Consider the following 260,898-nt stretch of genomic DNA (forward strand, 5'->3'; position numbering starts at 1 on the left):
AAAACAGCAACGGCTCGAACCGCGAAAAAACCAAGCCAAAGAAAACAAATTCATAACCTCTCTACTCCTTCTCCCCCGAAAAAACTTGACTTCGTGGCGAAGGTGAAAGTGTTTTTGTTGGCCCGTTGCAATTATATTGTAAATGATTTTATTATTTATTTGCTGAATTAATTTTGGCCAGGCTGCGGCAAGTGTCTGTGTTGGCTGGATGCCATGTGAAATATTCCATATAAATATTTATGTTTTAATTAAAAAGGCCACAAGGAAATTGAAATTGCATAAATTTCGCATTTAATTTGTAACGCGGCTAGAGGAAACACTTGGTTTTCATTTGATTTTTATAGGGTGCAATTTATGAACGCCATTAGGGTAAATTAAGTTGTATGTAGTTATTTGATTTTTTATGGGAGCTTACTTGAGCAAATTTGGTTGACTCAATCGGGGAATTTCCCTCCTGATGAGGCGAATTATGTTAATGGAGTTTTATTTGATTTTATATTTATTTTAGCTACACCCAAAAAAAATGTATTTGAAACGATGATCGATTGGGTGTTATGTGGTATCAACTTTGAAATGCTCGAAATGTTAATGTGTCGCTCTACTTCGAATTGACAGAATTAGTTAATCTCGCTTTTGCTCTCTTTTTTGAAATCAGAAAATCTCCAGCAATTTACCATGCGAAAATCGATTTGATCGTGTTTATTTGTGAGTAATCAAGTTAATTTATTGTTCGTTTCTGCGGGAAACTAGTGACGTAGTTTGGCAGTTAAATTTACTTACTCCTAAATCAAGTCCAAATTGGTAACACCAGTCGTCTGGTACTTGTCTTTAATGGCCATCAATGAGTGGTAGTTCTTGCTTCTGGAGTACAGATTCGGGGCCATAAATTAATGGCACTCCTTTATCATTACTTAGCCGCGCTTGGCAGACCATTTCTCACAGCGGGCTTCATATTTCAGGCCGTATTTATGACTGAACACACATTCTGTGACACCGGCGACCTTCAGCCTGTCAGTCGGCAGGCGACATCCTCATCCTTCGGAGCATCTGCCGGCGATTTGCAATGATTTTTGGTGCACCAACTGGTTTTTCGTTTTTTTTCTGCACAATTTTCGAACATTTTCCCCCAATTTTACGTGTTCATTATCATACGGCTGCTGGGAGCAGATGTAGCATGTACGACGTAGTTTTTGGACACAAACGAAAGTGAACTTTTTAAAGCCTGGCCAAAAGTATTTTTGGCTCTTTTTTTTCTGTTTTGTATTTTAGTTTTGGTTTTCTCGCTGGATGCTGCGAAACGTGTTGGACTTGGTCTGGGTCCCGGCGTTTTGTTGGTTATTTATCGTCGCTTTTTTGTGATTTAACATATGTACGTGCTGCTGTCGCGCAAAAACAAAGCGCATACGCACCCAAAACATGATTATATATTAATTTCATTAATAATAAATAATTTCACTTTTCATTTCACTCGCGAAAAGAATGCGAAACTTTCGTTGCGGGTGAAGCGGCTCTTGGCCATCTTCTCTTCCAGCTGAAGCTTCAGCTTCCAGATGCCACTGGATGTCAGGGAGGCCAAACGTGGCATTCAAGACGGCTCACAGCTCACAGAGTGCCGACGAAATCGATGGCCAAATTAATTGCTTCGACTCGGCCGCGCATGCGTATACGTAATTTTTGATTATTAACTGTTAATTACATGCAATTTTTCTTCGTCTGCGCGAATTATTCAAGTTTGCCGCCCAATGCGAGTGTGTGTGGGTTTATCTGCGATCGTGGCAGCATGTTAATTGCTCCAGAAAATTGAGTTATTTTCAGTTATTTTGATTGCTGCCTGCTGACCTTTTTTGTTCCTTGGTCCCCAATCTATAGCTTTGTTTTGGCGGCCCACACCCACGAAAATGTCAGCTAGTTCTGGGCCCCGAATCGGATCTGGCCAAGATCTGCCACTGGCAGCGGGTATGAGTCGTGCCCGTCGATGTTTATCGCCAGTCGCATTCATATATTGCGGCGAATTCTTGCCAAATAAAATTAAAATTGTAGATTTATATCGATCTCAGTCGCGCCTGGCCAAATACTTGAATTGCTGGCACTGTGATACCCTCAGTCGATTAAGGAGAACTTTGCTCTTTTTATAAACTTTGGTGGATGGAAAACTTAGATTTAAGTTAATTGATTTGTTTTGATTTTAATGGTGATAAAATGATTTTCTGAAATTTTAATTTTACTTGTTTTAAAATAATATAAAATCTCCATTTTTACATTTACTTTTAAAGTTCCAAAACGCAGAGTCTTCGTAAACAATTTAATTCTAAAGATGTAGATTAGTTTATATAAATTAAGTACAATTCTTCGTTGAGTTCTTTTTTGAGGGAGGGCATTTAAATATCGTTTAGCTCCTTCAACCTCCGGCTTCTGTTGTTGCCAATTTGGCCGTCATTGTCAATGGGCTTTTCATTTATTTGGAGCCTGAGAAAATTAATCATTAAAATTGCCATCGGGGGCGGTGAACTATGTAAATTTTCGATTTCTGTGTACGCCGGAAACGAGCCTTAATTTTCATGGGAGTTTTCCATTTGGCACTTTGGCGGCTGGCTGCGATGAAATAACACAAAATGCAGCACCTGCGTTGCGGAGGCTTCAATAAAAATGTAATTACGCCCTCTAATGCGGCAGTGCGAGGCCTCATCAGCCGTTGGTGTCTATCAAATGGGCAACGTGCAATCTCCGCAGCCGGCGTCTTGCAATCTGCAACCTGCAACCTGCGACTTGCAACTCGCGATCTGCAACCAATGCCCCTGACACTGTGTGGCAGCCATTAGCGAAGCCTGGCCAAGATCGGGGGGAAAGGGAATGGGGCAACGGGGAACGGGGAACCACTCCCGACTTGGCCTCCGCGATGGCCAGTTGATTGATTACACATTCGCCGCGTGGGCCGCGTTAATGCTGATGTTGCCACGTCGCCAAACGATGGAATCGCCAGGCGGCGGCAGATCATAATGATCCGCGAGAGATCTTGTATATGAATGCAACTCTAGCTGCGACTCCGGGTGATGTCATCGGAAAAACAAGCGCATTAAACGATTATAAAATAAATCGTCTTGCCCATTCGGACCTTGAGAGACCCCGACCCCGAGATCGATTGACGATTGATTTTCTGCGGCTGCCACAAACGAGTTCAACGGAAAGTTGGGCCCCCGAAGTACTTTCCTTTTCGGTTGCCACATTCTCGTAATTCTCGTCACCAGTAGCCTGGATTACCTCAGTCGGGAAAATTTCGCTTTCTACGCCAAAACTTTGACAGCGTGCGGCTGAAATGTTGCACGTTTGACCAAATTTGGTCACAGCGTTTTGTGGCTAAGACTGAACTTTTTTTCTCCTTCTTTTTTTTTTTGTTTTTTTGAGCCTGGTCCACCGCTGTGGCCGTGACGCTGACGATGGGGCGATGGAGCGACCTCCTCCTGGCCAAAAGGCGCTGGATGGAGCACGCTCTGGTAGCTTCTTGTCGCCGTATGTCATGCGCTTTATCTTGATGACGCTGGGAGTCATGAGCCCCAACCTAGTCTTGAGTCTTGGGTCTCGAGTCCTCAGGCTTCAGTCTTCAGTCTTCAGTCTTGGCCCGAGCCTGATTTCGCTGTTTAACATAGTTAGCTGGGCTGTGGGCCACCTCAGTCACTTAAAGAAAAATATGCCACTTGGAACTGAAATTAAAATGAAGAAAAATCTGTTACAGGAAGAATTATAAAAGTAACTTCTGTTATAGGAAGTCAAATAAATTTAACTTCGTAGCACAAGAATATGGTTTCTATAACTGAAAAAAATGTAGAATAAAAAGATCCACTTAAGATCGTCTCATATAAATACCTATTATATATAGGCATCATTATAATAAACTAATTAAAATATTTACTTATTGACAATATAAACAATAATTAAAAGACTCATGAAACTATGGATTGTTAATACCATTTTTCTAAGATTATTATTCAGGGCTATCAAAATTTAACAATCACTCTTTAATCGCTGGCTTAATTCTTTAGACAACAATATTTCTCCCAGTGCCCAGCTAATCCAACTAAAAACTGCGAGGGATTTTCACCGCAATTCGGTAGCCGGCAAGTAGCTGGCTGAAGTACGTAGGTTGCGGCAGGTCAGTGCTCCCTGGGCCATGTGATTAAAACGCTAAAACGCAGACAATCATAAATATCAAATGCGCCATATTTTAGGGTCTCGGCGGTCCCAGTGGGTTTTTGTTTGTTGTTGTTGTTGTTATTATTGTTGTCCCCAACCGATAAAGAGGGGGACACTGGCGACCAGAATGGTTTCACTTTTGTTTGAGCGACACCTGGCTGCGAGCGGAGCGGCCCATGACTCACGGAGTTATAGTTATCCACCAAGTGGAGAAGGAGAACGAGACGAAGACGGCGGTCCCAGAGTCTCAAAAAGTGCATCATAAATTATTTTGCCTTTGCAGCTCCGATCAGCCCAACTTTTATTTTTCTTCTAAGCATTTTCATTTGCCAAAGTAGTCACACGGTCAGCTTGATGGAGGGCAGGATGGTTAGAGAGGGGATTTGCGGATCTGGGGATCTGGGGAGCGAACCACATTTGTCGCCGGCCCAAGCGAAATCGAAATTGAAATTGAAATCCTGGTTCAGCCCCAGCCAAGCGATCCAATCCAAACGGATCGGCAGCCGCACTTTGGTCACGAATGTCGGTCAAACGTGTTTGGTTTGCTATTTTACAACTTTAAATATGCCAACAATGGCCAAAAGCCACTAAGCCACATAGTATTTGCAGCCACATCCTACCTGGGCCACATGCATGCCTAATTTGTGTGCATATTTCTCGGGGGATTATCACTGTCACACTCCCGCCCCCAGGTTTCGAATCAGCCACGATCTATGGGGGCTCCAATTGCGATCCGTTGCGGCTGTAGCTTAGGAATTCTAATTTTAGGGTTCAAACAGGCAACACAGAATTAAAGGATCTCTAAAGATATTCGAAAGAGAAACTGTTAGACACTGGTTTAAAGTATAGAATTTAATTCAATTTTAAGGAATATAAACACATTTACCATATTCGGAAAGTTCAATAATATTTATCAGTATATCTGCAATAAAGTCAACAAGATATATCTCTCTTTTCTGTTGCTTTTCCATATTAAATTACAAGAGGGACAGCCAAAACGTCGTTTGTCAGCAATTTCCCTTTCACCAATTTAAGCGCTTCCTCTCATTAATATTTTGCAATGTTTTGCAAAAAAATCGAGTCATATTTTTACAGTCTGTTGCATGTTACACTTGTAAGCAATTAGCCAAGATTTTCATGGGAAAAGACAAAATTACTTCGCTTTTGGGCAGGAAAATTGATAAGCAATTGGCTTATAGGTACCAGAAAAGAGAAATCCCTTGAGAACATCGAAAGTTGGGTAACTCCTTTAATGGGAGACACAATTTTTAATGGTATCCCCTATCGCGATTTCATCTGCGGCACTTCCTTGCCGTCCCATTACCCATTACCCATACGCCGTGTTGCGCCATCAGGGATGTGGGAGATCTGCGGGCGGCTGTGGCGGCGGAACAAATCAGTAAACTATTTAGCCTACAAACAAATTTCTCACATAATTCACAAAACGCCGTAATACGGAAGCCGTTTCTAGTTGCAAATTTCACCCGGCTGATAAGTCGCCAGGCAAATTTGCAGCACTCAAATTTGAATTTCATGTCCCTTTTATCGGTGCGACTATCTAACGCTTAGCGGTTCAGTTCAGTTCAGCCTGGGTTGGTTTTTCTGTTTCTTTTTCTTTTCTTTTCCATTTGGTTCCTATTTTTTTCGGGGATTTTTGGCTTTGCTTTTGGGCCCGTCTGTTTGCCCGGCTAGAAGTGGCCATTGTTGGTGTCGCTGGCAAATTTGCCTGGCCATAATAACGGTTCGTGCTGGGGGGTTTTTGCCTTATTGGGCGGTTGCGGTTCAACGGATTGATGTGCCTCTGTGTGAACAGCCGAGTTTTCCCACCTCCCCCTGGTATTTTTCCGCCACTTTGCCGATTTTTGGCCACCGCAAAGTTATAAAATATAGAAAATTATGCGCATCGGCTACTGTGGCCGCCATCAAAAGCGGCGCCGAAAGTCGGCTCGAGTCGGATCGGTTTGGGCTGTTGCCTGGCACTTAACACCTTTTTGACACACAGCCAGCGACGTCAAATGCAAATGAAGATAAATCGCTGCCTCTGATCTTTTTAGCACCTTTTTGCATACATTCCCCCAGTCCAAGCGAAACCCGAAAAGCCAAAGCCTCCCAGAGCTCCGGTGACAGCGCCACGAACATGCAACATTTTGTCGCCAGTTGTACAACTCTTGAATACCTCCGAATGCCGAATGCCGAATGCCAAATGCTGCCGATGTTGCAGTGGCGGCCAATGCCTACGACTTTCTGGCGATTATGATGGCAACCCAGCCCAGGCCGCGATTCAGCGGCTGTAATACCCTCTAAGGGGATTATGAGATTTTAACACCTACCTCGAAACCATCAATCTTCAAGGATGTCCTCTGGTGTCTCGAAAGAGTGAAGTGCATTTCTCAAAAACAAGGAGATTAAACGATTTGTTAATTGATTTCACTTTTTTTTTTAATGTATTAACTTAAAATGTATGCAACTTTAAAAATTATTCAGATTTTTATTTTAATTTTTAAAGAATCTATAAATATTATCAACAAAAGAAAAAATAAAAGTATTTTACAAAGGCAAAGTATGGATATTATTAGTTTACAACGTTTATTCATAAAAGTAATTCTTTAAAAACACAACCGCATTTTTTAAACAAAACTATTTGTTTAAAATTAAAATTTTTGAATCACTATTTAAAAAATGTGGGTATTTGATAACTCTTGGTCATGACATTTAAAATAATCAAGATTGAGTACTAAATACTTTAGTATATGCTTGATTGCTTAAGTATATTCAGCTTATCCAGCGTATCTAATCTTCGATTTGTCAGAATAACCTTATGTTTTCGGGGTTGCCAATAAGGTCAAGGGGGGAGCTGTGGGTGGAGGAGGTGTTGGTTGCAAAAAAAACTTAGTTTTCCACTGCAACACAGATACACACATGTGCACAATTGGCAATCAGAAAACTATCAGCCTGCCCCAGTGTTGTTTCTGTGTTTTTCTTTTGGTTGCCAGAGTGGGGCTGTTGTCATTGTTGTTTTGGTGGTGCTGCATTGCTGACTTCAGACTCCAGACGGATGAGGAAGTTTTTTGGTCTGGGCTGCATTTGTGGCATGCTACCAACTATCGGCTGGCGACTATCGGCAGCTTGTCGCGTTTTTCTCTTATTTAAATTACGAAATGCTTTGTCAACAATTTGTCCACTGATTTATTGGCTTTTGTGGCGCTGCAAGCTACTTGCAACATGGGAACCTGGCAACAGTGGCCACAATGGCCGCGACTAATCGGAATTGCCAGTTATCAGTTGGCTGAGTGACAGGTGCATAAATTGCATTTAAAATCGAAAGTTGGGCAGACGCCCAGAATGAAAGTGAACGACGTGGATCCATTAAATGTGTGCCACTCATGTGGCACCGCCACCACCACCAGCAAAATCGCGGTGGTGCATTGACTCGCTGCTCTGTACTGTGCACTCTGCACCACGGCAGTCGCATTCGCAGCTGTCCATCAGAGAACTTTCGATTTCGATTGCGTAGTGCGTCAACTCGAAGACTTTCCATTGTGGCGTTTGTTGAACCGATCTCGGGTACATTGAGAAAAAGTCTATATAAATTGTTCAGTTTTTGCGGTATTAACTAAAGCACTTTTGAAATATTTTAAGATACAACTTTTGGGGGTTCATTTATATAATAACATACTAATATTCATTGAATATCCTGTTCTTTTACGGTATTCAATTTTCTTTTTAATTTGGCAAGTTTAACTGTCGAAAAACTATTCATTATATTATATCCTTTCCTATTTTTCTCTCTGTAGTAACAAAGATCACAGACGTAAGGAGGGTCAGGAACTGGGACTGGGACTCGGACAACAACTGCCACAGATCGCACAAGAAACACATATTTCGTAGCTTTTTCGTTCGGGTTTGAAGTCTCTGTGAGTGACACACAATTGCGTTTTTTGCACATAGTTCCGTATTTGGTCAAAGATAATGATGTGAAATGCAGCAACAACAGCAGCATATCCCCGAAACAACGTCGACGAAGGCGAAACGACAGCGACAACGAGGCAATCACCCACTCAAAAATCGTTGAGGAAAAATTGCCAGGCCGACGCGAATCGTCCATGTAAATGAGTGAAAATGTTTCAACTTAATTCTGTTTATGTGCGTTCACGTGCGGCAGGGTTTTCATTTGCCAGGCCGAGAGAAACTCCACTCAGGCCTAAACTTTTCACTGGGAAATAAAACAAGATGTACGAAAAAATGTAGTTAAGACACTTGGCCAGCTAAATAATAAATCTTATTTTAGTATTGACCTTGAAGAAAGTGTAACTGAAATAAATTATAACACTCCTTAAACATTACAACTTAACATACAAAGTAATCCCGATTGATGAAGGCATATAAAAAATAATTAATTATAATAATTTAAATCCTTACCATTATTTAGTTTAATTTAAAACATTCTTAACGATTAGATTTGCAAGGTTATAATTAAATAGATAAATATTCCTGCGCATGCTCCCGGATTGCCATGACATAAATGGGGTTTCCAAGTTGTCAGTAGAGAGAACAAATAAACAAACTAGCCGGTCAGAACTTATCGAAGGGCATCGCATAGAAAAAGGCACTGACCATGTCGAACTCGGAAATCGAGCCCCCGGGCAAGTTGGACCTGGAGAGCGATCTCGAGGGTCTGCCCGGGGAGTTGGAGCTAACGGATCCCTTGGCCGCGGCGCCCTTATCGATGAGGCGCAGCAAGCCCTACTTCAAGAAGTTCAAGGAGCCGGATTCGGACGAGGAAGTGGGTGATCCGCGCAATCTGTTCAATGTCCAGGAGTCCTGGCGAACGCTAATGTCGCTGTCCAGTTGCCAAAAGGTCATGGTGTCGTAAGTTGTGAAAATATCAAAGTAAATTAGAGTCCCATTACGGTTTCTAAACAGAGAAAAAGTTCAGAAGGCCTTGAAGATCGAGGTGGGCATCAATGTGACTCAAGAGTTCCCTTGGAAGCAGGTGCAGTTCAAGGATCTTCGGGACGTGCTCTTCGACGAGCTGGAGAATTCGGCTGAGCTGATGAAGAAGTTCAAGAACTTCAATCCAGACCACTATGTTCTGATGGGGTTCTGTCCTCTACTCACCGAACAGGACGATGATCCGCCCGAGGGCGACCCCTTCATCTTTTACTCGAGCATCAAGGAGTCCAAAATGGCCCTTAGTATTATCCAGAACATGGAACACTTTGACCGCTGGCGAATGCAGCGCCGCCTGAGGAAGAAGCCCCGCCGTTGGGTGAGCCATGGAACCGACGAGGAGATGACCATCCTGGTGGAGCACTTCAAGGACGAGCCCATCGACGTGGAGATCCAGAGCGTCTATCCCATTCAGATGCCACGGCACGTGGCCTTCGACTATCGAATGACCCGGGACGTTAGGGATGGAGTGATCGAGCTGCTGCCCAACGAGAACATCAAGTGGGACAATGTGACCAAGAAGAGGATTAATGTGTCGGTCCAATCGGCTCCCCCGAAAATCGATAGGGAGCAGCAAACCAATCCGACTTTTCCGTCGAACGCCTGGTCGCAGTATCTCTATGAAATTGACGATGAAGGTGTGTTTCCGGATTATAAACTTCATTTATAATAACTTTTATTTCATCCTAAGACCTGGAGCTCGATGAAACGGATGTGGATGAGGAGGAGGAGAAGAAGAAGGCCCAAGCTAAACCCGGAACCTATGTGGAGCCCGAGAAGCCTCCACCCGAGATGTCCGCCCAGATAGAGATGCTGCTCAATACCCTGGACTTTAATCAGATCGACAGTTATCGGTGGGTTTTATTAGTTAATTAGTTATATCACATTATATATCATAACTATATACTCCCTTCAGCGACGACTACACTTTGATATCCTCGCGACAAGTGGTGCAGTATACGAATCCCTACCTGCAAGAGTTCCTTTGTTTTGCCAACATCTCGAAGAGCAACAAGCGCTTCGTGGCTGGATACGATTGGTATCCGAAATTATCTGGTCTTATTGCAGTATCCTATGCCTTCAGTACCCCGGCTACCATAAATGAGGCCGGCAACCGGGTGGACTACGTGCAGCGAGCTGTTCTGGAGCCCAATCCCGTACTCCTTTGGAGCTTCTCGGATAATCTCAACTATAAGCTGGAGTTCGAGGCTCCAATCGAGAATACCGCCCTGACCTTTTGCCCCTTCAACGGGGACATCTTGCTGGGAGGGTCGAAGAATGGTCAGGTGGTGTTGTGGGATCTGCAGGGGCGATGCGAGAGGCTGGATGAGGAGGAGTATTTGACGGCTGCCCAGGCCAAGTACCGGGTGATGATTGGCGAGTTCCTAAACTGGACCATTGACATCGAGGACAATGTCATCGCACCGGCCACCATTTCCGGGCTGGACTGCTCGCCAAAGGGTGCCATCACGGGCTTCTATTGGCTGGGTCGTTCGATATACCTAAGTCAATTTGGAAAGGTTTACAACGACACCGATCCGCGGAACAACCACAAGTTCTTTGTCACCTGCGCCTTCGATGGCACCATTAGCTTCTGGGACCTCGATGGCAAGGGGGCGAAGGGCGGCAAGGAGAAGATGCGGAACCGCATGCTGCCCAAGGCGCTGACCCAAAGCGAGTCCGCCTTCAAGTCGCTGGCCATCAAGCCCACCTACAACTTATCTTTTCCGGAACCCCTCACGGGAATCATTGCGGACACCTCGTGCTTCTCGTGTCTAACGCCAGTTGCCCGCTTGATTCACGCCAATCCCTCGAACTATCCCATCAAGACGATCGCCAAGGACCCGCCCACTGTTCGCCAGAGCATGATAGTGTCCACGTTCTATGGTCATGTCAGCCGGATCGATTGGCAGGGCACCTATACGGAGGGCGAGCCCACGGAGATGATCAACAGCTCGACTCCCTTCGCCATGGTCCACGACGGACCTGTGGTGATGGTGAAGAAGAATCCCTTCTATCCGCAGCTATTCGTCTCCATCGGGCGCACTATTATGGCCATCTGGAAGGAGGACTACAACTACTCGCCTATTTTTTGGAGGCGGAGGGCCTGTGACTTGACAGCCGTCGCCTGGAGCGAAACGCGTCCGGCTGTTTTGTATCTCACCAGGATCGATGGAATACTCGAGGCGTGGGATATATTGGGTATAATAACTTTAAGGTATAAAATATCTATGGGTTTTTAATATTTCCCCCCAAAGCTCGCGATGATGACGCCTGTCTAACAGAGATCCTCGGAGGCGGCATAATTACTGGGATCACTGAGCACCGCCCCTCGCTTCCCTATAAGATCCTGGGCATTGGTGACTATAATAGCAGCATTAGGATGGTGAAACTGCCACATTCCTTCGATGTGCCGCTGCCCAATGAACTGCAGCAGCTGATGAACTATGTCCTGAAGGAGGAGCGCCGCAAGATGGGCATCCAGGCGTGGGAGCAGAAGTACTACGAGCTCAACAAGGACATCATAGAGGCGAAGCGGGAGGCGGAGGCGGAGACGCGCAAGGAAATGGAGAGGCTGGAGAAGGAGGAGCAGCTGGCCACCAGGAAGAAGGGACACAAGTCCGCTGAGGAAGGAGGCGGAGGAGGCGAGGAGGAAAGGTAATTGGGTATATTATAACTAGGCTATCAATCAGTAATCATTTTTTGTCCAATAGGAAAAAACCCTACAGTGGCCTTAACTACAACGAGAAAATGGCCGTGATGTGGGACGAACTTAATCTAAACAGGATGATGACCATCCTGATGTCGCGCAAGCAGATGGATCCCGAGAAGTTGGCCAGGGAAACGGCGCTGGAGAAGGAGCGACATGCCTACGAGGCGGCCAAGAAGAAGTCCCATTCGGATGTCCTGGCCCGGGTGGAGAACGATATCGCCAACATCCGGGCGAGAATCCTGCCAGCGGAGATCGCGGACATGCAGCGCAGCGAGATGATCGCCGAGCGGGTGAAACGAGAGATAGAGAATGCCGACACCTATGAGCAGGTGTGCGAGGATTCCTTCGAGATTCTGAGCAAGTTCAACGAGTTCAAATCGATCGACTACATTGAGTTCCTGGAGCGGGGTCGCCAGAGACGGCGGCTATTGGATCAATCCTTGGGCGGAAACACTGATCGACTGCTGTGGTACGAGGAGAGGGTCCGGCTGGGGGAACTGGGCGAGTGCCAGTTCGGCTATGAATCCGTTGGCGGAACCCAGGCGGAGGAGTCCAGTCAACCCGAATTCGCAGCTACTCACTTTATGTTGCCCAAATCGAGCAGCAATACTGTTGTGGATACGGTGGCAGAGGAGTTCGAAGGCTAATTGGTTATTTCTTAAGATCGTAAATATCAGCGAATTAAATATTACTTAAGCATCAAATGATTTCACCTTGAAGTTTGACCTTTCAAGATGTGTTTTCTAAAAGAAAATTATTAAAGGTGTTTTTTTTCGTTTTAACTGGATTATCTGGATTTTTGCTAAAAATATGTTTTTTTTGTGTGCTTTTTTGCTGTTACTTGGGAAAAAAAGATCCGATATTAAAAAATTGCAGTGTTTTGTAAAGCTAATGATAAAATATATCGATTTATATCACTTTATGGGTGATGTTATAAAATTAAAATATTTTCTTTTTTTCACATTTTTTAAAAGGGGTTACATCATTATTTTTTGAAAAAAATGGAAAAATATAAAAATTTTCAGGTTTGAATGCCAATTTGTTAAGAATTTAATTACGAGCTTAACAAGGTATGACATTCCATATTTTGAATATTTTAAGCATTCTTTCAGTCAAAATACTGTTTTTTTTGCGCCAAATATAACGATCTGAATTTACGGTAAAAAAAGGGTTTTTTGCTGTAACTTGACCAATGAAATGAATTTGGCTTGGCATTCCAACCAGTTTTAATGATAGGAAAAGTATCTTATTTAATGAAAAGAAAGTTTAATCTCTTGAAACATAAAGCCAGTACAAGACGATAAAATACATTTTTAATGTGTTGATTTTGGATGCGCCTTGATGCCTTTTTTATGCTTTATTTATGTAAACAATAGTAAACTTTGGATGGTGTTTTCCCTTTATTTTTACTACACTATTGGCCGTTTAAAGTGACCCACCCACCGGGCTAAACGGTTGACTGCCTCTGGCCGTTTGCCAAATAAAATTCGGCTCTCAATTAGGGGCCCGTTGAACCTTGAAGGCCCGCTTCCGCTCGACGGCCAGCTGGCTGGCGGGTTCAAGTTTATGACATTTCTAGGCATTTGTGTGCACAAATGAAGTCATCCCGCGAACGAGGCGTGTCTCGAGTTTAATGAACCTGCCCCCATAATGGGTGAAAAGCCCGGCGATCTCCGAGTTGTCGTAAGTCGAGCTAGGGGGAATTCCCACGGCCATGCGATGGTCACTCCACTGCAAAGTACCTCCGCCAAGTAAACTCCAATCGGCCATTAAGCCGGGCTAAATGCAAACCGACAGCGGCAGTCCATCATTTTCGCAAGCAGATAATGATATACATTTTGGAAGCAAAGCATCTGAACTTTACCATAATTTCGAGTGCATTATTATTGGCCCGCTCTGGGCAGTTGAATGCAAAATCGGAGCTGCATTTCGTTGCATCATCATCATCATCACCATCGTCGTTGTCGACCACCTGTTGTCCTTAAAGCGATAAGTATTAAGTGATTTCTGGACAGCGGCTCTCGCGTTTTCTTCTTATTTATTAATACAAATTTCGTGCGCTTGCGTGCGTCTGCAACTGAGGCAAGTGCATTTACATAACAATTGGCCTTTGAATTGAAATTGGCAGCGGGCTTTGGTCCGTCCATCGATTCGGGCTATCCCGGCGAGACAGCATTAAAATCTCTTTACCGCCATTTAAAATAATTTACGATCTTATGCAAATCGCCGCTTTCGTTGCACTAGCCCCCAAAACTTGCCACCGTGACTCGACATAATGCTCGTTGGCCACAAATTAAACGCACACATCGATTATTCACGCCCATTGTGCGGCGGTGAACAATAACTCAAAAGTGCTGTCCCGTCACAGGTGTCGTACTCATAAGCCAAGCTCACACTTGGTATTCATATGGGTTATATGGGTTAAGTACTCGTTGGATCCTTGAAGGATTTGAAAAACTGTATTTTATCTTTGACATTTTAAGTAGAGTGTAAGCCTTGGCACAAATTATTGCATCATTTGCTGCATGGAAATGGAATCATTTTGGAGTCTAAGCATGACATTTTATAAACCCAACCCCATTATGTAGTTATTTTACATTTTTCATTAAAAGGATGTGATATTTTTAAGTACCCAGCCTCTGAAAAGTCACCAAATAAAGTGTAGTTGAGTAGTCTGAGTACATCATTAAATGATTTATAATTAAATGTTTTTTAGTACGCCTGATTTGCTCTTGACCCACTGAAGAAATGTGTGTGACAAATCCATTAATCCATTTCACTGCACTTGCAGAACCCCTCGAGTCTTTTGAGCAACTGTTTGCACGACTCCCGCTCGCCAGAGCCACTGGTCTTGGCCAATTCGCCTACCAACTCCAGGATGCCGCCCAGAAAGCTGTCGAATTCCTCCTCGTACTCGCCAACGACCTGTTCGAATTCCTGCCAAGTTCCGTCTGGCGGTGACTCCACAAACCTACAAAAGTTCAGGCACACATGGCCGAGAGTGAATAAAGCTTTCGTGTAGGTGTCGGCAGTGGGCAGTAGCCCAAATCGCAGGCACTCATCCACGGTGATCTCCAGCTTATTCAACACCTCATCGATATTTTGGGCCTTGTCCACGGTGACAGTCAGCGATTTCCATCGCGGCTCTGCGATGTCCAGGACAATGTGGTGTTCCAGATTCAACATGCACATCAGCATCCGCTGGCGGAGATTGCCAAATCGCTTGGTTGACTTGAGACCCGAGCCCTCGGAGGGAGTTTGCCACATGAGTGTCAGGCTGCGCCTCACATAGTGCAGAAAGAGCAGGACTCGCTGCAGGATCTGCAATTGCTCCAGGAGCTGCGGGTAGAGTACAAAGCTCAGTGGCCACTTGGCTTCGTAGCGAAGGGCCAACGATTCGTAGCCGTAGAGATTCAGGACTTCCGGTGGTTCCTCCGCCTCACTGGAGCTTTCCTGACTTTCTGCCTCTGATCTTTCGGGCTTGTGCCGCCTGGCCAACTGAGTGGCCACATCGCAGTCCTTGAGTTGGCAGCGCAGCATGTCCTTGAAGAGGTCACTGGACTTCTGAAGGGTCTCCGTCAGCAGGGTCTGCAGCTTTTCGGGAATCAACCTGTCCACATTGCACTGCAAATGCTCCTGACACTTGTCTAGTAGAGTCTCCGCGAATCCCTCCTCTTGCAGCAGGAAATAGGATCGAAGATTGCCAATGTGTAGGGATAGGTTGTGATCTTTAGATAAAACACTTAGCAGCTTCCTGGCCGGCAGATCGTAGCTATCCTTGATGATCTCCTCATGCGCCGTTTCGCCAGGATTATAGGCGAGTGGCTGCTGAAGCAACTTCATGGTGACATTGCACTGGCGCAGGATATTCAGGTACTTCCCCGCCAGAAACACTTCGTCCGCCTGGGAAAGTAGAAAGGCGGGCAGACGATCCGGCAGAAGGCGGTACCGCTGCGCCCAGTAGGCGTGGCAGCATTTCTCCGGCGAAAGCAAGGTACTACTCATCGCATTCGAACGTTCCGTGTCCTCGACAAAGAACTCGTGTTGCGTATCGTATAGAACACCTTTCTGCATCCACAGCTGAACGATCTTCATGTAGACACGCGTTACAGAGGACACAATTTTGGTGATCCTTTCCTTCATTTCCGGTTCCGTGGCCTTCTGATCCCGGTGAAACTGATCCAATAATGTTAGCAACTGGGCGCTGGTCAATTTACTCCGCGAACTGCAGGCCATGCTGGAGAAGACCTTCAAAATGGACAGCCAGGGACGCACCTGTCGCACCAGTTCCTTGAGATTCAGCTTCTTCTCCTGCAAATCGGTCTCCAACTTTGACTGCAGATCGTAGTACTCCTGCATTTGGTCACCGAAGGCGGTGACCAAGGCCAAGCGGGTTCTTCCGCAACTCGGCGACATGTTGGTCTGCTCTATGAAGCTCTGCACACTTATATAGTAACCGACCAGGGGCAAAACGTCATTGGCCAAGGCCCTAAAGGCCCCATTGAAGACCTCATCCAAACGGAAGCGAACCCTTGATATATCCACTGAATTCATCTCGGAAATCTGATCGATCTGTATATCGGGCTTGACATGCGAGGAAGGAACCCCCGAAAAAGCATAGATTAGATCCCTCATGAGCAGCTGTTCCTGATGCTGCAGCGGCATCTTGGCCAGATCCTCATTGGGAAGATAGTAACCTCCGACGCTTTCAAAGATCCATGACTCCTGCTGCGGCAAGGCATTCACCGAACTTGAGCTGTTTCCACTTCCAGAAGGCCGGTTCAGAGAATCGCCGCGATCGTGAATTTTCCTCATCTGGCGGTCCAACTCATCTCTGCTCAGGTGAAAGCGAACCGTGTCTGCAAAATCATTATCCAAATCTCCCGGATCCATTGTGTGGTGCGAATAGGAAAATATATAAAGAACAGAGCTCGAAATTTAAAGCTCAAAGGTCTCTAGGTGTTGTAAACAACAGTGAATGTCAACTGAATGAGATTTTTTCCAAAGGTATCCGTTTGAAATATTTTTAATTTTTTTGTTGATGTTGAAAAAAAATTTTAGTTTTACATAAGCAAGATTATTTCTCTATCCTAGAAGCTAAGAATTCCGAACAATTTTTTCTAATTGTTATAGAAATAGTTCGTGATGGTGTGTACCTCATTCCTGCAGGTTCCAATTTCCAGCTATGTTAATTAATTAAGTTTAATTCCAGCAAGCCGTGTCAGGCTGTTTGTTTCACCGATATCAAGCTGAATGAGCATCGAAATTCATAATGTAAAATCCCCCATAGCCAATCGTACCCAGCGGCGATATCTTTGGTACCGCTTCCTCCGAGGCATAGGTTTATTTTTAAGCCATACTTCGAAGATCGGACGCCCAGCTGTCTATCAAAGAGAGCAGGAGAATCAACTGACGAACGTGCTGAGAATTTTCCATCAATTTCTCCGCGATGGGAACTCCGAACTTTCTATATGCCCGTACTCAAAATTTAAACACACAATGAAAAAAGTTTTGTTGGTTTATTGATCTATTCTTCTAAAATATCAAATGTAGAAGAGTGTATAAACTAATAAAAACTATAAAAAAGTTAGTTTTTTATAATAGTTACTGGCTTTAATTTCTATTTAATTTTGTTTGATCTTATTATATTATTAAGAATGAAACAATTTTTCCTCTGCATTTGAGATACTCGAAAATATCGCACATGCAAGGAGATAACCATGAGAACACTTTATTTATGGGCTTTTGTCGCGTGAGTGCCACTTGTCGTGTTGTTGTTGCTACTGTTGCAGCTTGTAACTTGTTGTAATCGCTGTTGTATTTGTTGTCTTTGCCCCCTTTTTTGTTGCCTGGGCTCGTTTTCTCGTTGTTCTCATTCTAAACAATGCAAATGCAGCGTCAGCAGCTCTGCCAACAACATTAGCATAAATAAATAAATAACCGTTCTGGCAACGAGCGAGTAAATAACAAAGTAACAACGCGAGCAGCAACATTAATCTACGGTCCAAAAGCTTTCCGATGGACGTTCCCTGTTCCATGGGCTTTTGCCTTCCTCGCATTTTATAGCAGACACCCAAAACACTTGTTTGCCTTCGTCGCCTAGCGGCACTTGCACTTCGACGAGGTTCGGTGCAAGGGAATTGCCTAGAAACGCCCACACACGAACTGGCCAGGTACAGTGGTACCAGGATTTGGTAAAAATGTGATATTCCAAATTATTGAAATTTAATGCAAGTATTTTTGAAACTTCCAAACATATTTAGTCCACTCTACTGAAAAGCTCCTCCATACTTTTTATATGTTTTGATTGTTGTGTCCTGTGCTTTTTAAAAGTTTTGCCTAACAAAATACATATTTCAAATATTTTGTTTTCTCCACTTGATAACTAGATACTTTTATAAAAACAAATGAACTTATATTCCATACATCTAAAAAGAAACGAATTAATTGTAAAGGTGAAATAAGTTTCATGGAGCAAAAAGCTACAAAAAAACCTACAAATTAGGACTCAAAAAAATTTTTTTTTTAATTTTTATTATTAAGTTTTTTGAACTAATATTATAAATAAAACAACTGGTGTCTTTAAACCTACTTTAAGTGGAATTAAAATAGTTTAAGTTGGTTGGCTATCTTGGCTATCGAATTTTCTTCACTTTCCCACCTGCTTTCCACCCACTGTGCCTAGGCCGTGCATTACAACAGCAACACCTTCGCCTTCACCGTAAAATCGGCTTCCCCTGCGTGTTCACATGTCGCGCGACTCTTGATTTTGCAGCCGCTTCTGTCGGCAATCAAATTGAGTGCAAAGCTCGGTTAAAAGCCAAGTATTCGGACAGCCGGAGAGGTGTGATGTGGTGTGGTGACGGGTGTGATACGAATGCAAAAACGGTTTCGATTTTTTTTCAATTTTTTCCGCCTTCTGTTTTTGTCTCGTTTCGCTGGGGCCCTAACTTATTGCATTATTTATGTGCGAGTAGTACGGTTTTCTGGGTTTCTCAGTAAGCCACACGCACACGGGCCGAACCAGAAAATTGTATAAACAAAACGTGAAAAGCCGCAGAAAAAAAGAAGAAACAAAAGTGAGTATCACCGGTGACAATCGCAAGTGCAGGGCTCTCTCCGTCTCATGTCTCAAGTCTCCGACGGGTCTCTCTCTCCTGCTCACACTCACTCACTATTTCGCCCAGGCCGAGAAACAAGCTCGGCGGCATTCTCAGTCAAACAACAAACGCAACTGAAGTAACAACGAGTCCGTACCGCGTACCGCCCCCGAAACAAAAGTGAAATTCTATAAGATCCCGGGTCTTTGGCCAAACCACCCAGGAATATCGCCGCGATAAGCTGGAAATCAAACAAATTCAACGAAAACTCACCCCGAAAGTTATGGTATTTGATTCCGCGGAAGGTCGGATCGAGTGCAGTGCTTAATGTTCCAGCTGCGGAGAGAGGTCAGCGAGAGGTTCGGAGTCTGGGTGCAGCGCCTCCTCGTCATCGTCCTGCACCTTTGGCACCGCTCCAGCATGTCCTTCGTTCGCGGCCGCCAGGAGGCGTTCAAGTGGATTAAACGCCGACTGGCCAGGAGACGAAGTCACGTGAGTGCACTGAAAGAAATTGGGAGGAAATAGACATACCCCATAATTAAGGCTTTTCAAAAAACATAGAATCTACCTTTTAATCTAATGTTTTTCTACCTCAATTTTAAATGCTGACAAATTGTTTGGGCTTTAAAAATGAGATCACTGGTGAATAAATACTGCAAATTGTCACCTAACTGAGATCAGTGAAGTCAATGTGGAAATGAGAAAAATTTAGGGTATTTGCAAAAGTTCGAATTATTTAACTAAAATGCCACATTTCATTATATAACAGAATCAATTTTGTAAATGTTTTTTTTCGAATATGAGTCTGTTTATATTATTTTCCATTTTAAACATTTGCAAACAGCTGTTTTTAAGTTCCAGATAATTTAATGGTTTTGGCTGATTTTACTGTAAGCTCAATGAATTTATGTTTGGGCTTTAAAGTAAAAAGCAACTAAAACTCTGCAATAATATTAAGTAAATAAAATATTAATAATAAATCATATAGGAATACCTTTAATCTACAAACAAAAAATATGAAGTCATTAATATTAATGGCAAATAGTTACTTTAATGGCATTCCAGCTTTTTTCCATTACTTTAATGTTTAGCACTTTTTTAGAGTCAATAAAGTCAGTATTCTATAACTCTGTTGTATAGTAGAAATACAAAAAAATAAAATTTGTTATATGTAAAGTCTGACAGTGAGTTAGTTCAATTAGGGTAATATTTTTCGCCTGAGCAGCTCATCCTGCATTAGATCCCAAGTGGGTCATCACAACCCTTAGATTTTAGCTGGAATTCAATTAAAAGTTATTCTGCTCGGCTGCAAATTCAATTAAATACAATCATTTCGGGCTTTCGGTGCAATTTTTAGCTAATTCTGGTTTTCCTGTGAATCGGGGCACAGCCGGCTGATGAAGAAGGGTTAGAAAAGTTTCGTTTCGCACTCGCGTGACTCGCTATAATTTCTCCATCAGCGCTCGTAGTTTGGAGTGGTCGGGGGCCAAGGTGCCCACTGTCTGAGGCTTTGTTCCGTTTCCGCTTTCTGCCGGTTTCGCCGGGTGGGTGTGTCCATCGACCTGCCGGAGACATAGGCTTGGTTCTATGAATATACATGCACTCTTCATCCCCTGGCATCCAAAACTACCCAGGACCCCAACTATACTCCACCCTGGCGAACGGCAAACGGCAAACGGCAAACAGTTGGCGTTGAGCGATTATGGCTGTCAGCCTGAAAGGCACTTCCAGCCTGTTATCAATTCAAACAAACGCCAAAATGCCACAAATGTGAAAACTAACCGACCGACGAGGAGACGTTAAGAGGCCCCCAAATTGTGCAAATCAAATTGAATGCCGTTTTATGAAAGTTGACTTTGCCGCTGATTTTTGGCAATTATTCGTAGTTGGCATTTGTGCGATTTCGAAATATTTGAGTTTATAACAATGCGGATCCCAAACAGAGCACGTAGGGGGCTTAAGTTGAACGCCCCTGGCATTTTAAAAAGTTTTCTAATATCTGGGGAGCAACTGATATGAGCCAATAGACTGCAAAATGGGTGATTTATTTGTATAGCATTGGGCGGGGAAACTGATTTTATAAAATTAATGGTTTAACTGATAAAGCTTCTATTACAAAGATATTTTCCAAAGAGTTAGATCGCATGTATGAAGTTAATTCTAATTATATCAGATATTAAATGAATATGATTATCTTAAATTAGCAAACTATTTGCAAAGGGCATATGAAGTCATGAAACCTGTATCAAATCACGAACTAGTGACTCACAATTAATTGATTTTAATTGACTGCGGAAATATTGATACTCTTACTCACAACCCAATTCGCGATGAAACTCTATTCTAATGCTCGTTCGCATTACAAGTGAAAATATGGCAGACCCACCGAGAAGAGCACTTATACTTATATTTATGGCCCTCCGCTCGGCCCATAAATATATTGTTTATCCCGCCGGCAAATGTTTATTCTCACCACTCGAAGTTTCAGCGACTGCCCAGATTTTTAGGAAACTGAAGCGGAGTAAACACTCATCGCGTGTTCCGATTAACGAAATCGCAAGGGGATCTCGAACCCTGGAACCAAAGGAACCCCAGCTCGTTAGTATTGCCCGCTTGTATTTTGTATTTTCAGCAAAACCTGCGTCTGGGATCGTAAACAAATGGCTGTCAAAAGGCATGAGCTAAATACCGACAAAGTAGCAAACAAAATATAAATGGACAGCCCCTATTTTGTGTATGAGAACTTGCCAAGTTCAAGGCAGGAGTTGAAGATGTCTATATGACGCTTTGTATTCACAATTATGGCAGAGGGATGGGCCCAAAACGAGGGCGGGGGCTATACAGCTTTAGAGCGGGGCAAACAATAACATTGTGCATAAAACAGACCTCAGTCCCAAGCTTGAAATACTGACTAAATGGAAGTGAACGATACCGTTTGGTTTGGCAATACCAACAATGAGATACTCTATTTTACTGACGAACTAGATATCTTATATCTTACATTATTACAATAAAATTATTAAGAATTGAGAAATTTTAAAAATTTGAATAATAAGATATTTTTCAATTAATTGAAATGTAATAAAATGTTCTAATGTGGTATAAAAAAATATATATTTATTTAAAGCATATTCCAACTCGTTTTTCCAGACTTTTTTAATAGGACATTGTTCTCCCGACTGTCTTGGATTTCTTATAATTTTTTGGCTGTCCAAAAATTTAAACAATAAAATGGTTCTTAAAAATATATGTAAATATATGCAACCCCCTGATTGTATTCTAATGCAACTGGTGACCAAGCGGCTGTCAAAGCTGAGATATCCTTGGCTGCAACACTATAAATCACCGATAATTGTGGGTGTGTTGTGTTTATTGTTGCTGCTGCCATTGATGTTCCGCGAGCGTTTTTCTGCCGGCCATTCAATCAGGCGGTTGAGTCAGCTGAGCTGGGCTCGAAGGCGAAAAGCCCAGGCAAAATTCAAATAGGCGTTCGCACGCATGGAAAATCATTGAAGCCTGCAGTGGAAAATGGGCGAGTATCTGTGAGTTACACCCTCGACTCGCCGGGGCTTTTCCATTTCGCGCTCCGCTCATTTCAATTTAGTTGGTGCAAAGCGGTCGCCGCAAACGCTTTGAACTCGTTTCCCGGACAGACGGACTACCTCTTGACGTTTTTCCTATATTGATCTCTTCGCCCGATTCGGAAAAAAAGAAGGAAAAATAATACCGCCCAGTAAAACAAAAATTGTGCGCGTTTTGATTTTTTGGCGCGTTTTTCATTTGTTTTGATTTCGCGTCTCTGAACCTTTCTGGCTTTCTGTCTTTTCCCTGGCTTTAACTTCGGCTCCTTCCTTTAGGCCACACAACTACGTATTGATAAATTGCCAGCCGACGATTTCCGTCGTGACCCGCGCGTTATGCAAAATGCTCAAAATGTAAATAAATATTAAAATAATACACAAGATCACGAGAAGGGGGAGCCCAAAGTCTGCCACACTGCCTTCCTTTTGTATGCGCCCAGCCTTTTGCCTTTGTTGGTTTAAGCCGTTCGGTTCGGTTTTTTTGCGGTTGTGCTGTGAAAAATGAAGTGAATCTGTCTGCCGGTCCACCGCCGATCGCCAAGTGAATCGCCATTGCAACAATAATAATAAGGAATAATAATAATAATGCAAGCCGACAAATTTCGGTTTCGGAGTGCCTTTTCTTTATTTATGAAAACAATAAACGCAACACAACAAACTACGCATTAAGCCCGGGCCCCCTGGAAAAAATCCCGGTCCCAGTCCCGAATCTGGATTGGATTGGCTGGGATTGGTTGGGATTGGAGGTGCCGGCGGTTTCCTGGCACGCATATAATTTGCATGTGGATATCGATCTTTATGACCGGAGACGCTTCGACCATGGCTTATGTAATCTGGAAAATATTCATGAAGCAATATGCCCGCCTGCGCTACGATCCGCAGCCCCTCGGTCCTAAGTTGATCTGGCACTCGTACGCGGCCATTCAGACGGTGGGTCACCCTCTACCCCTCAATCTCCTGCATTCGGGGTCACCACGTACTTTACTCTGGCTCTTTGGCCCGTTTCCCTGCCCTTTATTGATTTAAATTGAGTCATTTTTCTCGGTTTTGGCCATCGGCCATCGGGGCATACAAAGTAATTGTAGATTAATGTGGCTAGCTTTAAGTGAGCGCTCAAGACGCGAGCTCATATTTATTCGCGCGATTCACATTTTCGAGTGTTTTGAGTTTTTGGGGGCGTGAAAGTTGATTTGTGATTAAACGGCGGCCAGTTCGTTAAGGGAAGTTGGGGAAAGTTTAGGCATTACATGGAGTTTGGGAACTTTTTTTCGAGCAACAGGTTTGTTTCTTGGGATCCGCAAGACGGTGGTTAGTTACAATTTTAAACACCTTTTAAATTCTCTTTTACTGGAATTCCTTTCTGTTTTAAATGGCATTTCCCCAAGCCACTGATCTACTTAAAGACATTTTTTGGAATCACCCACCTAGTCTATTTACTGCTACATAAATCCTTCTCCTAACACCTAATCAACTGTACTTCTTGACCAGCTGGAGATACAGCTTTACGGCTTTTTCCTAGGCTTAAGATTGGCAATTTCCGACACTAAACTAGTTAGATCACACCTCGATTGGCGTTATTCAATCAGCGACCAGGGAACTCTACTTATGCCGATGCTTTCCTTGACACTCGAGTGCGGCGACAGTTGCATTTCCCGCCCATTAACGAAATACGATAGTGAAAATGCAAAGGAAATAGCCGAGATTTGGCGGCTCTGAGGAGCAGGAGCCAAAATAAACTAGACAAAGTAAAAAGTTGTTGGGGCGGCACTGATGGGTTTCAAAGCCACCGCTCCCTGGGACCAAAGACCAAAGACGAAGACCACCAAACTAGCTAAACGGACTGTCTGCCCCCATTGATAATAACAATCGGGAAAAGTAAGAGATGCAATAATTCAACGTAAAGTGTTAAAATGTCGATATTAATTGCAGACTGGCAGCAGCAGTAGTAGCACTTGTGGTAGGACTACACTTCAAGTGGTGGTCAATAGTACCATCCACATCCCCGCACGCCGCTGCCTCTTTGCATTTAAATAAATTGCGATTATGGCGCAAATGTGGCAGCCAGCGCAGCGATCTATGCACTGAGAGAAATTAAACTTTATGTACTACGAATCATTTATGTTTCTTAACGAAAAGAAATGTTTTTTTTGGAAAAATATATATTAAAATATTTATAAATATAATGTGTTAAAATATTATGTTTTCCTAGAAAAAAAAACTATGTATTTATTTACACATTCATATAAAATATTAAAGTTTTTAAAATGATATATTTCAATCTCAAAGGCTGGAACATATTAGTTAATTAATTTTTGAAGATTCTTTTTGATAAAAAAGTTCTGTAATCTTTCTAAGCTTTTTTTCCAGTGTGCTCTGGGTTCAGGTCCTGGTCTTGCACTTGGTTTTCGGCGGTTTCGGCGGTGCAACTGCAACTGCGACTGGCCGTGCGCTAATAATATTTATCAGTGGCTCATTTGTTGGCCGGACAGATGGACAGGTGGACTGTCGGCCGAGGAGCAGTGCATTCAATGGCCAATAAACCAAAAAAGCAAATAAAAAATGCAACTAGCAGGCAGCGGTGGCTAATTGCGCCGCCTGTTTGGTGATTTTGCCGCTGTTAAGTTAACTTGGTTGGCTGGCCAATTCCAAAAAGCTGGATGGGATCGAATCGAATCGAATCGAATCGCATGGAATGGAATGGGATAGATGGGGGCTGTGCATCCGCCGCTCGTCAGTTTCAGTCCCAAGTTTAGTTTTGGTTTTCGGTTGCCGTTTTCCACATTGTTCGCTGCATCCGAGCCATGCATATTTATTTATCGCAGCCTGAGTTTTGCATTTTAACTAGAAATCATGCAAAAACGACGCGACATGCGATGGCAGCAAAAAATCGCCGACGACGAACGGCTTTCAAATCGAATCTCCAAAGCTGTTAAATGCGGTTGAGCGCGATTTTCCCTATGTTTTCCTCGGAAAGAGACGGCAACAGAGACATGAAAATCTGTTTAATATTTTCCCGCGCACTCACGCACGACGTGGGAATTTTTCCAGCTCGCGACTTTGAGTTCGTCTTCGTCTTCGACTGTGAAATGCAACTCAAAACTGAAAACCGAAAACTAAAAGCTCAAAACTGCAACGCATTTGCCATGTCTGCGAGGAGGCCGAAACATTGAACCTTTCATAAACCTCCTACAATTGGCAGGGGCTGTTATTCAACGCACGAGATGCAAATTTGATATAGGAAATGGGTTTTGTAATCGAATAAGCCGATCTGACCTATAAGTGGAAGGAAGTGCAATGGCTAGGCTCGTCTTGGGTCGCTTTTAAATGCGGGACTGTTAAGTAACAATTTGGCTAGCATTTTAAAGTTATGACAGCTCAGATGGTGGTAATCAAAAAATATATTTTATTTTATTTCTTTTAAAAATATTAAACCTTAAAACTAATGATTAATTAGTTTAATATAAAAGAAAAACAATAGCGGAGTCTTTTAAAAGCTGTCGCAAATACACTTTATGACATGTTCATTATAGATGGTCATTTATGAGTCATATATTCCATCAAACAGCTTTTAAAAAAACGCTCGAAAAGGAATCCCGTCATCAGCCTCAAAACCCTGCCATCAAATACGATTATTACTTTTATGTTTGCTATTTTTCAGTCAGCCTCCTATGCAAATGAATTTTCTTATTGACCACCCCGCTGTTTACCTGTTTTCCTGTCCAGCTTTCAGTTTCTCTTTCTTTAACCTTAGTCTCTGGGGTTAGGACAGCCCATTAACGACACGCATTCACAGTCATTTTCAATTTCTTGGCGCTGTCACTTTAATTTGGGAGCAGTGGCAGTTGCAGCCCACGCATTTTTACATAGATACACACGCACACTCTCTCTTCGCCACCAAAGTGGCAATTTTCACCTCCAACACAATCTTTGTAAGTGCCTACATTACAAATAAAATTTTTGTTCGGTTATCTGCTATTAATATCAAAATATTAATTTTAGGCTTTAAGTTTGTATGATTCAAATTTTTAATTTTTCAAATATTACAAAAAATTGAAAATATATATTTAATGCTTGGAATTGGAGATAACTATAAAATGATTTTTAAATTATTAACCCATTACAATTAAATTAAATTTTAATTTAATGTTGAATTATTGCACACCTATTTTTCTGTGATTTGTATATTACCAAAGGCGCCTCGTTACAATCTCCAACGAGCAGCCAGTCAGCTAACAAATTAGTTACTGACGCAATATTTCTGTGTATCTCTGCGCTATCAAAATCACACGCAATAAATTTAATTTGTTTTGTGGGCAGAGGCAGAGTCAGAGGCAGTACGTCCAAATGGCAATGGCAATGACAGTTCCAGCTTTTTGGCTTTTTGGCTTTTTGGCTTTCTGGCTCTTAGGCTGCGGCTCCTCCGCAGGTGTTTAGATTGCCGGAGTAGGTTGTCCAATTAATAACAAAATAAAACGCAGAAAACGCAGTCATAATGTTTTGATTAACACAAATGTGACAAGAGATGCATAAAAATTAATTTCCAATCTTGTCCGAGTCCACTAAATCAAAGGGGAGTGGATGGTGGATGCCCGATTCCGATTTGGGTCACAGCGGCGTTAGGTGAAACCGCAGATGCGTGAGAGAGTGCTGGATCGGATCGGAGATCGGTATATTTTAGATACACGGCATAGCCCCAAGGTTGTGCTGTCGGTGCAGTGGGGCGACCTTCCTTTAATGGCTTGTCCAGCCAACTAGTGCAACATTTTCGATTTCCTTTTGACGCGCGGCCATAATTTGAACAGCGGGCTAGCCGGTCGACACCGACCCACTGCCCAAGACTCACGCACCGCCGCCGAGACCCACCGAAACCCACCGATACCCACCGATATTCACCGACAAAACGCCCCCGGGCGGGCCGAACCCATTCCAAACCGAAACCAAAAGCAAACCAAACCAGACCAGCCGGGGCAATTAATTGATGAGCAGTGCCCGGCACTTGGTCAAGAGTTGGCATGACAGCAAATTGCATTTGCCTCTGATTCTGCCTTTTTTCTGATCGTGCGTGCCACTGCCATGGCCACTGGGCACTGATCTTTAAGCGGTGGCCAATGGCCGGAATGCAGAGCCAGAATCATGCACTGAAAGAAAAAAGGGACGACAATTTTATGAAATTAAATAAGATGTTTTTTTACTTAAGATTACAATCTATAAGCTCACAAATGGTAGTTGTAAAATATATAGCTGGGCTATGAGTTATTGTTAAATGTTATATTAGTTAAAATATTTTAATTATTTACCTTGTTCTATTACAAAAAATTAATTTATTTATTAAATTCCAAAAACCATTTATGTATATAGGTTTGCTTACTTGTTTTATTGTTTCAAATAAATTTTATCATGTTTTGAAAGAATATTTTTTTTTAATGAACTATCTTTTTATTATTTTTTTTTATTTATTTATTTCCAAAAGTAATTTATATTGTTTTGTTTTTTTTTATTGTGGCATTTAAATTATTTTAACAACTTGAAGGGATACTTTTTTTAACCTGTATGTGTAAACCTTATTTTCTAGCCTTATAACTTTACACTTTTTCTCTCAGTGCCTGGCCCAAAAAGAAAATATTGATGATATATTTATTGGTATTTATTGGCGTCGCTTCGGCCGCACTTCAAAAAGCCCGGCCTGAACAAATTGTGGAAATTTATAAGCTTCGACAACAGAAATCTGTGTCTGTGGGACCGTACTGCCAATAACTGGGGGGTTGGGGGTCCGAGTTCGAGTCGGGGTCTGGGCAATGCGCATTCATTGCGCATGCGCAGGCGCCGAGGGCGACATCTGGCGGCCAACGCTGGCGCTCTGGACTCAGCCACGAAGGACCAAAAGCTGCAGGCCAGGCAGGACTTGCAGAGCTAGCCACATTCCTGGGCCCAGTTAGTTGCTAAATTCGTTTGGGCGTGGAAAGGCGAGTGAGTGGATAATGGGAAAATAAATGGAAAAGCGCCGGCATCGCACAATGTCACATTGTTGGCCGCGGCCAAAAGTATTTCGGTTCGCAAACAGAAAAACCTAACATGCCAGGCTTTTGTTATGTGTGTTATGTTTAAAGTTTGGCTATTTGCTAGGCCGCATCCCCAGCCCCATCCCATCCGCATCCCCGAACCGAAAACGAAATAACGAAATAACGAAAAACCAAAAACCACATCCACTTTCACTGTAAATTTTTGTGTGTGCTTGTGTCTGAAAGAAAGTGAATTCTACTGTGCTACACTTGACCTATGACAACGACAACTGAGGCAGCAGCAACAACAACATCGCCACTAACTACTAAAACTAACTGGAAACGAACGTTTGACGTTTCATTTGATTGTCATGCAATGGGGCCCCTCGCACTCCCTTTCCCTAGTCTTGTCTCTCGGATCAATGCTGTCCCCAATTGATTTCTGTTTAACTTTTAACATGCAACAAGGCGAACCGGGCCGCCTTCCCCTCGTCCCACTGAGCACATTGTACGATATGGTATGGGAAAATGGATCGAAACTTGGAACTAGCTTTGACATCTTTGGCACTAAATATAGTATATATTCTAATATTTCAGTATTTTAAGGAGCTTAGTTCCTGAGAAGTGTATATTTAAACGTATTGAGCTATTTATTCAATTAATTATAGGAAATACCATTTCGCTGTAGACACTGAGTAAATATTCAGATCTAGAAATTATTTATTTTAATAAAAATCTTTGTTTCTATAAGTTCAACTTGTTTTCCTAATTTTGCTATCTAAAAAATTCAATCAATTTTATCTTATTTAAAATTTCATTATCTATTGGTTTTAAATCATTTCTAGGTTTTTAAGGAATTTATTTTTTTTTTTCTTTATTTTATTCAGCAAATTAAAATTTAAATACACAATAACCAAACTAAATTAGACAAACAATTAAAATCAACACTTTATAAACAAGATCTGGTTAACGTTTTTCAGTAAGAATAATTGTTGCACTCTCTTCAGAGCCCTTGGTTTGGCTTTGATTTCATTTAAAAATACCTAAATCTTAAGAAATTCTAGAATTGGCATTGGTCTTACTGATTTGCCCCACTGTAAGCCCCCGTTGCCGGTGGCAACCGAACGAATTGTGTTTAATGCGGCTCTTTGCATTGGCCATTGCCTGTGCAAAGAACTTTGGCCCATTTGAAATGCGGCAATTGTGTATCTGGCGGATACACAAGCGCACTCTGAACTCCACACGTGTCTGAGGTCTTTTCTTTCTGTTTTCTCTGCATTTCCAGGCTGACACGAACATCGAGGCAGGGCGAGCAGAAGCAGCTGTTTCTGGTTCTGGTTCAGGAGCAGGAGCGGAATTAGCCGAGATCTTGGTGGCGAGTGACACGCAAATCGATGTTCCTGGTGGGGGAAGTCCAGGAGGGCAGATCCCGAGCATAGAGAGCCCAGAGTCCCCGTTCGCGGCCACTGACAGGGACATGAAAGGGGCCAGAGCAGCGCCCATAGCTCGCGACGACGAGGATCAGGAGGCGGAGGACCCGGAGGAGGAACCTCCAGAGGTGGAGCAGCTGTCCGCGAATGCTAATTATGTGTGCTGTCGATACCCGGGAACAAGCTCTGCCTCCTCCTCCACCTCGGCGGCATCAGCAACTTTGAACCGCAGCAAGTCGCGGGTTCAAAAGTACCTCAAGAAGTGCAAACAGCGGCTAACGGGTCAGCCCAAGATGCCAACTAGCAGTTCCACCAACGCGACCACCATCACCCTGATCAGGAATGAGCCAGCACCCACGACACTCGAGGAGAGGGAGTCCGAGGAGGAGCAGGAGGAGGATCTGGCGGAGGGCAGCACCGGGTCCTATACGGATGCCCTGCCCATCGACTGCAGTCTGAGTGCCAGCATTGCCGAGGAACAACAGCAGGCGGTCGACGAGCTGGAGCCGCCGAAGGAGGAAGTCCCACTGGAGATAGAGGTACGTAATTACACTGGGAAATAAAATATGAGAGTGTCAACTATTAGAGGGTTACGAAAATACTACAAGCAGATAAAGCAGGTATTTTAATTTTATTTTTTTGCCTTTCACTAAAACTTTTTTAGTTAGTATTTAAAATTCATTCGAGAACACAACTGAGTAAAATTATTGAAATAGTATTTAAAAATTTGTTAATTATTCTGAGCTGCGTTGATGCTTATTTATTTACAACAAAATATTTTTGGAAGGACTCACAAATTATATTGCCTTTTAAAGTAAGTTTTTTAACTGTGAATTCTTCTTTAAGGACTCTTGATCTAAATTTAAAATAAATACAATATAGGTTCATAGAACTAATTTATAGATTTGTTCCAATTCTTTTTTAATTTTAGTTTATAACTTTAGGGTATATTTACTAAATCTTTAAAAACCATTCCAGAAGATATTTTTTTTTAATCTTGTAAGGGTTTTTTCTTTCCCTGTTGTCCTGAACTGACGGAACCTCCTCAACTTCTCCTCCGCAGAGTAACCCCGGAGGAATCCCGATACCGATGCCAACGCGACTTCCTGCCGACGTGGACGCCACGCTGGCCCGGCTGATTGACAGCCATCTGTCGCACATTTATCCCGTCTACTGGGCACGCACGCGTGCGATTTTAATCCAGCAGGCACGTGAGCGACTCGTGTGCGGATTCGACGGCAGTTTGGCCCGCTTCGAGCAGCGATTCCTATGCAAATTTGCTCAAATTGCCGCGGCTCTCCGCACGGCCCATCAAACTGGCGAGGTACGTGCGCATATGTCCTATAAAGAATCCAGAAAAAGGAAACCCGAGCGAAAGATATATCATTTACAAGGCAGTTAGTCGCAGCAGGCGAAATTAGCCGCAATTTGTTCGACTCTCCCCGAATGAAGTTCTTTAATCGCAGCTAAATAGTTTGCTTTGGTCTGTCCGCCAGCGAGAAATTGTTGGGTAACTGCGTCGAGAAATCGCTGCGGAAATTGGGGGAATCATCGGGAGGCGATCATCAGGCGATAAGTGCTCTCTGGAGCAAATAGTTGAGAAAATCACTGGGGTGGAGCTGTTCGTGGCTTACCATTTCGCTTAAGGGTAATGCTAATGGGACTCTCAGTAAATACTTAAATTAGAACAATCACAACTGCAACGATAAAGTTGCTCCATTTGGATATTTATTGTCTTTCAATTAGTCTGATTCTGAATCCAACCCATAGATAAAAATATTTTGAGTTACCGCAGTTTAACCACAACTGAAGCTACAACGACTTGCCCTATTTAATTGTAATTAATTATAGTGATAATACAATCCAACAACATAATATTGAACTTCAATGGGCTCACATTCCTCGCCCGTGCAATTAATCTTTCAAGATTATATCACCCACAACTCGCCAGTGGTTTTCCATTATCAACAAGTCAAAGTCAACAGAGAATCTCATTTCGCAATAATTAATGTCCTCTTATTGAGCAAAGAGTATCTCGCGATTCAGAGACAAATATTTACTTTAAGATAATAATTTTTTTACAAAGCTTACAATTTAATTAGAATTTTAAAAGATGTAAAATTTGATTAATATTGCAACTGGACAACAAGAAGAAGTGTACTTCATTGCCGATAAGAACAGCAGTTTTTTCACACCATCTCCTAAGAATGATTTAATTTCTTATTTATATTGGAAGAATAGTGAGATTCAAGTCCCGCTACCGATGTATCTTTACAGATGCTCTTGTGCAGCCCTGGCGGCTAACAGTCGCTGTTAAAAATGGTATAAACTAACAGCGGTTGCATGGTAAAACTCTGTAAACGGGTCTGTGCTTCCCCCGAATGGGATCCAATGGTATCCAATGGATACGACGAAGCACGAGACACCGAACAGCGCACCAGCAGCTGCCTAGCGGTTGCACGCCGAAGCTCTGTAAACGGGTCTGTGCTTCGGATTTCTGGAGTCAGTTTTATTTTCATTTTTGCGTTCGACGAAGGCGGTTGTGCGGTTTTCCGATTCAGTTGGATTAATTAACTCGCGACGCGCAGTCTTGTGAGCGGCAGAAATCTACCCCACCAAAAAAAGCGACTCGAAGACGAATAAATAGAGTAGTGAACATAAGTGACCAAGTGCAACCGAGTAAATAAATTCGTAGTTTCGCAGCTTCGCATTTTGGAGTCTGGAGAGTGTGCCGAAAGAAATGTGCAAAGTATCGCTGAATTAACATGCAAATAAATCGAAATCGCGACAGAGTGATGCCCGAATAGTGCCTGCAAATACGTTATAAAAGTGCCTTAATGTGTGATCTTTTTACAATCTGCAAGAAATAATCGTAAAAGTGCGAATCAGCTTCGCATACACAAGTGCCACATATATCTCTCCGCCTAGAAGTTAACGCTTTATAGCCGTCACATCAGCGTAAATCAGAGGATTTCCTCGCCAAATAGTTTGAGGTAATTTCTGGTTTCACATTTTATTAGCTAGCGGCCCGCCTGAAGTTCATTATCATTTATGGCCAATAATTGTCGAGTGGTTCATGTGCCGTGCTGTGTTATAGTGTAGTGTTTGTTTCCGACCCTGACCTCAGTATTCATTAAAAATCAATTGTTTTCCACTCGCATTCGCAATTTGCATACTTATTACACACGGTCAGAGACAAAAGGCCAGGGGAAAAAATGAAAAATAAAAGACAAACCACGGAAGCGTACTTCGGGTCAGCCTACGCCTTTTGGACTTGTTCTTGAATCGTTTGGCTTAAGTCGTTTTTACGTTTTTTTCAAACCATTTCAATGACAAAGTGGTGGCAAGAGTGGGCTGTGCCAGCTATGTGCCCCTTCTAAATCGAATTGTCAGAGGTTCTGGGTCCACTTATCAGTTCCCCAGCTCCGTTCGCAGTGTAATTTATAATCATTTTCGTAACGCATACGCACTGTGGAGCATGTGGTGCCTCCGGCCGTGGGAGGCAGCTGAAAATTACTAAAAAAGGCTGTAAAGTGCTCGGCGTGACCCACTTAGGCCCAGCCACATAAACTTATTTGAATCAATCAGCTACGCTCACATTTGCCGCTGATTTGGAGTCGTAAACTTGCGGGCATCTGGTTGACCTGTGGCAACTCGATTCGCAGTTGCAGTTGCAGCTGCCGCTGCCTCTGCATGTTAATTGCTATTTAATTTGTGTGCTGTGCCGCCTCGAAAACTGAATGGAAGTTGCGTCGAGTTGGCATTTTTATTCTCGATTTTATTCCCTTTGCAGCCGGGCACGTTCTGTAATTTAAATCGCCTTTGTGCGCAGACGCAACAGCGTTCTCATCTACAGAGTGGCACAGCCGAGGAGCAAGTACTTTATAGGGCTTTGTTTTGTTTTATTTGGTTTGAGTTGGTTTTATTTAGTTTTTCCCCCTGTTGCCGATCCGCTAGCGGAAATTGTGTATTAAGTGTTCTCGAGCAAAGGGAGCGATGGGGTAAAGCCGTACAGTCTGCTAAACAGATTCCAGCTAAACTCGAAATCTGCGGGCAAAAAAACGAATGTTTTTTTTCTCATATTATTTAAATCAAATGGCTGAAAATAAATATAAATATAATATAAATAAATAAATGGCTGTTAAATATTCTGAGAAAACTACTCTGATTTTTCGGGGCGGAAATAAGAGTTTTCAAAGGTCTAAGCTCCAAAAATATATTTATTTGTTTTCTTGATTTAAATATAATTAAATAAACTAAAAATCCTTAAAAACGGATATATTTGAAAAAAAATTTCAAAACGAAAAATAATTTTTCCAGATCAATATCAAGTAGTTAAAAAACCATTGACTAAAAGAAAGATATAAAACCATTGAGCATTAAATAAATATTAATTGGGCCTTAATAAAACATTTAACAATAAGGTGTTAATAATCATGATATGTTTACTCTCGATAAAAACAACTAACAGTCTTTCTTTCTTTGAAATTTGTATTATAAATATTCTTGAATAAATTTTACAACCTTTCTTAGTAGCATCTATTGATTTCGTCATTAATTCAGAACATTTCTTGCCGTGTAATTGAGAATCTCTGGACACGGCATATCACTTAGCCGAACAGCAATTACGATTAGGAGAGCAGCGCCAAGAGTAGAGAGTCGGGGAAAAAAGAGCCCGTAAAGTGAGTGGCTGTGCTTCCGAGTTGCATTTGAAACGGGCCATCAATCCAGCGGCAGATCTGTGCAATAATTTGCAGAAAAGTGCTTTGAACTGTGTTGAACACAACATGATCGGCATTTGTTAGCGATAATGAATTGAACATTTCTGAAAACATGTTTGTACATAATTTGTATGCAGGCTCTGGGGGCCGCCACTCATGGACTTTAACTTTGGAGTCCGGAGACCGTGGTCCGTAGACCGAAGACCATGGCGTCTGCCATGTGTCTGAATGTCTGAATGGCTGGATATAGTATTTGTGTTGGTCTAACTAAGAGCATCTGGCCAAGGCATTTGCGGTTTGTTTTTGCCCGCCCAGTGAAAGACAAACGGGGAATTAGCGGAGTTGCGGGGGAAATGTGCAAAGTGTAAAGTGCATATTTATGGCTTGCATAAAATAACTTGTAAAATTCACTCACTCCGTCTGTTTGTCTTCGTGTGCCTGTGTTCATGTGAGTGCATTCGCCATTCGAACACGTGTTGTTTGAACCGACCGTCTATATATAAGTATAAACATATAGGCACACGATCGCCGAGGAAGTCGCCGTTCAGGATATGGATGATATGTGACTGGACTCGCCAATGAGCAAACATTCGAAATAAAATACCCGCCATGGGTTTATTATGCAGCAAAATGTGCACAGTTTGCCCATTAATTTGACAGAAATATGTGGCGTGGCGTAAAGATAACGTTTGATGGGTCAATGAGCCCGAGACCCGGGAGTTAGAGAACCGATTCTGGGTAGAGCTCCATTATATAGACAACTTTATTATGGGAATACATGCAGTATAATTTAATGAGCAAATAAGACGGAAAAAATGAATAATTTATGTATATTTAATTAGCTTAATTCGTGATTATTAAGATAAATCTTTCTAGAAATATCAATTTATATTTGAGATAAAACCTTGTAACTAAATTGCTCAAATTATATACATTTATTTGGTTATTTTCACATGTTAATTTTGAAAGCAATGATTTTTATTAGTGAAAGCTTTAATTTTGTCGACTCTTCAAGCGGTTTATTTATTTATTTTGCAATCCTTTAATTACTTAGTTCTTGTGCGCCCTGCCCAGAAACTTATCTTTATAAAGCTGTCATAAAATCCCCTCTGGGTGGTACAAAAAATAATATAGTTTTTCGCCATAGATACGTGTTGTATATAAATTCCTCTGTATGTCTGGCCATCCATATTGCCCCTGCTCAGGCGAAAAAATGCAAGCAATCTGCAGCGTAATGCTAACAATTATTTAGCCGGACAACTCTGCAGCTACACATTTGCCACTTCATTATAAAATACTTAGTCATAAATGCTGTCGCCCTGAACAAAACAAAGCCAGATGCCTTGCCCCTCCAGTTTCCCCCATTTCCCCCACTGGCAATCCAGCAGATTGAGTTACAAGACGCGTGTTCACTGCGAACCACAGGTCTTCAGATAACGACGAATCCCCTGCACACGGACAAAAATTTTTACAAGTGTTATATCAACCCGTACTAATTTCAAATATAACTAACTTAATTCATCCTTTTAATACGTCTTATAAAAAAATTTAAATATTTACGAAATAATTTTTAAAAACTTAATGATTTTGTTGGAAAGATTAATACCTTTTAAACATTATTATTTGTTGAATCAAGAACCTTGAACCAATAAATTTGCGCCGTGCATCTCCAGACTTTTGTATCTGAGCGCAGCTGGCAATAGATACGAATGCATCCAGAAGATAGCCTTGAATAATTCAAGCGCGTGTGACTCGCTTAGTAATTAACCCAGCACAAAAGCCGCAGGCCAGCGATGAGTCGCGGTTTGGCTTGGGTTGGCTTGGGATTGGGATGGGGATAGGGATTGGGACTGGGATTGCAACCATATAGAGGTGGGGAATGGGGCAGGCACGTCAAGTGGCAGACACCGAATCCGAATCCGCGGCGCTCACAGAAACACTCATGCATATATGGATACTTTTGTTCCTTAATTTTTTGTGTATCGCCGTCTTCTGTCTTCTGTCTGCTGTTTGCTTATTTGTTTGCTTTTAGCTTTGTCTTTTGTGTCATCATCGCCATCGTGATTATCCTCATTATGAGCATGTCTCTATTGCTGTGTGCGTGGAGGTGAACGCTTCCTGCAATGCCAACAGGTAGACCAAGACAAAGGTACCCCCGATCCCCATTTCAGTCCCATTCCCACTACCATTCCCAATCCTCTGGCCAGACATGAACGTAGTCGGTGGGAATCGGCTGCTTCAAATGCCAGAAACGCTCCGGGCAAAGCAAATAGTTACCTATAAATTGTGCAGCGAACAAACGAAGCCGTCAAATCATCCCATGAATGACTGACAAGCCCTAGCGACAATTGTGCGCAGACTTGGCCACAAAATGCTCCAACTGCAACGGCCAAAGAGCCAAAGAGCCACGACCACGACAACGACACGCTCTAATAAATGGTTCAATAATAAATTACCTCCCGGTTCAGGTTCACCTCCAGGATTTGTTTCGGCATCACGTTATTTGGGCATTTGTCAAGTTCAAGCGTAACTCTCGGTTTACACTAGTCAGCTGGGCTCTTGAATCACGGCAATCTTTACAATCTATCTAGGCATTTTCCAAGATTTTAATTATTACCTAAATGTAATCGTAACTTCCTGGAAAATATGTAAGAAACTATATACTTTCTTTAAAAGTTGATCAATAAATTCTAAAAAAATCAATAAATAATGAAAATAGATGTTATCTCTGCATTTGTTGTATTAAATTTAATTTTTATATAAAAATCAAGATTTTAACAAAATATATCGAATTTAATTATAAATTCCACTAATTTATGTGATTTTAGTGTACCACATATGGATACACATATTGCTGCGGAAATAGCCCCTAGTTTATGGCTAGTTTTTATAGCTCTCTGGTTCCGCAGGAGCTGGGATAATCCCCTCGTTGACTACATAGTGTTAGCGACACCTTGCCTGAGGGCCTCCGTTGTGAGTAGGATGTCAGATCGCGCCACCTTCGTGATTTGTGGCTTTAGGGCACATGTGCAACAACTGCAACAAGCAACTGGCAACCAGCAACCAGCAACCAGCAACTAGCAACAGCGACAGCAGCAACATCAACTCGGTGGTCCCCCGAAACTCCTGGTCAAATGTCCGCATGTCCATTTGTCCATCGTCTGGCTTTTGGCCGCCGGATTAGCATTGAAATTGACTTCGTGCTGTGCTCATTAAAATTTTACGTGCATAAAGTTTATTTCGATTTGCCTCGCCGTGTTGTTGTCGCTTCAGTTGTCCTTAGTTCGCTGAGTTTTCCATTTCCAAGGAATTACATTTCGTGGTCGCAACTTAGAATATTTCCCAGAATTTTCCCCCGAAAACAATCAGAGGGAAAACAAATATTTGTGCTACCCGTTTCGTACTGCTTACTTCCTTATTGGCCAATACAATCTGTTCGAGAGCAGAACGTCCAGATCCAGACCCTTCGATAGCGATTCCATCGGCCACTACGGTTATTGGTGTTTTAATGCGTTTTCGGCCCGGCTGGGTTGCATTAACAAGTTTACGGCCGTTTTGGAATTGATGTGGCTAACAACTTTTTCAATTACCCAGTCCGAAGTTGCAGTCTGGAAAAGCAGTTGAGCAAACACGGCCAACAGTGCCTGGCTCTTCGGATCAGATCGTCATCATTGTTGTGGGGCTGTTAGTGTAGCCTTAACTTCTTCCCCGGTCGTTTGGTTATTATGCCATAAAAACTCGTTTTCAGCTGATTTAGCCGAAGTTCATGATCAGCTGTGAACTGAAAGTGGTTGATTGGAGCAGTGAGCCGTGGAGCAGCAGCACCAGAAGAACCTCTGCTTTGGTACCGGTTTTTGCTGTTACTTGTTACTCGTGCCCCGCCAATTGCACTCGTAATTGAGAGAGTCTTGTGCTGATGTAACAGCAACTTGCAACTTGCAACGGGCCACAGTTTTGTGCCTGCATCAGCAGATTGCCTTTGAAGTTGCCACAGAATCGAAACGGTCTTTGTTTTCTTATCTCAAGCCCTCCGCCATAATCCATAACTGTGACAGCAGCCTGTGCATCCGATGTGATCTCATTCCATTCGATTTGAGATTCAGTTTCCCATTCTCGATGCCATTTCAACACCCCATCGAGGGCCAATGTAAGCAGCAACTTCCTGCATCCACAGACGAAATAATTCGCTGCACCGAGCGTTGCACCAAAATGCAAACAACAATTTGCAGAGCCAAATGACAAGGAAAAGGGGGAAGGGGAATATTCTCAGTGGGGCAGTGTGGGGCTTCCAAGAACACTGCTGCCGTGGCATTCCGACCGTGCAGCTACCATGACAGCCTAGACCTGATCTATTTTCGTCTCACTCCCGGTACCATCTCCCTGCATTGCGAAAAATCTGCCCCACACAAGCGGTGCATATTGTAGTACACTACAAGAAAAGTATGTCTTTCATAAGAACTGTAATCTCCAGAGATTTCGAGATGAAACGTTTTAGGAAAACCTGATGTATTAAACAATACATCCAATAATATGGTAGTATTAACAGTTCAATATATTAAAGATTAATATTTGAGTAGTGTTTCTAAAATCAATACTATCAAATTATTTAAAATATTAGCGCTAGTACTCGACCCAATAAAAAGTCGTCCAAAACAAAAAACTTCATACGAAAAAAAAGTCAAAAAAATTTATTTCATATGAAGTTTTTTGTTTTGGACGACTTTTTGTTGAGTTGAGTACTAGCCCTTACATTTTTATGAAATCTTTTAAGGATAGTCACTAGAAATGGGATAAAAATATCAAATCCTTTGCTGGAAATTTCTGATATGCATGTGTTATTATCTTTATAATCAGTTTGAAATTATACTATAGACCCGTTTTCCGCAGTGCATATTATATATTTACAAGTATATAGCGGTTCTCCTCCGCCCCCGCGTCACACGAGCACACAATATGGGGGAGCACAAACAATTTGTAGGTGTGGCCGGAGTGATCCGAATCAAATGTGGCATCTACAGGGACGTGGTCATGGATGTGTTCATGGATATGGATTTGTTTGTGTGGTGGTGCATTGTGGAGCCAACTGAAAATGTTGCTGGTGCCAATGACGTTCCGTTGATGGCCATTCCGCGCCAGATCAAGCGGAAATGTGACGTTGACGGCAATAAATATAAAGTGAATCGCTTTGTTGATGCAAGAGTTCAAAGCTTGCAGAAAAATTTCGAAAAGAATAAAAAACGTGGTGGGAGGGAGTGCAAAATAACACGCCTATTTATAGAGAATTGGGAATATTTTGCATGGTAATTGATACACGGGAAACATGTGGAACAGGAAATCAATTGGAGCAGCCAAAAAGGAAATGAGCGAAAATGGCCAGCTATTCTATTCAAAGAATGAAAAAAGCAGGGATTTTTATGGTCCCGTTTTTGGAGCAGCAAAGCGATAAACTTTAATGGTAAACAATTGCAGCTTTTCTGCTTTTTCAAATCTTTCATTTCTAACCTACCCCAAATAATAGGCTTTTGAAGAGAATTTATTAAACTATATCAAAAGAATTTATTTAACACCATAAATCATAAAAAGCGGTAAAAATAGCTATTGTGAATTTCAATCTAATTGACAATAGGTGGCAACTTTATTGCCCATATTTTTAGCTCTACTCTGGTATATTTTTCAAAACGATCGCATAAGTAATTCGAAAAACCAATTGCTAATAACCACTCAAATTAAATTTATAACTGCTTTACCGCATTATTTATGGCACATTTATTTGCTCGTTGAGTGTTTATTTATTAACACAAATGCCTGCAAAGAAAGTTTATTTATCGCTATTAATAGATTAAATTGCTCGGGGGTTTACATAATCTTCTGCAATGTTCCTCCCGACAAAGAAGTGTGTTATTTAATTGCAAAGCCATTTTTCGCTCACTAATGAAATTCCGCCTCTTTGCTCAACCCACAGCGGTAAATTAAAAATTAAATAACAAACAGCCAAATATCAATTGTTGGCCATCACACACAATTTGACCAAAAGTAACGGAATCGCCAGACATTCGACATCCACCCAAAAAAAAAAATAAAAATAAAAATAAAATAAAAAGGCCGAGGCCGCCGCTTACACATCATAATTATCCATCGCTGGCGGCGCTTTTGACCAGGTGTGGCCCTTTTTTCCCAACAAATTAATTATGGCTCGAGCTGAGAAATTAGGAAAAATATGTGAGGCCAAAAATTGGCAATAAACGAAATTCGAACCCCAGCTGCGCACATTTTTTCCCTACAATTTGTTAAGAAAACAAGCCAAGTGCATGTGAACGTGTCGATGAGAGTGTCTCCGGTTTTATTTTATTTTATTTCTGTGCAACGCCCTGTGCGCCTTTTGCATGCGTAATTTAGCTGGCACCGACGGTGGTCCCCGGTTCTTCAGCTATCCAGAGATACGAAAACAAACCCCCGGCGGAGTCCAAAATCCAAAATCCAAATCCGTGTACGACTGCACCCGCATTGAATAATTGCCAAAGGCTGGGCGCCACACGCCGGGACATGGCCATTGATACTGCTCGGTTTCCTCGGCTTCGGCCACCCATATCTATATATGTATCTCCAGATATGTTTATATCTGCATATATGCTAATGCCGGCCATGTCGGCTTGATTACTCATATATGGGCCGTTCTTTTACAAACCGAACAGATTTGGCAAAAAAAAAAATTTCACATTTTTGATTTGCCTGAAACTTTTTTTACACGTACTATTCGGAAAATAAGTTAACACGTGTATCAGGATTTGACCGAAAAAAAATTATTTTCCTAGTTAGAATTTTTTTAAGTGTGCCAAAAATTGTCAAATTTGAAAAAGTACCCTCTCATTGAAAATCTGTATCTCCGGTTATATGAATCCAATTGACTTCATGTCTTTTGCATTAATTCCTCTAAAACCTCTCCTTTCAAAATAAAATTTCTTAAAAAAATTTTTTTTTTAATTTCTTAATAATAAAAACAAATTAAGATTTAAAAAAATTTTTTAACTATTGCCCCCACAAAAAAAATTTTTTTTTTTATTTTAATACTTGCGCCATATTGTTAGTTACAATCGGTTTTTGTAAAAAGTTGGAGCCACTTTTAGTTTTTAAAATATCGAATTTGTTTTAGCAAGGCCTCGGCCTTTTTCTATGAAAAAACGTCGCAGCAAGTAGATCTACTCTCTCACTCTTATCGGATCCTAATGGAATTTATGTTTTCTCATTGTTTATTAGTCCTTTAACAATTGTTAATGATTAAAAGTTAAGTTTTAAGTTTTTTGACAATTTCTGAATGACAAAAAATAAAAAGTCATTTTTTAATCAATTAAAAACTTACAACTGTTTATTTAACCGTCTATTTAATAAACAATAATTTTAAATTTATTTTATTTATTATTTTTTTATATTATGTAATTTATTAAACATTTTTAAATATTTATTTTTAAGTTTTTAAAAAAATTTATTTAATAAAAATAAAAAATTATAAAATTTAATTAATTTTTTTTTTTAAATTTAAAAATAAATATTTAAAAATGTTTAATAAATTACATAATATAAAAAAATAATAAATAAAATAAATTTAAAATTATTGTTTATTAAATAGACGGTTAAATAAACAGTTGTAAGTTTTTAATTGATTAAAAAATGACTTTTTATTTTTTGTCATTCAGAAATTGTCAAAAAACTTAAAACTTAACTTTTAATCATTAACAATTGTTAAAGGACTAATAAACAATGAGAAAACATAAATTCCATTAGGATCCGATAAGAGTGAGAGAGTAGATCTACTTGCTGCGACGTTTTTTCATAGAAAAAAGCCGAGGCCTTGCAAAAACAAATTCGATATTTTAAAAACTAAAAGTGGCTCCAACTTTTTACAAAAACCGATTGTAACTAACAATATGGCGCAAGTATTAAAATAAAAAAAAAAATTTTTTTTTGTGGGGGCAATAGTTAAAAAATTTTTTTAAATCTTAATTTGTTTTTATTATTAAGAAATTAAAAAAAAAATTTTTTTAAGAAATTTTATTTTGAAAGGAGAGGTTTTAGAGGAATTAATGCAAAAGACATGAAGTCAATTGGATTCATATAACCGGAGATACAGATTTTCAATGAGAGGGTTCTTTTTCAAATTTGACAATTTTTGGCACACTTAAAAAAATTCTAACTAGGAAAATAATTTTTTTTCGGTCAAATCCTGATACACGTGTTTACTTATTTTCCGAATAGTACGTGTAAAAAAAGTTTCAGGCAAATCAAAAATGTGAGCCAATAAAAGGTGTTCGGTTTGTAAAAGAACCGCCCATATACGCTCCGTCGATCCGCCGACTTCGCCGCCTGTTGATGGGTTTCTGTTTCATTTCGCTTCGTCTTGCGGCTGCCGGTCGGTAATTTAGTTTTCAACATCAAAGGCGTGGGAATGGGCAAAAAATGCGAAACAAAGCACACAAACAATGATGGAATGATATATGCCCTGATCCGGCCCAGGATCCTCGACAAATCCTCGACAAAATCTGCCCGCAGATTTATGGCAAAAGCCGAAAGCCGCCAATGCACTATGGGGAATTTGACCACTTTTTTTGGCCAAAACCCATTTTTTTAAAGTCGTTAAACTAAAATTGTGTTTTCTAGAATACTTTAACAGAAGACCAATCTTCAATGTTACGTTTCAGGAATTTCAATAGAGGCCGCCTCTGCTAACTTACAGCTGTTAGATCAGCTGCTGTATGTTGCATTTTCACGCCTCAGAAATTTGACGCAATGCTGAGACTATTTAATTGCTAAAAATAAGAGTCTTAAAGCAATTTAAGTGGAGTTTTTTGAATTAATTCAAGGGATGGTAGTGTGCACTAAGTATTTGTGTGATTAAACAATCTAAATTAATCGTGGTTTTCTTGTAATCGATTGTTTTTGTGACCGGTCTAACATGAATATTTTTAAAGAAAACCAATTTTTAAATAGAGATACAAAGCGAGTCCAGCGGAGTCCATCCATCAAACCTTTGGGAATTAAAGATTATGGAATTCTCTTTAAAATAAATGTAGTCAGAAAATCCACTTTTTTCGATTCTTGGAGAAATTTAGTTTTTTAGATCATAACCTCAAATTTTGCAAATGCCCCTTTGTTTGCACTGTGGAAGAAAGATATCAATAGACATACATTTGAAATGTCTTCTAAAGTAATGCAAAAACAATTATCGCTACCATTTGACAATAAAAACGTACTTAAGAGGTTGTAAAAAGAAAAATAAAGCTATAACTGTATCAAAAAATGAAAGAAATTGCATGTAAACTCAGAGAATTTTCGGTTCTATGAAACTAAAAGAAATATTCTTCCGATTTTAACAAAAATTTTTATGTGGTTTTAATATTGTATTAAAACGGTACTTATCAAGTTTTATGCATTTATCTCTAAAAATAGCAAAGTTAATCTGATCATTCCTATGGCAGCTATATGATATAGTTGTCTGATCCGAAAGATATTCATGCAGAATATGCGTTGTGATTAATAATAACGATTGCTAAAGTTTTACTTTGATATCTTTAAAATTGAGGGAGTTATTAATATTGGCCAAAAAAAGTGGTCAAATTCCCCATAGTGCAATGGAACGGAAATTTGTCGCCCAGCAACAAATTGAAAACAACCCAAGCGCAAGAACAAAAAAGATACTTTTGATTTCTTGTGGTGAAATACCCTTTGGATTCGTTTTTTGTGTCTACAATTCTGGGAAGGAAAAAAAATGTTATTTAGAAGCCGCTAAATTTGTGGAATATTTTTAGAGGTTCTAGCCTAATCGTTTCCTAGCCTTCAGGTTTTATTTATTAAAAGTTGGAGTTCTTGAAGAAATTTTTATTTAAATTTTAAAATTAATACCTTTTCTTGTGGAACATGTTCTGGGGTTTAGAGAATTTCGTATTGCGATAAACCTACATTACTTGACCACTAGCTGTCCTTCAAATGTTTTCTTTGCATAACAATTTCAATAGTTCAACTTGTCTGTGGACATAAAATCGAACATTATATGACAGTGCCGCTGCGAAGAGAGGGTTGGTTCCATGTTCAATGTACAGTGTTCAGTGTAGGCGACACCATCAAAACCCAGCGACAACTAAAACTACAATATAACAACATCGATGACAATGACAAGCGGCGTCCGAGCGACGCGCGCATTTGGGTCAATGACGACGAAACTGAAACGCTTCCAATGATTTAGAACCCCCTTCGGCTTGGATTGTCTTGGAATGGATCGGATCGGAACAGATCGGATCACAAATGGAGATGGAGAAGGCACCGGCACCGCCGATGGAACATGGAACTTGGCATGGAGCTGGGGTCGCGGGCAATCATGCAGAAAATGTTACGAAAATCATTATTTTAGCATGTGGCGACAGGGGCTTATTCAACGATACCTCCCTGAATCACACCGAAAACAAATAGGCAAAGAATAAAACCAATATACAAATATCCCTTTAAATTTGCTTACAATATTGCAATTTCTGATATTTTATTGGACTATATTTTTAATACTTCACAAAATATTGCAATTTCTGATATTTTATTAGACTATATTTTTAATACTTTTAGTAAAGATCGAAATTCATACTTCTTCAAAGTTATAAACATTTCAAACATTTTTAGAAATAAATATACTTTTCATCTTTTATGAGCTTTTAACAACAAATGTTTATGATGTTGGCATTGCCTTTAAATATCTTAAAGTGTTTAAACTTTTAACATGCTACTTAAAAATCGATCAATTATATTTATAGGCAAACAAAACCAACTGAATATTATGACTAACTTTACAAATATTACTGGAAATAATTACAAATAAGGTCAAAAGATCTCAAAAATATAACGTTTTTAAACCTTTTTGTTTTAGTGCAGGTCCGAAATATCAGACAAAGTGAGACGGCAAAAGGGGTAAAGAGATGGCTTTAGAGCGGAGGAAGTGGTTGCGTTGTTGTCGTTGTGTGGTTCGGTTGATCGGCGATGATCATTTTGTTCAATCGATTGTAAACGATGCGTTGCGATCGTTGCTGCGGCTTTGATCAAATGACAAAATTGATCATTTTCTGTTTGAATGGATTTCGATCGGCGACCCCTGGAACCCCCTGAAGCCCCTTGAAGCCCCTTGAAACCCCCGAAAAACCCGTAACCCCCCTCGAATGCCTCCTCCAGAGCGACAACAATTGATTTATGTTCGCGTATCTCTCTTTTTTCCCCTCTATTTCTCTCTCTTTCCCTCCTGGCTGGGTGGCATGTGCAATAAAAACAACAACAGAGATCGCTTTGTTACCAATAAAATATCCAAGTTTTTGTGTTGAGTCAAAAGGCGCTATAAATCAAGCCAGTGCGCACCTTTTTTCCCCTGTCTGATTTTCCCAAAAAGCGAAACGAAAACAAAGCCGAAATCAAATGCTCAAAAAATCTGAGCAACTGGCAAATTAGCAACAATGTGAGGAAACATTTTCGCATTGCAACAATTAATAGCTGACCAAAGGATCGGGCTTCAACTCGGATCTCTGGGAGCTCTCTCTTTGGCTTTACGTTTTTCGCAGTCGCGGGACTCAAATTCGATTTCACATTCCCGTAGGGGTGAAATCTGCGTTGGGCTTTCTGCTTTTCAGCCTTTTCAGTTTGGCACAAACGCTGAGGGTAATAACCAAAAATTAGCAAAAATTGCCAAAAGTTTGACTTGCATGATTTATCTATAATTTTCCATCGCCATCGCCAGGCGGTGCCTGTTTTCCGTTTTTTTTTCTGCTCTTTTTGGGAATACACACGAAAAAATATTTCTTAAATTACTGTCAACTAAAGAACCTATGTTGTACCTGCCTTAGTAAAAAGATAATTGAAAGAATGTCTCGTAAAATATAATTAGGTTCGTAATATTTAAACATTAATATACATGTTAACATTGTGAAAAAAATTAGAATATTATGAGAGTATTTTAATATTTAATTACATCTTATAATTTATTTTTATAAAGAATTAAATTTTTTTAAATTTATCTGGTTGATCTTTTCTGAGATAATACATTTGTTTTATACGAACGACAAAATGCTAGTCATTATATTTAAATGTTTTAAATACTACTATTTATGTAAGTTAAATTCATATCGCCTAAGACAATGTTTAATAGGGTAAATTAAATATCCTTGCTCTTTTTCCTGTGCACTTTGGGTACTGGGGCGTCCAAAAAGTTGCCACACTCGCCATCTCCGATATGGCCAACTGGCGGACAAACATGGGGGAGACCTCGAACATTCAGGCCTCCAAATATCCAAATATCCCAGCTCTGACGTCTGACGGTCTGGACAGTCTGGGCCATATTTAATGCGCTTTCCAGGCAGTCAGCCTCGGTTTTCTGTTTTTGCTCATAGTTTTGGCTTTGGTTTCTTTATCGTTTTCTGTTTCTGTTTCGGTTTGGGTTTCGGTTTCCTTTCCGCAGCTTAACACTTGCGGGTGTTGTGGCCTGCACAATTTCGGGCCGAACATGTAATCGCGGTAATAATAAAAATTTGCAAATGATTTCGTTACTCAATCTGCAATCGAGCACTTATACTTATGCTTATACTTATACCCGTACCGCTTATCGTCTTGCAGTCCTGGTTATGGCATCCCGGCTGGCCCCTGGCAACATCCAATGGAGCGCTGGTCTTGCAGCTGAGCGACGCTGAGATCGCGCACGCACTTCGCCCGGCGGAGCTGTATCTCTGCATCAAATTGGGTAAGTGGGTCGACCGGGATCGGAGGGGTCTGGTCTGGCCTGGCCCTTCTTATGACTATGATTAAGGGGGCAGGAACACACGAGCATAGCCACAACCCCCCAATCAAAATAATCGATCACTTACGGCCGTCTAGGGCTTGATCAATTCGAATGGGTCTAGAATGGAAGCAGGGAATAATTGGGATGCAGGGTTTTCTAGGTATTTATGTTGGTCAGATTATCAAGACTTAGTTAAATCTAATAAACCATGTAGGCACTTTCGTACATTCGAAGCTAATGATTTAATTAAGTAAGAGTTTAGTTTTGAATTTACAATTTGCCTCTTTTTGTTTTAAAAGTTTATTAATTTTTAAAAAACCTATTTTTGAAAATCACTGAGTTTACCTAGACCTTAATAATATATCCAAAAGGCAGGTAGATATACTACAATTTTTGAATACGAATAAAATTTTAGTGGGCACCAGAAACCTGATATTTTTATGACTAATAACTTTTTTATGGGCTGACCTCCACAGTAAAATTTAAATGCAAGACAATTTACCTTTTGTAATTTAAAAGCTCCATTGAAATTTGATCAAAATGAAAAAAAGTAAAAGTTAAGAGAGAGATATTTAAGCATTTTACCATGTTTACCATTCATTAAGTTATCCTAATAAATTTTCCCTTTCCTTCGACAGAATCTTCAGCAGAAGGCGACGCGGACTGCACACCGCGGCTCTATGCTGTTTGGCGCTCGTCCCGCAAGGAGGAGAGCGTCCAGAGCCACTGCATCGACCACGAGAATCCCGGCCAGTTGCCCCTGAGCGTGCTCCAGCTGGAAATGTCCACGGCAGCGGCGGCACTGATGGCATCGGATTGCGGCGAGCTGCCGCAACTGCTGCAGAATCTGCTGGTCAGCGTGGAGCGCAGCATCGAGCGCGTTTCGCTGAACGAGCTGCAGATGCCGATGCATCCTGGCCCCGGGGAGGATGCCCTCGACGAGGCCAACAATAATGGCTGCAATAGCAACAGCCTGGTGGGTTTGGGATCACCCAAGTGCGCGTTGCGGCGCAGCGATTTGATTACCAAAAACAAACTGTTCAACAGCCGCTACATGCTGAGGCGCCTAACCAATCGGCAGGACAGCATGAACTCCACCTCGTCGGGCAACAGCAATGTGAGCGACAGGAGCAGCAGCTCCAGTTGCAGCTCCAGTTCGAGTGCCGGCGAGGAGCTCCTGACCAGCAGCTCGGAGGCCAAAAAGAGGAGCATCGGTGGTAACGAGGCCAGTGGCGCCTCCACCTCGCCGGCACTGCCCCTCTTTTGTCTCGGCAACTCATTTCCGCACATCGACAGCGATGAGGAGCCCAGCGATAGCATCGGACCGGGGAAACACCACAGTCTGGGTAAGCCACGCAGCGTATACGTAATATCGCATTACGCATGCGCACCGATAGCCCCAGGAGGCACAAAGTGCTCTGATATCGGTCGGTATTTCGTTTCGCCTATTAATACACAGAAAACATTTGAAATAATGGGTTGAAATCAACTCAAGGATTTGTATTACAGTTTGAGAAATGAATACTAGGAAAATCTTATAAAAATCATTTGATTTTTCATTTGGTCTAGCTACAAAAAATATTTGCTCCATAAAATATATAAACATTTTTCTGAGTGCACCTGCAACAGTTGCAACAGAGCGACCAGTTCGTGGCTTGCTTATCGCAATTTCTGGGCGTGATTTGTCTTATTTGTTTTAGAGCTCCGTGGCCTGCATCGTATGCAAATCTGTGAGCCCGAACTATTCAATTAAACGCCCCGCAGCCAAAAGTCGGTTAAACCCAAACTGGAGTCAAATTTGCGTTCATTTCGAACGGCGCTTTGAAGTCGATTTTGTTTCAGGGGGTGGGGTTTAATGGAACGCTTTGATAGCGCTCAGTTTTGGCGCTAATTTGATATATTTGGTGTTCATAAATGCTGGCCGACATTTAATTCAATTAATCGCCAAAGATTGCCCGAAGATAAACGCAGTTTTGTTGCCCCGAATTCTAGCGAAAGTATGAGAGAGTGAAATTTTTCGCTATCTGGATGATATTCGGTCTGGATCTAAGGCATTTCATCCGGTTTGGATTTGTCTTCGAAATGCTTTTCGGGAGATGTCATTTCATTATGCCACTTGATTAATTAGCAGTTTACCGAATGCTTAATGCCATGACAACACAATCCATTAAATGCCAAAACCATACTCAATTAAGTTGGCAATGCCCGAAAATTGCCACTTCTATCTGTACCCATTTATTTTGTGGAAAAATCTTAAAAGCCGTTCTTTATTGGCGGCTTTTGAATGCCCCTTCAAAATGCTCCATCGAGAGGAGGAGGTCCGCCGGCAGCAGTGGTTTTAGCCATTAGCCATTAACATCGACAACCCACGGCATCCGGTGAGACGTGGTTAGCCGCAAAATATCGTTGTCTCTGTGGCAGCCACAACGGTGCAAATGCCTTTTAATTTGTCAAAGCCTAAAATATGAAAATTAAATGAGAAACCAAAGCAGTGCCAGTGTACGGATACAGTGGTTCGAAATAGGCATCAGAACAGAGGTAAAACAATATGATTTGGTATATATATAGATTTATTATATTTCGGTAATTCAGAAAAATATTATTTTTATACCCTTGTAGAGGGTATTATAATTTCAGTCAGATGTTTGCAACGCAGTGAAGGAGACGTTTCCGACCACATAAAGTATATATATTCTTGATCAGCACCAATAGCCGAGTCTATCTAGCCATGTCCGTCTGTCCGTCTGTCCGTCTGTCCGTCTGTCCGTTTCTATGCGAACTAGTCTCTCAGTTTTAAAGCTATCGCGATGAAACTTTCCCGAAGGTCTTCTTTCTATTGCAGGTAGTACATATGTCGTAGCGAGCCGGATCGGACCACTATATCTTAAGGCTCCCAAACAAATATAAGAAAATTCATTGTAACTTTGTAGGAAGTAGGCGTTTTGATTTTTGACTACTTAAAAACAAAATTGAAATAAATCGAAACGCTGAATCTGGAATCCCTGGAACTGCACCGAGTGAGTATTCTTTTATCTACAAGGGTATATAAGCTTCGGCTGGCCGAAGGTAGCTTCCTTTCTTGTTTTACTATATCATTACGAAATATATATAATTCTTTTATAAATATTTAAATCAATTAAATGTTTTTTAAATTTTCTATATTTTAGAAATTTTTTAAATGAAGTTTTTTAATTTATTTTTATTTTTCAAATATTTGATGACATTTTGAGTCATTCTGGTTCATTTTTTTTGTGCCTGTACCTAAACTCAACTCATCGTCAACTAAGACTATCCAAAATATTCTTCAAAATAGTAAAGTAGCTTCTTTTTACTCACTTTTTCTCCACATCTGGCCACTGTTCCCTGGAATGCGTTCAACTGCTATCTGGGCTGGGTGTGGGTGCAATTTGCAAGCGGGCATAAATCAGTTGGCAAGTGCGGGGGCTATTGTGGTCGGGCTATTGAATTACAATGCAGCGGGTCGCATTCGTTTCTGGCTCTCTGCCATTGGAAAAGCGGCAACAGGTGGCCGGAGTTCACAGCGACGAGTGCAGAATTTCCCGAGACGCTGAAATGTGTCGCATTTATCATTGGGAAATATTTGTCGCATGCGAAAGTCCCCGGGGCAGGCTCACAATTTATGACGAACTAGTTTTTGGTGCAACGAAGCCAAGGCGGCGGCTGCCACGCCCCTTTCCTATGAGATAGAGAGCTGGTGTGGGCTGTTCGGCAGCTCGAAATTAATCAAATGACATTATTATGCAAACGGCGCAGATCCTGGACCAGTTTTCAAGGTTCCGTCGAGCGTTTAAAATACAATTAACCCATATTTGTGGACCCCCTTTACTTTCGTGTGAGTTTTCGCAAGTCTTTTCGTTTTATCATTTGAGCACTGAGAAAAATGTGTTGGTCATATAAAAATCTATAAGGATATAAAGAAAAATTGAGATATTTTATAAACATATTTTAAAGTGATTCTTAGGAAATTATAACTATTTTTTGCTTCATAAAAATACATAAAATCCCTCAAAAAAATAGTTTAAATATTTTGTTATCAAATAGTTAACATAACGTAATTTTTTCCTATGCAGAGACCTGCGAGACAGAGCTACTGCCGCCCAGCTCGATTGGCGAGCTGCCTGAGAAACTGCTGACCAGCGGTGTCTATTTACCAGGTGAGCATCCATCCTTCCATCCGCATGCGGCGGACCTAGGTGACAAACTTTCCATTTTCGCCGCGCCCCCAGCCCGATCCTATCTAATTCTAGACTTTCACTGAGCCGAAAAACCAAATTTGCTTATAAATTGGAATCGTTTTTGTAACGCCCCGCCGGGCAATTTGCCGCTGGCCATTTTCCTGGTGTTCGGCGAAAAGCGGCTGGGGGAAATGCACATAAAGTTGGCGCTTTTCAATTAATGTGCACACGCTTTTTCGCACATTATCGAAGGCGAAGTGGCCACCCAGGGCGCACCAATTGAGACAGCTTTGCAGTGCGATTTCCCACATCTAGAGATCTTTTATAGCCCATCGCTTAACTATTTTCACAACTCCTTTTCCAGGCACACGCACCCTCCAAGGCGACCCACTTGTGAGCGTGGACGCGGCCTGTGTGGCGTCCGCCGGCCTCAATTGCTACGAGCTGGCCACGCTGCTCCTCTACTACAGCACAATTCCCGAGCGAAGGTAAGTGGGGGATCTACAGAGCGGCACTGAGAACAAAAATCACAGAAATCGGTCAACAAATGGGTGTTTTTGCATACCAAAATGAGTCATAATGCTGGCACATCAAGAGTTCTTTTTAGAAATACAGTATTCATTTCTATAACATTACCAAGAAAATTGTAACATTAACCCAATAGGTTTAGAACTGAAAAGTTTTTTCATTTTCTGATATATAAAATTGAAGAACAGATTATAATTTATTTTATTAAAGACTACAGATCTTTTTGCCCGTGTGCATATCTCAATTTCCATATCTGAATCAGAATTAGAATCAGCCTCATCGGTTTAGTGTCAAAGTAACGCATGGGAATGGGCTCAACGAGCAGCTGTAGGCAATCGCAGAACCAGAACCAGTACGAGTACGAGTACTACTACCCGTTTCCCCCGTGAATCCCCAGAATCAGCATCTGCAGCCGAATCAGGCATTTCAATTTGTCTGACAATAAGTTCATAGACTCGCAGACCCGGCAGACCCGTCGGCCCATCCATATTTACGAGCCGATATGCAAATGCGCCAGCCAGTCAGCCAAATGGCGCTGGGAACGATGCGGAGCTGCATTTAAGCCTTTAAGTCGGGGCCCCCACTTCCACTCCCCCGAGAGATTCGTTTCGTTTCGTTTTGGCCCGAATGCACGTCAGTCAATTTGCCACTTTGGCTAAAAGGAAACATGCAGCAGCAACAGAATAGAACAGAGCTGAAAAAACAACGGCAACATCGAACAGCACTTGCATTGTGAGCCGAGAACTTTGCCTCAGAAAATGGAACAAAAGTCTGGGCTAAAAGTCGATAAACACTGTCCAGCAGGGTTGGCTATCTGCCCTAGATCTCCTACTGAATGGGGATTTGGTAAAGTAAACATTTAAGACGGGGCAATTCAGTAAGCTCGGTGAGTGTTTGTACAGCAGGTCAAGTGCAAATGGGGCTTTCAAAGAACATAAGATCAGATTTAGGGGATAAGATAAAGATAATGTGATAATAATTTTGAAAGCCAATATAAATGCTATATATTTCATATTTTTAAAGAAATATCACGGGAGAAAATTCCCAATTAAGAAAATATAAAACCTGTGGGAGAAAGACCATTTATAAAACTCAGAAATTATATTCCAGCCACTCTGCGCGTTAAAAGTGTATTAACGAGCTTCCCGTTAAGGGGTCCATCCCAAAGGTCATGGGAAAAAGGTCTCGAAAATCCCAATAAACTCCGCTTAACGGACCATTTGCCCTGCTGTTTAGTGTAAATTAGAATTCCACTCAGGTTGGCTGCCAATGTTTTGTGGGGCTGGCTTTTGCGGGCACGTCTTTCGAGGGACTGTGTGCGGCTTCCCTTTGAGGAGAAGGAGAGAGTGAGAGGGCGGAATGGGGGAGGATGGAAAGAGAGGGAACGATAACTGCAGGCATATGAATGATTTTTTTCCCGACAGATTCGTGACACTTTAAAATTTATGATGTGAACTTTTATTTTGTCCGCAATGGTTGTTGCCGTTCTCCGCAAAAGGTTCCAACTGCCACACGATTCCTGGAAATATCAGAAATCTGTGAAATCTAAATCGACGGAGGGGAACACTCGTCGTCATCTGGCGGCCACTTAGACTTCTAAGCGATGGCAATGCGATTCCCGTTCCAGTTTTGGCCAGAGTCTCGGCTCGAAATCCAGCTGCATGCTGATGTTAATTGCTTCAATGCCAATTGGTAAAAACGCGGCCAAATCGTGTAGAAGAGTCTTTGACAAACATTGGCAGTGGCAGTGGCAGCAGTTGCGCTGAAAACTGGCACATCTGCTGTAGCCGCCTCATCATCATCATCATTATCAGCAGCAGCATCAGCATCTCATCGCAACTCGAGTCGACTCATCCCAATCCATCCCATTCAGTCCAGTATTTCTCTTCTTTTGACCTGACTCATGACGAGTTGGATGTGCCAGACCATTGACATTATTTGCGTTTGTTTGCAGACATGTGTAAGGTATTCATTAGCTGCCTGTCCAATTCGGAATGTCAGCCAGATGGACGGCAAATATTAGATGTTGGCTGGCTCCGCGCTCAGTTTTCACCACTGCGTCAGTGTCAACATGGCCACTTGGCTTATCCGTGGCTTACATCATTTGTCTGGGCCAGAGGTCTGACCTCGACTCTGGCTCCCCTGACTCCCTGACTATCTGGCTCCAAAAAAAAAAAGAAGAAAAAACCCCTCCTACGATGCCAATCCACAACTCCCTCCATCGTGTGTGTGACAGCTTGCAATTAAATTTGTTTTTATGGACACAGTTTGGCGGGCTGCACTTCTCGGAAACGGAATCTTCGGCTGCGAAAGGTACCCAGTACCCAGTACCCTGTTCGAGTATAAATATGCATGCCTGCGCATAATACGGATATGAAAGAAAAGCTCGGGTTACACACGCTCGACCTAGGATTGTGCTCATATTTTAATGCGTCTTGCCCTACAAAATCGACAGAGAGAGTGAGTGAGCTAGGCTGTTCCGAAAACCGAAATGCATTTGAAATCAGCCAAGGTTTTAAAATTTAAATTAAACTTTTTGAGGTTAAAAGGGGGCTAAAGCGTTTGGGGTGATCCGCAAAATGGGTTCGAGGAATATGGGTCGACTGTATAGTTGTCATGCCAAAGAAAGGGGAGGTGTACGATCGAAATATGTATCTATTTATCAATAGTAAAGGTGCAAGTGTTTACTAATATAAAACCATATATTGCAAGACTTTTTCATGACATAAATAGTTTTTAATATCAATTTTTTTATTATATTTGGAAATTTAAATTTCGGTAAGAACCTTATCTAAAAAGCTTGTTAGAAATAATATAATATAATTAAACTTATATTAGGGCACCGCACTAGATCTTCAAGTAATGATTCGATTCTTCAAGACAAAGATATTATTTAATGATCTTAAGCTATCCTAACAGTATTCCAGTTAGTTAGGGTATTTCCCAAATCGACGTGAAGAAGATCGTCTGGCTCATTTGAGCGTGTATATAGGCTGCCTCGGAATTGAAATGCCGGGCGCTCTTTATAGCCTGTGCGCACTGTGCGGCATCATTAAGCCGCGCTCTTAGACCCAAAGACTCCGCAGAAACACGCCACATCAGCGGATCTTGGCCCCGTGAGCATTGCGTGCAATTTGCAACTGCAACTTGGAGAGCAACTGCATCTGGAAAAGAACCTGGGGGTGGACTTGTGGCTCTGACTGCCAATTGAGAAGCATGTGAGAACTGAGAACCAAGAAAACCCGGCCTGGCATGCGTTTACAGTTAGCCCAACTTGGCCGCTAAAGAATTTCCAAGCGGCTGTGCAAACTTTGGCTAAAGTGTTAGGACACGGCTCTCGGCTTCTGTTAGTGCCCACCAGCTGCCATTAGCGGCAATTTTCAATTTTTATTTACGCTGATTAAAAGTGGCTACCAACTTGTCATAGTTACGTGATTTCTCCCCGCTGAGTTACTGAAAGGTAAAGTGCTTCAGAGTCCAAGTGCAGAGGCCGCTTATTGCCAATTAAAGTGAACTTGTTTTGGGCGTAGCCAAGTCGGTGTGTTCTGCTCCCCAAGCGGACACCACCACCCAATCCGCCCAAGCATTATGTGTTTCTCTTTTTGCCTCCATGGAGCTGGGCGGCGGCCCACATGCGAACCAGTTCACATGGAAGCCTGGGAATCAGCGGGAAGAGAGCGATTAATTCACTGGCTGAATCAGGCGGGAAATGCTAGGCGAGATTATAATGATTTATTGAAAAATTATAGCCCGAAAGCACATTAAATTTAACAATTCTAATAAGGTGCTCCAGTGTTTCTGTTTCGGCGGGGGAAAGAATAATGAAGACAACTTGGGAACTACAAAAAAATGCATAGTTATGTTTTAAAGAAAATTACCTTGTTAGATGCTGAATTGAGCTATTGAGCTTATACAAAAAATACTTAAATTAACTAAGGATTAGAAATTAAAATTCAAATTAATTTTAACTTTATTGGACTTTATTAACATTAGGGATTTCCCAAAAAGGGGTTTCCTTCCTAAGTTTTAGATTTTTAGATTCTAAATTTCACCTTATATTGATTTTTTGTGATATGTTCAAGTTTTGAATGAACTTTTTTTGAACTAGTTCACCGATCCTTGTTATTTGCCCACCTCTGATCGACAGCAGGCCAACACTTTTGATGTTATTTATGCGACTTGACCGTGCACCTTCTCGGCCACTTTGTACCACAACTCACGGCTCGTTTTCCATTGCTCTTGCAGCTCCTGCCCCTTCTCCGCCCCGGCAACACCCGGAACGACGGCAACAATCAATGGCCATAAAAGCACCGAGCAGCAGCAGCAGCAACAGCAGAAACAACAACCCGCCCAACAGACATTTACCATTTTAATTGCCATCGAGAAGTCTCAACATTTATGCGTAATCGACTTAATTTGCCAAAGTCTCAGACTCTTAGCCAAGCAAATTGGCAATTGTGAAATTTTGGCCGTTTGTTCCGATTCGAGTCTGCTGCAATTGTGCAACGAGCAGCAGCAACAGAAGCAGCAGCAGCAGAACAATAACAGTGATCACCCGGTGAGTTTAGAGTTAAGACAGCCTGACCTTTCAGATTGCTAAAAAAGGCACAGAGAAAAATTAATATGAAGCCCTTTATAAATTGGTGAAACTTTGAAATAATAAATTAAATTCAATTACTTAAGATTTGAAGCTTTGAAGATTTGTGATAAGTTAGAATTAATAAAAATATATTCTCATAAAATACTTTTAAAATGTTTGTTACAAAAATTCTAAAATATTTTCATTTCTAAATTCAATACATTTTTTTAATACTTTCAAAAAATGTTTTTTTTTTAACTATAAAATAACCATTAAAACAAGCTTAAAAGTTACTACAATATCACAAAGTTGTTCAATTATAATAATTTAATTTATTTTAAATTCCAAGGCCTCTTAAAAAATAAGAAACATTTTTTCTCCGTGCCATTGTCAGGGGGTTGGGATCGAAAGGCCAGGCAACGGGCTAACGCCCCAGCCTGAGCTCTCGACAGCCTGATCCCCAGCCAATTAACCCGCCCCGACATGACCGGCTGGGCCAAAACAGAACTTGTCCACTAATGACAACGAATCCGCTGCTTCTCTCTGCTCTGACTCTGACCCCAAAAAACAGGAGCCGTCGTCGTCGCCATCGCCATCGTCATCGCCAATGGATTTGGTTAAATTCATTAGCGTGGACCAAGTCACGACAAGTGTTGCGCCATCGCAGCTGCCCGCTGGATTGCTGCCCTCCGTGCCCGCCCTATCCAGCCTGGCGGGGATTAGCCAGCGGCATCACGATGCCACCAAGTGGCGCGAGTTTTTCGCCCAACTGGAGGCCTTTCAGCGCCAATGCTCGACGGCCGGCGGTCGGCTGGTGAGTGCCCTCAGCGAAATACGCGCCGCCGATCTTCAGGGATTGCCCACGCGCCGCCAACTTTATGGCCAGCATCGCGCCCTCAGTCGTGCGCTGATGGACTCGCAGCTCCACAGTCTCCGCAAGATGGGTGCTGGCCAGTTGGCCAGGCTTCAGGATCTGGCCAGGGCCATCACCTCTGCCCCTCCAGCTTCGCCTCGGATGACGTCACCGGCTTCGGTCAATATCACACCACCATCTTCGGGGGCATTCCTCAACGTGGATGCCGCCTGCAAGCTGCGCAAGGTGACGCTCCTCTTCAACGAAGTCGACCGAGCGGCCCAGCGACTGGAACAGCTGACGGAGCAGCGCAGGGAGCGACTCAGGCAACTGACCAGGCAACGAGCTCTCGAGGATGAGATCAGTGAGGTAAGTCAGGCATTAAAGTAAAATATATATAAATGGGAACATAGGAAAGTTCATAAAAGTAGCTCTAAATCTGCCAAGTTTTTTTAGGATTTAAAACTCTAAAAATTAAAATCTAAAATTATGAAAATGTAAACAAAAGTTCTGAATAGTCAGAGTTTTGTTTCTAGGATGAAAACCTTAAAATGCTAACAGGAAGCCTCAAATTTTAAATTTTAGAAAAACTGTTCTCATGTAAACAAAAGTAAAGCCAGTTGCCCTTTAAACAAAAGTCTCCTTATCTGTCGGACCTGCTTTATACAGCCCCATAGTAAATCAAACGATCGTACGGTGAAAAAAAAAACGATTAAACAGAAATGCCTGGTAAAACAGCCGAGAAGGCTTCCGGAAAGGATAAGCCAAAGACAAAGGCTAAGGCCAAACCGGTATCCCAATCCAGCCGGGCCCAAATCACATTCCCCGTGGCTCGTGTCCACCGGCAACTCAAGAAGCACAACACATCAAAAATGCGCATCGGAGCCACCGCAGCCGTGACCACCGCTGCCGTCCTGGATTACCTGACCGCCGAGATTCTGGAGTGTGCCGGCTACACCGCCCAGAAATTCAATGTGAAGCGCATTACCCCGCGCCACCTGCAGCTGGCCATTCGAGCTGACCAGGAACTGGACACCCTGATCACGGCCACCATTTCCGGAGGCGGTGTGATTCCGCATATACACCGATTCTTGACCAATGAGAAAAATGGTAGCGGAAGTAAGGATCGAGATCCTGAGGAGGATGAGGAGGCCACATCCTCGCAGGCCTACTAAGCCAGCGAGAAATTGAGGACCACTTTCATACACTTCATATATTCAATGTGTTCTATCTAGCATCCCCCGAAAAACCCACAAGCATACAATTTTCAAGAAAAAACGAACCAATAAGAAACAAAAACCAAAGCAAAGTTATTACACTGGAAAAATTAGTTATATGAACTTATGATTTGGTTTTTGTCTTAAATTGTTAAAAGAAATATGGGGAAATATAGAACCTTATAGTTGTTTATGGATACGTGCCACTGGCAACTTTGATATTGTATTGATATTAAAGAATAATACAACATAAGCTGGTATATTTTTACAGAAAATACGTAGTATACATTTTTCACAATTTCAAAAACAAACGAAAGTGTCTCTGCTGCAAAGCAGTTCTTCTACCTCATACAGATCCACCTGTTGATGGCTCTATTCCCTAGGTTCGCCGAACGATTTACAATATCCATAAAATTGGTTTCTCCCGGCAACTTTGTTGTCTCGCGGTTTTAATGAGCGGTGGCCTCGGATTTGGTGTTTGCTGACAGGAAATGCGGCAGGCGCAGCAAATGTGACTCCAAATGCCGAATGTGCATATCTGCAAGATACGCGGCGCACTGACATTGTTAATTGAATATGCATTGCGTTTAATGCGGGCTTTATTAATTTATTACGCGCATCCGCTTACTGTCCGCTCCTCGTAGCGCTTTCGCATTAGTTTCAGGATCGGTCGGCCGATTGGGATTGAGAGATGAGGCTGCCAGTCAGCGGCCAAATGGAGTCGTTAGATAAGCGCAGGCATCCCATCCAGCTGGATGGCAGCCATCTGCCATTTCCTGGCCTTTTAATTGACTTGTTAATGAGTTTTTGGTTTTGGGCCTAAGGAAAGGGATGGGATCCCCCATATTCGCATGTTGCATATTGCATGGGCTACCGTGCGCGCCATGCGCATAATTGCAGGCGCACGCACCCACAACTCTGCATCGTCTCTGTATCTTCCACTGGGCATCTCGCTTAATCAGCGACAGTGACAGTCGGAGTTACGCCCAGTTGGGCGACTCCTTTTGGCCCGGCTAATGCAATTCCGCTGATTAATCGCAATCATTTGTTGCGGGATTAGCTGCAGTTTACATATTCGTCATACTTTCGCGCCACTATTAAGTTTTGCCATTATTATTATGATTGTTGATGCTGCCGCAAGATGCTGCTACTACTGCGGCAGTTGCAGTTGCTGGTTAACAAAAGTATGTCAAATTGCAAACACACAACACGCAGCTAGTACACATAGGAAAAATATATTAGTTTAAACAAATAACAGTTTTATAAATTCTTTAACGCCTTTTTAAAAAGGTTTGTCATCAGAAGTTTTTTTTTAAATTGTTTAAAGTGATATATCTGTAGACATGAACAAATTAACAGAATGTGAAGTATAGTTAGTTAAAAAGCATTTAAATACGTTAAATTTTAGAACAGATTTTTAAAAAACAATGAAAAACTATTTAAATAAATGTAAAACTTCTGAATTAAATTTTTTGTCAAAAAAACTAAATTTTCAAAATTTTAAACCTTTATTTTCCTCTCTGTACCCCACACCATATAAGGCCCCACGGCCGATTGAATTCCCCATAACCAAAGATGTATAGATAGCCGTGCGGAATCCTCAATTTCATTTAATAATTTGCGGAAATTGGCATTTAAAAATTTGCCGAGCCTTGTTAACGTCTCGTATGTGGCGTCTTGGCCTTTTTCACACGCTCCCGCGCACTCCGCTCGGTTTTGAGTTTTGAGAAATGTGCGGCCATTTATCTGACTTGATTTTTGAGCAAAAATTGAATTTTAATTGCCAACGAAAAGTTAATGAGAAAAGTGAAAGCAAGGTTAAAGAAATTAAATGCAATCTTTATTTTTCCCTCCCTGTCTCTGGTTTGCTGTTTGTTTTTGTTTGTGATTTTTCAATCGATTTGTCGACGGTTTGGGGCGCCCATTGATTCGCACTCGCATTCGATTCGATTCGTTGACTCTGCTCATTTCATTTCATTTCGATTTGATTTCATTCATTTCCATTCCAAAAGTAGTTCACCGATAAGCCGCAGCCGTCCATTCAGCTGTCTTTATGTCCGCTCGAGAGGTTGTCCGTCCGTTTGTCCGTCCGTCAGCGTTGTCCCGCTTGTCATATCGCGATCGGCGCAAAAATCATACTAAGAGATACTTACGAGTATTTAACACCAACACGCTTTCAATTAAAAAGGCGTTGACAGCTACCAATTTTGTGCAGATCGTTGTTGGCTTTTGTCTAGCCACAGCATTTAGTTTTCAAATGCTCTAACAAAATGGTTTCAATTGATTTTTATTAACTTTTGTAATTAAATAATTTGTAAACCATTTTTAGTTGATTTTTGATTTTAAGGTTTTAAGAAATACTTTTAAAAATTTAAGTAGATTAAATTCAAATCTGACACCACAGAGTTTCTGTTTTTCATCCCCTTTTCACGGTCATAAAAATCATTTAATTTAAATTAGATTTTTCGATGAATTGGGCTTACAAGAATTTTTATGCGTGGGAAAGGTGAGAGATCTGCACTCCCAGCCCTTTTGGGAGTGCTAGCAAACTTCTTGGCGGTTTTTCCCAATCAGCTATAAATATCTGCAAGATACACAGATAGTGTATCCACCGCTGGCCGTGTCAATTGATCTCGCATTCATCTTGTTTCTTTTTAATTAAATATATTTAATCTGCGATGCCAAAACAAGCCGAACATACGAAACTGGACCACAAAAAGCGTCTCCAGCCGGCCGGCAAACTAATGTTGCTGTCGTCCATTAGGCGCGAGCATTCAAACAAGGTGCGAAAAAAGATGCCGCCGTGCTTGATGTTGCTGCCGTAGTTGCAACTGTTGCTGCAACTGCTGCTGCTGTGGTGTCGCCATTTTGCTGGCCAAGAGGATGACGACGACGACATTATGATGCGATATGCGATATTGTATCTAAATTGTTGATCGGCTGCATTAGCTGGGAGCTTGGTAGCCTGCTAGCTTGATAGTTTGGATAGTTGGGAGCTCGGGTCCCCGAGATGAAGGTGGATTGCTCCACAAATATGGCCATGATGGGTGTTTGCCGTGCTGGCCGGAGAAAGGGGTAAATGCAGCTGCGGCGACAGATAAAAAAACATTGCTGACGGTGAAATTGGATTTGCTTAGCGCGCTTTCTTTGAGACGATTGCTCTTTTTCTGTTTTCTGCTGCACAAATTAATTTGCGCAATGTCGGCCTCTTTGTGCAATGAAAACTATGTTTAATTGTTTCGCGCCTTGAATTGCAATGGCCATAAGGAGCATTTGGTTTTGGATTTGGCTTCTGCGGAGGCAGCGAGGATCTGTGTCGCGGAAGCCAGCTTATTTATGGCCCCTGACATTTGACCGGCTGTCTTTTGGGCCAGGAATGCGGTGGCAGTACCCCCAGCTCCTTTCTCCTGTATTTTTCGTTTTTTTCAGCTTGCATAACCGCACTGCCAGCTGCTTTTGGCCAAGAACTGGCTGCATAGAATTCGGTCAGGCGAGAGCCATGAAAAATGAAGGCTTATTTACTGTCGACATGGCGAGGCGAACCGCCTTGGAACCCCGGCAACCTCGAACCACGGGACCCCATCCACAGGGGCATTAATAATAACCGCATGTATTAGCCCTCGCGGGCATAATAAGTTTTCCACCCAATAGAGATGGACAAAGGCATATTTCGTAATTAACTCAAGTTATTCAGAATTCCTCCACTCTTCCACCTGTGTTGGTTTTTCGAAGACCCCATTACATAAACGTATCGTTAGTTTTCCCCACCGGTTAACGGTATGGAAAATAGAAACGGGTTGCAATACAGGAAAATAAGATTACCCTTAATTGCAATTAGTCGGCGGAAAATTAGTTTTTGATTTCGGGTTTTATTCATTTTCCCCACGACGCACTTATCTGTCTTTCAATTGCTTAGCCAGCTGTCGATTAGCCGTTGACATTTGGATAAATGCTAGCCAGAAGTCGAGAATTGAAACTAAGCCTATGGGCACTTTGCTAGATTGACAAATCTTAAGTGAACCAAATACAAAAACTTGACAAACAAGAAGCTCAATAGGCTTAAAAGGATTTGAAGTTGAGATCGAAAACGCTTTCAGTTGTCTTTTAACCATATTATGAGAAATTATCTGTAAGGAATTGGATCATATTATATGAAAATCTCAAGATTTATATCTATAAGTTGAACACTGTCTATTAAATATATTAAGAGAAATTAAATTTCTGCTGGAAATTAGATCATATTATATGAAAATCTCAGGATTTATATGTAAACTAAAGAATACTTTAGGATTCCTATGTAGAAGGTCCTATAAGTTAAACATGAGTCTATATGAACTGAGCGAACCTATTATATCTCTGGCTATCTTCGGTCCCAAAACCTCCCCGTGCGTGATGATATGTAGCACCCGTGTCCGCTGTCATCTCTACCGAAAAGCTACCAAGATACGAGTGCTCGTACGAAATGAACACATGCTTGCCGCAAGTGCCGCCAATCCCAACCGGTTGAGATTGTTGCATGCAAATGTTCCACGCAAACAAACAATGCAGATGTGGCTCCTCTCCTGCTCCTCCATATCTCTATAGATATATGTATATTGTGGTGCCTCCTCCTCCGTGACTCCATGGTTCCATGTTGGCTGTGTCATCAAAACGGACGTTAATCATACGCTTAGCAAGCCAGCCATCGCCGCTGGCCATCGTTGCTTTGGCCAGAATGTCCAGGTTATTGAATTAACACGGGTTTGGGGTCCTGGTCTTAGAGTCTCGGTCTCGGTCTCAGTCTTTCAAAACCAGCAATATATGCAGTATATATACTGCTCTTGGCGGTCAGCAGACAAAGTGTAATTGTTGTCATGTCAAAACGTAACTGTCACATTGGGTCTGACATGTTTTTTAACACTAATTTTACACGCATTTTTAGAAATCGTCAACTTCATCAACAGCTGTCATCACTTTTTGAGCGTCGTCACGTCCGCTCCCCAATGCAGTTGAAATGGAGTTGGCTCTGGAGTTGCAATTGAAGTTGGACAGTGTCGCCGTCGCCCGATCGGCGATAAGCTGCCACGCCCCTGGCCCCAGACCCGCCCCCCGTGATGCACTTGCTGTGCCAAAGCAGGCGGCAAAGCTGCTTTTCCACCAGCAACACCCTGGCGACACAGCAGCAACACCAAGGTGCACAACAGCAAATCGCCGGTCGGTTGCATGCAATATTGTCACCACATTAACGTCTTGGCCTTTTGTGGCCACTATTTATGACTTTGTGCGTGTCGCACTATCTGGAGACCTGGGCCATGGGATTTGGACGGCCGATTGCTGGTTTGGAAAGTGAAAAATAAGTAAAATCGTAATCGCCTTTTGCCGTAAAATAGTCAAACGAAATTGCTTTATTACTTTCGGTAATGAATGCAGCCGTGCGTGCCAAGGCTTTTCCATACATAAACCCCTTTCTGGCCCAGTGGGGTGTCGAATGTAGGTATGTGGGCCCGAAGGGATCGCAGATCTGGTTATTGCCGGTTAGCAGGGCAATAAAATTCCAAATAAATCACGTTTAGTGGTTGGAAAATGTTGCAGAGAAAGAAAATGGGATTTGTTAAGCTTGTCCAGTAATATTTTTTATCGAAGTGGGTATATTTTCACTTAAAAGATTTGTATATTTTCTTTAAACATGTTTTTGAAATAGAATAAATTAAATAGTTTTCTTAGAATTTTTAAAAACAAAAGAAAAGATTTTTTAGTTATCTTTTTTTTCCTAAAATAGTACTTCAAATATTTTCTTAGGTGTATTAGCTAGGTGCCAAGAAAAATTGAAGTTCCAATTGGTTTTTCCCTCTCCATTAGTCGGCTTTCATGTTTAATGTCTCACTTGGCGCACTCGCATTCCGAGGGCCATTCCTCTGATCTCCTAGCCAGTTATCGCCGCAATAAGTTCTAACGTGCTGCCATAAATTCAAATGCAAAACAGCCCGGACAAGAGCAGAAATACTTAAAAGCCCGAGATAAGCCGGCTGCGATATGCTTGAGAAACCAAAGAGACACATCACCATCAACAACAGGCGAACATAGAGAACAAATTAGCCAACAAGAAATGAGACAGCCAAATGGCAAAAGCATATCATTTAAGAGGTACTTCAAATAAATTACCCAATACCAGAAATAGAAGCAGAATCCACAGAATCCCAGTCGAAAATCCCCTGCACCCCAACAAGCTGGGGAAATAAAATGTAATTCAAGACAAACCGAATTGCAAATATTCTTACAAATGAAATTAATACTTATAGTTTTGTAATAAGTCTTAAATAAACAAGAAATGTTTACTTTAACAGAAATTATTACACTTGTTGAAGGTCTAACAATTTGTAAGATGATGAAGTATTTTAGAAATATGTTTGCCGCAATAATAAACTTAGGCTAATAGACAACACATGATGTAGATTTCTTTAATCATCTATTGAAAAACGGAAATTGTGACCAAGGCAGAACTTCCACAGGAAACCATAAGTTCAGTTGATAGACTCAAATCGAATGGACAACATGTGTTGGCCTATGATAAAGAGTAATGATCCAAAGAGCACTTCAAATCCCCAGAGAAAATCGAATTACCCTATTGAAGGGTAAACCGAATGCCAATAGTTGTTGTTTTCGGTTGTCTATGATAGGCTGCTGCTGCAACAACTACAAGAACAACTGCAACATTGGCGACAACTTTGTAAAGTGTCAAAATAAATTCGATATTGTGGCTTAAAAATGTTTATGGCCACGAGATAAATGCGCGACATTTGTGTAAATTACACGACAGCAGTAAGGAGCAAGGAGGAAGGAGCAGGGATCAGGAGGAGGGAGTGGCCACCACTGGAAGCCACGCATGCTCACAACTAGCCGCCGTTGTTGTTGTTGTAGGTGTTGCATGTGTTTTATGGCGCATGCGATCAACTTGTTAAACTGTCACGTTAAATTTGCGTTTTATGTCAGGCGGCAGCCGCAAGAGCTCCTAAGATCAGCACGTCGAGAACAGAGTGCAGTCAACTCGAATGCAGTGGCTCTTATCAGCGGAGAGCTCCACATCCGCCATAGATGGACGCGTTCTTATCGCCGCAGAAGCAACTTCTGCCACCGAAGACGAAGTCGCAGGCGGATGGTTGACATTTGCCTATTTACTTAGGTGCACTGAAAAGAACTAATATAAACTATTACAATTCAACCGATGAGAAAGGGAATTTCCCGAGATATCTTTTAATCTTATTTTATTAAAAATTGAGATATTTTAGGGTTGTTTCCTTTGTTCGCAAATATATATGTCAAAATATTTTAACAGTAATAATAGCACTTTTTGGAATCGAAATCTATAAATCAAAATTATTTCCTCCAAAAAAAAAGGAACATTATTATTATTATTATTTGAAATTCAAATATAGATTTATTAAGTCTTTGATCCTTTTCTTCTCGCCGTGTAACCAAAGGCAAGACTCCACTCCGCCGATATTGGCGACATCGTCATCGGTTCGCCGTGGGTGCCGGGGCTCCCTGTCTAACCCATTTTTTTGTTCTTCGCCTTTTTTTGTTTACGCTTGCTAATTGTTTTGATTTTATTGAATTTCATTGAGTGCCGCCTGCCAGCGACGAGGACGGAAAGCCGAAATGAAATTGAAAATGCCTCATTATGTGTAGAGCCGAGTACTTGGGTATACGTATATACAAATATATATAGAAGATCGTGGGCCTGGGTGACGCGGAGCAGTTGCCTCGGCTTTTCCACATCCAGTCGCGATTCTGAGCTGCCTGTGGCATGTTGCTGCAGCTTTTGTCGCGTTTGGCGGACTTCGTTGCTAACAATCGCGCCATGATTCCCTGGCCAAAAACAGAGGACCCAAGTGCCGGCAAATTGGCAGCCGAAATGGCCAGCTATGTGAGTCAGCCATCGACTTCGGTCGGTCGGCGTAATGATATAGCAATCGAGTCGGCTATTAATAGTTCACAGTTCAGTGATCAGCCCACGTCTTATCGCCATCGCAGTTAGCAGTGAAAATCCACTTGGGGCCGAGTTTTACTAAATCAATTAATTAATTTATGGCCAGCCTGTGCGGGGCAATCGTTGAGAAACAATCTGCCGATCGGCCGCATAGAGCCAAAAAGGCCAAACTTCCCCCACCCGACGATCGGTTTCAATGTAAACAATTTCAGCAAGCCGGCTCAGTCTATCTTCGCAATACAGGGTGTCATCGGTCTATTATATGGAGCAAAAGCATCATCTGCGACCCATTCAAATCGATCATAATGAGTATTTGTGACCCAATCCAATTGTTCTGACATACTTCACATAATGACATCATCGATCGGTGCATGTGGTTCTGTTTTTTTAGTTGATTGAAAATAATCGAGCCACCAAATTGAGAAATTCAAGGTCCGATTTCAATGTCCGGTTTAATTATTTTTCCTCTGTGTTTTCACTACTAATAAACACACTAGTGTGGCAATTAAATATTTAGAGAGCGTGCTTATAATCTTTTGTTTGCTTTTCTAGATTAACTGTGATTCACTTGAGTTTTCCATTGATGAGATTAAACCTTTTTACCTGAACGTGAGTCAACGTTTTTCTTTTTTGTAATACTAAAATAGAATTGCTTAAATTAACTTAGAAATTAAATAAAAATTAAATGTATTCTCCAAGTTTTTTTGAATTTCCACGAATATGGAAACCACACATTTTTTAAAGTATCTCTTGAGACACCCTTAAAAACCACTCGATGCAATTATCAATCCGCCATGCTCAATCGAATGGGCAAAAGCTCTCAGCTGAGTTCCAAAATTAGATTAATTAAAGAACGAAGTCAATTAAGAAATCAAGTCGATTGCCTCACCCTGTACATGGCTTAGATGTATATATATAGGAGTATACAACGCCGCTAAAACCCGTGCCTGCCATATCTGATGAGCATGAAGAGTCAGCGTCTCTGACAGCCGATTGTGCTGCGACTGTGAAACTGGAGCAGCTGTTTAGAGCCCCTGCTCCAGATCCCCCCTATAAGACGAAAGCCCCAACTCCCACTTCCCAGCCCCCTGAGACTGTATTTTCATTCATTGGGTGGGATGGAGACGTGGACATGCCCCAAAAGAGGTTCGAGATAGTGGATCTCGAAGCTAGAGATTGGCACTCGGAAAAAAAACACAGATAATTTTTCATTTTAAATAAAGAAATAAATATTTAATATGGGATTTAAAAGATAGATAGGAAAGAAAACATTTCTGTAAAAATATAAATATCTTATGGATTAGTTTTTAAACATTTTTCTTGAAGGAACCGTAATTTCTTTCTGTGTACAAATAAAACTGAGACAGAACCCAAAAACGGAAAGTGAATGCGCCGGTGCACGCGTCTCGACCTGGTAATTGGGAATTTGGAGTTGGAAGTCGGTGGATGGGCGCTTTCTGGGATGGGATGAGATGGTATGGGAGCTGGTTAACTCGGTTCCGTGGCAGCATCATCATCATCGTCGTCGATTGTATCAATTCAATTGGACGCAGCAGGTGATTAAAAATTGGTTAGAGCCACAAAATTATCAATGTGAGATCGTTGATTGCCCGTGGCTGTTGTTTTTTTTTCTGTTTTTTTATGCCTTGTCTACCTGTGTGGTTGGCTTATATTGTGGTTTCCAATACCTTTGGGAGGCTCAGCTGCCTCCAAAATACCCATAGTTGAGTCGTTTTATTTGATTTGTGTTCGATTGGATTTTAATTTGTAAAGTGGAGGCTAATTAGAGCGTCGATCATTTCTATGAGTTTCACTTTTCAGCGCTGTGAATGGGGAATTGGAAATTGGGAGGAGACAACCATGATGATGATGATGATGAAGTGGGACATGGCAATGGGGAACCTTGGCCTAGCGCGTGGGCTTGTTTACAGCGAGTTGAAGGTTTCCCACTGATTTCGGTTTTCATGTCCTATTTTTAAAGGTCACCTCTTGGCTGGGCAGCGATGGAGCGGAGAATCTGCAAAAGTTTTCCCACTTGCAATGGGACAACGAATCGCAGCTGAGGACCCAGGAGCAGGAGTTCGAGAAGTACTACTTTATAGCCATGGTAAGTGATGCACTTTTATGATCCTAGAATTTATTTTTAACCCTCTAAATTTCCAACAGAAACACTTGGCCAAAGGACGGGACCTGCATGCCGCTGCCTTGAAAGTTTCCGTCCTGAGCGAAAGCGCCAATAACCTGAAGTCCGCCCTAGATCAATTTGGCCAGAAATTGGAGCTGGCCCACGAGCGTTTCGAGGCAGCCGCCCGCCTGCTGCACTTGCTCACCCAGCATCAGCGGGAAACCGCTGCCAGGGAGGAGCTGCAGCGCCTGGCGGAGCAACTGGGCGCCACCGCGTTGCTGGAGAAGCACTGGCCGGCGATGAGGAAGAGCCACTCGCTGCCGGTGGCCAGTAGCACACCAGCTCCGACCGCTGGGAAGAGGGTCAGCTATCGTTGCAGCTCGGCCAGCGGCAGCTCCTTCGAGGGAGGTCCTTCGAGCAGCAGCTGCAGCTGCTGGCGGGAGAGCCGCAACCTGGAGGACATGGACCAGATGGACGAGGAGGAGGAGGAGCAGGACTGCGACGGCGGCGATGGAGAGGAGCAGCAGTCCAAGATTGCCGATTCCGGAGTGGGCGTCTGCGATAACTGCGAACGCAATCCCAAGCTGGCCAGGATCTGCTCCTGCCAAAGCCTCAACGAAAAGAGGTTGGTAATCTTGTGTATATATAAGGCGATCCTTTAAGTTTTGAGAATCTATGCAGATTCCTCTTTAACCCCTTTAAACTTTAAATATATATTTTTAAGATCTACATCCTATAGGACAATTTAAATACACCCAAAACAAGAAAGGAAGCTAGCTTCGGCCAGCCGAAGCTTATATACCCTTGCAGATAATTCCTATTAATTTACAAATCGCAAAAATGTTAATTTTCCTATTATTTCTCATTAATTTTGCGTTCGTTTCAATGGCAGCTATAGGATATAGTACTTCGATTTTGATAAAATTAAAATTGAAATTCGAAAATATTTAAAAAGAGTTATATCCTAGAGTAGAAGAGAATACAATAAAAACCAACGAAGCAATAATTTATTTCCTATTATATTCCCATTAATTTTCCGATCGTTCCTATGGCAGCTTTATGATATAGTCGTCCGATTTTAAAAAAATTTTATTCGAAATTCAGAATTAGATAAAAAATTACATTTCCAAAAGTAGGATGTTGTAGGTTCAAAAACACCCAAGATATAATTTTTTTACATTTTTTTTTCCCGATTGTTCCTATGAGAGCTATATGATATAGTTTTCCGATCCGGCTCGTTCCGACTTATATACTACCTGCAATAGAAAGAAGACTTTTGGGAAAGTTTTATCCCGATAGCTTGAAAACTGAGAGACTAGTTTGCGTAGAAACGGACGGACAGACGGACGGACAGACGGACGGACAGACGGACGGACAGACGGACATGGCTAGATCGACTCGTCTAGTGATGCTGATCAAGAATATATATACTTTATGGGGTCGGAAACGTCTCCTTCACTGCGTTGCAAACTTCTGACTGAAATCATAATACCCTCTGCAAGGGTATAAAAATCGATATGAAACGTAGATCGATTTTACATTATTTAGGATCAATTTTAATTTGAAATGGTCAAAAAGAGTATTTCATATAAAATCGATATGTGTTTTACATGACCATATCGATTTTACGGGAACATGCTTTTTTTGTGTAGTTAACAAAATAGCTATGGTTTTGTCAATAAATGGATATAATACAATTAAGTATTAAGCAGACGACCTTCCAGTGAATAAATAATAACGCAGATTTAAACTGTATGAACCGCACGCTCTCGATGCCAGAATAGAAGTGAAGGAGAATATCGAGAGAGCAAAAGAACGTCAAAAAATAAGAAGAAGAAGCGGACATGAATGTATGCGTGTACATCAATGTAACTTTTGTACATTTGAACATTCAAATTCCAACACGCCACCTCAAAAGTTACATTGATTATCGCTTCAATTCTTGACATGAGATTGTGCTTTAGTTTTAATTTGTTTCTTCATTTCATTTTTCGTTTTCAATTCTGGGGATACATTAGATCCAGCATTTGCTGCAAGAGTTGGGGAAACCCAGTAAAACCCAACTAGATCCATTCAAAAAAAAATAACAAGAATATGAATTCAATTCAATTACTTAAGACTCAGTAAATAAGGAAATTCAAATTAATCACAAAAGACTTCATGAGATCCATTTCATATTTGGCTTCTAAAGGTGATGAATGTTCAGCAATAGTTTTACGGCTCGTAGTTGGTTTATTCAGACAGTCCCAGCTGGCTTCTCAGGGAAATAAACCGTGCAGATGGTAATGGCTTCGTCAATATGTCGGCTAGTTGCAGATCTGTGGGAATATACTTTACACAAATTAGTTTCTTTTCAATTTGCTCTCTTGTAAAGTGATACTTAATATCTATGTGCTTTGTTCTTTTATGGCAAGTAGGATTGTTTGCAATACTTATACAACCTTGGTTGTCTTCAAAAATATCTATAGGACCACTTAATTCTAGATTAATCTCATTTATTAGTGATTTTAGCCAAAGAGCTTCTCTTACTCCTTCAAACAAGGCCATGTATTCTGCTTCAGTAGATGAAGCAGCAACTGACTTTTGTTTCATGGTACTCCAAGAAACCAAACAACTTTCAAACATTTTAAAAAGATACCCAGTGGTACTTCTTCTGTCAGTTTCATTTCCAGCCCAATCGGAATCTACATATCCTGTAAGAATATTATTAAAATTAGCTACTTTCTTGAATCTAAGCTTGATATTAACAGTTCCCTTCAGATATCTAAGAACTCTTTTAAGGCATTGCCATAGTTCCTTATTGTTGTTGTTTGTATATCTGCTTAGAATACTTATTGAAGTACTTAAGTCGGGCCGTGTACATAACATAATGTACATCACGCAGCCAATTAAATTTCTACACGGTGCATCATATAATTCTTCTGATTGCAGAGCTAAATAGTCTAACTTGCTTGGAAGGGGAGTATTAACTGAATTACAATCTTCCATATTAAATTTTCTCAATACATTTTTAATATATGCTGATTGACTAAGACAAATCTCTCCATCAGTTCTATCAATTTTTATGCCAATAAAGTGTCTAATCTCGCATAAATCGGTCATTTGAAACTTGTCATGAAGGTAAGATTTAAAATTGGACATTGTATCAGATTTGTTTGTAGCAATTACTACATCATCCACATATAACAAGATATATATATTTCTCGAAATATCTCCCTTATCCAAAATATAAATACATCGATCAACTCCTAAGTTTACAAATCCAACATCCTTCAACACACTTTCAAAAACTTCGAACCAACATCTAGCAGCTTGCTTAAGACCATATATAGCTTTATTAAGTTTACATACTTTATTCTCATGAGTGTGATTTAGGCCTTTTGGAACGCTCATGTAGATTTCATCCTTTAGTGTTCCGTTTAAAAATGCAGTTTTTACGTCCATATGATGAACCATTAAATCGTATTGATTTGAAAGTGCCAACAAAAATCTAAAACTGGAAATTCGTGCAACTGGTGCAAATGTCTCATCGTAATCAGTCATATATTCTTGAGTGAAGCCCCGCGCTACAAGTCTTGCTTTATACCTCACTAAGTTCCCAAATTCATCTTGTTTTGTACTAAATACCCATCTGCAATCAACTATGTTTTTATTTTCTGGCTTATTCACTAAGGACCACGTATTATTTTGAAAATGAGAATTTAGTTCATCTTGTATAGCTTTCTCCCAGAAAGATCTATCCTCACGAAACTTAATCTCATCAAAGGTATTAGGAATATCATTTAAGCATATTTGAGTATTCATGAGACATCTTTCTAAAAATCGATATGATAATTTGGGTTTACTTTTAATTCTTTCACTGCGTCTGATTTCACCATCATTTTTATTTTCTTTTAATTTATCACCAGTTTCAACAACTGGATCGGCATTCTCTAGACATGTGGAATTTTCATTGAGCTGTTCACTTAACTCAGAATCAACAGATTCCTCATTTTCCACCAAAGGAAAATCCAACTCTTCATTTTCTCTACTTAAAGATTCAATATTTTGTTCAACAATATTACTTTGAACCTCAGAATCTTCTCCATGTAAAACTCTTGATTTTAACATGTTTATTTCATCCACCACAACATCTCTTGCTATCATAAATTTCCTCGATTCCTCATTCCACAATTTATAACCATTTGGTTCATATCCAACAAGTATAGCTTTTATTGACTTTTCGTCAAACTTTCTTTTTCGAACTTTATTTAAAGCATATACCGTCGAACCAAATATCTTAAGATATTTCAACAGTGGCTTTTTGTTATGCCACATCTCAAATGGTGTTTTATTTATATTTTGCAATGCTTTACTTGGGGTTCTGTTAATTAAATAGGTTGCTGTTAAAACAGCCTCACCCCAAAAATGCTTATTTAGTTTAGCACAACTGATCATAGATCGAGCCTTTTCGGTGATTGTTCGAATCATCCGTTCTGATACACCATTCAATTGTGGAGTATGAGGAACCGTTAAATGATAGCTGATGCCTTTTTCAACACAGAAATCACGCATTTCGTTTGAAAGATATTCCCTTCCATTATCGATATATAAATTAACAATTTTTAAATTGAAGTGAGCCTCGCTCTTTGCTACAAAGTCTTTGAAAACGAAAAACACATCCGACTTATAAGTAATTAAATAGGTCACACAGTAATGTGTATACTGGTCAATAAAAACTACATAGTAGTTCTTATTATCAATGGTAGAGGGTGTTATTGGACCACAGACATCGGAATGGACAACAAATAATGGCCGTGTAATATTTTCTTTATTCTTAAATTTTTGAAACTTTAATCTAGATTGCTTGCCATTTATACAAGCCTCGCATAATTCATGGTTTAAATCAATATTTTTTAAAATATTAGTATCTTCAAAAAAACTACTTCGTTTTATTTCTAAAAATTTTCCTACACTTATGTGGCCTAATCTTTCATGCCATAATCGATACTCAGCACTATTAGAAATTTTAGAAGTAAATATTTTACTGTTCAATTGAAATTTGATAATTGGTACATTGTACTCACATATTCCGTTAAAGGCCAGTTTACCATTTTTAGATACTTTTACACCTCCAGGGTTAAATTCGATGGTCATGCCTGCATCCTGCATCTTCTTTACCGATAGTAAGTTGTGTGGAATATCCTTACAATACAAAACGTTTTGCAAGGTGATTTGGTTTCCGCAGCTGTTAAGATTGACCACTCCTTTGGCTGTAGCGTAGATAAACTCTCCGCGTTTGGCAATCTCGATGGCCACATTTGATTGCAAACGCTCGTATTCGGAGAACAGTGCTGTGTCATTTATAAGATGGTCCGATGCACCTGAGTCTAAGATAAACTCAGCCTCGCTTGCCATTGAACTGGAAGTTGCATTTCTCAACATGAAGGCAAAACTACGCTCTGGTTGGCTTGTTGCTGCTGTTGCCATCTGAGCCTGCCCATCTTTCCTTTTGTTTTCACTAAAGTTCTGATTCAGTTGCCTTTTCAAAAGGAAACAATCTTTCTTTAAATGACCTGGCTTGCCGCAATGAAAACATTTTGGCTTCGGTTTGAAACTTGGCTTAGACGGATTCTTCTTGAACTTCTGCATTGCGTTACTTTTAAATTTTGTATCTTTGAACTCTCTTTTACCTACTGCTTGCAAGACTTTAACACTCGTGTCCTTACTAATATTCCTAAGCTTAATCTCTTGGTCAAGAAGTCGCGTTTTTACAAAAGCTAGAGTCAAGTTACTTTCTGATAGAGTCTCTATTGCGGTTATAACTCCATCATAACTGGGTGGAAGAGTTAGGAGTAAATGGGAAATTTTATCCATGTCATCTAACTTTGCTCCTGACGCGATAAGTTCAGTAATGAGGTCATCGAAGAAATTAAAATGATTGAGGAGTGAAGTGTCACCTTTTAATTTCATGGCTAAAAGCTTCTTTCGCAGAGATAGTTGCGATGCCAAGCTTCTCCTTTCGTAAATTGCATCTAAATTTGCAAAAATTTGCTTAGCAGTGCTTTCACTGTTAGCGTAAGATAAGAAAGCATCACTTAAATATTCAATTATTAAGCTTTTTGCATTGCGTTCTGCCTTTTTTATCTCATCGGTCACTTCTGCATGAGTTTCATCTATAACACTCAAAATATCGTGCTCCTCTAACAGCGCTCTCACTCTAAACTTCCATATTGAATATTTTTCTCCATCAAACGGTTTGATATTCCTTTTTCCTTTATCCATTGTATGGTTCTCTATAAAGAAAAATACCGCAACAACTACCTGGCAACTCTTCTTAGCAACACCTAACAGCAACCTCCAACAGCAATAACTCCGCAACAACAACTTTTCAAAGTAATATTTAGCAACAGCGGCCAGCAACTTTCAACAGCATTAACGTCGCTCAACACTGTCCTGCAACAATGTCTTTCAGCAGCAGCACTGTCTGGCAACACTGTCCCGCCGCAACGTGGAGATTTGCGGCAAATTTGTCGAAGCGTTTGTGTGTGTGTATGTGTTCTCGGCGAATTCGTAGAAGTTCTAGAAAGATCACGGCGAATTGGTGATATGTATGTAGCTTCTTCCTGGAAATATAAAATTGTTTTGCAGCGAATTTTTCGCAGCGTTATATATATAAAACCAATTTAACTCTCTATAGTTTAGGAATCGCTCCTTGTTGTTCATGGACCACCGCATGTATGTAGATACGCATATTCGTATGCACACACACACATATAACTTTTTCACTTTTATGCACTTTCACATTGTAACGTTAAAAACACCATTATTTATTCACTGCAATTGTGTCTGGGCCCATAACCTATGGTTTTGTCAATAAATGGATATAATACAATTAAGTATTAAGCAGACGACCTTCCAGTGAATAAATAATAACGCAGATTTAAACTGTATGAACCGCACGCTCTCGATGCCAGAATAGAAGTGAAGGAGAATATCGAGAGAGCAAAAGAACGTCAAAAAATAAGAAGAAGAAGCGGACATGAATGTATGCGTGTACATCAATGTAACTTTTGTACATTTGAACATTCAAATTCCAACAATAGCTAATTTATATATTTTTCAGTCACGACGAACTCCTCGAGGACGAGTGCTTCGATCGACCCTCGAAGAGGTACATGGACATGCACTCGCCCATGGAGGCGAATGCCCATCTGCAGTGCCATGGCTCCAGTCTGGAGCTGCCCAAGCTGGAGGAGCTCAGCTGCCTGGATCCCAAGATACAAAAGTGAGTGAAAATAATAAAACTGCCTTAATTTATTAACACTAAATCTGCATACAGAACGCTTCTATTGATCATGCGCGAGATGATTGGTACCGAACGCGACTACGTGCGCTCCCTGTACTACGTGATCGAGAACTATATAGACGAGCTGCTGCGCGAGGATATCCCCCAGCCGCTGAGGGGCCAGCGCAATGTGATCTTCGGCAACATCGAGAAGATCTTCGAGTTCCACAACTCGCACTTTCTGGGCGAACTGGAGCGGTACGAGCGGAATCCTTTAAAAGTGGGAGCTGCCTTCCTGGAAATGGAGTCCAAGTTCTACCTATATGCTCTGTACAACAAGAACAAGCCCAAGAGCGATACTCTGCTTAGCGAATATGGCAGTTCATTCTTCAAGCCGAAACAAATTCAGCTCCAGGATAAACTGGATCTGGCCTCATATCTGCTGAAACCTGTGCAGAGGATGGGAAAATATGCTTTGCTGCTGCAGCAATTGGTCAAGGCCTGCAAGGAAGTCGAAGGAGCAGCTCTTCAAGAGATCGCTGCGGATGTGGAGGAACTGCAGCGGGCGGAGGAGATGGTCAAGTTCCAGCTGCGCCACGGTAATGATCTGCTAGCCATGGACTCACTGCGCGATTGCGATGTCAATGTGAAGGAGCAGGGACGACTGCTGCGCCAAAATGAGTTCCTCGTTTGGCAAGGACGCGGTGGCAAGAAGACCCTGCGACAGGTGTTCCTCTTCGAAGAACTGGTGCTCTTCAGCAAGGCTCGTCGGTTTCCCGATCACAAGGTAAGAATGTGTTTGAATAACACATAGTATGCACAGAAAAAAAAAGATATGAAGTAGAGTCAATTCTACCTTATTTCATATCAATAAAAAGCTGATATGACTTATGTTCAATTTATGATTCAAATATATCAATTCGATATTTTATCGTATTATCTAAAATACCAAATGTATTTTTTTTAAATAAAAAATGTAAAATAAGATACTCATAAATATCAAAATGATATGAATAACTTGATCTTTAAAAATATAAAATATCAATCGGATCTTTTGTCAATTCTTTTTTCTGTGTAGTTATAAAGTTAGGAACCTATTAGGTTTCAGGTTTAAAAGTTATGAAAGAGGATAAATTACGAAATTATGGTAGAAATAATGGACTGAATTCTTAATAAAGTACGAATTTATACATTTATAATTTGTTTTGCATCAAAAGGCAGCATTTGAAAGGCTTAAGGTACCACATAAAATCATACCAACAGTTAAGATCTGTTTATCAATTTTTGTTATCAACAGAATCTGGACATCTACATCTACAAGAACAGCATTAAGACTTCGGATATTGGCCTCACAGCGCACACAGGCGATTCGGCCACCAAGTTCGAGATTTGGTTCCGGAAACGGAAGCCCGACGACACTTGGATGCTGCAGTGCATGTCGGAGGATATCAAAAATGCCTGGACCGAGGAGATCTCCAAGCTGCTCTGGAAGCAGGCGAAACGAAACCGAGGTTAATCTCTACTTTATATTTAATAAAAAATATTTTTAAACAAAATATCTATCCCTTTGCAGAGGTTCGTCTGGCGGAGATGTCTTCTATGGGCATTGGCAGTAAACCCTGCCTGGATATTCGACCGAGCAACAACCAGATCAGCGATCGCTCGATTCCACTGGCGCAGCTGAACAAGAGTGAGTGGAATAAACCAATTAAATGTTTATATTTTATTCATTCTTTTGATTTTATTAGCCCCCAAGCTGCGTCACTCGGAGCCGGGAAAGGGCAGCATGCGACGGCCCAACTCGCTGATCTCGGAGAGCTCCTTGTCCAGCGGCACCAGCACCACCAGTGGCTCCTCCATCAGCGGAGGCTCCACGTCGGGTCACCACGATGCCGTGGGCAGGCATAGCCTGCACTTTGGCAAGTTGCCGGGACCACACAGCACCAGTTCCACCAACTGCAGTGCCACCCTGGAGTTGATCAACGAAACGCAGGCCCTGAAGTTGGGCAAATCTCCGAGTGGAGGAGGAATCAAGGGGACGGAAACCGCTGCCGAGGGAGGCAGCACTTCCGGAAATGGAAATGGAAGCGGAAACGGACTCGGGAACAGCAAACGACACCACAAACGATCGACAACCATTGTCAGCCAGCTGTCCATGGGTATAGAGCTTGAACTGTGCTACTTCTTCTAGACGCACCCCGTAGCTAGTAGTTGATCCCTGTACATAATCTCGCAGAACCCCCCAGTATTACTGTATATAATCCCCACCTACACCAAAACCTAACCCGTAATCCGTGCCTGTCGTGTGCTGCATGTTTCTTGTTCCATGTTTTATGCTCTAGCCGATATATAATGTGTCCAATATGTGTAAATATCCCCCATTCAGAGAGCGGCATTGTCTCCGACATGTGCGTAACCCCGGATCAGGAGCAGTCGGCGGCGGAGAGCAGCCGGAGCAGTTGGTCCACGTCGACGACAACGGCATCCGGAGCTTCGACGACCAGCGCATCCACGGTGATCCTGCGGCGATACCGATCCTACGCCCATGCCGCGGAGTCCGCCAGTCCGGACAGCGGCAAATAGGAGCTCCTGGAGCATCGAATCTAGATTTATTAGTACATAGGAATCCCATTTATAGCTTTAGCAGAACGGTTTCATCGGATCCAGATTGTACCATTACGTTCGATCCCTAATTTTAATTCATTATTTTTGTTATTTATTATTTATTACATTTTTAGTTTTCGTTAATTTGTCATAGTCGCTGCTTTTGGTTTGGCCTTGTTTTTTCGGAAAACTCAATTGAAATTATTGAATTCAGCGTGTCAATGTCGAAGCGTATTTCACATGTAGTTCTTAGTCCACACAAAACACAATCGAACGATCCATACACACAGAATCGATGGGAGCCATGAGCACCACCCAAAAAAAAGGGGCGTGGCCGATGCCCAACATATCTGAATCGAAGTTCATTACGTACAGTTAGTTGATATGTAACCTAAGTGCCTACATCTAAAGTAATCGTAAACGAACATAAAAATATATATCTATACATTATATTAAATCGATAAATAAGTATAAGCGAAAATTTAAAATCAATAAATGTTGCTTCAATGTAAAACGATCGTGTGTTTACTTAAATTCAAATAACCCGCCAAAGCTCAGTTAATGTTTTCTATTTATAGCTGCCTTACAATTCCCAAGTGCTTGTTCGGGGATTTGTTCGTATAAATAGGGGAGTCTTGATGACTTACAATCTCTGAATGATATGATGAAAACTTTACTTCCCGAACCATCGTGTGGGCCTTTGCCAATTTTGGTAAAGGGACGTAATTCTGATTCAGTCAAAAACTGTTTTTGCTTTTTTCGGTTACAATTTAATAGGTGGTCGTATAAAAATAAACTTTTAGCTTAGGACTAACTAACTTTGAGGAACTTTCTTAACCGCCGTGTAAAGTGGATATAAAGAGAACATTATCGTTGGGCTGCAGCTCGTACTCCAGTTCACCCTGGAAATGGATTTATGTGGAGGAAATATCCTAAAGATATAGTGGATTTTAACTCACCAGTAGTTCCCAGTCTGTGTCATTTATCAGAACCAAAATTCCAGGTCGTCTGCAAAGAAGAAAGATAAACAACTTTGGATAAAAGGGTTTATTTTGAACAAACTTACACGGTGTCTCCTTGAAGAAAGAGTTCCGGTCGGTCTGTTAAGATATTGGCATGCATCCACTTCAGCAGATTGGCAATGGTCCCTTTAAAAATATATTTAATTTAACTTAAAATTAAGAACAAATCATAAACCGATTTGAAAACGTACATTTTTGATTACCATCCAAGGCGAGTTGCCGGCGTTTGATGTTGCCAAAAAGAAGCTCCGCTCCTGCACTATAGAATTATCACATATTATTAAAAATATAAATAAATAGAGGGCTTTCTTTACCTAAATTCCAATATTATTTTTAATTCCGGCGTGCCCATCATATGTTCGATGTAAATAAAGGTATGGCCGTTTCTGTATTACCGAAAAATCCCAGCTCTCCTCAAATAATACCAAATCCTAAGTCCGAAACCCAAATCGGTCTGGCAACTACAAACTCAGAACTCCCAAAAACTTTAAACGATTCTCGGGAAATATTACGGTTTCTTAGAAGTAACGCTTTTTTAGAATAACGCTTTTGACTCTCTGCTCTAAGTACTTCAATTTTGTTCAGTGTTTAAAAAGATTTTAATCTTTTATCAAGAACTCAAACTAAGCTTAGACACATTTACATAAAGAACGACTCTTTGTTAAAGAATTAAAAATATTCTTAAGCTTTCCATCTATCATAACTAAGTTTCAATGGAATATTCATCGGAAAAACTATTCAAATTCGGTGAGGCCATTGAATTTGTGCTCGATGAGATCTCCATTGATCCCGAGGACCGACAAACTTTCAAGGAAGATGCCCAGCAAATCGAAAATGAGTTTATCCAGGCGATTTCCCGCCGAGATCCTTACTTCGCATCGGCTTTCCGTGGACTCTCCTTGACGGGCAGTAATCTGGACAATGTTAAGATCAATTTGCCTGACGAGTTTGATATGCTGACCACTATCCAGTTGCCGTGTAAAGTAGAGCCCGTACCGCTGATCGGACAACGCAACTACGTGATATTGCGGGTCGAAGGGGATAGAATCCCTATGCACTTGGTGAATCAGCAAGGAGAGGATTACTTCATTAGCCGCCGAAAGGTTCAGGCCTGGTTCCGGGATAATGTCAACGAAGTGATGCCAGAAATAAAATACATCCATTGCGGAGGTGGACGAACCTACGAGCTGAAAAACATAACCGGAGGGCATGTATCCGATTCCGGGAGAAAGATCTGCTTCGACTTTGTGCCCGCTTTCAGGTTTTTGGCATCGGAGTGGCTTCGGGTTTTTCCCCAACACCGGAACGAGGATCGCAACTGGTACGCCGTGCCCTGTAAATCCGAAATCCCGATATTCCAGATGACCCCCTTTCTTTTGTCGTCTGTGCTCCTCACTGGGAGCGAATGGTTTTTGAGAAGAAGCAGCACCTTAAGAACGGACTCCGGCTAATGAAGGCTTTGCGGGATGCCAATGATATGCCCAAGATCTTCAGTTACACCATCAAAAGTCTCTTTCTGAACGCAACCAAGAAAAAGGAAATAAGCTGGAATCAATCGCCAGGTAAAATACTCATTCGGGTAAGTGCTTATAATTGTTGCGGGTGATCTTTAATATTAATCCTTTTCTCTCAGGCGATTGTCTTTATGACGATGTTCCTTCGAAGGGGATTTCTCCCGTTCTACTTGGTTCCGGATGCCAGCGTTTTGGAGCACCTTGAAAAGGATGAGAGAAAAGAATATCTTGGAAAGCTTTACCGCATCCTAAAACGACTTATCAAGTGTCGTGATCGCGATTGCATGACTCCAGATGATATGCAGTTCATTTTTGGAATGCAGTACTGAATACTTTTTATATTGCCATATCCCGTTTATGTTATTAAGAAATCAGAACCAGAAGTAATTTCTGAATTTAACGTTATAGGATAAAAACAAATGAATGTGTTCCTTATAAATGTTGCTCTTACCGAAATCTTTAAGTTTTAGCTCTCAGAAGCCTTTAATTTTTCTATGTACAAGAGTTTTCCTTATGAAGAAATATCTTTTATAAATAAAACATCCCTCCTTTTTATTGCTGCTCCTTTGTCTTCGTGGGTTTTTCCGGGTTTGAACTAATATCCAACTTGAAATCGATGGGTTTGTCGTAGCCCATGATCTTAACATAGTGCTCGGGATCGTCAAAAAGGGCGGGATCCACGAAAAGCGGGCGTTTGTTGACCAGGAAGGAGGTGAACATGCCGGGAACCTCAGGAACCACCACGTCGTCAGGTCGGAATTTCGTCTGGAAGGAAAACACAGTATTATTTATAGATAAAAACCATTACCATCTACTCACCTTAATCTTTTGCAGAAGCAGCGATATTGTGGTGGCCGTGTACTCCTCTGTTTGGGGATTGTAGTGCAGTTCCGTCACGTACTTCTTGGTGATGAAGTGCAGCAGCAGTGGGGTGACAAAGGTGAAGAATCCACCGATGGTGCAGAGGAAAACGGCCATTCCGGTGCCTCCGATTTTCATTCCCTGCTCGAGGAGAATGGGCTGGGCGGCCAAGCCGGCTAAGCTGGTGCTCAGCGAGAAGAACTTGACCACCTTCATTCGGGGCGCCAGGGTTCCATAGTAAATCCGCTGCAGTGCATCCTCGGACTCCGTTTTCGTGGATTTCACCGAGAGGCACCTGTATTGCTGGAGTTTTTGTGGTTGTAACTGCGGTTGCTTTGGGAAATTGACGCCGGCGATGCACCTGCAGTTTTGGACGAGGGAAATCTGTCGGGTGGCACTTCCCAGGGCCAAAGCAACCTGTTTTCCTCTTGGCAGCACAGCTCGTAGACCTAACATTGTGTATTTTCCTAGTTTTAATTGAAATAAACAGATGTTTTTTGAACGTTGAATAACACGAGCTAGAGGTCACATCCACTAAAAAATCTCTGAAAAAACAGTATACCAGTATATCCAAAATATACCAACTACATTTTTAAATACCAAAATTGGGTACGGACACATTATTCAGTTAACGGAAATTTGAATACGGAAAGAGCCGTAGGTGGTTGTAATTTAAAAAATCTTCATTTCAATAAGTAATCATTAAGAATAGAAACTGTAAATTTAACAAATATCAGCCTAATTTAGTTACCCTATACACGTCAATAAGTATAAGTATTAAAGAGTTTTGGTTCATATTTAAATTTGTATTGTCCCAAAGTCTTTTGAGCAGCTAACAATATTATAAATGGATTCCATTCACTTTTTTTTGCCAAAAATGGCCAAAAATTAAAAGTTCCAGGTTTGAATGCCAATCGATTGGGAATTTAATTACGAGCTCATAAAGGTATGACAATTCATTTTGGGATCATTATTTTTTTGTCTCCGCCAAAGTACTGATATTTTAGATTGGAAAATATGGAATAGAATTTTAGGCAAAAATAAACATTTCTTTGCGGTTTTTCAGTCGTGTTTTGGACAAACCAAGGCCTACAATAAAAAAACCGAAAGTTTTGGGCAGCTAACAACTAAACTAACGATCCCCATTACTTTCTAGGAATTTAATTTTTTGATAAATTTTCGCATTTTTAATAAGGGGTCATCATGATTTTTTTGCAAAAAAATGTGCAAAAAATAAAATTAACAGGTTTGAATGCCAATCGATTGGGAATTTTAATACGAGATCAACTAGGTATAACATTCCATTTTTGGACTACAATTCTCATTTTTTGGGGTAAAATATGTATATAAGGTTTTAACTAACTTAAGACTTAACTAAACAGATTTATTAAACAGGTGTGATAAATTAATCAAGTTATTTATTTAAAAACGTATCTATCTATTTTAAAGAGCCTTCAAGTGCTGACCTAATTAAAATCTTGGGAGTGTAAACTTTACCATTTTACGAATTTCCAACCAATTCGAACAATAGAGCCAATAATTTGGCAAATGGCAAAGGTCGAGTGCGTACTGGAGATTGTAATTGATTAACAATGAGCCTGGCCGGGGGAGGGGCCACGCCCATTTTGCGGTATTATCTGAAAACCAAAAACACACACAGAAAACTGGCATGTGGATTCGAATTAATATGCTCGAATTAATGTGGGGGCGTGGCAGAGGGGGCGGATGTGGCTCTAGTTACCACTAGTACATGCAATTTGTCGCTGTTGGCGGTGGCCGAGGCTTAACCACATTTTTAATTTATGTAGCTTTAATTGTTTAAATGGAATGGCCCACACACGCACCGAGGTTATATGGTTACAAAGGTCCCTGGCATTTTTGTACTTTATTTTTTAGTCCCATCAATTGTGGGAATAGTGTGCCAAGTGCACGCCCGACTGAGCTGCACTTTCAGTACCATGTCCAGTTGGCCAACCCATCGTATCCCATCCCAACCCCATACCATCGACTTGCCAAGTACTCCCCCCTTTGGATTCCGGCAGTTGAGTGACAGGCGGGCGGAGATCTTGAAATTGCTTTAATGCAGCGGCCTCCGGTTTCATTGGGCTGCATTCAGGCGTCACTAATCAACAATTTTCAAAGTGACCAAAAATCACATTTGATTTTGAATTGCCCCAGTCATGTGGCTCGGTATCTCCCCTCAATCCTCTGTCCTCCATGCTCCATTCATCATCCATGAATCCGTCTCTTTCTCGGCTATGGCAATCCTTTTGTTATCCGTGCCTTTTGTTGTCATTTCATTATTGTTATTTCATGCATCATATTCATCCACGACTTTGGTTACACTGGGAAAATTTATCGATAAGTATTTAAAATCATGCCTGAAAATCTATAAATTGATCTATATGGTGAAATGGCCTTGAAATAAATATTTATGATATTTTCCAAATGAGTATTTAAGGTAATTGAAATTTCTTCAAGTGCACCTGCTGCTTTGCAATTGTTTGGCCAAAATTTCACATGCAGCCGGCAAAATAATTCATGGCAAAAAAACAGCGCTGATATATGAACGAGTGGCAGGGCAGGAAAAATAGCAGAAACACCATATTGCTCATTCAAATTCGCTGTGATATCAATTTATTTTTATGCTTGGTGGCGACCTTTTTTTATACCATCCCCCAGAGTCCGCCCACACTATCCACCACCACCCATCCGGTCTATCGGGTCCATAAATATGCCACCTTGCCATCGATGTTCCGCTGGCTGATGAATGTGATTTTCGATTGCAGTTGGCAATTTGTTTAATTTGTTTAATTTACCCTTTCGGTCACCCCGCGTGGCCGCCTTTTGTTTTAATGGCCTTATTAATTTATCAAATTATGCAACATAATTAATAATTTTCGCGAATCGCTTGTAGTTCACTCGGCAATTCACTCAAACACCCCTCATTTTCCATTTTTGCTCAAGTACCACTCATTTCTGCAAAGTTGGATGGCCATCGATGGCCAACAAGGACTTGTTTGAATAGAACTCGTATTAAGTTGGAGTTGCGAGTTGAAGGGGAGGCCTTCAAACAGGATTCGAACCCGCAGGATTCAATTGGGTTCCATTGAAATGAAGTCCAGTCCGTATAAGTTGGAAATAAATGTACTCCTTATTTGAGTGGAATATCCTTGCCCCTGAAATTATACAAAAATTGAGTAGAGTAGAATTTCTTAAAAATAAAATAAAACCCTACAAAAATTATGAGACTTAAAGAAAAATAAAATATTTTATATATCCTTTTTACAGAACCCAAAGAAAATACCCTTTATCTTTTATTCAAACCCTGACCTAGAGCTACTTAAAAACCAAAGCAATATATTGATAACAAGCTAATTTGGGTAATTCTTGAAAGAATAATGTTTCTGGAGCACCTAACTTAATGTTTAGAGCCCGAAACAAAAATCCTGGACTCATTTTTGCAGCTAAAATGCAATTAGGACACGCTTTACAATTAACATGCTAATGAGCCAAGGAAAAAAGCCGGAAAAGCGTTTGAGAAAAAAATGGGGGAGAGGTAAGGTCAGGGAAATGGGGCGAAAAGATGGGTGTTTGCCCTGTAATTGTAGAATTTGTAGTATCAGTGGTCTGGTTAGATGTGCAATAAATCATTTCAAATTCACTTTAACACGCGCATGCAGCGAACTCGAGTTTTTCCAGGGGCGGCGGTTCGGTGGAAAATGCACACCATTTCCATGGCAATCAAAGGGAGGGGTGGTAAGAGGAGCTTCGTGGGCGTGGCTAAATGTTAAACTAAATGTTGGAATAATTACAAGCTTAAACTATGCGCATATTCAGAGGGAAAAGTTAAGGGAATTCATTCATATCGGCGAGTAAGTGAGTGTGGAAAACTCGATGGCTCGCACAGGTGTTCCCCCTGGGAACCCCAATCTAATGCCAAGTCCTCCCCCTTTATGCATTGAACCCGCACTCGGTATTCGGTACTCGGTGCCCGTAATTCATGTTCACGCTCACCCGGAGCCATTATTATGTTTCGTTCCGTTGTTCTCCACAAATTGGTAGTTCATTTCGAGCACATTTTGTGCCTGGCTGGTTATTAAATTGGCTTATAATTTATACGCTCGTGAACTCGTTATTTTGCGCATTTAATAAAGACAAATGCGAAGCAAGTGGGTTAATTTAACGAGAGGGCTGCGATCTCTGAGTTATGAGTGGTGCAGCAGCAGCAGGAGCAGCAGTGCATCCGATCAAGGGTATCCACTACCCATTCCCATCCCAAGGACCCCCGAACACCCACTCCTTTTTGTCCTGCAATTTCCCTGGCAACGACAAAGGAAAAGTTGCGCCATCTGCGCCGAAATAATTACTGACAAAGTCTTAAATATTAAATTACACACTTATTTATTTTGGCCAGCTCGGTTCAGTTCGGTTGAGCTCGCTCGAAGGACATCGACGCATCGACATCGACATCGGCATCGCCGTGTCCTGTTCTCACGTACAATGTCCTTGTCCGTGGCTGCAATAGTGTGCGAGAGAACGCAATGTCTTCGCCGGCTATTCAAATAGACGTACCCCTCCCGAACTCCCAAACAGCCACTCAGGAACTCCGGACTTTGGACGAAGGACTCCTGACTGAGGACCACGGACTGCGCCACTCTGGTGTTTACTTTGTGGTTATTTTGAGGCTACAAGTTGCAACTTTTACATTTACGAGAACGAGAGCAAACAGCAATAGCAACAGCAACTACTGCCAGGCGGTTGATGTCTGGAAAGACCCTGTCCCTATAGCTTTAAGGACACTGACAAATAAATCATTCGTATTTAATTAGACCTTAAAAAAATATAATAATGATGCACAAAACAAGGACAAAATGTCCTTACAAATATAAAATAATTTAAATATATTTAATTCTTTCTAAATATAAAATCTAAAATAAATAATCTTCAACTTTCTTAAATTTTTCTTTTAATGTAAACAATTTACATTTTTTTCCAGTACATTTTACTCCCTCGCAATCTTTGAGAGTCCGCCCACTCAGATGCTTACCTTAATCTAATGAAAATTAAATGGTTGACAAGGAGCATCGATTGGTAAGAGGCGCAGCTGCCTTAAAGTGTCCTTTCATTAGCCCAGTTCCGCCTGCTGCCACCCACTCCACCCACTGCCTCCCCGAAAAAGTGCAACTTAAATTTCAATAAAGCCGAGAAGTCGGGCAACTGGCTGCAGAGTCGAACCGAAAACTGCCATGTCCGAGTGAACGAGCATGTCTGTGCTTCCGGTTCAGCACGCAGCGGGCTTCAAGCTGTCAGCCAGCGTTTAAATCAAAATTAAACCCCGAAAATAAGCTGCAATGTGAAGTGAGCTGGTGGAGGGTGAGATGGTGAGGGTGCAAGGCAGCTGCCACTGCAGCAATCAAGCCTCCAAAGTCATTCGCCCTTCTCGTTGCCATCGCCACACACTTACCCACTGTACTTTCAAGGGTCCTGCCATATTCTCTCAAGTAGTTCTTAAAGAAATTACACAAAGTTCTCTTCTCTACGCTTATCAATGGGAGTTCTTGCAGAACGCTTCACCTGTAACTGCAACATTTTCAGCTTATCTTGTTTACTTCCCGGGTTGCATTGAAAAATATTGATTTTACTGACTTAAAGGCATTTTCTTTGAAGATAAACACTTGCTTAATGTTTGACTTACTTTATTTGATTTAAATAGGAAATTTTCTGGGAAACAGGAATATTTCTTTGGTTAAATTTAACGAAAACTTAAAATAAATAATTTATATATTCCCATTTAATTTATCTTTGAATGAATTTATTTCCTTCTAGACAAGATAGAAATGTTTATAGCATTGAATACAATTGATACATCTTTGAAATAATTCATTTAAATTAAAACTGCTCATAAATAATATTTTTGATGATGCCTTATTGCTCTCTAGACTTCTCCATTGTGCTGGCCCACGCTGCGTATACGTAACGTTGTGCTGGCGATGCAACCGAAAGTGTGTGTGCATCCGAGACGATTTAATAAAAATAGATGAGTAAACTGGCATTAGACAGGACCTACCCCGTCACACACACTCCATTGGCTTTGTGCCGTCGCCTCACTTCGAGCGTTACAAATTCAACTTTAAGCGTTTTGACGCTAAGTAGTTGATGGCATTCACCCAAACCAACCCCCTGCCCCTCTGAAATGCCAGGGCAACCACGATTGAGTGCACTCCCACAATATTTCCTTAGCATATATCAAAAGTTATAGTTAAAGAGTTGGCCGTTGTTTGGCTGCCCCTATATCGTCGTCGTAGTTGTGGGTTCCCCAGTGCACTTCCTTCCGGCACTTTGACTGGCTGCCCTGCGTCGTCTGGTTGATTTTTGTCTGCCTCTCTGGATCGACTGCTGCGAAGGATCTTGTATCCTGGATACTGCTTACCAGACTCTGTCCCTGGCCATCCAGGCTACACGCATGCTTCAAGCCGAAAATTGAAGTGTTTGCGCCGAGCACAAGTGCCCGAAATGTGCATGAAAACAGCTTACGGCAGCATGAAAATTTCTGACAAGATGTCAGCCGGCGAAGGAGTCCCTTTTTTGGACTACAAAGCTAGCAAGGACCAAGGAGCGATGACGATGACGATGAGGTTGCCGTTACGCACATCGTTTGGCCTTAATACGGCATTATATTGTTGCGCATACTTCCCATTGCATATTAAAAATAGTGCGGAGGGCAAAAGTGCAACGTCAGAAAAGCCAAAGTATGCACAAAGGACCGCTATTTCTGATTTATAATGTTAAAGAATATAAATTGGTGGAATAATGTTAAATATCATAGTGCTATATATAATTTTTGAGTAATTTTTAAAATTTATTAGCGAATAAAACTGAAAACATTGCATAAATTTGAAATGAAAAAGTTCCAAAAGCAAATCAAACGATGAAATAAATAAACACTAAATCAAAACCAGATTATTTTTATTTCGACTTAAAAATCGCTGTGTATCATTTTTAAATATTTAGCAAATTGGAAAATGTGTAAAACACAAAATAAACATTTGTTTTGTTTGGCATATTATAAGCTTATTTATTATGAGTCATAAATTACGACTACAGTTTGATATGTTTTCTATTTAAATAGGTCACATAAAATAGCTATCGAACATTAAACAGAAATTCATAATAGTTTGGTGTTCAATTTTTGAAACCAATATGTGTTTAAATGCTCAATAAAATAATGTTCTATTAAAAAAAGCTAGTTACCCCGAATTTAGACATTTAAAATTTGGTCAAAGTTAAACCTTTAAGAACTTTAAGGTGGAGATTCTAAATTCCCGCCGTGCATATTCATAGCCGAGAACTTTATTCATTAGCGAATAAGACGGAGGTGCCTTCGAAAATATCGGGACACAAGTTGCGCGACTCGTACACGAAATAAGTTTTCCCTTTTCTGCTCGAGTTCTTGTTATGGAATTTAAGCAAGTTGTCATAAAAATGTCGCCCCCATTGACACGCCCCCCGATTTGGATTGGGGGCGGGGGTTGGTAAAATACAGAATACAGAGTTCAGAATACAGAAGGAGGTGTCAATCCGCACTGCAAAGTTGCCCGAAATCCAAATCCGCACTGTGGTTGCCGTTGCAGTTGCAGGCAACTTTTGCTCCTTCCTGTTTCGTGGAAAAGCCTCGGGGGGCGGGCTGGGAAATGGGGGCGTGGCAGGCAGCAGATGTTGCCGAATTGCGTGCAAATTGTTGCTGTTGTTAGCCACAACTTTCCGGGTTTGCACGATTGACACCTTTTGGGAATTTGCGACAGCCTTTAACGGAGCCTGCAGTTTAATTTGTTGGCCGTCCAGGAAAAGTGGAAAGCCTACTCTCCATCTTGCAACGTCATCATCGCGTTTTCAGCCAAGTTTTCCCAGCAATTTAATAGACGGTGCTAGCAACACAGGGGAAAATAGAAAATGGAAAATGGAGGAATGCGGAAAACTAAACGTGCCCAATGCGAGATTCTGGAGAATTCGCATAAAAACTTTCGCCCTAAACTTGTGCAAGTTCTTTTAATTTTAATTAAACGGATGAGCAGCAATTAGCGAAATAAATCTGACAATTTTGCAAATGAGCCAGCATGGCGCCGGCGTCGAAAATTGCAGCCAAATGCGGGACAGATTAAATTGAGGCTATAGTTGGGGCGGAAAAAATATGTTTTTCTCGCTGCGGAACGAGAAAACAATTCGAATAACCATACAATAAGTTCTATCGAAAGGGGGGGGGGGGGTCTATAGAGGGGCTCTTCGGGGTCCTCAGAACTCACTTAAATTCAAGTTAACAGCCACGGACAAGAGTTTTTCCCGCTACCAGCTGGCTTTTCCAGCCGCGCATAGTTTTGGCTTCGGTTTTTGGTTTGAGCTTCGGTTTCGGCCCGGCTTTTTGGCTTTCTGGCTTTTTGGCTGTTGCGGCTTTGCTCGCCTCCTTTTTTCCATCGCACTTTATATTCATTTTGGCTTTTAATTGAGGGCGCTTACTTGCATTTTTGTTGTCACTTTGCGACTTCACTTCCTCATCAGGCCCTCAGCCCCTTTTAAGGGGGCATAATGGCCTGCACTCCGCATTGTTTTTTGCAGTTTTTGCATTTAATTGCAAAACTTTTTTAATTAAATCACTGCCTAGAACATCTGTGTCAAGTTGAGGTTTTTCGGGGCTCGTATGAACCGGCATAATGTATTGGGGGGTTTTATGATATTGGGAGTATCCGGAAATTCGGTGAATCCCCTTCAGATCAGGGTGATTTTCTATCGCAATTCGAATGACAGTTCTGCTCAGTCAATAACCTATGCTAACAGTCCACATTAACTTCGGATCATTAAAAAAAAATTATATATTTTTGCGGTATATATTTTATTAACTTTTTTTTTGCTAAAAATCGCAAAAAACTTAAGTTGGAATTTTTACGAATTTTATGAAATTTTATTTAATTATTTTTGAAAATATTCGCAAAAAACTTACATTTATTAAATTAAATTTTATTACAAAGCTTGGAAATTTTTTATTATTACTTTTGTTAAATATTCCAAGTCGCTTAATTTTGTGTTTCTAAGTATTTACCTACTTATGAACCTGAAAAATAAAGTTTAATTTTTACACTATATAGCCAAACTAAAACGAAATGAAATTAGCAAATAGAAATCTTACTCTATCTACATAATTATAATTCCAATATTTATTTGAAACGTTTTTATGTTTTTTTTTTACCACCTCACCCATACTCCATTTGATACTTATCTGATAAATTAGTTTTCTTATATATTAGTAATGTTCTTCAAGTCTTAGTATCCAAGTATATAATGGAATAGCAAGAAAAACCCCCTCAAGTATTTCCTACATACCCACATATTTGAGGTCTAGGGGGCACACGCCTTATCAGCGGTAATAAGTGCCGCACGAATCCGAGATTTCAGCTCAGTCAGCCGACAGTCGCGAAGGTGGAATGACTTGGATCGCCGTGCTCATCGTTTGCCTAGCAGCAATCGCTGTCCGGGGGGAAGTCCCGATTGCGACGAGGGCCGAGTGGAACGCCCGACCTCCGAGTGGCCCCATGGACAGCATGGAGACGCCCCTTCCCCGGGCTGTGATCGCCCACACAGCCGGAGGCAGTTGCTCCGACGATGTCGCGTGCTCCCAGCAGGTGCGAAATCTGCAAAACTACCAGATGTCCAGGCAGAAGTTCTCCGACATAGCCTATCACTATCTGATCGGCGGCAATGGCAAGGCGTACGAGGGCAGGAGTGCGAACCAGAAGGGAGCATTCGCTGCTCCCAACAACGATGGATCACTGGGCATTGCCTTCATCGGTAACTTCGAGGAGCAGGCGCCCAGTCAGGAGGCCTTGGAGGCCGCCCAGAAGCTCCTGGAACACGCAGTAAAAGAGGGTCAGCTGGTGGAGAACTACAAGCTATTGGGACATCGCCAAGTCAGTGCCACCAGAAGTCCAGGAGAGGCACTCTACAATCTAATACAACAATGGCCCCATTGGTCTGAGCAAATATAACATTCTGAATACACATCTTAAGTTTCGACACGTAAAGACCACTCCTTACACATTTATTTGTAAATATAATTATATATAATTTGTTTTTTGCTTAAATACGAATACTAAAATTGTAATTTTGTTGATCTGTTTCCGATGTACTTCGTCGACTTCGCGCATTTTGTCAGCTGCCGCCTTTTGCCCGGCCCAATTGAGGGGGCCTGCTGCTCCCCGGGAGCAGTTCACTGGGCCACAATAGAGATTTGAGACATCACATAGCATCATTCATTCGAACCGGAACTTCCGCAAGAAACTAAGCTAACTATACAGAACCCTAGATGAAGCACGGAACGCAGAACGTAATCGTAATGGTATGCAGAGAATGGTGCGCCAAACGAGAGGTAAACAAGAGTCGGCAACGTGGCAACTTGGCAACAGATGCTGTTACAGATTACAGATTACCGATTACAGATTTAGAAAATATAAAACAAGGAACTATACAAAATTCGTAAAGTACTTAGGTAAATTGCACTAATATAAACTCCCGTTTGAGCTGCCGCTCGCACTGTCTGTACTGCCGCCCAGTCCCCCGTTGCCGCTCAAGTTGCCACTGGCGATTCCCATGCCCATTCCTACGCTTCCGTTTCCGCCCTGCTGGCCAAAGTCCAGCTGGAGCAGCCAGTCCCGCTTGGCCAGGCCCTCGGGCGTCTCGCCGCGCTGCGTGCACAGCGGCTGGAAGCAGGTGGTCAGTCCGACGCTGGGCGTGAACTCGGCCCGCTCGCGCAGCTCCTCCTCGGTGGCCAGCATGATGCAGTCGTCGTCGATCTCGTCGCTGTCGACGCTGTAGGCGGCCGCCAGCTGCTGCTGCTCGGCCCGCTGCTGCACAATGCTGTCGCTGGTGCGCCGGAAGGAGTCGTCCGTCTTGCGCAGGAAATTGTAGAGCGCCACGCAGCCGAGCACCACTTCGCGGATGTGCTTGTCGCTGATGCGCAGCGGCTGCGCCAGAATGGGGAACATGTTGCAGAGTATCCGCATCGTCTGGTCCGCATGGGCGTTCACCTGCTCGAGGGCCTCCAGCACGGCGCGATCCTTGGGCAGGTTGCGCGTGGTCACCAGATACGAGGTGGCCGGCAGCACGGAGTCGCCGGCGAAGTAATAGCCCTGTCGGTCCATCTCCGCGGACGACTGCTGCTCCTCGAGGGCGTGCATCTTGTGCCTGATCAGCTCGACGGCAGTGGTCTGGTTGTAGATGTCATTCGGACGGCTGCTCGCCGCCCGCTCCACCTTGGCGTACTGGAAATTGTTGTCGGCATCGACGATGCCCGTGAAGATGACGGTCGCCCGCTTGCGATCGTCGCCGGCGGCGGCGGAACCGCTGCTCGCGGCCGCGGAATTCGAAGCGGCTCCGGATCCGGAGCCCTGGAGCTGGATGCTGCGCATGAACAGGTTGCCCACGCAGTGGGGCAGGTTGTGCTTGCGCTCCATCTCCTCGGCGGCGCTGCGCCACTGATCGTCAGTCTTTGGTAGTGTCACGTATTGGTCCTTGAGGTGCTCGTAGAAGCCCAGACAGATATTGGCAATCATTTCGTTTATCACAAATTTCGAGGCACGGAAGCAGTAGTTTCGACAAGAATGTACTTCACCTGGGGTTAGGGAGTTATAAGTTTAATTGATTGCTATTAGTTAGGTCATTCAATACCCACCCGTTGCCAAATACTTGAGCGTTATGGCCAGCCGCTCCTCGGCGCTGAAGGACTTCTTCTTGCGCTGCGGCGCATACTGGCTGATGATGGGCTCCAGCTTCTGCACCAGATACCGGAACTGGCTCTCTGTGATGGCTAGGAAGTAATTCAAGTGGTAGCACTCGTCCTTGCGCGACTGCAGCTCGCTGAGCAGGTTCTCCTTGCTGAGGAACTCGGCCTGGTTCTTGCGCAGCCACTCCTTGGTCCACTCGAGTCGCCGCCGCGTGTTGAGTATGCCGGCCAGGTCGAGGGCGCTGATCTTGGAGGCCTGCGGACGGGAGAGCACCGAGGTTCTAGCGGCTCCAGCCGAAGTTCCTGCTGCTGCTGCCGCCTGCGGTTCCACTGCGGTGGTTATTGCTCCTCCTCCGCCGGGGGCGTTGGCCTCCTCCTGACCATCCTGCGCCACCGGGGGCTGGGCCACGCCCACTCCAGATCCTCCAGCCGCTTGTCCACCGGAACCACTGCGATTGCCACCATCGCGTTCGCGCAGCACGCCAATAACCTTTAACTTGATCTTGTCCATGGAGACGACTGCAGGCTGCAAGAGATTGTACTATAATCCCAGGTCGACCTAGAATCTATAGCTATATAGCTATATATCTGTGTGGCCGCACCCCACTTTTCGGCCCCCGATTTTCGCCCACTCGTCGTGTGTTTTGTGCAACAAATCGATTTTACTCACCCTCCCAACCTCCCGTTCCTGGCGATGTGTGTATAACCAGTTTCGGATGTTTCAGATGTTCGTCTTTTCCACGGCGCTGGGTTGTATAATTGCAAAAGTCCCTCGGAACTGCGTATATCTGATATTTTAGCTGCTTTTCAGGCCTTTATCGGTTTCGTATGCTCATTTGAGCAGCGAAGAGTAGCCAAGAAAAATGCGATGCCAATACGAAAATGCAGCCATCAGCAGCGTAGCAGCAAAAACAACAACAGCCGAGAACGTCGACAAGTTTTCGGGTGTGCGGGGCCAGGTGGGCCTTTGGGGCCAGCCAAGGAGTTTTCCGGCCAGTGGGCGCTTGTCCGTATCCGTTTTTCCTCGGCCCAGCTCACCTGCGTTGCGGCTATCACTTGACCAAAAACCACATTTTCCCCAATTCTTTCTTTTTTTCACGGTGATGTTCGAAATCCCCCAGCTGGACAGTGTGCGGGTGGCAGAAAAATACCAGCTGGCCGTTTTACAATATACCAGAAATGCTTGAAATAAACGGTATCACTGGGATCGTGTCACCGCTAAGCTAGCCGAGACACAACCATGAGACCGTATTTTCGCAAATATGAGTAGGGCTGCCACCTGTCAACGTTGCCACTTGGGTCTATTAAACTGACCGTTGATTTTAAAACTCCTCTAAGGAAATAAAAAAAACTAAGATTTTCAAATATACATTGCTTGTACGCAAATATATATTCGGTTTTATAATCACCAAAACGTAGGAGAACACCCTATATATACAGCATACAAAATAAAATCCAGAAAAATCAATTTTTTCTTCCCTGCCCCACACATGTTAAAATCCAAAACAGCAATTTTTATTAAGCATTTTATTTGGTTATTCATACGCGTGTGGGTTTACAATACAATAATGTTATTTTTTTTTTTATATTTCTTGTATGTTTTTAACATAAATATTAGTTTTATTCATATTCCATTACAGTGGTGATGCTAAAACGTTTAAATCCTTTCAATAAGTAGGTTCTCGCAAGATGTGCTTTACGAAAATTAGCGATACACTTCATGGCTGTTTGTGGTATTTCTAAGTGAGTTACTTTCATATCTTGTATATGTTTTAAATTTGATCTATGCATTTTTTTTCAGATTGTATATTTATGTATATTTCATTGTTAAAATATGCAAGCGAAAAAATTTGCTTGGTTCTTGTAAAAAATGAGACTTTAAAAGCATTTCACTTGCCAGGCTTCGGCTATTTCATTACGTCCCCTTTTCCACATGCGTTTGTATAATTGCTTAAATTAAACTACAATAATAAGCGATTCATTTAATAATAAGTATCCTTCGTACATTACATATATAATAACTACACCAAATTAAAAGCAAGGGTTTATTCCATTACAACGCTCTAGCACAAAGAGGTTTAGGTTTCTCCTTTAATTTAATCGAATTTTTTAACATTAAAGCCAATAAGAAAATGCGTTTGAACGGCTAATGCTTGCCATATTCATATTCGTATTCATGTCCGCGATTTTATAGTTTTTATAAATATATAAAATATATATATTTGCCTTTAAAAACTCGTGTATGCTTTTCAATATCATTAAAAATGTGTGTGTAGATGGAAAATGTCAAATTTGCTAGTTAATAAATCCCTCTCGCTGTTCGATTTGAAATCGGTGATGTTCAGAGCCGGTAAATCCATTAGTGCTGCGCCTTGTCTGAAAAATCCAAAAAAGAGAAAAGTCTCATTTAGTAGCTATTAAGTTTAATTAAGGCGGCGAGTATTACTTTTCTCTGTCAAGTTGAGCTCTGCTTCTAAGTCGAAGACCAAGTAAAGACACAAAACAAAGTAAAACGAAAAGCCGCGCAGTTTTGCCGTGTGATGCTTACCTAGCCGAATATTCTAAGTCACCGTTCAAGCCCCATTTTCATATGGGATTACGCGTGACTCCTCCCACATCTCTCTTTCTCTCTCTTTGTCACTCTCCCTGTCTTTCTTTCTATCCCTTAATTCCATCCAGTGCTTACTGCTTCTTCGCGGGATCGTGTCCTTCGTCCTCGACCATCGTGGACTCATCGTGGGACCAGAAACTGGCCGACATTTGCGACGACGACATGCCACTCACACCAGGGAACGAATCCTCCATCAGAGTGCTGGAGGCACAGCTCGTAACGCTCCCGGACATCTGGGAGTTTCCGGCACTGGTCTGGTAGGTGGCCGTTGTCCCGGCCGAACTGGTGGTCTGCTCCATGCAGAGATTCAGCGAGTCCACCGATACGTCCTTCGACATTCCGGACTCATCCAAGGGCAGTTCCTGAATGGCACCACCCACAGTCGTCGTTGTGGTGATCACCCTGGTCACCGTGTGCTCATGCCCATCCGCATCCGTGCTGGTGGTGGTCGTGGTCGTGGTGGTGGTCAGACCATCGCCCAGGGTCACTCCGCCACCGCCGCTGACGAACTTGCTCATCAGGTCCAGCTGCTCGTCGCCGAAGGACTCGATGCTCTCCTGCCGCGAGTGCCGCTTGTCGATCTCCAGCGAGTCAATGTCCGATCTCGTGGTGGCGTCCTTGGAGATGTCGAAGCTCTCAATGCTGCTGGTCATCATGTCGTGGCTCTTGCTGATCTCCATGCTATCGATGCTGTCCTTCTCCGAGTCCTGGCTGTCGATCTTCGACTTGGGCTCCAGCTCGGTGGCGGTAGCCTCGGCGATCTTCACCTCCTCCCGCTCCAACTTGTGCTTGAGCAGGGCCTCGATGTTCTCCGCCTGACTGGAGGGCACCACTTCGGTTCGGGTCACGGTGCGCGTGACCTTGGTCACCACTCCCTTCTCACTGCCATTCGATTTGTTGGATTCGTCGGAGCGCGAGAGGAGAGCCGCCTCCTCCCGGGCCTTGATCTCTATGAGGTGGGCTTCGATGCAGGCATTCTCGAGGCCCTCGAAGTCCTTCAGACTGGAGACGGATACATCGTCACCGGGGGCAGTTCCACTGGCACTGTGACGGACCACATAGCGGCGGGTGAAGCTGCCGTTGCTCGAGTCCGTGGAGCCTTGGTGAGTGCGATTGCGGTTCTCCAGGGAGATGGCCTGCTCCAGAGACTCGAACTCCTGCAGACTGCTCATCGAGACGTCGTCGTGTTCGCCGCGGGAATGATAGCGACGGGCGGCCACATCGTACTCAGGGGTGCTGGAGAAGGAGTCCTTGAAGCTGCTGATGCGACTGCTGCCCACCTCGAACTCGCCGTCCTCCTCCTTGATGTCCTCCAGCACGGCTCCTGCTAGATCGTAGGGATACCTTAGCTGGTTGTCCGTCAGCTGCATCTCAACCCAGCGCTTGTTGGCCGCCGCCGTTTCACTGGAATCACTCTCCTCCTGCTGCTCGCTACTACTGCTAGCTGCAGTTGGGGGACTCTCCTCGAACTCGAAGTTCAGATCGTCCTTGTAGAGCTGGGAGCCCAGCTTGGGATCTGCTGGCGCCGACTTGATGATGATCTTCTCCACATCTTCGTCGTGCTTCTGCTCGTACTTTGTGGGCTTGATCTTTATGCTCTGACCGCCGAGATCCACTTCGTTGGCCTCCTTGGCCACCTCCTCGATGATCACAAAACTCATCCGAGATATCGGGTTGTTCGACCATTTCGAAGGAGTCCGGCGAGTCGGGAGCCTTGCGATCATCGTACTCGGCTCCGACTTCGGCCCGCTTCAGCTCCTCGAGCTTCTGGCGGTACTGCTCCTGCACTCGCCGCTGAAAGTCCTGCTCTTTCTCCTCGGCCTTGGCCTTCTGGTACACCGAGGTATCGGCCGCCTTGTGCAACTCCTCCTCGGTGCGCACCTTGTAGAGCATCTTTCGGGGAACTCGTCACTTTCCTCTTCGAGAATGGGCGACTTGATGTCCTCGGTGACCATGATGTCGGGAATGTTTGAGTAGTCCTGCATGTTCTGCGAGGGGCGACGCTCCTCGATCATCGCGGCCTCTGCCTCGAGCTCCTCGGTGGCACTGTCCTCCACGATGACCTCGGCCACCAGCTGGGAGGGGGTAAAGGGACGCTTCTCCAGCTCGCCACTGTGATCCATTTCGGCTGCCGCCTGCTTCTTCTTTTTGCTCTTCCTTTCCTTAGGGGAGCGGAACTGGCGGGCATATTCCGATTCGTAAGGATCTGTGTCGGACTCGCTTTCCGATTCCTTGCCCTCGCCCAGGAGAGCCACCTCCTTGTCCAGGTTCTTCAGAGCATCTCCCGAAATGCTCTCATTTCGCTTGTGACCCCGACGCTTCGATTCTCCCCCTGGTGGTGTGCTGGCATTGGAATCCTGCGGCGAATGCTCCTTGCTCTCCATTTCCAGCATGAATGTGGCATCTTCGGGCACTGAGGCTGAGGGAATCGCATCATCGTGGCCATACTGGAAACCTTCGATGCCGGTCAGCGAAGAGGATCCGGCGGATCCAATAATGTCATCGAAGTTCTCTACGACAGTATCGATGTTGGATGTGCTCGACATGCTAACCGAAAGAATGCTGCCTTCGTCGAGGCTCGAGGCCAGCTTGGACTCGTCGATGGAGCGACGTGGGTCTCCGTGATACAACAGGATGTCCTCACCCTTTTCGCTCTCCCGCGGACTGTCTGCCTTGCTGTCCTCCAAAGGATAAGCTAAGCCCCAAGTACGTTCCGCCTCCTTGGGCTTTGGATACTCCTCGATTTGCACAACCTCAACGGGCAGTGGCTCTTCCTCCTCAGCCTTGGGCTTGAAAATCATTTCCTGCGATCTCTTCATGAGGCTCTGCTGTTCGCTGGTTGGATAGGCAGTTCCCGGCAGTTCTACACTCTCATCACTGTCCTCGTCATCGGCCCGGAGATCACGCAGCCGCGACATCTCATCCGCCTCGAAGGCATCTGCTTCGGCAGAGGAGGCGACCAAGGTTTCCGACAGTTCGGAGACATCAATGCTGGCCAAATTGGCCGAGGTCTCTGAATGGGAGTCCAAGCTACTACTGCCAAGGGTGCTGACCGCACTAATGTATTCGGTTCCTTCCGTGCGACCAGTGGAGGTGAATTCCCGGGCCGTTTGGTACTCACTCGAGGTACCAGTTCCTGTGGCAGTCATTAGGTTTTCTAAATCTGAGGAGAGAGGTCGACTCTGGGTCTTGTCGAAGCTCTTGTGGAAGCTCTCGCTGGAGCTTGAGGTGTCCACATCGGGAATAGACCAACGGTTGATGGAGTCTGGCGAGGACTCGGTCTTAAGCCGATGAACCACCACATCGATTGGCTTCATGGATTGATCCGACGAGAGCTCCTCAAAGGTGCTGGTGGTGATTGATTTGTCTGTGGCAGCTTCATCTGCAACCACACTGGCAATGGCTAGTTTTTCCGAGTAGTAATCTTCCATGGAACTAAAGTCTTCAGCGGTTTCGGTGGAGATGAAGCCCAGGGAGGCTTGCTCCTCCTTTGCCATGTGATCTTCCATGGAGCTTAGCTCCTCAGCTGTGCCAGTGGAAATGAAACCCAGCGAGCCATGATCATCACGCCTTTCCCCTCGGCCGAAAACATCATGGGAATAGTGAGCCATCGCTGCTTGCTTATTGAGAGTCTCCTTAATTGTGGTATCGAAAAGACCTTCGGGAGGCTGTGTACTCTCCAATGTTGATGTTAGCATGCTGGCCTCAGGAATGCCTATAAAAGATGATATATCCTCGGTCTCAGTAGTAGCAGTAAATCCTTGGGGTTCGACATTGAATCCAAAGTCTGATGGTGTTTCCACGATAGATTCTTTAATGTCCAAGGTGCTTTTCTGGAATTCCCCAGATTCCTTTTCTTCGGTCAGAATATCACCAATGAGCGACTTATCCATCGAACTCTTTATGTCGGTTTCTTGCGGTTGTTGTGGCGAATGAACGACCTTTGGCTTGCCTGCACTTGGAATTTCTTTCTCTGAAGTTTCCCACTCACTTTTTTCCAAAGGCAATTCAAATCGATCGGTGGAGGCCGTCTTTTCGGAGATTGTATTGACTATTTCCGGAATCTCCTTGCTGGACTCGTCGGGATCTTCGCTGCTGGATGGAGCAATTTCAATAATTGCTCGACCACTGGATCCGGTGGACGTAGTCAAGCTCTCCTCGGTGGTTACCTTGGAAAGCTTCGGTTCTCCTGCCTTCTCCTTTTCGGCATTCTCGAATTCGAGTATATCATTTCTAGTTTCCGAGCCTTGTCTGGTTATCTTGCTGTCCACTGCAGCACCATCGTCGGGCTTCATTGTGACGAACTCCTTGAAAACATCGTTGGCCTCGTCAGAATCGACGGATATCTCCTTCATCAAAGAAAACATCCTTGGCATCGATTCCTATCTCGCCCTGGGCTTCCTCCTCCTGCGGTGTAACACTTGCGGATCTGGTCGAGGTCTTAATTATAACATTTCGGCTAGATTCCCCGATATAAAAGCTAGTGGTCTTTTCGGCGCCCTCTGATTTTTCCGTGTCGGCATCGTCCACGGAAATCTCACTCGTTGGCTCAAAGCTTTCGGTGTGATCTTCTGAGGCTGTGGTGGTGGTTGTGACTATGTCACGAAGCTGGGATCGAATGGAGAGCTCTGTGGAGGGCTCGTCCGTCTTGGAAATATCCTCGGTGAACTCAAAGCTTCTCAGACTAATGCTATCGGACTGCTCAGCTAGGGCAGCCAGGTTTTCGAATGGTTCCGTGTGCTTGATGGGAGCACGTGGCTTCGGAACCGGGGCGGCGGCATCGAAACTAATGTCAATCGGCAAATCGGGTTTCGGCACTGGGCCACTGGGAATGGTGGTGCTATCGGTGCCTTCGGAGACTGGGGAGCTTGCTTTGAGTACTCGAGGTTTTGGTGTGGGTGTATCGTGGCTGGTGGTAGTGAATGCATTGGTTTCTACCGTCGGCTCAGTTTCGGTTTTGCTTTCCGATTCTTTCGATTCCGACGGTGGTACGGGAGTGGTTTCGGTTTCGGTTGCACTTGAGTTTGGTAAATCGCCGCCTGTTTCTACAAAACAATAGGTGTGAAAACGAAAGCAATTTTAAAAGTGTTGTGAAAGTCGAGAACAAAAGATGAGGAAGAGTAAACACGATTACAGGATAGAAACAGGAAATAGAGTAGGCGAAAATAGGGTTAATGCATTCGAGTCCATGGTTAGCATAGGAAACATAAGTATATAGAGATAGATAGATAGGTAGGTAGTATAGGATGACATGCATATTTCATATGAGTAAATGAGTAAATTAGAAAATGTCAATGCAATTAGAGCTCAACTTGAACAAACAAAAAGTTGTTATTGGCCGCCATTTTAGCACTAGGACAACATAAATCAAAGAGAATACTGCATATACATCTAGAGCGAGTCTTTAGGCTCTGTCAACGGCAAAAGAAAATGAAATCATAGCTTAGTTCTAGGCGCTTCGCTTTTGATTGTGGTACCTGCGATGAGCTCTTGAATATCGTTATCGGGAGTTATTTGGTTCTGGGCCATATCGGCCATGGTATTGGTCGTGGGGGACACGCTGTCATCCCAGCTGAGTTTGGAAAAGTCACCCTGCAGGGCGCTGATCTCGTCCTCGGGCACCGACATCTCGAATGCCTCATCGAACTTGGCGCTCACATCGTCCATGTCCGTGGATAGTTTCTCGATTTTCCGATCAATGCGCCTCGCCCGCGTCTCACTCTCTTCTCGACTACTCTCTACTGGGAGGGGTACGAGTTCTGGTTCTGGATCTGGATGGTACATGACACATGGCAGGGGGGGATGGGAGCAAAAAGCAAACGATACAGGAGAGTGGTTATAGCCAACGGACTAAGCAGCACTATGGAGTCTAATCCGCCTATCCTAACCTCTAGGCTAGCGTGGGACTACCTCAAAGCTTGACTCTATGTGGTATTTTACCTTTTGCCTGGGAAATGGCCTGGGGCAGCTGCACCTGGGACTGCTGCTGTTGGAACTGAGTGGTAATTGTCGTTGTCATGGTGGTGGTCGTGTTCTGGGCATGCAAGGGTAAATGTATGTGCTCGTCGGTGAAGCTCATGTTGTCGTCAAACGACTTTCCCGACATGGACTCAATGGTGGGCGATTTGATAACATCGACGCCGCCGATATCGTCGCATGTGATGGCATAATTCTCACTTTCTGAGTTGTAATCCAGCTTAGCGACCTCGTGGCCATTGGCCTGATGGCCGTGACTCTCGATGATCTCGACACTTTCTTCTAGCACGCGATCCACCAGAATATTGGCTTCCTCGCGAATGCGTGCCACAAGATCTTCGGCCTCGCCATCACCATCATCATCATCACCACCACCAACTTTAACATCACCTGGAAGACAATTGCACAGTTCATTGGTAGATAGAAATTGGACAGTTTGAAACAGAGAGAGAGCAAGAGAAAGTGAGGGCAAGCTTTGAAATCATGTGTAGCATGAGAAGCGAGAAGGTTGTGCAGGTTTATGTGTAGTAGCTGATGGCGGTGAGATTGATTGGTGATGTGATCGAAATCGGACGCACTGAGTCGAAAGTTTGTATCAAACAAAAGGCCGTTTGTTAATGAGCTTTAATTGCATTTGGGAAACCAATACGATCTACTGATTAATTTGGCATTCTAATGAAGCACTATGCATAACGACAAATACGAAAAGCTAAGATATCATTAAGTAACTTACCAATTTCCTGTGAGATCTTTACGGCATCCAGACTGGATAGGTCTACTTTTTTTTCCTGAAGAGTTTCTGCAATAAACAAGGCCAATGTTAGATAAATTCAAGTTAGGCGAGAGACAAACAGAAAAGTGACCTATGACTACATTAGATTACTCTACAAACGAAATGATAATGAATGATTTACAGACAATTGAACCAAGAACAAATGAAACGAATTCCAAATAACATTTTTGTTATCAACAATATAGAGTGAATGTTAGTACGACGACGTTAGGAAATCTGTTAGTATGGCACGGCACAGAGGTTAGGCTTATGGGAGCGATGCGAGTAGATTAAAGGCTTTTTGCTGCTTTGATTGTGGCAAGAACTTTAACGAAAATGTTTTGGTAATTGTTGGCTTTACTTACAAAATGCTTGAGTGTGTGTGTTGGGTTTATTCGTATCTATGAACACTTATTAACTATTGTTGAGATTTATTTTGGCAAGCAGGCTAGTTGCCTCCCCTGGCGGCTGACTCGTCGGACTCAACATACTCAACGTCGGTATTGGCATCACGGATCATGCCTTTTGTATGCAGCTTCTCGGCCTCGCTGTTGAAACTGCGTCCGCTCTTCTCGTGCACCACCGTGTAGCTCTCGTTCAGCATGTCGTTTAGCTCCTTGCTATTGCTATTTGCAACTGGCACGGCCGGCGGTTCCAGCGCGTCCTCGGCGTCCGACGGCAACTGAACGTCCTCGATATCGGTGTGCTGCTGATTGGTTAGATCATCCTTGAGCAGATGAAAGTGAAGCGGCTGGGGCTTTGCCTTGCCGCTGGTCTTGTCACCCGTCGATGGGGGCGGAGCATCGGAGGCTTCTGAGATATCGGAGACATCATCGGTGGACACGTCCTCGGCTTCAGATACCTTAACCTGTTGTTTCAGCTGCTCCACACGCTTCACTCCCGGCGGTAGGCCGCATTCACTGAGGTCCATGTCCTCGACATCTGTCACTCCATCTTCCTTGCCCTTCACCGCTTCGAGTAGCTTATTCTTGCCTTTGCTCAGAGTGCGTGTCTTCAACTTCTTGCGGCGATTCGTTCCGGCCACAAAGATCTCCTCTACATCGGTCACAGATTCGGCGTTTGACTGAACTTCAAGGCGCTTGTTCTGCTGCTGCTTCAAGAGTTCGTTGGACACAATCACTTCGTTTTCGATTAAACTGGGTCCTTCCAGCGCAGCATCCTCGGCCAGGGAATGCTGAAGGCTCCACTCATCGGCGCACGAATAGTCCTCGGAATCGGTGTGAATCGTGTCCTTCAGATGGTTGTAAATGCCAAACTCGTAGTTGCTGTCCATGGGCATCACATTGGTTATAGTGTCTCCGTACTTGTCCTCCCTTAGTTCCACTACCTCACGATGCGGCAGGGGTAGAGATTCGTAGCAAATTGAACGAACTTCGGGTTCAGCGCTAGTGGACTGCGACGTGTCCTCGCAGAACATGTCCTCGACATCAGTTAGACAAGTTCCATCATCGCCGGAAGCAAGAATAATGGCACGTGGTATGGGCTGCTCGTCCTCCTCCTCATTGTCAAAGCTATCTTCTGCTGCAGAGTCGTCGATGCCCTCGACATCTGTTAAGACCTCCTCATGTTTCGAAGCCAGTTGTAGGAAGTTCTTCTGTCCCTGCATGGGCAAACTGGACTTGGAGTTTCGTCGCGGTTGACCACTGGCACTAATAAAGGCCACATCGATATGTGGAAAGCTGCTATCCCCTTCACTCTTGCTCCAGGCTGCGGCCCCTTCGGACTCTGAATCGGACCCCGAACAAGCGATTTGGCAAACCTCTTCGTGTCCACTATCGGATACCTCCAAAACCTCATCCTCGGACATTCCACGCACCCCTATTCCAGTGCAATCGGACATGGCCGAGGCCAAATCGCTTATGTCACTGATCACAGACACATCTTCGTACTGATCGGAGTCGTCCTGGTTCTTCTCGCCATCGGCTATATTCACTCGTCCCTGATCGCCCATGGCATGATCCAGATCAACGCAAACGGACTTCTCGCAGCCATAGCCCACTTCGGAATCGGTGTCATAGTCCTCGCAATCGGTGAGATAGTCTGCCATGCCATTCAGGTTTTGTGCTTGCACGAAGTCTCCGGCTTTTATCTCACAGCTTTCCTTGGCATCATTATCGACGGCTTCTTGGTTTTGGAGTCCCTGTTGGAGAAACTCCCGTAGGGACAGTTTTAGTTCTGGGTAGGCCGTGCTCTTCTCATCATCGTCCGATTCTGTATCGTAATCCTCCACATCGGTCACATCATTGTCGCCCGCATTTGCTCTCGGTTGGGCTTTTGGCTTCAGGGATGCATTATTTGAGTTTCGTCGGGAGCTCGGTTTTAGTACCTCCACCTGACTGTCAAAATCTTCGACATCGGTAACGCCCCCGGCGCCATTGCGCCCGTAGTCCATATCATTGCTATCTGTATCATGGGATGACGATGAGGAGGATAAGTCGGAGTGGGTGGATCGCTTGTCGGCAGTTACGGATATAGTTGGGAGTTTCTTGGACATTCTTAGTTTGGTGGGTCTGTAGTTGTGTAGTATATTAAGGCTTTAGTTTGACGGCTTTAGTTATTTATGTTTGCTATTTGTGGAGAACAAGTTAGAAAGGGGTTAAGTAAAAGCAGTTCACATATAAACATATCAATAAGAAAAGTTGCATTTGGTAACTGAGCCCTGGATATGATGGGTATCGTAGCTAAGCTAGTCTTAAGTATCAAAGTGCACTAAACCTAACGAATAACTTCAGTACTATTACCATATTTACCTCTTGAAGTGCTGCTCTTCTCCATCTCTACCTCCACTTGCATCGGCAGAGAAGGATCGAGGGCAGCAGTGGCGGTTGTAACCACGCTACTGTGGTGGTGGTGCTGATGATGGTGGTGGTGCTGTTGCTGACGGCGCAGGGTCTCCTCTATAAGGGCCAGGGGGCTGCGGGTCGGCTTGGGCGAACCGGGGCTGGCAGCGAGCAGACGCTCCGGATCGCCGGAGCCGAACATGGGCAGGGCAACGGAGTCCGAGAGACTGGAGTCGGTGGTGTCGATGAAGCTGACATCGAACTCGTTGAGGCAACGCTGCTGATCGCTGCTAGTGGTGGAGGGTGGACGCACGGACATAATGGTGTGGTGTTCTACATCAAACTCGGGCTGGCGGTAGACCACCTCGAGCGGCTTGTCGGGGCCGAAGGTCTTAGTGAATACCTCGCTGGTTAGCACCTTGCGACTGTTGCTGCCGCTACCGGAGGATGATGAGGTAGAACTTTTTGTACTATCACTGGATTTAATGGAACGTATGGTTATCACCTCACAGTCGTCATCAACGAGCACGGTGCTAACAGCGCCGGTAGTTGCAATTGGCTCCCGATGTACCCGTACGGTCGATGTCGACGCAACAGCTCCCGCTGCCCTTCGAATGTTGGTCAAGTCCTTGTCCGTTTTGCGACTAACCGTGCTCACGGATCGCACACTTCGCCGCGTGCTGTTCGAGGAACCGCTGGCACTGGTGGTGCCGCTACCGGAATTCGAACTCGACTCGTTCATCGTGTCCTTCATCTTCTTTTGCATCTTGGGCTCCATGGAGCTCTGAGTGCCGCTGCCTTCTGTTCGCTTAACTGGTTTCTTATTGTCTACCTGAGGTCTCTTGTCGGTGTCATCACTCTTGCTTAGCTTTGCTGCAGTCCTTGCACTGGAAGACACGCTAATCGGAACTTTGGTGCGCTGTATAGTGGCTGTGGTCTTCTTCAGAAGCTTGTTGTCGGTTTCTATGGAAGTTCTGTAGGCAAGTGTCTTGGCTGAATTAGCTGATTGTGTCTTCATGCTTTTGGTTGCTTGGCTCTTGGAGCCTATCACGTTTGTTAGCTTATTCTCCTTGGATGTCTGTCGTTTGTATAGGCGGTCGGTGCTTTTCTTCAGGGACTCCTTGCTATCACTCTGTGAGCCTCTTTTAATCTGGGTACGGGATTGGGTTGCTTTCTTCTCAGCAATCGTATTCTGTTGCTTCGTTATGTGGGTTGTGGACTTGGTCAAGGCACTTGTTATAGAATGTGTTCGCTGAGTGGTTTTGGTTTGGGCCGGAGCCGGCGATTTGGGTGGTGCTGGTGACTTTGGCGGTGCCGGCGAGACACTCTGGCCAATGTCCCCATCGCCACCTAAACCGTATCGCATGCTGTGGGCCAGGGTGGGCTGCATGTATCTGTGGGTGGCAGACGGTGTGGGGGTTTTCCTTTTTTCAACGTGCTCCTGGCTGCCGATTCTCTCAGTCTTCTTTGAACTCTTCTCTGTAAGCTCTTTGGTAGATCGAGTGGCAGTAGTTGTTCTTTGTTTTACGGTTTTCTTATCTGATTTCATGGCTTTTGACTGGGGGCTGAGCGATCGGATTGAAGTATTGTAGGGTATTCGCGTGACGTCAGTCTTAACCCTAGGTCGCGGGGTAGTGGAACGGCTGCCTTCACCCTGCGGATGGCTCTCGTAGAAAATGGAACTCGACGCAGGACTTGCAGACCGCTCGAAATGTATTTCGCTTATTACGCGACTCGTAGCAGAAGCTGAACTAGTGGTAGTCGAAGTAGAGCTTGTGACCGAACGTCTTGACTCGGTTTTGTTTTGTAGTTTCGTTTTGTCCGTACCTGTTGTTTTCCTAATTGGTGTTTGCTTGATACTGGTCGTCTTTACTTTAGCTGGCAAAACAGGTGTGCTTTTCACATCGCTTTTAGGTTTTTCTCTAGCCCCAACTGTTCTCTTGCTAATGCTAGTCCTAGTAGTCAATTTAACGCTGTCCTCTTTTACTAATTTTCCTCCCTCTGACTTAGCTAACTTTTTCTGTTGAGCTTTAACCACTTGCTTTTTAGCCGGAGCTACCAATTTCTGTTCGTCGTCCAATTTTACAAAGTATGCAACCGGACGAACCTCTTTTGTATCCGTTTTACTTACATTTGTGGAACCAAGCTTATCTTCGCTAGAAATATCAAAGCTTAACCTAGCATTTTTAAGTGTTTCTTCAACAATTGATTCAACTGATCTTTCTTCACCTACGACTTGATCCTTAATGTTGCCAAAGTTTCTCGTGAGTTGAACACTTTTAAGTGTTTCGTCCACAATTTTTTGTACCTCAGCATCACCAGCTCTGAGAGTATCCTCCACAATCTGTTGAACAGACCTATCTTCTTCACTATAGGTAATCACATCAGATTTACTTTCACAAATTTCATGAATCTGACGATTCTTGGCATTAGAGTTTGACAAATCTCGGGGGAAAGGGTTGGAGGAATGTATTTTGGATTTATCATATGGTATTAGTTCACTAACACGTTTGTCTTGAGGTTTCTGAATCCCAAACTCCTTGTCACTTTCATCGTCAGAATACTCTTTTGGAATAGGTCTAACCGTCTCAACGGGGGACTTGGGTTTGTCTCCTAATGAAGTTGGGATCTTATCATCTTTTAAGTTTGCAAACGGATCTAATGGCTTGCTGGTCTTGCTATCTAATGTTTCTATTGTAGAGCTTGCTGATTTTATGGTGGTTTGAATTGTGGTTGAAGTTTCTTCGGCCTTAAGAGAGATAACTTCCGTAGACTTTACATCATCCTTAGGGAGAACTTCTACCGCAGTACTAGAGAAGGGGGTTACCGAAGGAGTTGGTTTACCATCAGACTTGTCTTGAGGTTTGGGAATTCCAAACTCCTCGTCACTTTCATCGTCAGAATATCCTTTTGGAAAAAGCTTTACAGACTCAATTGGTGACTTTGGCTTGTCATCTAGCTTGGATGGGACCTTTACGTCTTTTTGCACAGGAACCTTTGTTTTGTCATCAGGTTGAATAGGAGATTTATCTTCACTACTGATTGAAGAAGTTACCAAAGGAGTGGGATGGGTAACAGGCTTGTCCTGAGGCTTGGGAATTCCAAACTCTTCGTCACTTTCATCGTCAGAATACTCTTTTGGAATAGGCTTTATAGGCTCAATTGGTGACTTGGGCTTGTCTTCTAGCTTAGATGGGACCTTTACGTCTTTTTGCTCAGGAGCCTTTTGTTTGTCATTAGGTTGAAGAGGAGATTTATCTTCACTACTGATTGAAGGAGTTACTAAAGGAGTGGGATAGGTAACAGGCTTGTCTTGAGGTTTGGGAATTCCAAACTCCTCGTCACTTTCATCGTCAGAATACTCTTTTGGAATAGGCTTTACAGACTCAATTGGTGACTTGGGCTTGTCTTCTAGCTTAGATGGGACCTTTACGTCTTTTTGCTCAGGAGCCTTTGATTTGTCACCAGGCTGAAGAGGAGATTTATCTTCACTACTGATTGAAGGAGTTACCACAGAAGTAAGAGGCTTGTCTTGAGGTTTGGGAATTCCAAACTCCTCGTCACTTTCATCGTCAGAATACTCTTTTGGAATAGGCTTTACAGACTCAATTGGTGACTTGGGCTTGTCATCTAGCTTTGATGGGACCTTTACGTCTTTTTGCTCAGGAGCCTTTGGTTTGTCACCAGTCTGAAGAGGAGATTTATCTTCACTACTGATTGAACGAGTAACCAAAGGAGTGGGATGGGTAACAGACTTATCTTGAGGTTTGGGAATTCCAAACTCCTCGTCACTTTCATCGTCAGAATACTCTTTTGGAATAGGCTTTACAGACTCAATTGGTGACTTGGGCTTGTCATCTAGCTTTGATGGGACCTTTACGTCTTTTTGCTCTGGAGCCTTTGGTTTGTCACCAGGCTGAAGAGGAGATTTATCTTCACTACTGATTGAACGAGTTACCAAAGGAGTGGGATGGGTAACAGGCTTGTCTTGAGGTTTGGGAATTCCAAACTCCTCGTCACTTTCATCGTCAGAATACTCTCTTGGAATAGGCTTTACAGACTCAATTGGTGATTTGGGCTTGTCATCTAGCTTGGATGGGACCCTTACGTCTTTTTTCTCAGGAGGCTTTGGTTTGTCACCAGGCTGAAGAGGAAATTTATCTTCACTACTGATTGAAGGAGTTACCACAGAAGTAACAGGCTTGTCTTGAGGTTTGGGAATTCCAAACTCCTCGTCACTTTCATCGTCAGAATACTCTTTTGGAATAGGCTTTACAGACTCAATTGGTGACTTGGGCTTGTCATCTATCTTGGATGGGAGCTTTACGTCTTTTTGCTCAGGAGCCTTTGGTTTGTCACCAGTCTGAAGAGGAGATTTATCTTCACTACTGATTGAAGGAGTTGCCAAAGGAGTGGGATGGGTAACTGGCTTGTCTTGAGGCATGGGAATACCAACCTCTTCGTCACTTTCATCGTCCGAATACTCTTTTGGAATAGGTCTAACCGTCTCAACGGGGGACTTGGGTTTGTCTCCTAATAAAGTTGGGATCTTATCATCTTTCAAGTTTGCAAACGGATCTAATGGCTTGCTGGTCTTTCTGTCTAAAGTTTCTATTGTAGAGCTTGCTGATTTAATGTTGGTTTGAATTGTGGTTGAAGTTTCTTCGGCCTTAAGAGAGATAACTTCCGTAGACTTTACATCATCCTTAGGGAGAACTTCTACCGCAGTACTAGAGAAGGGGGTTACCGAAGGAGTTGGTTTACCATCAGACTTGTCTTGAGGTTTGGGAATTCCAAACTCCTCGTCACTTTCGTCGTCAGAATACTGTTTTGGAATAGGCTTTACAGACTCAATTGGTGACTTGGGCTTGTCATCTAGCTTGGGTGGGACCTTTACGTCTTTTTGCTCAGGAGCCTTTGGTTTGTCATCAGGTTGAAAAGGAGATTTATCTTCACTACTGATTGAAGGAGTTTCCACAGAAGTAACAGGCTTGTCTTTAGGTTTGGAAATTCCAAACTCCTCGTCACTTTCATCGTCAGAATACTCTTTTGGAATAGGCTTTACAGACTCGATTGGTGACTTGGGCTTGTCATCTAGCTTGGATGGGACATTTACGTCTTTTTGCTCAGGAGCCTTTGGTTTGTCACCAGTCTGAAGAGGAGATTTATCTTCACTACTGATTGAAGGAGTTACCAAAGGAGTGGGATGGGTAACTGGCTTATCTTGAGGCATGGGAATACCAACCTCTTCGTCACTTTCATCGTCCGAATACACTTTTGTGATAGGGGTAACCGTCTCAACGGGGGACTTGGGTTTGTCTCCTAATAAAGTTGGGATCTTATCATCTTTCAAGTTTGCAAACGGATCTAATGGCTTGCTGGTCTTGCTGTCTAAAGTTTCTATTGTAGAGCTTGCTGATTTAATATTGGTTTGAATTGTGGTTGAAGTTTCTTCGACCTTAAGAGAGATAACTTCCGTAGACTTTACATCATCTTTAGGGAGAACTTCTACCGCAGTACTAGAGAAGGGGGTTGCCGAAGGAGTTGGTTTACTATCAGGCTTGTCTTGAGGTTTGGGAATTCCAAACTCCTCGTGACTTTCATCGTCAGAATACTCTTTTGGAATAGGTCTAGCCGTCTCAAGGGGGGACTTGGGTTTGTCTTCTAATGAAGTTGGGATCTTATCATCTTTCAAGTTTGCAAACGGATCTAACGGCTTGCTGGTCTTGCTATCTAAAGTTTCTATTGTAGAGCTTGCTGATTTAATGTTGGTTTGAATTGTAATTGAAGTTTCTTCGGCCTTAAGAGAGATAACATCCTTAGACTTTACGTCATCTTTAGGGAGAGCTTCTACCGCAGTACTAGAGAAGGGGGTTGCCGAAGGAGTTGGTTTACTATCAGGCTTGTCTTGAGGTTTGGGAATTCCAAACTCCTCGTCACTTTCATCGTCAGAATACTCTTTTGGAAAAGGCTTTACAGACTCAATTGGTGACTTGGGCTTGTCATCTAGCTTGGATGGGACATTTACGTCTTTTTGCACAGGAGCCTTTGGTTTGTCATCAGGTTGAAGAGAAGATTTATCTTCACTACTGATTGAAGGAGTTTCCACAGAAGTAACAGGCTTGTCTTTAGGTTTGGAAATTCCAAACTCCTCGTCACTTTCATCGTCAGAATACTCTTTTGGAATAGGCTTTACAGACTCGATTGGTGACTTGGGCTTGTCATCTAGCTTGGATGGGACATTTACGTCTTTTTGCTCAGGAGCCTTTGGTTTGTCACCAGTCTGAAGAGGAGATTTATCTTCACTACTGATTGAAGGAGTTACCAAAGGAGTGGGATGGGTAACTGGCTTGTCTTGAGGCATGGGAATACCAACCTCTTCGTCACTTTCATCGTCCGAATACTCTTTTGGAATAGGTCTAACCGTACCAACGGGGGACTTGGGTTTGTCTCCTAATGAAGTTGGGATCTTATCATCTTTCAAGTTTGCAAACGGATCTAATGGCTTGCTGGTCTTGCTATCTAAAGTTTCTATTGTAGAACTTGCTGATTTAATGTTGGTTTGAATTGTGGTTGAAGTCTCTTCGGCCTTAAAAGAGATAACTTCCTTAGACTTTACATCATCTTTAGGGAGAACTTCTACCGCAGTACTAGAGAAGGGGGTTGCCGAAGGAGTTGGTTTACTATCAGGCTTGTCTTGAGGTTTGGGAATTCCAAACTCCTCGTCACTTTCATCGTCAGAATACTCTTTTGGAATAGGCTTTACAGACTCAATTGGTGACTTGGGCTTGTCATCTAGCTTGGATTGGACCTTTACGTCTTTTTGCTCAGGAGCCTTTGGTTTGTCACCAGGCTGAAGAGGAGATTTATCTTCACTACTGATTGAAGGAGTTACCAAAGGAGTGGGATGGGTAACTGGCTTGTCTTGAGGCATGGAAATACCAACCTCTTCGTCACTTTCATCGTCCGAATACTCTTTTGGAATAGGTCTAACCGTCTCAACGGGGGACTTGGGTTTGTCTCCTAATAAAGTTGGGATTTTATCATCTTTCAAGTTTGCAAACGGATCTAATGGCTTGCTGGTCTTGCTATCTAAAGTTTCTATTGTAGAACTTGCTGATTTAATGTTGGTTTGAATTGTGGTTGAAGTCTCTTCGGCCTTAAAAGAGATAACTTCCTTAGACTTTACATCATCTTTAGGGAGAACTTCTACCGCAGTACTAGAGAAGGGGGTTGCCGAAGGAGTTGGTTTACTATCAGGCTTGTCTTGAGGTTTGGGAATTCCAAACTCCTCGTCACTTTCATCGTCAGAATACTCTTTTGGAATAGGCTTTACAGACTCAATTGGTGACTTGGGCTTGTCATCTAGCTTGGATGGGACCTTTACGTCTTTTTGCTCAGGAGCCTTAGGTTTGTCACCAGGCTGAAGAGGAGATTTATCTTCACCACTGATTGAAGGAGTTACCACAGAAGTAAGAGGCTTGTCTTGAGGTTTGGGAATTCCAAACTCCTCGTCACTTTCATCGTCAGAATACTCTTTTGGAATAGGCTTTACAGACTCTATTGGTGACTTGGGCTTGTCATCTAGCTTGGATGGGACATTTACGTCTTTTTGCTCAGGAGCCTTTGGTTTGTCACCAGTCTGAAGAGGAGATTTATCTTCACTACTGATTGAAGGAGTTACCAAAGGAGTGGGATGGGTAACTGGCTTGTCTTGAGGCATGGGAATACCAACCTCTTCGTCACTTTCATCGTCCGAATACTCTTTTGGAATAGGTCTAACCGTCTCAACGGGGGACTTGGGTTTGTCTCCTAATAAAGTTGGGATCTTATCATCTTTCAAGTTTGCAAACGGATCTAATGGCTTGCTGGTCTTGCTATCTAAAGTTTCTATTGTAGAACTTGCTGATTTAATGTTGGTTTGAATTGTGGTTGAAGTCTCTTCGGCCTTAAAAGAGGTAACTTCCTTAGACTTTACATCATCCTTAGGGAAAACTTCTACCGCAGTACTAGAGAAGGGGGTTACCGAAGGAGTTGGTTTACTATCAGGCTTGTCTTGAGGTTTGGGAATTCCAAACTCCTCGTCACTTTCATCGTCAGAATACTCTTTTGGAAAAGGCTTTACAGACTCAATTGGTGACTTGGGCTTGTCATCTAGCTTGGATGGGACCTTTACGTCTTTTTGCACAAGAGCCTTTGGCTTGTCATCAGGTTGAAGAGAAGATTTATCTTCACTACTGATTGAAGGAGTTTCCACAGAAGTAACAGGCTTGTCTTTAGGTTTGGAAATTCCAAACTCCTCGTCACTTTCATCGTCAGAATACTCTTTTGGAATAGGCTTTACAGACTCGATTGGTGACTTGGGCTTGTCATCTAGCTTGGATGGGACATTTACGTCTTTTTGCTCAGGAGCCTTTGGTTTGTCACCAGTCTGAAGAGTAGATTTATCTTCACTACTGATTGAAGCAGTTACCAAAGGAGTGGGATGGGTAACTGGCTTGTCTTGAGGCATGGGAATACCAACCTCTTCGTCACTTTCATCGTCCGAATACTCTTTTGGAATAGGTCTAACCGTCTCAACGGGGGACTTGGGTTTGTCTCCTAATGAAGTTGGGATCTTATCATCTTTCAAGTTTGCAAACGGATCTAATGGCTTGCTGGTCTTGCTATCTAAAGTTTCTATTGTAGAACTTGCTGATTTAATGTTGGTTTGAATTGTGGTTTGAGTCTCTCCGGCCTTAAAAGAGGTAACTTCCTTAGACTTTACGTCATCTTTAGGGAGAGCTTCTACCGCAGTACTAGAGAAGGGGGTTGCCGAAGGAGTTGGTTTACTATCAGGCTTGTCTTGAGGTTTGGGAATTCCAAACTCCTCGTCACTTTCATCGTCAGAATACTCTTTTGGAATAGGCTTTACAGACTCAATTGGTGACTTGGGCTTGTCATTTAGCTTGGATGGGACCTTTACGTCTTTTTGCTCAGGAGCCTTTGGTTTGTCACCAGGCTGAAGAGGAGATTTATCTTTACCACTGATTGAAGGAGTTACCACAGAAGTAAGAGGCTTGTCTTGAGGTTTGGGAATTCCAAACTCCTCGTCACTTTCATCGTCAGAATACTCTTTTGGAATAGACTTTACAGACTCAATTGGTGACTTGGGCTTGTCATCTAGCTTGGGTGGGACCTTTACGTCTTTTTGCTCAGGAGCCTTTGGTTTGTCACCAGGCTGAAGAGGAGATTTATCTTTACCACTGATTGAAGGAGTTACCACAGAAGTAAGAGGCTTGTCTTGAGGTTTGGGAATTCCAAACTCCTCGTCACTTTCATCGTCAGAATACTCTTTTGGAATAGACTTTACAGACTCGATTGGTGACTTGGGCTTGTCATCTAGCTTGGATGGGACATTTACGTCTTTTTGCTCAGGAGCCTTTGGTTTGTCACCAGTCTGAAGAGGAGATTTATCTTCACTACTGATTGAAGGAGTTACCAAAGGAGTGGGATGGGTAACTGGCTTGTCTTGAGGCATGGGAATACCAACCTCTTCGTCACTTTCATCGTCCGAATACTCTTTTGGAATAGGTCTAACCGTCTCAACGGGGGACTTGGGTTTGTCTCCTAATAAAGTTGGGATCTTATCATCTTTCAAGTTTGCAAACGGATCTAATGGCTTGCTGGTCTTGCTGTCTAAAGTTTCTATTGTAGAGCTTGCTGATTTAATGTTGGTTTGAATAGTGGTTGAAGTTTCTTCGGCCTTAAGAGAGATAACTTTCGTAGACTTTACATCATCCTTAGGGAAAACTTCTACTGCAGTACTAGAGAAGGGGGTTACCGAAGGAGTTGGTTTACCATCAGACTTGTCTTGAGGTTTGGGAATTCCAAACTCCTCGTCACTTTCGTCGTCAGAATACTGTTTTGGAATAGGCTTTACAGACTCAATTGGTGACTTGGGCTTGTCATCTAGCTTGGGTGGGACCTTTACGTCTTTTTGCTCAGGAGCCTTTGGTTTGTCATCAGGTTGAAGAGGAGATTTATCTTCACTACTGATTGAAGGAGTTACCAAAGGAGTGGGATGGGTAACAGGCTTGTCTTGAGGCATGGGAATACCAAACTCTTCGTCACTTTCATCGTCCGAATACTCTTTTGGAATAGGTCTAACCGTCTCAACGGGGGACTTGGGTTTGTCTCCTAATAAAGTTGGGATCTTATCATCTTTCAAGTTTGCAAACGGATCTAATGGCTTGCTATCTAAAGTTTCTATTGTAGAACTTGCTGATTTAATGTTGGTTTGAATTGTAATTGAAGTTTCTTCGGCCTTAAGAGAGATAACATCCTTAGACTTTACATCATCTTTAGGGAGAGCTTCTACCGCAGTACTAGAGAAGGGGGTTGCCGAAGGAGTTGGTTTACTATCAGGCTTGTCTTGAGGTTTGGGAATTCCAAACTCCTCGTCACTTTCATCGTCAGAATACTCTTTTGGAAAAGGCTTTACAGACTCAATTGGTGACTTGGGCTTGTCATCTAGCTTGGATGGGACCTTTACGTCTTTTTGCACAGGAGCCTTTGGCTTGTCATCAGGTTGAAGAGAAGATTTATCTTCACTACTGATTGAAGGAGTTTCCACAGAAGTAACAGGCTTGTCTTTAGGTTTGGAAATTCCAAACTCCTCGTCACTTTCATCGTCAGAATACTCTTTTGGAATAGGCTTTACAGACTCGATTGGTGACTTGGGCTTGTCATCTAGCTTGGATGGGACATTTACGTCTTTTTGCTCAGGAGCCTTTGGTTTATCCCCAGTCTGAAGAGGAGATTTATCTTCACTACTGATTGAAGGAGTTACCAAAGGAGTGGGATGGGTAACTGGCTTGTCTTGAGGCATGGGAATACCAACCTCTTCGTCACTTTCATCGTCCGAATACTCTTTTGGAATAGGTCTAACCGTCTCAACGGGGGACTTGGGTTTGTCTCCTAATGAAGTTGGGATCTTATCATCTTTCAAGTTTGCAAACGGATCTAATGGCTTGCTGGTCTTGCTATCTAAAGTTTTTATTGTAGAACTTGCTGATTTAATGTTGGTTTGAATTGTGGTTGAAGTCTCTTCGGCCTTAAAGGAGGTAACTTCCTTAGACTTTACATCATCTTTAGGGAGAACTTCTACCGCAGTACTAGAGAAGGGGGTTGCCGAAGGAGTTGGTTTACTATCAGGCTTGTCTTGAGGTTTGGGAATTCCAAACTCCTCGTCACTTTCATCGTCAGAATACTCTTTTGGATTAGGCTTTACAGACTCAATTGGTGACTTGGGCTTGTCATCTAGCTTGGATGGGACCTTTACGTCTTTTTGCTCAGGAGCCTTTGGTTTGTCACCAGGCTGAAGAGAAGATTTATCTTCACTACTGATTGAACGAGTTACCAAAGGAGTGGGATGGGTAACAGGCTTGTCCTGAGGCTTGGGAATTCCAAACTGTTCGTCACTTTCATCGTCCGAATACACTTTTGTGATAGGGGTAACCGTCTCAACGGGGGACTTGGGTTTGTCTCCTAATGAAGTTGGGATCTTATCATCTTTCAAGTTTGCAAACGGATCTAATGGCTTGCTGGTCTTGCTATCTAAAGTTTCTATTGTAGAACTTGCTGATTTAATGTTGGTTTGAATTGTGGTTGAAGTCTCTTCGGCCTTAAAAAAGGTAACTTCCTTAGACTTTACATCATCTTTAGGGAGAACTTCTACCGCAGTACTAGAGAAGGGGGTTGCCGAAGGAGTTGGTTTACTATCAGGCTTGTCTTGAGGTTTGAGAATTCCAAACTCCTCGTCACTTTCATCGTCAGAATACTCTTTTGGAATAGGCTTTACAGACTCAATTGGTGACTTGGGCTTGTCATCTAGCTTGGATGGGACCTTTACGTCTTTTTGCTCAGGAGCCTTTGGTTTGTCACCAGGCTGAAGAGGAGATTTATCTTTACCACTGATTGAAGGAGTTATCACAGAAGTAAGAGGCTTGTCTTGAGGTTTGGGAATTCCAAACTCCTCGTCACTTTCATCGTCAGAATACTCTTTTGGAATAGGCTTTACAGACTCGATTGGTGACTTGGGCTTGTCATCTAGCTTGGATGGGACATTTACGTCTTTTTGCTCAGGAGCCTTTGGTTTGTCACCAGTCTGAAGAGGAGATTTATCTTCACTACTGATTGAAGGAGTTACCAAAGGAGTGGGATGGGTAACTGGCTTGTCTTGAGGCATGGGAATACCAACCTCTTCGTCACTTTCATCGTCCGAATACTCTTTTGGAATAGGTCTAACCGTCTCAACGGGGGACTTGGGTTTGTCTCCTAATAAAGTTGGGATCTTATCATCTTTCAAGTTTGCAAACGGATCTAATGGCTTGCTGGTCTTGCTGTCTAAAGTTTCTATTGTAGAGCTTGCTGATTTAATGTTGGTTTGAATTGTGGTTGAAGTTTCTTCGGCCTTAAGAGAGATAAATTCCGTAGACTTTACATCATCCTTAGGGAAAACTTCTACCGCAGTACTAGAGAAGGGGGTTACCGAAGGAGTTGGTTTACCATCAGACTTGTCTTGAGGTTTGGGAATTCCAAACTCCTCGTCACTTTCGTCGTCAGAATACTGTTTTGGAATAGGCTTTACAGACTCAATTGGTGACTTGGGCTTGTCATCTAGCTTGGGTGGGACCTTTACGTCTTTTTGCTCAGGAGCCTTTGGTTTGTCATCAGGTTGAAGAGGAGATTTATCTTCACTACTGATTGAAGGAGTTACCAAAGGAGTGGGATGGGTAACAGGCTTGTCTTGAGGCATGGGAATACCAAACTCTTCGTCACTTTCATCGTCCGAATACTCTTTTGGAATAGGTCTAACCGTCTCAACGGGGGACTTGGGTTTGTCTCCTAATAAAGTTGGGATCTTATCATCTTTCAAGTTTGCAAACGGATCTAATGGCTTGCTATCTAAAGTTTCTATTGTAGAACTTGCTGATTTAATGTTGGTTTGAATTGTAATTGAAGTTTCTTCGGCCTTAAGAGAGATAACATCCTTAGACTTTACATCATCTTTAGGGAGAGCTTCTACCGCAGTACTAGAGAAGGGGGTTGCCGAAGGAGTTGGTTTACTATCAGGCTTGTCTTTAGGTTTGGAAATTCCAAACTCCTCGTCACTTTCATCGTCAGAATACTCTTTTGGAATAGGCTTTACAGACTCGATTGGTGACTTGGGCTTGTCATCTAGCTTGGATGGGACATTTACGTCTTTTTGCTCAGGAGCCTTTGGTTTATCCCCAGTCTGAAGAGGAGATTTATCTTCACTACTGATTGAAGGAGTTACCAAAGGAGTGGGATGGGTAACTGGCTTGTCTTGAGGCATGGGAATACCAACCTCTTCGTCACTTTCATCGTCCGAATACTCTTTTGGAATAGGTCTAACCGTCTCAACGGGGGACTTGGGTTTGTCTCCTAATGAAGTTGGGATCTTATCATCTTTCAAGTTTGCAAACGGATCTAATGGCTTGCTGGTCTTGCTATCTAAAGTTTTTATTGTAGAACTTGCTGATTTAATGTTGGTTTGAATTGTGGTTGAAGTCTCTTCGGCCTTAAAGGAGGTAACTTCCTTAGACTTTACATCATCTTTAGGGAGAACTTCTACCGCAGTACTAGAGAAGGGGGTTGCCGAAGGAGTTGGTTTACTATCAGGCTTGTCTTGAGGTTTGGGAATTCCAAACTCCTCGTCACTTTCATCGTCAGAATACTCTTTTGGAAAAGGCTTTACAGACTCAATTGGTGACTTGGGCTTGTCATCTAGCTTGGATGGGACCTTTACGTCTTTTTGCTCAGGAGCCTTTGGTTTGTCACCAGGCTGAAGAGAAGATTTATCTTCACTACTGATTGAACGAGTTACCAAAGGAGTGGGATGGGTAACAGGCTTGTCCTGAGGCTTGGGAATTCCAAACTGTTCGTCACTTTCATCGTCCGAATACACTTTTGTGATAGGGGTAACCGTCTCAACGGGGGACTTGGGTTTGTCTCCTAATGAAGTTGGGATCTTATCATCTTTCAAGTTTGCAAACGGATCTAATGGCTTGCTGGTCTTGCTATCTAAAGTTTCTATTGTAGAACTTGCTGATTTAATGTTGGTTTGAATTGTGGTTGAAGTCTCTTCGGCCTTAAAAGAGGTAACTTCCTTAGACTTTACATCATCTTTAGGGAGAACTTCTACCGCAGTACTAGAGAAGGGGGTTGCCGAAGGAGTTGGTTTACTATCAGGCTTGTCTTGAGGTTTGAGAATTCCAAACTCCTCGTCACTTTCATCGTCAGAATACTCTTTTGGAATAGGCTTTACAGACTCAATTGGTGACTTGGGCTTGTCATCTAGCTTGGATGGGACCTTTACGTCTTTTTGCTCAGGAGCCTTTGGTTTGTCACCAGGCTGAAGAGGAGATTTATCTTTACCACTGATTGAAGGAGTTATCACAGAAGTAAGAGGCTTGTCTTGAGGTTTGGGAATTCCAAACTCCTCGTCACTTTCATCGTCAGAATACTCTTTTGGAATAGGCTTTACAGACTCGATTGGTGACTTGGGCTTGTCATCTAGCTTGGATGGGACATTTACGTCTTTTTGCTCAGGAGCCTTTGGTTTGTCACCAGTCTGAAGAGGAGATTTATCTTCACTACTGATTGAAGGAGTTACCAAAGGAGTGGGATGGGTAACTGGCTTGTCTTGAGGCATGGGAATACCAACCTCTTCGTCACTTTCATCGTCCGAATACTCTTTTGGAATAGGTCTAACCGTCTCAACGGGGGACTTGGGTTTGTCTCCTAATAAAGTTGGGATCTTATCATCTTTCAAGTTTGCAAACGGATCTAATGGCTTGCTGGTCTTGCTGTCTAAAGTTTCTATTGTAGAGCTTGCTGATTTAATGTTGGTTTGAATTGTGGTTGAAGTTTCTTCGGCCTTAAGAGAGATAAATTCCGTAGACTTTACATCATCCTTAGGGAAAACTTCTACCGCAGTACTAGAGAAGGGGGTTACCGAAGGAGTTGGTTTACCATCAGACTTGTCTTGAGGTTTGGGAATTCCAAACTCCTCGTCACTTTCGTCGTCAGAATACTGTTTTGGAATAGGCTTTACAGACTCAATTGGTGACTTGGGCTTGTCATCTAGCTTGGGTGGGACCTTTACGTCTTTTTGCTCAGGAGCCTTTGGTTTGTCATCAGGTTGAAGAGGAGATTTATCTTCACTACTGATTGAAGGAGTTACCAAAGGAGTGGGATGGGTAACAGGCTTGTCTTGAGGCATGGGAATACCAAACTCTTCGTCACTTTCATCGTCCGAATACTCTTTTGGAATAGGTCTAACCGTCTCAACGGGGGACTTGGGTTTGTCTCCTAATAAAGTTGGGATCTTATCATCTTTCAAGTTTGCAAACGGATCTAATGGCTTGCTATCTAAAGTTTCTATTGTAGAACTTGCTGATTTAATGTTGGTTTGAATTGTAATTGAAGTTTCTTCGGCCTTAAGAGAGATAACATCCTTAGACTTTACATCATCTTTAGGGAGAGCTTCTACCGCAGTACTAGAGAAGGGGGTTGCCGAAGGAGTTGGTTTACTATCAGGCTTGTCTTGAGGTTTGGGAATTCCAAACTCCTCGTCACTTTCATCGTCAGAATACTCTTTTGGAAAAGGCTTTACAGACTCAATTGGTGACTTGGGCTTGTCATCTAGCTTGGATGGGACCTTTACGTCTTTTTGCACAGGAGCCTTTGGCTTGTCATCAGGTTGAAGAGAAGATTTATCTTCACTACTGATTGAAGGAGTTTCCACAGAAGTAACAGGCTTGTCTTTAGGTTTGGAAATTCCAAACTCCTCATCACTTTCATCGTCAGAATACTCTTTTGGAATAGGCTTTACAGACTCGATTGGTGACTTGGGCTTGTCATCTAGCTTGGATGGGACATTTACGTCTTTTTGCTCAGGAGCCTTTGGTTTATCACCAGTCTGAAGAGGAGATTTATCTTCACTACTGATTGAAGGAGTTACCAAAGGAGTGGGATGGGTAACTGGCTTGTCTTGAGGCATGGGAATACCAACCTCTTCGTCACTTTCATCGTCCGAATACTCTTTTGGAATAGGTCTAACCGTCTCAACGGGGGACTTGGGTTTGTCTCCTAATGAAGTTGGGATCTTATCATCTTTCAAGTTTGCAAACGGATCTAATGGCTTGCTGGTCTTGCTATCTAAAGTTTCTATTGTAGAACTTGCTGATTTAATGTTGGTTTGAATTGTGGTTGAAGTCTCTTCGGCCTTAAAGGAGGTAACTTCCTTAGACTTTACATCATCTTTAGGGAGAGCTTCTACCGCAGTACTAGAGAAGGGGGTTGCCGAAGGAGTTGGTTTACTATCAGGCTTGTCTTGAGGTTTGGGAATTCCAAACTCCTCGTCACTTTCATCGTCAGAATACTCTTTTGGAATAGACTTTACAGACTCAATTGGTGACTTGGGCTTGTCATCTAGCTTGGATGGGACCTTTACGTCTTTTTGCTCAGGAGCCTTTGGTTTGTCACCAGTCTGAAGAGGAGATTTATCTTCACTACTGATTGAACGAGTTACCAAAGGAGTGGGATGGGTAACAGGCTTGTCCTGAGGCTTGGGAATTCCAAACTGTTCGTCACTTTCATCGTCCGAATACACTTTTGTGATAGGGGTAACCGTCTCAACGGGGGACTTGGGTTTGTCTCCTAATGAAGTTGGGATCTTATCATCTTTCAAGTTTGCAAACGGATCTAATGGCTTGCTGGTCTTGCTATCTAAAGTTTCTATTGTAGAACTTGCTGATTTAATGTTGGTTTGAATTGTGGTTGAAGTCTCTTCGGCCTTAAAAGAGGTAACTTCCTTAGACTTTACATCATCTTTAGGGAGAGCTTCTACCGCAGTACTAGAGAAGGGGGTTGCCGAAGGAGTTGGTTTACTATCAGGCTTGTCTTGAGGTTTGGGAATTCCAAACTCCTCGTCACTTTCATCGTCAGAATACTCTTTTGGCATAGGCTTTACAGACTCAATTGGTGACTTGGGCTTGTCATCTAGCTTGGATGGGACCTTTACGTCTTTTTGCTCAGGAGCCTTTGGTTTGTCACCAGGCTGAAGAGGAGATTTATCTTTACCACTGATTGAAGGAGTTACCACAGAAGTAAGAGGCTTGTCTTGAGGTTTGGGAATTCCAAACTCCTCGTCACTTTCATCGTCAGAATACTCTTTTGGAATAGACTTTACAGACTCAATTGGTGACTTGGGCTTGTCATCTAGCTTGGATGGGACCTTTACGTCTTTTTGCTCAGGAGCCTTTGGTTTGTCACCAGGCTGAAGAGGAGATTTATCTTCACTACTGATTGAACGAGTTACCAAAGGAGTGGGATGGGTAACAGGCTTGTCCTGAGGCTTGGGAATTCCAAACTGTTCGTCACTTTCATCGTCCGAATACACTTTTGTGATAGGGGTAACCGTCTCAACGGGGGACTTGGTTTTGTCTCCTAATGAAGTTGGGATCTTATCATCTTTCAAGTTTGCAAACGGATCTAATGGCTTGCTGGTCTTGCTATCTAAAGTTTCTATTGTAGAACTTGCTGATTTAATGTTGGTTTGAATTGTGGTTGAAGTTTCTTCGGCCTTAAAAGAGATAACTTCCTTAGACTTTTCATCATCTTTAGGGAGAACTTCTACCGCAGTACTAGAGAAGGGGGTTGCCGAAGGTGTTGGTTTACTATCAGGCTTGTCTTGAGGTTTGGGAATTCCAAACTTCTCGTCACTTTCATCGTCAGAATACTCTTTTGGAATAGGCTTTACAGACTCAATTGGTGACTTGGGCTTGTCATCTAGCTTTGATGGGACCTTTACGTCTTTTTGCTCAGGAGCCTTTGGTTTGTCACCAGGCTGAAGAGGAGATTTATCTTTACCACTGATTGAAGGAGTTACCACAGAAGTAAGAGGCTTGTCTTGAGGTTTGGGAATTCCAAACTCCTCGTCACTTTCATCGTCAGAATACTCTTTTGGAATAGACTTTACAGACTCAATTGGTGACTTGGGCTTGTCATCTAGCTTGGATGGGACCTTTACGTCTTTTTGCTCAGGAGCCTTTGGTTTGTCACCAGGCTGAAGAGGAGATTTATCTTCACTACTGATTGAACGAGTTACCAAAGGAGTGGGATGGGTAACAGGCTTGTCCTGAGGCTTGGGAATTCCAAACTGTTCGTCACTTTCATCGTCCGAATACACTTTTGTGATAGGGGTAACCGTCTCAACGGGGGACTTGGTTTTGTCTCCTAATGAAGTTGGGATCTTATCATCTTTCAAGTTTGCAAACGGATCTAATGGCTTGCTGGTCTTGCTATCTAAAGTTTCTATTGTAGAACTTGCTGATTTAATGTTGGTTTGAATTGTGGTTGAAGTTTCTTCGGCCTTAAAAGAGATAACTTCCTTAGACTTTTCATCATCTTTAGGGAGAACTTCTACCGCAGTACTAGAGAAGGGGGTTGCCGAAGGTGTTGGTTTACTATCAGGCTTGTCTTGAGGTTTGGGAATTCCAAACTTCTCGTCACTTTCATCGTCAGAATACTCTTTTGGAATAGGCTTTACAGACTCAATTGGTGACTTGGGCTTGTCATCTAGCTTTGATGGGACCTTTACGTCTTTTTGCTCAGGAGCCTTTGGTTTGTCACCAGGCTGAAGAGGAGATTTATCTTTACCACTGATTGAAGGAGTTACCACAGAAGTAAGAGGCTTGTCTTGAGGTTTGGGAATTCCAAACTCCTCGTCACTTTCATCGTCAGAATACTCTTTTGGAATAGACTTTACAGACTCAATTGGTGACTTGGGCTTGTCATCTAGCTTGGATGGGACCTTTACGTCTTTTTGCTCAGGAGCCTTTGGTTTGTCACCAGGCTGAAGAGGAGATTTATCTTCACTACTGATTGAACGAGTTACCAAAGGAGTGGGATGGGTAACAGGCTTGTCCTGAGGCTTGGGAATTCCAAACTGTTCGTCACTTTCATCGTCCGAATACACTTTTGTGATAGGGGTAACCGTCTCAACGGGGGACTTGGTTTTGTCTCCTAATGAAGTTGGGATCTTATCATCTTTCAAGTTTGCAAACGGATCTAATGGCTTGCTGGTCTTGCTATCTAAAGTTTCTATTGTAGAACTTGCTGATTTAATGTTGGTTTGAATTGTGGTTGAAGTTTCTTCGGCCTTAAAAGAGATAACTTCCTTAGACTTTTCATCATCTTTAGGGAGAACTTCTACCGCAGTACTAGAGAAGGGGGTTGCCGAAGGTGTTGGTTTACTATCAGGCTTGTCTTGAGGTTTGGGAATTCCAAACTTCTCGTCACTTTCATCGTCAGAATACTCTTTTGGAATAGGCTTTACAGACTCAATTGGTGACTTGGGCTTGTCATCTAGCTTTGATGGGACCTTTACGTCTTTTTGCTCAGGAGCCTTTGGTTTGTCACCAGGCTGAAGAGGAGATTTATCTTCACTACTGATTGAACGAGTTACCAAAGGAGTGGGATGGGTAACAGGCTTGTCTTGAGGTTTGGGAATTCCAAACTCCTCGTCACTTTCATCGTCAGAATACTCTTTTGGAATAGGCTTTACAGACTCAATTGGTGACTTTGGCTGGTCATCTACCTTGGATGGGACCTTTACGTCTTTTTGCTCAGGAGCCTTTGGTTTGTCACCAGGCTGAAGAGGAGATTTATCTTCACTACTGATTGAAGGAGTTACCAAAGGAGTGGGATGGGTAACAGGCTTGTCTTGAGGTTTGGGAATTCCAAACTCCTCGTCACTTTCATCGTCAGAATACTCTTTTGGAATAGGCTTTACAGACTCAATTGGTGACTTTGGCTGGTCATCTACCTTTGATGGGACCTTTACGTCTTTTTGCTCTGGAGCCTTTGGTTTGTCATCAGGTTGAAGAGGAGATTTATCTTCACAACTGATTGAAGGAGTTACCAAAGGAGTGGGATGGGTAACTGGCTTGTCTTGAGGCATGGGAATACCAACCTCTTCGTCACTTTCATCGTCAGAATACTCTTTTGGAAAAGGCTTTACAGACTCAATTGGTGACTTGGGCTTGTCATCTAGCTTGGATGGGACCTTTACGTCTTTTTGCACAGGAGCCTTTGGTTTGTCATCAGGTTGAGGAGAAGATTTATCTTCACTACTGATTGAAGGAGTTTCCACAGAAGTAACAGGCTTGTCTTTAGGTTTGGAAATTCCAATTTCCTCGTCACTTTCATCGTCAGAATACTCTTTTGGAATAGGCTTTACAGACTCGATTGGTGACTTGGGCTTGTCATCTAGCTTGGATGGGACATTTACGTCTTTTTGCTCAGGAGCCTTTGGTTTGTCACCAGTCTGAAGAGGAGATTTATCTTCACTACTGATTGAAGGAGTTACCAAAGGAGTGGGATGGGTAACTGGCTTGTCTTGAGGCATGGGAATACCAACCTCTTCGTCACTTTCATCGTCCGAATACACTTTTGTGATAGGGGTAACCGTCTCAACGGGGGACTTGGGTTTGTCTCCTAATAAAGTTGGGATCTTATCATCTTTCAAGTTTGCAAACGGATCTAATGGCTTGCTGGTCTTGCTGTCTAAAGTTTCTATTGTAGAGCTTGCTGATTTAATGTTGGTTTGAATTGTGGTTGAAGTTTCTTCGACCTTAAGAGAGATAACTTCCGTAGACTTTACATCATCTTTATGGAGAACTTCTACCGCAGTACTAGAGAAGGGGGTTGCCGAAGGAGTTGGTTTACTATCAGGCTTGTATTGAGGTTTGGGAATTCCAAACTCCTCGTCACTTTCATCGACAGAATACTCTTTTGGAATAGGCTTTACAGACTCAATTGGTGACTTGGGCTTGTCATCTAGCTTGGATGGGACATTTACGTCTTTTTGCTCAGGAGCCTTTGGTTTGTCACCAGTCTGAGGAGATTTATCTTCACTACTGATTGAAGGAGTTACCAAAGGAGTGGGATGGGTAACTGACTTGTCTTGAGGCATGGGAATACCAACCTCTTCGTCACTTTCATCGTCCGAATACACTTTTGTGATAGGGGTAACCGTCTCAACGGGGGACTTGGGTTTGTCTCCTAATAAAGTTGGGATCTTATTATCTTTCAAGTTTGCAAACGGATCTAATGGCTTGCTGGTCTTGCTGTCTAAAGTTTCTATTGTAGAGCTTGCTGATTTAATGTTGGTTTGAATTGTGGTTGAAATTTCTTCGACCTTAAGAGAAATAACTTCTGTAGACTTTACATCATCTTTATGGAGAACTTCTACCGCAGTACTAGAGAAGGGGGTTGCCGAAGGAGTTGGTTTACTATCAGGCTTGTATTGAGGTTTGGGAATTCCAAACTCCTCGTCACTTTCATCGTCAGAATACTCTTTTGGAATAGGCTTTACAGACTCAATTGGTGATTTGGGCTTGTCATCTAGCTTGGATGGGACCTTTACGTCATTTTGCACAGGAGCCTTTGGTTTGTCATCAGGTTGAAGAGAAGATTTATCTTCACTACTGATTGAAGGAGTTACCACAAAAGTAACAGGCTTGTCTTGAGGTTTGGGAATTCCAAACTCCTTGTCACTTTCATCTTCAGAATACTCTTTTGGAATAGGCTTTACAGACTCAATTGGTGACTTGGGCTTGTCATCTAGCTTGTATGGGACATTTACGTCTTTTTGCTCAGGAGCCTTTGGTTTGTCACCAGTCTGAAGAGGAGATTTATCTTCACTACTGATTGAAGGAGTTACCAAAGGAGTGGGATGGGAAACTGGCTTGTCTTGAGGCATGGGAATACCAACCTCTTCGTCACTTTCATCGTCCGAATACTTTTTTGGAATAGGTCTAACCGTCTCAACGGGGGACTTGGGTTTGTCTTCTAATGAAGTTGGGATCTTATCATCTTTCAAGTTTGCAAACGGATCTAACGGCTTGCTGGTCTTGCTATCTAAAGTTTCTATTGTAGAGCTTGCTGATTTAATGTTGGTTTGAATTGTAATTGAAGTTTCTTCGGCCTTAAGAGAGATAACATCCTTAGACTTTACATCATCCTTAGGGAGAACTTCTACCGCAGTACTAGAGAAGGGGGTTGCCGAAGGGGTTGGTTTACTATCAGGCTTGTATTGAGGTTTGGGAATTCCAAACTCCTCGTCACTTTCATCGTCAGAATACTCTTTTGGAATAGGCTTTACAGACTCAATTGGTGACTTGGGCTTGTCATCTAGCTTGGATGTGACCTTTACGTCTTTTTGCACAAGAGCCTTTGGTTTGTCATCAGGTTGAAGAGAAGATTTATCTTCACTACTGATTAAAGGAGTTACCACAGAAGTAACAGGCTTGTCTTGAGGTTTGGGAATTCCAAACTCCTCGTCACTTTCATCGTCAGAATACTCTTTTGGAATAGGCTTTACAGACTCAATTGGTGACTTGGGCTTGTCATCTAGCTTGGATGTGACCTTTACGTCTTTTTGCACAAGAGCCTTTGGTTTGTCATCAGGTTGAAGAGAAGATTTATCTTCACTACTGATTAAAGGAGTTACCACAAAAGTAACAGGCTTGTCTTGAGGTTTGGGAATTCCAAACTCCTTGTCACTTTCATCTTCAGAATACTCTTTTGGAATAGGCTTTACAGACTCAATTGGTGACTTGGGCTTGTCATCTAGCTTGTATGGGACATTTACGTCTTTTTGCTCAGGAGCCTTTGGTTTGTCACCAGTCTGAAGAGAAGATTTATCTTCACTACTGATTGAAGGAGTTACCAAAGGAGTGGGATGGGTAACTGGCTTGTCTTGAGGCATGGGAATACCAACCTCTTCGTCACTTTCATCGTCCGAATACACTTTTGTTATAGGTCTAACCGTCTCAACGGGGGACTTGGGTTTGTCTTCTAATGAAGTTGGGATTTTATCATCTTTCAAGTTTGCAAACGGATCTAACGGCTTGCTGGTCTCGCTATCTAAAGTTTCTATTGTAGAGCTTGCTGATTTAATGTTGGTTTGAATTGTAATTGAAGTTTCTTCGGCCTTAAGAGAGATAACATCCTTAGACTTTACATCATCTTTAGGGAGAACTTCTACCGCAGTACTAGAGAAGGGGGTTACCGCAGGAGTTGGTTTACCATCAGACTTGTCTTGAGGTTTGGGAATTCCAAATTCCTCGTCACTTTCATCGTCAGAATACTCTTTTGGAATAGGCTTTACAGACTCAATTGGTGACTTGGGCTTGTCACCTAGCTTGGATGGGACCTTTACGTCTGTTTGCACAGGAGCCTTTGGTTTGTCATCAGGTTGAAGAGAAGATTTATCTACACTACTGATTGAAGGAGTTACCACAGAAGTAAGAGGCTTGTCTTGAGGTTTGGGAATTCCAAACTCCTCGTCACTTTCATCGTCAGAATACTCTTTTGGAATAGACTTTACAGACTCAATTGGTGACTTGGGCTTGTCATCTAGTTTAGATGGAACCTTTTCAGGAGCCTTTGGTTTGCCATCAGATTGAAGAGGAGATATATGTTCTCTACTGATTGAAGGAGTTTCCAGAGAAGTGGGATGGGTAACAGGCTTGTCTTGAGGCATGGAAATACCAACCTCTTCGTCACTTTCATCGTCCGAATACTCTTTTGGAATAGGTCTAACCGTACCAACGGGGGACTTGGGTTTGTCTTCTAATGAAGTTGGGATCTTATCATCTTTCAAGTTTGCAAACGGATCTAACGGCTTGCTGGTCTTGCTATCTAAAGTTTCTATTGTAGAGCTTGCTGATTTAATGTTGGTTTGAATTGTAATTGAAGTTTCTTCGGCCTTAAGAGAGATAACATCCTTAGACTTTACGTCATCTTTAGGGAGAGCTTCTACTGCAGTACTAGAGAAGGGGGTTGCCGAAGGAGTTGGTTTACTATCAGGCTTGTCTTGAGGTTTGGAAATTCCAAACTCTTTGTCTTTTTCATCGTCCGAATAGTCTTTTGGCTTAATTGACTCTAACTCAGTTTTGTCATTGTCGTTTGCTTTTGGGAACTTGGTTATGTTTCTTTCATGAGTGGTTTTGACTGACCTTGTTGAATCTAAAATAGTTATATGTTCAATTTTCGATAAATGTTTTAGTTTGTTTATTTTTTTTAGATTGTCCAGCTCTTCGTCACTATCGCTCTCAATTAAGGGTTTATCTAAATAAGTTTTTGCATCAGATGGAAACTTATTCAACGTGTTTTCAGTCATTGGGACAAGTTCAGAGTTCTTGGAGGCCAAGAACTTATGTGTCTGAAGCTCGTCTGATTTATCGTGCGTCGGAAACTTTACATTGATGTCCATTTCTAGGTTTTGGTTACCTTTTTGTGCTGTTAGGTGTTCACTCTGACTAACAAGTTTATCCATTTTCGCTTCATATTCACTAGCTACGTGGACAAACTCCTTAGTATCTTTAACGTCAGTTTTGGAAATGGAATGTAATCGTTCCAAGGTGTGTGCAAGCTTGGGAAATTCTACAAGTTTAGTATCCTTAATTGATTCTATTGGAAATTCTTGTGTATCACATTCTGTTAAAAACCTAATTTGACTCTCTGCAATATCTGTTAGTTCTTCATGTAAAATACTCTTGGCTTCACTTTCAGTTATATCGTATTTTAAAGACTCATGCTCTAGGAACATGGTAGTTGCCGACTTGACGTCCCTAATTGTTGGTAAACTTTCTTCGTCTCCTTGCCTTTCAAAGGCCTTTGCCATATCTGAGATTGTGCGCTTTGAGCATTTCTTTTCACATACGTCTTCGAGATTTTCAGTACTGCTGCTCGTATTTTGCATTGAAGAAACGGGCGAGGGTACCTTTGGCTCTGGTATGCGCTTAGAGCCTAATCCGTCTAAAATCAGATCGGCTTCGCTTAAAATCTGCTGCTCTATGGACGAAACATCAGCTTTACGGTCCGGAACTGAACGTTTTCGTGGACTAAACGGCTTGGCCTCTAGGCTCGCTGTGGGATATCTGCGTTCAATGTCCTGCACGACTTCCCTAACCTTCGGTAAAACTTCAGTAACATCCTTACCTTCTAAGTCTAAGTGCTTCCTAACAGCTTCAGTTAAAATCTTTGCAGGTACCTGTCCTACTTGCCTATTTAAATCTATTACCTGTTCTGTTAAAGTCTTTACCGTTTCACATAAGTCTTCAGCTACAACAAAGGACTTGCGCTTCTCACAAACCCTTTCGCAAACTTCTTCATCAATCTCTTTGAGGTCGATGGCCATGGCTTCGATAGGTGAAATCTTGACCACCTCAGCGGGTTGTTCACACTTGATTAACTTATCCAGGGCTAAGTCTGCTGCGGTTAGTATCTGCTTTTCCAGCTCTTCTACATCTGGTTCTTTATTATCTTCGTGAGGCTGCCGTTTCTGCACCGTAAATGGAATAGCCGACACCACTGTACTGCCGATCTTATCCTCAATGCTCTGCACCACCTCTCGCACCACTGGCACATTATCGCCTATGTATTTGGGTGGGACAGCGGGCTGCTTGCCAATTGAATCCACTGATTCTGTGCTGCCACTGCTTTCCAGACGCATTATTTTGCGTCTGACATCACCACAGCCCATAATTTGCTCTAAGTACTCCCTATCACTGGCACTTGTTTCTGCTTCTGCATCTATATCTACTGCGGACTGATCCTTCAGCTGCTTCTTCGGCTGATCTTGATCTGGAATAGTCAAGTCTACTTTGGTGCGATCTATATGTGCTGTTAGGGTCGTCGTTGTTGTCATCTTCGGTGTTTGACTACTTGTACTCATTTCTGTAAATGAGGTAGTGTCTTGTGAGTACAATTTCGGAATATCGGGGACAGCTACCACACTATGAAGCAGCTTATCAGGTTCATCTGTTTTTGTAAAGGTTTCGGTTTTTACATTATGAACACTGAAGTGCTCTGTTTGAGGCATTCCAGGGATGGCAAAAGAGGGTTTGGTTAGAAGTAGAGTGGAGTAGAAAACATGGCAATATAAACACAGTTAACACCAATTTAATATCAAACCATGGGTTCTTTATGGTGGGTTAGTCTATGTACACAGTGCAATTGAGTTGCCGATATACACACATACGTACTTACAATTCAGTACAATATATGCATATATTCATACTACAAGCTTTTCGCCAAAAACCCAGCAGCAGGCACAAACATGCACTTAATGCTTATTTTGTAGTATTTAGTATAGAAGCGAAATCAAAATATCTGTTTCGCATTAAACAGATGCCAGATGGAGCTTAGCTGAACCGACCCAACTTGAACTTGGGATGAGATAAGCTGAGCTTCATTCAGATACACACGTATAGATGCTGCATATGAGGTCGTGGATTCTTGGGCCCATTTCTGCTTGCTTGGATGCTGCACAAAATTTAATGCTTCGAGTATAATTTATGAGCTGAGCTGAGCTGATTACGTTTGCATATTTTTGATTTGCTAATATTTAAGCAATGTTTATGTTGATTATGAAATCAAAAAGCAAAATTAGCTAGTATTGCACGATTAGGAACAAACCACGACATCATATGTCACATACTCGTACGTTATTTAAAGTGATCTATAAACAACCAATTACATTAAAAAGCACGCTGGGCTGGTGGGTCTGGGTGCAAAGAAATCAAATGCTGATTATACAGTGAGGCTAATATAATTGTGGCTGTTGGTTTTCAAATTCGCAAATAATGACAAAAAGTACGAATACGACTTTGATATGCTAATACTATATAGAGATGCTACAGTGAGATCTGGATGTGGCTCGACTTATACAGATACAGTACACTATTATTGTTATATATATGGTAAGTATATGCTTTTTCGTTAAGGATTGATAAAGTTACGAAAAGCAACAGAAGACATAATTATATTTGCGAAAAACAAATCAAACATAAACATTGCAAACTGAAGGCCATGGTGGTTTATTGGAGTGTACTTCGATGAATCCTCATATGGGGATCGAAAGACGGCTGGTGGTCGCCCAGCTCCTTGCTGATCCCAATATGGGTGAGGTTTCAAATTTTTCGGTTTTCTTTTTTAATTTCGGAAATCCAAAAGTATGCCAAAAGTGTTTATCTTAATGAAAAAAATCTTAGTAATTGCTAAACGAATGTTAATATAAGAAGTATTGTAGATTATATGCTTTGGCTTATTCATAGATCACATCTATATGCCGATTGAGTACGAGTATAGTAAACAGGGTAATTACATAGGTTAAACACAAATCGAATTATTTAAATTGTAGCTTGCAGTAGTTGATTGAAAAAACATAAACTCAATTGCTTAAATATTTGTTTAAAATTGCAAACGTAATTGGTATACCATGAGAGTTGAGAGGACAACAATGGGAGAGACCTATCAGAAAACGATACCCATCATAGATGTATAAACATAGGCCCTAAAACTGTGGCAACTTTTCAAATTAATTGTCATTATACATGAGAACTTACCATTAAAATAGAATAGACTTAAAGTTACTTTAGTGTTTGGTTAAGTTTATTTTAAATAGTTTATTCCGTTGCGCATTGAATGAACCACAATCACAAATCAACACTAATGTACTTCTTAAAAGTTAGTCCAGCTGTTTGTAAATATTTTCTTTTAAACACAAAATAACACAGATTCACTAAGTAGTCGCTACTTTGACCAAATGCCGAATCGCGCGTTCTTGGGAAATTCAAATTCGTGACTAAATCTGCCCGAAAAGCGCGGCTATTGCTGTACTGCAAGAATGCCAGAGGCAAATTAAATTAAGTATACGCCACCGCTCGGCTTTCGCTAGCTATGTGCCCCCTGGCCCTATGACATAACTGCGCAGGGGTCGGCTTTCTCACCACCATGCGGTGGATTTAACAGCCACAAATTATATAAAGAACCACTGGGAAATGCTATTAACTGTGCAGATCTTCCAAGGGCTAATGGACTAATAGGATTTCTCCTGTCGACTGGAATATCCCCGAGTGGAGAGCGTTTCGATAACAAGTTAAAGTTATTAGCGCAAAATCGATTCGTAGTTCGATCTATTGATTGGCTGGCCCACCGACATTGACACCTCCGAGTGTTATGCATACAGTGCGCAGAACGGCGCCAGACAGACAATTATCCATGTTTCTGCGACCTTTCGTCAGTGCTAACGTAATTGGATTATCTGGAAACTTAACGACATTCGTTTCGGTACAAGTATATGCGTGATTTCGTGGCCATATTCATTCAATGCACTTCAGTTTGGCGTTTGTTATCCGAGGATTGGGAAATCCCCTGTTAGTTTCGATTTATGGCACATTGGCTGCCGCACTTACAGACTTTTTTGATTAAGATACACACAGTTGCAGATTGCCATTCGTTTTTATAGATACAGTTAACTAACTAATAGTTCTTAGATCGCAATCGTTTAATGGTTGAATGGTACTTTGCATACAAAAAGCCTTTAGACTTAAATCAAGACGAAATGTAGAGGAACAGAGAATAGTGGGAGTAACGGAATGGGATAGAACTGAAAAATAGTTCAAGAAACACTACGGATTGTGGCAAAAAAAAGAACAAATGAAAATATATTCAAGTTAAAAGAAGGGGTGTACAAAAATAATGGTTATAGAGTTATATTCTTTTACCGAAAAAGGCAAACATAGGAAAATATATAAAGAAATTTTACATAACAATTACAAATTGCATAGAAATAGAGCATAGATTTGAGCAGCCACCCATTTCAGGACTCGCACTTACCAATTTTGGTAATGGCTGAGACGCGTTCGAAGGTCGACTCAGTGGTCGTATGCAGGGTGGTCACAGTGTCAGCCAGGTAGTCTGTGTTCATATTCAGATTATTATCCAAAGGACAAGCTCTTCGTTTATGCAACTTACCGCGTTCCAAGCTGATCAGTTCCGGCTCCTCATTCTGTTTATCGGTTTTGGTGTCACTCGGTGTGGGTGGAGGAGTCTGGGAGTGAGGGATTTCGCTCTCTAAAGAAATATGAAGTAAAAGAAAATGTTGGGTAAGATGACTTAGGGCTAGGATGACTTACCCATTTTCTTGAGCTCATCGGATATTTCAATCACGCCCACGCTCATCTTCTTTGTAATCGTTTCTCCTACCGATTTGCAGAACTCGGCATCGGTTAGCGACTTCCTTGGCTCCACGGATATTGGAGGAACAAGTCCCTCGTCTTTCAAGGACTCTCTCAGTGGAACGGTGTCACTATCATATTCACTTGCCAGTTTTTGTTGCTGTGGCTCCTGGGTCACCACACTGGTGGTCAGCTTGGGTGTGTGGAATGAAGATGCATTGTCTCCAACTGGAGCCGCTGACTCAATGCCATCGATCAGGTTATCTGTTTTCTTAGCCTCAGTGCTGAGGACCTTTGACGGCAGTTGTGTCTGCTGTTCCATAGCTAGGAAATCCTCTGTAAGCTGACGCTCATTAAGTGGCTTTTGCTGCTTGGGTTGCTCCACCATTTGCTCGGCTGTCTTCATTACCTCCTCCACTAGCGTTTTGGCAGGCTCGGCCACCAGCTGGCTTTGTTGCTCCATGCTCAAGAAATCAGCGGTAAGTTGTCGCTCATCCAGGGACTTCTTTTCGGTGACCTTCACTGGCTCAGGCTCAATCAGAGGCTTTGGAGCCTCCTCGATAAGGGACTTTCTGGGCTCCACCACAGGTATCTTACTCGCTGGCGGCGAGTGTTTCACGGTAACTATTGATTCAGGTTCCGATGCGCTTGTGGATGTCAGACTGGATTCAAGGGGCTTCTCAGCGACTTGTGGAATACTTGGCAATTGGGTTTGCTGTTCCATACTGAGGAAATCGTGGGTAAGCTTGCGCGTTTCGGCGGTCGTTATCTGCTCCTCGATCTTGTGGAATGTTTCAACTACCTCTGCCACCTTTCCGGCCACTTTATCCTCTTTAGGTGCAACTTGCGAAAGCGGCTCGTGTTCAATCTTGACTAAATCCTCCAATTTGCTGGAAATGTCCGAGGTCTTCTCAGACTTGGCCACTTTCTCCTCGATCTTGTGGAAGGTGTCGAGCAGCTCGGTTACCTTTTCGGTGACTGTCTCGGCCTTGGCGATAATTTCAGACTGTTCGACGGGTTTCTCCTTGAGCTGTTCGCTCCCCAGACCTGCGGTCATAATGGTAGCCGTGGAGGCCACAACATCATCCAGAATTTTGGACTCCCGGTCGACCTGCTTGTCCACCGATTTTCTCGGCTCCACTTTGGGAATCTTGCTGGCAGCTGGCGTTGCCTTGGGTTCGGCAGCCAGTTTTTCACCCTGCAAGAAGTCTTGAGTGATCTTTCGTGCATCCACTTCGGCAACCTTTTGAGCTTCGGTTTGTATAGTCTTCACGGGGATTTTCGAGATCGGTTTATCGGACTTAATTTCAATGACTGAATCAATCTCGGATTCAACTGTAGCACGCGGAGCTGCTGTGGGCTTCATAGAGTCCTTGCTGGGCTGTCGTGTGAACTTAGGGATTTGGGTTTTGGGCTCGCCGCCATGGAAGTCATATTTAACCTTCTTGGCTTCGAATTCCGCAATTGTCTCTTCAATACTTGAGCTCTCAATGACCTGGACAGTTTTCCCTTGCTCCTGAGTCATGGTCTTGGCTTCCTCCAGGTTTTTAATGGTCTCGCTGACCTTCGTTGTTTCGACAGCCGCCTGAGTTGAGGGCAGGGTAGCAGTGACTTCCACAGGTTTGCTGCTCTCGAAGGAGCTAATAATGTTCTCAACTTTCTTGCTGGCAATTTCGGTCACCTCGCTAATGACTTGCTGGACCTCTTTGACGGTCTCCTGCGGCACTGAAGCCAGGGGGCTTGTCTTTTCCTTGACCTCCTCAACGAACTTCTCGTGAACGGTCGCGGTGGTGGAAGTAGCTGGCAGTTGGCTGCGCTTCTCGATCTCCAGGAAGTCCTCGGTGATGTCGCGGGCCTCTTGACGGGTAATCGTCGTCACCCGACTGAAGGTGACGGCATCCTTCTCCTTCTTTTCGGCAGCACTGATGTCCTGGACAATCTTGTCGGTCTGATCTGGGGATGATGGCTGGTCCTCCTCCTCTGAGCTGCGCCCGGATGTCTTGAACTTGTGGGTCAGTTCCTTGTCGAACTCGCTTTTGCTAACCTCGGTGGAGTCCATCTTGCCCATCTTCATCTTGATGACTTGGTCGGGTACAGTGGCTGTCTTGATGATCACGTTATCAGCAGGCAATTGCATAAGTATCTCGGACTCATGGTGAGCCTTCTTGTCCTCGATAAGACTTTTCCTCTTAATCTCGGTTATCTCGCGGGTGATCTCTCTCTTCTGAGTCGAGGCAGGAATTGATCGCTCCACGGACAGGCGCTTGACAATCTTCTCCCGTCGCTCGGCAACCGTTCGCTTGGCAGCTTCCTCATCGGACTCGGACTCCTCGACTTCCTTCTCCTCAGCAGAGTATTTGACTTCCTCGCGTTCGTTGATTTGCTGAATTCGCTTGCCTGGGGGAAGATCTTAAGGGGTTATTCAATGGGAAGATGTGCAAAATGAGTTAGCCATTTAGGATAAAAAGATCACAGTTAGATCTTCATAACTGATTGGCACTTCTACTTACTTTCTCTGCGAACGAGCTCCTCCACGGACTCCGAGTTCTTCATGATGTCAGTCTCGTCGAACTCGCGCGAATGCGATAGTCGCCCACTCTTGCACTTCTTCATGATGTCGTCCCGTCCAATGTTTTTGAGGGCCGTTTCCAGCAAGAGGATATCGTAGTTGGGCTTGTCCTTATACAGCCGGATCATGCTCTGCGCTTGCCTGGCAATACTGTCTGTGTTCTGGTTGATGATCTCGTCGATCTCCTCAGCATTGATGCCAATCTCTGGGGCCAGCTGAATCCAGTCCTTGCCCAAAAGGTTGGACAGATCAACGATGCGAATGTCGCCGATGTAATGGTCATTCTGATGCTTGCTCAAACTGAACATTGAAGTCCTGTAGGCAGAGGTGACGCGGTCCGAGAAGGCGGTGGTGGAGTCGGGGATTACGGCCTCCGGGAGCACGATGTTCAGGATGCAGATGGGCTGTTGCGGTGGCTCGCCCTTGGCCACCTTCGGTTCCTTCATGAACAAAGTACGACCGACAATATCGGCATGCTGGTCCTTAACCCGCACAGTGAAGGGCAGACGGTTCTCGCGGAAGGCCTTGAACTGCAACTGCAGCTGGTCGCCCGATTTGGTCACGGGAACCAAGTTTCCGGCCATCTCGATGTACTGCGGCTTACCCTCGAGCACCTCGACATCCCGGCTCTTGGCCACCTCCGTGTAGAGCTCATGCTTCTCTAGAGTTTTGTCCTCTCGATCGTCGGTCATGCAGAAGACTCGGAGTCTGGCCTCGAAAGGTTCGATCTTCTTGGCGAACACCACGAACTTGGCAATGAACGGTACGTGAATAACTTCCCTGTGTTCCAATAACAATGCATTCAATATGGAACTTACGAGATTTGATGAGAAACCACTTACTTGTACAGTTCGGTGGCCATTTTGGTGGCATCCGAGATATTGCGGCAATCCATCAGCCAGAAACGAGCTGATACCGTGGTCGTAAAGGAGACGCAGTCGTTGACAAATGTCAGGGGCGTGGAACCGGTGACGTCCTCCCATTGAGCGCGGGATGGTCCGCCTAGCGAGGGATTAGTTAGATGGAAGACGGAAAACAGAAACGTTCAGTGGCGGGTCTCACGTCCTGGACAAGGGGTTTACGCATAGACTACATATATGTATGTAAAAACTCTTGAAAATCTCTACTGTTGTCTCATTAGCAGATAAATATTGAATTGAATTCCAAAATTGTTGAACTAATTTCACAAACGAAACCATAAACTCAACACAAAAACTTGTTTAGAGAGAATTACGATTGTGTGTGTTAATTACAAAGCAATTAGATGGAATAGGAGTAGTAACGAAAAGTATTATTGTATACAGATTATGGTATAGTATTAAAATCGTATTTAGCGATAAGTATTAGAAATATTTAGTATCTTGTTGTTATCTATGGCATGACATGAATGTGATGATGTTGAATGTCGAGAGAGGAGTGTATTGTGGACTGTGTGAATTGATGAGGCACTTTGATTTCAAGCATATATTTGGTTAATTTGATAGGGCTGTAGCATTTACAGAGGTACGAGTACTAGGGTACTTGTTGCGCTTACTTTGAAGCCGTTTCGAAACAACATGCTTAATATTTTGGAAAAACAAATTTGGTTTATTTGGTTTATCTTGAATGGAAAATAAGTGAGCGTGTCACGTGTTTCTTGTTGTAAATGTGTTCAAATCAACTGAAGTCCCAACGAAACAGAACCAAGAAATCAAGAAACAAATCATACAAACCTAAACAGAATTTAACAGGAATGTAAGGAATCGTCAACTTGTTGATATATTTTTTTATGTTTATATATGTTTAGTTCATTATCAAAACACCGTTTGAAATTGATATTATTGAGCTTGCCACAGCATTCGCTTGACTTCAGTTTCTTCCTCAATAGTTGACATTTATTCGGTTTCAGAAAAGTTCTCTTTGGTGCCACAAACAGTCGAAATTTGAAATTGATCATTCATATTTGGTTTACTTTTTGGAAAAAAAAACTAATATAGACAATAATTCTGCTTTGTTTTACACGAAATAATAGCAATCAACGCAAAGGTTTAACGCTCAATAAACAACAGATAAACAAACTACAATCAGGTGCACGGCATTCCAACCGAAAATGTTAATAAAAATTAAATGTAAAGCTGAGAGCCATAACAAGTACGATACGTAAGTAAGGAATTAGAATAAGATTCGAATCGGTAACTGAAAAACTTAACAACTGAGGAAATCAAAGTAATCTGGCACAATCTGGAGGCCTCGCTTCAATTACGGTTTCAATGGCCCAAAGAGCAACTTTAGTTGGCGGTTAGTTTAGCTTACAAAACCTACAAACTCTTTAATGAAATTGTGCAGTTTAGTTATATATTTGGCATTAAACCGCGTGCAGTCAGAAAGTCGCTTAGGTATTTCATATTATTGTATGTAAGAGGGAGAGAGGTTAGACAGAGAGAAAGAGAAGGCGGCAAAGACGTTTGCATGACAAGCTTAAGGTTCGTAAAAGTAAATTGGAAAGTTAGCTTACTTCAAAAACTAAGCTGCTTTGAGCTGGAAGCGTTATCTTGGCTTAGAGAACATTGCCAATCGAGTGGGGTCTTGAGCAGGCCCCACCAAACAGAAGTTAACCCTGAGCATCTGGTGTAGTGAACCCAAAGACGCAGCGCAACCCGAATTCAAGCAGAGAATTCAACGAAACTCAGGAAATTAAAGGGGCAACTTAAAAAGGAACAACTCAACGAAACTGAGTAAAAACCAAGGAGTTAAGGCATAGAAGTTGAAAAATAAATTGTTTGAAATATTTGCAATAGTTTCTTAACAAGAGAATTTATCATAAGTAAAATATGCAGAATTTTCAAATTTTTTTTGTCAAATTTTCTTCTGGGATTTGGTTGTATGCCTCATTTTGCAACACAATAATATTGTTATTCTTATTTTTTATTTTGTTTTGTTTGGCATAGAACGAAACAACTAAATATGAACAAATAACGATTTTATTTTGTAAACAGTTTCAATTTGAAACTTCATACATGTTTGTGAATTTCTGAATTTTTGTATTATTTATTTTAGTATTTGTGACGTTTGAGTCAGTTTTAGTTACCTTTTAGAGACCTTTTCCGAAACACACCTTCAATGGATTGAGAAAACAGAACGGAATGCGTGCACACGTATGCAATGACGCATTAGTACGAAATTATAGAACAATTAAATAGGTTTTCAATCAAGAATTGAATTGAAGTTTGTTTGTTTGGGTTTTTTTGCTCAACACGAAATCGAAATCGAAATACAAATCGAAATCATCGAAAATCATCAGAACAAACTAAAGCGGTAAGAAACGCAAATCGAACAAAGGGTATCGGAACGAACACCGTTTGGCACAATGAAGAGACACACTGAACATGACACTGATCTGGGTTGGGATCGAGCTGAAGTACGAGATATAGGTGTGGAGTAGTTGTATATGTTTCTGTATCTGTAGCTGTATCTTTATCTTTTTTTTCTGTTTCTGTGTAGTGTGTGGGTGTCGTTGATGCATGAACGTATCGGAGGTGATAATGGCAAATGCTCTACAACTGTCTAGATTCCAAGGAAATTACGATAGGATACGATACGATACGATGCGGGCTAATGCCGGAAGAACCCGTTCGAATAACTTATGTTTACGCTTCTACTACACAGACACAAGCATTATGTTTCAGTTCGGATAGAATGGGACCTACAAACGAATGTTTCTCAATTCAATCTCAATATCATTACAATTTCAATTTCAATTCAAATTGGGGAGTGCTCCCCAGAGTTTTTGCTTTAGATTTGGGCAATTTCCACTGTACAGGTTTGGATATAGTATATATGGCATGTATGGTATATATATAGTACTACGTTTTGGCACATGAGATACTTGTATTCTAAATGTTATAGACAACCAAATCGAACAACGGAAGCACGTACAAACTCAACTCAACGAAAGCATATATAGTTACACTCAAGAAATCATAAACAGGAATGAAGTAAATGAAGGCCTGAGACAGATTCTTATAGAGATAGAGAGAGAGAGAGAGAGAGGATGTGGAAGTTCGGGGGTATAGAGGAGGATCAGTAATACTCAAAAAACATCAACTAACGTAATGGAAATGTAAGTGGATATACTTCGTAATAGTCATAATGGTAATTGGTAATTGGTAATAATAACTGCTTGGATCACATCGTACAAACAACACAAAAGATCTTAGATCGGTAATGGATCGGCTGGGACTTACCTGTTATGGAGCATAGCAGCCGCAGGGTGGGCGTGTTGCCCGAGTACTGATTGATCATCCCCTGGCTGTGAGCCTTGGGGGCTGGCATGCTGAGGGTGATGGCCTTGTGGAATTTGCGGCGTCGCGGCTCGACCGTAACGATCGGCGATACGGCAACGCCGCGACCCAAGAGCTTGGCGGTGAGATCGGGATCGACCGGTTGGGCCTAGAACGAGTGTAACGGATTTCGATTGGCACTATAGACAAAAATCGATTTACCGGCCACGCTTATTCACAGTACACGCAATCATGAGATGAAAAAAAATGAAACTTAACAAAAATTTACAAACAAAAGTTTATATACGAAATATGCGCTTCTTGTCTGTCATAAGGAAACAAATAAATCAAAATCAAGTGAAATGAGTCTTTTGGGCTAAATGGTGAACATCATCGATTCGATTACACTTCGTTTTGCAGTTTTTCTGGTTTTGTACAATGCTTATAGGTTGGATGTTTATGTTATATCGTTTTAATGTTTGTTGTATTGAGCAATTGCATGTTTCAGTTAAATTACAGCATAAGTTAACTACAAACGATAACAATGTTCGAGCCCATTTATGTCCCAATAAATTTAGTTATCAAAAAAACTCTGTCTACAACCGAAGAACTAGAAAGGTAACGCAAGACTTTATACAGAATGTACAGAAATCAATAGAAGAAACGAAAATATTAAAAATGTAGAAATTTACAAATATATCAGTTAATTGCAAATAAAACGTGCGAAAATTTGAACTCATGAGTGGGGCCATTATAAAATCGTTTTTTGCTTACGGCATGGCTAAAATGTTACAACTTCGTTAGGCACTCCAAACCGGACCCAATTGTAACTCACAAAGTATTTTCACCTCATCTCTTTTCTTTTTTCTTTTTTCTTTTTTCTTTTTTCTTTTTTGAAAAAGCAATTGAATGAAAGTAATCAAATGAAAAGTAATTAAAACAGTTTCATTGGCAAAAAGTTTTTGTCGAACTAAATTTATTGGGTAGTACTGCATTTCAGAGAACTTGTAAGTATAATCTTATGCATAAGTAGATAATAATCATAAATAATGTATGAATAGTTAAGAGTAGTTAGCATATAGGTAAGTGTATCATAATATTCGATATAAGTATTTCATATGTCTTATCAAGTTGGACAAATTGTTTTGCTCTTGCTGTTTATAAGCTTGCTGACAGACTTGGCTTGATCCATGATCAAATTTATTCGGTTCGTATAATTGTATTATTGTATGTCACTGCTTGCATAGCATTCGTGATTAGGTTAGCATGGGGATACCGATTCCACAATGGCTCCATAAGCAAAGTGCCGTAAAGTTATTAAGTGAGTCTCAATATAATCAAACAAAGTGCACATATTTCATACGAGTAATAACATTTGGAAAAGTCAGCTCCGAAGATCGCTTACAACGGCTTTAGTTTGGCTTAGTTACTCCACTCGGACTGCTGTAAACGAACTTCGGAGACTTGGATCTACCATATTTCACTACACAGGATTTGGGGCGGGTTAACATAGATGGTTATTAGTTACTGGTTATAGGAGTACTGGTTATAAATGCTCATTTTCATTTTGGAAAACATCTTTGCATTCTTTTTTGATATTATTCGGGGAAGTTGTAGATTAAATGCTGGAGAGTATACTGCCGACCGATAGCGCATTTCTGGTTTCTTTTACTTTAAGATACAGATATAATAACTGCCCTGGTTGGTTTACCAGATGAGCGAGAAGCGCTTCTTCTTGGGCACATGATTTACGCTTATCTTGCGCAATTTCTCAGGCGCAACGCCCTTGCGCGGTTTAAAGAGGTTTACCTGTAAGCCAACTTTGATCTTCTTGGTGAGGGCTCCCTGTGGGAAGACGGCCTGCACCTGTGGCACCACGGTGCTGGACACCATGCCGCCCTCGGGACCAATGGCATGGACCTCCTGGCGAATGCGCGACACGACGGCAAAGTACTGGGGGAAGTCGTAGGTGACGAACCGGCAGACATGGTTGCCAGCCTGCTCCTCCAGTTGGGCAATCTCTGTGGCGGCGAGGAGTGGCAGTTATAGATATAGACTACTACTAAAATCACATTCCCACTCACCCTCTGGCTCGAAGCACTGCTGCAGAACGTCGTGTATGATCTCCTCGGAGTTATCGATGGTGTGCTCCCGCCATGTCTCGCCGTTGTCCGAGCGCAGGATTATGATCTCGCGCTCCTTGCCGCGCAGCGAGGCAAAGTGCGGCACCTCCATGATCACCGGCCCAATGAACTTGGTGGAGCAGGGACCCAGTTCCAGGACACGACTGGCCAGGGCCTCGCCCTCCATCAGCTGGGGCGGATGCATGGTGCGCTGCGGCTTCACATAGCGACAGGTGACCCTGGTCGGCTGACAGGTGGACCGCGAGGGGATGATCATGCGGACGCCACTGTGCCGGCAGCCCCGCATGGCTCCTCCACGGGCATCCACCAGGAAGGACACCAGGAAGCTCTTCCAGCTCAGTTTGCGGCTGCAAGAGAAACGGAAAATAGTTTGTTAGTTTAATTTTAAGAAAGGAAATAAAAAAAAACAAAATTTAAATTAAAATAAATTAAAATTTAAACCAACTTATATTTCTCGTCTTCATGGTCTCATTATAAAAGTAGGTGCTTTACTTTATTAAGAATGTCTTTAGAAAGTCAATTGGATGTATATTGTATGTATATTTGGTTTTCTATGTCAAATATTCTTTAAATCAACGAAACACTTAAATATAAAATCGTTACATGAAAAAAAGGAACCAATGTATGTAAACTCACCCCACATGCGGCGGCTCATCGTGACCAGATCCATTGGCAATGTACACCCCGTCCACCGTGGCCTTGGGCGAACTGCCGTAGACCTGGGTCTTGTGGGGACTGATCACCTCCTCACCGATGGTCGGCGGAACACCAGAGGCATACTCGGTGCTCTGGGTCATCCGGTTGGAGTCCATTCGCTCGTCACGGGTCACATCGATCGGGAGCGAGTCGTCGCCTAGGGATTTCATTTCATCAACGGTCAAATAGCGGTATGGTTGATCTGATAGCATATTGTCTTCGCCTAGAGTTTTGATTCGATTTCGATGCGTTTCGAGGGCATTCCGCAGCATTTGCATTTTGTTTAAGCACAAGACAGTCCAATTGGCCATATAGCGTTGTAGTTGTTGTTGTTGATATTATTATTGTTGTTTGGTGTTTTTGGTTGTTGTTAGAGTGTTAGAGTTGTTGTTGATTGGTTGGTAATTGTTGGTTTGCAGATGAGAGCGCAGTGCATTGAAAGTAGAAGAATGCAAATGAGTTTGATTTTAGTTACAAAATTTCGTTAGATTCACATGCTTCAGTTTATAATCGTTATAATAAGTATATATATATATATAAGGGTGATATAAAGCTAGCATGACCATTAAATAGGAGCATATTACATGGATACGATAACAGTGGTGGTATAGATACAGACACAGAGGAGTACATTTTTTCATGCCGCGGTTTCAAGCAAATTCAGTTATAGTTTTCTTCGGCCTGAATTTGACAGCCAAGTCAAAAGGTTCTGGGTTTGTTGAGTAACGGTACTATCAAGTTAAAATTCTTTAAATTTTCGATTTATATGAGCTCTTTAATCCTATTTTCGTCGGTGAAGTCAAACCTTATATTTAATTTTATTGAATTTTAATCATAAGTCTTGTTGAATAGAGAATATTTTTTAAATGCCAATCAATTTATCAAATGAGTTAATGATTTTCCGTCCCTGATACTTTCTAATTCCTATTATTTGGTCATATAATTTTAGATATTAATTTAAAAGAGAATATAGAAAGGCAAGTAGTGAGTTTTTACTCCTTGGCCCAATTACAACGTCAAGAAATAGTTTACATTTATACATTTCAGCCCCATATAAAGTGCCTTGAGTACGCCAAACTTTGGTGTTGAATTTCTAAAGCCAGTCTAATCCAATCACAGCCAATTAGTGCACTTTATAACGGCCAGCACTTAGGATAGAAATACGAGTACGAGTATACGGATACGGATAGGGGTTTCCAAGTGGCCCTGGGCACTTACTGGAGACACAGAGCCTGTCGCCCTGGTAGTAGGGCAGATAGACCGGGCCAATGCCAATGCCGTACTCGTAGCCAGCGTCCAGTTGCCAGTTAGTGTCGCCTGGCACACACATGAAAGAGCGGGGATTCACTTAGGACTATCGTGGACTAGGTATGTAAACTATGGGTTGTGCTCGGTGTCTGTGTGCTGGCTGACTAGCTGGGCAGTGATCTTGTGGCTTATGGTTAGGGTTTAAGGCAGTGGTGGCCAGCAGAAGCAGCACAGACTTTTTTCTGCTTTACAGCGTACGTGAGAGTAGCTAGCAGCGCAGCGGCAGAGAAATGGCTGGCCACCACTGGTTTAAGGAGATTTTAATACTATACATACCGCCCTCTTCCTCGGAGTCGGACATGAAGGACTCGTGCATGGCCTCGGGGGCCACCACGCGGTACTTCTCCTCAGTTTGGGCCGGAGCAGCGGCCGCCTCGTCCTCCTTGGTAATGGTCTTCAGCGAGTCGAGCACACTTATGTAGCCCAATTTGCGGGCAATATGCAGTGGGGTCTGCCCGTTGACCGTCTGGGCATTGGCATTGGCCTTGTGCTCCAGCAGGAGGTTGACAATATGGCAATGACCCTGCTGGGCCGTCTGATGGAGCGGAGTGTAGCCAATCGAGGTGGCCGCATCCACATTGGCGCCGTTCTGCAGCAGGAACCGCACCATGTTGGCCTGTCCAAAGTGAGAGGCGACATGCAGTGGGGTGTATCCCGCCTTGGTGGCCATGTCGATGTTGGCTCCGTTCTTTTCCAGAATCTCGGCCACGTTTACGTTGTCCTCCTGGGCACACAGGTGCATGGGTGTCAGCCCATTCTTGGCCGGATGATTGACGGCGGCCTTGTGCTCGATCAGCAGATTGGAGATCTCGGCATGACCCTCCTGGCTGCTCAGGTGCAGCGGGGTGAATCCGGCCTTGCTCTCGGCATTGGCCAGGGCGCCATACTCCAGCAGGGTGGTGGCGATGTCCATCTGGTTCTTCCTGGCCGCAATATGCAGAGGGGTGTGTCCGTTCTTGGCCGTGGCATGCGGACTGGCTCCCTTCTCCAGCAGCAAGAGGGCCACCTGCTGGTTGTTGTAGTGGCATGCCACATGCAACGGAGTCACTCCGTTCTTGCCCTGCGCATCCACATCCGCCTCCTTTTGGAGCAACAACTGGGCCACCTTGATGTGGCCGTACTTGGCCGTCAAGTGAAGCGGCGTGAATCCCTTCTTGGTGGCCGAATCCAAGGCGGCGCCGTTCTCGATCAGCACAGCGGCCACCTAAAGAAATTTAGTTAAGAAGAATCACATGAATAAGACTACCTGGTAATCTCACAAAAATCAAATTACCAAAGTTGCTCGCAAAAAATCATAATACCAAAATACTAAATAAAAAAAGAGTTGCAACATTTATTCGAAAACAAAACGCCAAAAAGAGACAACAACACAAGAGTCAAAGAAACAACTCATAATACTCATAATACAAGTACAAAAACCAAGGGGCTGTCCAAAAAAACTTAAAATCAAATGAAAAATTCCTGATGGCGTATCCAAAATAGCTGCATCAGGTAAACGGTGTCGATGTGGTCGGTGATCTTTTTCGCAATCAGATCTTTTACCTCGTCCTGGCCCTCCTTGGCGGCGATGTGCAGGGCCGTGTACATGTCCTTGGTGGTGGCGTCCACCTGGGCGCCATGTTGGAGCAGGAGCATCACGATGTCCACGTTGCCCAGCCTCGAGGCGATGTGCAGCGGGGTTTGCTGCTCCCGGGCACGGGCGTCCACCTGGGCGCCATTGCGCAGCAGGATGCGAATGATGTCGGTCTGGAATGGGTCAGGTGGAATAGCAAAGAGTGTTAAGTATCTACCTTAACTTTTAGGGATTTACAACCCATCCTTGGAAATATTAAGTTTATAAAGTCACATTTCAAAAGTCGTTAACATACATTTAACAACAAAATGTATATGCTTGGAAAAAATAGTAAATAATGTCGTTATTAAAGTATAATGAAAAAGTTCTGTCTTAATGACTATGTCCATTAAACTACACAGAGAAAATCAATCACGTAAAATGAAATTCTCAATTATAGTATTTGTATACTTATTCTGAGGTTGTACAGATTTGGAGTAAAAATTCTGAAAAATAAGCCTCAGACTAATTAAAATTGGAACCTATTTTCTCCTTGTTGTTTTCCACTAATTTGTTCCCCTGTTTGGAGAAAAAATTACAAAAATTTTCACTGAAAGTCAGTATTTTGCACTCAAAGTGATTATTTATGTGCTTGGTTATATTTTGAGTACGAAAATTCTCAGCTTGAGACAAATCAATCATGGTTAATTCTCTCTGTGTAGTAGACTATTTTTAAAATTTAAAAATCAATTAGATTTTTTTTTGGTGGATAAGGCATTTACAGATCCAAAATGTATATAATTTTAATAAATAAATTCCAACCGTTAGACTCACCTGGTTAGCCCTGGCGGCCAAGTGGAGTGGCGTCTCGCCGCGCACAGTGGGCACATCGGGGCTGGCATCGTGCTGCAGCAGATAGATGACGATGTTCATGCAGCCCATGAAGGCGGCCACGTGGAGCGGCGTGAGTCCGCTCTCCGTGGTGGCACTGATGCTCGCCCCATGGCGCAGGAGCAGCTCCACCACCTTTAAGCGGTTCTTCTTGCAGGCAATGTGCAACGGGGTGAATCCGTTCAGAGCCCGAGCATTGGCATCCGCATTCCGATCGAGGAGGAGCTTGGCCACCCGCACATGACCACAGTGGGCGGCCACATGGAGAGCGGTCAGATAATCGACGGTCACCTCGTCGACGGGCGCCCGATGGTACAAGAGGATGCGGGCGGCATCCACATGCTCACCCTGGGCGGCCATATGGAGCGGTGCCAGGCCATTTTTGGTCTTGGCCGAAATGGGAGCTCCCCGTTCGAGCAGCATGTCCACCACTTGCTCGTGTCCCGAGCGGGCGGCACAATGGAGCGGGGTGAGTCCATCCCGGGTCTTGGCCTCGATGTTGCCGCCCTTCTCCAGGAGCAACGACACCATGTTGGTCTTGCCCCACTTGGCGGCCACGTGCAGCGGACTGATGTTGTGCTTGGCCGAGTAGTTGACGTCGGCGCCCTTCTGGATGAGCAAGTTGGCGATGTTCTGGTTGCCATAATGCGAGGCGATGTGCAGGGGAGTGAAGCCCGACTTGGAGGTCACATCCGGATTGTGGTCATTCTGGAGAGGAAATTTGTATTCAAGAACTAGATTATATATTTATTCCTAAACACTCACATCCAAAAGCAGGGTGGCTGCCTTGACGTCGTCCTTCTTGGCCGCAATGTGCAGCGCCGGAAGCCTGACCTTTCCCCGGGTGTCGCTCTCGAGGAGCACGGCGACCACCTTGTCGTGACCCTGCTGCATGGCCACCGCCAGCGGGGTGAAGCCATCCTCGGTGGCCAGACTCTGGTTGGCCCCGTTGGACAGCAGGAGACGCACCACCGCATCGTGGTTCTCCTGGGCGGCCATGTAGAGTGGCGTGAACCCATTCTGGGATTGCACATTCACGGAAGCATTGTGCTCCAGCAGCAGCTTCACCACCTCCTCCTGGCCGGCCAACGAGGCTATGTGGAGGGCGGTGTTGCCCTTCTTGGTGGCGCTGTCCACAATCGCACCGCGACGAAGGAGCTCCGAGACGACGTGGATGTGGCCATCCTTGGAGGCCAGGTGCAGGGCATTTAAGCCGTTCTGAGGGGGGAATTTATTGGGTTATAAAGGAACTGTTTTATGGTATCGATTTTATAAGAACTCACCGCATTGCTGGTGTTTATGTCAATGTTGTTCTTCAAATGCTCGAGCACTCGCTCCAGATTTCCTGCGCGAGCGGCACGCAGGAAGGAAGTGTTTCCATCGCCCTAAAAAATAAAAATAATAATTTTCTAGTAAGTAAAATGTATTCAAAAACGTATAGGTAATTAGAGAAATTTTTATAGCTAATATTTAACCAACATAGTTTTAGAAAAACACGAAATTTCAAATGAATTTGTTTGAGTTCATTCTTCTTAAATTCTTATAATTATTTCACTTAGGGCCGTTTTCTCCTCCGCCTGTTAAATTGAAAGGAAGCTTAAAAATCTGATTTCCCATACGAATTTAAGGTTTTATTCCTACTTTAAATTTTACAAACGGCCCTTAGTCTATAAGATTAATGATAATAACCCTATAAAAAGCCTGCAAACTTCTAGGAAGAATAATAATTGGCTTAGGTAGTTAGAAAATTGCGTTTATTTTTGCACAATTATCAAATAGGGCAAGGGTCAACCATAAGTAGACGGCTTATCAACGGCAATGCAATGTATCTTAGCCAACAAAGTTTTAGAAAAACACGATATACACATGAATTTAACTTCATTCTTTCTAAATTCTTCTACTTAGTCTATAGGATTAATGGTAATGACCCTATAAATAGTATGCAAACTTCAAAAAGGAAGAATAATAATTGGCTTTAGTTAGAAAATGGCGTTTATTATCAACTATCAAATAAGGCTAAGGTCGACCAGAAGTAATTGCCTGACTGCTTATCAACGGCAATGCTATATATCTTAGCCAAGTTTCCGTTGGCCCGGGAAACTGTACATCTAATTTTCAGCTAGTTGCGTGTCAGTTGCGTATTCATCACCTGCTGTGTGGGTGGCAATAAAAAAACAGGGGACTTGGAGTTATATAGAACGTTGCTAGGTTGCGCAACTCCAAGTTTGGTGTCCCGTCAGGTGGTGCAATTGTTATATGTGGTTATTATGCACCTGCTCGTTGCCTCAAGTTCAATCCACGAGGCGTCGGTCAAGGCGAGGGGTCACCGTAGCTTTTCCGGCATTTGGCGCAGGTGTACGGGTAATTCGGTCTAATGGCCAACGCCCACCCACCGAAGCGAAAAACCAACCAACCACCCACCAACGCTCAGCAAAGCTCAGCTGTCGATGGTGGTTTTGTTTATGTTTTTCTCCCCCAGTTCTCTCCAGGATTTTCGATATCGAAAATGACGTCATGTCGCGTTTTCAAACTGCAACTGGAAGTCGGCATATCGGAAATTTTCGCACTGGAAGTGAGCGAAGAAAGCGCTGGACCGCAGCTCAGACACCCGGTAGACCCGCTTCCTGAGCGTTAAGACCCCTTCATATCCGCCCAATCCAATGCACCGCCCACCCATTCAGCTACCCATCCACCCACCGCCCTTTGGCAAACAGGGAAGTGTGTGAAGGATATACACAAGCGGCCAAAAAGGAAAACTCATTTCAAATGCCCTGGGCATACATACGAATTGAAAAGAAACTTGTTTGCCCCGTCTACTTCCTGAACTCTGTTCTGTTTGCTTGGCTGCACAGGGAAAATATATCACCAGAAATCTATTTTTGCCATAAGATAAATATTTTTACTTTTTATTAGATTTTTAATTAAATTTGATAGAAATGTAAACCTGTTTTGTCTTCAATTATATCATTAAGTGTTGTAGTTAATTTTAATATTTATGTATATAGTTGTAATTATTTATTACTATAAACAAAACAAAAAATTAAGTAATGATAAATATATTGAGTGTTGTAGTTAATTTTAATGTTTCTATATATAGTTGTAATTATTTATTACTATAAACAAAACAAAAAATTAAGTAATGATAAATATATTACCCGAATTATAAATTATATCATTTTACATTATTCCAGGTAATTAATTTTCAAGTTAAAATATAACAATTTACTCAATTGAATTAAACTTATTAAATAGGTATTTAAGACTTTTAAGTGTTATTTTAGTAGTATTTTATCGCCTTCTTTTAGTAGTATTTTATCTCCTAACTTGACGTACTTATAATTTCTTTCTGACAAACGAGAGATTTTTTTCGCTGCCTGTAAGGCGAGGTGATTCCCAGACGTGTTCCCAAAGTTCAAAGGTTCTTGGGCTCGGCCTCGCTCCCCCTCCCCGTTTTCGTCATTGTATAACTAACGAGCGGCTCCACCGAGGGGCAAATTGGGTGCTCGACTAAAGGAGTTTTGCCTTGAAGTGGATTTTCTTTGAACTTGTGTGGCCAAGTTGGTGTGTTGGTACTTGGCCACAAGCTTAACGGCCCAATCGAAGTCCGAGTGGCTGTCCCCAGCAGGACCAACAAACAATCTCTTAAGCACTGGGATGAAAAAGTGAGTCATGTATTATGGATTTTTCCCCATCTTGGCACCAGTGTCGCATGTCATCATTAGGTTTAACCTAAATCTCGATTACCTTACACTGCTGCCAACAATACACGCACGCACCACACCCAGTTCCTATTGTAAAAAGGACAGTGGTGTAGGTGGTTGCTGCGGTGCCACTGGGAGTCGCCACCTGGCTCCAGTTGCCGTTGGTTAGTACAGCAATTATTTTTAGACCATTGTTTGGGCTTAAATCGGAATCGCCTGCAACGCCCATAAATTAAATGGGTTCCTTTAGTGGAGTGAAAAATCAATAAAGTTCGTTGTCAACGAAAAAAAGGGTTGACACCCCAAAGTTTTCCATAAAAAGCGTAGATTTATCTCCTGCAACTCCCTGCGAGAACCCATTTCACCAGATTTTTCCTCAATTTCGTTGCACTTTTCCAGCCAGACAACGAAAAATCGATAATCCGCAAAATGGACGCCAACATGGCTGCCCCCCAGAATCTCCACAGTGGCCCCGAAAAGTACACCCCACCCTGTGAAAACCAACTGAAACCAAGATGAAAATTTCGTTTTACCTGAGCTCCATTTTCGGTGACCATTTTTCAGCGATTGCCAATGGGAAAATGGCCGTTTCGAGTTTAATTCTGCGATTAATTGGTGTAGAGAAATTGTGTAAGCGCGGCGTATGTCGTCACTGCAGATTAGTCATATTTTTTCACGGGGCCTGGGACTTTTCTTCGCCGTCAGCTCAAGCGGAAAATTCACACTACTCGCAGATTTTTGCTCGAGACCTTTTCCCGTTTTTTTTTCGCTGAATTTTTAATGCACTCCTATCGATTTTTCCTTAGACTTTATGTAAGCTATATGTACACGAGTGCATGTGGATGTGTGCGAGAGGGTGTGTTCGTACAGGCGACCGATTCGGTTGTGTGCGTGTCAGTGTCAGTGTATGGGTGTGAATGTCTTTCGGTGTATGTGTGTGTCTGATTGGATTCCTGGCTGCTCTCACACAGTCCCTTCTGAATTCACGGTTTTCGAGGAGCAGTTTTCGTTTTTGCTGCCGTTTTCTTCGATGTTCAACTCCAGACTGGATGCGACTAGTCCTGGCCCGAGTGGTTGAAACTCCAACTGGCAGGACATCGAAGGACCTGCGCACTCGCCCGTTCCAATTGGAACGACCACCCCCAAAGTGGCGAGGGTAGTTCGCCCTCAGGAACCGGGACTTCGAATGGAAGTGCCAGCGGAAGCCAAGAAAAAGAGGCAGGGCCCCGAACCAAAGGCTCTCCCTCCATGCGGCACGTGCCCTTTGTTATTGTTGACGTTTTTATAGACGCCTGCACGTGCTTTTAAGGGAAACGAGACCTTTCGGGGGTCTATTGTCAACTTAAATGAAATGTTTTAAATTCAAGATACCATTTTTCATATTTAATGGATAATAAGGATAGATTTTCAACTTAATTGCATTGTTTTAAAGTAATTCGAGACTAACCAAGATTAATGTCTTTTTTTGCAGAGTAACTGAAGCATAAAAATATGATCCCTTCGGAAAATCAATTTCATTTTTTAGGGGAGTTTTTTCCCTTCCTTACAAAACCCTTATAAGCCTGCAAAAATTACAAAAATGTAAAGCCTTTATAGAAAATATTTAAATGCCATTCAACCCTTTTCGTCGAACCTTAGAACTTGTTTCAAAGTAGTTCCTGCTTTAAAGTTGAATAAGTTACTTTACTGTTTTGAAAGACTAAAAAAATTGTGTATTACATTTTGTTATAAATTCATTCAATGTGTAATTATCTCGGGTTCCTTGAGGGAAATTTTACCATTTCACGACTTTTCTTTGCGCTCAGAAGTCCCTCTTATTTTTTGCTGACCACCCCCACTCGCATTACAAATATTTACCCGAGTTGCAATCATCCCATCCAGGGTGTAACTACAACTATCCTAACAACAGCCACATTAATCTTCCCCTCATTGCTCGTACAATGAAATCCGAGGCATTAAATTCCACCGACAGTTTCAGTTAGCACATTAGTCTAATTAGCTAAGTACACACGAAAATTCATTCGGCGAACATGGAATGGCCCACTGGTCGTGGTCCTACCCCTAGATAATCTCCTGGCCCGGAACTTTGTTGACCGAGAGTAAATAAAGGCCGGGCCGAGTGCACACAATCCACAGTTGGTTGACGGCTGACGGATGATGGGTAGGTTTCCTTCCAGCTGGGGATTAACTTTTGCGCAGACGCACCGCTCAACTGGATGTTGTTTACTTCCCATTTCGAAACTGGGTTCGGAATTCGAAAATCGAAAAAATCACACCCCCAAACCCACCCCCTTTGGCACCACATTCAAAGGTCGAAAATCTCAATCGGATGCAGATGCGTATGCATTCCCAGTCACGTTGTGCCAAGTAAGGCAAAGGCAGTGCCATTAGTTTGGGTTCTTAGGGACAGGAAACCTACCCCTACTGCCAGCCAAATCCACCCCTTCGAGCGGTTGCATAAAATTGCATTTCAAATTGCATCGTGACCGGGACAAATTGTGCAGTAAACAAAGGAATGAGTGTGCGTGAATCACGTTGCAGGTAATTAAATGGGCTAACAGGGGTGGCAAACCCGACAGCAAGGTGCCAGACACATTTTGAATTTAATTAAAGAGCTTCCCCTTTTTCGCCTGGCCAAACATTGGCTTGTTTGTTTTGCTTTTGACCGGCTGAAAGGGTTTCCGTTCGCACTTTAAAGCCAAAAGCCCATCGAGTATTGGCCCGAGTTTTGGTTGCAGGGTTGGCCCGAAAACAAATGGCTTGTTCGCATGTTACCAGGCACTCCAGCAATGTTTATACTCTCTCAATGCCTTTGGCCATTGTCGTTTGTCTATGGCTCAATTAATAATTCAAAGGGGTCTTCTGCTTTCCTTCGCTTTGATAGATTTTTAATTACATTTTCCTTCCTTGGGCTGCTTAGGATATCAATAAGCCAATGGGGAAAAGTGGCACGAGTTTCCAAATTTAGTTTGGTTATCAAGAAGCTGGGTCACAAGAAGCTTAAATGAAACTATAACTCACTATTTGTTTGCATTTCTAAATGGATTTCTTAGGACATTCTTCAGATTTCAATAATAGCCGTAATTCTAAAATTTTAGAACAAATTTCACTAAACAAAGTTATTTTGTAAACATCTATATTTATATATAAGCACGGCACACTTTTCCACGTTATATTAATTTCTGCTAAAACCCAGAAGAGTATCCATTATTCGATGCTGTGCAAAAGTTCTTTAAACCTCCCCGTGTTTAAGTTAATATTTGTGTTAGCATCGATGTCGCGGTGGCTTGTCGCCAGCAATATGATATTTGAATGACCCTCCCCGGAGCCCCTTAAAAAACACCGTGGCAGGAATGTTTTGGGCCCATGCCTTAAGTAAATTACCAGCTAGATGAGCTGATTGCCCATAATTCTGACGACCCCAAAAAACGCAACGCAAATTGAGCACGGCAAAGTCGCCGCCATATCGTTGGTAATTTCTAGGGAATGGGAGCAGAAAATGGAAACATTTTCACCGTGTTCAGTTCACTGCACCCGGGAGACGGATTCGGAGTATGGCGAAAACTTGAATGGGCACACGCACAAAATTATGAGAAAATGTAAAAAATTCACCGCACGATTCGCTGGCCAATTTGGCTGTCGGATTTCGTATTTGTATTTATAGGGCTACCCAAAACAGATGCTTAGGGGGCTGCTCTTTTGGGGATCTTCCCAACGCATTACATAAATTCAAGTCCAAGGTGTCGCGAAACTTACGCCCAAACTCTGCAGCGATGGGAAGCGTTTCTTCAGCGTCTCCATTTTCCCAGGTATCCCCCGGTTGTTCAAACTTGACGGGGCCAATAGATTGAAAGATATACGCGTATATATCTAAATATTGTCTAGCGGGTCTCACGCGGCAGCCGCACCGAGCGATTTGAGTCGTTTTCTGAATTATTTTCGAATGCGCCTCGTCGAACTAGAGAACCAGAGGCCCCAGAACAGATGGGATACATAGTAGACCCGAGAACAGAGACCACAACCACAAATCGCACTAAAGAGTGCCGCAAAGAGAACGTTTTAGCTAAAACATTTAGCCAGTCGGCTATTTATAAAGGCCAAACAAACCGAGAAGATTGCGAAAAGAGCTCTTGGCTGTTTGGCGACCTTAGGACTGCTCTCGTCATAGGAGTTGCCCCAAGATTTGATGGCTCGGAGACGCCAGGCGCCAGCAGGAGTTGTTAATGCCCCCGCAAGGACAACGGAAGCGCACTGCTGATGACTCACTTGGCATTGGACACAGTCGGTCCAAGGATTACCATTGCGTCATCGCTGGGATGGGGAGAGATGGGCATTACTTTCGCTCCAAGATGTGACCAAGATGAAGCCTCGAAAAGTTGTGATTCATTGTTATGCTCAAGGATGATTCATGTCAGCTAAGATGCGAAAGTTACTTATGGGTGAAGATTGCTGATATTATCATTGCTCAATTGATTTAAAGGTGACCTCAATCTGATATGCTTTTACAAGATGTTATGGGATAATAAGATATAATGATATAAAAAAATAAATAAATAAGTAAATAAAAAAAATAATGTAAATACTTTTTATAACCCTAATCCCAATGCTCGAAATAGAATGTTATATCAAAGCAACTATTTACTTTTAACCCTTAGGTAGAGGAGGCTATCACTTCAACCAATTTCAGTATGACCTCCAAATGTACTTTTCCCATACGAACTTTAAGAAGATGAAATAGGGGTATACACTATATAGTGAATGACATGCAAGATATAGGTACTTTACATTTTATAGATACTTTGCTTCTAAACTTAGTGAATGAAAAAGGGATGTCGTAAAAATATGAATAAGTCTCTCCAACTTTAACGACACCAACTCATTCCTCTAGCCAACTAGGTGTGACCTCTAATTTCGTCCCCTTGGAGTCCCGATCACGTGACTATCTGTATTAAGAGGGCCTAACCCATTCCCAACTTCCCAATCCAATGATGTAATCCTCGACAGGACAACTCACCGAACTCTGGTGTCCAGTGGGGCAATGCTCGTGCTTGTTGGGATGGTGGGTGGTGGAGTGGTGCTGCTGCTGCTTGTGGCCCGCACCACCGTTGGCTCCCTCGTGGTGGAAGATCTGCTCGTGCTGGTGCTGAAAGTACTCGTAGTGACCCGGGTGATCCGGGTGGTGCTCCGCCGGCGGCGAGTGGATCCTCGAGGGCGGGCTGTGGTGCTGGGCCTTCGAGGTGTGGCCCGTGGTGGTGGGGTGGTGGGACTTGCTCTGCGAATGGCCACCTCCAGTGGCTGCTCCATGATGACCACCACCACTGGTAGTGTGGTGACCATGCCCGTGGCCATGGTGGTGATTGTGGGTGGGCGGCGAGGGCATGTTGTGGCCGCTGTGGGGCAGATGCGACGAGTGCTGCACACCCACCTGATGTCCGTGGTGGTGGGGCACATGACCTTGGGACGCCTCCATCAGCGTGGGCTGGATGTGGGTCACAAACTGGGCCATCTTGCCGCAACCTTCAACTGCTGCTCCCTTTTTTAGTTATTCTTTGTTTGTTTTCTACGTTTGGGCTTAGGTAACACTTGTTTAATTTTTCACAGCTCTACGAGGGGGTGGCTCTTTTATATGTATCCCAGAAGTGGGAGGGGGGGAACACATACACTATGGCTGACTTGCGGACGCGATGTGGACGACGACGGAGGACTTGGGCTCGGAGCGCGGACAACCTTCTCGCAGGAGCAATGTCAAATGACTGACTAGGAGCAGCTATCCCAGTTGGGCCTTAGATGCCACAGGACTCGCCACCCGCCGTCGCACCACCCGAACCACTTCGGCTCCAGGTCGGCTGTGTGTTCGTGGTCGTCCTGTCGGAAGAGCTTTAACCGGACCCAGTTTTATGCGCCTGGCTGATAAGAGATGCCCCGCTCCAGCGGCTGATTGCGACTTTGGATGGCTGCGGATGCTGATTTAATGATGCCTCCGTGCCTGGCCACGTAGTGCGTAGTGCTCTGTTTTTTATATCTGGCTGTCAACTGTGTCACGGACTCCCAATTCGTTTCGCTGGAGATTTTTTGGTCGGAGGCGGGTGGCGGCACTCTGTGTGTATTTTTAGAGGAACATGGCTCATCTATTTGTGTCAAGCGAAAGTATGCTCCAATTTTCAAGGGCCTAACAGGTGGGAGGCAAGGCTTTCGACTGGGTTTTATCCTGTGACTTTATATCTTAAAAACTTTTCAATGAAATGTATATTGAAAATATATATTAATATTGGTAAAATTTAAAAACAACATGATTTTGTTTAAAATATTTCCATTTTATGCATATTAAGTATAAAATCAAGTGAAAGTGCATACCAGTATTTATTTCAAAAATTTTAAAACATTTTGAAAAATAATAATGGTTTAAAACAGTTTCTAAATGTTTTAGATATAAGCTAGTCCGCAAAATATTTAATTTAAATTAATTAAATGGGTATTTTCTAAGTCTTATTTGGCCTTTATTAACTGAAATTTGTAAGCCCAATATACCGACCAATTTATTTAATACCTATGGCCAAATTTGAATGCATTACGTTATGAACTAAAAGCTTTTACCTTACGTAGTTTGATTACGTAGAAAGGTATGTAAGTTTTGCTGAGCTTTTTATGTAGGGTATTTAAAAGAGTACATTGATTTATTAAAAAAGGGGGTGTGTCTCTTATCATATAGAGGTAAATTTTTGTATAGAGATAAAATTAAATGGTGGATATTGAAAATAACCAATAAATAAAAAAAATAAATGAGAAAGTGTGTTTATCTACAATTAAAAAATGTGTATACAACTTAAGGTCCATTAAAATAGATATGAAATATTGTTAAAAAAATAAATAATGGAGTATATCAAAAATATGAAATTAGTTTTAATAAAAGTGAATGTTCTGGAAAAGCTCCAGCGATAGCGCAAACGAATGTCGAGGGCATCTTCCCTTATCTCAAACTCCTGCATATAGGTACATGTGTTTGTAGTTCGTTCGTCACCGCAATTCTGTAGCTTTGCGACTGCGACTGCCAGCGCAACAAAGTCCAATGTCCAAGCGTCGCTGCCATATCGCCTGGTACAAATGTACATATACCATCGCTATACCGGCGCATCGGCAACTCGTTTGGATCATTTCGTCGCCAGCCACCGACGAGTTAAGGCGACCTACTTAAAACTTAGGAAAATACGAAAATAAACCCATAGCCCAATGGCGTTCCTCAACAAGGTAAGCACATCAGTTAATTTATACCGCGGAGAAAGTGAAAAACACAGCCCAGAGATATATGTATTATTTGCCAGGTTCAAAGTTCTCTTAGACTAGTGACGACAGCAACTGTTGATCGTCTGCGATTTAGGTTTATACATATATTCGAGTGGGTTCCGTTTCGTAAACACATTTGTTGTTGCCTATCTGCCAGCAATCATCTGTACTTTGCCCCCCTCGAAAAAATTATTATTAGCGGCGTCTAATGGCGGCTTGTTATACCCTTGCAGAGGGTATTATGATTTCAGTCAGAAGTTTGCAACGCAGTGAAGGAGACGTTTCCGACCATATAAAGTATATATATTCTTGATCAGCATCACTAGACGAGTCGATCTAGCCATGTCCGTCTGTCCGTCCGTCTGTCCGTCCGTCTGTCCGTCCGTCTGTCCGTCCGTTTCTACGCAAACTAGTCTCTCAGTTTTGAAGCTATCGCGATGAAACTTTCGTAAAAGTCGTATTTCTATTGCAGGTAGTATATATGTCGGAACCGACCGGATCGGACAACTATATCTTATAGCTCCCATAGGAAGGATCGAAAAAAAAACGGAAAAAAACGGAAAAAAAAATTCTAGCTTCGGTGTTTTTTGAAATATTACCTTCTACTTTTGGGGATGTTATTTTTTAAATATTTCTGAATTTCGAATTAATTATTTAAAAAATCGGACTACTATATCATATAGCTGCCATAGGAACGATCGGAAAATTAATGGAAAAGTAATAGGAAATAAATTCTAGTTTCTTTGATTTTTTTTGTAATATCTTCCACTCTAGGATATGACTCTTTTTAAATATTTCCGAATTTCAATTTTAATTTGATCAAAATCGGACGACTATATCATATAGCTGCCATAGGAACAATCGGAAAATTAATGAGAAATATTAGAAAATTGAACATTTTTGCGATTTGTTAATTAATAGGAATGATCTGCAAGGGTATATAAGCTTCGGCTGGCCGAAGCTAGCTTCCTTTCTTGTTTTTGCACTCGATTTAAATTGGAATGCTTACTTTATTGGCAGGCCTGATATAACGTTTATTAATTTTCCCTTAGTTTGCGAAATCATAATATAGGGTGGGTTTAGGCTCACGGAGAACCGGAATCTCACACAAAAGTGTATAAGGTTATGATGTCAATCTTTTAATCATGTCAATCTATTTAAATGTTGCTAGTCGTTAAATAATCAGGGTCAACTTTTCTTTGATAGTTAAGACAATCAATTATTTTGATCTAATTTTTTTTAGTTTTATCCGCCTAAGCTAATGTACAAAAAAACTTAAAATGTTTATTTCACGTTTAAATACTTTTAAATATTCTGATTAATTTTAAAAATTGTTTTTGTTTCCTATTTGTGTAAGAAAATCATCCTTATATCATGACATTTAAAATAAAGTGGTTTTTTAAATGGGAAATTGATTAAAAAATTATTGAATCATGGTCCTAACTCCGTTATTAATTGATAATTTATTTTAATTTCGAAAAATCCAGCTTGCTGCGCCTGCGCTGCGCAACTTGGTCTCCCAAAGCCGCGCCTACGCCGCCGTGTCGCACGTCTCCCCCAATGGCACCTCCTTCGCACTCACCGAGGATCAGCTGCAGCTGCAGGAACTGGCCCGCAAGTTCACCCGCGAGGAGATTATCCCAGTGGCCGCCCAGTACGACAAGAGCGGCGAGTACCCGTGGCCCATCATCAAGAAGGCCTGGGAGCTGGGCCTGATGAACAACCACATTCCCGCCGACATTGGAGGTCTGGATCTCGATGTGTTCACCACCTGCCTGTCGGCCGAGGAGCTGGCCTACGGCTGCACCGGTATTATGACCGCCCTGGAGGCGAGTGGTCTGGGCGTAAGTAACTCTATTTATGTCACTAAAAACATCACTTAATCCCCTCTTGTAACACAGCAAACTCCTGTGATCCTGTCTGGCAACAAGGAGCAGAAGAAGAAGTACCTGGGCCGCCTGCTCGAGGAGCCGCTGGTCGCCGCCTACGGAGTCACCGAGCCCGGAGCAGGATCCGATGTGTCCGGCATCAAGACGCGCGCCGAGAAGAAGGGCGATGAGTACATTATCAACGGCCAGAAGATGTGGATCACCAACGGCGGTGTGGCCAACTGGTACTTCGTGCTGGCCCGCACCAATCCGGATCCCAAGTGCCCGCCCAGCAAGGCCTTCACCGGGTTCATTGTGGAGCGCGACTCCCCGGGACTGACGCCCGGTCGCAAGGAGCTGAACATGGGCCAGCGCGCCTCCGACACGCGTGGCATCACCTTCGAGGATGTGCGTGTGCCCAAGGAGAACGTGCTGATTGGCGAGGGAGCCGGCTTCAAGATCGCCATGGGCACCTTCGACAAGACGCGTCCTCCGGTGGCCGCCGGAGCCGTTGGCTTGGCCCAGCGTTGTCTGGACGAGGCTCTGAAGTACGCGCTGGAGCGCAAGACCTTCGGCGTGCCGATTGCCCACCACCAGGCTGTGCAGTTCATGCTGGCTGACATGGCCATCGGTGTGGAGACTTCCCGCCTGGCGTGGCGTCTGTCCGCCTGGGAAATCGACCAGGGACGTCGCAACAGCTACTACGCCTCCATTGCCAAGTGCCATGCCGCCGATGTGGCCAACAAGATCGCCTCCGATGCCGTCCAGATCTTCGGAGGCAACGGCTTCAACAGCGAGTATCCCGTGGAGAAGCTGATGCGCGATGCCAAGATCTACCAGATCTACGAGGGAACTTCCCAGATCCAGCGCCTCATCATCTCGCGAAACATGTACGAGGCTGCCAAGGGCAACGCATAAGCTAGCCAGGATTCCTCATCATCATCATTCACCTCAACCGCTGTCATGCTCATTGTAGACACATTCACAAAGCCGATTAATAAAGTACAATAAGTAATAATTACAAGAAATATAAACTAGTGTGTATCACTTGTCTATTCTAGGAAGTGTAATATTTACTTAGTTTTAAAAAATCCTCAAGGAGTGGGTAAACAGTCAGAGCTAGCCTCACTTACCCCCAAAAGTCTAGAGTCTAGACCATCGCAAATTATTTCGCCAGCTATCATCCACTGATAAGATAAGCCCATTGGGGGGCTAAGTGTTTGTCCTACTTAGGTTCAGCAATTCGGCGTACTGCTATTAGTTAAACGATAAGAGGTGTACTCAGATTTGCTATATAATTGTCAAACAATAAAAAAATACTATGGGACATACAACAAAATGAAAATGGTTTACACACGATGAGACTTCACTATTCCGCATCGTTGCCATCAGCCAGAAGCTTAAGGAGTCCTTTGTACCGCCTGCCACTTTTCCGTCTGCTCGATGTGGTCAGCATCTTGGCCTTGTCACCAAACTGCAGTTGCCAAATGGACTGAAGTGTTTCCAAGGCTCCTGGCATGGAGAACACCTGCTCATCAACGGTTAGGTCCACGCGCCTGGGCAACTGCTTTTGTTGCTCGAGTTTCTGGAGACGAGTGTCGTCCAGAAAATTTGTACAATTGGTGGCCAACAGGCAGTGCAGAGGAGGTAGTTCATCTAGAAGATATCCCAGGGCAGCTCCACTAAGCCTGACATTATCACTGATATCCAACCACTGCAGTTGCTTGGCTTTGCCCAGGTGCTGACTTATCTGGTACAGATGGGCATCGTTCAAGCCACAGCCTGCGAGCTCCACTCGGATGAATCGTTCGCATGTTCCACCCTCCAGAAGAGAAACTAGTCGCTCTCCCAAAGCAAACGCACTGGCCTCGTCCAAAGGCCATCGCACATAACTGAGATTCAATTGCTCCAGGCGGCAACTATTCAGCTGATCCGTCAGACGCCGCACACTCTGCTGGGTGAGTTGATTAAAGCTGATATCAAATCGTGTCAACTGGTTGAAGCCCAGGTCAAAGTCCTGCAGTTCCGTCAGCTCACACTGGGCAATTTGAAGGGAAGTGAGTGCTCGACCAGCAGGACTAGCACAAAATCTACTGAGTATTCTAAGGCTGGCATTGCCCAGGGGATTCTGGCTTAGGTTAAGCTCTTCCAACAGCTCAAGTTTATCCATTCCTTGACCGCACAGCAGAGCCTCCAAACCCTGGGAGCCAATTGCATTGCATTGCAGTCGCAGGGCCTTCAGTTGGAGCAATGTGGGCAGTGACTTGGCCAACTGCGAGCATCCCTCGTTGCCAATAAAGTTGCGCGAAAGATCCAAGACCGTGAGACGCGCTTGATGGAGAAGGGCTTTAAATATGGGTTCTGTTTGCTGAGCCCGCATCCACAAGCCGGAGAGCTCTAGCATCTGAGTGTTCTGCGAACGCTCTAGGAGAAGCTTCACTTTGTGGTCCACGGCTAAAAATTAGAAACATTTCAAATGGATTCTATAAAAAAATTGAAATCTATTCTTACTTTTCTGTACTTGATGGCACATTTCTTCGTATCGCTGCGAAAGAGGGGATATTTTCCAATCCAGAATGGTGGCCATTAGCATATTTTGCTCGAGGGCTACACTAACTGCATCTGTTTCCTCATAAGCGAAGCCATCGGCTGTCTTGAGTCGTAGGAGAGGTGTTAATCCAGTCAACCTAGAATAAGAATTAAAATTAGATTTGATTATACTTCGATTAAGTTTTATTTTACTCACTTATTATATCGCCTTCCGGCTTCCTCGGCCAACCAGCGAATGTTAATATCCTGCAGTTTCTTGCGCTCAATGGGTACCAGTAAAAGTTCGTCCTGCACTTGGACCTTAAAGGACACAGTGGTGGCCAAAACAGGAGTTGTTTGCACCTTAATGGGCGACGATTTGGCCGGCGAGATGAGCAACTGAATAGTGCTCGTGGTGGAGTCAGGTTCAATAGTGCGCAGGCTAATAACCGAGGCGGCACCATCCTGCGAGGACTCACTGCCCAGTGGACTTTCGCTGCGGAAGCGACTAAAGCCGCTGTCCATCAGCGTGGCCTGATGCTTCTTTCGACTAGGAGCAGCCGAGCTGCTGTGGCTGCTACTTATGCTAGAGGAGCGGGACAGGGTAAGCTTCCGCATCTGCTTCTGACGTTGCGAGTATTCCATTTCGGGAGTGGCCTGGAGCAATTCATCCTCCCAGTTCGCCGGCAGAGACAAGGCAGAGTCTTGCAGGTTCTCCTTAGAGGGAAGTCTACTGAAATCTCCCGAGTTAATGCGCTTGCGTTTTCTTTCCGGACCCACATCATCAATTAGCCAGTTATCCGCATCCACCTCATCTTCGTTAAGGAAGGCGTTGCGTTTCTGCTTGCTAATATTGCTGCTGCTGGGAGGATCATCGTTGAGGCGATTGGGTCTCTTTAGCTGAGCCATAACACTCCTGTATTCCTTGCTGGCACTTGGCTGGGTTGAGCTGCTGGGTTTCTTGCTACCGTACTCACTGGCTGAACGGTTGTGACTGAGGGATCTTCTGTTGCTCTCTTGCAGGGCCTCTTCCTCATCTTCTTCCTCCGATAAGCTGCCCCTGCTTACTCGTTTAACATTGGCATTGGTCAGAGGACGGGCATTCCGGTCGCTGCATATGCCCACCTTGGAAAGCGTGCGGAGGAGTCTCTCTCGCAGTTGGGCATACTGTGCCTGCTCGCCATCCACCAGTTGCGCTCCCTGGCGCCATTTGTCCAGTCCAGCGATACAGGTCTCATTGTAGTCCGTTCGCACCGTGGCATCCGCTCCACGATCCAGCAGAAGTTCGGCCACATCCAGGAAACCATTGGAGCAGGCATCAAAAAGGGGAGTTATGCCATCGCAACTGGTGCCACCCTTATCGTTTATGGCAGATGCGGCTCCCTTGTCCAGCAGCAGTTCAACGATCTCCCGAAAGCCGTGATTGGAGGCCTCATGCAATGGCAGCCAACCCGCGTGATCGCGCACATTGACCGTGTGGCCCTGGTCAATGAGGCGTCTGACCAGCTCCAGATTGCCAGATATACACGCCTGATGCAGCTGAGTCTCGCCCTTGTTGTTCTTCTTGATTACCAGGGATCTGCTGCCTCGTGTGGTTCTCTGCGGACGCAGCTTCTCGCTCTCGTCCAGATCACTGGCATCCGAGTCGGTGAGAGTGGCCAGGTCGAAGTCGTCGTCCCAATCGGGGGTATTTTGCTGCAGGGCTGCCCCGGCATCTTCATCATCGTCTCCCAGGCTTTCTTCTTGGTCCAAATCAATGCCCTTGGCAGTGGCTTCTGTCTCCAGATTTTCCACTAGCACTTGCATATTATGCTTCAGCATCAGGCGCCGCAATCTTACCATTGCAATCTTCTCGAGCTTGTCAGAGGAGCCAGCAGCCCTTTCCGCTTGCCGCAGAGCCTTCTGATAGACATCGTGGACGGTCCAAAAGGGATGCGACTGCTGCTCGCATATCTCGGCAATCGTGCAGAGGGTGGTAAACGCCTCCGAGGGAACATCCTGGTTCACCTCAAACTCTTTCCACAGGTATTCCAAGGCCTTGTCAAACTGACTGTTGTCGCGATAAGTCTGATAGAGACTCACGTAGATGGGCACCAGGCTCTTGCCAGTCTCCTGATTCAGTTCTGCGTTTTCCAACATCTTTTGATAGTAAGTCAGAGCTTTCTCGTAGTTCATCAGATGACAGCAGCCGTCGCCCAGTTTCTCGTACAGGCTCTTCAACTTGCCGTAGTCCACGGAACTGGTGAGAACCAGTTCATCCAAAGTCTGGCAGATCTTCACCACGATCCTCAGCTGCTTCTCGATGCTCCCCCGATCGTTCTCATCCGGCGTGTTCTTCTTGTAGGCCTTGGTCAGTATGTGCTTGGCGCTGGCAAAGTCGCCCGCCTTGATCAGGATCTCCGCCTTGGTGATCAGAGTCTCGCAGATCTTCTTCACCTTGTTGGGCAAGCGCTTGGCCACCTCCAGAGCCATATTGCAGTAGCGAAGCGCCGACGTTGCGTCGTTCTTTTTGCAGTTGAAGAGCAAGCTCATCGAAATGTAGCACAAGTGGGTCAGGTCCCACAGCTCGTGCGTTTTGCTGATCTTGATGGCTTTGTCGATGTACTCGATGGACTCTTGGAAAGCCTCCATGTGCTCCTTTACCACGCCGATGTTCAGGTAGCAGCGGGCTTGCATATCCAGTTGCTCCAGCTTGGAAATTTGACCTGAAAGTCTGTCAAAATACAATTTACGTAAATAAGGATGCGGAAACAACGATATCATTATAAGAGGTAAGAGAAACCCGATCTCTAGGGAATTCTGTGACATTCCACTATAAATTTCTTAGGTTTCTTTGATGAAAACCTACTCTTTGATTAGCAGAAGGCTGCGTAGGAAGCTCTTCTCCGCCAGTTTTAGTTGCTCCATGGCTCCAGAGGCGGAACTATCAGCCAAACTCTGTCCATGTAAAAGATGCACGCGACCCAAAGTGGCATAAGCCCGCTGCTCCTCCACCTGGTTCTTCAAACGCTTAGCAATCTCTGCAAGAAAGGATTAAAAGGTTATAAAAGATATTCCTTCTTTTAGACAAAGTACCAACTAACTCACTCAGATAGTCGTTGATGTGATCCTTGGCGGCATCGTAGTCGCACAGCAGGGTGTACATCTCGCCCACCATCCTCTTGGCCTTGGCCGTCTCCAGCTCCTTGCCCATGGAGGCGTATATCTGGGCCTCCTGGACATATTCCCTCACCGCCTCGTTGTACTTCCCCTGCTGGTTGTAGAAGTCGCCCAGCTGGTTGCAGCTGATCGCCACCTGATCCCGATTGCCGTCGCTACGCGCCTTCTCCTTGCGCTTCAAGTAGCGCTTCTCATCCATTAAACAAAACACAAAATAGACTAGGATAAAACAAAACAATAAATTTCACAACATTCCAAACATTGTTTTTTTTTGCGATCGGCGCGGATTTGAGATGGGAAAAACACCTGGTGTTTATTCGATGGTATCGATTGCCTGCAATCCGCAACATCGATAGTTTCTTGGTTCATTTTAAAGTATCGATAGTTTTTCTACCGATCTTGGGTTTGAATACGAAATTGTCAAAAAATTTTAGCCCAAATTATACGGCTTTACTTATGTAGAAATTAACAAATCAAAATAAGTGTAACTTAGCGCGAAAATTATTTGAATTTGATGACTATCGATACCTTACCGCAGACTCAAACCATGTAAGAAAGCTTCAGTAACAGTTTATAGACATTTATATTTTGTAAAATAATGACATTCCCTTATTTTAATGTAACCCTAACTATGCCGCGAGAAATATTACGTAATTTAAATTATAAAAAAGCAAACGATTTCGGGCAAAAGATTGTTTTTAAAGGTGCTGTCTAGTCTTTTGTTTAAAACCATATTACAATTTTGCGGAAAATTAAAAAATGGACGGTATTATATCGTTTGAAAGTAAAATTGTTTTTATGAAATTTATAAACTATTTTAAATCACCCAATCGATTCATATTCAAGTCGGTAGTTTTATTATACTCGATTGGTTCATGTCTCAGAAAACAGAAATTTCAGCAATTTGGGTTGTTTCCATCTACACTTAAGTCTGCGAACGCGTTAAACAAACAAGATTTTATATTTACTTTAAGCTCGAGTATTGTGAACTGCGTTTTGTACTCAACGTTTTATTTCTTAATATTAAACTTATAAAGCTGATTAAGAATCCTAGATAATCCAAGTAAGATTAACTTTCAAAAATTGTTTGTGGTTTTTTAAATTTAATTTAAAACACAATTAAAATTTTCATTTAATACATAAGTTACATTAAAATTTAAATAATTCCGTGTACCATCGATATTTTATGCACATAATATAAAGAGTCAGTTCTTATAGAGTGCCATACTGAAATGTAGCACGCTACAATTTCGTTTTATCTTAACATCTCGTATCTGCGCAAACCGGAAGTTTTTTTGATTGTATACATGTGTGTGTATGTATATTAGGGTGGTCCTCAACATAAGTTTTTTGAACAAAAATAAATTAAAGAGCCTAACCTATTCCTAATTTGGTCTGCTTATAGACTTCAGTCTTAATTTTTTTTAGTCGAATAACTTTGTATAATATTTTACAAAAGTCACTTTTCTTTAAATGATATACAATGGGGTATACCATTTTTTGTTTTTTAGTTTTAGGGTCCTGATTAGCGTTTCACTCGGATTATAATAGCTTTTTCCGAATTTTTTATTTAAATTAAAAAATGTCTATGTCAGCTTAAAAGTGTGGCTTATTGCGCCCAAAATGAAGCAGACTCAGCCGAATCAATTTTTTTTTGTTTAGGCTGCGATGGCATACGAGTGTTTCAACAATCAATTTATGGGACTACTTTCCCCTTTTGGAAATAAATTTGCGGCAGATGTTTTCTGCTAGCTATAGATTCGATCATGAACCATTTTATTTCTAAATTCAATAGTGACTTCTCTTCTTTCCAGTAAAGAGCTACTTTGTCCACATTGATAAAAAATACAGTAAGATAACTTTTAAAAGCAAGGAAGAAAGAATATGTCAAATAAAACATATTGTTTGGACTAAATAACATAAAAAGGTATGTACATTTCTTTCAGAGTAATTCGCTACAAACATTTTAAACATTTACAACACACACCCAAATTTAAAATGTGAAAAAATTATTCACTAGAATAGGTCTATTCATTAAAATCAATATGAAACAAATGATTATACAGTGTTTCGTTACAGTTCTCTACATTTTCTTTGTTTGCCGATTAGTGATTGCCAGAAATTGAACGGTTCAACCAAAGGTTAATCAAATTTGCCCAATTTAAAACGCAGTGAAGTGGAAACGAAACCAAAACTTATAGCGAACAGTGGGTACAAAAGTTACCTATTTGGACATATAAATATGGATTAATTTATATTTAATGTAATCAAAAAATAAGTTTTGTAGTTTATATAATGCTAACAAAGTTTTGATCATAGCTCGTACTAAATTAAGAACTCTACTTAAGTTATAAAATTGAGTACAACTCATTACTTTGGATTGTATTTCGTACATCTGTAGCAGTAGGTTGCTCACGATTTTTCATCTCACGTAATACAATTTTTTGCACAACCATATAATTCTTATCAAGAGTCTTAAAAAAAATAAAGTATTGCTTTTTAACCACTCAATCTCGTTGGATGGCCTGCTAATGGCACAGCAGGTGTTTCTCAGGCCTTAAGATTCAAAATACAAATTGATAAGTTGCTGAAATTAAAGAACATTTTTGGGGAACCCAATTGAAATTCAAAACACGTTATCTCTGCAGTTCTTTGGCCCGCTTTGTCTTTGTCGCCGTGCTCGGTTTTTATGTTAACAAGAGTCGGTCAAAAACGGGTTAACAAAAATTAATCATAGCCCCTGCTTAAAGCCACGATCGAATCGCACTTGGCGACGATTGGCGCGTTGTCAGCTTTGCCCGCCAACCAGTCTCTGAAATTGAATTAATTTTCGTACATTTTGCATGGTTTTTATTTTTATTTTATTATCTAAATCCTATTTATAAGGCTTACGGATTAATAATGTATGAGTATTCTGCCATTATGCTAAACTAGTGGTTTTACATCAATCAATAACGCATATTTACAAGTCCCGAAAGTGTCACACATAAGATAACCCCCTTAATTTTTGTTCCAATTTAGGTAAACATCGAAGGCACTTTTTGGCCTACTCGTTGAGTTTTTGTTTAGTCCAAAATCGTAGGAAAGAACCGTTTTTGCTCCTGTTTTGAGCTTGTTTTCCTGGAATTTGGCATAATATGGACTGACGGTAGTTTGATTTTGATTTACGGTTATTGTAGTGGTAGATTTTTGATTTTGAGTTGGGGTGGTTGGAGATTTCTCAAATTTTGCCTTGAATTTCTGGAAAAACGGATGATCGAAGGGATTCTTAGTGGTGCCACTCTTTTTCGTCGTTGAGGTAAACAAATATGGCCTTGGGGTGGTGCTTCCTTGACGAGTGTTTGGTGTTGTTGAGTAACGAGTGGTGGTTCTCGTTGTCGAAGGTTTCTGAGTTGTGGGTGAGTAACGAATTGTTGTTGTACGAGTAGTGGAAACTGGGCGTGTGGTGGGTTTATTGACATATATATAGTGGTATGGGGACTTTGTTGTAGTGGTATAACGAGTTGTCGTTTTTGTTGTTGGACGATAGGTTGGTGAATATAGGACAGCATTTCGATTTGTGGTCTTGGTTATTAAAGATTGTTGAGTGGTTGAAATATAACGAGTGGTTGTTATTGGTCGAATAGTTGTAACAGGGCGATTGGTGGTTCTCGTTGTCGAAGGTTGCCGAGAAGTTGATAAGTAACGAGTTGTGGTTGTACGACCAGTTGTAGTAGGACGTGCTGTGGGTTTATTAACGGATATATTGTGGTAGGGGGACTTCGTTGTTGGTCGAGTAGTAGTGGTGTAACGAGTAGTTGTTTTTGTTGGTGAATATAAGGCAGCATATCGATTTGTGGTTTTGGTAATTAGAGCTTGGTGAGTTGTTGTAATTGGTCGTGTGGTTGTAATGGGCCGAGTAGTTGTTATAGGCCGAGTGGTGTGTTTGCTTACAGTTGTTGATTGTTGTTGGCGAGTTGTAGGTACTGGACGTCTGGTTGTAGTTGTCTGTGTTGAGCGAGTAGTTGGGCGTGTAGTTGGGCGGGTAGTTGGGCGGATAGTGGTGTAAGTAGCCTGACTAGTAGTTGATCGAATGGTCGGACGAGTTGTTGGGTGGGTAGTTGATTGAGTGATTGGCTTATTGGTTATCACCGATCGAGTGGTGGTTGGATGCGCAGGGGCTTTCGTTGTGGCCGTAAAGCGATTACCACTTTCTGTTATTGTGGGCTTAGCGGTCGTAGAAGTTTGCCATGACCATAACGGCAAGCTAGTTGTTTTGGCCGTAGTTGAGACTGGTTTTTTTGTGGTCGCCGTCAAAGGTTTCCGTGTGGTTGTTGTTACAGATGGCTTTGTAACGCTTGTAGTTGGTGCTGCTGTCGCAGAGGTGGCCGTAAACTTAATCACCTCATTGCGGAAGCTGTCGCTGCTGACATAGGGTCTGTTGACCACCTGAGTGGGCTTAGATGGGCTTTGACTTGGGCTCGAGGGCTTGGGCTTGATGGGTGCTTGAGCAGGTACAATTGGTTTGCCAAGTAGACTGAGGAATGGATTCTGGGCGTAGGATAAACTGTCATGGGGTTTGACTTCTGAAGCATGTGAAGTAATTACAGTGGGTGTAATTGAACCTGGGGCTTTCAGGAAGGGATTGTGTTCGTAGTTTGGTTTTTGGGTAGAGTAAGTATTGGCCCCTGAAGCGATAGTAGGTTTATTCTGCAGTTGATTATTGAAAAAGGGATTGGTGGCATAGAGTTTATTGGGTTGTGGCTCCTTGGGAGCTGATATATTATTCGTAATTTTATTTGCGATCTTTGTGGGTTGAGGTTTCTTAACTGCTTGTAGAAAGGGATTTCCCGCGAAGCCTTGACTGGTTGCTATTTTTTGCTGTGGGTTATCAGGCTTAACCTGTGGCTTCTCTCCATAAGGAGTGATCTTATCCGCCTCTGCAATCTCATTTCCCTCGAAGCAGTCGCTCAATTGGGCCAGGTTCTGATTCCGGCAGTGGCCATTGTAGACAGTCCAGGCATTGAAGCCATCTCCCGAGAGTCGCGTGTGCTCCTCGTGGATGGTTCGTATGCACTGGACATCATCTGTAATATCCGAATCCAGCAGACGATCGCATTCAATGTGGCAGGCCTTGCCACTTGTCTGGTCATGGGAACACCAGTAAATATCGCTGATCTGGAAAAGACCATGATCTTCACTGCCATCCGAATTGAGTTTGCCCACGGCGGCTGTGTTGAAGGAGGATTCATGCTGGGCAATGCAAACCCAGGTGGGAATCTCCCTCATGGGTAACCTATGCCTGTGGTAAAGTTCCTTCGCCAGCTCACAGCGATTGTAGATTTTTCCCCTTGAATGCGAGGGTGTCTTTCTAACCATTTCGTTACCCTTAGCTGGTTTCGCGACTACTTCCCCAGGCAGATCTTTACCCTCGAAGCAGTCGGCTATATCAGCTCTAGTCTTCTGCCTGCAATGTCCATTGTAGACCGTCCAGGCGGTGAATCCATCCCCCGAAATCCTAGTGTGCTCCTCGTGGATGGTCCTTACGCACTTGACATCATCTGTAATATCCGAGTCCAGCAGGCGATTGCAGTCGACGTGACAACCCTTGCCTCCTCCTCCTTCGCCATGTGAGCACCAGTAGAGATCGCTGATCTGGAAGAGCCCGTGATCCGCACTCCCGTCCGCGTTCAGGCGACCCACAGCTGCCGTCTTGAACGAGGACTCATGCTCGGCGATGCACACCCAGGTGGCCAAATCCTGCATGGGAAACTTGTGTGAGAAATACAACTCTTGGGCTAACTCGCAGCGATTGTAAACTTTACCCGTGCGTTGGTAGTGTGTTTGGGTGTGTGGTGTCTGATAGTGTGGCTGATACTGTTTGTGGCTATAGAAGGGGTTAGCGGGGGATTGGTTCTTGAAGGGCAATCCAATGGCATTGGGATGCTGCCGGGGAGGATTGTTAACTGGACGAGGACGCAGGAAGGGATTCCCCGCGTAGGCAGTCGCCGCATTGGTTTGGTAACTCAAAACGGGCGGCGCAGCAGGTCGATAATATTGATTAACAGCCGGAGTAATCGGCGTAATGGGGTTCTGGTGCACTTGCACCTGGCCGAATTGATAGGCATAGCTGACCTTGGGCTTCCCAGGACCTCCTCCGATGGCATTCGGGTGCTGATGAGCAGCTGGTGGCTTGGCAAAGCAGGCCGCCACCTGTTCGTAGTGCTGATTCAGGCAGTTCCTCTTGTACACCGTCCAGGCATTGAAGCCATCGCCCGAGATCTGCGTGTGCTCCTGGTGGATCCTCCGGATGCACTGCACATCGTCGGCAATGCTGGTGTCGAGGAACTGATTGCAGGTGGCATGGCATCCCTTGCCGGCCCTCTGATCATGGCTGCACCAGAAGAGATCGCTGATCTGGAAGAGCCCATGATCCGCACTCCCGTCCGCATTCAGGCGACCCACGGCGGCCGTGTTGAAGGAGGATTCATGCTGGGCAATGCACAACCAGGTGGGGATCTGCGGCATGGGCAGCTTGTGCTGGTAGAACAGCTCCTGGGCCAACTCGCAGCGGCTGTAGATCTTTCCCTGCGGCTGCACCTGGGCCACCTGATGGTAGTGATTCACAGGATAGCTGTGGACCTGCTGCACCTGCTGGGGTCTCTGGTAGGAGGCAGCCACCGACAGAGCGGTGCTGCCAGGACCTCCACATCCTGCCACATAGGCAGCGGCTGCATCCTGGCGGCAGTAGGCGCCATAAGCCTGCCAGGCGGTGAAGCCATCGCCACTGATCCTCTGATGCTCCGCATAGATTTTCCTCACGCACAGGACATCGTCGGCGATGTCGTCGTCCCTCAGGCTCGAACAACTCAGGCCACAGCCCTTTCCCTGCCCAGGTGGCGAGCACCAGTAGACATCGCTGATCTGGAAGATGCCATGGGAGCCACCGCCCAATCCTGCGCCTCCACCAAAGGCAGCCGTATTAAAGTCACTCGAGTGCTGGGCTATGCACACCAAGGTGGCCACTTGGGCGGCAGGTAGACCAAAGCGTTGCTGCAACACATGGGCCAACTCACAGCGATCAAAGATCTTGGCCGTGGCCAAAAACGGGAGCAGCAGGCAGACCACTGGCCACCTCAGCATCTTGATCTGTTCTGACACTCGAGCCCCCAAATATCACTCTTATATAGAACACACACAGAGAAACACACACAAAAAACTGGAGCAAGATCCTTAGGTCATTTGAAATTCAAATTTTACAGCAATTTTTCAACGCGTGTCGCATCGGTTTTTTGTATTCGCGTTTTATATTTTTTCTGATTTTTCGATTTCCAGCTGGCTGTGTGCGTTTGCGCGTTTCGTTGACGACTGAAATCTCCGGCGGTCGCATCTTCAGCCCAAAGTCAATTTGAATATGACGACGTCGACTGGCGGCGAGCGAGACAAACTGGTTGTGGCTATTGCATAATTACTGCGGCGGTCACAGCTGAAAAAAGGTTCTCGGCCACTCAAGAACCCCCCACGAAAAGACAACGAAATTATCGAATCGACCATAAAAAATTGGTTAGAAAGTTCTGCAGTCGCTGGGCCATTAGCAGCTCATTTGCCCGATGGAATTAATTCCGAATACCCGTATTTATGGGACAGACGATCGCGCGAGTCGCCAGCGCTTTTCACGCGTTTTTAATCGCCTCGTAAGACTCAATCAAGAAATCGACATGCGCGATTTGCGGCTGTCAATCAATGCCCGCGACTGGGGACCCCACCCCGTAGATAGTGTCTCAATCGCATTGTAATGCAAACACCTTGGATCGTCTTTGTTTATCTGCCCAGCGAAATATTTTTGTTTGCATCTCTCGATTGACCAAGTCGCCTTTATTTCTGCCTCCGTTGCCTAAGTTTTTTCGGTGTTTCTCTGATAGCCAATTTGTTGCAATATAAACTGTGTTTTAATTGCCGCTTTTTTGTGCAAATTGCTGGGCCGAAAAACTGTTGCTGATTGATTAATACCCGGGTTCCCTCATTATCTGGTCTTGAACTTGAGTCATTGCCACGAAGAAGGGAGGCGGATCGATCAAGGCTTTTGGCCATGCAAAGTGATTTTTGTGGTTAGCATTGTCTTAGAAGTTTTTAAAATAACTTAATGAAATGTTTAAACATTTCTTGAGATTTCGTTTCCTTGGAAACCACACACATTTTAGGACTGAGAGCTCCCTAATTAAAGCCACAAGTCAGGCCATAAATTCTCTTTCTAAGAATTATAAATCAAATTAAAATGTTTAGACCTTAGCTTTAAATGAAAACAACATTTTGGTTAATTCTTGGTAGTTTTTCTTGTTTTTTTTTTTAGTAAACGCTAAATCACAATACAATAGAATCACATTTAAAAAATAAATTATATACAAATTCGTAGACAAAAACTGCATGTGTTACATTCATAATTATCATAATAACATAACAAATACACTTTACATAACACTCAATAACAAATACGGATTTATGATTAATATCTTACTTCACGGGTGGCTCCTCGACACGCCCCTTTTGATAGATATAGTATATGAGGCATATCACCGCCACACCAATGCCACCGCACAAGGTCGCCCAGTGGACAATATTGAGGGTTTTTAGTGTGTTGATCAATTTCTTCTTGAAGAAGGCCACCATTTCGCTATTGAGTTGGATGCCCTGAGATAAAATTAAATTTAGAAATATTTTTTATAATTAAATGTAAAGATAATACTAACCTCTTCCACCCAAATGGCGGGCATCAGAACTGTGGGTAGATTTTCGGTGATGCCAATGCGATTAATGCTCTTAAGGAACATATTGAACTGAACCCTCTTGCCGCCTTGCAAGGGCGTGCCCGTCAGCTAATGGAACATTTATAGCTATAAGATATTTCTAGATCGAATGAATATATATATATATATCTTACCGACTGCACATCTACAAAAGTCTGATGCTTCTTGGCATCTGGTTTTAAGCCCCTTATCATCTTTCGGTACTCATTCGAGGCGCCCAGCATATGAGGCAGAGTCAAAATCACAGGGGCATCTGTTCGGAGATAACAATAAAAATATATATTACTTAAGAGATACATTGTAAGGCGGACTCCTTGATTTGCATAACCTGCTCCTTGGGCATTCCATTTTAATTGTTCTGTTTACACCGTAGATATTATTGCGAAAAACAGGATTGTGTGACCTTAGCAAGACGCTGCGGCTACTTAAATTTAATTTAATTATATTAATTGGAAGATTTCTCATAAGTTGCGGAAGCTTCTTAGCCCTCATCACGTTTTCGTGGAACAATATTTATTTATTTACTTAACTACTTGTGGTGTCTGAACCAATTTGTAAGAATTTCCTCATCCGACAAAATATTTCAAATGCTCATTACTGAAACTGTTAACTCACGTTTCAACAATTAAACAAAAAAATACGACGAAAGGAAGGCATCACCAAAAGAATCTCAAGTTTGAAACGTGCGCGATCAGCAAACACCCAAACAAAAAAGTTGAACAAAAAATATAATAAAAATCAAAGTTAATGCTTCAATTTGTAGAGCGTTCACAGCACTTGAGAACCTCATGATGAAGAGCGGCTCATTATATCGCCTAGTTGAACGAGAGGCAACACTTTTGATTTCAGATGCGCAATGCCCTCGGGGAATTTAACTTAGAATGCGAAGCAAAACGTTTTTGTTCCACGAATCTCGAGTGTTAATTAAGAAATTAAACAATCGAAGAAGATCAAAGCCAGCCCACACAGATTCGAGATCAAAATCGGTATCTGAATCCAAGCTTAAATCAAAGTCCCCACGAAAAGCGTTTGCAATTTGTCTGCTCGAAGTTAGCGCGTGTTTATTGAGATCTCTGCTGAATTTTATATCTTTTTAGCTTTTAATTTCAATTTTATTAGCTGTTTGTCTTGATGCCTTCGGTTTGCACTTCTCAAGCAGGTGATTTGCATATAAAACGCATTAAAACTCAAACTAGAACTGGCACCAACTCCGATTACCATTTGATTTATAAGTGGCTGCCTTATAATTACTGAGGTAATCGACCACAACCTGATGACAGAGGCGAGTGCTTCAAGAGGTGTCTTCTGGGGTAGTTCTCCTCACCAGTTAATGGCCATAAAACAAACACAAGACCGCCATAAAGAGGCTTATTTGCATAACAAAATACAAAGAGCAAAAATTGTCAAAAAATATTCCAAATATTTCCGGTTTCCCTCTGTTTTTTGTCACACAAATTCTACAAAACGGAAAGTTCATTGTTTGAGTCTTTGGTTTATTTTTAGTGGTGACTTAGTATAATAGTCAGACTCGCAATGCTCCAATTAATGATAAAGTTTATTTGGAATTGATCGTACAATCGTTAAAATTTGAGTTAAGTGTCCACAAAATATAAGATCACAAACAAACTGTCAGATACCAAAAATATCAACATAAATAAAATGTTAATTAAATTAAATCAGTATTATTCCAGCAACAAACAAAATGGTTATGAAGGTTAGACTAAAGTTGAATTAAATTATCAATACTCTAACCGACTTTTATGGAAAAAATAAAAAGGAGATTTATTTGTAAGAAGTGGAATATTGGGAACCATCGTTAATTATTATTTTTTTTACTATTCATTAATGGAACGGGAATCCCCTAGATTTATGAAATTAAAAATCATGCCTGTATCATAGGTTTTGTGTGCTGAAACTTAAATGTTGTTAACCCATTTTTTAATGTAGTAATCAAAATAAAGTTGTTGATCTTAAGCAATTTTCTTATTCTTCTAAGTATAAACCGTTTGTCAAATCCGAAATACTCTTAACTTGTTCAAATTAAAAAGTAGATCGGCGACACAGAAGTCTTTGATGTGAACAAATTATGGAAATTTTTTGATATGCTAATTTTGCCTATACTGTGAAATAACATGAGGAACTACAGATTAGCGGAAGATAACATAACTGAATTCTAAACGTAAATATTTTGTGTGGGATTGAAAAATGCGACATATTTAAGTGTAGATATATAATAAAATTCATAAATAAGTGATTTTATGACGGAGCTATACCTAGTTGGTGTTATTATAAAAACAAATACGGAAATGAAAATATGATAATTCTTAAACATATAACCAGGTTGCATTTATAGTCCTATTTATTATATAGAAGGTATAACACCTGTTTGCTCTTAATTTTAAGGGGTACCATCAGTGGCGGATCTAGGATTTTGTTGATCTCAGAAAAATTTTTTTGTTGCATACTTTTTGAAAACCAAAATTCCTTTAATTTTTCACCATAAAACCCCCCGTGGATCCGCGCATGGGTACCATAAAATCTAATATAGTCAGTTAATATAATCACTCACCTAAACAGGTGGTCAAGTCCAAGGCACCCGCATAGAGACATCCGTTTTTCCTCTTTATCACATTCGCCAATTTGTCAACGCAGAAACACTCGTTATCGTGTTCCGGTCCAATGTCGTTGATAAAGTTTTCGCCGATGGAGTACCGATATCCAGGAATTCCCTGGTACTGAATATCTGAATGGTAAAACAGCTGCACTGATCTGCAAATATCCGCACTGAAGATATACATTGAATCCCCTCGCTGACGAAATGGTGGATAGGCTGATGCATCAGTTCCGTTGATCTGATTGCAGACTGAAGTTTCGCCCTCTGTACTGGCATTTAGCCACACCTGCAGATTGTGCGAGTCATCCAGTTTCTGGATCTCCAACACCCTCATAGGATCTCCTTTTCCAGTATGCACCTCGTAGACTTCGTGTCCGGAACCATTTTTCTGTGGAAAATATAAGAATAGTTTTAGGTATAGGCTTTTTCTAAATTTAAATAGTACTTACATGTCCAAAGAAGGAGAAAGCCAGGCTCCCATCGCTCTGTTCCCTAATAGTTTTGGATCCACTCTCCTTGATCTGATTGCAAATGGCCTTGGCGATTCCCTGCGGATTGATGCAGAATCGCACTCCATCGAAGAGATATTCCCTTACAGAGGTGCTTACAAACATCGTTTTCGGATCGTTAAAAACCGCCTTCAGATTGGCATTTAAATGAACCAGCAGTAAAGCCAACCCAGGATCGTTCTCAGAGATTTGCAGGACGGACTAGAATAATTATAGATTCAGAGAAACACATATCGTTAATTGAGGAACATGCATTCAGTAATCACCAAAGCTAAAGGGCAAGGCAGAAAAAGTTTAGTATTTAAATGTGTTTAAAAAGCATTAGCAGCAGGCGGGGCGGTTAGCTATAAATTAGTAGCAAAGCACAAGCTCAAATTTGTTATTATTAATTATGTTTTTGCGTTGGATGTGTGTGAAAATTGACGTTTCCAATCATTCGGTTTTCAGCTGCCGTTTCCATTGATTTCTACTCGCCAGTCGCCAGATCGAGTCGACAATTTATCAAAATATTTACATAGACGAGAGGAACCCAAGGTGAATGCCAATCAAAATTTTGCTGTTCTACGTCTGATGTGGATGATCTTGACTTTGGCAGTTTGAAGTTTTCAGTTTTGAGTAGGAGATGCGCCGAATTGCAATGAATATAATTAACCAGTTGCGAAGCTGTCAGGAGATCTGAAAAGCTGGTCAACTTACTTTGACACCATCGAAAATGCTGATCATGATGCCATGTACCCAGCTAAAGGGCGCTATAAGTTTTAAGGTCATAAAATTTGATTTATTGGTATCTTTTTCATAATATCTTACTCAATCGAAGTCTTAGTTTCAAGAGATGTCAATTTATAGGGAAAACGTATTTATCATTGGGATATGTTAATTCTTTACATTTCTTTTTATATATCTAAATTATTGAAACATTAGCGCCTCTTCTCACATTTCAAATAATAATGATTTTTATTTTGGACTTCCAATTTGAATGTCCTAAATAAACTTCTCAAATTAAGTTAATCCTACTATATTAAGAACATCAACTTTTCCATTTTCTACTAATAACTAAGAATAACTTTCGATTTGTTAAAAAAAATATCTTTTTTTGCCTAACCTATTCCACTCCTATAACAGTTAAACCGAGACAATCGGTGCAATAAATCAGCAATAAAAATATCATTAGCTTAATTGGTTATAAGCAGACAGTCCAAAAGATCCCCCAGTATCCAATGACGCACGTCTGGGGTAATATCATAATTAATAAACAATGAACTGAAAACGGTAAATAAAGAGAATAATAAATCGTTTGGAACCGCCGGTCCTAAAGCAGAACAAAGACAAACAGCGCAGGGCGATGGTATCGTCCATCGGAGAACCGTGAAAAGCCATTACCATTAAGTTAAAAATACCAAGGCATGCTACTGAGTAAATCTTTGCATATAGTATAGTATCTATATAGACAAAGCCGTATTTGTTGCGGCTCTATGGGAAAATAGACCATCACCAGTTGGGAGGGTCTTGCACCCGTTTAAATTAGTAGTGGATAAAATTACTTTACGTTTCCCTCGAATACGTTCCATCAATCGTTTCAGGACTCGTACTCCTGGTGTTTGATTCAATCGGGAATTTAGCCTATTGGCAAATCCCTGAAAGATATCTGTGATTTCTCTTTCGAATACTTGTAAAAATGCCTGTAAATTTATTATAAAATTTGTAATTTCTTGGAAGGTATGTTGATATTTAGATTTATATGTTTGACATTTTTAAATGTATACCTACATTCATGTGCATATTGAGCGCCACAATACGATCGTCTTGGGTGTACGGAGCGGAGGCATCGGCATCGAAATCGAAGTGCACATTTTGCACATAGGAGATTTTCGAACCATCCCTCGAAAAATGCTTCACTTTCTTCTGACGGAACTGCCTGGAGATATGAAAACTATATAAACAAAATTCTTTTAAATTATTTGGATTAACCCACTTGTATACATAGGGTCCTATTTCCTCGACTATGGGTATGGCACCTTGTTGAATCCTATCCGGATTGGTCACGTTAAATATGTAGACTTTGAAGTTCAATGGCTGAGGCAGATTCACAAAACGTTTATATTGTTCGGAGCCATCTGCTATAACGACGCTCTGAAAGAGATAATAAATAGTCAACAAAATTAATAACTTTATTATTCATAAATATGTGAATATTTGAAAACAAGAATGAAATGACTGCTGATTAGTATTTTAAATATGACTTTAAGCTTTGAAAATACATTTTGTATACTTATAAAATTAGTTTAAATTTTAACTACTCTTAACTACCTTTAATTTCCACCGCCCTATGCTTAATAATATCAAAATTTATCACAGCTCAACCTAAGGTTTTTTATCACGCGACTAAGTCGTTTATTTATGACTTAATGACGTCGTAGTGGCAATAAAAAACCAATCAAAATATCGTCATCGATATCAAACTGAAGCTGAACTGAATTCAAACCTGTTTTCGCCTTAAGAAAATATTTTTCTCCACAATGCAATTTCTATTGTTATTTTTTATCATGCTAATTATAATTGATAATTATCAACAGATTGAGGAGATCATTGACCAGGAGAATTATTCGCTTTGATTTCGAATTTTATCAAAACAATACAATTAATTAAGGTGCGTCTCTGTGCTTGCCCGAAAAATAATATTCCCAGGCTAAATAACCTTTGCTGTTAACCTTTCATTTTAATTTTTACAACCCAGTAGCCAGAAAAATATTTACAATTCAAAGAAAAAAAAATTTGCAAAACATAAAAAGGCCCACCAGAAAACATAAATAAAAGTGAAAAACAAGTTCAAAACATGACAAGCAATATAATTTTACGGTCTGCCCCTCGCACTTGATACAATTGAAGAATTGTCAAAAAAGCTAAACCGAAATCTGGGTATAAATTTATATGACTAAGGCAGATCTCAAGGTCATGGCACACTCGGCTCGGCTCAGTTCAGCATATCGAAGAGCATACAAAACGTTTGATTAACCTCAAGAGCCAAAGAGAGGCTCCGGCGACGGCTGACAATGGCCCAAAATTCATTCAGAAAAAACTACAAATAATTGTTGCGAAATAGAGCGGTTTTGGCAAAGCGACAGGCCGAAGCGAAACGTCTTTACAATTTTAATTTCGATTTAGATTCAATTTGGGACAAGAATGTGCTGGGTCAAAGTTGCGTATGCGTAACTTTCTTAAATGACTTTTAATCCATTTATAAAAATGGTATTCATCGAAAATGATTTTTTTTTAAACCATACTAATAATGCATTAATACCTTACATAAATTATAGTAGGTCAAATATGGATCAGAATAAAGGAAAGAAATTGTGAATGTCTGACATAAAAGTCTGCGGGGAGCTGCTATTGTTCGGCATTGCTTTCGGGCCAAATTGCACAACAATATTTGTGTTGACCATCGAACAGACTTCAATTGCTTTGAATTTCAATTTCGATTCATGACTCGTTTGTTTTTGTCCGTCTTAGTCGTTTTTGTGTCTTTGGCGCCTGCATTTGAATTCCAAATAGAAATGGTTAATGTGCAAGGGACGGACCACCTTCAAGTTGAAGGCCCTCCGATTTGGAGGGTATTTCGGCCATTCTAGATCGGATCTCCAACGCGTACACACGGAAGTTCATTGCTAACGATGGCTCGTAAAAAGAGTTTTTGCGGCCCAACAACGTTATGGGTGGCAAGCCAAGTTCCAGGGGCAGAGCCACAAAAAAAGGCAATTAACTTGGCTTGGCTACAACAATTAAAAAAGAGCAAACACAGCCGCAACAACAACAAGGCGGCGACTAAAGAGATAAAACTTTGTGTTTGCATTCTAATTACAATGAAAAAGCAAAGCTCAGCTCAAAGTCAGCCCAAGTACTTCTAGTTGCCTTGACAATGAGCGCCGAAGATAAGAAACTAACTTGGTAAATATTATTATGAATAAGAATCAAGGCTCAATGAGTTGTATTTTAATTAATAAATTGAAATAATGAAGGACACAGAGGTTACATTTAGGGATAAAATGTTGCTACAAATGCCCATTTGAGCTCAAAGCAAAAGAAGGTAAAAAAGAATTTTTAAAAATGATATTTTAAAGCAAGAACTTATCAGAACAAGGGATTTAATAAATAAGATAATAATAATAGTAGTAATAAGAAAAATTGAGTATCTCAGCACGAGAACTTATGATCTTTCCCTAGTACTCTTATTTAACCCGTGACAAACCATTGTTGTTGAACATCTCCAATGACACGTATTTTAACTTGGTCATAAATAAAATGCGTTGAAGGACAAGAACATGCATCGTAATTGAAGTGTTTGTTTTTGGCTCTAATGGCTTGGAAAACACAATAATAATAAAGTGCATTTGACTAACAAATTAACTCGCATTGCTCGTGGCATTTCAATTGCATTTGGCATTCGGTTAGAGCGTGACCCAAGGGATCGGTTCTGTGGTTCTGAGCGAGTATGTAATTATTTCGTGTCATATTCGGTTGTTTTGGAGGGAAATGCGATTCTACTGCACTTGTTGGCCCAGCAATTAGACTTGTTACGGAGCGTGGAAAGCGATGGTATGGGAACTGACAGCCGGTCGGTTATTTGGCTAGCGATGTCATTACGGATAAAGTGTATAATGTCGGTGTTTCGTGCCGTTACCTATGTCCCAACTTTATAGATCAGTGGCGTCCGATTTGGTATCCCTTGCATAGCGAATGTCAAATGTCCATGGTCAGGCACTCAATGAAAATGTAATATAATTAAGGAAATTATAAATGAAATTATTTCTAGTTCTATTGAAGCGCTTTAAGCCTAATAAACTGAAAAACTGTGAAAACGGGTTTTATATTCTAGTCTTACATAAAATAATTAAATCTACCCACATCATTAATTAAATCTTATTCATCACTTGGAACTTTGACCTTTCTTTGAGTCATAGCTAGTCTAACAAACTATAATTCCTTGTAAGCGCTACACAGCTTTCGTTCGCCACTTGGCAGCCAACTGAAGTCAACAATAGAATCATTATTTCGCCTTTGTTTGGACAGTGAGAGAAAATATCTGTGCGAACTTTGAAATCTAAATATTTGGCTTAGAAACTTTGTTAGGTTCCTAATGAAAGGCTGGGCTTGTTAGCTCGAAGTGAGTAATGAAAGATACTTTGAAGAATTTGTGAAAAAATTCTGTGATAATTTTTAAAATAAAATCAAATATTGATCCCGAAAAAATCTTACCTATATGGTAAGAGTTAATACATAGATAAAAAAACCAAATTTCTGTTGTATCCAAGAAAAGTTACTATAAAGTTTAATAAAAATTTTGTGTGGACCTGTTCGGCTAGTTTTTATTTTGTAGGCATAGTAAAGCTCATCTTTCCTTCGAAGATTTAAACCCAAGGCCGCGTGTATTTCGTGTTTTCTTATTAAAATTCTTTTGGTTTTTCTGTAATTCTTCACTTTCGGGGGGACTCACCTGTTCGACCTTTTTGTGTACCATGTTGGGAAAGAAAACCCAGCCGCAGTAGCCGCCCAAGGCGGCCACGCAGACGCCCAGGGCACTAACTATCAGGGACCAGTGGAGCATTTTCTTGGAGACGATCGGATGGCTTGGAGTCTACGGAGATGGGGCGAGACCCATTTATCGCGGGCACGCTCTCTTCTGTCGATCAAAACGCCGGCAACAGGTATGGAATATTTTTCTTGTTTTTTGTTTTTTTTTATTTCGATCGAGCGGAGCTTTGGCCTGACCTACGTCAAGTGAGAGCCACTGTTGTTGGGGTGTCGATCTTGTTGTTGTGTGCCGAAACAAAGCGCACTATTTATAAGATACCCGTTTTGGGGCTTTTTTTTGGTGTTTGTTATATATAATTTTGAAATAAACAAGTTGCCGAATGCGATGCGATGCGGCCGCTTGGCTGGTGGATTTTACTATATCTTATTATGTCCCTTATAGTAAGAGCAACAACTGTATTCGTATACGTATGTATATCTGCTGGTTTTTTAGTACGAAAACGGGTTTGAGTGTTGTGTTGCAGTGAAAGCTTTTTTCCGCCATCAGCTGGTATAATTAAAATATTTTTGTTAATTATATTTGCGTTTTTGCTTAATTGGGTCGAGTCACAACTTCACACGCGCCAAAGGAATAGCTTTTTTCTGGTCTTCCCCATCGAGGAATCGCCGGCCAAATGACAACCGTGGTTAATGGTGGCACATATTTATTTGATTCTCGGTTAACGTAACTTGCCAAGCGAACTTGGCCGGAAAATGGTGGGCGGCTTTCGGTTGCGATTAAGATCGGGTGCACATTCAAATTAATGGCCGCACGCGAAGGGAAAATGGGGAAAACTTCCGCCGCAAAGTGAAATGAATCAGCAGAATAGCACAACGATTTCCAGCGTACTTTTGTAATTAAGTGTCGGCCCTACTAAGAGCGATTTTATTGAGATTTTCTCGGTAGTGTATTATTGAGTTTTAGTTTTATAAACCGGAGATCCAACCGCTCGGAACAACCGCTGACGACTGGCTGTGCTCAGGCCAAGCTGCGATGACAATGCTGTGACTTATGGCTTTCGGCAGTCAGTAGTTGGTTGTAGGTCTTTTGGCCAAAAGCCCTAAGTCAGCCGATCGCAGAGAGACCGAAATTAAAGAGCGCATGCGCAACGCTCCTCGAAACTTTTGTCGAGGGCTTTTCATTAAGTTTTCGGGCTGTTGATGAGCAACACTTTTGCAGTTAGTTGCTCGACTTTTTTCTTTGCTTTTGTAATATTTCTTTACATTTATATTTCACTTAAATTTATGGATGAGCCGCTCATTAGCAAATTAGTGCAAGTTTTTGCCTTGCCACTTTTTAGCCATATTTGTTTTCGCCAAATTGGAAATTCCCCTGGATTCAGGTATCTCGGGGGCGGACCTTGGAAAATATTAGAATATATTGCCCCTTTTAATCTGGCATCAAAAAGTTCTAATGATGCACTCTGTTTAATTGAAGTGATTCGGTTATAGATTTAGATTGAGGCTATTAATCAGCCACCTTTGATTAATATGGGTAGATTTCATAAGGGCAATGGGGAAATTTTTTAGAAAAATTCTTTTTGATATATTAAGAAGATATGAAGCGATTCATCATGACTAGCACAGAAATAAAAGACATCCTATTTATATTCTTGGAAAGAAATAACTCGAGTCTTCTAGAAAATAACTTGAATATATTTATATACAATTTAAATGTATTATTTAATATATTTCCCTTCAAACGCTTGAAATCTCTTTCCATCTTATTTATACTCTTTTCATCGGCTCTTCACTTTCGGAACCTCTCTTTTGCCCTTCTCTTTTGAAGTTGGCGTGGGTGCAAGACCCCTCCCTCTGGGATCCAATATCTTTTTGGACAAACGCATTAACAGGTTTTCGGTTTGGTTGTGCGTGCCGTGAAATTTATATGTAAAAACTTGTAAGACAACAACAAAGACAAAAACAACAGCGATTGGATTCGACTGCGGGTGAAGCTTTTGTTGAACTTGACACGATTGTTGCCCATTCAGTTTTCGATGTGGTTTTTGTTATTGCCACTAATTTTTGTTGCTGTTGTTCTTCGCATAAATTTTTGAATGTTGTGCAAAAATGTAAAGCTTTAAATATTAAACAAATGCCAAAATATAAACAATTTTTGCATCTATTAAAGAGTGTTAGAAAAAAGTATAGTCGTGGCCACAATTAAATGGTATAAGCTACTGAATAATATCCAAAATATAATATTGTTGTTTACTTCTTAGGTCTAAATAAACCTCTTTAAAAGCATTATATCGGAATCAATCTTCCTTTTAAATCCCCCATAAGTTATGGCCTTTAGCACTCTACTGACCTAAAACGATTCCCTTGCCAATTCCTCAACATTTTATGTGACTCCGACACTCGACACTCATTTCAATTTCTTTGCTACATTTCTTTTAATTATTTTGTAGTGCGATCCACATTTAGCCTAGATTTTCGAGAAGTCCCCCCATCCACGAGGAGAAACCCCTTGTGGATTCGTTCTCCATTTGCGTGCAGCATGTGGATATAGTAATTTAAATATTTATTGCATTTTTTTATGCAGGCAACACTTGAGGCACAAACAACCTCTCCGGCCCAAAACTCTTTGCCTTTGTCTGACCTCAAAATTAAATTCAAATCTCGGGCAAATGGCAAGACTTGGCAGAAGGCAGTTTTACGTTCTTTTTTCTCTTTTTTGCGTATTTTTCTTGTTTATTTTCTCATTGGCAAATTGATTGCACTAGTGTGTGAGTACATTTTGTACGAAATAATGGGAAGGATACCTACTTATACCAAAAAATAGGACTTAAAACTAATTGTTTAACTTTTTAAGATCGTTCAAAAAATTATCAAATAATTATTATTTATTTAAAAAAAAAAAAGTAGTTATTGTAACTGTATTTATTGCTTAAGTACACAGTATTAAATTAAATGACAAAGAAAGTCTAGTATTTTTTGTACCTAGCTAATCATTTTTAGGCTGTATCACTTATTTATTTAGTTGGGTACAACTGCCCAGGCAATTGCCATCACTGGCTATCCGTGCATGTGTTCAATGGAGTGATATGAAAAACTTCACACGACAATGTAAGGCAAAAAGGAACAATCAGCGAACACGAACTGGATTTACCCACACCCATCTCCTCCTCCATTTCCGGCTGAGGATATTCCTTTGCATCGATGGCGTGCCTAGGCAATCGCAATTTATAGATAATTTGATACGAGACGTCAGACAGTCGTTCAGTCGGAAGAGTTGGATTGAAAGTGGCACAAGGACAAGCCGGGTGGCGGGGTGTTTGGGTTTCGGGTGGCTCTCGGAATGCATTTCTAACGAATTTTCATTAGCCACCAAATTGCAAATGAATATTTGAATGCTCCGATGGGTGGCTTACTGGGGCGAATGCGTAATTCGTTCTCACGTTCCACATACGCCCCGTGTGCACTGGAATGCACAAGAACAAAGGGGGCTGGCTTAACTGCAGCGGCGGAAAGTACGAAAAAATGCAATTAAATGGATTAAGCGAGGAAAAGGGCTACAGTCAAATGAGGCCAACGTGAAGAAGGTTCTGCTGATTCTCTTGCCCCCTCCTCCCCTTTCCCCGCCCTCCCCTCGTTTTTCTCTCGTCAGTGTTTGTTTGGCCAACAACAAACCAAAGGCAGTCACAACAGTCGAGGAACTGAACGAGAAGGAAAGAAAGGGGTGCAGGGCACACAAGGATTCAGCCACTCGACCGCTTATCGTCAACTGTCATCGTCTGCCAGTCTCTGAACCCCAGTGCACTGAGAGAAAATTTCCAAAGCTGAGTTAAGTGCAAGTGTACTCAAAGGAATTAAGTTTAAATGTTATTAAAAAACAAATGTTTTAATATAGAATATATTTGAATCACCAGAATATGCTAGGCGTAATCTTATTTATATAATCATAAGCAATTCTTAAGAAACTAAATTTCACACCAAACTTGAATTTTTATAATTTTAAAAGTAATATTCGGTATATTTTAAAATTAAATTAATTTAAAAAAAAAGATTAATATTTAAATTATTTATTATTTATTTCCCTCCCCTTTTTTCCTCCGTGTACTGCCTCTCCAAGGTGCACGGACATCACTCTGCATTGTTGCAAATGTAAGCGACCGATTGATGAGCATGTGACGTTCCGTCCTGGCCCTTGGACTGTCTGTCTATATGTCTATCTGTCTCTCTGGCTATATGTCCGCCCGACTTTCCGTCCGCTTTCCGGCCTGAAAGTGTGTCAAATAAAGTGCTAAAAGATTTATGCCCTGCACCTCCTTTTCCAGCTGGGCCTCTCGTTCGTTCTCTCGCTGTCTATTGCTCTCAATAAGTGGCACAAAGGACGAACGACAGGCGCTCACCGCAGGCTTAAGTGTCTCTAACTGCCAGACAGGACACCCAACTGGATATCTGCCCTTACATATACCCACCTTCCTATATATACCATTTGTGTGTGTGCCCTGGTGCAGTTTTTCACTGGGCTGCTGCTGATGTCCTTTCGGCCCAGACCAATTTAGAGCTCCAACATCCTGTTTTCCATTTCATCTCCCGATTTCTTTCGGTTGACTGTGCTCATGAATAGAGTAGGGCTTTGTATGAAGTCATATGAAGTCTGGATAATCCAGTCTATTACTGAACCTGAGGTCTAGTAATAAAAAGGTAATTGAGTTGGGAAACGATTACCAGAGTTTAGGCTTCCTTATAGGATATGAGTTATTTTAGGGGTTTTAATAAAACCAAAATAGAAATATTCTTATTATAAAAATAATATTTGAAATATTTTTCGGACATGTAAGAATTTACGTGGAACCTCCGAGAAATTTCTAGTCCATCAGATTAACGCCTAGTCGGATCCATTATCGCCACCACTAAGTGAGAATTTAACGAGCAAAAATTGAATTGATTTAGCTGGCAATTTCCAAACACGCAGCCTTCGCAGCTCACAGTTGTGCCAACAAATGAATTATTGCGCACTAAGATTTCGCCACCCCCTCCCCCTGTCACACAGATACACACACACTTAGACACCCACAAAGGGCTGCAGGGCCGCAGGACATCCCCCCTCCACCCGCTTTTCGTTGTCCTTCGCTCTGCAATCCAGGGACGCGCTTGAAAAGGCATGGAAAACGTGAAAAACGTGAAATCCAAAACGCTGCAGAGACCCTGGAGGCCAAACCTCCAACTAATGACAATAAGGCGCGAACTGGGAAAATCCCCAAGCCAACCCAACCAGCCACCCACCGAATATCACGCATACGGCGCCTTGCCTCGGGCCCCTAACAAAAATATCACGCATACGCCGCGTTGCAGCAGCGAAATCAAAACATAAACCCAAATCCAGTGACTGCATCGGGTTTTCCTCAGCGCGTGACCAAAACAGAGAGAGCGAGAGGCGGCGAGGGAGAGCGCAGAGAGAAAGGCTTTCTCTCACTCACGAAGGAGTTTCCCCATCATCATCATCATCATGACGATGAACATAAATGCGACGTCGTGTGCTAGTTGGAAATTGCATTTTCCTTCAGTTCTGTTTCAGTTTCGAGTCCGTGCAGTCGTGTTGGCCGGAGTGAAAGCGCCGAGGAAAATTTGCAAAATAAAAAAAAAAGCAAACACACAACAGAGGAAGTAGAAATAGAAATAGAGAAAAGTAAATAAGCAAACAAGTGCAGTTTCGTTGGGAGAGTGTGCACGGGAAAGGGAGATTAATCCCTCGGACCTAGCATATAGATACAGATACCTACACTTTTGGTGGTCCCCAAAAGAAAAACACGGAGTGCTGAAAAAGCAGAGCAGCCCCGAAGTACTCGTATCCGCAACCATGTCGACGCTACCCTTTCTGCTGAGCGTCGCCGACGAGCTGGACAACATACACTCGCAGTCCTACATGGACGACTTTGGCCTGGGCTTCCATCCGCACCGCCAGTACTACCGCACGCCCACCATCCAGCTGTCCCTGCCCGCCAGCACCGACTGGACGGGATCGGGATCGGGTCGCGACTGGTCCCAGGCGGCGGGCAACAGGCACAATCGCTACCGCAGCTACAAATTCTACGACGACTCGCAGAACAACCTGGAGGAGGAGGAGCCGCCGGTGGAGGAGCCCATGCCGATGCCGCTGCCCCTCGAGCAGGTGGAGCTGCCCCAGCAGCAGCAGCAGGATAACCAAACCCAGCAGACATCGAGTGCAACTGCCACAGCTGCGAATACAGCCCCTGCCCGCAAGGGACTGGGCATGGTCAATTCCCACTCCCATGATGTGGGGGTGGGCGGTTTGGGGCTGAATCTGAAGGCTGGCGAGGAGGAGGACGACGAGAACATCGATCGGACAGTGCGTATGTACAATCTGTCAAAGAAGTGCTGCAAGAACTACTATCGCCATGCTTTGGAGACCGGACCCGGGGCCAGTGGCAAGGTGAAGTGCAGCAACTTGCGCTCCGAGAGCCACAAGAGCAGCTCCAGCTCGGAGGAGAGTCTCCAGAAGATACCTTCGCCCATTGAGTTCCTCACCTGCTTCCTGGTGAAGAAGTCGCGCACCCCCAAGGCCACTGGGCCCGTGGGACAGCCGCTGAAGAAGACATAGAACTCGGCCCGGCTGCTGCCAGCAGCGCTGTCCGCCAGGACCTCCATCATCAGCTCCACGGCCACCAGTGGAGCCGTGACCAATGCGACCTCGGACACGGACACGACCACGTCAAAGCGAAGGAGCAACTGCTTCTGAATGTTGGCCGGAGTCGGAGTCGCTTGTGGCCAGGCCTGGAGTTGGCTCCAGAGGTGCGGGGAGCTGCCCAGCTCGGAGCCCGCCTCGCTGCCGGCGACGCGCCTGGGCAGGATCGCCTACTAGGCCCACTCGTCCGACTCCGATTCGCAGTCAGAGGTAGATATTTGATGGTATATGATTTAGCACTGGGATAACCTCTGGCTTGAATATTGAAATTAAAGGAATTTATCGAAAGAGATTATGAAAGGTTAGCGACTTCGATTTGCACTGGAAGTTAACGTTGGCTTGGTATAAAAAAGTAGTTAGACGGAGCGTTTAAAGAATTTTCAAATCAAAGAAAAATCAAATTAATTAATATTAATTCTCTTTAATTTGAATTAATTTTGAATTTAAAAATGTGGAAGATTTTAGGAACTTTTTCCTTCTGGCAATATGAGCTAAATATTTTATTCGGCCTCAAAATTGCATTTAAACGGAGGTCGTAGGTAAACTACATAATTAATTTAGTATTCGTTTTTCTGAGGTAATTAGTTATTTATATTTTTCTTCCAAGAATTAATTCAGTTATCGAATTGGCGAGTTTTCTGTGAATTTAATATGATTCAATTTAAAAACCCTGTGCCAGCGATTTCTCAGTGCAAACATTCCCCAAACACAATTTGCATGCAAATACAGGCCAAAGCAAATCGAAGCTTAAAACAAACAAAAATGAATATTACCAAGAATTGTACTTACAAGTATGTGAATTCAAAATATAGAACATAAATAAAGAATAACTATTCAACTAACACCGAAGAAAACTTTTGCAAACCAAATACACACAATTTTTAAAGCCAGATTTATACCAAAATAAGAAGATACCAAGAATTTGTTAAGCAAACGTTTTTTATACAATTTTTTGATACCAAGCAAAAGATATAACTTATATATGGATATTATATTAATACTGGGAAGTTTAATTGAATCAAGGAAAGGAAATTCGAGCTGAACTATAACCCTTGGGCCATACCTTTGATTTCGTTATTTTTAACCAAAGAGGTATAATACTTTCAGGGAAACTTTATAAAAACCTATGGCCATTTTACTTATTCAGATCCCAATGCCATTATTCTATTTTTTGATCGACCTAAAGGTAGTGGTTGAGCTTGGAATTCCTCACAATTTTATAAAAGCTGTTAGCTGTTTTAAGCCAAATAAATTGCGGGCTAATTCAATAGGTCTTCTGACACACACACAAGAACAAAATACACCAATAGCAATGTTTCATTTTCACACAAACACAGGAAAGTTTTATATTTTTCCTTTTTTCCCAGCTAACTGAAAAATGTTGGCGAAAAAAAAGGAAATTTTTAGTAAAGCTGGGGGAACTTTTGCACAATGTGGGCAAGTGTTTGGGCTAAAAGGGTGGGTGGGTTGTGGGGCCTATGAAAAGTGAAACATGTTTTCAATTTCCTTTTTTCGGGGGACTGTAAACAAGTCAATAGCAAACTACGGCTAAGGACAAACACACAGAAGACCTTGGTCCCAATTTCAAATTAGTAGAAAAGCAAAACAGAAAAAAGGGAAACGCAAAAAGATTTTGTAGCAGAATTGTAAACGGAAAACTTTGGCGGGGCTTGCGTCTAGTTAAATGCTGGAATACAGATACAACAGAATAAATATATATTTATAGTTTTGTAGTCAGATATTCTCTTGCGTGTTCTAAATGTATTCTAAATGTTGAAAAAGAAAATATTTCAAATGTATTTACAACTAATCAAGAAGAACATTTTATATATATGTATACGTATACTATATGTGTAGCCACACTGTTTGCACTTTTCAGAGTTTAGAAACGAAACATAAAATAAAGATACGGCAAGTATAACTATATATATCGCAAAACTCATAGCTTTAACGCAACAAAAATATAAATTCAAAACTCAGCATCATATCTTTCGGATAAATGTAATACCTAAGAGCAAACCCGATACCACAAATAAGTCACAAAGAAAATGTTAATAAAAATTACCTAGCTGTAGTTTGGACTAACGATTTTGCCAGTAGCTCTTGAAAAACTTTTATCTAGATGGAAAAGCATTTTAGCATTGGCCAACTCGGTCGTCACTCATCTAACCGATATAACCAAAGTAATTTAGACGTTCCTCAGAACTTGATCACTTGCATGGCAAAAAAACCTCTCGAAACTACATACTTTATCAACGAAAAAAGAAGAAACACTCAACGCATATCATTCCAATACAATAGATTTCAGCTAAATCGTATTCAACTTGAGATTCAATAAATAAATATGGAAAAAGAAATATAAAATGGAGCAGGTGTTTTATTTATGCGAAAGTTGTGGCAAAACTTCTTAGGAAAAATAATGAATCAGTAAATAATTTCGTATTTAAAAGATGAAAATAACTGATGAAAGGTTTTTTTAAGGTTTTTATACGTTTATTTTCTAAACAAAATTTCTTCAAATTGTTTAAATATTTTGCTTAAGCCGCATATATACATACATATTTCTTAATTCATTAGGTTTACTTTAGGTTTTATACTTTAACTTATATAATACACTTAACTGAACTTAATACACACATATTTTTTAATTCAGTAGGTTTTCTTTAGGTTTTATACTTTAACTTATAGTTTGTTTGTCTGTTAGTAATATAAACCTTTTTCATTTTCAGTACCAAGTGGATGATATAAATTAAGGGGCATTCTTACCGAATTTTACATAAATTAAGAAGCCGTTTCTATTGCCAAGAGAACTCCTCTTTTATTGTGGCCATGACAGACGGACATGCAAGGTCATAATGCGTCCTTCACACAACACTTGTCACTTGCATTAATTTTGCTGTCTTGCCGCTTTTTCCGCCAACTGACACTCAGAACTGTCCGAAGGCATTTACAAATTTTCAAGTGCAAGTATGCGAGTTTTTGTATTGTAAACGCTGACCTTTGGTGACTCATGAGGACGAGAATGTGCTGGTGTAAAGTGTCCTTAGGCCGTGTGCATCTCGCCCAAGGATGTGTCGTCATAAAGTTCGTCTTGGAATTTTAAATTAACTGCAGTGGGCGAAAAAAATGGAGGTATATGCCAAGTCACCATGTGCACTTTCCATTTCGGTGTTTGGCGTTGTTTAGCCATCACGTCTATTGGGTTCAATAGCACAAAACAAAAATAGAATAATAGGCCGGGGCAAGCGTTGTTTGTGCGCCTTCAGGCGTCCACCTCCTCAATCCTCAGACCTCCGGAGTCCTGCCGACCCACTATAAATAAATCCCTCATTCGTATGCAAACAAGTGCAGCGACAGGACGAAGGGGCGAGCCCTCGCCTTCGGTGGGCGTGACTGGCGGCATAATGGGCGAGTTTGGAAATGTAGTTGCAGTTCTGGATTTTGTTGAAGGTTGCCTCTGGGCATGATAACTATCTGGAAGCATGTGGGGAAATTTTCAGCAGCGTATGAATATATACAGACATTTTTATTTACACAGCAGAAAAAAGTACCTATTTATACTAGTAAAAATATTTCTTTAAATTTTTAAAAATGTTTGGGATTAATTTGAGAGATAAATGTGTTTTCTTTAACGTTTTTTTGGAATGTTGGATAACTTTTTAAGACCTATTAATTGTTAATAAATTTATAATAAGAAGGAGCCATCATTATTGCTATTTATAAACTGAATACCCATTTTTTATGAATTATTCACTTTGTTGATTTACGTTTCACATACCTCCAGGTGTTGTTTTTATGTAACATTTATTGATTTCCACTTCGTTGGTTAAATACATTGTGATATTTATTTATTTATGTATTTATCTATTTGACTGAACTTAATTGGTTATTCAGCTGATTTAAGGATATGTGACAGTGAAGTGGTGTTTAAACGAGAATCGCATTATTTATACTTACTTTCCTTTGAATATGGTCATGTGCATTTATGAAATAACAGTCCATAATAATATGTATGGTTTAGTTATATTAAATTGTATATTAATTTAGATATTACCTTTTTTCTAAGAGTATCTTACGATCGACTTTGATCCCCTTTCTGTCCCTTTCTTTTCGACTTTCTCTGGGAAAACTTTGCCAGTTGGTTGGTTCTGTTGTGGCAACTATTATTGTGGCTGCCTTTTGGGGACTCATTCTTTGGGTCTGGAACCTGCAACCTGCGCCCTGCAGTGTTCACTTCGCATGGCCAATTACAGTTTTAGGTCCTGCTGGCTCCTCGCCGTCCTGTCTTTTTCTTCGACTTGAACTTTTGCTTTCGTTTCGCTCGTTCTTTGTGTTTTTTTTACTCCGAAATTTCCCTTTTTCCCTTGGCAGGCGTCGCATTGCAGTGGCCTCTTGGCCAGGTCGACTGCACCTGCTTGTTGCCCTTTTGCGGCTGAATGTTTAGTGTCTCGGTGGCCATTTATTGTTGCACTCAACTTCGCCGCCCGGCGACTTCACTTCATTTGCCACGTGAGCGGTGCACCTTATTGATTTCTTTGACTTAATTTGCTTGCCATTTTGCCGGCCATCGCTAACTACAGGTATTACGCATACGTCACGTTTGCCATGTCTCGCGCAAACTTTTAAAGCACACTTTTAGCCTGAATGCGGGAAATGGTTTTATTTTAGCTAGCTTAACACTTTGTTGATTTTTATGGGGTACGCGTTAGGGGAAACTTACCATATGTCTTTGTTAGTTGTTCATAATGTTTGTACCAATATTTGTACTTTTGTTCAAAATATTAATTGCTAGTTTTTTGGAATTTAATTTTTTTAGTTTATCTCATTAATCATTTTCTCTTCGCCTATTTTAAAGTTGCAGAAACAGAGCATGTTCCATTATAAATCAAAATTTTAAACTACCGAATAATTATTTAAACTTAATGTATTCTTGAAAAAGCTTTATTTTGCTTAAAAAATTTTAATATATTTTAAATCTTTCAAATATCATTTCTCGTCATGAAGGACACAAAATGTTCTTAAGCGTGTCTACTATCGAGAGTCATCTTTATTGTGAATCATTTGTTGGACTGAAGCCATTTCTATATTTTGTTCTTCGGATTATCTTTTTTTCTGGGAACTATATAGTTAATACAATTTAGGGGGTACCCCATAATTTCCATTGGGGAAATCGTTGGAAGTCTGCCAAATTAGTTTTGTTTAAAATATATCTCATGAGTTCACATTTAATATTTTATAAACTATTTTAGTTCGATTTTAAGATATATTCGGCTGTTTAAAGATATCTTCAGTTCTTTTTCTTAAAATAAAATATGTGCTTTCTGTCAGAGTCAATCAAATGGGCTGGGACATTGTGCTGGTCCATTTTTATTTGTCCTAAATGACTAATGTTCTTCTCTGTGATCTTGTGATCCACAAACCAAACACATGTACGTGTGTCGCCATAAACTATAAAAAAAGGGGGTGGGTCAGCATTTGGGGACTGGAATGGGGTGGAGGTCGCGGTGGGTGTGTGCGCATTCCGCTATGCTAATGAGAAATACGATTATAGAAAGTCATCTCTTAGATAATGCCCAGCACACAAACGGTCCCAAAGAAAGTTGTGCACATCCCACACCCCTGGAAATTAATTCAGATTTTCATTTGATTTTGCCATAAAATCAAGCAAATTAGTAGATTGCTTTGTTTAGCTTTAATTGCAAATGTATTGTTGCTGCGGCAGCTGCGGCACTTCGATTGATTTTCAACCGAGAAATGCTCTCTAGTGTTACGCTAAGCAGAACAACTTATTTTTTTTACACAGGAAACAATCTTTGAAATGGATTTATGGATTAAATGGATTTATTTCGATATAAAATGGTTTTATGAAATAAGTAAAAATACGTATTATTATATAACAGTTATTTGTTTAAAAATGTGAATTCTGGGTTGTGAATTTAAAAATCTTTGAGTTGTTCTGTGTACAATTTTAATTGTAATTATTTTATATTTTAAATTTTTAAAAATATGTTCCGTTATGTTAAAATTATTATTATTTTTTTTACCTTCGTTGATCCGCTTATAAATGTTACTGATACTTAATTTAACAATATTAAAAATGAAATATTAATTGGATCTAAATTGCTATAAAGCATTTAAAATCTATTAAAATGTTATTAAACCTATAATTTATGGAAATTAGCTTTCAATTAAACTACTTACTTGCCTGGTTCTATTAATGTGCCATCGACTGTTTTCCAGCTTGACTAAGCTTCATCACAAACCTATTGAACTCGGCCGGTTGCAAATGACTTTATGTACAAATACAAGCTTAAATGGCATCTAAATTGCTGCGAAGCTTGTTATAATTATTATAAAACACACGCAAAATCTATTGCTACACCAGCAATAACAACACTCAGCGGCTGGGACAACAAATTACAATTACAAACGGGGTGGGCCAACCCCACTCGAAATCGATGATTGTGCTTCGCTATGGGCACGGGCTTTATAAAGAGGGGTAGGCAGGTCAGACCCATAAATGTTCCGTAGATGTCGCGACATTTCGCTGCATGTTCATATATGTTTTCGCTGCTTTTATCGACTAATCTGCTCTGCAAAATCGTCCAAAAACTCGCAAATTGCCCTTTTGTCATGACAAACTCAATCCCCCTTTTATGTATCCGTATCTATAGATTGTGTATCTGTAATCCGTGTATCTCTGATGATTTGTATCTTGTAGCGGCTCAAATTTAAAAAAAATAGCTCGGCACAAACACACATTAAAGCCATATTGGGTCAAAAAGTGAAAAGAATTATCCGATGTTCGTACTTCCGTCAAAGAAATGTCTATGCTTTTATTTGGGCTTGCTCGGTTTTTGTTGTTTTGAATCTTTTAATTTTCAAGCGGAAACGCAGGGTAATTAATTTCAAAATGCTGAAGCTACGCAAGCTTTTTTGCATGCTCCCACCTTTTTTAAGGCGTTGGCGATATGGGAGAATGGTTTGCTGGATGAAAGGGAAAAACATAAACAAATAAGGAAGGTGAAAATCCAAGAAGCTGAACGAAAGAAAAAGCTAATGAAGAGTGATTGAAATATTAGAAATATTCAGGTTCTGGAGAAAATTTCTCAACGTGAACATTAATAAAAAGCTGAATTTATTTAAATATTACTTAAGAAATTGTTGAGATATAGGAAGGAAAACATAATTTCAATTTTACTTGCCTTGACTGGTACTATTACCTTTGGAGAACGGCCAGCGATACAAACACACTACGGAAATAAATCTGCGATGCAACCCACCCAACATAAGATCTTAAAGCGCCTCAAGGAAATGACATTCAGATCAAAGCATTTCCATTGACGGCAAAGACACATTTTCGACCCACAGCCCCCTTTCGGATTAAAAGCAGCGAAAACACAGCCAATGCGACAAGATAAACAATCGAAAACATCGCCCAGCTTCTAATGCAACTGAACTAACAATGCTGCACTGAGGGAAACAAAACAAAATCTGTAAAAATAAAAATAAACCTAAAAAATAAGAATTATCGCAGAGCATTAACCATTAGGATTATATTATTTTTAAAATTTAATACTTTTTTTTTTATTTTTTTCCCTGATTTACCAATAAAGTAACTTTTTAACTGAATTCATTTTAATTCTTTTTCTAAAAAATAGTTACTTACTTTACTAGTTTTTTACATACATTTTGTTAAATCAATACTTGTCAAGCTGATCCTTTCTTACCATTTTCCGAGTAGCCCAGATTTTCCCAAAGCCAGAACTATTTTTCTTTGCCGTGTGGCTTCTACGTCACAACTGTCATTGGCTCTAGACTAGAATCTCGTCGAGCTGAGCTGATTCCACTGGGCGAAGCTTATGGCTATAAAAGCGACGGCTACTGTCGATGGCAAGTTTAATTTGCTCAGAGCAGAAAACGCGAGTGGACGTGTATCAGAAAACGCGATAAGTGAGAGTTAACTACGATCTTCCGTTGCTGTTCGTCCTGTTACGAGGAATAAATAAAATCAATTGAAATGGCTCTGGTGCCGGCTACAAACAATACGGATTGGGATTACTGGGATTATCGTCGTCGTCTGTGGCGCGACTGGGACTTGAACGATTGGGATCTGCCCTACTGGAAGCGGTCTCTGTCTCGCGTCGGATCCGCACCCGATCTCAGTCGGGTTATTGTCGGAAAGGATGGATTCGAGGCCAATGTGGATGTGCACCTGTTCAAGCCATACGAGATCACGGTGAAGACCACGGGGGACACGGTGGTCGTGGAGGCCAAGCACGAGAAGCGACGGGATGGCGACACCTTCGTGGGTCGCCACATCGTCAAGCGGTTCGTCCTGCCCCGAGGATACTATCCCAACGACGTGCGATCGGAACTGTCCTCCGACGGCATACTCACCGTCAAGTGCCCGCCGTATTTGACCAACGAGCGAAGCGTGTACGTCCGCCAAGTGGGTCCTGCGTATCTGAGCATCAAAAACTAACCCCAGTCTATAGCTTCGTAATTTCGCGTTTTGTTCTTAGTTCTTTTCTGTTGGAGCAAAAATTGAGAGACAAAAGTAATGCACATAATTCTAAGACTAGAATTGGACTCTTTTTGTAATTAACAAGGCAACATTTGTTTAGTTAAATAAAATAAAAGTTTAATTTATTAATAATGAATTCAGCCTGTCTTATTTGGAAGTGGTTTCTTTTCTTCTCCCAAGAGCCAGCGGATGTGCTAAAGCTTAAACAATGGCCAGGAAAATGTCAACATAAATTGACTCAAGTCATACGAAAAAAAAAACAAAAAACAACCGACCAGATAAAAGTATCAGCTCATATATAGTATTTCTCTTCCGAGATTCTCCGTTCATTATAGTATATTGTACCCAGAAACCTATGTGTGGACACCACGCCCTCGAGGCATTTCCGCAATTTGCCAACTAAGGTTAAGATAAAATGTAAATGGGCCAATAAGCAACAATCGCTTTGAGCATAAACCTACACGGAAAAGTGTCGCTCTAGAACCGCGTATAGGTCGCCAGAAAATAGAGCTGGGAAAATTAATCTAGAAATATATCAACTGACCATACAGAGTAAAGAGCGTAGAGTTTACTCTACTCGTACGCCCACAAGATAAGTTCAAAGCAGTGGAGGCGATTTGCTAGCGTTTTAAACCGCGCTTGTGATGTTTAGAGCGGTTTCACACGTGCCAACGATTGGCATGCGTTTAATATTATTATTATATTTTAAATTAAAATCTGCTCAGCTGTAAATTCATTGTTAATTCTATATACAATATGTCTACTATAGAATTGGGGAATTTTTTTTTACTGTTGCTAAATAAATGCTTATCTGAAATCATAAATTCAAAAAAAATCTGTGGCAGTATATATTAAGAGTATACAAAATTTTCTATATGTATATAGAAAAATAATAATAATAATACTACTCAATATATTAAGAGCAATTTAACTTTTGACAGCTGCTGTTAATAAAGTTCGAATTACTCGTAATCTGTAAACTTTCGTCATTAAGGTATATTTATAAGTGCTGTTTAATATTATATTATTCAGTAATATGTTAGTAAAATGTTTTTTTTTTTTAGGTTTTAATTAAGTCATTTTTAATAATTCATTCTGAAAGTTGCGTCTAGAGCAGCACGTATTTATGTGGCGCAAATGTATCATAACTTTTTATAGATTTTTTAATGGCAACCGAATTATGGAGAAAACCGAGGTTTAAGTTCTAAAGTCACTCGCGTCTTAGATGTTGAAGTGTTCAGATTCTCTGATTGTCTGTTTTTGTTTTTGAACCCATCTTAAAATTGAACTTTAAGTTTATTTTGCCGTTAAGGTAATTCAAAAATTGCGGTGAGTTGCATGAAAAAAAACTATTTTATAAATAAAATTAAAAATATAAAAAAACACCTATTTATTTCGATTTGAAGGAATCCAATTTGGTTTACTAAGGAGATTATTTCCAAGGATAAGATCATTTCTTGAAACTTACTATACTATACTTACTTACTTACTTACTATATTTATATAAATAACTGAAATAATTAAAATTTTTTGCTACTGTTTCATTCCGGTCAAGTGGTTTAAAAAATTTGGTATTTTTGTGATTTGCGTCGTGTCAGATTAACGAGATTGTGCGATAATACATTCATATATTTCCAACGAAAAAATGTTTCAGAGGGGTATATTTGTTGCAAATTTTATTATGGATTTTTCCAAAAAGTTTTAAGACAGAATTTAAGAGAATTTAAGAGTGCTGATAAGGCATGATACAAAATGGTAGCCAAATTAAACAAAATTTTTGCGTGTTAAAAAGAAAAACACAAGTGCTTCTGACAAGGAACGTTTTAATCATTTTTGGCAAGGCGTCCGATGTTTGAACATATGGTTGATTGACAGGCAAATGATTTTGTTCCGAGAATTGTTTACTTTTTGAAAATTAATTGAGTAAAGTCCAAGAAAAAGTGAAGGCGAAAGCTTTCGAATATGAGTTATCTCTTAATCACATTTTTATTAAGCATACATTTTGTTTGTACTTTTTTTTTTATTTAAAGAGTTTCATTCATTAAAAATAACGATAACTCACCGCTGAGTTTATATTAATATGTGACTCAACTCTTATAAATTTTCAGCGTAATTTTTTGCGTCACTACCTTTAGCGAGGTAGTGTACATTGAGTACTATCAACTGATAACAGTTAATGAAAAAGAAAGTTCCGGAGTCGGCCAAATTGGAAACATTTCTGCTACTACCCTCAGCCCAAACAGTTGTGTTGCCTTGTTGATAAGAAGTCAAGAAAAGTAAAAATAATCAAACATTTTTGGAGAATATTTTGACAACGTTCTGGTAAGCTTGAGTTGGAAAGTTACTATGCAATGCATTGTGAAAGTATCGTGTGTTTTTTTCTTGAAATATCAGTGTACTAGAATTTGATAGCACCATGTGAAAAAAAGCCTTAAGTTGGTAACTAATTTGTTGCATTAACACTCCCACGGGAGAGCGACTTAAATCGCTTGAAATAGGCAGTACACAGTGACCAAAGTCGCGCCCAATTGTCTGTCAATCCGCGACTCAATGGAATGGTCAATTATGTGTAACCTTAGAATGTTTTCAGTTGTTTGGACCAAAATCAATTTGTCAATCAAATTGTGATCTATCGAATGAAAAATACCGGACAATGCGGGGATTGGGCCGTAACTCTGCCAATATGGGAAACAAACTGCCTGGCTGAGATACTGGGCTATATATATGTATATATATAGAATAACATGTTTGCTAGGTTAACCAAATAAGTCGAAGAGTAACACACCCACACGGTTTCAGTATTGTATTTAATTTTGTTTAATTAAAAACAATTTACTATTTGGCGAGCAATTGCAGCGGCGCATTTGATTTGGGATGATTGAGCGTTTTATTTATGTAATGTCGGACAATATTAATGTGGGATTTTTACAATTTTTTATTTCTATTAATGCTATCTGATCTTTCCTCATTCTATCACATGTTGATAGGGATAATGTTGTCAAATATTTTTCAATGAATACAACATGCCTTCTTTTCTTCAAGTAATGGGTAGTAGTGCTAGCCAAAGTCAAACAATTTCTCTCGAAAAAACAATGTGGTTTTCTCTTAATCGTGTGACCTCTAAAGAACAGTTTTTTTTTTATTATAAATATGGGTATATTTCAAATTATTAAAAAGAAATTCTTCATTTGAGAACGCAAAATTTTTGTTTTAAGTTATTCGTTTTTGGGTAGATTCCTAACGATTTTCTTTCTACAAATATATTCGTTTCTTTTCAAAATTTTAATCCAGTAGTATTTTTAGTTCTATGTTGAGAAAGTTCTCTTCGCTCAACAGTGTTGTATTAGCTCTTGACTGAAACGGTTCGTTATTTAAGCAACGAGAATCAACGAGAATATATTTACCTATTTTACATATTTTGTTTGATTATTTAAATCGAGTAAATAAATTAAATAATTCCTTTACTGAGTCAAAATCTGCCAAGTGGGCCACCCCTGTTCCGAAGGTCCGATTTTCATCGAACTTTTTTACTTTTCCGGTTCACAACGAAAATATAAGAACTTCATTTGAACGGTTTTGCGAAATTTTGAGTTTTACCGGAGTTATAGGGGTCAAAACATGGCATTTTTGACACTTTTTCGAAAAAGTTGCACTCAGTCATTAATTCATAACTTCGGAACGGTAAGAGATATCTTTATGATGTTTTCACTAATCGCTCAAGAATTATTATGGCTTCCCATAAAAAAATTTAAAAAAAAATTAAAATTTATTTTTCTTAAAAATAAATCAACATTTTTTTTTAGTTATTATTTTTTTCAGTGTTCTTCACCAGCTATAGAGTTTAAAACCATTTTAAAATGAAGTTTGATTCATTACGAAAAAGATCCAAAAAAAAAAAAGAGTGGCCCGGCCAAAGGTTTTTCGCAATATCGATTTGAAGAAGGGCGCACAGCGGTTTTCCATACAAAAACGGCTTGCTCTTGAAAATTGGCTGGTCAACACATGCCGTTGCGCGCGTAGCGTCAGCCGACTGCAGCTGTCAATGAGGCACTTCTTGTCGTTTTGTATGGAAAACCGCTGTGCGCCCTTCTTCAAATCGATATTGCGAAAAACCTTTGGCCGGGCCACTCTTTTTTTTTTTTGGATCTTTTTCGTAATGAATCAAACTTCATTTTCAAATGGTTTTAAACTCTATAGCTGGTGAAGAACACTGAAAAAAATAATAACTAAAAAAAAATGTTGATTTATTTTTAAGAAAAATAAATTTTAATTTTTTTTTACATTTTTTTATGGGAAGCCATAATAATTCTTGAGCGATTAGTGAAAACATCATAAAGATATCTCTTACCGTTCCGAAGTTATGAATTAATGACTGAGTGCAACTTTTTCGAAAAAGTGTCAAAAATGCCATGTTTTGACCCCTATAACTCCGGTAAAACTCAAAATTTCGCAAAACCGTTCAAATGAAGTTCTTATATTTTCGTTGTGAACCGGAAAAGTAAAAAAGTTCGATGAAAATCGGACCTTCGGAACAGGGGTGGCCCACTTGGCAGATTTTGACTCTACTTTAAGTGCAAAATGAGTTAAAGCTTGTTTTTAATGTGTTCGTTACTTTTTAATTGCTTTAAAATATATGTACAAAGTGTTTAACATGTGCGAATTTTTAAGCCACCCCAATCATAATGGCTTTGTCTACCTTGTATCGTTGGCTGTGAGTTAGGCTAAACAAGCATATGGTAATAATTATATAATAACTAATACAATGTTGGGCATTGAAAATATATCATCAAACATATTACTGTGGGTGTTTATGTAGGTTTAATGGCACTACATTTCATACGTTTCAAAAAAAAATCTTATTAATGTCTTTTCATCTCTAAATTTGAATCAAAGAAACCAACTCAACGAGCTGCAGAATGGCGGCGGCGGAACTTGTCCTCTGCGCACTAATATGTGTTGCAGTTTCTGTAGGTAAGCAATGGTAGTGGAAATATATCTATATGGTTATGTAAAGTTTATCTCTAAAAAAATGTTTATTGGTAAATTGGTTAATAAAGAAATAAATAAAAAAAATTAAAATTCAAAATAAAATTCAACTTATAATTATCAAAACAAAACGGTTCTGGCTAACCAACATTTTAATTTAGAAAAAACATTTTAATTCACTACAGAAAAAAAAACAAAAATATAAAAAACAAAAAAAAAAATTATTTAAAAATTTGTATTACGGTTAGTCAATAATCAAATATTAAATAATACAAAAATTCTCACCTAAAAATAGGTGCACACTTTTGGGCTGCTCAAGAATTTACAATTATTTTCAACGCCAATCCATTTTTTTTAATATTTATTTAAGTGTTTATTTACTTTACTCCACAGCTTTAAAAACCTGCCCAAGCCCCCCGGATATTATGAATGGTAGTTATTTCTTATATCCGAGTTCGCGGGACGGAGAAGACATAATGGCGGCCCAATATTTCTGCAGTTACAATTACATACTGGAGTCGGCCAACTTCGATGTCATGCTCTGCCAAAATGGAACATGGCAAGGTATTTTACCTCAATGCATTCCTCGGGACTATTCGAATTATGACGAAAATGCTAAAAGTAACGATTGGACCTTTGAAGAGGAGGAGGATAATGAGAAGCCAAAATGGAAATCGACATACCAAAATAAGGTATTAACCCCTGAAAATAGGTCTGTTGAGTCCCCAACATATTTATAAGGCGAATACCTTTTAGAATTGTCACTATGAAAACGGCGGTTGTTCCCATATATGCAACGGTACTACTAACAAATGCGAATGCTATCCGGGCTTTTCCTTAAATTCCACCGATTTGACCAGTTGTGAAGGTAGGTAATAATTTTAATATAATATAAATATAATGTAATAATATGGAAATATTATTTGCAGATATCGACGAATGCAAGGAATCGAATGGCGGCTGCTCTCACATTTGCTACAACCTTGATGGAGAACGCGTATGCGACTGTGAAGAGGGTTATCAAATAGATGTAGAAGATGGAACAACTTGTTTGGGTAAGGACTAAAAATATATGAGAGAAATTTGTTATTATTAGTTAAAAATTTGTATTAATCCCAATCAGACATTGATGAGTGCGCTGATCCCGAAATGTCTTGGGACTGCAAAAATGGCTGTGACAATCTGATTGGATCCTATAAATGTCGTCCGTCAACGGTGGGCAGAGTCGAGCCGACCGATGGCAACCGGAATTCTTCAGATGGGATATTATGCATGCCCGGCTTTCAGTTATCCGCGGATGGTAGCGAGTGTCAGGACATTAACGAGTGCGAATTGATAGATCAGGACCCGAATACCGGGCAAATAACACCCCGTTACTGTCAGCACAAGTGCGAGAATACCATAGGTTCCTACATTTGTCACTGCCCTGAGGGTTATCATCTACTCGAGGATAACCAGAGTTGCGCCTGGTCTCATGTCGAAATTCACCCGACAACAACTGCCCCAAGAACAATTCCCCCGACAACAACTGGCCCTTCTAAAATTGATAAACGATGCCAACATATGGATCCATTGAACCCAACGAAATACCGCTTCTGTCAGCAAAAATGTAAAAATTTGAAAGGCTCTTTTCGTTGTAGGTGCAAGAAAGGCTATACTCTGCGGCAGGATGATCAGAGTTGTGAGTTGAAAAAATGCAAGCCAGGCTTTAAAAGATCCGCCGATGGAGTCACGTGCCAGGTCATCAACGAACAATTTCTACCCACTAATACGAATAGTCCTCCTGCTGCAATTCAGCCAACGCCAACAACTGAAGAGCCATTTCTACCAACTACTACGAATAGTCTTCCTTTACCTGTACAGCCAGCCTCTACAACTGAAGGTCCATTACTACCCACTACTACGAATAGTCCTCCTGTTGCTATACAGTCAACCCCAACAAGCGATACTCCTTATAATCGTCCGCCGTACTGTGAGATCTTGCCGGACCCGCTCCATGGCAAGGCTAAATGTTATAGCTATGAACCAAATGGATTTCAGAAGAATTTGTGCCATATTATCTGCGATGTGGGCTATGTCTTAAGTGGTTCTCCTATTAGGACTTGTGATCACCCAGGAATTTGGAGTGGTTCAGAGTCAATTTGCGTGGGTAAGTAAATTATAGGTTTATGTTTGGTTTCAGTTTTTTATGGGATTTCGTAAGTTATGTTTTAAAATTTCTGTACCTTCTTAAAGATATTAAGGACTTACCCAGCCGATTTTACAACAAATACATTTTGCCAAATTGGAAGGATACCCTGACTATAAAGCTATCAGAATCTCAGGAGTACGGCCATTCTGTATCATCACAAACTAGCTATTCCTCAGACGGAAAAGTAAGTTAAATATATTGGAAAATAAATTCAAATAAATTACATATTCTATTAATACTTGAAAATAATCCTATGAATATTAACAACTATTTTATACTTTTTATTTTTATAGGTGCAAAATACAAATGCTCAGCGAAACCACAGAAATATTCCAAAGGATTTGTCACGGAATTCATCTATGAGGCAGAACAGTACATCCGTTGACAAGGTCGGGATACCTTTGTATTGAATGCTGAACCATTTGTAAGTCTGACTTCCCTCGAACTTCTCCACATCTCAGCCAGAGATTCGAGTGTAACAAGAGATTGCCTCTTAAGGTTTCGCCTTATTTATGCTCGATTAGTGAAATATCTATATCTTACGTATTTGTTTCTGATTTTGTAGGTCAACTAGGCATTTTGAAGAACGTCCACTCGCAATCGAATCTCCAGAAACACTTTCGCATCGAATCAGAAATTCTTAATTGGAGCATTGCTACTTAGGCACAGCTAAAATTTTTGAACTTAACATTTCCTTACTATTTAAAACACGAATCGATATATTTTTAGCAAATTGAAATAAATGGTTTTCAAATCTTTATAACTATATTTAAAGTATTTGTAGATAGTTAAAGAAGATTTTGAGGCACAAAACTATCATAAATATATTAATTAAACTAAAACACATTACAATTTTAGTTATTGGTATTTTTACTGTAATTAACTTTAAAAATAGCAAAAGAAAAACCAAAATTAAAATGTGTTCTGACATTTACGCAGCAACTGGCATGGCAGAACGCCGAGTTATTTTGTAATGCTTAAACTTTTGTAAACTTTTGTAATATTACATCAGCTAAAAATTTCGTGTTTATCAGTTAGCCAATTGAACCCTCAACTTGAAAGTGTAAACAAGAAACAACTGAAGCATTTCCAAAGAAAAATGAACCGACTTCAGCTGAGTCATTACAAATGGGTTCCACAAATTAAAGCGGGGTCTGGTTTGAACAAACTATTGACCAATTTTTTATAAGTGATTTAAGAGCAGCTTAGGATAATAAATTCAACAGATTTGTAAGAAAAAAATCAGGTGAGTGAACTGATCGAAATAATTGATTCCAATCAAACTGATGTGGATCCTAAGTATAAAACAACAAAGCAGCGCGTGCCAGGCCCACTTGGAGCTATTCACTACTAAAATAATTGCCCTGAAATGCCGTTGAACTCGTTTGGTTAGAACCTGTCATTAGAAAAAACATTTTAGATTATACTGTTTTATTTTTTGCAAAAACAAAGAAATCTAAAACTAGCTGAAATAATGTTTTGTTAATATGGACCCCAGCAGAGGCACGAACATGGGCTGATAATACTTTGGCGATACAGTGGAACCTCCCAAAAGTAAAGGTAACTACCAATTTCCTTCAACACATTATTATACAAATATCTTTAAACATAAAAGTATCTGGCGAAACTGGAAGAATAGAATATTTTTAGTTGAGTTTATTCAAACCGTAGAAATATATCTAATTAAAAACAGGTTTCAATCTTAATCGACTAAAATAATAGTTTCGTTTTAGGAATTTCCAATTACAGAAGACTGACTGTATTTATGCTTAAAAATTTAGATTTGATCGTCTAGCCGAACGGCGGCTTCTGTAATGAGATGGAATGAGATTTTAGGCCCATAAAGACGGGGCACTGATAACCCCACAGACGCAGAGTTAGTGCTGCGATTGGACCGCATGTGGATGCCGTTCCAAGATCATTCACTCGCCCGATTGCCCGCAATATTATTTGTATTATTTACTGGTTTCAGATCGGATTGCTTTTCGTTTTCGTTTTGGCTCTGCTGTGGGGCCTAGCGAAAAGTCTATTTAAGCGCGTGATTAACTGAGAAATTAAATCAGTTTTAAATCGTGTGCTGAGCGGATCGTTCGCCTTCGGTTTGTTGTTTTAGTGAAGATACTAGAGAATCTTGTGAGAATGTACCAGCGGCAGGTCTCCTTTGATAAGGTTTGTTGGGTCAACAAGTCCTCTGTGCACATCGTATAGAAAGTGAACCGTAAAATAGCTATTAAATTAAAAACAATAACAAGTTTATTAATCTGCGCTCTCATCATGAACTTTTTCCAACCTTGAAAAAGGAAAAACACAGAAATATATTAGTATACATTTATAAATTCAAATGAGAATGCGGATCTACAATGACTTGGAATTGGGTTACTCCGTAATAGTTCTGAACAAAGAAATACAGAGTGTTTTTCTGGATTGAATGGAATTTTTATTTTGGTAACAAAATCAAAAACAATAGTTTTTTATAGCAAGAGCTTAAGAATTAAAGCAGTATATTTCTTTATTTATGAGAAACTAGAAATGAAACCTGTATTAAGAAATCGGACGTAAAGTTTTGTTAGAGTAACGGCGTATTTTTATTTCCAAGACTGTCGAAATATTTACCAAGATAAATATCAAAACTATTTAAACAAAAAACATTTTAAGTTCTTTTAAATTATTTGCGAATTATTTGTTTGTAATTAGTATCTTAAAACTGTATACCTTTGAAAATATTTAAATACATTTTGGAATAACCATTAGACAATTCTTTCAATTTGAAGAATATTTTCTATTTTCTATTCTATTTTCTATTCGAAAAATCATATTTTAAGTAGCCTTTGATGTTTTCAAGATCTTGACAAGTTAACCACTTTAGTGACCTTCTCACAGACACAGCACACCAAGTTCTAGGTCGAATCCTTGGCAATATGCGCTGATTGCCATTGCGGTCAGACCTAAACCTTCCACTTGCAAAAAATACAATCTCAATGATGTAAATCTTGTGCAAGTACTACAATTACAGTTCGTTGTCACATATAGGGCTTCGGTTAAATAATTAAGCGATTCTGGCCTTAGGTAATTAATAGTCGTATTAGATAGATTTTTGTGGCGCACAAGATTATCAGTGGTTGTTATAGACTTGGGTTGAACGCAGGTCACTCAGTGTCAATCGCTTTAATTTCCGATGAGCTAGTTGAACCCAGGTCACATAGTGCTAATCTCTAAAAATCCGCTGACTCCGCTAATGCAATTTCCAAACGATTAAAAAAAAAATAATTTTAAAATCAATTTCACATTTATAGCCAACGCGCGTTGAGGATTCGGCTTATATAGTCGAGGGTGTGGACATTCAGGAGGCCAGGAACACCTGTCTGCTGTTCTCGCCCAAGGATTCCTCGCTGTCCAGCGGAGCCTTGGCTAATATCTTGGCCATTTTCAAGAAGCACGACATCAACCTGGTGCACATTGAGTCGCGATCCTCGCTGCGTGTCCCCGGCTATGAGTTCTTCGTGGAGGCCGATGGCAAATCGGGAGCTTTGGGCAGAGCCATCGAGGATGTGAAGGAGCAGTGCAGCTACTTCAACATCATTTCGCGTGACTACAAGGATAATGCCACGGCGGTGCCCTGGTTCCCTCGGCGTATCCGCGACCTGGATCGTTTTGCCAATCAGATTCTGAGCTATGGCTCTGAATTGGACTCCGATCATCCTGGCTTCACCGATCCGGAATACCGCAAGCGTCGCAAGTACTTTGCCGACATCGCTTATAACTACAAGCACGGCGAGCCCCTGCCCCATGTGGATTATACCAAGGAGGAGATCGAGACATGGGGCATTATCTTCAGGAATCTGACGAAGCTCTACAAGACCCACGCCTGCCGGGAGTACAATCACGTCTTTCCCCTGCTGGTGGATAACTGTGGCTTCCGGGAGGATAATATTCCCCAGCTGGAGGATGTCTCGAACTTTTTGAGGGGTGCGTTTCTGGGATAGTCAACGAATAGGTTTACTTACATTTCTTGATTGCAGATTGTACTGGCTTCACTCTGCGTCCCGTGGCAGGACTACTCAGTTCTCGGGATTTCCTGGCTGGCCTTGCCTTCCGTGTCTTCCACTCCACTCAGTACATCCGGCACCCCAGCAAGCCCATGTACACACCGGAACCGGATGTCTGCCACGAGCTGATGGGCCACGTTCCACTCTTTGCGGATCCAGCCTTTGCCCAGTTCAGCCAGGAGATTGGCCTGGCCTCCCTGGGAGCACCCGATGATTATATCGAGAAACTGTCCACAGTAAGATCATGTTTTTTCCTTAAAAAAAATGGGTATTTAATCCCTGATCTCTTCCAGATCTTCTGGTTCACCGTTGAGTACGGTCTGTGCCGCCAGGAGGGTGAGCTAAAGGCCTACGGAGCTGGCCTGCTGTCCTCCTACGGAGAACTCGAATATTGCCTCACCGATAAGCCCCAGCTGAAGGACTTTGAGCCGGAGGTCACTGGCATCACCAAGTATCCCATCACGCAGTTCCAGCCCCTCTACTACGTAGCCGATAGCTTTGAAACTGCCAAGGAGAAGACCATGTAAGAAACTGAGTTTAAACTTTGCTTAAGAGACCACTAAAATATCAAACTACTTTTTAGTAAATTTGCCAACTCTATTCCGCGTCCCTTCGGTGTTCGCTATAATGCCTACACCCAGAGTGTTGAGGTCCTCGACTCCAAGCCACAGATCTCGAATCTGATGGACAACATCAACTCCGAGTTCCAGATTCTCCAGAATGCCATCACCAAGCTGCGCGTTTGAGTTTTTATTACTCCCCCTCTTTATATATTATTAAGATCGAATTGAATAATAAATACCATCAAAATTAAAGTTTTTTTTGTTTGCTTTATTACAACTCGGATTTTCTTTCGATTTGATTAGCTTGTTCAGTTTGTCTTTTGGGGAGCTTGTTTTGAAAAACATAAAAACATTTAGTTATGTACAAAATAGTTCTACAGTATCATCATCTTCGAACGCGTATTTACAGGCTTAAGCAAGTTCTCCCGACTTGTCCTATAGGTATGTACAGAGCTTAAACACCGAGTTAACTAGAGTTATTAAGGTAGTTGTAGTTGAGTTTAAGATAGTTTGTTTCCACATTTACGAGTTCTAAGTTTAAAGCGTTTGGCTCTTTATCAGCTGAGGATCGAAGCATATTCGAACGAACTTTTCCAACAGCGAAATGTTAATACGGGGAAAAGCGGGAATAACGATTGAACTAAAGGTATTTCGACTGTCGGAAAAGATCGGGCCTGAAGATAACTTATGGGAATATGTTCACAGCAAAATAAATGTCAGTTGCAATCTCAACCTGAGTTTCGAATTATACCTATATACGTAATCTATTAACACTAACTCGTATGATAAATATCTTGTTTGACCTCGATGGCGAAGCCCAGTCTTGGAAATAATATGGAATTGGATTAGCTTAGCTTCTCGGTACACTTTTAAATACGAATAACTTAGGATTAGGCTTTAAGGTTCGATTACGTATCAGAGATCCCTGTTTGCGCCTCGATGGCACTTACTGGATAAGGCTAACTTATGGAAACGATGGGCTCTTGCTATGGACTAATCAACTAATCGTAGTGCTAATGTTTAAAACCTACTTACAGCGGAATATTTTGAGAACTTTGCTACACCTAGGGTTATATACAACACACACGAATCGGGGGTAGGACAATACTCAGTCTGTTGAGATCTACAACTAGCTCTGGAGGTTCGATAAAGAGAGCCAGAGGCCAAACTTGATAATACACGGATATAGGGATTCTATCGCTAGACGGAGTTATATACATTGGGGGTCTGCTATTGACTACTGCCCGGGGCTGTGTGAGGCGAGTTGAATAGATTCTGCGATTGCTCTTGGGACATCTGGTAGGGCAATATTTCCAGATCGTTGGGCAACTGATTTTGGTTCTGATTCTGGCTGTTGTTGAGAAAGGGATTCGAACTGAAGAAGTTGTTTGACTGCTGTTGATGCTGCTGCAGGAGTTGCTGCTGCTGCTGTTGCTGCTGCTGCTGCTGATGTTGCTGCTGCAACTGATTGCTGCTGCTGGAGGTATGCATCATCTTGTTGTCCTCGCTCTGCGTCTCGGAACCATCGTCACTGATGCCCATGTGAAAGTTGATCGAGGGACTCGATTCGGTGGCCATTTGCATGTAGGACAACAGCGAGTCCTCGTTGTTGTTTTGCGGGGGATTCGAGCTGCGGTTGTTGTTGCTCTGGCTGCCATTGTTCATTCCCCCGCCATTGTAGCTCTGATTGTTGTTGTTGTTGCTGGAGCTGAAGGGGTTGATGGTGGACTGCGAGCCCAGAGATTGCAGGGGCGAAAGATTGAGAAAGGCGTCTATATCATCGATATCCTCGCGCAGCAGAATATCGTTTTGCTGCTGCAGTTGCAACTGTTGCTGCTGCTGCTGTTGTTGCTGCTGCTGGTGCTGTTGCTGCTGCTGCTGTTGGTTGAGCTGCTGCAGTTGCGTGTGATTCTGATGTTGCTGCTGCAGGTTGTGTTGGTGCTGCGTGTGCAGGTTCTGCTGCTGTTGCATCATCATCTGCTGATCCTGCTGGTTCAGCATCTGCTCCGAGTTCAAAGCGAAGCCATACTGATTGAACTGCGGCTGGACGGCATTGCTGCCGGTGAAGTTCAGTCCCCGCTGGCCACCAGCTCCCACGCCCACTCCCACGCCCACTGCCATGTTCCCCACCGCCGCAGCTGCCATGTTGCCAGTGGCCAGGCCCATCGACATCATGGGCTGCAGGTAGGTGTAGCGGGAGAGGAGCAGCTGCTCCGAGACGATCCTCAGCTCGTTCTGCTGCTGCAGGATCAGCTTCTGCAGCTCGTCGTGCTTCCGCTGCAGCTGATCCTGCAGCTGGCTCTGCGTGGGCGTCATCACCACGGTATCGGGCAGGAGGTCCGGCTGGGCCTGCACCGGAATGGGCGACAGGACGGGCGCCACCGGAAAGGGGGCGATCACAGGTTGCATTGGTATGGCGGTGAGATATTGCGGCGGCTCCAGGAAGGTGGGCGCCACCAGCTGGGGACTAGCCAGCGGATAGGCGGGCTGCGGAAACTGGCACGCATTTCCCGCCATTATTTGCGTGGGCGCCATCGGCAGCAGGGGCACCAGCTTCGGAGTGCCCACCGAATGCTGCAGTTGCTGTTGCAGCTGCAGATGCTGCTGATGTTGCTGCTGTTGCTGCTGCTGCTGACTCTGGTGCTGCTGGTTCTGATGCTGTTGCTGCTGCAGGTGATGGTGCGACTGACTGTGGTGATGCTCTCGATGGTGGTCCCGGTGGTGCGATCGCTGTCGTTGGCTTTGCTGAGGAAATTACAGGACGTTAGTTAGGGTGATTGTTTTCGGGAAATCACTGTGTGATCGAAAGAGTAAAACGAACAACTAAAAAATTAGTATTTGCGTTCTAAGTAAAAATAAAAAAAATTAAATTGGTAAAATGGACAATTTTTGTGGTTGGGGACTCCTTGAAAAATATATTGGTTAATTTGTGTTTTTTTTTGTGTTTACCTACACACAAAAAAAAACACAAATTAACCAATATATTTTTACCTACTAGGTAAATATAATGGTTCAAGAACATCAAAAATAATTATTCCTTTCCGATAAAATGTTGATTTTAATAATTTTCAAACTAAATCAAATAAATTTAGTTTTATTTATAGGAAATATATTTATAAATGTTAAAAATTCTCTTAAATTTTAGGATTTATAATGAGGTGCTGCTATAAGTATTTACCCTTTCGATCTCAACCTTTCTATTATATCTTTTCTATACCCACCGAACTGACGTGCGTCATCATGGACTGTCGACTGGTGACCGAATCCGCCGAAATGGACGTGGAATCCGAGTCATTTCCCCGATTATTGTAGAAGTAGCACTTTCGCTTGGCCTTTGGCGAAATGCCCGTGGAGCTGATGTTTCCGTAGCTCGAGGCGGGTCGCGAAGTCTTCAGGGGATTCAGTTGGCAGGATCCAGAGGGTTGGGCAGCCGATGCGGACCACATGGGTGAAGAGTCGACGGCGGGTGAAGTGGCGGTCGTTTCATTGCCCAAATTGGCCAGGCTATTTCCTAGCAAAGTGCTATCCAGATTCTGGCTACTCAGCTCGAAATCCCTCAGCGTTGTGGTGGCCGAGGCGGATTTGCTGCTGTTGGCCGTGGAGGCCAAGACCTTGCTGCTGCTCCCATTGTTGTTACTGCTGCTATTTCTCTCACTCTTTTCACCCTCCTTGCGACTCTCCTTGAGGACCTCCGCATAGCTGACCACCTTGTGGGTGCAGACCACGTAGTCCGGCTTGGAGTTGAACTGGTGGTAGCTCACATAGTAGTCCGTTTGCAGCCAGATCCACTGTTGGCCCTTGGTGAGGAATCGGTAATAGCAGGATTTTCCCTCGCCCGTCTGTCTTACTAAAATGGGGAATATAAGTATAAAATACCATATAGTATAGTATCAGGAACCCACGTTCTTCATGACACGCCACAATGCTATCCAGATCGTCGAAATGGTAGTAATCATAACCCGAAGTGCCCAGAACCTCGAAGGGCATGTAACCAATGATCGGAGGCGCCCGGTGGTCCAGGAACAGAAACTTCCACTCCATGCTGTGCTTAGAGGTGAATTCGTTGCTGGTGGGATCGATGATGCTCATTTCCCGGATCAACTGGGGATTCTGGACGCGTCCGGTGCCCACGAAAACCAGCTTTTTGTCCACCTCGGCACTGGGATTCTGCTGGAAGATGCGGGGCAGCACAGCCGGCTGTCCGTTGGAGCCATTCGAAACCTCCGAACTGGAGGCCGTCGAAGTATTGGTATCGTTACCTAAGGGATAAGCATCAGTGGAGGTGACCGAAACTCTCAGCACGGCTACCTACGAAAGTAACCCACAAATTTGACCAGCTCGTAGGCATTCGCATCCACCTTCTCCATTCCGCCGCGTCTCAGATGGGTGTAGAAAGTGATCTGGTTGGTGGAACTGATGTCCGTCTGCCGGGGCTCGATCACCGGCGTGGGATTCATGAAGATATTCAGCAGCGCCTCGTGGTCCATCTCGTAGGCCAAGTCGTAGATGGTCATGTTGTACAGATCTTGCTGGAAGACAAGTTTCAATATAGGTTATATATTAATTAACTTGGAATATTACCCATAAATGTTTAGTAACTCTCCCTGCATTTGAACATTACTTATTCCTAATAATTATGTAGTAATTTCTTTCCTAACTCTTTGCTCGAATAACATTTACTGATTAATTTCCAAAAATTCTTTAAACAAAGATCATAAAATAACAAAATATGAAACACTCTATAAACCGAATATTCAAACAGTGCGTTTCAAAATAACTAACAATTTCGAGTAGTTTTTAACTAGTTTCTTTTGGGATTTGGGCTGTCCACCTTGTCGGCGTAAATAATCTTCATTATCTTATCTGATATTGGCCGTAATCTCGGGTCAGCCGCTTTGCCTTTCAGACACACATTTTTAATGTCTCTCAGCTTTGAAAAGTAGAAATCTCGTTCCTTCTCCATAATCGGAATATATTCACAATACTCCTGCAGTTGCTTGGAAAGTGCCGAAAATTGTTTTTTAAGTGATTCATTTTCTTGCTTTACATTGGCCTTCTCTTTGGCTGATTTAGTGGTGGCCTTTTCCGAAGTTTCACTTCGAGGCGTGGAATTGGGCGACTGTTTTTGATGCTTGGGGTTTATAGGACCCGAACCGAAACCCATAATAACGCCATTTCTGGCAGTTAGGGGATCATATGCCCTGCCATTATAGTTGGCCTCGAAGAACTTGCGAAACCACTGGAGGAACTCCAGGTTGTCTTGAAAGCGACCCTTGATCAGCTTGTCGATGGGAATGATCTTATCGACGGACACCTTATTGAAACTTGCCTGCAGAAGCTTGAAGTTGTGCAAGTGCTCGTGCTCTAAATTTGTGCGGAACTTGATTCGTTTCATAGGAACCGAATTGGGAAATATCATGTCCATGAACTGACAATAAGCCGCGCCGGTACACAACTCCTCGACCTTGGAGAACTGAGCCTGCAGCATCTGGTTGACCCAGGATAGCATTTCAATTCGCGAAGGATTGTCCGAGGTCATGTTGGTGGAATACACATTCACAGCCATTTTAAATTTGGTAGACATCACTTAGAAAATAAATTTTTGGTGTATTACAACTCTGACTTGTTTACGACTCATGTAAATGATGTTCAAACTTGTTAATCGAATTAATCCTCTCGGCATGCTATAAAAATCTTTTTTGAAACCCCTACTTATTGCATAATATCGAAATAGAATCGTGCAATATGACTTAATTTAGAGCTAACTCACCGGCAGGTAGCCCAGCTGGGAGGTAATACTTTCCGAGGCGTAGAATATGGAGCCCATGCTGCTAAAGACCATCATGAATCCATCCAAAGACTCCAGCATCAAATGGGTGTACTCATCGTTGCTCAGGAACGTGGGCTTCCAGTCTTGTTGGATCTCGAAAACCTTCGAGCGATCGGTGGCCTCTGATGTGATACGTTTTGAGTTGTAAATGCTAAAATCTAAAGTTCAGACGGCCTACCATTATGATTCTTCAGGAAGGCTATCGTGGACTTCAGAACCGTGGACTTGTCCATCTTTCTGCTGGACGTGGATATCAGGGCGCTGAGATCGTTGACCAGCGAGTTGAACTGATCCCGTCGCTTCTTCTCGCTGAGATTGCGCGACTTTCTGCAAAGGAAGCTACGAGTTAAAAAATAATCAATAGGCTGCATTTACGGTTAGCAACGTCAAGCGATTTCATAATAAATGGGATTTCCCACCCCCAGGTGAGTCAGATTGTGACCCACGTGTGCCCGTTCTATTGAGGCATTGTCTGGCGCTGATTAGCCACATATGCCCATATGCTATCACCATCCCGGATTTTCCCAAGGATCCCGAGGGTTGTGTGCCCTTTGTCACTTTCCATTTTCTACGCTGGAGTTCACTTTTTCTGCCCTGCCATTGACATTTGCATGTCAGCAACTGTTTGATGAGCGCAGTTTCGGGATTAGTGTTATTGCCAGTTTATTTGAGTTTTATATGATTATAGAAAACCAGGTACCGTAAGTTTAAACAGTACACCCAGAAAAATGATGGACAACATTTTAGGTCATGCATAGCCTAAAACATTTTAAATGGACTAAAAGTTCCTTTTTAGGTCATGTACTGCCTAAAAATTTAAATTTTTGGTATATTTGCCCTACTATTTAGGTCCCGTATAGCCTAATATTTTAGGTCAGCGTGGGCCTTAAAATTAATGCCTTTTACCTAAATAAATTTGCACGGAACTCTGATACCGTTTTGGCGACGCTATAATTCCCAACCAGTTATAGCGCGGCTTGCATGGTAACCCACTTCGATCGTTGAATAAGACAGCGATTTCACTGCTGAACTGTGAAGCCTCCTCGCTCCTTTTTGTGTGTTGGCATAATGACGACTTCTTGAAGACTATGCCCGACATTGACCTCGAGTTAGCTATAAACTTTTCTGTATTTACTTTATAATATTATAAATTTTTCAGTACATATTTTTAGGCCAAAGAAGGCCTAAAATTTTGGATAGGGGTTTTCTCATATTTTTAGGCAGCCAATTACCTAAAATCTAGGCCAAAAATTACCCCCATTTTAGGCCTTTAATGGCCTAACATTTTAGGTCATGGTATCCTAAATTTTAGGCCATTCAAGGACTTAGCTCCAGTTTTAGGCCAATTTTACCTAAATTCTAGGCCATTTTTTGACATTTTAGGTCATTTTTTTTTCTGGGTGTATGTTTAGGAATAAGTGAAGGGCAATGAATTGAAAGTTTGAAGTCAAGGGGGTGACTCTTAGATATTACTCTATTTTACTCTTTTTTTTCCAATAGATTTTAAAATACAAACTACTAACTATTTTTCATTCATTTTTATACCCTTGCAGAGGGTATTATGATTTCAGTCAGAAGTTTGCAACGCAGTGAAGGAGACGTTTCCGACCCCATAAAGTATATATATTCTTGATCAGCATCACTAGACGAGTCGATCTAGCCATGTCCGTCTGTCCGTCTGTCCGTCTGTCCGTCTGTCTGTTTCTACGCAAACTAGTCTCTCAGTTTTTGAGCTATCGGGATGAAACTTTCCCAAAAGTCTTTATTCTATTGCAGGTAGTATATATGTCGGAACCGACCGGATCGGACAACTATATCTTATAGCTGCCATAGGAACGATCGGAAAATTAATGGAAAAGTAATAGGAAATAAATTCTAGCTTCCTTGGTTTTTATTGTATTATCTTCTACTCTAGGACATGACTCTTTTTAAATATTTCCGAATTTCAATTTTAATTTAATTAAAATCGGACGACTATATCATATAGCTGCCATAGGAACGATCGGAAAATTAATGAGATTAATGAAATTAATTGAACATTTTTGCGATTTGTTAATTAAAAGGAATGATCTGCAAGGGTATTTAAGCTTCGGCTGGCCGAAGCTAGCTTCCTTTCTTGTTTAATTTTGTGTTTAATTTTAGAAGAAAAATCAAAGGCTTAAGAAGCCATACATTTTTAGACCAATTACTTTAACAAATATTTTTTTATAAATTGTTAAAGGATTGTTAGGAATTGAAGAAAATGCAGTGAAAATTGTTTTTCAACAGATTATCTTAACATTTTGCAACCATCTTTAAACTACGCTGAACTCTTTTATTTGAATTACAAAATATCTCAAGAAAAGCTGAATTCTTTACTTAAACGGTACTTTATTTTTGGACAAATTAATATTAATTCTAGTTATTAAAGCGATATTATAAAATAAATCAACGGCTTACGACTGATTGCCTCATAAGGAGGTTTACTACGATGCCTTAAAGAAAATAAAATTTAAATTACTAAGAAATCATTACGCTATAGTCTTTGGGTTCATCACGCCATGTAAAAAAAGACTTTGTCCAAATTGGTTATTAAAGCCAGCTTCCACTCATAAAGCACACTTTCTCCCCATTGCGGATATTCGATAACTAATCTCTGGTATGTGTAATTATGAGACAATCACGAAGATATCTTTTTGACCATTGAGCAACATAATCAGAAGGAAAGATAAAATTAAGAATTACACCAGCTAATCGAATTTGCACTCCAATTACAATTCATTGAAGTTGGCCGCAGGGAAAACGTATGAAAGAATTGAGTTACGACGACTCGGTTTTCATTGATTGATTTAGTGGGTGTGAATCAGCTAAATGGTCTGGGGCTACCTGGGATTTTATGACGACAGCGGTTTCTTAATACCGTTATTCATAAGAAAAATAACAATCAAAGGGGGGACATTCCACTTTCACCCTGTGGAAAATTTATCAAAAACGCCATATACACATCTTTTCTCTTACTTCTTGTCATCTGTCACTTGCAGTTTGTCCACGGGAATTTGTGCTATCTATTTATGAATAGCAGCGGATATATGTGTATGGGTGCTTAATGTGTAGTCAATTTACCTTTTCGTATCATCCTTGTCATCGCTCTCGTCGTCCATTTTCGGGTCTATCGGATAATCCACAGCGAACCGCACACAATTTTTAAACTAAGCGAAGAATGTGCAAAACTTTCCACTTCTTTTGAAGACTTGCTCACAAATGCCACAGATTATTTTCACGCTCACATAATTTTGTTCATATGTGCTTTGGTTTTCGGCATAAAGTTCAGGTAATGTTCACGCAACAATTGATTTCCATATGCTCAATATGCCACATTTTGAATGACTGCAATTGGTTGTGGAAATTGAATTGGAATTAAATTTTAATTATTTAAATATTTCCCGTCGCGGTTTTACAACTCGATTAATATTGCCGCACGCCGCGCTCTGTCAGCAACAAGTGCAGTTGTGGTTCTGTTTCGGCTTCGCCAACTGCCAGCATCCTTTTCGAATCGAATCGGCTCGGTTCTGGTTCAGGTCAGGTTATGTAATGGAATAGCTGCGCCTGCGCAGGCTCCCCAACTGGAGGCCCCGTGGCCAATTTGCCAGTTGGCCGTGCCAATCAATGTTGCACATTTGCAACCCCTGAAATGTATGCTACGCTATTTTGTCATGTTACAAAATGCGTTCAGCGAATGCCATAACAACCACTTGGTGGTTGGAGTGAGTGGGTTGTTGGGTGAGTGGGGTGGCTTGGCTGGATGGTTGGTAGTGTGAGTGGGGCAGCTGCTAACCAATTGCCTGGCTGCAGCCGGAATTTGGCTGCGGATGCTGCCCCTTTTTCACAGCTATAAATAATCTGCCACACACGCTACGATTGCATAATGCTCTCTTGCCACTTGACTCTCCATCGAATTCACCTTATTCTAATACTTCTCAATCATTTCCGTGCACCTTAAGTAATTTTCCTTGCCACCCGCAAAATTATTCCCTGTTAATTGACGGCAAAGCATTTGGGGGGCTTCGGCGAAAAGCAATTTCTTGCCAAACAAAAACTTGAAAAGTTTTCAGCAAATGTCAATGGTTTTGCAAGCCTGTTAAATGCATTCGACCCCATGGAATGGGCTAAAAACTTGATTCCCGGAAAGCCAGTGACGTTGGCGCCGAACTGAACCCATTTAAAGCTGGTACATTCGGACGGAAAATCAGTGTTTAATTAAAATGTGCAAAGCAGCTTAAAATTACACAGCTTTACATCTGCCAGTTGGCAGTTGTAATTAATCCGTTTAGCTCCGTTTGACCAAGGACCCCAAGCGGAGCTCATAATTTCCCACATGTATACTCTTTGGTGGGCATTTTAAATACACATCAAAGGCGGAAGACTGAAAGTTCTTTGGCCAAGTGTGGCTGGTTAACCGTAAGTAGCCGTTGGCCCAAACCCAGACTTGAAATGCTGCCAGATAATTGGCAGTGACTCGCTTAATGGATCGTGTTGCAATTAGTGCGGTCGGTTTGGTTTGTCACTGAGTGAAAAAAAACAGCACAGACAAGGGTTAAGATGGAGACAAACAGAGAGAGAGTGTCAGGTATTATTATTGAATGGGTTAGCTTTACCCCAGGGAATGCGGTCCAATTACAACCCTGCTGTCTCAATTATAAACTCTCACATTATTGGGTCAAAGACAACAAACTTTAAAATGTTTTAAGAAATAAACTGCTTTATCACCTGCAAGTACAATTACTCTCCTGTGAACATAATTAAATTAGTCCATTCTATTATAAGTTGAACAAAAGCTCATTGACTTCAAGATGCAATACCTACTATTAATCACTTTCTAAAATGAAATCTCAATTAATCTCAATCCAAGTCGAGTAGTAATTAAGGTATTTAAGTTTAATTTAATTAAATTTACTTGTAAAGAAATTGTACTCTGTAATTTTATTTTGTAATATTTACCTATAAGCCCCGAATACGCTTCTTAAAGTGAGAAAACTTAAATGCTTTTAAAATCTCAGAATACTTCCCTATTTGATTGTTTTGAGGGATAATATATCGTTAAATTATATAAAAATAACAAAATAAAATAATAATAATAAATTTTCTCAATACTTTAGATTTTGAATCTGAAATCTGAAAGTATAATGATATAGAAAACTAAATGAACAAATAAAATCCGCCTATAATTCTCCTTAGATTTAACAATTACTTTTTAGCCTTCACCCCGGCGAATTGAACTGCATTAAGCAACTAGAAGAGAATCATAAAATGATATAAATCATCTACGGCAAACCCATCATCTATTACAGATAGAAGCTGACATGCATGGCATTTGGCATTGACAACATTGTCGTTGATATGTGTTTTATGGCGGGCTTGTATTTTTTCGCTATGCGGAAGCCAGTTGGTGGAAAAAAGCATACTATACGGAATAGAGGAAAGCGCAGAAAGCCGGTTAGAGTGGCAGTGGCAGGTTTACTCAACCCAGGAGAAGATCGTTGACTGACCTACTCACGAGCGTCGGGAGATATGGTGACTATATCTCTACCCCTCTCTTTCGAACGTAGTCGCCCCGTCTCGCTCACTTGCACTCTCTACCGATTCCTGTCTCGCTCTGGCCCATTGCAAAGGGGGAACTAACGTCATTTGATTGCATTTGTAAAGCTTCGCTCAGTTACAGAAATTATCACATACTACCGATGTGTGGGTTCACTATATATATATTCCCCATTTGTGTCTCTCTCGCTCTTGATTTCTTTGTCAGTGAACTTGAGCTTTTGCTTGGCAATGCTAATTGCATTGCGATTACAGCATAGTGTCCGTGTGTGGGTGATAATACCCAATACTCATACGACCCGTTGTACAGCTTTTTTCCTCACTGTTTTTCCCTCCTATTTCCCTTTCCGCAATACTTGTAATACCTTTCGTCTCACTCTTGCGTTTGTTGTTTTAAACTTGACTTAATTAAATTTTTCACTATTATTTTATTTTTATCTTTTGTCGTTCATTGATTTATTTCTGTTGCGTTCGTTCCCCCTAATTTCACTTAAAAGCGACCTAAGCATAGTTTATTTGTAAGCCAATATCATGATTTATAGGGTTAAAGGCCTCTAGTCTATTTAACCGGTTTTCCACCAAAGAGTTGTAATTTTTTGGATTGAATGTATTTACTAAACGGATCTTGGATATGCCTTTCCCTAAACAGTTAACAATCTAATAATAAATCAACAGATGTGATGAGCACTTAATCATTAGCAGCCCGCCTGCTCAATATCATCAGTTCATCATCACATCATCGCGTCTTGATCATGATTTAGTTAGTTCAATTAAAGCTGGGAATCTCTGACGAAATACTCTAAAATTGGAAAGGCTTTACTAAGGTGGAATAATGGGGTATGCTAAGGGATTTACAAACTACACAACTTCGATGTAATTTAAGAGGAATTTTTAGTTCCAAGGGAAATTGGCAAGTGGAAATGTTTAACGACTTTGTGGGAAGTCGATATAATTCTAAGTAATTTTAAATAGTGTTTATTAAGTCTGTATAAATTCAACACAATTATCACTATAAACTCTAAGTAGGAAAAAACAATCAATACGTTTTATTAAATTTAATAAAGTTCAAAATAGTATGGCATTTTATTATTGAGGACAGATTTCTTCATTTGAACTTGAAACTTGTGTAGAAATTAGTCATTAGATACTTCAGGGCCTTAATAAATAATTACGGCCAACTTAAAAAAACAACCAGAAGCTTTCTTTAAGTTATCTTTCTTTGTTTCCAACTAGCTAAATTTTGCGCAAAAAATATTGTACCTGGGCAGTTGTCAATCAGTTGCTTATCTCACCGTATCAACAAGAACCTATTTGCTCAAACTGAAAATGAAGTATACGCTCTGCAACCCAAAGCGAAAATGCCTAGAAATTGCAGCTGACTGCAGCAATTATTTAGTTACATTTCGTAATTGGCCCACATTTTATTCGACTAAAAAACAAAAGCAGAAAACAACAACACAGTTGAATCACTAATGTTTAAAACCTTTTTGCATGTGTTTATAGTTTTTTAGTTGTCAATTGAAATAACTTTTACAGAGAGCGTGTGCGGCTGCCGCATGATCGCACACCACTGCACAAAATGCACACGCGCACTCACACCACCAGAGGCGCACTCGCACATTCGCGGACTGGCACACACAGATACTCAGGGCAGTCAAACGCTGACGATGACGTTTCAAAAAATTTAAAAGACGCCAGATCCGAGACCTGAGACTTGTCAGCCAACAATAAAGAAATACAACAAAATTAAAATAAAACAAATGGAAAAGGTAGGGCTGAAAAAGCGACTGGGGAAATACCTAGCTAGTTTCTTGAAAATTCTTTCGCGGAAACCTACAAGTCCTGGTGGTTATTTATTATTTTTCGCAGAAAAGTGAATCTCACAACATAAATAAATAACAACTGTCAGCTTCTAACAATTAATAAGCAATTTATCTACATAAAATGGGTTTGGGTTTATTAAAATAAAATATTACTACAATCTGTTCTAAATTCTAAACAAAATCTAAACATCCCTTAAAAGCTTTACCTAATTCTCACATTCTTTCGAATTAACCCGCCCTAAAGGTCGTCTTGGATATAAATTTACTATAACCTGATAATAACAAACACAAACACTATATACCAATCGCAACCTTATTGGGAATAAAAACCGACTTTGGCAATGGAAATAATTGCAAAAACACAAGTGCAACAAATATTGCAACAATACCCTTTTTGAATGAATTTAAATTGTATAATAAAATATTTTGGATATTGCGCAGGCTCAATCATAGGCAAAGTCTCACTAAACTGAATTTTAAGTCTAGGGAAAAATCCTCTCTGTTCGATAACACTATGCAGCATCAAAAATTAACCTCGATGAATGCTATATTTTTGGATTCGTTACGAATTCCCAAGTTAAACTGCGTTTTCCAAAAAGTTCCCCGACGCAAGGATTCTTAGCAAAAGGACCTCAAAGTTCGAAAAATGCTGAAATTGACCAACTTTGCGGAGCTCTCAGAGGCAAATGGATGCATGGCTTGGTTTGAAGTTAAAGTTTTTTAAAAGATACACCCTTTATCTTTCAAACCCCATACATAAAATAATTTTAGGATTTTTTTTAAGGCAGAAATAAATTCCAAAAAACATAGTCAAAAAACTGAAAAACATACAGCTGCGGTCAAAATAGTAACAGTGTTGCCGCCTTGTGTTTTTAAAAGTTTGATGTTGTAATTTTTTCTTATCCAATTAGTCTAATAGTAAAATTATAATCAATACAATATTACCAGGAAAAGATCAATTACAACAACAAACTTTTAAATACACAGGGCGGCAACACTACTACCATTTTGACCGCAGCTGTATACTTTTATGTTTTTTGACTATGTTTTCTAGAATTTGTTTCTGCCTTAAAAAAAATCTTAAAAATTTTTTAATTATGCGGTTTGAAAGATAAAGGGTGTATCTTTTAAAAAACTTTAACATCGAATCAAACTATGCATCCATTTGCCTCTGAGAGCTCCGCAAAGTTGGCCATTTTCAGCATTTTTCGAACTTTGAGGTCCTTTTGCTAAGAATCCTTGCGTCGGGGAACTTTTTGGAAAACGCAGTTTAACTTGGGAATTCGTAACGAATCCAAAAATATAGCATCCATCGAGGTAAATTTAAAAAGCACTAAAAATGCTGCACAGTGTAATTAGTTTCCAATTTTTGGTTGAATGCACTTTTGTTTTAGCGAGAATTCTCTCCTCTCATTTGCTTTTGCCTTATCTTTTTGGCGCGGCAAATTTTCCAGTAATACACTTTTCTATTGCACTTTTCTTTTGTTTCACTTTATTTTTTTATGGAGTACACTTCACAATTTCGTCGCATCCGATTTGTGTGCTCAAGCTTTCGAATCTGGTGCACAACTTTGGTAATTAGTAGTTAAATTAGTTAATTTATTTAGCTGCTTAAGTTTGGTGTTAATTGAATTTTTGTAAATAGAAATTAAGCTTTAATTTGTGGAATTATATTACATTTGCGATCGTTTAGAATTTACTACTATTTATTAAGCTTTTTAAACACTCGTATGTCGAATTTTTATTTTGTTGCAACATCACTCACATTTATTTATAACTACACTCATTTAATTGGCTTATAAAAAACGCCCATGATTATTTTTATTATTTATTTCCATCCATATATTCCACTTCGACGGCTTATCCACTTCGTTTTTCTACTGCTGTATTCCTCATTTTTTTAAAGAATTTTTTATTTTGTTCCTGTTATTATAGCGCGTGTGTGCAAAACATTTTGAATGGTTACATAATAACTTTTCCCGTTCTGCTTTGCTCATTTTTTGCACTTCTCACCGGCTTGCACTTGGTGACATATATGCAAATATACAAAAAACGAATATCCAATAACAAAAATAAAACATTTCGGTATTTTCTGCGGACGTCTTAATTCATTTTTGTTAAGGGGTAAAAAAGTGTTTTAATTTTAGGCACTATCAGCAGTTAAAAGAATGCGAAGGAGGCAAAGACAAACAAAAATCAAAATCCAAATCGAAACCGAAACAGAATCCAAAAAGCAAAAAGTGTGTTATTTGCGATCGAGTTACAGTCAGAGACAATATCGACGACAGACGGCTTGACTTTGCTTCGGATCGGCTAAATACTTGTAATATAAAAACTGCACGCTCGAAAAACGGGAGAAAATACGAATAAACCGAAAACCCGATTCGGAAAAGAAGGAGAGAGATCCGCTCGTTGACGCTGCGCGTGCTGGGCTCAAACTGAACAAATGCTCGAGAACTGCAAATTCTAAGCTCGCGAAAAACTACATACGCAAAAGGCCCGTGGATAAACGAAAAACCGCGAAATGCATCGAAATGTGAGCGGGTCGTCAGAGGGGTTCTCACAGATACAAAGATTGCGAATTGGCGAGAGAGTGGGTCTACAAGTCTGTTTTAATGCCGTTTGCCGGCCGGGGCGTATACGCGATGTGTGCGAGCATTCCGAGCGCTACCTGACTGACTGACCGATTGAGTCCGGCCACTCGGCTATTATTTAATATGCTCTCCCCACTCAGAACCCAGCGTATCACTCAATTGCACCGATCGCGAATCTGAGTCGAGTCTTTATCTATCGCTCTATCAAACTATCAACCCACACAGGCGCATTCTCTGAGTAGGTCTCTCTCATACATCCGTTAGTATCACGGTTTTGTATAGTTTTCTTTCGACCTTTTTGTTTGTTGTCCGATATTCCGCGGGTTTCTGGTATTCCGTCTGGAGATTACAGATATAAGGGTCTCTCTTCTGGCAGCCTAGGGGGTGAGTCAACGGGTTTTGTTTGTCTGCGATTTAAGATCAAGGTCTGACCCAGGGGGAGGTTTTGACTTTGCTTTTGTATAGATTTGAAATGGGTTATTTATTTGTATAAATAATATTAGCTTCAAAAATAATTTTTAAAGTGTACCTATTACCTTTTAATTATATAATCTGAATATAGTTCTTAATAAATAAATGAGTTCGATAACTAATAAAAAGTAAGTAGTTGGGTATTTCCAATCTATGAATGTTCTTCCAAAATTTTCGTGTAAGGATTAAACTGCATTTTCTGGACAAACTAACTTCGCTTTTAAGCTCTGATTATAAAATAAGTTTAAGAGACTTGATTTCATTGATTGTGATTCTATCAAAGTTCCAGAATATTTTAGAAACATTGTTAAAATGTAAAATACCAAATGCCTTATGCAAATAATAAAGAAAGTTTAGGTTGAGTGAAGTCTGATATGGCCTTGCTTTGCTTACCTTTTCGCTCCTCTGTCGAACAGTGGCCCCATTTCTTACTTTTTCCATATTTTTTGCCTCTAGCAGCTGAAATTGCAAACAGACACAGTTGGGAGTAATATCAAGAAGAATGTTCAAAAAACTAAGAAAGTTTAAAAAAATACAATAAAAGCTGAAAAACTGAAAAAAAAGGCAAGACATTTGGCAAATATCCACTTACCAAGAAATGCATATAGCAAACTCTAAAGTAATTTTACCTTTATTAAACACCAATCAGTCAAAACAAAAAGGAAGATGATTTTAAGATATTCATTTTAGGAAAAGGATATATTAAAAAAAAAAATAATTACCATTAAAGGGCCATCTTTTAAAAAACCTGATATTTTTAAATTGTGGATCAATTTCTTCACTATTTTCTATGCCCACATCAAAAATGTAATTTATGGTACGTTTTTTGATCAAAGGCGTCACTGTGCGTCGGTTTATCTCCCCGAGATCAGTTCGACTAGCTTTGAATTGAGCACTACGACCTCACTTCTCGAGAGTCAGCATATAAACTAATAATTCCAATTCTTATTCCTTCGTTGCCTAATCGTAGACCGCTAGCACTAGAAATTCGAAATTTATTAGATGCTTACGTAACATTTCAGCGCACGATTTGCAATTTACAAGTTTTCTCGATTTGATTTGAAAGTTTGATGGGTTTATGCAACACACAGGATATATATGTACCACTTTAGAGGCTCAGTGGTGCAGTCTGAAGTATTTTTGGATCAACCTGAAACTGAATTTGACCAGATATAGTTTTGCGACCCGACGGACCGTTCTTAAAATTGATGATAATTAAAACATATAAATTTATATTTACTATCCCCTAAAAAAATACAATGATTATGTTTGACATTTATTTTATATTTCAATTGTTTTCCTCTTTATTTTACATCATTATTAAATTAAGAAGTAAGAGTAAAAAAAATTTAGCACAAAAACACAGAGAAAAAATTTTGGTGAAATTTACCTTAAGAATTTTACAAATTTGAATTATATTTTCATGTAGATTTACATTATTATTTCTCCATATAAAGTAGACACAAAAAAATGATGTCAAATTTTGGGTTGGTTTGTGTTTAGTTTCTAAACTTAATACAAAATGATTTAATTTAGACGTATGTGTATATTTTGTATAAAATTACATAAATATTTAGTTGACAAAAATTGTTGATTTATTTAATTATTTTGTGTTGAGCTGAAAATTAAATTCGTTCTCTATAGCTAACGTAGAAGATATACATATAATTTAAGGATTATCTGATAAAAGATATTTACAAAGATAAAGATGTGCCGACTGATAAAGCAAATTGTTGTTTTTAAAATTGATTTGCTTTATAGGGAGAGCTTTAAAGGTTGAAAAAGAATAAACAAAATGAGCGTGAGGCTTAGAAGTAGAAGAAATCATCGACAAAGTAGATCTAGCTAATGTTCTCAAAGTTATATCAAAGTTATCTCTTCAATAGGAATGCGGGCTGAAGATACAGATACGAATACAGAAACAAGCATTAGGCATATAGAATTGTATATTTAGGTATATATAGGTGAGCATATCTTTAGTTAGCCTAAGCATAATCAAGAGAGAGTAGGGGTGTTATAGAGAGGGGGCGGAGTTTAGAGTGAGTTCGTAGTGAAGGGGTGGTAATCAACAAAGGGCTAATTTGAAATTTCTTTACACATTGGTTCTCCCACTCACTTCCTTCATAACTAGACGCTAGTTCAGTTTTCATTTAATTACTTCTTGTATATATAGTTTTAGTTTCGTTTAGGTATATCAAAAAAATATTGCAGATTGTCTTAGAGTTCCAGCCGCTTTATACAAAGTAAATGAAAAGAAGTTAGACTTTGTTTTAAGAGTTTGTTTCCTTGGCTCTTTCCTATCCGATTGGTTTGTTTTTTGTTATCTAGGTGTATGTTTGTTGGCCTTTGACTTGGTATTTTATTTTATTAGTAATTTTAAAATTGTTTTATGTTCAAAAATTTGTGTATTTTGTTTGTAGAAACCATGAGTTTTATTTGTTAGAGATTTTATTTTATTTCATCTTCTGGCTTATTTCCTTTCCTTTGCTCCCCTTGCTATGGCAAACGTATTTTCAAGATTTGTGGAATGTGGTTGTATCGATCGAGGGAAATAAAGTTAACATTTATGGGTATTTTGGGCGAGGGCTCGAGCCAAAAGCAGGGTTTGATTGTTTCACTGGTGTTTCGGGTACTTTTTCCTTATTTTTTTTGCTGCTAAACAAATATCTCTGGTTTGCTCTCTAGTTGTTTTTTACACACATTTACACTATACATTACACACACAAAGTTATAGGTTAGAGCTAAAGATTATGTTGCTGATCTAGTGATAATTTTGGTTCTGCTAAAGTTGCTTCGCTTTCGGTTTTGGCCCCTAGGATTAACAAGTAACGTTCGATTACGAAACGAAATGGCTTAGACACAGAATTTACAAAAAAGGTGTTTTTCCCGCAGATATCTGACTTATAATTTCTCTCTTTTTTTCTACTACTTATTGGGGGATCGCCCTTAGAGGAGCAGTTCCTCGTCCGTGTGCGGCTCGTTGCCGGTTTCCGCAAAAAGGCAGCACTCATCCGAGCCGGATGAGGCGGCTTCCTGCTCCTCGCAGTCGAGATCGAGATGATGGGCCTGCTGCGGCGATTGCGGCGCCTGCTGGTGGTGGTTTAGTGGGTGGTGCGGCGGCTGCTGTGGGTGGCTCAGGTCGTGCAGCCAGTCGAGCGTCTTGCCGATGGCACGCAGTCGCTTCTCCAACGAGGTTGTGGCCAGAATGTCCACCTAACAAGGTTAATTAGAGTTATTAAAAAATTCTAAAAAATATTTAACGCAATTCACTAACCTTCAGCTGCTGGGAGAGGGGCAGCAGGGCTATGACCCACCACGCCCACGCCGGTCCATCGCTGATCAGCTCCCAGTTTGGCTCCAGCGGCGGCATCCTTCCGTAGCTCTGCAGGATCTCGTGCTTCTGCTCCGTGCTCAGGCTCTCGAACCATCCGCTGGCCTTGGCCAGCACCACGCCCTGCATCCCGGCCAGGATCTTCACCTGCTCGTCGGCAATCGGCTCGTCGCATATGTACTCCACCTTGGCCGTTTCATAGCCATCCTTCTCGTTGCGCGCCAGGATCTTGAAGCGCTTGCAGCCGATGGTACTGAGGATGGAGCAGCCGTCGCCCAGCTGGACGCAGTCCCGGATGTCCAGGATGGTGCCCACGTCGTAGTAGCGCGACTTGCCGCCATTCGGCTGCACAATGCCGAAGGTCTTGTCCCCCGACTCGACGGCTCGACGGACCATCAGGCGGTAGCGGGGCTCGCAGACGAAGAGCGGACAGGGAACCGCCGGAAAGGCGGCCGTGCAGATGAACACCGGCACCGAGGGCTCCTGGTCGATCTCCTGCCGGAAACGCGCCTCGTAGTGGTCTGGAATGAATCGTTTCATTGCGGCTTCTAGGAACTTCGTCACTGGCCGCTTGGCCAGCGCGAAAGGAACTGGCGAGGATGAGCCCGGATGCAGGTGGATCTGATTCTGATTCGGATTCGGATTCTGACTGGCACTGGCATTGACATTGAACTCCACAAGTGGTGACATGCACAATGGACACGGGGAGTTGTAATCCATGCAACGATCCAAGCATACCAGGCAGTACGTGTGTCCGCAGGGCGTCACCACCGGCTTCCAAAGAGTCCGGCTGCAGACCACGCAGTCAAAGTCGCTGGCGTCGATCAGCTGACCGGCCACCGAGCTAACCGCCGTCGATGCACCCGATCCGTCCAGCTCTGAAAGGAACAATTTTTTATTTAGTAAAAGTTTGGTAAAGCATAAGATTTTTAAAGAATTTTTTAACGGTAAAATAATTGGCCAAAAAGAAATCTAATTTGTATATTAAATATTTTACAAATGGTTTTAGATGGGATTATTTTATAATTATTATTTACCTATCATTTATAGGACAAAATTATTATACTTTGATTTTAGATGTCATATATTTGAATAATTTTCCAAAAATATATATAGTCCCAACTTAGCTTTTTAGTGAAGCATTGGAAACTTTCTTGTAAATATTTAAAACGGACTTTAAATATTCAAAAACTTTTATATTAATTATTAGAATGGTTGTTTACAGTTCTCAGAATCCCAATTTTTATATGTTTTAGATGTCATTCAATTGAATAATTTTTTAAAAATTTGTATGGTCTTAACTTAGCTTTTTAGTGAAACATTAGAAAAAGTTTTTTAATAATTATTAGAATTGTTATTAACAGTTTTCAGAGTTCCAAATTTTAATTATTTAAAATTATAAATTCTTTTTTTATCAGAATTAAGGCATCCTTTTCCAGATTACTCACTTCTCAGTCGCTGCAGCTCCTGTTGCGTGCGCTCCAGAACGCCGGCGAACAGCCGACTGCACCGCTGACTTTCGCCTGCTGCCTCCGCGGGATCCACATCCTCCTCCTCGATGAGCTTGCCACCCAGCGGTTCCATGACCGCCGACCATTTCCGCTTGCAGTGTTTCCGGTTGGCATGGCGACGTGGCTGCAGATCGAACTGCTTCTGCTCGAAGACGTGCCTCTGATGGCGATGGTGATCCATAAAGTCCAGGGCACTCGGAAAGAGGAAGTCTCCATCCAGATCCAGGGATCCCGGCTCACCGCCGTCCACCTCCACTTCAACCTCCTCCTCCATGTCGTCGCCAGCCATTATATAGTTGTCGTAATGACCGAACTCATCCTCCACATCGTCTAGATGGACATGGTGATGGTGGTGATGATGGTGGTGGTGGTGGTGCGGCTGTTTCCTGCGCCTGCGCACCTGCTCCCAGAGCAGAGGATACGGTGCCCGGGAGGTGGCGAAGCTGCGGTGTTGCTGCTGGAAAACAGGTGGCGTTGCGCTGCTGATCGAGGAACGATTGTTCGGCATTTGGGCCAGGAGACGTTGGAGAATCTGGGGAGGGGAAAATGAGATAAATGTGAGTTAATATTGTTTACATTTAGTAAATTTATAGTAACAAATTCAAAATATTTTATAGCCAAGGAGACGTTAAATATACAAGTTTTGTAGGTATTTTAAAAGCAATCTAATATTGCCTTTAAAAATTAAGTGTTTTCTAAACAACTATTAAGAATTCTGAGATATAATATTATTTAATAAACATACTGCATTAAAAATAATTTGTACACAAAATGGTTAATTTGATTTCCTGTTTTCTTAAAGTGAAAGCATTTTAAGTATGTCTAGACTTCTACAAAAACATTGCACAGATTAGGCTCATATTATTACATTCCTTGGCATGTGAAAATGTAAACATAAAATTGTAATTACAACCATATGTTGTAGATGCATTTCACTATAATGTATTCGTTATGCCTACCTTGGCGAGATCATGTTGAAATATTTCCGAGTTGCTGAGATTTGTTTTCTTATCAAGGCAAATGGCCAAAAAGCCGTTGTACAAAGCCTCCTCCAGTCGGCCAAGTCCGCTCAGAGCCAAAGCCCTCAGGTAGTGGGCCTAAATAATTAAATAAATTTTAAAGAAAATTCAGTTTTAGGAGATTAAATATAAAACTCACTTTGGGCGAAGTGCAGCGCGTTCTCAACGCATTCTCGATGTCCGCTAGAGAACTTTGATAATGGCTCAGTTTTAGAAGGACTTCAGCACGCAGGCAGAGACTCTTGAAGTTTGCTGGCGCTGAAAAAGATGAAAGAAAAAGTAGACATTTTCGTTAATTTTAACTGATACAAATTACCGCCGTAAATCAAGTATATTCCTCAATGAATGTCATCTACTGACTCAAATGAAATGTCAAAACTTGGCAGCATGGAAATTTTTCGGCATCTGGCCAAGGCAATTACGTCTGCCAATATTTTAGATCTGCATATAGATGTAACGATATAGACGTGTAAACAGCATCTATATGGTGTGCGATTCGCAAAATGTTCAACTCGTGTGAATATTCGTCAATTAGACTTTTCCCCTTCTGAGAATAGTTTTTTCAAATTGTCGGACAAAACGTAAACGCATATTTATTTTGACAGCTGCTAACAGAGGCGCCACTTAACATTTTCATTAATTAGATTTAAAAGAATTTTTTAAAAATTATAAAATAATAAGGCTGTTCCAAGAATTTTATTTAAAAATAAATTGTCATTCCTAGAATTAATCAAAATTATCAAGTATTGAGAATTTAAAAGTCGTAAGTAAGTATCGAGAATTTAAAAGTCGTAAGTAAGTTTTTTAAATAGTTACTTATTAATAAAGTGTTTTTTTTTTCATGATATTTTTTTAATAAATATAAATTTTACGATTTGTTCCAAAACGATAGAACCAAAAGGTACGTGAATGATAAATGTTGACTTCAAATGGGTTTAGTATTGTAAAGATTAATGAGTAATCGAAACATACAAGTTGATACGTATACATTATCCTTATAATCCTTTTAATTTCACAACTTTCAATAACTTTGCTTATCTTTTCCTTGAAAATAGTCATTGTGTGTGTCACCACTTGAATTCTATAATATTTTTTTGTAATAACTACTTAAGAACGCCAACTTCGACCATCGGCAAATACAATGTAAAAGCGAAATCAAGGCAAGCGGCAACAGCAGAGCGCGAAACACCTAGAATAGAAAGTCATTGCAGTGCCTAGGTCATGCATTTCCCATACCACCCTAGCCCCCTTGGCCACCCAATTTTATCACCCTCGCTACGTCACGTAGGCCACTTGTAGACAATGTTGCCAAGCCCCCAGCAACATGCAATATTGCAACATCACATCCGAATCTTAAGAGTATTTAAGAGAAATTAACAGTCGAGATTTCTGTTAAATCTGCTACATGTTTATTTGTTTTCTCTTACTTTTAATTTACTCTTTTGCTGTTAAATCGAAAGAGTTGGGAAATGTTAAAAAGACGCGCGCAGCTGCTGTTAGGACAGAAAACGCGATTATGTAGCCTAACATTACGCAACATTAAAAGGCGCAACAACAAAACGACGGTAGCGACGACAACAACAACAACAGTAGCTAAATAAATTTAAGTACAGCCCTATAACCGTTTTTGTTGTAATTGCAATTGTTACACAAATTGGTGAAAAATGATTACATGCCCAGTGCAAAGAGCTCATCGCGATCCCTTCACTTTGCCAATTTCCCAGCTGAGATATTAATTTACATTTTCCATATTTGTCGCAACATCCGATTACATTGAAATCATGCCATTTTCTTATGTAAATGCTTTTTTATTGAATTAATTTCCTAGATACAATATTTTAGTCCCTAATCATAAAAAATATTATTCTATTTTTTAGGTTTATCTATTTCAACCTACTCATATTACTTAGTTGGAATTTATAGGTTAATAAATCAGTTAATCAGTTAATCATTAACTTATTTTATAGTATTTTGTCATAATGTTACTTTGTATTATTCCAGTTTGACAATTCCTACGTTTAATAAAACGTCCGATTACCAACTAAATGGCAATGTTGTTGATTATGTAAAAAGTTTGTCAATATTTCTTGTTTACTTTGTCATGACTATTTTATGGTTTTTGCTTTGGGTGTCAAACGAATTCCGAAAATAAAATGCCAGTGATAGGGGTTTGTTTGCCAGATAACGCCCATGGGATTGGATTTGCGGCTAAGCGTTATGTGAATGAAGGTGCCAAAACATAACGGCACTTTACTCCGCCCTGCCAGATAACGCGAGAATGTTATTTAATTGTTTATTCTCTAAACGCTTTTTAAACTGTCTATGCTCGTTAGATAAGACGGTTCATTTTATTTTGACAGATTGGCGATATCTTACAGTAAACAAGAAAATGGTAGAAAAATATTTCTCTTACAATATTGTTAGGATAAATTAAATTTAAATTATATTTTGACAAAATTATACGACAAAAATATAATTTTACGTTTTTAAACCCATTTAACAAGAGGCAAGTTAACGTTTCTAAGTAGCTGTCACACTGCAAAAACTTTTCTAATCATTCCATCTGTTTGCCATATGTTTTTCCCACTTTAAAAGTGATTCCCCTGTTTATTATGCAATAATATCAGTCGATCTCCAGCCTTCTCTCCCGCCTGCAAGTCCGCCAAGCCATAACTATATGTATATTGCATACTAATTATATTTATTTCTACATTATATCACCCTGAAGGCGACCACGTTCTCGGTGACCAGCTACTTCCCGTTCGATCTGCGACTATATGTGTGTGCGTATCCATCAGATACTTCTACTTACAGCCGCAGCGAGTGGGCAAAAATGTACACATACGTATATATAAAACAAACTCAAATTCAATTAAAATGCAAAGCCAAACGCTGACGGCCTGCTGTCGCTGTTGTGGTGGCCGCTTGTTTTTGTTTTTGTCACTGCTACCAATTTGCACTTATTAGAGAATTTTACGCTCTACGAACGCCCCCGCCGCGCCCCCTTATCGGTCCCGCCCCCCGAAGATATGGCAACATCTTCCACGCGGGCCAAGTTTCCGTTACGCTGCAGACAATTTAAGCTCAACTGTTGATAAATTGCATTTGGCTTCAGATATGACTATGCTCATATGTGTGCAATTTATATATTTTTCGAGAGTACACTTCGAAAAAAGAGTCAACAAATTGGACATAAAATAAACACACGAGTTTGGTTTTGAACTCTTAAACAATTAAAACAAGAGAGAACGCTATAGTCGGGTTGCTGTCCCGACTATCTAATACCCGTCACTCAGCTAAAGGGAGTGCGAACGCTGTGTCGGGTTGGTGTCCCGACTAATAATCGTAACTCAGCTAAAGGGAGTGCGAGGGAGATAGATATATAATTTTTGATTGCGTATAACTTTTTAATGAATGGTCCGATTTGAAAAATGTCTTCTACATTTCGATAGGTTTAAATATACACAACAAAAATGCATTTATATTTCTCGGAAATCTTTAAAGATGTGGGCGCAGGACCCATTTTAAAATCGTTAGTGTGCGATTGTGGGCGTTCGAGGGGGCGTGGCGCTCGGCTAAAATAAACTTGCGCTGCGTAGGAAGCCAAAGAATATGTGTGGAAAATCTCAACCTTCTAGCTTTTGTAGTTTCTGAGATCTCAGCGTTCATACAGACGGACAGACGGACAGACGGACAGACGGACAGACAGACAGACGGACAGACGGACAGACGGACATGGCTAGATCGACTCGGCTAGTGACCCTGATCAAGAATATATATACTTTATGGGGTCGGAAACGCTTCCTTCTAGCTGTTACATACTTTTGCACGAATCTAGTATACCCTTTTACTCTACGAGTAACGGGTATAATTAAACTGGATATTACTGTTAAAGTAATTGACTGTAAAAATTGCAAATACATCTTAGGAGCTTAATTAAATATTTCAGGCAAACTTTTTTTTATACCAAAACATTTAGTGTAATCAAACAAAACTATTTATATTTATTTTTTATATTTATTTCATTTTATATTTAATTTCTCTCAAAAATCCATATTATATTAGATATATTAGATAATATTTTTTTTCCCTGTGTATATTTTTTTTCGGGCTAGCGTGTGTCGTTTTTGGCTAGAGTGTGCACTCAAAATCAGATTTCGTCACATACATTAAAAATCGTTTGCAAGATTCCCACCGTCCCGTCGACAGAAAAAAAACCGCAATGAATATTGAGGAGAGAAGCGAATTTTCCTTGGCGGTTGACAGACAGCATTGGCATGGATTGCATAATGAAATCAAAAATCCTAGAATTTTGATTTCCGCAAAAAAGACAAGATGTGAGATATAAAGACAAAGGCATTTTATAGCGCAAGCTGTTCAATAGGTGAATCATTTGATTTATTTATTTTTAAATGCCAAGCAACAAAGTAGCGAACAAAGAATGCATGTCTCCTCTAATTTTTCAATTCAATTGTGCTTAAAAGTCGTTAAACAATTTGCTAAAAATAAATGCGTTGCGTATACGCCGCATGGTACGAGCTTTGATTGTTGGACACGAGCACCGCACACACACGCTGGATTATTATGTAAAAGGAAAATGGAGAAACGGAGAGGGCACCAGGCTGAAGGCTGACGGGGTGGCGAAAAACTGACCTAAATACTAAATGAATGCCCATAAAACTGCGCCAAGTGAAACGGGAAACGAGCGGCCATAAACGAGCGGCAAAAAGATGGCAAACTTTATGCGACACCCCCAGTCCCCCAGTTTCCAGATCCCAGTTCTCATCGCCCATGCCGAATCCAAACCGAAAGCCGTAGGGAAATTGACCGTTTTTTGATGTCTATGATGGGGGATAACTGGAGCGAAGCAAATAAATGCAAAGAGACCCGACGAGACCCCCTTGGCTAACACTCTATTCGCTGGCATAAAATATGACCATTATGCAGATGAAGCTAATTGTGCGGAGTTAAGTTTATGACCCTCGTAAAGTTCCTCCGCTCGATGTAAAGGCAAAATGAATATGAGAATTTCGGGAAATGTCAGGAGTGAAATGGGGGAAGAACGGAATGTATAATTCAAACAAAATGAAAGGAAATCTCCTTAGTATAAATATTTCCTTCCTTTCAGCGAATAAGTAGGAATAATTTTGCGTTTCCTTAGTACGACTGAAGTAATATTTTTCAAATATTTTAAATTGTTTCTATTAACTCTTTGCTCATCGCAACCTAAGCCAATTTCCTTCAACTCACCTAGACCAATTAATTCCTATAGAAATCCTAGAAATGATTTCCTTGTTAAACTCAAATTTGTCGAAAATGCGGCTTTTCTAGACAGATTTATTGCTTTTAGAATCGTCTACCATTTCCCTGCTTAATTTGCCTTTATAATTGTCTTCATGAATGAATGCTCACTTGGCCACTTCAGATGCTGTTGACGGAAATGTGAAATGCTTGAAAATAATATAGGTAAAATAATAATTATTCACTTTCAGGAAATGCAGGCAGTCGCTTTGTTTTCACTATTTAGCATTTCGCCTTCGGCTATTCGGCGTTAAATCTGCGACAGATATTCGCGGTAAAGAATTCTATAAAATTTCATTTTTATTTTTATGATAAATTTTTACGAGGCCATATGACAGACAATTGTTGTGTAAATTATTCAAATATGCTGGTGTGCATATGTATATGAATATTTTCCTGTATTCTCGCAATTTTGTTTAAAACCATAAGTTGAATATTGCACTCAATTATTCAGTTGGTTGAGGGTGGGGCTTACAAGAGAATGCATTTTTGTTTTTACTTTAAAAGTGGAACATATAACGAAACAAAGGGGTATTTTAAATGAATGAAATTAACTGTTTTTAATTAGTTTCTCCAAAGTCTTTTAACCAGTTTTTCCTTTGCTTATTGCGTCATGTGGGCGTTATCAACTCAGTCTCTTAAATGTCAGCACCATGAAAAACGTCCAAATATTGCTGGAATTTTATTCGCAGTTTGTTTTCAGTTCTTGTTCTATTTTTATTTCTTTTTTGGGAAACCCAACCGGCTGTGAAGATTTTTGTGGCTGCTGTTGCGCGGGTTACATCTGGGAAATATCGCAATGCGTTGTCGCATAAATTTTTGGCTCTGGAAAACAAGACGCAAAAAAATCCAAAAACAAGAAAAAAAAGACAAGTTCGCAACAACATCAAATGTCGAAGTTCAGACTGCGCCAAGGACGAAATTCCCCAGTGGTGATGACGATGCTGACAATTTGAGCTAAAAGGTCATGCAGATAGAAAATTATGTGAGAATTTTTGGGTAATTTTGAGGCATAAAATCAAGGGTGATTGTACCCCAATTTATCCAAAAAGGCGACTTAGAGATTAATTTTATTTTGTTCGTCGAAGAAACCACATTCAAAACTTCACTTTAAAAACAAGAGAGAACGCTATAGTCGGGTGCCCCGACTATCAGATACCCGTTACTCAGCTAAAGAAAGTGCGAAGGAGATGGAGATAAAAACTTTAATCCGCCGTAACTTTTTAACGAATGTTCCGATTTAAAAAATTTCTTCTACATTTCGATAGGTATTGATAAACACCATAAAACTGCATTTTTACTTTTTCGAAATATTGAAAATTTTAAAATCGTATATAAGCGTTTGAGGGGGCGTGGCACCCTTTTGAAACAAACTTGCGCTGCGTAGGAACTCCTAGAATCTGCATGCAAAATGTCAATCTTCTAGCTTTTATAGTTTCCGAGATCTCAGCGTTCATACAGACAGACAGACGGACAGACGGACAGACAGACGGACAGACGGACAGACGGACAGACGGACAGACGGACATGGCTAGATCGACTGGGCTAGTGATCCTGATCAAGAATATATATAGTTTATAGGGTCGGAAACGCTTCCTTCTACCTGTTACATACTTTTGCACGAATCTAGTATACCCTTTTACTCTACGAGTAACGGGTATAATAATTCAAGGTAAAGCAGCGGGAGAATGAGAGATTCAGCAAAGTGAACTTCAATTCCAAGTCTTATATAACCCCTCCGCTTTTTATTTTTTTTACTCAACCAAGCGCAACTTTCAGGCAAAGTGGAGCAAAACAAAGAAAAAACACGATGTGCCCCGAAAAAATGTTGTTCAAATCGCAAGCACGCAAATAAAATCAAATACAAATTTCATTCGAGCAAGACAAAACAAAAAACATTCCTTCGATAATGTGTGAAGCGCAAAATATTTATATATTGTTGTTTTGCAGTTGTAATGCCGAGGCATTCATGAATTTTATGAACCGCACAAGTAATATTCGAAAATATTTTGCCAAAACGGCAACAACAATTCCAAACGCTTCAATGAGCAGCAACTCGTTGAGTGGACTGAAGGTCGACTGGTGACCAAGATTGGTGGAAAGAGGGGAGAATTGTGGTCGTTATGGGGGCCAAACAAGTTCGGAAGTCTCACATTATGAGAGGCGTAAGATATAAAGAAGTTTTTCCATATACAAGTATTTTTCTATAAATATTTTTTTAGGGCGGACTCTGTTGATTGTCTGCTAAGTCAGCCAGCTTATGCAATGAGGGTTCGAGATAAGTATAATAAAAAAACCAAAACGGAAGGCCGACAACTTCAAAGAACATTCGTAGATTTTGTTTTGTAGTAGAAAATCTTACAAATTTTTTAATTCCCCCTTGTCCTAATTGATTAGGAATTTTTAGGAGGATTTATTTTCATTCATATATTTTTAATGAAATACTTTAAGTGCCAAATAAAATTAAGAGCATTTATGATTTAATAAATAAAAAATGGAAGTGGATTACTAACTAATTAATTTCATTAAAAATTCCCTAAGCTGGCCACAAAATAGTAAAAAAGGCGTCGGCTTTTCCTTGAAGTGGACCCAATTAGAGCCCCATCAAAGCTGAAGGCTTTGCTACCAGTCGGCTAATGGCTCCCCCCATTTACAAGGCCCAACTCCCCCACAATTTTTCTACCATATGTTGGCTCTGAAAATGTCCGCCTTGTTGGGCCATATGGTGTCCCCTCCCCAGATGTCATTTGATAAATGTCCGTGTCCGTGTCCCACAGCCACATCCACATCCGTTGCCACACGCGCGTCTGACGCGCAGTTAATTGATTTCCCAGACAGAAGGGCAGGTCGGGAAAAACTCAACTCTCGGCTGACCTGACCACCTGACGCCAAAGCGAAACTACGGCTAAGCCTAAAACAGAGAGAGGTTAAAACCGAAAACCGAAAACCATCAAAATGCATTACATTATGAGGTGGCTGAGTGCTGGGGCGGTGACAGCGTATGGCAATAATCCACTTAAAAGTCATTTTAGGGTGGCTAATGGACTGGGGAAAATTGGGAATACATATTAAACTATATATTATTTTTCAGATTTATCAGATTTATGAAATTTAAAAATATTTAGCTACCTATAAAAATAAAAATGTTAATTACATTTTACAATTAAAATTTTAGATATAATTCCTTTTTATATTAAAACATTATTTATATAATTTATTTACTTTACTTTATTGGTAAACCAAAACATCATAATCAACTTTATTTATTATTTAAGAAATTTAAGAAAAATAATTCAGATAGCCTATTATTTCCTAAAATTGTCCTAAATGATTTTCCCACATTCTCCAGGTCTATTTTCGAATATTCTCCCCTTATCCCATGGCTATTTCGGTCCGCTTTTCACTTATGTAATCGCCACAGACGCCAATCAGCCCCTAAACGCAGTTCGATAAGCAGACAGAGCTGAAAAAAATATAGCCAACGTAACCGGCTTTTTTTATGCAAAGCTGCCAAAAATATGAGTAAAGTCATGTAAGTTGAGGAGGGCGGAGGGTATTGGCCATGGCTTAAGCATTGCGTGAGCCGAGACTTGTGCAATCCGCAGAAAATAAGAGAGAAAGAGCCAAAGAGCCAGAAAGCCAACAAGCAACAGTCTTTTCCTGACTTGGCCACAAGAGGCAGTAAACAAGGCTAAGAGCTGGGGAAAAAGAAAAAGAGAAAGAGAGAGAGGGAACGCAAGCTGGGCTTGCGTCAAAATTTTCACAGATGCTCTTTCTCCGGGACTTTGGAACTTTTGGCCAACTCTCCCACTCTCTTTGGGCCATATTGGTTACCATCTGCAAAGTCGAAAAGTATGTCAAAGTCAAATGCGCGACGTCGACGTCGACGTCACTTTTATTATGTTTGTTTGGTAAGTGGAGCTCTTTTTTTCTTCTGTTTTTTGGTATTTTTATTTTTGTTTTTTTTTTGGGTTATGTAAGGCCCAGCGGCCAACTGTTGTTGGTTACGTTGAGCTGCAGGCCCAAGATTTGCCTCAGTTTCCCCCGTTTTCTTGTGTTTGTCGTGGTCGCCTCGGTCTTTTGTCTTTTTCACGCTTAGCCTGCCGCCCCGCCCCCTCTGGCCACCCCGCCCCCAAAACCCATTGTTGCTCATTTGTTTGTTGCCAATTTCAACGCTTTTCGGCTTGTTGTTGCCGTGTGGAAATTAAATCGTGATTTGTAAATGCTCTCAAATTTTCGTCTCGCTTTTAATTTTTTTTCTCATGTTTTTTGTTTTTGCCCGCCACAACAGAGGATTTTGCAATTTTGTAATAACTTTTTTTCTCCTCTCCTTTCGGCGATTAAATAATCAACGGTGTGTGGCAACTATTACAATAGGAGGTTTTTGAAAGTGGCTGCCGGGGATCTGGGTCATTCTGGGCAACTAGTAAATGTCAAAAATTTTTAAAAATATCGTACAATTGGGTTCAATACTTATAAATTTTTTTAAGATCTTGAAATAAGCCTTTCCAAAAAATAAATGCATTGTATCATTGAAGCTTTAAAAACGATGTCTTCCAAATTTGTTATCAATATTTATTATAACAATTTTAGCTTAACTTAGATGCAAAAACAAAACGGAATTCCACAGATAATTTTCTGGATTACTAAGTTTACAAAAGCTTCGTAAATCAATCGTAATTTCTTAGATAATTCTAGGAAAATATATAATATAACCGCAGCCAATTACAGTTATGTAATGACTGTTGCATCATGGCACCTTCTTTGATCATTTGTTTATAGCTGTTACTCACACCTGGCTAGAACGAATTTTTTACACAAAGAATACGATAATGCAAAAAGTTTCGCCTGCCTCTTTTTTCTCTTCTTTTTTTGGAAAAAAACTTTTATTTGCAAAGACCGAACGAAAAAAAGAGGGTGGTAAAAAAACATTTTAGTTCCAGACAGGCGTGTTAATAAAAAACTTCCAAGTGCTCCTGACGGCCTGACCCAAATAACCAAATTGAATGCTATCCGTGTTGCCAAAGTAGAAAAGTTTTCGATTTATCATTTAGTGTTAACAGCTTTTGCTGGTTAAATGCTAATTGAAATCCTTTTTGCGGACTAATCAAATCCAAAACAATTATGTCATCGTGCTGAACTTTGCTTTTATAATCCCATTCTGCCTTCGTTCCGTCAATTAGGCAACACTCCCCTTAACTTGATGACGATGTGGCCCGGTAATTGTTGCATAACGGCACTGAGAGAAAATTTCCAATTACATTTTATTATTGATCATTTTGATTTTTAAATGAATTCTTTGAGAAACTATTACTTGCAATTAACTCGATGCAAAATAATTACATATTAAATATTAAAATATTTCGTATTTTAATTAATTAACGTTAGGTTAAAAATTTTTTTCTGTGATTGTTCTTTATTATTTTAATTAAATCTTAGTGCTTAGCGTTGCTTTTTTATAATTTAAATAAATTATATGACAACTTAAAGACTGCTTCTGCTTGCTTGAATTTAAAAGTGTTATGAATGGTTTGTTTAATTGAAGCAGTCATTTTAATAGCGCTTCTTCCTAAAAACAATTTATTTAATTTATGGAAAAATATTCTTTAATTATTATAGATGTTTTGCGGGGATCCTAGTTTTCTGACTGTGTATTTGGCTTTAAAAATCTTCGGAAATCTCTGTGTACTTTGAGTTGTCTTTTGGCGCAGTCACGCCCCGTGGAAATTGTTTTGTGGATTTTATTCGCTTTGCGGAAAATGTCAGGCTGATGTAATTTTCAATAGATTGATTAGGATAAAAAGGTTAAGGGTGCGATGGCGAGAATCGCTGGTTGTTGTTGCCCGGGGCAACAAAAATTACCTGTGGAATGGAGTGGAGTGGAATGATGTCTGGGCCCGTGTCTATTACTCAATAGTCTAACAAATTATTGCTAGCAGTTTTGCAGTTTGCTGATTGCTGATTGTGGGCAGCTATTGTTGCTATTGTTGTTGGGCAATGCGATAAAGCGCAACACGAGCGACAACAACGGCAGCAGCAGCAGCAACACAAACAACACAAACAACCCAGCGGCAGCAACTTTGCCTACGTTCTATGACATAACTGTAATTCAAACGAGTCAGAGAGCAACCGCGGCACTCTGTCGAAAGAGACGGCAATAGGCCATTAGAAAGAGAGGGGGCGAGACAGCTTGTATAAGTGAGCGGGCGACTTACTTTTGATTTTGCTACGGCCTATTGCTATTGCTATTGCTATATAGCTATTGCAGCAGTCAATTGAGTAATCTCCCAGTTGATTTGTTGCTGCTGCCCGCTCGCAAATGTTGAAAGTGAATTTTGCGAATCGTAATTCACAGTTTACAATAGAATATTACTTAATAGACAACAATCTGGACGAAGCGTTTGTTTTTATGACTCACGCTGCACTTTTTTGTTTAGGCTTTTCATTTTTCCAACGCCGTTGGCCTCATTATGCAATTACAGCAGCAAGAAAATAACGAACGACAGGAGCAACAGTTTTTTTCTTTGTAACCCATTTTTTTTTGCATAATTTTTGTTTCTATTTTTTGCCAGAGCGAGAGGGCGAATGTCTCAATTAGGAATATGTCTCAATGTTTTTCTTGGAACCCGAGCCAAGTGTTTGCTCGTGAGCTGATTATTACATCATTCTGCTGCTTTTGACAGAATTTGTGGGTGCCCAAATGGGAAAAAACGGGAAAGGGGAAAAGCCTGGCTTGCACTTAAGTTTTCCTTGCATTGTTGCGCTTTTATGGAGTGGCATTATTATGAAACACTGAATAATTGATCAAGTTATTCAATACAATAATTTCCATGCGGTTATGAAAGGGTTTTTTTTTTCGTTTTGCCTAGCAGAATGCTTCCCAAGTGTCAAATGTCATTTGTATGGATGTGCATGTCAGCATTTCATAACCAAATAAATAGCTGAGGGTGTATTTAAAGGTCATTATTATGTCACTCGGCGAAAGTTGTGAAATTCAATTGAAACTTATTGAATTTCTTGCGAAATTAGGTAATATTGTGCATGAGACATTTATTAGCTTGGGTTAAGTGTCGAATAATTAAGTTTCAGATTGAAATTGTAAAGATAGTTAAAGAATTTTTAACATAGAATTTTTAACTAAGTATTTTTAGATGTGTATGAAAATATAAAAATTAATCTGTTAACTGACATACTTTAGCCAAGATATTTTCAAGTTTGTTAACCGCACAAACACCGATACACAGATTCCATTCGGCCAACCTCGCCTACACCTAAAAACTTGTTCTGCGTCTTCGACTTCAAAGAGAACCCACGTAGAGCCCACAAGGCAAACAGCACCCACTTTGCCCGGTGGGTGAACTGAATTCCAGAAGTAAATACCGAAAACTTGACTTGAAATGGGAAAAGTTTGCATTTACTCGACCCGAACATTTTCAGGCCCAAAGCAAATGAATATTTGAGGCGAAAGCACAAACAATTCCTTTCGGGTTAGAATTCTCATTTGAAAGTAAATTGTAAATTCTTTTTTATTCTAGTTTTTTACTCGGTGCTAGCTAGTGAAATGTGCGATGGCATTTTAGAAATGTGCGCCAGACTTGTCGAGGGACGGGGTTATATGTAGCGACGAGCATGCCAAAAAGTATCTATCAGATACGTGAACACGGGGAATGCCGGCTATGCAACGCATGGCGTCTGCGAGAAAAAAATATCAGGGGTAGGGGGTGGAGAAAGCGCACGCAGAAAGAAATAAATCAAATCGCACATACTTAATAATATCGCAAAAAGAAAGCACAGTGCTGAGAATTAACACAATCTTTTTGCTCGACTACATTCTAAAGCAAATCTGCATCTGTATCTGTGTATCTGTGACGGCCATTGGCAACTGGCTTTCTCAAGGCCAGTTGAATTTTGTGGTCGTTAAACTCTCTCCCACTTTCTCCCCCACCCTCCTGCTCCTCCTGCGGGTTCTCTTTGTTCACTTTCACGGAAAGAACTCAACGACCTCAAAATGCGCAATAAATTTTTGGCTGCCTGCGCTTTGGATACACAGGAAAAAAATAATATTATACTTCTATGAATTGTATATAAAATTCAATGAATTCAAGCAATGATTTCTAATTTATTTTATAATTAATTATCTTACTAAAATACAATTTAAACTTTTCTATTTCAAATATAATTTTTCCATTTCCAATTCCATTGTTTAATTTTGTTTAGTGCACACAAAAAAAATCAGGAGCACTGTTTCCAGCTCTTGTTTGGCTAATTAAAAAATGTTAGCTGCCACAAAAAAAGGCAGAAATCAAAAGCACAGTCAGAAATGGCAAGAAACAAATGTTAATGAGTGCAGTCACTCTGAATGATTGCAGAAAGCGAGGGGCCTGCAGGGACTTTGGGTTCGTTTTAAAAATAGGGGAATGACGACAATGAAGGCAGGCAAATGTTTTATGGCACGAGCACTCAACCTCGGGCAAAACAAAGCTAACAAGATCAAGGCGCTCTCCAAGCAATTACCACAAATCGTGCACATATAAATACCCGCATATAGTATTAATGGGCTGGCTTTATCAGGTGAATTGGGTGAGCAGGCACCGTGGTGCGATAAGCGTCACGTCTTAATCACATGAATGGATATATTATTCACCCAATTTGTTCCCCATCATCGCCATATCGCATCGGACATGTCCAGCGAGGTGTGCCTTATTTGGGTTTTGGGTTATAGTCTGATAGTCCCGAACAAAGGCAAGGTTCTCTAGAGTTCAGGGTTCCACCCTGGAAGACGCTTTCCAATTACGATTGGAAAGTGCCATTCTTATCATCATAACAACAATGATATTTATTTTATGCTGATACTGGATACGGTTGTTTATATAAAAAGTGAGTCAAGGCAGTTCAGTTTAAAAAGAATTATCCCTTTTTAAAATTAAAATTTTTTAGAAATTAAAATATAAGAATTACTCCTGTTAAATAAAATTATCTAAAATATTTATTAAAAAAAAAAACCTTATAAGCTCCCAGCATATTGTACATATCATTATCAGCTGCGGACAGTAATCAAAAAATATGACACATAGAATAAGCCCCCCGATTAGGTTACATTCCTTAAATTCTTGGAAGAAATTCCGTAGAAGTCAACGCCTTGAGCTACCACCTCCAACTAATTACCAAGAAATTACATTTTAATTAATCGCATAAATTGAAATAATTTCGCCAAGAAGTCGCCGGGCTCGTTAGTCCGAATTGGAGTTCCACGAACCACTAAAAAATGATTTGAAGCGAAAAGGAAATCCAGCGGGCCATAAAAGTTAATGGAAATCGGTGGAAACAAGGGCAGAAAAGCCACGTGGCGAAAAAAATAACGAAATTAATTGCATGTTTAGTGCTAAATTCTTTCAGCCAAACAGAAAAACAGAAAAAACCCCAACTCGAAAAGGGAACATTAAATGCAGTCGACTGGTCAGCCCGAAAACACGCTATATAATTATACGATCGACCATATAATGTAAACCATATACATTTAATGCATACACATTCACGTGTATTAACGTATTAAATTAGAAGCGGCCAAAGGAAAAAAGCCTTGCATGACATGAAGGCATTTTCAATGCAATATTTCTAATGGAACCCCTACCTTTTCGCTGTTTTATATTTTTTCCCTGCTGCCTGCTAAGCAAATATGTATTCAGGCCAAGTCCTTGCGGCTCATTTAACAACTCTTTCCACTCAGACAGCTCTGTATTACTTTTTTGTTAATTATTTTCTGTATACTTGGCAAAAAAGGCGAAATTCCTGATGAGGTCAACGACTACATTACCAGCCTCAGGTTGTTAAAAGACATGCCAACGTATACGTAAATTAAATTGAGCATGTCTGGCCCAGGACTCGGGCTCATTTCAGCAGGACATTAAGCTCCTGCAGGAGGATGAGTGTCTGTGCGGAATACTAGAGTGCTGACACTTTGCCCTGACATCTTCATTGTCAAGTGGGCCACTTGGCTGCGTACCACAGGGCGTATGTGTGATGAGCTTGGCTTCGACGAATCCCTGCTGAAACGCTTTATTTGCTCACTTAATTGCTTGGGACGTGGGTCTTGGATTTGCATTTTCGTTGAATTCTTTTTATAACCATGACTCGACACTTTGTTTATCAAAAGTGTTTACTTAAAGTCTTTTTCGTTTTACTTCTGTGGGACTTTTTTGTTTTTTATCAGCAAAAGTCAATAACTGATTGTGGCGATTGAAAGAGAGGAAATAACGAAAAAGACAAAAAGCAAACGAAATAGAACAAATACATTGGAAATACTTTATTATAAATAGACCGACTAGAATAATTCTTCGATGTTTACGTGTCAGCTGAAACGTTGCGGCTATTTCAATCCAACATATAAACCCAATGCCCCCCGTTAATTATTATGCTTTCGGGGTAAACAACAAAGTCGTACGATGGATGCGTCAGCACACACTTTTGCTAATCACAAAAACAGGCTGACAAAGTACCCTACACCTTGATAATGACAATTATGAAAGTAACACCGCTCTTCAGGTCTCAAACTTCTGTGTGCGTTTCAGGTGAAAAATCCCACCGCCCACGTGCCGACAAAAAGCCAACTTAATACCCCGAGAAATGCCAGACACTTTGATGCATTATATCCACCGGTGAAAGCGAATGGGGAGCGAAAACACTTTGATTCACCCGAGGGAGAATTTGTAGATGGGGAGGTGGAAAGACCCCATCTAATTTTGTATTCTAGGGGTAAACAGAGAAAAATATAGAAGCGAAAAATCGTCGAAAGAGAAGCAAACATTGATTGGTAAACAGCAAATAGGTGCAATTATGGTGACCAAAAAGTCGATTAAATGGAATCGTTGATAGAACAAATATCACGAATATCGTGGAGTAGCATAAATAATTTATTCGTTATCTAAAATAGCTCACTGATTTACCGGTAGATAAATAACAAAATAACGCAGGCATGCTTATTTATTACAATAAAATTCCGCTTGCCTATAAATAGTGAAGTAAAAAACCTCAAAGTCATTCAAAGAATTGTCGAAATTATTAATTGCCAGCCAACAAAGTTTTCCGATCTCGGATCTGGTTAATTTTAGTTATGGCTTTTTATTTTCTCTCCCCACTTCCACCTAATTCTGTCCATCATTGCCATTGTTTTGCTTAAACAGCACCGCCCCTCTTCCAAGAAAAGCTGAAAAAATAGAACTCTTGACGAGTCAAGTGTTTCTCGTCTGATGCCTTCTGTCTTTTGTTAATTTTTTTCCCGCTGGCCTGGTACTCGAAACATTTTGTTTGATGGATTTCTAAGTGCGTAAATCGCTGTGATTTTATGCTCTTTAAAAAAAAAAGAAAAACTATTTTCGTTATGACACCGCGAGGGCAGCCAGAAAATTGTCTCTGGGAAAATGGAAATGATTAATTAGCTGTTCTGGGTTTCAATATTTCTTTTGTGTGTGTTCCCGCCGAGTGAAGGGGAAAATCCTCTTGAGCTCAAGTGACTGACTCAGCGCCTCAATAATTCATTAAAAAAAGAAGAGAGATTTTTCAGAACAACATTTCGGGTGCGGAAAGAGTTGAGCTGGCAGCGCGTGCCGCAGTTCACGCATCCATCAGATACAATTTGTGCCGCTCCCTCTGCCAAGGTTTATTTACTTTGAATTTGCTCTATAAATATTTGATAAAATGGTCCTTGGCCCGCCTTTGCCAGTTTCATTTGTCGCGCTGAGCACACACAATTAGAGTAACAAGTTGACATTCGTGGGTGGAAAGTGCCGTGGAAGTATCGGCGAAAATACGCATACGCCGCGTGGGTTCCAAGGCGTTAAGTGTGGGCGGTTCTGCTAAGGGAAACTTGTTGCGCCACCAATGGGTTCCCTCGACTCGCCTGACGTCAGCAAATGGAGTCTATTGAGCCTTGCCATTTTCGGCCCTGCCCTTTATTGATTTTTCAATTCGCCCCCCATTGCAGGCGAATCGAAAAGGATTGCTGCTCCACTTGCAGAAATTTTGAAGGCAAAAAGAAACCGCATTCAAGAAAAAAAGGACCTTGTTTTTTTAGAAAGCAATTTTAAAAAAGTCCAAAAGTGATTTTAAAAATGGGTTGAAACATATTTCGGGACTAAACATTTTTAGGAAATATAGGCTTTTCCTCAAATACAATAGAAAAGTATTTCAAGTAAATTTAATAAAATAAAGTAGATAAATTATTAAAAAAAGTCTTTTGTTTATTTTAAAATTCTTTTGAAATAGTAGAAACGTCTGTTTCATTCCAAAGTTAAATGGAAATGATGTAATACCGAATTATAAATTCTCTAAATTTCTTTTCATAATTTCAAGCCTTCTCTTTATAAAAGGTTTCCCCATAAAAATCCTTAAAAGTTATTTTCAAACTCACCTTTTTCCAAGCTGGCATTGCAGAACTTGAGGGCGTCGTCGAGCAGATTGAGGTGCATGCAGCTGCTGGCCTTCTCGCTGATCTTCTTGGCCTGCAGATCGGGGCCCCACCACTTCTCCACCAGGCGGCGAACGAGGACGTCGGGCATGAACTTCATGGCGCTGGAGCCACTGCCTCCTCGGTGGGCGGAGGGATAACCACTCAGGCCCAGGGCAGCGGCCGCCGAGGTGGAGGCCATGGTGGTGGTGGCCGTGGCCGTGGTGGACGCCACCGTGGTGGTGGTCACTGTCATGGGTGGTGCCGCCAGGCGGTGGACACTGGACGCCAGCTGAACGCCATAGCCCGAGGGAAAGCTCATCAGGCTGAGGTTGGCGGAGGGCGAGGGCGTCGCAAAAAATCCGGAACCCGCTCCACTCGCAGTGGTGGTGGTCAGGGCGCAAGCCGGTGCTCCTGGAGGTCCTGCGGCCGAGTCCTGGATGCGGGGAAATCGCACCAGGCAGATGTTGCACTGCGTGATCGTCTCGCAGCACTGGCGGCAGAAGGTGTGGCCACAGTTGGTGGTCACCGGGCAGCGCAGGATGTCGCAGCAGAGGGGGCACAACAGCGGATCGTAGTCCTCCAGATCCTGCAGCGGACTCGGGACTCTTAGTTCTCGCGTGGGCGAATGCAGATCCAGGGGATTCTCACTCGCCGCCTCGCCCATCATGGACTCACTGCCCACTCCGCGCAGGAATTCCATCTGCTCGGCCTGGTTCTGTTTGCCCTGATAATGGTGATACCTCGACCAGGGCATCAGGTCCAGTCTTTCTGCTGATATTCTGGGGCTGGGATCCTTAACGGTGGGCGTGGTGGCAATGCCGCCCATCTGCCGGATGTGGGAGGTCAGCGCACTGGCCAGGGCATTCAGCTTGTCCAGGGGGACGTGGCCGTCGAACTGCCGGCTGGCTATGAGCTCGTAGACATCGAAGGCCTGGGGCAGACTGCCCACCTTGGCGAAGGACTCGGCGAGCAGGTAGTGCAGTGAGTTCTGGCCGTCGCCGTGGGGCAGGTAACACTGTAGTGGGCTGCCGGCTGGCGGTGGCTGCTCCTGGCGGAGCACCTTCATCGCGCGCAGCGAGGGCTTCGACCAGTAGCCCTGCGACAGAGGCATCACTGTATCCGATTGGTATTCCGATTTCTGATTTGATTTTTATTTTTATTTCTATTTTCACTTTCGTAGCTGCCTGCAGTCACGTCAACAGTTAGAATCTATCTTTGAGATACAATATCTATATCTCTCTCATCACTACTCACTTCACTTGCGTTCACTGGTATTTCTATTCAATAAATTTATATTTATTTCATCACTTCATTTGCCATCAATTAATCTCTTGCGTGCTTTGCTTTTGGCTGTTTTAGTTGAACTGAAGAAGAAGTTTTGACAACAGCAGCAGCGAGGCATCTGAAAAACACAGAGAACAAAGAGAATATGAGTTGGATTTTGATTTCGATTCCGTTCCGGGAGAAGTGCACACACACATAGACAGGGATAAAGAGAGCGGGGAGAATGTGAAGTAAGCGGAACAAGAAGAAGATAGGGGCTTTACGTAACGCTCAAAAAAAAAATGGCAAAAATAAAGCAGGCAGCCAAAGAAATGAAATCAACTGACTGATTCTCAGAGGCAGCTTTTGATTCTGTTTTATAATTCCAAACCCACACAATCAAATCGAAGAGAGAGAGAGAACCCACTCTCTCTCTCTGGGGCTCTCGCTCTTTGATTACTGGATGGCCCACGGAGAAGAGGAAGAACTGTATCTATTACTTAACCACTGGAGAATGCCAGATATCTCGCATTCGAAGTGCATTTCCCGCACCACTAGCCCAAAAAACGATGACGTGACTTTCGTCGCCTTAGCACAAAGCTAATTGCCCTGAAACACTCGTATTCTTATATAAAGTGCGACCGGAAAAAAGGGAATAGAGAGTTCATTGAACCTTCCCGAACGCTGGAAGGGAAACCCTAGAAAGCTAAACTAAATCCACCAAGTTCGATGCTAATAAACTACTGTTTACACATGTATAATTGCGGTTAAGGTAGGGCATAGAAAATAGAATATAATCGCAACCAGACGGCGGCACATGCTATTACATAATATTATGAAAATTAACACTGAATCACATAGAGCCAACTGACGCGGACGCTGGCTAAAGTAACGAAATCAAAATCATCGGCACACAGATACTTCTACACCAATACTGTAGCATATTTAGCCGCTCTTAGGCGTTCTCTTAGGTTCTCTTTCCGAGAACTCTTGCTCAACGTATTCGTGAGATACGAAAAAGAGAGTCTGGTTTTGTTTTTGTTTGATTTTTGGCTTGTTTCGGTTTTTATTTTTTGATTGTGCGCACGTTTTGCTTTTGACGTCGTTCGTATTGTATCTTTAAGATAAACAATGCCGGCATAACACACAGATACAAATACACCCTCACACACACACAGACACACACACGTTTGGAGTTCGGTTTTGTCTTTGCCTTCGCATTCTGGTTTTGTTATGTAAACAATTTTTTTGGTTGTCGTCCGCCCGGCATCAAGATCTCTATTCCTTCCCCGCTTTTCTTTTATTATTTTTGGTTATAATTTGTTTACATTTGCAAAGGCAATCAAAGTGTGCCAAAGCGAAATGAAACTACAAAACTGCGTGCAAATGAAATTTTTAGTTTTTCCCCAATCGGCAAGAGATATAAAAACGCACACAGAGACACGCGCGAACATTTTTATATCAGGCGATTTTTGCTTTTGCATAAATCTCGTTGTTAAGTAATGCTGAAATATCTTATAAGTTGGTAGTTAGCCAAGAAAATGAATTTATCAAGGGTGTGTTTATATGTCTGCAGATATACGATCTACATGAGACTTTCTGATCAAGTCGGCGACCCAAAAAATATAACGAAACACGCATGTTATATTCGGAATAGAATTTCGGCTGCAGGTTACATAAGATCTGGGGAAGTTTTTTGGGTTAGATTAGACGGGTTTTGAATTTTCAAAGGGAAAGCATAGAAGTTATGGATAGTTGGGAGCTGTTAAAAGCTTCAATATCAATAAGTTTGAAGTTATTAATAGTTTTCTTATAAATTTCCCTTTCAAAAGCTATTTCCTGATATCGACCTTCAGGCACTCGAGAAAATCTACTTTTAGATTGGTTTAAGCAGAACTTCACACAAGCTGAGGCTCGGGTCTGAAACCATACAAGTATATACAAAATAGAGAGGTAGCGAACGCGATTGAGATAGGGAGCCCCAGCTGCTATATCAGTTGGCATTGTGAAATGAAACATTGTGAAACTTTGTGCGAGGGAAAAGTTGGTAAACAAGCTTTCAGGCACTCGATTCTAATTGTTCCTGTTGTCGTTGATAGTTTCGGTTTGGCTTTGCGTAAGTAAAAATTATGTATACGCCTCATATAACTGCACGTGTATCCGACTGCAATCGTGGGTCCGTGTACGTATGGTCGTATTGCATAATCCGATGGCCGATAAACGTTCCTAAGCGAACTGCAAATATGTGGAGCCAGGTTGCCTCAGGGCAATAGCTCGTAGATTGCTTTATATTTTACCATATTATGCAATGTCAATCATAGACAACGACTGACTGCCTTTTTATCAACGTCGACCATCGTCACTCAGACAAAATGGCAGCGGTGACAATGCGATGACATATAATATCTATATAACTATAGTTATAACAGCCTTTGATGGTATTCTAAGTCAACTGAATGCAGGCATTGTTTGCCTTAAATCCGATAAGTGATTGTAGGCAAACGTTGATTGGAGTCGATAAAGGAACAAGCCATTTGGTTGGTGGGTTGTAAAGTTCTGATTGAAACCGACAGTTGTGTTGTATCCACTATTTAATTACTACTTTTGGGATACTATCAGAAGTATTGAATGTAGGAAATGAGACTTCTTCAAAATAATCGGTAAATTATTGTAAAAATCCCCTGGGCTTCTTGATAGAGTTCTTTAATCACGTACCAATCACCCCACATAAGCCATTAAGTTGCATAACAATGTGAGCCATAAATTGATTATGCTCCAATGGTAATTTTCCCCGTAATTACGAAATCATACTCGCAGTTATGAAATCACATAAATTTTCATTGCCTTGATGTTGGCGTATAAGTTTCTCGTATATTTTGATTTCTTCTTTGATATTTGTTTTATTGGTTTCTCATTTGTTTTGTCGTTTTTTGCTTGGCTCACACGTTTTATGACATTGTATTTGGACGACGGACGACAATGACGACGATGATAAACGCCTGTATAAATAGCTCAGAGAACTAAAACAGAAACCAGGGTAAAGAATTTATTGAGGCAAGCCAATTAGCAACCAAAATTTCTAGTTTTGATTTCACACTGATTACACAAGAACCCACTCATTCGCTGACTAATTGGCCCAGTCCCTTTGGGCCTTACATAATGCCAACCAGTGTGGTGTTTGATTTTGTTTATATAACAGCGATCTGCTGCTTGGAGTCTGGCTTCCTCGATATTCGACTCTGACTCATGACGAACCTTTTCGCCCGATGACGTATGCAAATGGGTTTTTCCTCGTTTCCAGCTAACCTTTTTTTCTGTATTTTACCCCCTCAGCGCTTTTCGTTTTGGGCCAAGTGGGCGAACTGACTGAATGGCTCGTTGTGCTGTTGTGGCTCGTTCATTGGCAGCAAACGTCGCATAATACTCGTAGTACATTACGTGTCGTAACGCTAAACGTCAACCGAGCGAGAGGGGTAAAAGAGAGGGAGGAAAGGAGAAGGAGCCAAGTTTCCCGCTTTGGAGGCTGACGAATTATGGGTGGTGACCCCGACAAATAGGCGAATTTTTAGTAGATTATCGGAAACATGAAGGTAGAAAAGCGATGACTAAGCCTCAGTTCCAGGAAAATATAAACCAGTTTTTTAAACACTTATTTATTGCTCTATTTGTTTTACTTTTCTTGTAAAGAACGTTATTGGAAATAATGTACTTTAAAATTAAATTATACCTATTTTAAAATGAAAGTGTGTTCATAAAATTCAAATATTGGCATTTTAAATAATCTAAAACTTATTAATCACCTAACTTGGATTTTCGATTCAATAGCATATTATTTTCATATTGACAACACACTAATTAATCTTGGTTTCTGTTTGAATAATATAAATGTAAATTCAGTTTTTAAAATAAATGTCCAAAACTTATTTACCCTTACTATCACAATAAAATGTAAAAAAAGAGTTTATTTTTAAGAACAGAAATGGTCTATATTCTTTAATATTTAACATAGGTTTTTTTTAAATAAAAATTGAAGAGAATTTATCGTAATTAACCTATCTAACAAATGGAAAAACTAATGCAAAATAGCACACCTGGTTATCAGGCCAAATTTATCACGAAATCGGTTATATATTTTTCCGCGAAAGTTTTATCACTCATTAAATATAAATGATTATCAAGTGCAGGCCGAATTCAATTGGCCACAGAGCCAGAACGTCAACAAAACAGCGCAGAAAAAACGCTTAGTAATGCCTTTAAAAATATGGCAACACGTAAGAGCCGCCCCCCTGTTTTTCCTCCCCCTGCGACTGCACTTTTTGTTTTCACAATCAGCAGATAGCAAATGAAAATCAGTTTTTCCCCCACAAAAGAGAGTGAGAGCGGAAAAACTAAGAGAGAGACTTGAATGTGCCAATCTTTGAAAAATGCAACTGCAACTTTGTTGAGCGTTCATTCACATTGGACACACAAACAGGGGCACAAACGCACGCACACAGGGGCAAAGCATGTGGTCTGATGTCGTAACACACACAGAGAGAGGCTAAAGAGCGCCAAAGAGAGACGAAGAGAGGGAAAATGGAATTACCTGTCGCTGTTGAACCGCGCCTCCTTGTTTTTCCCCAAAAAAGGGGCGGTTTTTTTTGCGGGGGGTGCGGCAGTGGGCTGTTGCTCGTCGAGAATCACACACACACTCTCACACAATCACGAAATTCTCCCTCTTCTTCTTCTTTTTCCAATTTATTTAAATTTTTTTGTTGTTGTTGTATATTTTTGTATATATTTTTTTTTGTTGTTTGCCAAAAATTTATAGCCACACGCGTGCGAAAAAACGAATTGGGGAATATATTTTCCCGTGTTATGTGTGGTTTTTTCTCAATATTTATTTTTTTTGTTTTGTAAGAACTTGGAACGGCGCTTGTCCGTCGGCTTTACGTAACCCCGCCGCACACACGGGTTAATTTTTCTTTTTTTTTTGAGAGCGAAGGGTGCGCGGCAACCGGGAGGGGGTTGCACTTGGCCCCCGTTTAATATTTTGTGACTAATTTATTTATTTTATTTATTTACACTGCGAAACACGCGAACGAGCGCCTTTATTTTATTTTATTTATTTCTTTGATTACGTTGGCGTTTGTTTTGTAATACGCTTACGTTACGCGACGAGAAAGAGAGGGGAAAGCACTGGGGCGAAAGAGACAGCGGCAGCAGCAGCGGCGGCAACAACGTGTTCGAGTGGCTCGGCGATGATTTGCTTATGGGGTGCGCTCCACTTTGTTGCTTTTTATTTGCCTTTTTTATTATTCATCTTTTTTTTATAACTTTTTATACAGTCTGGCTTTTTTGTATTTTTTCGGCCTGTTTTCTGAACGTCTCCCTGCTGTCTGAACTTTCCACGGCCGCTGTTCAACAGCGAATGAATGGTGTGAAAAGCCAGTCGTTCGCTTGGAGCGCAAAAATCAAGCTCTCTTTGGGGGCTAAAGAGCAAGTGCTATACTCGAATTATGTCACTTGGGGATGGATTCTCTTACGACTTTGTTGCGTCATCAACTGTGGGGGCTCCCGCTCTCTTCGGGCGGCACCTCTCTCGGTTTTTTTTTTGAAAAATTTGCCGGCAAAACGTCAACTGTCAAAACAGGCGACGCCAACGAAAATGATGAGCACGCGGGGGTTGGCGAGGGGGGGTGGAAGAAAACTATTGGGCTGGGGGATAGTGGGTGGTGCTGGGGGTGCTAGGTTACCAGTGGGCGTCATTTATCGTATGATGCGCATTTCCGGCGCCATTCAACAGACAACAGCAGTATAAACACCCAGCAACATCAATAATGACAACAAATACAGTCGATCTTCCATAACTCCAAGTTTTATAAGGAAAAACTTGTTTAAAAACTCAGATAAAATATCATTTTTATAAATTTTTTTAAAATATTAAAAAAATGTAATAATGTTATTACAAGTTAAACTCTTTAAAAAACAACTACTTGTAATATTTTTTTGTTATAAAAGTAATGGATGATTAATTCAATTAATTAATATGGTTAAAAACCATTTTTATTTAACATTTTGAATTGAAAAAAATAATTTTTTAAGTGATTTTAATGTTATTAACTTAAGACTCTGAGTACCCAATAGAGTTAAATATTTCCGAAATTCGACTGTAATCGAATTTTAGCGTTTCATAAGTGTTGTATCGCTCTTACATATTGTTTTGTCATTTAACGCAAATTACGTATACGACGCGTTGACCTCATTTGGGTTGATCAACAAATGCAGTTGTCGACAAACTTGGCTCAAACTAACCCCTGTCTCTTTCTCTTCCTCTCCCCTCCCCTCCTCTCTTTCCCGCGTCTTTCTCTTTTGGCTTCGCTTGGCTTGTATTTCAAGCTCAAGTTCAACGTTGTCTGTTAGCGGTTGCCTGCATACTACCAGTTTCCATGCTGTTGCTGGCTATTAACATTTTGAGTGGCCGTTGTTGTTAACTCATTTTTTCGCTTTCGTAAGCCGTAGCCAGTATAAAAATATGCGCGGCGGGCGAGAGGAACCATATGTTTGAGCATTGCTCGCATTTATTGCCACATTTCCCCGCAGGGAAGTAATCGAATTGCTTCGCCTCAGGTTTGGGTCTGGTTTAAAACGTGCAGACGGAAAAAATTGTAAATGTTTTCAGCAAAAAATTTAAATACTAATAGTAGGGTCTAAAAAAATGTCAAAAAATAAAATGATGAGCCTAATCAAATGAAAAAATCTTGAACATGAGTTTAAAAATGTGTTTTAGGTACCACTTAACAAATCTCAAATTTTTTCTCTGTGCACTGGTTATGCAGTTTCCATATCTCAAATAGTTGCTGTTGCTTTTGTTGTTAATCAACGGAAATTAGCTGCGAGTTTCATGTTTGAGATGTTTATTTTGTAAGCAATATATCAGGAAATTAGTTTGAAGCAATTTTTTGCATAATAGGAGCATATCGCCGTTTCGGGTTTTTCGTTCGGGTTGAGCTGGCAAACAAATCATTTTACCATTTTTCTTTTCGTTTGCTTGGTAATGAATATAAAATGAAGTCGAGCGAGTTTCCTTTATAATCAAAAAGGAGTGCAAATTGATTGTTTAAGGTAGCGTTTTTGGACTTTTACTTTGCAGATTGAGCCAAACCAAACTATTTTTAAAATAACACAAATATTTTAAAATTTTAAAATAATTTAAATAATTGAATATCAGTGGTTGTAAGTTACGTTCTAGGATTTCCGGCAGCTTTATTGATGCAACATGTCAACTGCAGCCAACTGTTGCACATCCCATGTCATATCCAGTTTACATATTCATATCCTCATATCCAGTCACCAATTATGCAATCAACTTGACCTCCAGTCCCTAAAATATATGTATTCCAGCTGCTTTGAAGGCCAACCACTTACAACTCACAACAATACTTACAAAAGAAAAGGCGGGAACCGTAAAGCTTTTCATTGAACAGGAGATCTGAAAGAAGTGTTGCATAAATACAGGCGAAGAGCTGCTGCCACAAAGTAGGCTACACATGCAAGGGACCAACTTACCTTTAAGTATACCAACAAAATAAAAAAATTATTATTAATTTTTTTGCATTTATCGTTTCAAAATTTGTATCTAAACCTTTATTGTTTGTTCTTTTTTGCAGTTTCTCATAAAACATAATTATTCGTCACGCCTAAATCTCACTTCTCATCGCTTGAAGTTCCTACGCATTAATTTCAGTTTACTTTTTAAATCATAGCCCATAACAGAAACATAACTTTCTTATTTAGTTAACAAAATCTACAAAAACTTATATTGAATGTATTGGAACTTAAGCTTAATTAAGTTGAGTGTAAAATAATTAACAAATGACTTCAGTTTAGGTAATAAATTATAGCTAATATCTGCAGCATCTCGAGCACTTGTGTTGGAATTTCCTTAGGTTTTCTCTTCTGGTTTTTTTGTAGTTTTATTTTGGTTTTTTGTATATATATCTAGGTACATGTTAGTGTCCTTGCTTAGGCTTTCATCGTTAAATTTTAGTTTAAATTTGGTTTCCATTCGTGTTTACTTTGTGTTTTGCATGCTGCCAACAACAATAGGCTGAGTTTTTTG

General features: G+C 41.5%; 23 protein-coding genes across 29 annotated transcripts; 10 read left to right on the plus strand and 13 right to left on the minus strand.

Annotated features, from left to right (window-relative positions):
- The first annotated feature begins 8,716 nt into the window (after positions 1–8,716).
- mmm (missing minor mitochondria) lies at positions 8,717–12,633 on the plus strand. The gene is made up of 6 exons (XM_017153902.3): positions 8,717–9,057; positions 9,112–9,776; positions 9,830–9,992; positions 10,055–11,340; positions 11,397–11,796; positions 11,853–12,633. Exons 1-6 carry the CDS (start codon positions 8,804–8,806, stop codon positions 12,496–12,498), a joined length of 3,414 nt encoding a protein of 1,137 aa, XP_017009391.2. The 5' UTR covers positions 8,717–8,803; the 3' UTR covers positions 12,499–12,633.
- A 1,897-nt stretch (positions 12,634–14,530) lies between these two features.
- Positions 14,531–16,832, minus strand: t-Grip84 (testis-specific gamma-tubulin ring protein 84). Its single transcript, XM_017153918.3, has one exon. It carries the CDS (start codon positions 16,742–16,744, stop codon positions 14,618–14,620), a length of 2,127 nt encoding a protein of 708 aa, XP_017009407.2. The 5' UTR covers positions 16,745–16,832; the 3' UTR covers positions 14,531–14,617.
- Positions 16,833–19,053: 2,221 nt separating this feature from the next.
- Positions 19,054–79,324, plus strand: Pura (Puratrophin-1-like). 3 transcript variants are annotated; one of them, XM_044394667.2, is made up of 17 exons: positions 19,054–19,443; positions 29,817–30,500; positions 31,025–31,285; positions 47,313–47,436; positions 48,114–48,821; positions 51,567–51,650; positions 52,036–52,159; positions 56,445–56,757; positions 57,350–58,000; positions 68,796–68,921; positions 68,981–69,564; positions 76,045–76,206; positions 76,261–76,993; positions 77,504–77,717; positions 77,780–77,896; positions 77,955–78,365; positions 78,593–79,324. In XM_044394667.2, exons 1-17 carry the CDS (start codon positions 19,279–19,281, stop codon positions 78,787–78,789), a joined length of 5,658 nt encoding a protein of 1,885 aa, XP_044250602.1. In that variant the 5' UTR covers positions 19,054–19,278; the 3' UTR covers positions 78,790–79,324. The 3 variants fall into 3 exon arrangements, with proteins under 3 accessions (XP_044250602.1, XP_044250603.1, XP_016992699.2); XM_044394668.2 differs by lacking the exon at positions 19,054–19,443 and adding an exon at positions 23,292–23,462; XM_017137210.3 differs by lacking the exons at positions 19,054–19,443; positions 29,817–30,500; positions 31,025–31,285; ... (4 more) ...; positions 56,445–56,757; positions 57,350–58,000 and adding an exon at positions 66,605–66,751.
- LOC108065831 (histone H2A.V-like) lies at positions 58,257–59,075 on the plus strand. Its single transcript, XM_017154051.3, has one exon. The coding sequence runs from the start codon at positions 58,354–58,356 to the stop codon at positions 58,804–58,806; it is 453 nt and encodes a 150-aa protein (XP_017009540.2). The 5' UTR covers positions 58,257–58,353; the 3' UTR covers positions 58,807–59,075.
- Positions 79,325–79,625: 301 nt separating the features above from the next.
- Positions 79,626–80,236, minus strand: Urm1 (Ubiquitin-related modifier 1). The gene is made up of 5 exons (XM_017137216.3): positions 80,147–80,236; positions 80,024–80,091; positions 79,877–79,958; positions 79,770–79,818; positions 79,626–79,712 (listed from the first exon to the last, which is right to left on the minus strand). The coding sequence occupies exons 1-5, from the start codon at positions 80,185–80,187 to the stop codon at positions 79,644–79,646; spliced, it is 309 nt and encodes a 102-aa protein (XP_016992705.2). The 5' UTR covers positions 80,188–80,236; the 3' UTR covers positions 79,626–79,643.
- Positions 80,237–80,435: 199 nt separating this feature from the next.
- Positions 80,436–81,999, plus strand: LOC108054321 (cyclic GMP-AMP synthase-like receptor). Of its 2 annotated transcripts, none has more exons than XR_011418622.1 (2): positions 80,436–81,394; positions 81,466–81,999. XR_011418622.1 is itself a non-coding variant. In XM_017137214.3 (2 exons), the coding sequence occupies exons 1-2, from the start codon at positions 81,238–81,240 to the stop codon at positions 81,673–81,675; spliced, it is 384 nt and encodes a 127-aa protein (XP_016992703.3). In that variant the 3' UTR covers positions 81,676–81,999. The 2 variants fall into 2 exon arrangements, 1 of the variants encoding a protein (XP_016992703.3); XM_017137214.3 differs by having other exon boundaries at positions 81,238–81,411.
- LOC108054322 (transmembrane protein 70 homolog, mitochondrial) lies at positions 81,805–82,755 on the minus strand. The gene is made up of 2 exons (XM_017137215.3): positions 82,166–82,755; positions 81,805–82,111 (listed from the first exon to the last, which is right to left on the minus strand). The coding sequence occupies exons 1-2, from the start codon at positions 82,661–82,663 to the stop codon at positions 81,899–81,901; spliced, it is 711 nt and encodes a 236-aa protein (XP_016992704.2). The 5' UTR covers positions 82,664–82,755; the 3' UTR covers positions 81,805–81,898.
- Positions 82,756–91,640: 8,885 nt separating this feature from the next.
- On the plus strand, positions 91,641–92,384 carry PGRP-SD (Peptidoglycan recognition protein SD). The gene has a single exon (XM_017137212.3). The coding sequence runs from the start codon at positions 91,684–91,686 to the stop codon at positions 92,242–92,244; it is 561 nt and encodes a 186-aa protein (XP_016992701.2). The 5' UTR covers positions 91,641–91,683; the 3' UTR covers positions 92,245–92,384.
- Positions 92,262–95,124, minus strand: LOC108054319 (uncharacterized). Its single transcript, XM_017137211.3, has 3 exons — positions 94,648–95,124; positions 93,927–94,503; positions 92,262–93,866 (listed from the first exon to the last, which is right to left on the minus strand). The coding sequence occupies exons 2-3, from the start codon at positions 94,486–94,488 to the stop codon at positions 92,755–92,757; spliced, it is 1,674 nt and encodes a 557-aa protein (XP_016992700.2). The 5' UTR covers positions 94,489–94,503; positions 94,648–95,124; the 3' UTR covers positions 92,262–92,754.
- A 365-nt stretch (positions 95,125–95,489) lies between these two features.
- LOC108059193 (ankyrin-2) lies at positions 95,490–157,986 on the minus strand. Its single transcript, XM_070215588.1, is given in 23 exon segments — positions 95,490–96,353; positions 96,526–98,243; positions 98,245–98,486; positions 98,489–100,949; positions 100,951–101,633; positions 102,066–102,359; positions 102,529–102,954; positions 103,298–103,363; positions 134,899–134,979; positions 135,037–135,135; positions 135,198–137,636; positions 137,750–138,588; positions 138,651–138,810; positions 142,032–142,236; positions 143,877–144,088; positions 144,152–144,558; positions 144,848–145,130; positions 146,492–147,419; positions 147,758–147,961; positions 148,602–149,366; positions 149,424–149,876; positions 149,942–150,043; positions 157,374–157,986. Coding segments are annotated over 22 exon segments (13,425 nt in total). The 5' UTR covers positions 157,866–157,986; the 3' UTR covers positions 95,490–96,353; positions 96,526–96,659.
- On the minus strand, positions 102,921–105,938 carry LOC108054316 (uncharacterized). Its single transcript, XM_070215589.1, has 3 exons — positions 103,702–105,938; positions 103,298–103,363; positions 102,921–102,954 (listed from the first exon to the last, which is right to left on the minus strand). Exon 1 carries the CDS (start codon positions 105,849–105,851, stop codon positions 103,785–103,787), a length of 2,067 nt encoding a protein of 688 aa, XP_070071690.1. The 5' UTR covers positions 105,852–105,938; the 3' UTR covers positions 102,921–102,954; positions 103,298–103,363; positions 103,702–103,784.
- On the minus strand, positions 106,044–133,125 carry LOC138912844 (titin-like). Its single transcript, XM_070214340.1, has 2 exons — positions 129,284–133,125; positions 106,044–129,205 (listed from the first exon to the last, which is right to left on the minus strand). Exons 1-2 carry the CDS (start codon positions 132,098–132,100, stop codon positions 106,073–106,075), a joined length of 25,950 nt encoding a protein of 8,649 aa, XP_070070441.1. The 5' UTR covers positions 132,101–133,125; the 3' UTR covers positions 106,044–106,072.
- A 1,472-nt stretch (positions 157,987–159,458) lies between the features above and the next one.
- On the plus strand, positions 159,459–162,542 carry Mcad (Medium-chain acyl-CoA dehydrogenase). The gene is made up of 3 exons (XM_017144445.3): positions 159,459–159,604; positions 161,128–161,484; positions 161,542–162,542. The coding sequence occupies exons 1-3, from the start codon at positions 159,587–159,589 to the stop codon at positions 162,424–162,426; spliced, it is 1,260 nt and encodes a 419-aa protein (XP_016999934.3). The 5' UTR covers positions 159,459–159,586; the 3' UTR covers positions 162,427–162,542.
- Positions 162,429–167,483, minus strand: LOC108059261 (tonsoku-like protein). Its single transcript, XM_017144439.3, has 5 exons — positions 167,125–167,483; positions 166,886–167,057; positions 164,255–166,750; positions 164,020–164,195; positions 162,429–163,962 (listed from the first exon to the last, which is right to left on the minus strand). The coding sequence occupies exons 1-5, from the start codon at positions 167,393–167,395 to the stop codon at positions 162,878–162,880; spliced, it is 4,200 nt and encodes a 1,399-aa protein (XP_016999928.2). The 5' UTR covers positions 167,396–167,483; the 3' UTR covers positions 162,429–162,877.
- Positions 167,484–170,054: 2,571 nt separating this feature from the next.
- Positions 170,055–174,345, minus strand: LOC108059210 (uncharacterized). The gene has a single exon (XM_017144360.3). It carries the CDS (start codon positions 174,316–174,318, stop codon positions 170,197–170,199), a length of 4,122 nt encoding a protein of 1,373 aa, XP_016999849.3. The 5' UTR covers positions 174,319–174,345; the 3' UTR covers positions 170,055–170,196.
- Positions 174,346–175,496: 1,151 nt separating this feature from the next.
- Positions 175,497–185,636, minus strand: Snmp2 (Sensory neuron membrane protein 2). The gene is made up of 9 exons (XM_017144364.3): positions 184,591–185,636; positions 181,075–181,232; positions 180,870–181,017; positions 180,644–180,781; positions 179,043–179,303; positions 178,549–178,981; positions 176,114–176,232; positions 175,923–176,048; positions 175,497–175,863 (listed from the first exon to the last, which is right to left on the minus strand). The coding sequence occupies exons 1-9, from the start codon at positions 184,699–184,701 to the stop codon at positions 175,687–175,689; spliced, it is 1,671 nt and encodes a 556-aa protein (XP_016999853.1). The 5' UTR covers positions 184,702–185,636; the 3' UTR covers positions 175,497–175,686.
- A 4,565-nt stretch (positions 185,637–190,201) lies between these two features.
- On the plus strand, positions 190,202–191,996 carry LOC108059214 (uncharacterized). The gene has a single exon (XM_017144366.3). It carries the CDS (start codon positions 190,477–190,479, stop codon positions 191,236–191,238), a length of 762 nt encoding a protein of 253 aa, XP_016999855.3. The 5' UTR covers positions 190,202–190,476; the 3' UTR covers positions 191,239–191,996.
- Positions 191,997–199,212: 7,216 nt separating this feature from the next.
- Positions 199,213–199,985, plus strand: LOC108059215 (heat shock protein 27). Its single transcript, XM_017144367.3, has one exon. It carries the CDS (start codon positions 199,343–199,345, stop codon positions 199,805–199,807), a length of 465 nt encoding a protein of 154 aa, XP_016999856.1. The 5' UTR covers positions 199,213–199,342; the 3' UTR covers positions 199,808–199,985.
- Positions 199,986–204,698: 4,713 nt separating this feature from the next.
- On the plus strand, positions 204,699–207,764 carry LOC108059211 (latent-transforming growth factor beta-binding protein 1). The gene is made up of 8 exons (XM_044394459.2): positions 204,699–204,820; positions 205,229–205,527; positions 205,592–205,703; positions 205,765–205,890; positions 205,959–206,984; positions 207,071–207,210; positions 207,320–207,450; positions 207,592–207,764. The coding sequence occupies exons 1-7, from the start codon at positions 204,766–204,768 to the stop codon at positions 207,434–207,436; spliced, it is 1,875 nt and encodes a 624-aa protein (XP_044250394.2). The 5' UTR covers positions 204,699–204,765; the 3' UTR covers positions 207,437–207,450; positions 207,592–207,764.
- A 616-nt stretch (positions 207,765–208,380) lies between these two features.
- On the plus strand, positions 208,381–211,820 carry Hn (phenylalanine hydroxylase). Of its 2 annotated transcripts, XM_070215997.1 has the most exons (6): positions 208,381–208,414; positions 208,525–208,586; positions 210,320–210,992; positions 211,046–211,308; positions 211,366–211,595; positions 211,656–211,820. In XM_070215997.1, the coding sequence occupies exons 1-6, from the start codon at positions 208,396–208,398 to the stop codon at positions 211,816–211,818; spliced, it is 1,410 nt and encodes a 469-aa protein (XP_070072098.1). In that variant the 5' UTR covers positions 208,381–208,395; the 3' UTR covers positions 211,819–211,820. The 2 variants fall into 2 exon arrangements, with proteins under 2 accessions (XP_070072098.1, XP_016999900.2); XM_017144411.3 differs by lacking the exons at positions 208,381–208,414; positions 208,525–208,586 and adding an exon at positions 209,073–209,195.
- A 62-nt stretch (positions 211,821–211,882) lies between these two features.
- On the minus strand, positions 211,883–220,724 carry Clk (circadian locomoter output cycles kaput protein Clock). 3 transcript variants are annotated; one of them, XM_017144408.3, is made up of 7 exons: positions 220,568–220,724; positions 217,644–217,792; positions 217,406–217,587; positions 215,948–216,164; positions 215,538–215,894; positions 214,857–215,482; positions 211,883–214,380 (listed from the first exon to the last, which is right to left on the minus strand). In XM_017144408.3, exons 1-7 carry the CDS (start codon positions 220,603–220,605, stop codon positions 212,866–212,868), a joined length of 3,084 nt encoding a protein of 1,027 aa, XP_016999897.3. In that variant the 5' UTR covers positions 220,606–220,724; the 3' UTR covers positions 211,883–212,865. The 3 variants fall into 3 exon arrangements, with proteins under 3 accessions (XP_016999897.3, XP_016999896.3, XP_016999898.3); XM_017144407.3 differs by having other exon boundaries at positions 217,644–217,804; positions 220,568–220,723; XM_017144409.3 differs by lacking the exons at positions 217,406–217,587; positions 217,644–217,792; positions 220,568–220,724 and adding an exon at positions 216,217–216,358.
- Positions 216,437–217,289, minus strand: LOC108059239 (microtubule-associated protein RP/EB family member 1). The gene has a single exon (XM_017144412.3). The coding sequence runs from the start codon at positions 217,217–217,219 to the stop codon at positions 216,437–216,439; it is 783 nt and encodes a 260-aa protein (XP_016999901.2). The 5' UTR covers positions 217,220–217,289.
- Positions 220,725–229,190: 8,466 nt separating the features above from the next.
- On the minus strand, positions 229,191–258,215 carry LOC108059191 (LON peptidase N-terminal domain and RING finger protein 2). Its single transcript, XM_070214429.1, has 7 exons — positions 257,383–258,215; positions 251,496–252,936; positions 233,928–234,046; positions 233,729–233,866; positions 232,707–233,301; positions 231,202–232,136; positions 229,191–231,140 (listed from the first exon to the last, which is right to left on the minus strand). Exons 2-7 carry the CDS (start codon positions 252,643–252,645, stop codon positions 230,874–230,876), a joined length of 3,204 nt encoding a protein of 1,067 aa, XP_070070530.1. The 5' UTR covers positions 252,646–252,936; positions 257,383–258,215; the 3' UTR covers positions 229,191–230,873.
- Positions 258,216–260,898: the final 2,683 nt, after the last annotated feature.

Source organism: Drosophila takahashii, chromosome 3L (genome assembly GCF_030179915.1).
Source record: "Drosophila takahashii strain IR98-3 E-12201 chromosome 3L, DtakHiC1v2, whole genome shotgun sequence".
In the NCBI taxonomy this organism is placed as follows: domain Eukaryota; kingdom Metazoa; phylum Arthropoda; class Insecta; order Diptera; family Drosophilidae; genus Drosophila; species Drosophila takahashii.

Bases quoted from the DNA above. Each gene is read 5' to 3' on its own strand.
- Mcad (XM_017144445.3), top strand. The intron at 161,485-161,541 runs GTAAGTAACTCT...CTTGTAACACAG, and splicing joins TGGAGGCGAGTGGTCTGGGC to CAAACTCCTGTGATCCTGTC.
- Urm1 (XM_017137216.3), bottom strand. From the start codon at position 80,187: ATGATGGGCACGCCGGAATTAAAAATAATATTGGAATTTAG. The intron at 80,092-80,146 runs GTAAAGAAAGCC...ATAATTCTATAG, and splicing joins AAAATAATATTGGAATTTAG to TGCAGGAGCGGAGCTTCTTT. The intron at 79,819-79,876 runs GTAAGTTTGTTC...TCTTCTTTGCAG, and splicing joins TTTCTTCAAGGAGACACCGT to ACGACCTGGAATTTTGGTTC.
- Clk (XM_017144407.3), bottom strand. From the start codon at position 220,605: ATGGACGACGAGAGCGATGACAAGGATGATACGAAAAG. The intron at 217,588-217,643 runs GTAGGCCGTCTG...GTATCACATCAG, and splicing joins CTTCCTGAAGAATCATAATG to AGGCCACCGATCGCTCGAAG. The intron at 214,381-214,856 runs GTGGGTATAGAA...TAATTTCCTCAG, and splicing joins TGATGACGCACGTCAGTTCG to CAAAGCCAACGACAGCGATC.
- LOC108059211 (XM_044394459.2), top strand. From the start codon at position 204,766: ATGGCGGCGGCGGAACTTGTCCTCTGCGCACTAATATGTGTTGCAGTT. The intron at 204,821-205,228 runs GTAAGCAATGGT...TTTACTCCACAG, and splicing joins ATGTGTTGCAGTTTCTGTAG to CTTTAAAAACCTGCCCAAGC. The intron at 207,211-207,319 runs GTAAGTTAAATA...TTATTTTTATAG, and splicing joins GCTATTCCTCAGACGGAAAA to GTGCAAAATACAAATGCTCA.
- t-Grip84 (XM_017153918.3), bottom strand. From the start codon at position 16,744: ATGGATCCGGGAGATTTGGATAATGATTTTGCAGACACGGTTCGCTTT.
- LOC108054316 (XM_070215589.1), bottom strand. From the start codon at position 105,851: ATGTCCAAGAAACTCCCAACTATATCCGTAACTGCCGACAAGCGATCC.
- Hn (XM_070215997.1), top strand. The intron at 210,993-211,045 runs GTGCGTTTCTGG...TCTTGATTGCAG, and splicing joins TGTCTCGAACTTTTTGAGGG to ATTGTACTGGCTTCACTCTG. The intron at 211,596-211,655 runs GTAAGAAACTGA...ACTACTTTTTAG, and splicing joins ACTGCCAAGGAGAAGACCAT to TAAATTTGCCAACTCTATTC.
- LOC108054321 (XM_017137214.3), top strand. From the start codon at position 81,238: ATGGTTTTTGAGAAGAAGCAGCACCTTAAGAACGGACTCCGGCTAATG. The intron at 81,412-81,465 runs GTAAGTGCTTAT...CTTTTCTCTCAG, and splicing joins CAGGTAAAATACTCATTCGG to GCGATTGTCTTTATGACGAT.
- Pura (XM_044394667.2), top strand. From the start codon at position 19,279: ATGTTCCAGCTGCGGAGAGAGGTCAGCGAGAGGTTCGGAGTCTGGGTG. The intron at 69,565-76,044 runs GTTGGTAATCTT...TATATTTTTCAG, and splicing joins CAAAGCCTCAACGAAAAGAG to TCACGACGAACTCCTCGAGG. The intron at 77,897-77,954 runs GTGAGTGGAATA...TGATTTTATTAG, and splicing joins ACTGGCGCAGCTGAACAAGA to CCCCCAAGCTGCGTCACTCG.
- PGRP-SD (XM_017137212.3), top strand. From the start codon at position 91,684: ATGACTTGGATCGCCGTGCTCATCGTTTGCCTAGCAGCAATCGCTGTC.
- mmm (XM_017153902.3), top strand. From the start codon at position 8,804: ATGTCGAACTCGGAAATCGAGCCCCCGGGCAAGTTGGACCTGGAGAGC. The intron at 9,777-9,829 runs GTGTGTTTCCGG...TTTCATCCTAAG, and splicing joins CTATGAAATTGACGATGAAG to ACCTGGAGCTCGATGAAACG. The intron at 11,797-11,852 runs GTAATTGGGTAT...TTTGTCCAATAG, and splicing joins GGAGGAGGCGAGGAGGAAAG to GAAAAAACCCTACAGTGGCC.
- LOC108054319 (XM_017137211.3), bottom strand. From the start codon at position 94,488: ATGGACAAGATCAAGTTAAAGGTTATTGGCGTGCTGCGCGAACGCGAT. The intron at 93,867-93,926 runs GTGGGTATTGAA...CCCTAACCCCAG, and splicing joins GCTCAAGTATTTGGCAACGG to GTGAAGTACATTCTTGTCGA.
- LOC108059210 (XM_017144360.3), bottom strand. From the start codon at position 174,318: ATGCTGAGGTGGCCAGTGGTCTGCCTGCTGCTCCCGTTTTTGGCCACG.
- LOC108054322 (XM_017137215.3), bottom strand. From the start codon at position 82,663: ATGTTAGGTCTACGAGCTGTGCTGCCAAGAGGAAAACAGGTTGCTTTG. The intron at 82,112-82,165 runs GTGAGTAGATGG...TTTTCCTTCCAG, and splicing joins TGCTTCTGCAAAAGATTAAG to ACGAAATTCCGACCTGACGA.
- LOC108059261 (XM_017144439.3), bottom strand. From the start codon at position 167,395: ATGGATGAGAAGCGCTACTTGAAGCGCAAGGAGAAGGCGCGTAGCGAC. The intron at 164,196-164,254 runs GTGAGTAAAATA...TTCTTATTCTAG, and splicing joins GCCGGAAGGCGATATAATAA to GTTGACTGGATTAACACCTC. The intron at 163,963-164,019 runs GTAAGAATAGAT...TCTAATTTTTAG, and splicing joins GTGCCATCAAGTACAGAAAA to CCGTGGACCACAAAGTGAAG.
- LOC108059214 (XM_017144366.3), top strand. From the start codon at position 190,477: ATGTCGACGCTACCCTTTCTGCTGAGCGTCGCCGACGAGCTGGACAAC.
- Snmp2 (XM_017144364.3), bottom strand. From the start codon at position 184,701: ATGCTCCACTGGTCCCTGATAGTTAGTGCCCTGGGCGTCTGCGTGGCC. The intron at 180,782-180,869 runs GTAGGTATACAT...ATAAATTTACAG, and splicing joins CGCTCAATATGCACATGAAT to GCATTTTTACAAGTATTCGA. The intron at 176,233-178,548 runs GTGAGTGATTAT...ATCTCCGAACAG, and splicing joins GGACTTGACCACCTGTTTAG to ATGCCCCTGTGATTTTGACT.
- LOC108059191 (XM_070214429.1), bottom strand. From the start codon at position 252,645: ATGCCTCTGTCGCAGGGCTACTGGTCGAAGCCCTCGCTGCGCGCGATG. The intron at 233,302-233,728 runs GTAGGCATAACG...TCCCCTCCCCAG, and splicing joins TTCAACATGATCTCGCCAAG to ATTCTCCAACGTCTCCTGGC. The intron at 231,141-231,201 runs GTTAGTGAATTG...TAACCTTGTTAG, and splicing joins CCCTCTCCCAGCAGCTGAAG to GTGGACATTCTGGCCACAAC.
- LOC108059239 (XM_017144412.3), bottom strand. From the start codon at position 217,219: ATGTCTACCAAATTTAAAATGGCTGTGAATGTGTATTCCACCAACATG.
- LOC108059215 (XM_017144367.3), top strand. From the start codon at position 199,343: ATGGCTCTGGTGCCGGCTACAAACAATACGGATTGGGATTACTGGGAT.
- LOC138912844 (XM_070214340.1), bottom strand. From the start codon at position 132,100: ATGCCTCAAACAGAGCACTTCAGTGTTCATAATGTAAAAACCGAAACC. The intron at 129,206-129,283 runs GTAACCCCCTTC...ATCTCTCTTAAG, and splicing joins ATGGTAAACCAACTCCTGCG to GCCGAAGAAACTTCAATTAC.
- LOC108065831 (XM_017154051.3), top strand. From the start codon at position 58,354: ATGCCTGGTAAAACAGCCGAGAAGGCTTCCGGAAAGGATAAGCCAAAG.